Genomic DNA, 227,732 nt, shown 5'->3' on the forward strand with positions numbered 1-227,732 from the left:
CAAAGGCCACTCCCGGGCGGGACCCGGGTGTAGGTGGGGCTGGAGGTGGCGGGGCATCTGTAACACGTTCTTCCTGCCCAAAAATTTGGGCTGTGGGTTGGGGCCGTTAAGCCAAAGCGAGGGTCTTCTGCAAGTGCGGGTAACCCCCGGGTGACTCATTTGCAGGTCCGTTCCTCCGTCCTAATTTCGGTCTTGGGTCGCCTCTGGGAACTTCAACTGCTCACTGTAAAAAATGTAGATGATTAAAGCTCATACTTCACCAGAAGTGTTTGAAAGGAAATGATGTATTTATTAAAGTTCATAATTTGTAAAGGACTGTTCCCAGTTCGAGTCCCACATTTGTTCATTAAAGGCCGTTATGCTAACATTGTCACCCTCTTCCTCCTATGTACACAATTTGCAATCCATCTATTAAAAATCATAATTCAGTTTAATGACTGGGCTGAAGTTTTCACAAGTGCTTTCTGCCAAATATTCCCCCCCTCCATAGTTTATTACAAAAAAATTTCAAATAAGAGCCTCCCTGGTGGCACAGCCGGTTCAGGGCCGCACTGTGAAGATGTCTGCAGCCTCTGCAGCGCGGGTTCCATCCCGGCGGGCCAGCGAGAATCCCACATGGCGTGGCAGACCTCTCCTGTCTTGCCTGCTGCTCCCCTTCAGCAGTGTATTTCGTCCGTCTGCCTGTTCTGTCCCCCCCTCTGTCTCTGGAGAATCCTTTCACCCTTCCGCACATCTGGCCTGTACCCCGGTTCTTGTATGAATAAATGTTTTTTTTTAAGATTTATTTATTTATGCATACAAGAGCCGGGGTACAGGCCAGAGAGATGCGGGGGGTGGCGGAGTCACCAGAGACAGAGAGGGAAACAGAACAGGCACATTGACCTAAGTGCACTGCTGGGGGGAGCAGCGGACGAGACAGGAGTGGTCTGCCGCGCCATGTGGTTTGCTCCCTGGCCAGCCAGGGATTGAACTCATGCTGCAGGGGCTGCGGATTGCTTTACAGTGCAGGGCTCAACCTCCTGCACCACCAGGGAGGCCCCTCAATAAATAAATCTTAAAACAAAAATTCAAATAAGCAGAAACTTTTCTTCACACTTTATAGCTACATGAACTTGCTTCAACCCTCTACAATATCTGAAGCAAATGGTACCACTATCCCCTTTTCACAGCTAAAGAAAGTGAGGCTGGGAGAGGTGTGACTTGCCCCCCACTTCAGTCACTGAGCAGGACAATGGGACAGATTCTGCCAGCCCATAAATGTCCTTGCTGTAGAAGTTGCTTTCAACTCTGGAAGAGATGTCAAAGCATTGACACCAGCTGTTACACAGTTGTTTCTCTCCCCCCAGCAGATGAAACTGGGCCCTATCCCACATCTGTTCTCCGTGCCCTTTCCTCCTTGCAATGCAGCTGACCCTAGAAAACACGGTTTTGAATTCTCCTTTCCATCTACGAGGGTCTTTTTCTCTCCGAGGGTTCAGGTTCACATTTACGGATTTAACCACCCTCCGATGTCAGTTTGCTGAACCACCGATAGAGGAGATCTGCGGGGGGTTGAGTATCCCCTGTGTTTTGGTATGGGGGGAGAGCTGAAACCAATCCCCCACAATTACCAAGGGACTGTGTTAAGTTTTGGGGTACTCAAGATTTATATGCAGGTTTTTTACTTCAGAGAAGGGCTGCGGTCTGCACCCCAACTCCATTGTTGTTGCAAGGTACAGTTATTTCTTGAATACCTCCACCCAATTCCCACTGTCTCATTCTACTTGACACCTCTTCGCATTCTGCTGGTGGAAGTGGTTTTTTGGATGATTGAAGAAATGATTACTGAATAGACAGCTGCTGACAGAAGAATTTGGACTTTATCCTGAGCGAAGGCATTGGGGTCACTCAGAGGGTGGGGAGATTCAGTTAAATCTATGCCTGGGAACATTCCAGGCTCTTCTCAGTTCTGGGGCTTTGTATGTTCTATTCCATTTGCCTGGAATACTTGTTCCCTTCACTTGATCCGACCCCTTCTTGGCTGTGATGCCTCCTTTTCCAGGAAGCCCTCCCTGACTCCCAGACTGGATCAAGCCTTGCTACTGGGCTCACCCATTCCAGTTCTGCTCATTCTTCTGGTCACCCTCTGGGATACATCACAGGCTCATGGTATTTTAAGCTCCGCAATGACCTTTTAAGATCAACATTAAAAAAAGGAGAAAGTTAAACTGTTATAGGACAGGGAGAGGGGCAGCCCAAAACCCCGCAAACCTGCCTATTCTAAATGGGTTCTGCCATCCGCCGCATCAACACAAAACATAGGAGACTTTAATGAAAAGGAACTTTAATAAAACTAGGAAACAATACAAGTAAGGCAAAGAGTCTAGTTTCTAAATGAAGCACCCAAAGTTACCCGTCCCCTCGTGGGTAAAAGTCCATCCATATGGGATCGGCCCAGAACAAGGCCCCAAAGCCTGCTACAAGTCTAAAGCATCTTCCAGTGGGGACCCACAGAAAAGGGTCACAAACAACCGGACAAGCCCGGAAGGAAAAGAGCAAAATCAACATTAAGATAAAAGCTGCCATTGTCACCTCCCCACGGGTCTCACCCACATCTGTGTCACCCAGTCCACGACCAAAAGACAAGCACAGTTTCTTTACGTGTCTCTAGGCTCCATGTGCCTCCTCTAGGTCTCCTTCTGGCTCCATCCTGCTCCTTCCTCAGTCTCTTCTTCTGCTTCTCCTCTTCCTGCTCAGCTCCACCCTCCCTTGGGTGGGGCAGGGAACCTCTCCCTTTTCTGGGACCACCCTGTTACAATTCCGGACCACCCTGTTACAAAACAAGGGGTGAGCTCTTTCATATATTGTTTCCTCAGACACAGACTCACAGACTGGGTGCCTTCCCATCCCCAGAGTATGGGACCTGGAGACCATAGGGCAAAGAGAGCCTGAGAGGCCTCAGCAGCAGGGTTTCAGGTGCTCTGTCAGCAGGTGGCCTGCCTGGGGGTGGGGAAACTTCTTACCCTCTGGTGAGCAGGCACCCCCTCCCCCAGTGGAAAAGTGCCCCAGGCTATTTGGACTGCATGGGCACAGACCAAGGTTAGTCTGGTCATTGCCCTCCCTCCCCATTCCAAGCCTAGGGGTGTCAGACAAGGAGTCTGGATGGAGGGAGGAGGCTCCAGGACTCAGGCAGCCCCAGAATCCCAGAACCTTCCAAAAGTGTGGGGTGAGTCCAAGCCAAGAGGTTTGAGGGTTTGGCCTCAGGATTGGCCAAGAGTGTCCCACCCCCTGCCAGCCTCAGGCCTGGAGGGGAAAAGAGACCAACAGCCAGTTTCAGTCTGTTTTCCTCTGGCTCAGCCAAATCTATCCAGATTCAGATGTCTTCATTAGCAAAATAATAATAGTAATAATAATAATAATAAAGTTCTGGGGCTCCTAGAAGGAAGTGAGTGGGGCCAGGGGAGACTGGGCTGAGCTGTGGGGGCTCTGGCCTCAGTTGCCATAGTTCTGAATACAGTCCCTGGAGGAGCTGGTGTCTGTCAGCAGAGGGGCTGAGTAAACGCCAGCAGACCTGGGATCTAAGCTCTCAGAGAACACAGCCTTTCCTGCTCGCTCAGAGTCCATTTCATGCATTCAAGGACCTTTTCTTCTGAGCACCTACTGTGTGCCCAGCTCTGAACGGACTAGTCCTGGGGGCCCAGCTATCACTGAGGCAGACTTCTCCTCCTGGTCTCAATCTTACAGGGGAGACTGACTGTGACAATGCAGAGGGAGCAGGGCACTGAGGGGAAAACCCACAGCAGAAACCCAGGCTGGGGAGTGCAGTCAGAGAGGTCATCCTGGAGGAGGAGGCACCTGAGATGAATTAACTTCAATTTTACATTGAAGTAACATTGGTTCATGACATTACCTAGGTTTTATGAGCTGAATATTGATGAATGGCAGAACTGATTAGTGAGGGGGGACGAAAAGGGTACAGGCCGAATATACAGTCAGGGCAAAGACCGGGAGGGGAGTAATTTCTGAAACCGAGACCAGTTCCATGTAGTTGGGTAGAAAATCCAAAGGGAAAATTGCTGAGAAATGAGACTTGAGTGTGGGTAGGAGGAAGCTCAGGTAGCTAATGAAAAGACTGTCAAAATCATTCATTTAGGGCCTCCCCTGGTGGTGCAGGCGGTTGAGTGCAGTGCTGTGAAGCTGTCTGCAGCCTCCGCAGCACTGGTTCAATCCCGGCTGGCCGGCCGGCAAGGGTCCCACACGTCATGGCAGACCTCCCCTGTCTTGCCTGCTGCTCCCCTCAGCAGTGTATTTCAGTCAATCTGCCTGTTCTGTTCCCCGCTCGGTCTCTGGTGAATCCTCTCACCCTCCTGTGAATCTGGCCCGTATCCCGGTTCATGTGTAAATAGATAAAAAATCTTTAAAAAAAAAAGAAAGAGCTGAGGATATACATGTTGTCTTTTTTTTTTTTTTTTTGAATCATTCATTTAGCACATTTCAGTAGTCCTGCCGCTCCCTGGTTCCAAGCGAACCTCAAAAGGGACAGAAGTCGAATCCTAACACACCCCATGAAGGAGAGGAGAATGGGACTTATCGACAAACACTTGCTCCTTCTAGAATTCCACTTCTTTGAGTGGTGTCCTAGTTCTGAACACCTATCAGTCACATGTATTTTCAAACCTCACCTGGCAACCCAGTCATAGGGCGTGAAATCAATTGGCAAATCTCAAGCAATTGGTTAAAAAAATATATGAGTTATCAGAGTTTACTGTAAAAGTAATTATTATTTTCTGACATTTTCCTCTTTTTTTAAAAATTAATTTATTTATTTATACAAGCACTGGGTATAGTCAGAAGCGCAGGAGGGTGAGAGAATTCACCAGAGCCAGAGCGGGGAGCAGAGCAGGCAGAAGGACCAAAGTACACTGCTGAGGGGAGCAGCGGGTGCGGCTGGAGAGGTCTGCGCACCATGTGGGACCCTCGCCCATTGGCCGGGGAACGAACTGGCGCTGCAGAGGCCACGGGCAGCCCCGCACTCAACCGCTGCGCCACCAGGGGTGGCCCCTGACATTTTCCTCTTCATGTGTGTGCACGCCTGTCCACACCATCCTGTGCTGCCAATGAAATGCACGTTCTAGGGGCCTCCCTGATGGCGCAAGGGATTAAGTCTCAGCACTATGAAGCTGAGAGCTTCACCTACAGGGCACTGCAGTCCTCTCCTGTCTCCCCACTGTTCCCCTCAGCAGTGTATTTCAGTAGATCTGCCTGTTCTGCTCCCCACTCTGTCTCTGGTGAATCCTCTCACCACCACCCTCAACACACACACATATTTCTGGCCTACAGCCCGGCTCTGGTACCCATAAATCAATCTTTAAAAAAAAAAAATGCTCATTCTAATGTCTATCAGGTCTATTGAATTCAACATAGTTTGAAAACACCTGATCTCAATTCTATATCCTGGCCTTTTTCTTATACAGCGTTCTCTTCAGATCTTCAGATCTCAGCTCCAGTAGCCCCCCGAGTCCTCTAGACCCTGGCTGTCCCTCCATGCTCCTCCTGCCTCCCCCAACCCTCCACAGCCCCCTAGTAGCCACACCCCCCTCTGGGTGGTCACATTTTGGGATGGGGCTGTCCCCCACCATTGGATTGTGGGGGTCCGACCTCAGCCATAGCTGCAACCTACTCAGGGCCAGGCATATAGGAAGGATTCTGGGAACATGGGTTGACTCCTTTAGACACAGGAAGGAAAGGAGTAAGTGGGAACTTCGGGGACATCAGGCCAGGAGGTAGCTTGCATTCAGGCCTGTGGGCGACTGGCTGGGGGACTGGCGGCCAGCCCAGGCCTTCCCTGCCTACCTTCCTATTTATTTATTTAAGAGCTGGCTTGTCTGGGCTATTCCGCCTGCCTCCCGGGCTACATGTTGTCAGGTCCCTGGGGCTTGTGGTGCTGCTGTAACTCGAATTTCTGGGCCTTGAGGCTCACAGGAGGGGTGTCAAGCGCTGCTTCCCGACTTCCCCTTGGATCCAGCCAAGGCCCTGGGAGCTGTTCCCTGGGCAGCTGCCCCTGCCATGACCCCAGGGTGCTACCCTGAGACCCCACAGCTGTCCTGGGTCTCAGGTGACCTGGACAGATGACATTTGATGCTTCCAAGGAGAGAGGACAGGAATGGTCAAGGGAGTGGGGGGCAGGGGCACAGAGAGGCGCCTTCCCACTTTGCTGACCTTCAGCAAAACATGTCCTTGTCTTTGTAACAAGACAAAAGTAGAATTTAGCCCAGAGGCAGCGGAAGGATTAAAAAAAATCATGTGACAAAACCATGTTAGCAGAGGTCTGGGAGATGTAATAAGAGATGGGTGGAGGGGGGAGGACACACTTTTGTGACTGTGGTGATTATATTTCCTCTAGAGAGCCCTGGTCAGAGGTGGGTTAGGCCACACCCTGGCCATCTGAGGGCACAAGGGCCTATAGGGAGCCGGTTCCAAGAGTGCATGACCCTGCAGACCGTTTGGGGTGACTACCTGGGTGTTATGTGAGGCCCCGGACATTGTGAGTATGGAGACATTGTATCTCAGCCACCTGGGCTGAGGCATCCTGGAGCCTGGAGTCACTCACTACACTGTGGAGGCTTCAGTTAAATCCCAAGTGAAAGTTCCAGGAGAGCTATGCTTTCTGAAAGGCCTGTGGGGTGGGCGGCTAGGCTTTGAGAAGTGTTAGAATTTGCAGTCTGAGTGCTGATTAACAGGCCCTGGGCAAAGTCCTGCCAGAACTGAGGGAGGTCAGCATTTTGGGGGTGGGGAGGGGAGGGTAAAGGGGCTGCCACCTTAGGTTCACTGTGAGGCCCAGGCCCGTGAGGGCACGTGACAAACCGGTGGGTCCGGTCCCCTCTTGGGACAAACGGAAACCAGTGCCAAAGTTCCACAGAAATGATTGCAAGAGGGGGCCTCCTTGGTGGCACAAATGGGTTCAGTCTCAGCACCATGAAGCTATCCGCAGCCACAGCAGCACGAGTTCAGTCCCCAGCCAGGGAGCTGACCCACATGGCGCAGGAGACCTCTCCCGTCTCCCTGCTGCTCCCCTCAGCAGTGTATTTCAGTAGACCTGCCTATTCTGCTCCCCACTCTGTCTCTGGTGAGTCCTCTCACTGCCCCCCACCTCTGGCCTACACCCCACTTCTTACATGCATAAATAAAAATAAATCTTAAAAAAAACTAGCAGACATTCATAAATTAAGCAAATTTTCTGAGGTGAAGAGTGAAGGGGAGGGAGAAAGGCTCAAAGGGGCTATAAGGGAAGGCACTGGAGGAAAATATAAAAGGAGGAAAGAAACAGAATCACATACTATGTGCCCACCAATCTCTGAATGTTGGTGTCCTCCCCCCCAAGATTCATAGGCTGAGAGTGAACCTCCAAGTGCTTCAGAAGTAGGGCTTTTAGGAGGTGATTAAATCACGAGGGGCCAAGGCCTTTAGGCTCCAGAGCCATCCTTGGCTCACTGCACCAAGCAGGGCTAAGGAAGAGGGCCCTCACCCCAGCACACTGGCACCCCAATTTTGGACTTCCAGCCTCTGGAAATGTGAGAAGTAAACTTCTGTTGCTTCTAAGCCACACAGTCTGTGGCTTCATCTCAGCCCAAATAGACATCGACCTTTTGTGTGGGCTACTTTCACTTAGCATTCCACCCACTATTTTGAGTAAATAGCACTTACGCCATTTATTGAGCACATACTATATCCTGGGCCCTGCTCCCAGAATGGTGCCTGTGTTTTCCTACTTGAGCATCTCAACGAGGCACTGTCTGGTTCTTCCTATCACCCTCATTCCACAGTCAAGTGACAGAGGCTCAGAGAAGGAGCCTGGTCTGCTCAAGGTCACACAGCTGCTGGTACCAGAAGTTTTTGTTTCCTCCTTTTCATTTTTATTTGATTTTAGCATTATTTTTTTTCTTTTATAGAAGAATTGGGGTATAGGCCAAAGGCGCAGAGGGTAAGAGGATTCACCAGAGACAGAGCGGGAAGCAAAACAGGTGGATCTACTGAGATACCCTGCTGAGGGGAGCAGTGGGGGAGACAGGAGAGGTCTGCTGCTCCATGTGGGTCTGCTCCCTGGCCGGGATCAAACTCAGGCTTTCGGGGTGATAATGCTGAGACTTAACCCGTAGGCCACCAGGGAGGCCCTGATTTAGCATTATTTCTTAACATCTTCAGCCTTATTTATTTTGTGCTGTGGTAAAACATGCATAACATGACCTTGGCCATTGGAACCATTCTTTTTAGTATTTATGTACACATGTATGTGTTTATTTTCAGGACGAATTTTCATTTTATTGATGTAACCTTGTCTTATAACATTATGTAAGTTTCAGGTGTGCATCACTGAAAACTGATGTGTATCTTCTGCATTAAGTCTACCACTAAAATCCAATTCTGGGGCCTCCCCTGGTGGCGCAGCCGTTAAGCGCTGGGCTGTGAAGCTGCCCGCAGCCTCTGCAGCATCAGGTGGATCCCTGGCCGCCGCTGGGGAGAGTCCCATATGGCGTGCAGACCTCTCCTGCCGCCCGCTGCTCCCCTCAGCAGTGTGCCTCGGTCCTTCTGCCTGTTCTGCTCCCTGCTCTGGCTCTGATGAATTCTCTCACCCTCCCACGCTTCTGACTGTACCCAGTGCTTGTATAAATAAATAAATAAATCTTAAGAAAAAAAAATCCAATTCTGTCATTCGCCATACCATTGCCCCTTTCACCCAGTTTACCCACTCATCTTCCCCGAAGAAGTTTTAAAGCAGACAATTCACTGGTATTGAGCTCATTCCCAGCGTTGTGTAATAGTCACTATGATCTAGTTCCAAACCTCTTTCATCACCCTGAAAAGAGTGGCCAGGATGTGAACCCCCATTTTCCACCTCCAGAGCCCAGCAGCTATTCCCACTCTGTCTCTCAATTGAAGAATTTCACAAGTGGGCTTAGAACTTGTTCTCTCTTTGGAGTTAGGCCCACAGGATGATTTGTAGATGTCTGGGTTTTTAGCTAGGCCCAGCCAGGGCCTGGGGTCCAGCATCAGTTTTTGTACAGTGGATTCTTTTTGCTGTCTAGAACCTTCCCTTCACCTCGAGCTCTTAACCTCCTGGGACCAGGAGGGCTGCCAAAGGGTGGTGATGTGGAACAGAACAGAAATAATGGGCCAAGACAGGCCCTAGGCCCTGGGTCAAGCTCCTGGAGCCAGCTATGCCTAAAGCCAGCAACTGGATGATTTTTCACTTGGATTGACTCAATCAATGCCCAGTTTTGCTGAAAACAGTTACAATGGGGTTTTCAGTCTCTTGAAACAGAAAGGGGCTGGATAGAAGTGACACAGGGGATGGATAATGGGGAGTTAGCCTGTCGGCAAGGCACTGAGAAGTAAGCTCTCGGGGATGGGGGAGGCATGAGCAGACAAGAGTGGGTGGGAACATGGCCTACCCCAGGGGACAGACAGCAGGTCATCAAGGTGACTGCCATGTGGAATTTATGAAGGGTGACGGTGATGGCATGGTGCAACCTGCCAAGGGGCAAGGCTGACTATGAAGATCTTGGGAAGATGGGAAGCTTTTGTCCCAAGAACAGCGGGAGTCAATAAAGGGCTTAAGCAGCAGGGTGACACAATCAAGTTTGCGTCTTTAAACAAAATGTCTTCACTCTGACCCATTTGCTGGTAGAAGTTGGTGCAGCCTCCACTGAAAGCCATTAGGTAATAGGCCTTAATGTTGGAACCTCCCACACCCTTTGACACAGCAGCTCTCCTCTGAGGGATTTATTCTACAGCTACAGTAGAAAACATGGGAAAGCACCGAAAACTTTGTGTTAGCAAAAGAACAGGAACAAGGGTCCTAAGGGCCCATCAGGAGGGAACCAGTCAAGGACAGTGGTGCAGAGCTGAACAAAGGGGATCTGTTTGAGAAAGTATCATTAGGCCGTCTCATTATGGGAATGTTGTAGAGTATAATAACACACATCTAGATCCTACACCAAGGCTGGATGGCACAGCCTATCAGGACCACTGTCATATAGTCAGTCCATCAGTCACCGAAACATCTTTAAGTGATGCATGAACATATGTTACGGACTGTCCATGCCATGGAATACTACACAGCTTGACAAAAGAATGAGTTGATCTATTTATGTTTTGGTGGAATGCCAGCAAGTATTTAATCACTGGCTTTCTGGGGAGGAGACAGTCCTGATTTGTGGCATCTGCCAATGTCTGTGGTGTAAATGCTCCTATTGTGACTGATTTTTAAGCTACCAATGTGACATCATTGAATGAAGAGTTTGGAAGAGATGTACAATAGCCCACCAGTATGCTGTATTTCTACCAGGCGTCTACCAGGCACAATAGACTCAGATGAACTGTAGGGTATAGACAGAAAAGAAATGTATAATTAGGAAGCCAAAAATTTCAACTATTTAGTATCTTTGTGCCTAATATAATTTATTGAATTGTGACTATATAGTTTAACTTTTAGGAATGGCTATATTTAACATGCAAAATTCCCAAAAGATCAGTAATAGGCTCCCACAAACTGTTAGATGCCAGCCCCACCACACCACTGAGACATATTCAACCTGAGGACAGGGGCCTGCAGAACTGTATCTCATCACCTCCTTGCCTCCTCATTCACTCCTCTGCAGCCACACTGCTCTCCTTCCTGACTCTAGAACCATCAGACTCATGTCCACCCCAGGACCTTTGCACCTGCTGTTTGTGATGCGGTTTCCATTCTGACCCCCAGATAACCGCATGACTTGTCTCTTTACCTCCTTCAGTCTTTGCTTCTTTGCTCAAATGTCCTATGTTATGGAGGCCTCCCCTGACAACCCCATAAAACAAACTTCTTTGCCTCTTTTGTGTTCTCTGCTCCAGCCCCAGAACTTAGAACAGCATCTGGCCTATAGTAGGTGCTCAACAAACACCTGTCGAATTAATGAATACATTAGTATTTTACCACCTATTCCTGCATATGATAGACAATCCCAGGGAGAAAATGCAAGAAACTGGAGCCCCCACCTCTCCCCTTCCATGCCTCCTAGAAGGGGCCCTAGAGGGAGGGGAGGGGAGCCTTTCACTGTATCCCCCTGTCTGTAGAACTCATGTGCCTTTAATTACCTATTAACATTTTTTCAAGTGTTCTATTAAAAAATACTGCCTTGGGCTGCTGGGGGAGCAGGGACATGAAGGAGAGTGAGCCTGGGCCACTAGGAGGCGGGGGCGTGACCCTGGAGCAGGGCCAGATGGGGCTGCCAAGCCTTCGTGACCTGTTTCAGAAGGTCATACCATGGAATGTTCTGTATAAGCCTTGAAAATGCTCTTGGAGGTGGGGCCTGTCCCTCAGGCCCTGTCCTCTGGCTCCACCTCTCCTAGGCTGCTGAAAGGGGCTTCCCAAAAGGCACCTTGGCCACCATTCCACATTCCTCTCCACACTCTTTCTCCCCTCCCCCAAATAAAAAGATGCCATTAAGATTCCTGCTGCTTCCAACTGTCTGGAGAGATAAAAGCTCTCTTCACACCCTAAGGCTGTAAGGATACAGGCTGACTCATACCCTGCTTACACCTCCCTACCTGCTCCTCTTCTCCACCTCACACCTCCTACCTCTGCCTCCACCACCCTGGCCCTCTCTCACTCCCTCCTCCTTCCCAGGCAATCTTTCTACCTCTTCTCCCCTTCTGCCTGTTCCTTCCCCTCTTCCATCTTCTTTCTCCCCCATTCGCTCCCCCTTTCTAAATTTCCTCCCCCTCATCTCTTCCTCCCTTCTCTGACTCCTCCATCCATCCATGCACAACCTCCTCCAGGGCTTCTCCTGCTCCACTTTGCCTGCGCTGTTCCCTACCTTTGCCCATGCTGTTCCCTACCTTTGCCCATGCTGTTCCCTCTGCCTGGAACACCTTTCAGCCCCACCTCTTCCTCAAACTAGTTTCTACTGGAGATCTTAGCATCCTTCCTGCAGTAACAAAGATTTGCCAGACAGCAACTCTTTGTCAGGCACCCTGCTGGGTGCAAGGAAGCAGAGGTCAAGAAGAGGCTGCTTCCCAAAAGGGAGGCAACAGAAACTAGAAAAGAAGGATTATTTTAAATGAGTTAAATGCTGCAAGAGTGATTGGTCTGTAGTCTGAATGAGGAGACGCCCATCTGTGGGAACCTGAGAAGAAAGCAGCAGGTGGAGGGACTAGCACATACAATGGCTCAGAGGTTGGGGATGACCTTGGAGGGAATCCAGAATCAGAAAGCAGGCAGTGCAGCTGGACCCCAGAAGTGAGGGAAAGAGCATCAGATATGGCTGAAGAGGTAGGTCTCCATGTGTATTACAGACTCTGTGGTGGCCCCTCTTCCAGGAAGCCCTCTTGACTGCACTGGGTGCCTCATCCCAACCCTGTTCACTCTAAGTGGCCACTCTCTGGTCAATGGCCTCTCTCCCCTGTGAGGACAGGGCCAGGTCACCCATACTGGTCAGGCTTGGAGGATACACAGTATGTGCTCAGTAAATATTCTGCGTCCCTTCCCCCCTCCCCCGGAAGGCTGATTTTCCCGGCCTCCCTGCCTCCCCTCAGCCTCCTCCATTCCTGGTCTGGTCCTGACATTCCTGAGCTCCCTGCCTGGCCACTGAAGCTGGCTTCAGCCCAGCTTCTTTCATCCCAGCCTCAAAGGCTGTCCGGGGAGGATTCTCAGCTTCAGGGCCTCTGACTGCCCCGCGTTCTGCATGACAGCTGGGAAGTGGTCAGATCAAAGTGGCCGATCAAACACCTCCAGGCAGATTCTGGTCTGGTCCAGGTGGAGCAAGTGGGCAGGAGACGCAGACCCCAGGCACAAGTGTTTGGGTACAGAATGGAGGGGAGATGGGCAGGGTGGGTAACCAGCAAAGGGGCCCATCTGTCCCCCATCATCACAATAACCTGCCTTTCAATGGCTGACTCCTTTTGTCCCAGGTGCTGGGCTAATTTTTTATTTTTTTTTTAGGGTTTATTATTTTTTAAAGATTTATTTATTTATACAAGAACCAGGGTACAGGCCAGATGTGCGGGAGGGTGAGAGAATTCACCAGAGACAGAGCAGGGAACAGAACAGGCAGACTGACAAAATACACTGCTGAGGAGAGCAGCAGGCGAGACAGGAGAGGTCTGCTGCGCCATGTGGGCATCTCCGTGGCTGGCGGGAATTGAACCAGCACCGCAGAGGCCGAGGACAGCTTTACAGCGCTGCGCCACCAGGGAGGGCCTGGGCTAATTTTTTAAAGATGTAATTATTAACTGGAATGGATAAGATATGGCCAGGGTGCCCAAGACAAAAGCTTATAGGGAAAAGTATGTCTCGTTAACAGTTTTTTAAAGGTTGGAAACAACAATAATAATAAATAAAAGGGTTGGGGACAAGCACCCCTAGTGTTGGGAGGGGGTGGTTCAAACCTTTAAATAAGGTATGTCAGCTGCCTACATAGTTCCCTTCCTGGAGATAACTATTGTCCCAGTTTCACTCAAAAAAATGTGTTAAAAATATTGATTAAGGGGCCTCCCTGGTGGCAAGGGGTTAAGATGCAGCTCTATGAAGCTATCCGCAGCCACTGCCCCACGAGCTCAATCCCCGGCCAGGGAGCTGACCCTCATGGCATAGCAGACCTCTCCTGTCTCCCCGCTGCTCCCCTCAGCAGGGTGTTTCAGTCAATCTGCCTGTTCTGCTCCCCACTCTGTCTCTGGTGAATCCTCTCATGCCCCCCACCCCGACTCTCAGCACCTCTGGCCTGTAATCCCGGCTCTTGTATGCATCAATAAATCTTTTTCTAAAAAAAGAGCACCAGCAAGGGCAGTGAGAGACACACAAGCCGACTTATTAGCTTGTGCTCCACAGCCAGTTCTGATGACTAATGGTGATGAAGCTACACTGTACACTGGAGATCATCTGTGATCACAGGGCCAGGAAGAGCACTGTGAACCTCACAGTCCATCCCGTTTGTTTGGTTTTATTGTTCTCATGACCAAGCACAGCTGGCACCGTGATCCCAGAGGAAGCAAGATAAAACACACAGGAAAAAATTTCCTGGAATTCTTTGTCAAGGCAGGCAATACACATGAACAAGTAAAATGACTCAATGGGCAGAAAATGGGATGACATGCTGACACGTGCTACAACTTAGATGAACTTTGAAGATATTATGCAAAGTAAGCCAGACGCAAAAAGATGAATATCGTATGATTCCACTTATATAAGTTTGCCTAGAACAGGCAAACTCACAGAGACAGAAAGTGGATCTGAGTGTACTAGGGGCTGGAGGAGAGAGAAATGGGAGATGTGTTGAATAGAGGCAGAGTTCCTGTTGGGGATAATGATGAAGTTTTGGGAATGGAGAGCTTGTTGGTTGCCAAACACTAAATGTACTTAATGCTGCTGAACTGCACATTTGAAAATGATTAAAATGGCAAATTTAATATTACTGAAATACCGATACTAATAAAATATTAATAAAATCATGTATATTTGACCACAGTGAAAAACATTTCAGGGATAATGGAAGAGCGACTGGGCGGGGGTCTGAGATGGAATAGCTGGCTGAGCACTTGCGCCCTCTAGAGGTTAGTGGTCCTGGAGCTAAGCTGAGACCATCCAGTGGTTCTGGAGTTTGCTCCAACTACTCAGTGAAGCAGGGGCACCCCATCATAGACAGATGAGTTGGGGGTCTTCCATCTGAGACTGATGAGGCAGAGGAAGTAAAGGAGTTAAGGGCACTGCCAGGCTCCGAGCTGAGCGAGGGCAGAGAGGCCATGAGGTGGAAGAAGTGTTAGAAAGGGGCTGGCTTACTGGAGTGGAGATCTTGGTGGGGTTGAAGGAGATTTGGGGTCTGGATGCTAGATGTAGGGAGCTGGAAAGCTCCAAATGGTGGTGCTGATGTGGGATGCAAGTGTAGATTGTGGAAGCAGTGAGCATAGATTGCTGGGTGTGATAGGTATCTGTTCCAATGTTGGGGGGCAGGGGGACTGAGGGAGAGTAGAGAAGTCAAGGTGCTGAGGAGCCAGTGCTTTGGCAGAGTTAACTCTGTGTATTTTGAAAAGCCCATGGAACAGGGCAGGAGTGACAGGAAGCAGAGATCTGAGGGCAAGAGAATGGGGATTAGCCATTGATTGTAACCTGTGACTGTTGGCAAATGATCAAGGGTGATGAGTCTGTTTCCCAGTGGAAGGTTCAGTTCTTCCCTGGGCTGCTATTTTTATCCTATATCACTCTAATTCCCCCCAAAGGGCAACTGGCTGGAACAGACCTGCCATCCTGAGGATGTGGCATTGTTATGGCAACCACATCTCCACTGCTTAGGGTAAGAGGGTGGGACCTGGCATCCATCTCTATGGAAACAGCCAGGCTCTGGAAGGAGGAGCATGTCATCATCTGGAAAACCTTTCCTGAACCTTACTCCTCCTCTAGGAAGCCTGCGAGGATTGCTCCAAATTTCTCCTCTCCTAGGTCCCTGATCTTGGGAGAAGAGGAGGAAGCTACAGGGGTGAAGTGAGAAAAGGGGGTCTGTGGGCCTCCCTGGTGGCCCAAGGGGTTAAGCACAGCACTGGGAAGCTATCCACAGCCTCTGCAGCACAAGTTCGATCCCTGGCCGGCCAGGGAGCTGACCCACATGGCGCAGCAGACCTCTCCCGGCTCGCCCGCTGCTCCCCTCAGCAGTGTACTTTGGTCAATCTGCCTGTTCTGCTCCCCGCTCTGTCTCTGGTGAACCCTCTCACCCCCCGCATCTCTGGTCTGTACCCCAGCTCTTGTATGCATAAATAAATCTTTAAAAAATATATATAGTTCAGCACAAATGTCCCCTCCTCCAGGAAACCCTCTATGATTTCTCTCTCCAGATTGGGTCTGAAACTCACTCTAGAGAATTCTGCCAGCCTCCTGGGCTCCCCCTGCCATTCCTGTGGGGTTTGGGTCATCCTTGTTTGGGAACCAATCTGTCTCCACCACTGGATTCTGAATCCAATGGGGACAAGACCGGCAATGTCTTGGCCACCTCTGTGTCCCCAGCACTGCTTAGTCCAGGGTGGGCAGACGCATGGCGTGTACTAAGTAAGTGTTTGTTGGGAAAAAATGAATAAATCTCCAAGTCAGGGTATGTGTGTGGTGCAGTGGCTACAAAAACTGTTTTCAGGAGCCAGAGTACTAATTTTAATCACCAAAATACTGGTATTTCTTGCTTTGATATTTTGTGTTAATGTGACATTTGAATAATTTATGTCTTGAGTGGCATTCAGAGAGTTGCAGGCTCTATCAGATGGAGCCAGGCTCACTCGTGCAGAAAGCTTTCTGACCTCATCCCTCCCCTGTTGAAAACCTTCCAAGTATCTATTAGTGAACAGACTCTCTTTTCCTGCCTCTCAGTGAGGCCAAGCATGGCTTCCTCTTTTTCAGTTTTTTTCACATAAAACTTTTCATTTGTGGCAATTGTAGAGTCTCATTGAAGAATGTGACACAGGGCCTCCCTGGTGGCGCAAGGGGTTAGGCACAGCACTATGAAGCAATCCGCAGCCTCTGCAGCATGAGTTTGATCCCTGGCTGGCCAAGGAGCAATCCACATGGTGCAGCAGATCTCTCCTGACTTGCACGCTGCTCCTCGCAGCAGTGTGCTTCGGTCAATCTGCCTGTTCTGTTCCCCGCTCTGTCTCTGGTGAATCCTCTCACCCCCCACATCTCTGGCCTGTACCGCAGCTCTTGTATGCATAAATAAATCTTTTTAAATTAAAAAAAAAAAAAGAATGTGACACAGAGATATTTTATGTCCCCTTGACCCAGTGTCCTCTAACGGGAACAAGTTACAAAACCACAGGATAAGCCATTCTCCTTATTCAGGGCTGTTCTGTTCTATATAGTCGAATTAGTGGATACTGAATTAGTGGATACTGATTAGCGAATAGGGAGACACTGCTCCTGGGGGAGTAAAGGGTTAGGTTCCTGTGACCCCTGGGTACGTTTTTTGTGAACCCACCAATACCTGGCTTTGTTTTATGTGTGTTTCTGTGCAAAGACACCTTGTATAACGTATACTGTTGATTTGCACACATTGAACTCACAACCAAAGCATGAGTACTATAACTCCTGCCTAAGGAAGTTCACCTAACAATTAAAAAAACATGGAACAAGAATTTCTTTGTAACTCATTTTCCAGCCTTCTTGCATTTAACAACACTAGCCAGCACTTTGCGCTAGGTCTGGGATCACTATTTATTTATTTACTTACTTTTTAAGATTTATTTTTATTTATTTATACATAGAAGAACTGGGGTATAGGCCAGAGATGCAGGGAGTGGGTAAGAGGATTCACCAGAGACAGAGTGGAGGTTAGAACAGGCAGATCTACTGAAATGCACTGCTGAGGGGAGCAGCAGGTGAGACCGGAGAGGTCTGCTGCGCCATGTGGGTCACCTCCCTGGCTGGGGATTGAACTCGTGTTGCAGTGGCTGCAGACAGCTTCATAGGTTGCATCTTAACCCCTTGCCACCAGGGAGACCCTGGACCAGCTTTTCTGAGTGGATTCCTGGCCTCATCCCCACCCTCACCTTTGGTCTGTTTTATCATCTGTTCTGCTCTACCACCCTCCTAACATTTTTTAAATCAATAAAGTCAGTGGCCTTCAAAAAATAAATAAAAACAAGAAAAGTGATCAAGCTTTAGTAGTCTGTGCCACAGGTCAACATGCTTGTGCTGCATATTTTCTTTGTATAGAGATTGGTTTGGAAATAGAGGCTGTAAAACATTAAAAGAATTTGCATTAATTCTTTTGGTGCTTTTCAAAATCTATCCTAAAATACGGACTTAGCTTTGCTGGCTGTGCCAGTGTCATTGTGTTTTGGTGTTTGTCTTGGATGATTTCCATAAGTCTGTGGTGAGGTGAGGATTTGAAATCTCAAGACAAATATGCACTAACTGTAACCAGAACTGAACAGAAAGGAGCTGGCCTCGAGTGTGACTTCACCTCTCTGTGCCTCTGTCTCTGCATGTGTAAAATGAAATGATTCTAGAACATATCTTATAGGATTACAGAGAGGACTTATCTGTTCATTCATTTATTTACTATTTATTGTGCATCTACTAAGCATAAATATTGAGCACCTGCTCTTTTAGTTATGGAAGTAAGCGGCAAAGCAGACATTGCCCTGTGGGGACCTGATGACCTGTGGGGAGCTAGTCATATGTCAAGTGGTGACACATGCACAGGGGAGAGATCAAAAAATAAAATAGACTATGAGATACAGGGCGATATGGTGTTTGCAGAGGATAATTATGTTACATGGTGAGTTCAGGAAGGTTTGATGAAAGGGTGATGTTTGAGCTAAGACCCAAAGGAGGCAAGGGTGTGAGCCATGCACATCTGGAAGAAGGGTGGAGAAAGAACTCTCCAGGAAGAGAAAACAGCAAGTGCAAAGGCTCTGAGGTCGTAAAACTACCCCTCCCCCTATTTTCTTCCAAACATTTTGCTTTGCACCATTAGTCTCTGCTCCTGGTGGTTGACTTTTGTGTATGGTGTGAGGCAGAGACCCAGTTGCCCAACCCCATTGTTGGATAACCCACATCCTTCTCCCATCATCTGAAAGGTGACTTCCCTCTCATGTCAAATGTCCATTGATGAGTGGGTCTGTTTCTGGGCTCTCTGTTCTTTTTTAATCTGCTTGTCAAATCTTATGTAAATACCATGTACTACTAGTGGCTGAGGTTGAATAGAAATTATCTTGATTTACATTTGGGCGAGGCCTCTCATATTTGTCCTCAAAATTATCTTGCCTTTTCTTGTAGCTTTGTTTACCCACATGTATTCATTTCTGTGCAAAGGGATGTTAAGAGATGAAATTGACTCCATCTTTTGCCCAAAACTCCGTCCTACATAACTTTTACCTTGGGAAAAACAACTAATAACAACTGGCAAGAACCAGTTTCCAGCCGACCTGACCTTCTTGAAGAACTCTGAAGAAATATATTTATTTTTCTTCTCTCTATAGTAACCAGCTTGATTAAACATCAATGAACTCTAAGAAATATAATCTAGAATCAATCCTAGTTCTTGGTTAATTCTATCTTCTTAGGACTCCCTGGTGGTGCAAGGGGTTAAGCACAGCAGCCTCTGCAGTACGAGTTCGATCCCTGGCTGATCAGGGAGCTACCCACATGGCACAAGAGACCCCTCCAGTCTCGCCCGCTGCTCCCCTCAGCAGTGTATTTCAGTAGATCTGCCTGTTCTTTTCCCCACTCTGTCTCTTGTGAATCCTCTCACCCGCCCCCACAACACTTCTGACCTGTACCCCAGTTCTTGTGTTTTTTTTTAATTTTTATTTGTTTATGCATACAAGAACTGAGCTACAGGCCAGAGTTGTGGGGGTGGTGGTGAGAGGATTCACCAGAGTGGGGAACAGAATAGGTGGATCGACGGAAATACACTGCTGAGGGGAGACAGAATAAGTCTGCTACGCCATGTGGGCCACCTCCCTGGCCAGGGATCGAACTCACGCGGCAGTGGCTGTGGACAGCCTCATAGGGCTGCATCTTAAGCCCTTGTGCCACCAGGGAGGCCCCAGGAACTGCTATATTTTGGTTAAAGTAACACTCATTTGTTTGTTACTCTGGGCTCAGGTGGGCAGCAGTAACCCTGGACAACTGTTGACGTTAATTTATGATCGCCCCCAGAAGCCTGGTTCCCATGGCCACACGCACCATCGATATCCTTCCCCGAGTAGCTGCACCAATCACAATGTTCTCATAACTGAAAGTTTGTTTTGTCAGCTGAGTGTGGGGTGGGGTACAGCTTTACATTTCAACATCCATAGACTAGACTTTTACCACCTCCAAAAGTCTAGTTTCCCTCCACCATGGGGACAACTGATGCCCTTTACCCCTCCTCCCTGCTGGGGACTGTCTCACTTTGCTGGGGTGGGGGGGAAGGGGAGGGGGTTGTCTTTGTTTTTTTTAAAGATTTTTATTTCGTTACACAAGCACTGGGTACAGTCAGAAGCGCGGGAGGGTGAGAGGATTCACCAGAGCCAGAGCGGGGAGCAGAACAGGCAGAAGGACCGAAGGACACTGCTGAGGGGAGCAGCGGGCGGCAGGAGAGATCTGCGCGCCATGTGGGTCCCTCGCCAGTGGCCGGGGATCGAACCGGCGCTGCAGAGGCTGCGGACAGGTTCGCAGCCCAGCGCTCAACCGCTGCGCCGCCGGGGAGGCCCACGGGGTTATCTTTTAAAGTGACAATATTTGTCGCGCAACCAACTCATCCCGGGTGGGTCCATTACCGGTTCTAGCAGGTGTTGGTGTCTTCACGCTCTCCGCTTTTCGCCGTCGCCGTACTCCGTCGCGCTCTGCCACGCCACTCCACTCCTCCGCCCTCGGCGCCGCACCACACTGCACTGCGCTGACCTGCGCTACGCCACGCCACGCCACGCCACCCACCCACGCACGCCACGCCACGCCACCCACACACGCACACCACGCACGCCATGTCACACGGCACCACGCCGGTTGGCTGAGTGCGCATGCGCAGTGGGAGGGCGGCAAAGCCTGCTTACCCCACAGTATAGCAACACGTTTTATGCTGATGGAAATGGAGGGGGAAGTGCAAAGATGCTGGAAAAGGTGGGGGGGGGTATCCTGGCACGGGAGGTGGCGCTGGCTCATTCCCAGGAGGGGCTGGGAAGGGCACTGAGGCAGGAAGGGGATGGGGTGGTCAAGGAAGCGCTGGGTAGTGCCTTCTCCCGCGGCTTCAGTCTTCTCGGTGACACGGGAAGCCAGGCCGCTGAACCCCATCCTCCAGACCCTAGTGGTTGCTGGAGTCAGGTGGAGCCCACTGGCTTCTTGTCTCGCACATCTCGATCCAGGCCTCTGCCCGTGGGCACCCGCTGGTTTCCAGGCCCTGGCTATTGTCATTAACGCTGCAATAAACACTGTGGCGTGTATAATTTTTGTTGGTCATTTCATATCCCTTGTGTGGGTGCCAAGAATGAGGTTGCTGAGTCGCTGGGTTTTCGCAGTTTTTTTTTTTTTTTTTTCTTTAAGGTCAATCCGGGTCACTTGAAAACTGCCCCACCAGTTTACAATCCCAGCACCAGCGTGTTAAGTTCCTCTTACCCCACACCCTCTCCAGCCCTGGTGGCCGGGGTTTTTTCAACATGTACCATTCTCTGAGTCTGCTTTTGGAAATGTCCAGTATAGACACATCCAGAGAGACAGGAAGTAGGTCAGGGGTTGCCTGGGGTTGGGGGGAGGGCCGGAGCGATGAGAGCTGTAGGGTTCAGGTGTGTTTTGTTTGTTTTGTGTTTTAAAAGGACTGGTTTATTAGGAAAACGGGAAAACGGTTCCTGCACCGACACAGGCTGGCCGTTTCCGACAAGAACTGCTCAGTGTTTCCCTGAAAGGGAGGAAAATATTTTCAGGGGCCTCCCCTGGTGGCGCAGGCGGTTGAGCGCCACACTGTGAAGCTGTCCGCAGCCTCTGCAGCGCCAGTTCGATCCCGGCTGGGTGGCAAGGATCCCACATGGCGAGACAGACCTCTCCTGTCTTGCCCACTGCTCCCCTCAGCAGTGTATTTCAGTCAGTCTGCCTGATCTGTTCCCCGCTCTATCACTGGTGAATCCTCTCACCTTCTTGCACATCTGGCCTGTGCCCCAGTTCTTGTATAAATAAATATATAAATCTTTAAAAAAAAAAAAAAAGAAAGAAAATATTTTCAGATGGTGATGCTGGTTAACACAACTATGAACATAGTTAAAACCATGAATGGCACCCTAAACGAGCAGGTTGTCTAGGATAAGAGCTCTACTTCAATAAAGCTGCTACTACCCTCCCCAAACCCTGCAAACACAAAAGCCCTCCCCACAGCCCTGGACTCACAGCAAAAACCCAGCAGCTGGCCCACCCTGTGTGACACCCCCCGACCCTGCAGGCCCACATTTTTTTTTTTCTTTAAAGATTTATCCACTTAGGGTCCCGCTGGTGGCGCAAGGGGTTATTCGCAGTCACTGAAGCACAAGTTCAATCCCCAGCCAGGGAGCTACCCACATGGCACAGCATACTCTCCTGTCTCGCCAGCTGCTCCTCTCAGGAGTGTATTTCAGTCAGTCTGTCTATTCTGTTCCCTACTCTGTCTCTGGTGAAGCCTTTCACACACACCCCCACCTCTGGCCTGTACCCCAGTTCTTGTATGCATAAATAAATAAATCTTTTAAAAAAAGATTTATCCATTTATACAAGCACTGGGGTACAAGCCAGAGATGGGGGAGGGTGAGAGAACTCTCCAGAGACAGAGAAAGGAGCAGAACAGGCAGAAGGACCAAATACACTGCTGAGGGGAGCAGCGGGTGAGACAGGAGAGGTCTGCCACACCATGTGGAATCTCCCTTGCCAGCCGGGAATCAAACCGGCACTGCAGAGGCTGTGGACAGCTTCACAGCGCTGCGCTCAATCTGCTGTGCCAACTGGGAGGCCTGAGGCACACAAATTTTGAGCACATCACCTCCACTCTCCCTTTTGCCCCCCTCCCAGCTGGCCTCCTCCCATGTTCTGCCTCAGGGCTTTTGCATTTGCCGTTTCATCTGCTTGCAAGACCCTTCCCCTATAATCTCCCTGGTTCATCCCTCACCTCGAGTCTTAGCTCAGAGGCCATCTCCTCCGAGAGGCCTCCCTGGTCATCTGAAATAGCAGGGGGCTGCTGCCAGGCGTCTCTCCCCACTTGCTCTGCTTGATCTGCCCCCAGTCCTCCCCGTCTATGCGTTCGTGGACAGGGGCCTGTCTATGCATTGCCCTGTGATCCACAGGAGAATGTGAGGTCCTGGGGCACAGGGTACGTGCTCACTGCCTTATCCTGGTGCTAAAATGGGACTGGCAGAGCAGGTGCCCAAAATAACTTGCTCACTATACAAAGAAGCAAATGCTGTCTGCAACACCCCCTCCCTGAGCCTTGGGTCCACAGGCCTCTGGTCACCTTTTCCAGATGACTCAGTATCGCATACTCTATGGGGTTGACAGAGGCTCCCCCTGCTGCCCCCGAAACATATATTCAGGCTCATGGGCCCTCTGTCAGCAGAGGCAGGTATAAAGCGCACCTGGGGCTCTGCCTGGCTTAGCACAATGTAGCGTGTTTGTTGACTGACTGACTGATAGACATGTGCAGGGAGATATACATGCCTGTGGTTCCCAGGCAAGGACTCAAAGACACATGGCCAGGCAGGACCACAGGTTTATTGGGGGCTCTGCACACGCACACACACAGCATCACACGACAATGGCACGGTTACTCGTCACACACGGGGTGGCCTTTGCCCACAGCTGGGACCCAGAGGCAGGGGGTGCAGTCTCCTCCCTTGTGGCCCAGACCCAGCTGGGTCCCTTCCTCCCGGGCAGCTGAGGGAGGGGTTGCTGGGGTGGGCCCAGCCTGGGATGGGGAGCTAGCAGGGCCGGGGGGCGGGGGCAGCGCCTCACTCCAGGGACTGCAGCATCAGCAGCTGCTTCAGCACCTTCGTCTGGCTGGTCTCACGGATCTCGCCTGCCAGGAACATCTCGTCCACCACTGTGTAAACCTGAGGGGAGGACAGTCAGGGGGAGACTCCACGGAGACAGGGGGACCTAGGGTGCTTGCTCCGCACCAAGGATACTAGGGGTCAGGAAACAGACAGACCCGAGGCTCTATGGCCTTGAGGGGTCCCAGCCCCCTCCTTACCTTGTAGAAGTTGAAGACCAGGTCCAGTTCACAGACGTTGTGGAAATACTCATTTAAGACCTAGAGGAGGGAGGCAGAGATGGTCAGAGACACGCAGAGATGGCAGCAAAGGAGACCAGAGAGAGGCCAGGGCGGGAGGGTTGGTGAGGAGGGCAGGGAGAGGTGCCGGGACAGCGATTGGAACAAAGAACATCTTCTGAGATAGCAAAGACAGGGAGAAACTGAGGCGGCGGGAGAGCAGGTGAGCAGGGGGAAGGGAGAGAGAACATGAGACCCAGGGACAGAAGAAGGGAAGGGGAGAGAGACAGAAATGGTGAGAAAGACAGGCAGAGAGGAGTGGAAACACACTTCAGGTGACAACAGAAAAAGATGGGGAAAAAGACAGACTGAGGTACAAGCAGAAAGCGGAACTGAGTGGTGCAGGGGCGGGGAGGCTGGAGTCGGGGTGGACACAGATGGCGTATAAGACAGCAGTGGCTGGCACGGATGCAAAGAGAAACAGGCAGAAAAGACCAGACAGGTGGAGAGAGCGTCCCACCCGAGGAGGGGGGTTGACACGACACCAGGGATGCCCCCACCAGGCCCTGCCCGCCGTCGGGCGCACCTCCACGAAGTTGTGGATGGCCTCCAGGTAGGCCAGGTTGTTGTCGTTGACATCCACGCAGATGCAGAAGTAGAGGCCGGCATAGCGTCGGTAAATGATCTTAAAGTTCCGGAACTGCAAGGATAGAGAAGCCATCAGCCACCTGAGCCACAGCACATACCCAGGACCCAGGGTACTGGGCAGGGCACGGCCAAAATATTAAGTCCTTCCATCCTGTCCTAGCTCCTGAGACCCAGTCCTGGGCCTGTGCCTGTGCTGGAGACACAGACAGGTCCCCTGGGACTCAATGTCCAGTGGGGAAGGAGTGGGCTCATCCGCAGACCTCTCTAGAGTAGGCAGAGTGAGGCTGTGGGGGCCTAGAGAGGGTGGCTAACCCATCTTGGAAGGCCAGGAGGGCTTCCTGGAGGAGGGAGCAACGGAAATCTAACCTGGAGCATGAACAGGAGTGAATTGTGAATGGGCCAGGGTGCTCTGGGCAGAGGGAACAGCCTTGGGAATCCTACAGCTGGAAGTTGAGCCTGGAGGTTCACCAGCACCCATCCCACCTTTCTGTGGCTCCCGGTGGCCTCTAGAGGGAGTCAAATCTCTTCGTGTGGTACAAAGTCATTCCATAACACCACCAACACCACAAGTACCTACTGTGTGACAGAATCACACCTATAACCAATCCCAGGCTTGCCCTTACTGAACTGTAAGGCAAATGTTACTCCAGTAACACCGATATGCGGCCCAGGGATGATTATGCATAGATTGGGGAGGGCGACTCTAATTTTTTATCCATGTATAAGTGGATAAAGAGATAGATATAGACAAAGACCTGCAAACTGGCTTTTGAAGCACAATCTTTGGCCAAAACAAAAAAAGAAATCCCAGTTCACACTAGGTGTGCACGCAGCGCCACCTGGTGGCAAAAGCAAAAGCCAACCTCTGTCCTCTGATTTTTTTTTTTTTTAATTTTTTTTTAATAGAGGCATGCTTTTATTTATTTATTTGTTTGTTTGTTTTGTTTATACATGCACTGGGTACAGTCAGAAGCGCGGGAGGGTGGGAGAATTCACCAGAGCCAGAGCGGGGAGCAGAGCAGGCAGAAGGACCGAAGTACACAGCTGAGGGGAGCAGCGGGCGGCAGGAGAGGTCTGCGCGCCATGTGGGACCCTCCTCCGGTGGCCGGGGAGCAGCCGGGGATCGAACCGGCGCTGCAGAGGCCGCGGGCAGCTTCGCAACCCAGCGCTCAACCGCTGCGCCACCGGGGAGGCCCTCTGATTTTTTTTTTTAAATTAATTAATTTATTTATTTATACATACAAGCACTGGGTACAGTCAGAAGTGCAGGAGGGTGAGAGAATTCACCAGAGCCAGAGCAGGGAGCAGAGCAGGCAGAGGGACCGAGGTACACTGCTGAGGGGAGCAGAGGGCGGCAGGAGAGGTCTGCGCGCCATGTGGGACCCTCCTCTGGTGGCTGGGGAGCAGCCAGGGATCGAACCGGCGCTGCAGAGGCTGTGGGCAGCTTTGCAACCCAGCGCTCAACCGCTGCACCACCGGGGAGGCCCTGTCCTCTGATTTTTTATTCCTTGTTTCCAGGGGGTCCTTTTGATCATTTCCTCCCTTTTTTGCTTTCTAATAGTATTATAACAACGCCTGCACACAACCCATGGGTACACAGCATGTGCTAGGATGCATGCGCTACCTTTTTTAAAAAAACTGATATAGTGATCAAATGTTGGAGGAGCCCTGCTCTGGAAAGTGGGTTCAAGATGGGCTCCCCAGAAGGTGAGGCAACTGGAGAAGCACCAGCTGACTGCCCCGCCGCCTTTGCAGGATCTGACACTGACACCGAGCAGCACTCTTTTTGGATGTCACCCTCCAGGTCTCCTGGCTCTGCCCCTATGCCATTGCTTTACATTTTTGGGCATCAGCGGGGGGGAGGTGGAGCCTGCCCAGACCCTCGTGTCTTATGGGGCAGGTCTCCTCTCTGACTCCCCCAGCCACTGGCACCCGTCCCAGCCCTGAACACGCCAGGTCCTGGGGCCAGGTCTGTCTTCCCACTGGGTTGGGAGCCCCAGGAGGGAAGGTGGGGCTGTCCCTACTGTGTCCCCAGGACTGGACATGCTGTGCCAAGCAGAATATAGCCTCCCCAAAGATGGTCAACTCCTGACACCCGGCACTTGTAACTATGTGATCTTACATGGTAAAGGGACTCTGAGATGGAGGGATGATGCTGGGTGAGCTGGGCACATGCATTGCCATCTTGAGAATCCTCATGAAGGAAGAGGGAGTGAGGAGAGTGGGTCAGAGAGAAGCTTTCAAGGCCTGGTGCTGGGGCCTTGACGCTGGAGGAGGGGTCACCAGCCAGGAAGTCAGGGGGTCTCAAGAAGTCAGAGAAGCCAGACAACATGTTCTCACCGAGAGCCCCAAAAGGAGCCAGGCCGGTGAGAACTTTGGACACCTGACGTGAAAGCTTAAGACAAACATCTGGGTTGTTTTTAGCCACTAAGTTGGTAGTATAGCTATTAAACCAGCCACAGGAAACTAATGCAGTTGCCAAAGAACACGCATTACTGCTGACTCCCTCTAGAGACCACAGGGAGCCATTTATTTATCTCTGAATAAATGAAAGGAAGGAAGGATGAGTGCCGTGGGACTCTTGGTGGGACTTTTGGTTGGCTGTCTTGCTATTCTAGAAATGCCCCAGGATATTCCTGCCTCAAGACCTTTGCACTTGCTGTTCTGGGGGCCTGGACAATTCCTCTCTTTGATACCATCTCCCTTCACAACTTCAATTCCTTCAGGTCTTCGCTCAAAGGTCAACTTCTCAGTAGAATCTTCCTGACCCAACTCATTTAATCCTACACACACACACACCCCTACGCCCCCGGCACACTCCAGCACCTCCGTCCTCCATAGCTGCTTCCTTTCTCCCCAAGATATATGACTTCACCATTGGTCTTTCACTGACTATGTGGTCACCCCTCGCAGGCCAGGGACGTGTGTCAGCGAGGTTCACAGCCATGCCCCCTGCACCTAGGACAGTGCCGGGCACACAACGGCCAATCAGCCTGCTCTCTTCCTAGGCCATTCATTGCCTTGGGAATGAAAGGTGGAGACGTCTAGATTAAATGAGATCCAAGGCACGTTGCAACCCAGAGCAAGGAAAGATCCTGCACTGGCTCTGAATGAATAGCCTCGAGGGCCTGGGAGATGATTATATTGACTGGGTAGTCGGGGCCTATTAAGGACATCTGATGACTTTTTATCAGGGCTCAAAGTGATATTGTGAGAGCGTAAGGAAAGGCCTTTCTTTTCTGAGGTGCAGCCTGAAATATTTACAGCTGAAGTGGCATAGAGCTGTGCCGAGACAGTACTCCAGCAAGGGCTGGCCTGTTATTCTAGTCTCTCTACTTCTTCTTTTTTTAAAAAAGATTTATTTATTTATGCATACAAGAACTGGGGTACAGGCCAGAGGTATGGAGGGAGAGAGGAGTGGGGAACAGAACAGGCAGACTGACTGAAATATACTGCTGAGGGGAGCAGGGGGCAAGTCAGGGGAGGTCTGCTCTGCCATGTGGGTAGCTCCCTGGCTGGGGATCAAACTCGTGCTGCAGTGGCTACAGATTGCTTCATAGGTTGCATCTCAACCCCTTGTGCCACCAGGGAGGCCCTCTAGTCTCTCTACTTCTGTAAAGAATACCTTGAGTGGGTGGGAGGGAGGCCTTGGGGGGAAATCATGAGACTGAGATGCAGATGTCGATACTTAACACAGGACACCTGACACCGACATCAAGTCACAAAGCGAGGTTACGGTGGTAAGAATGCTAAAAGTCAAAGAAAAAGGAAAAATATCTAAAGGAACAAGGCCAAAAAGGGGGGTGAAAGGTAGAGCAAAAAGACAAAATATTAGCAACAATATTAATACTCATTAAATCTGGGTAGGGGTATGTGACTCGTCCATCTACTTCTCTCTTTTTTTTAAAGATTTATTTATTTTTATGCGTACAAGAGCTGGGGTACAGGCCAGAGATGCGGGGGGTGAGAGGATCCACCAGAGGCAGAATGGGGAACAGAACAGGCAGACTGACTGAAACACACTGCTGAGGGGAGCAGCGGGCAAGACAGGAGAGGTCCGCCTCGCCATTGGGGTTTCTCCCTGGCTGGCCAGGGATCGAACTCATGCTGCAGAGGCTGTGGATTGCCTTAGTGCGGTGCTCAATCCCCTGTGCCACCAGGGAGGTCCATTTACTTCTCTCCTGTTAAACTAATCCATGTGCATGAAATTTTTCATGGTAAGTACCCCCCAGAAGAAAGGAAAAAAGAAGTGTGAAGGGATGCGGGAAGCAGGGAGAGTCTGAGGGTTATTGCTATTGGAGGTAAGGCGGGAGGGGTGAAAAGAAAGCAGGGTGGGGGTGCTGGTAGTGGGGTGTCACCTCCACAAAGTTGGTGTGCTTGGCATCGCGGACAGTGACCACGGCGTGCACCTCCTCGATCAACTTCTGTTTCTCATCGTCATCAAACTGCATGTACCACTTGGCCAGGCGCGTCTTACCCGCCCGGTTCTGGATGAGGATGAAGCGGATCTGTGGGCAGCAGGATGCCAGGAAGACAGAGGTGAGGCGAACACTAGCCCGGGGTGTCCAACTGCCCCCCACATCCATCCTGCCTGCTCCCCAGAATGCAGCCTGGCCACCCGCCTGGATCCAGTCCCTTCAATGCCTCAGGTGAATGATTCCACTGACCTACCAACTCTGTGGTCAGCTCTGGGGGCCAAGGGCCCCAGGTTTAGCCAAGGTGGGACATCATGACCTTGGCTGAGCAATTTAACTCACTAAGCCTCGTCTCCCCACTGCCCAAACTGATCTTAGAAGCCCCTTCTTATTAGAGTGTTTCGGAGGGTAAGCAAGTTAATAAACTTCATTCAGTGGCTGGTGCCTAGCAGGCGCCTGATGTCAGACTTCTGTGGTCTGAGCTCTAATTTTTCTAATTTTGAAACTGAGCTGTCATTCACATATGAAATTCACTCATTCCCAATGTTGACAACTCAGTGCTCTTGAGTATATTCACCCAATTATGCAAAAATCACTACTCTCTGATTCTAGAATATTTATCTCCCACCCAAGAAATCTCCCCACCCAGCAGCAGATGCCTCCCTCCTCCCAACCCCCGGCAGCCATTTCTGCCAGTACGGATTTGCCTATTCAAGACCTCAGTTTTCATGCATGCTTTCATTTTTCTTGGGGTATACACCTTAGTTGACTGCAGGATTGTATGGTAGCTCTGTGTCTAACTTCTGTCAGGAGCTGCTAAAATGCTTTCCAAAGCATCTGCTGCCCTGTCTTTAGTGTCTTAACTGCTTGGTGCGTCTGTTTCCCCACCTGGAAAACAGCACCTCTTACAGGTGTGAGGCATGACCTACACAGGAGCACCCAGGACAGTGCCTGGGTGGGATTATGCTGTCTGTGTCAGCTAATTTCTCATAAGTGATGGGTAGGAAATCTGTTGTTCTGAAAAGTCAAACTAATGTTAATGAATACCAGAACTGCTGGCTGTGTGACTGTGGGCAAGCTACTTAGACATTCTAGAACTCAGTTTCCCTGTCTATATAATGGGCATAATGAGGGCACCTCCTTCATAAAACTGCTGAATGGGGGCCTTCCTGGAGAACAAGGGGTTAAGCACTGCACTATGAAGCAATCCACAGCCTCTGCAGTACAAGTTCAATCCCCGGCTGGCCAGGGAGAAACCCACATGGTGCAGCAGACCGCTCCTGTCTCTGCTCCGCCCACTGCTCCCCTCAGCAGTGTATTTCAGTCAGTCTGCCTGTTCTGTTCGCCACTCTGTCTCTGGTGGATCCTCTCACCCCCAGCATCTCTGGCTTGTACCCCAGCTCTTGTATTCATAAATAAATAAATCTTAAAAAAAAAAAAAACACTGCTGAATAGGTTAATAAACATAAACGTCGTACAGTGATGAGCAAATACTAAATGCCATGGAAATATTCATTCTTAGTACTATTATAATTCATGGTCTTTGGATTTTGAAAAACTGTGGTCCAAACTATTCACCTAGCGAGGAAGCTTGCCTTTAGGCCTGGTTCTGTTTTTTTAAGATTTATTTTATTTATACAAGAGCTGGGGGTACAGGCCAGAGGTGTGGGAGGGTGACAGGAGTCACCTGAGACAGAGCGGGGAGCAGAACAGGCAGATCTACTGAAATACCCTGCTGAGGGGAGCAGCGGGGAGACCAGAGAGGTCTGCCGCACCATGTGGTTATCTCCCTGGCTGGCTGGGAATTGAACCCATGCTACAGAGGCTGCGGACAGCTTCACAGCGCTGCACTCTACCTGCTGTGCCACTGGGGAGGCCTTGGGGCTGGTTCTGTTTGAGACAGGAATGCACGGGCCCATTTTATAGATCATGAAACTGAAGCTCAGAGAAAAGGAGTCTTACAGTCAGAAAGCAGAGTTGGGAATCCAGCAGCTTTGTCTGCTGGAAGCCTCCACCCTTTCATGGGTGTCCACTCTCCTTCCTGAGCCTCATTCCTCACATACTCTTTCTCCCTCCCCCCACCAATCAAGCAAAGCAGAACAGGATATTTCACTCCCTTCCAAGAACCCCTTCTGCTGAGCCAGGGAAAACCACTTCCTATGAGGACAAGGGTCCTGGGCAGGAAGGGAAAGGGTAAGAGGTGGTGGTGGGGGACCCACAGCAGGCAGCCACAGTCAAGGGGCTTGAGTCAGGGGTACTTGAGGTACACAGGGAGGAGAGCTAGAAGCAAGCCTACAGAGCTGAGGGAGAGCTCTGCCTCTTACACTCAAATTCTTTCCTACACCTCTTCCTATTTCTCCTTCCAATGAGAATCTCTCCACCTCAGAGGACCCCCCACCTGGAGAAGTTCCTTCCCTACTGCAGCCTCAACCTTCTGATGTCCCCCAATTTGGTCTGTTTCCAAACCCCCACACTGGAGGTGTTTCCTTTCTACTTCACTTTCAAGTCCCTCTTGGCTCTCAGTAGGCCTTTTACTTTTTTTAAAAAAAGATTTATTTATTTATGCATACAAGAGCTGGGGTACAGGCCAGAGATGCGGGGAGGTGACAGTATTCAGCAGAGATAGAGTGTGGAGCAGAACAGGCAGATCTTCTGTAGGCCTTTTACCAAGGACATTGCTTTTCTGACTCAATGGCCTACTAGCCTATTCCAAAAGTCACATCTTGCCTCCAAAGATTCTGGTTCTTGGGGAGACTACTCCAGCGTTCTGACACCCTCTCCCATTCATCTCTTTTCCCAGTCCCCTGCCCAAAGAACCCTTCCTAATGGTCCAAACTTCACCAGGGGGTGAGGGGAGCCAAACCAAAATCCAGTCCTTAGCTCCAAAAGCCTCCTTCTCAACTCTCACACCTCTGTGCCTCCACCTTACCCAGCAAAACCCCCTTTTTGAAAGACCTGTCTCATTGATCTTCAGTCATGTCTAGTATCCACTCCCTACCTCCAATTCTTCTCCCCTTTTACAACACACTTTCCATTCCCCAGTTGCCTACTTCCAATGCCCACTGCCCACTGTCTCTTCCTCTTGAGACTCTCTCACCAGCAATACCCCGCCCCCTCAATATCAAGACCCCCTCTCTGCCCTCAATGACAGCTGCTAGCCTTTAGAGATCCCTTCTCTCCGGCCCCAAAGTCTCCCACTCTCCTCCTGCCACACGCCCGAAGAGCCCTAGGCTTCGGACACCCCTTGCCATCTCCAATTCCTTCTTCCCACCTCCTTCTAGACCCTGCCTCGCGAGGTGCTTCTATTTCAAATCCCTCCAGTCATCTCCAATGTCTCCCACCCGCCCAACCTACTCCCTTTAGCACCTGATCTCTAATGTCTCCCGCCCTCGAGACCCCCGGCGACCGCCCGCGCCCAGAATTACCACCGCCCAGTTCCTCCCTTCCCGGCCTTTGATCGGCCCCAATCCCGAGAGCCCGTGCCCGGCCCAGACCAACGCACCGCAGCGGGGGGGGGGTGGTGGTTGTGAGTACCCTACCGAGTCTCAGGTATATGCACTTGAACCCACCCGCCGCCCGTCCCCGGTGTGGGAGCGCCCCCGTTACCATGACGACCCCTGTCCGGACCCCAGCGCCCCGGTCCCACGGCTACTGGGCGGCTCCCGCTCTGGCAGCAGTTGGGGGACCCAGGCCTAGAACGGACTTCCGGCAGAAGAAGAGGCCGGCCCTGTCGCGCAAAGCCGCCTGGGATTTGTAGTCTAGAAAAAGGGTTCGTTCGTTTGGATGACTATCCCGGGGAAAAGGGCGGGTCCGACTTCCCAACGTGCTGTGCGATTGTCTTTTTCTTACCACAAATTTCAGACTCCGAATGCATGCTGGGAGTTGTGGGTAAATGCCTCTTCCGTGGAATACAATTCCCGAAATGCTTGGCACTCAGCATGGTGGGCGTTGCATTCTGGGAAATGTAGTTTCTAGTTACCCTACCCGCCCTTTTAAGGCCAGAAGAGCATGCTGGGAATAGTAGTTTTTAATAGGAAACTGCTAGGGAATCTAGAGGTCTAACTATGTTTTTGTGCTCCGTGCTTTCTGTAAAATTCGTTCATCGTTTCCCTGTGAGAGACGGAGTGGCTTAAGAGCATGAATTTGGGCGCCAGAACTGTGAGCAAATCCTGAAGTTGCATTTCCTAGCTGTGTGACTTTGGTCAGTAATTTCACCCCTTTACTCAATTACCCTATCTGTAAAATAGAAATGATCAAAGGGTTACCTCGGTAGCATTTTTTAATGCTTCTATAAGCTTCCAAAGTACTTAGTACAGTACTTGACACACAGTAAGCGCCCAATAAATATTAGTTAACGTTATGAATTTTCATCGCTAAAACAGAGGTAAATTTGTTTTCTTTCAGTGACTCAGATACATCAAGGGCTTTCCTACCTTTCCCCATCTATTCTTTTTTTTAAAATAAATCTTAATAACCTTTATTTTATTTTTTAAAAAGATTTATTTATTTATTTATACAAGTACTGGGTACGGTCAGAAGCACAGGAGGGTGAGAAGATTCACCAGAGACAGAGCAGGAACAGAACAGGTAGACAGAGGACACTGTTGAGGGGAGCAGGGGGTGCAGCAGGAGAGGTCTGCGCGCCATGTGGGACCCTCGCTGGTGGCCAGGGATTGAACTGGCGCTCCAGGGGCTGCGGGCAGCTTCGCAACCCAACTCTAAACCCCTGCGCCACCAGGGAGGCCCTCCTCATCTATTCTAGGGCTGTCCTCTTATTTACCTTTAGCTTAACCACTGCCTTCTTTAGAGGACTCTACCAACAAAGGTCCCTCTCCTGAGCACCCAAATTCTTGGATTTTGGATTTTAAAAAAAGCTGTTAGTTGGGGCCTCCCTAGTGGCACAAGGGGTTAAGGACAGCACTGTGGGGCCGTCTGCGGCCTCTGTGGCACCTGTTTGACCCCGGGTCAGGAGGGGAGCAGCCCACGTGGCGTGGGCTGCTCTCCTATCTTGCCTGCTGCTCCCCTCAGCCTTCTGTTTGGGTCAGTCCATCTGTTTTGCTCCAGGCTCTGTCTCTGGTGAGTCCTCTCACACACCCACCACCTCTGGACTGTGCCCCAGTTCTTGTATGCATAAATAAATAAATCTTTTTAAAAAAGGCTGTTCATTGGATTTTTATGACAACTTTTTTTTAAGTTTTATTTATTTATTTATTTATACATGCACCGGGTACAGTCAGAAGCGCGGGAGAGTGAGAGAATTCACCAGAGCCAGAACGGGGAGCAGAACAGACAGACTGACGAAATACACTGCTGAGAGGAGCAGCAGAGGCAGAAGAGGTTTGCACGCCATGTGGGACTCTCACCCGGTGGCCGGGGATCAAACTGGTGCTGCAGAGTCTGTGAGCAGCTTCACAACCCAGCGCTCAACCGCTGCGCCACCGAGGAGGCCCTTTATGACAACTTTTAATGAATTTAGTTGGGTTGTGTGTGAGCGTGTATTGTCTACATCTGCTATTAGGTGGCAAAATGTTGAGGGCAGGAAACTTGTCTACTAATTATATCTACATCGAGAACAGGGTGGCAACTAGTAAGTGTTCAATAAATGCATTATTACTTATACTGAGAGGAGATGTGTCCTAATGAAAACACAAAATACCATACAACAATTTAAATTAAAAGTGTAGGTCCTCGCCTGGTGGCGCAGTGGTTGAGCGCTGGGCTGCGAAGCTGCCTGCAGCCTCTGCAGGGCCGGTTCGATCCCCAGCTCCCCGTGAGTGTCCCACATGGCGCGCAGATCTCTCCTGCTGCCCGCTGCTCCCCTCAGCAGTGTATTTCTTCGTCAGTCTGCCTGTTCTATTCCCTGCTCTGGCTCTGGTGAATTCTCTCACCCTCCCTCGCTTCTCACTGTACCCAGAGCTTGTATAAATAAATAAATAAATCTTAAAAATAAGTAAATAAAATGAAATTTAAAAAATAAATAAATTAAAAGTGTAGCATTGGCAGAAGAGCCAACATACTATGAATGATTGCAATGGCACAAAACAGCAGCAAATTTACAGACAGAAAGTAAAGTACAGATTACAAGGGCTAGGGCATTAGGGGAAAGCAGAAAGGGGATTTATTGTTCAATGGATACTGCCCTTCAGTTTGGGATAATTAAAAGTGGTAATGGTTGTAAAACAGTTTGAATATACTTAATGCCACTGAGCTGTGACCTAAAAGTGGTTAAAATGTGAAATTTTATATTCCTTGTCTTTGAGCACCATAATAAGTTACATAACTTATGTTTTAAAAATTTCACAATTCAGTCACAACTATGACTAATATAGTTTTGTTATGTTTCAGGCATCTTTCTGTGCAATTCACTTATGGAAATCTCAAAAAAACCCTGTGAGGTAGGTTGTCATAGTAACAATTCTGTTTTATAGATACTCATCTGCAGAGTAATTTGCCCAAGGTCACTGAGCTTGTGAATAGTGGGGCTAAGATTCTAGTCCCATCACATCCGTTCAAGAGTCAGTGTCTCTGGCCACTGCACTGTGCTGCGTTCATGTTAAGTGTATAGAGAGATCTGGAATGAAACACATTTCTGGACAGCCAAGTGGGATGGAGTCGAGCTGTCTGAGGAGATGGCATCTTATCTTGAGTATTTAAGATGTTTGCAAGGACAAAGAAGTCATGTGTTACTGTGTAATTAAAAGGAAAGGAAAGAGACAGTACTATCAAGCTATCACCAGCCACTTCCAGCCACTGCAGCATGAGTTCGATCCCTGGCCAGGGAGCTAATCCACATGGCACAGCAGACCTTTGCTGTTGCGTCCACTGCTCCCCTCAGCAGTGTATTTCAGTCAGTCTGCCTGTTCTGCTCCCCACACTCTCTCTGTTGAATTCTCTCACCCCCTGCACCTCTGGCCTACACCCCAGTTCTTGCATGCGTAAAGGAAATATTTAATACAAAGGAAAGATGGGCAAAAGATTTGAATAAGCATTTCAGAAAAGACACTATTTAAAGAGTGTGTAAATATGAAATGTATATGTTATGTAAAAAGATGCTCAGACTCTTTGTGATTAATCACTGGGGAAAGACAAATTAAGATCACAATGGGATACCACTACACAGCCACTAGAATGGCCCAAATGAAAAATATGGACAACATCAGTGTTTGGGAAAACATGGAGCTGCTGGAATTCTTATAACTGACTCCAGGGATGTAAGTGGGCATTCACTTTGGGAAACTGTACATACCTAACAGAAAGGAGGACATTTGTTTACCAAAAGACAGGTTCTGGACTGTTCATCACAGTGCTATTCATAATAGCCAAAACGTGGAAACTGCTCAGATGCTCACCAACAGTAGAATGAATCATCCTACTGAATATAGACTAGGGTATTGTAGGATGGTTTCTACATCGTGGTAGAAATACACTCAGAAACACACGTAGAATTCACTCAGCACGGAGGAAAAGCGATTTACATATACACGTAATAACGAGGGTGACTCTAGCAATGTTCATCGAAAGAAATCACTGTGTAATTCCATTGATATAAAGAATAAAAACGGACACAATTAATCTGTGGTCATAGAAATCAGGATGGAGGCACTCCTTGTGGGGAGGGGTGGGCATTGACTGGAAGGGGATACCAGGGGCCTTCTGAGACATTTGTCAGAGTGTCTTTCTTAGTCTGGGTGCTGACTGGTTACAGGGGTGTGTTCTTTTTGTGAATATTTATCAAGTTGCAAACTTGTTACTTGTGCCCTCCTAGGTACGCATGCTACATTTAGATTTTAATATTTATAGAAAAAATATTTATAGATATTGAGACGTTCATCATCCATCCTTTCTTTTGTGCGCGCCCACAACCTGTCTAGCTCTGGCCAGGCGCTGGGCTTAGGCAGAGAATCCGAGCATCCCCGCCTCCCGCTCCGTCTTCGCGATTGGCTCCCCTTCCAGCCAATGGCGGAAGAGTTCACGGCTCCTTGGCAACCTAGCTGCAGCTTCCTCTGCTCGGCTTGTAGGCGGCGCTGTGAGCTTGCGGACTCGGCGGTCAAGTCCGTACCTGGTCCCCACCCTCTCTCTGATTCTTTGACTCTGCGGAATGGACAATGTACTCCAGCATCTCCATCCTCTTTGCAAAAGACTTTTGTGATGTTTTCTGCCTGTGCATCTCTCCCATCCGGGCCCAGATCCCCAGTCCTGCCCACTTAACTACCCTGGCTCTCTGGTTGGGGTGACCTCCAGTCCTGGCCATGCAGGCCCCGAGGCGATGCTGGGAAATCCTGACAGCGACCCAGGTCGGGCAGTCGGCATTTCTTACTGTGGTCGGCTAATTGTTTACTCGGTTGTTTATTTATCCTGCTGCGAAAGCTAGAAGGCTAGCCGGGTGCGCGGGGGGGGGGGGGGGGGGGGCGGGGGGGGTGGCGGGGGGGGGGCGGCTGCCCTCAGGGAAGCCTTCTTCCTGTGGTTGCCTTGCTCAGCTAATACCCATCTTCTTGCGCACTGGAAAGAACAGCAGAACTAGGAAAGTCCTCCTTTATGATTCCAAATTCAACAACAGCGGGAGCCACCACCCCCTGTCCTCAAGGGGCTCACAGTTGGAAGGAGAAAAAGACATGCACCAGGCAAGGATGATCCGAGGAGATAAGGGCTTGCAGGGAGGACCCAAAGAGGCTTGTGAGAGCCCAGAGGGGACGCCTGACCCAGGCTGGCAGATCAGGTAGGGCTTCCTGGAAGAGGGGCCATCTGAGCTAACATCTGAAAGGAGTTAGTCATTTGATAAAGACTGTATCTTTTTGGCTACCATGTCCCCAGTGCCCGCCTTTCCTTTTGTTCGGCAATGGATTCATTCATTTATTCATGAACAAGTATTTATTATGGGCCATTTACCAGAAGGAGGAACTACCGAGAGGGCCCCTGCCTTCAAAGGGCTCACACACAAAATGGTGATACAGAATTTCAAGTCCTGATGGAGTGCTAGGGAGAAGTATTAGGGGTGTAGGTTTCTGACCCCAGTTGTCTGGGTTTAAATTTCAAATCTGCCTCTTAGTGGTGTAACCTCTGTGCCTCAGTGACCTCAAAATCACATACAAAGTAAGAGTTTGCAGTGGCAGCCTCAAGAAAACCTGGCCCACACACCTATTTGGCCTCAAAGCTTAGAATAAACTTTAGGATAAAACCCAGTAACATCTAAAAACCAGACTTCATTCAGTGTAAGTGCTAAATTAAAAGTCAATGGAAACGAGCCAGATCAGGAGTCAGATATTTAATGAAATGTTCTGAAACTTGAGTACATGTAATTTTATTAATGCTTACAAACAGTAGGGCATTATTTTCAGCGTTTTGCAAATACAACTCGTTTAGTTCTCACAGCAACCGTCAACGAGAGGTTCCATTTTATAGAGGAAGAGACTGAGGAAAATAAATTCAAAATGTAATCGGAAAAGTTGTGTTTTTTTTTTTTTTCATGCATTCCAAAAATACTGACTCGGCGCCCGGAAGGCTCATCTTCCAGGGTCCGTGCTTCCGGAGGCGCCCCAGAGGAACGCAAGGGTTTCCAGCAGGGCGCCTTCCCATCGCTACTACCATCCCTTCGGGCGCCCGAATTGACAGCTGGTTTGCGGCCCTTTCACGAAGCTGACTAGGAGCCCAGGGGTGCCGCAGGCCCAGGCCCTCGGCCCTCCCTCTGGAATCCGGCGATCACAGCGTGAAGAGCAAATGGTCTCACGGGGCCGGGTGCCCAGATTTTCTTCAGCGCCCCGGGAAAGAGCACGCGCTGCCCGGCCCCGCCCCTCCTTCCGGAACGACGCATTGCGAGCCTCGGATTGGGCAGGGGCGGACCCCGCCCCCTCGCGTCCCCCAATCAAGTCCCCCAAAGGGAGCGCTCCCGCCCCCTCAGCCCCGTCCCACTGCCTCGCGTCACGTCGCTCCCTCTCTCCTCCTCCGTTATCCCGGCGGGCGCGGCGGGCGCGGCAAACCCACCTCCCCTAACCTCCTATTGGAGGACCAGGTCCCGCGCGAGCGGGATCGCGCCCTGCGCCTCCGCCCCCAAAGCCGGACCACGCCGCTCCCCTCCGGCTTTCTCGAGAGTCGGCGCGAGGAGGGAGAGTGTCTGCCTCAGGCGCGCGCAGGGCCGCGCGCACCGCCCGCAGGCCACGCCCTCTCCTCGCGGCCGTGACCGCGGCGGCTGCCGGCCCCCCGCGCACGCGCACGCGCACTTGCCCGTTCCAGTCCCTGTGCCGGTCTCGGCTCTCCTCACGCCGGGTTTCGCGCCGCAGCCACCCCGGGAGCCGCAGCTCCTTGGGGCGCACGCGCACTGCGCCCTCGGTGCCCGTTTCCAGCCCCCGGCCGCGGCAGTGGCGGGGCGCCCCTCGGCCGCGCACGCGCTCTCGCCTCTCCCGACCCCGCGCCGGTGACTTTCCTCGCGGCGCGCGCCCGGGGCCGTTATCCCCCTGCCCTGGTCCCCGCGCCGCGCACGCGCAGTAGCGAGGGGGCGCGCGCGTGCGGGAGCGGCGGCCGCAGGAAGGAGGCGCCTCCGCCGGCGCTGCCGCCGCCGCCATTGCCAGGGAGGGAGGGAGGGAGCGAGCGAGGCTGGTCCGCCCTCCCCCTGATTCCCGCCCCTCCCCCCTTCCCCTCCCCGCCCCCCCGCCCCGAGGGAGAGCCGCGGCGCGGCGGGAGGAGGAGGCGGAGGCGGAGGAGGGAGCCCGCGAGGGAGGGTCCGCCTGGCCCCCCGCCGCCGGAGCCGCCGCCGCCGCCGGAGCCGCCGCTGGACGAGGAGCAGCAGAACATGGCGCCGGGGCCGCCGTCGCCTCTGCCGGGATCCCGGAGGCCGGGACCGCGCTGAGAGCGCCCAGCTGGTGAGTGCGCGAGACCGCGGGCCCCGGCGCGGAGGCCGGGCGCCGCCCCGCTGCGGGGTCCAGGGGGAGGCGGGGACCGCGGGGCCGGGAGCCCGCGAACAATGGAGGAGCCGGAGGGGGAGGGGAGGGAGCGGCCCCCCAACCCCCGGGCCCCGCCGGCCCGGTCTCCGAGCGGCTCGGCCCGGCCCGCGGGGCCCGCCCGCCTCAGCCCGGCCGTCCCCGCATCCGCTCCCACCCTCCGACCCTTTGGATCGCGGTGTCTGCCTCGGGCCCCCGCTCCTTCGGCCACTCTGCGTGCCCCCCCCGCCCCTCTTTAATGCCCTTGGCCCCTCCTGACGCTGCAGTGCTCGTGGGATCCACCTTCCCGATGACCCTTCTGCATCCCTTCATCCTGGACCCCCACTTGCAGATTCGTGATCTTTCTGCCTCTGCTCCGATCGCGTGCTCACCTCCCTTCGGACCTCTCCCCGGCGCCTTTGACCCATCACTAGCAACCCTTCTCTCAGCGTCTGTTGCATCCCCCAGGAGCTGTCCCTCTAGGACCTGCGGCTTCACCTCCTTGGAGAGCATACCAGACCCTGCTCTCGGCACCGCTGCCCTCCAGGTCTTCTCCTTGGACTTAATTCCACCTCTCTCTGCGTCTTTACTGCCCCACCTCTCTGTCCCTGCCCACCCCCGGCCGCCGCTGGGTTCTCTGACCCTTTCATGCCTCAGTGCAGTCCCCTACCTTCTCTCGGACTCAGATGCACTGGCCCTCGCCTCCTTTCCTGCTTAATCTTGTTCCGTTTGCCATTCAGACTCTTTCCTCTCTTCCAGACCTTTCCTGCCAGCCCTGCCCCTTGCCTGATCTCAGAGCTTGCTAGACCCCCTAACCTGCTTGCTCTCTGGCCCTGCCTTCCACGAAGCTGCCCCCCTTCCCCCTTCGCTCACCTGCACTTCTCATTTCTGCCATTCACTTCCCTGACCTCGATCCCTCGCTCAGCCTCTCTGCCGCCTCAGTGCTGCCCTGCAGGCCCAAGTTCTGCCCAGGTTCTCCTTGAGGCTCCTCTTCCCCCCCTCCTTATTGGCACTCATTTTCGCTGTCCCAGCCATTTGCTCCCCTTTTCTTTGACCTGTCTCCCCTTCAGGTCTTCTTTGCTTAAGTCCTGCTTCCTGCCCCCCTGTGCGCTAAGTTCTCTCCTTTTTACTTGGCCTTTCTTAGCCTTGTCCTTGCCGTCACTCAGCCAGCGATACCATCTCTGCCGCATCACCCCTTCCCTGCCCGCTTTTGCATCTCACACATCTCCCAAATCCTTTTTGCACCTGCTCTTTTCTCCCTTTTGTTCAGCTCTGCCCTGCCTGTTTTATTTAATGTTTGCCTCCCCAACTCTGCGCCTTCTGGAGCTGTCCACTCGCCCACCTATTTTTTGGACCCATTTGGACTTTGCTTCTGCAGTTCCCTCTTGGAGCAGTCCTCTCAAACCCAGTCTTGTAACTGCACCCCACCTCTGTTGCCTCAATTTTGAAGTTTCCCACCTGGCCTCTCCCCCGACCTTTTGATTCAGGTCTCAGCCTCCACTCTCTCCTTGCGTTTGTCCTCCCTCCTTTGCTAGACCTTCTCCCCCACCTTGAATTCTCCTTTCCCCAGTGCTGCCCAGTAGTGGCCATGTCTTCTCACCATCTGTCCTGTCGTCCTGCCCTCCACCTCCGTGCCCCCTCCTGGAACAACCTCCGCGCTCAGATAGATTCTCCCTCCCTTTGATACCTGTTCCTGGTTTTCTTCCTCTTAGCCTTGTTTCCACCTTTTCTTTCTTTCACATCCTGCTGGGTTCTTTCCCTTTCCATTTGCTCCCTATCAGGCCAGCTTCCCAGCTCCCCACCCTAGGCCAGCTGGTCCCCCATGAGTGCTTGCCCTCCTCAGGCATGCCTTGCGAGGGGAAGGTAGAAGGCGTGCTTAGGCCAGGGGCTCTCCAGGCTCTGATTTGGGCTGCGCCTTTCATTGCTCTCGCCGTGGGGTTTGATCCCAAGGGGTCCTGTGAGATCTGGGTAACAAGGTGGAGGTTGGTTTATCTTTTACTGCTCTCTGGGGTCTGGGACTGCTTCCCCCTGGCCCTCCCCTTCCAGCCTTCCCTAAGCACCAAGGACCAAGGTGGTTAGGTTAGGGTAGGTCTCTTTCCATTGACCCATTTTCTTCCCCACTCACATCTTGCTCCCAGCCCCTCAGATCCCTGGGCTTTGCAGCTTTGTGCCCTTCAGAAGAGGGGAGTGCAGCTGCTCACAGGTCTCCTTCTCACTTTACAGTCTCCTCTCCTTTGAGCCATCGTAAAGAGACAGTTGTGCCCTCTCCCCTTTTGCCTCCAAGCCAGCACCCCTTGGAGGAACTGAGGAGTATACTTTTTTTCCCCCTCTTCCAGTTGACAAGTCATGTTTTCATTTTACCCCTGACTGGGGAAGTGCCAGTTCTCCCCTTCTCGCCTGCACCGGGCATTATGACACACTTGGCGTTTACTTCCCTGGGTCTGCCCTAGTGAACGTGCTGTGCAGTGTGACCTTCGGGAGGGGATGGGGAGGGAGCTCATTTCTCTTTCACCTCTGCCCCAGGAAGGCTCCATCCAGTTTCCTGGTCTCCAAGTTGGTGAGGGTTTGGAAAACTCTCTGCGGTTGTTTGTTTAGAGAGAGAGTGCCAAGTGTCACTCAGATTTCTGCCCTCTGGTATTGTGGGTGCTCCCAGTTACTGGAGCCGAATGCCTCTGGGCACATCCGAGCTGGATTGAGGGGCCCTGTGGGGTGTCCACTGAGTGTGTGGGTAGACCCTCATACTCCCCAATCCTTTTGAATGACCTGATTGGATAGAGTGAAAAGGGGGTTTCAGGAACTGGTGAAATGAAGGAACGCTTGGTATTAACACCCGGTAAATAAACATGCCTTCACCCCCTTTCCTTGAGCTGTTTTCTCTGGGGACCTTATCTTAGGGGTGGCACTTTGGGAATGCGTTCTGGGGAAAGATGGGGTTTTACAGAAGTCATCCCACCATTTTCCTTCTTTGACTTAGGAGAGGGAACCTTTTGCATCTTCTACGTTTATTTATTTTATTGCTTAAGTAAATCAAAAGTCTGATCCCCCCTTCCCCCCCCCCCCAGGGCAATTGCATGTTAAAACAGCCATCCAGCTGTGAAAGAGCATTTACTGGAAGTACTTTATTTCTTAACTGAGCTGTGATCGAACTTTTGTTTACTTCGGCATTTATTTAGAAATATTTCTGTGTGAACCCATTTGAAATAAAAACCCTTCACTGTCATGGGCAGAATTGGCCCATTGACGCATCACATGTCAGGGCATTCGTGGATGATGAGGGAGGTGCTGGAGAGTAGGCTCTTTTAGCTGCTAACTTTTTAGGACTTTGTATTTTCTGACAGTGTCTTGTAATTTTAACCATGGCCCGTGTCTTCACTGTTATTGACGTAGAGAATTTTGGTTCATTTCTGTTGGTTTTTGTTCAGTTCCAAATTTTGGCCTTGTGGATCTTGCTGCATTCTCTTAAAATTATTTGAGTTTTTGTTCCCCTTGTTGGTATAAATAGTTGTTTTGTTCTATATCTTAATGTGGAAGTGACAGCTAATTAAGCATAAAAACTGTTTTTGCTGCTCTGCTTAAATTTGTGTTTCAGAGTTTTAACATCACTGGCAGCATAGAAAGTTCCTGCATGCCCAAAGCCTAAGTTTACATAATAGGAAGAGAGGAGACTAAAGAACAAAGAGCTGATTTTTCTTCCTAAACTGGTAACTGATGTTCCAGAGACTGTCAGATTTCCGTGATGGTAGCAGAGACTGCAGCCCCGGCATCACCATTTGCTTTCGTGATGGAATTGGGTGCTGGGAAAGCTGAGGTGGTAGCCTTGGCCTTCTGGAACAGTGAATGTGCCAGTTGGGGGCGGGGTGTGGAGCTGAAGATGACGGTAGACGACTGCCTTCAGCCCAGTGACATGTCTGCGAGGACTCATGCTCTGCAGGAAAATACTGGTGACTTTGGCCCGATCAAGGTTCCAATGAACCTTTCTTTGTGGCCATGTCCCCCACCCTTACCCACCGCCCTTTTTTTCCTGTTGCCATGAAGGCCAAAGCACTAAGGACAATAAAAAGTCAGAAACTAGTCATTCCTCTTGCTGCCAGACACATGGGGGAAGTTGGTCCTGTGTGGATCCATGGCCTGGGGGGGGGGGGGCTTCTGGGGAAGGACAGTCTGAAGGAGTGTGGGTTCCATGGCTGTGGTCAGCCTACACCCTGGGAAGGTGCGCCAGGTGGCACCGGTGGGTAGTGAGATGGTGAGAGTGAGCGTCTCGTCTCTGGAGCCCAGTCTCCTTTCCCATATCCTGTCTGCTGTGGTGTCCTGAGAAGGCCACAGGGCCCCCTGTGATCTGCTGGGACTGTTGTCACTGAGCACCTGGCAGTCTGAATGGTGTCTTAAGTTACCCCTTCGATGTGACTTTTTTTTTGATCCTCTAGGCCAGCTGTTTGTTTTCTTTTTTGCATTATATGAAGAGCATAAACTTGGAGACTCTGCTGGAAGAGGGAAGGTGACTCGCAGAAATACCTGGGGTTTGTATATGTGCTGCCGAAGCGAGCACAGAAATACCTGGGGTTTGGAGCCACACAGTTGGAAAACCAGTCCCCAGTAGGAAGTGAGACTTGTAAGGGGCGTGGGAGGGGCTCCCGCCTGCTTTACAGTCCTGGACACACAGGCAGGAGACCTGCTGGTCTGAGCCTTAACCCACCACTTGGCACCTTGGACAGTCAGTGCTCTGTGTGGGCTTGGCATTCCTGTCTGAAGTCAGATGTGCCACCCAGCTCAGGCTAGATTCTCGTCCTGGGTCACTCACCAAGTTAGAGCTGGCACTGGACTCCACGTTATTGTTGGGCCCCCCACCGTAATCAAATCCTATAATCTGGAATTAGGGCAGAGGCTCTTTCCCTGGGGGATGTAGTGGAATAAAGTAGATTACTTTTGTTGTGTAAATTTTCAAATATAAAAGAAAACTGCCCTCTTTTCAGCCATTTGCATCAAGATTAGTTTATAATTGGGGGGAGAAAGAGGCAGCCAGATTGTATTAGCTACATAGCTAAAGCCATGCACCTCTTTTAAAAACAATATGGAATTTTTCAAGCTGAGTCATTGTTGACCTAGGCTCTCAAATAGCAATGGTCTGAATAGCATTTGAATTGCTGGTATTAAGAAATGCAAACAAATCGCTCATGTTCATCTTCATTTTTTTACAAGGCTTTCTCAGGCTTCATCTGTGAAGAATTCTTGAAAATAACTTTTGGCATCTGTCAGTCTAATTTTTATTTATTTGGTTCTCTGATACTAAGAAACACCATGAAGCTAATACATTAGCAAAGAACCAGGTACTTTCAGCCATGAAGCTTCATCACGTGGAAGGAATATTTATTTCACTTGAAAATAGCCAGACTTGCCTGTCTCCTTCATCTTCCTTTATTGAAATGAGCATTTTTCACTCTGCAAAATTAGCAGCAATTGTTACTTGCATTAGGCATCTGATGGTATTTCGTTTCTTTTTTGGTCTCCAAGTGTCTCTGCATTCTTATTTAGAAAATATCCCCTTGTTGGTCACTGTAGTAATGTTTGTACTTGGTAATCGAATTTGAACACTCGAGAGGCAGCTTCCTATGGTGTAAAGAAAATTGATAATGAGGAAACCGGGTCCCGCCCTGATTCTGCTGCTTGCTAGCTGTGTGGCTTTGGCCAAATCATTTTTAGTTCTTTGGGCTGCAGTTGCTTCATTTGAAAAATGAAGGGATTATGCCAGTTGGTGCCCATTCTGCCTTGTTTTACAGCTAATAATACTTGATTGTCTTCCCTGTGGGGATAGTAAAGTCCTTGAGGATGGACTCATACTCTATTTCCTCTCATGTCTTATTTACCATCGTGTCTAGCAGCATATCCATACATAGTGCGTGTACTGCATACGTGTAGATTGACTCCCCAAGAGCCCTGAGAGATACCAAAGCACCTCCTCTCCTCCAGCCCTGGAGATGGAGATCTGTGTGCTGTTATAAAGGCTGTTTGGGGTTTGGGGGGCCTTAAACTCTTTTTTTTTTTTTTTAAAGATTTATTTATTTATGCGTACAAGAATAGGGTGTGGCCAGAGGTGCAGGGGGTAAGAGGATTCACCCGAGACAGAGTAGGGAGCAGAACAGGCAGATCTACTGAAATACACTGCTGAGGGGAGGAGCCGGGGAGATAGGAGAGGTCTGCTGTGCCATGTGGGTCAGCTCACTGGCCAGGGATCAAATGCCTCTTATAGTGGCTTCCAATAATTTCATAGTATTGAGACTTAACCCCTTGCGCCATGAGGGAGGCCCGGCCTTAATCTCTTATTAGACGGCGTGCCCTCCTGGTCAGCCTTTAGTGCTCATACTTTTTTCATTATAAGTGTCTTGGCCAGGCTTAAATCTGAGAGGTGGTTAAGGCTGTGCTGTGAATCCAGGCCTGCCTGATTCCAGTGTCTATGTGTGTTTTATTGGACTGCCTTGCCTCTCTGGGATGTAAGAATACGTTATTGAGTTGTCCCCTGAGGGATTTATAGTCAACTGTAAACAATTACATATATGAACACGTATATATAAAGCTTATATAAATATGAGTAAGTGTAGGGTGGGGTGAGGGAAGTAAATGTTATCTAGACTGTTCTGGTTAGTTTCTAGTTCCTTAGGAAGTAGCCCCATGTTTTTCACATAGACTGAGCACACGGTAGGTTCCATATCTGTCTTTCGAAGAATCTGCAATCACAAGTACCAGCTTGTCTTTATAGCCAGCATATTTAAAAAGTGGAGCATTTTATTCTGATCTGGATTCAAACCAAGGTGTAACAGAGCTATCTATATACAAGTAAACTCTTCTAATAGAGATAGAAAGGGGGGGAACCTCCCTGGTGGTGCAAGGGGTTAAGCACCGCACTGTGAAGCAGTCCGCAGCCTCAGCAGCATGAGTTCGATCCCCAGCTGGCCAGGAAGCAACCTACATGGCGAAGACTTCTCCTGTCTCACCCACTGCTCCCCTCAGCAGTGTGTTTCAATCAGTCTGCCTGTTCTGTTCTCCGCTCTGTCTCTGGTGAATCCTCTCACCCCCCATATCTCTGGCCTATACCCCAGCTCTTGTATGTATAAATAAGTAAATCTTTAAAAAAAAAAAGAGATAGAAATATTTGGTCATGTAATCAATCACTCCTTAAACCATAGTTTCCTTGGCAGATAGAAAATTATCAATGGTTCCTCATTGAGAGATTTTCTTCTGGGAAAATTGTCTAGGCAATTAGAAATGTATAGATAAAAATGCACTATGCCCCTTAACTTATTTGTGAAATTCAGTATTGGTTCATCTATTTAGTAACTTTGAGTTGCAGGGTTCTTTTTTTTTGGGTAGAACCGGGGTGTAGGCTAGAGGTGCGGGGGTTAAGAAGATTCACCAGAGACAGAGTGGGGAGCAGAACAGGCGGATCTACTGAAATACACTGCTGAGGGCCTCCCTGGTGGCGCAGCTGGTTGAGCGCAGTGCTGTGAAGCTGTCTGCAGCCTCTGCAGCGCAGGTTCGATTCCCGGCTGGCTGCGGAGATACCCACATAGCACAGCATATCTCTCCTGCCTCGCCCGCTGCTCTCCTCAGCAGTGACTTCGGTCTTTCTGCCTGTTCTGCTCCCCACTCTGTCTCTAGTGAATCCTCTCACCCTCCTATGCCTCTGGCCTGTACCCCAGTTCTTATATAAATAAAATCTTAAAAAAAAAGAAAAGAAATATACTGCTGAGGGGAGCAATGGGTGAGACAGGAGAGGTCTGCTGTACCATGTGGGTCACCTCCCTGTTTGGGGATGGAATTCGGGTCATATTGGTAATAGCACTAAGACAACCCCCTAGGCTACCAGGAGGCCCTGAGTTGCAGTTTTTAAAAAATGGTGAAAGTTTGTTACCCACCTACAGCTAAAAGCCTCTAGAAGTGTGAACAACTTAAAAAATATAGTTACATTGTTCTTCTCCATCTCCATATAACAAGAAAGGTCAAACCCTGGCTTCATCTGTTGCTGTCTACAATGCTTAGGAATAAGACAAAGGAAAATGATTACTGTTAATTGCCACAGGCAATTAAAAAGGATTCTTTGTTCAGTAACAAATTGATTGTGTACAAATGAAAGTCAGCTCTGCATTAATACAAGATTATTAGATTCTTAAAATCTCCATCTTAAGCTAGAGTAGCTTTCTCTTCTGAGGGGTTACTTCACTGGGAATAGTGTACCTAAATGCTTGGTGCTAAAAGTATCACTGAATCTTTATTTTTTAAAAAATACTTACTAAGCTTGTAGGTAGAAGGCTGGTGGATGCTGCTGTTGTGGAATCATTTTTAGTGACTTGAACTTCTGTGATGGTGATGACCTATGGAATACAACCTCTGGTCGCGCTACTGAGGAATCCAGATAATATCTTTGAGAGACCAAAGAAGAGGGAAGACCCTTGACTGCTGTGGGAGTGGGTCTGGGCTGACTGGCGGGTGCCCAGTATTAGCCAGCAGCAGCTTGAAAGTGGCCGCCTTCGCTGAAGCATCGTGATTTGGCGCAGGATACATATTTTTGGTGTATTCATCCCCTCTAGCATTTTTTTCTTTCTACTTTTAAAAAATACTAAAAACTGTCCATATAGAACAGCATGTGAATCTTCAAGTGCAGGTGTCTGATTTTCCGACAGGTTTTATAGACCCTTTTTCATGTGATGGGGCATGATTTCCTTTTCAGTATCATTTTTTTTTTTTAAGATTTATTTATTTATGCATACAAGAACTGGGGTACAGTACAGAGGTGTGGGAGGGTGAAATGATTCACCAGAGACAGAGTGGGGAACAGAAAAGGCAGATTGACTGAAATACACTGTTGAAGGGAGCAGCATGGAGACAGGAGAGGTCTACTGCACCATGTGAGTAGCTCCCTGGGCAGGGATCGAACTCATGCTGCAGTGGCTACAGATTGCTTCATAGCTTGCATCTTAACCCCTTGCACCACTAGGGAGGCCCATTTTCCGTATAACTCTTAATAAGTTGGAAATGATTTGATAGACTTGATAGTCTGTATCTTTAATTATGACTTTAGTATATGAGTGTGAGTGGGTAGGATGTTACTTATGACTTTTCCAGGTTTGCTCAAGGTCACGTACCTGATAAAGCATAGGATAATAACAGTTTCATTGTACCTGTTACCACCAGGGTAATTGTGCATTCTGTTAATAACAGATCTCCCCTCCTTGGGTTGTAATTCCAGATTATTTTAGTCTGTGTTTGCTGGGAATTATAAAGAAATAGGTAGCGGTCACTGCTGATGAGGTGGGGCGGTGCCTCAGACCGCCGCAGGGTATGTTAACTGGTGTGAACTTTCTGGAAAGCAGTTTGGCAGTGTTGTAAGAAACATAGAATCCTTGATCTTCTTCCTGGGATCTCTGTGGACCAAGAAATAGAGCTGAGAACCAAGATGTTAACCATAGTGGTGTGTAAAAAAAGAAACGTAAATGTTTCAACTTTAGGGAATGGTCACTTTATGGAAAAGTATGGCGTCATTAAAAAAGGATGTTTTTGGAGAATTCTTGACATGGGAAAGTACACACACACACAATTAAGTATGAGAAGAAAGCAGGATATAGAACTATAAACAGTATGATTGCAGTTATTTAAAAACATATATGGGAAAAGTGGAAGGAATATGCCAAAGTTCTATTAGTATTTATCTTTGTGTTGTAGAATTTGGGGTGATTAATAAAAATCTCTTTTCTGAGTTTTCCCCAATGGTTTTTATTATATTTGATTTAGAAACAAGGTCTAACAATGATTAGCCAGTGTGGGTATGTTTGCTTTTCTTTTAAGTATATGAAGGAAAAATTGAGCTAAAAAGCAAGAAATTAGTGATAGTTGTTGGCTCCAGTACCTTTGAAGTTAAGGCAGGCGCCCTTTCTTAGAACAGTAGTTGAATTTTCCGTAGCATTACCAGTAAATCACAGCAACGCGCTGATTGAGGACCACGAGGCTGCTGAGCCTTCCTCCTTTCTCCTGCCCTTCGCCCTCTGCTGTCAGTGGCATTTCACTCCCTGTCCTCCGAGCTGAGGCTTCCAGAGGGGATTCGCCCAAGGCCACAGAGCTCATAGGCCCTGGTCTGTTCCACCTTGTCTGGTGCAGAACCCGAGTCCCTCTCTCAGCTGAGGCAAGGGAACGAGTCTTCTTTGCAGCTGATCGTGGCAGCTAGACCTGCAGCGAGGTGTCTGCCCTGCCCCCTTCTTAATTTCAAGAGAAAGAAACCATGAGTATAATTACTTTTTCCTTTTCTTGATCAAAATCAGGAATGGCCAGGAAGTTAGTTATAGCTTCCCTTTTATGGGCCAAAAATCTTCAAGATTTAAATTATTTTATTTAATATATTCAATTAGTTTTATTTTAAGATTTGAACAATTTTTATAATTAAGGACTAATTAAGCGCAAGAGGGAGCACTCAAGTTCCTTGTAGCGCCAGAGGATAAAGATGTAGGAAGACAAGTTTTCCTTCCCTGTTTTCCTCCCCATTCAACCAGCGTTTAGGTGTCTATGCCGCTCAGAGTACCAGTTTTCCAGAAGCTGCCGTCTCCTTTCTCAGGAGAGTTTATATGTCATATCTAAAACACAAGCAGCTCTTCCCTTCCAGGTAACACAAGGAACACCCTGTTTCTCTACCAGAAAGGGAAAAATTCAGAAACCCAGGGCCTGAATCTTTTTTTTTTTTTTAAAGATTTATGTATTTATACATACATACAGGCCAGCGGTGTGGGCGGTGAGAGGATCCACTAGAGACAGAGTGGGGAGCAGAACAGGCAGACTGACTGAAATACACTGCTGCGGGGAGCAGCGGGGAGACAGGAGAGGTCTGCTGCGCCGTGTGGGTCAGCTCCCTGGCCGGGGATAGCCTCATAGGTTGCGTCTTAATCTCTTGAGCCACCAGGGAGGCCCACAGGGCCTGATTCTTTTTGAGCCTAAAGATTTAAGATACTGACCATTGCTGCACAAGAATGTATTAACTAGGGAGATAGAGTTCATGAATTTTAGGACAGAACTTTCCAAGAAAATGATCCAAGTGCGAGTTTTATCATGAATAAGGAATAATTTGGAGATTGAAACATTTACCTCTGTTTGTTATCTTTGTTATTTGACAAGAAGCTTGCATACACGTAAGTCTGTGGTCATCCTTTCATTCATGAAGGAGAGTGCTGGAAGGAACACCTGAGTCTTGCTCACCACGGCAGGTTTACATTCGGACATCAGAAGAAATTGCAAAATAGCTTCGGAAGTGCCATGGGGCTTTTTTCTGTCTCGTTTCCCCATTTGGGCTGTGAACCCAGGGTACTTAACCTGGACCACAGCAGCAGAAGCGTGGTGTTTGTTGAGAGAGGTATGGATTTTGAAAGAAACTGGGAAAAGACTGATTCTCTGGCGTTGATCAGTCCTTCGATTCCTGAGCTTGCTCAGCGTTTAGGGAAAGGAGCCCTTTCTGCCCTTAGTCTCTGTGCTGCTGCCTACCAACTTTGCGACCTAGGACAAGTCATTTATTTCAAATTCGTGTCTATAAAATTGGCCTCAATTCCTACTCTGCCTGCCACAAAGACTTTTTTTGTGTTGCAGTTCCAGATGTTTTTTTGAGAACTAAATGCCAAGAGTGAATGTGGAAACTGTAAAGTTGGGGAGCCTTTCAGATCTGTGGGCAAATGAAAGAGAACCATTTAGTTAATTGAACAGTAAAGGTGAGGCGGCCTTAGGCAGCACCTCCTGATCTGTTATCTTGTAACCTGCCCCCTTTATCTGTCAGTCTTAGAGTGCTGTCAGTGCGTACCTCACACATCTGGATGGTATAGGTCAGTCCACATGGCAACTATTGAGGTCTCAGTCTCACCTCTTGCCCCCAGCTCCCTCAGACGGTCGGGTGTGTCACCTGGAAAAGAGGAACATAGATGGGTCTGCTCAGGGTCATTGTGCGAATTAAAACAGTGTGTTCGAGCAGCTTCAGATAACCCAGGGTCTTGGTGCATGTGTGATAAATGGCATTACTTTTGCAGTGGCTCTTAACCTTGGATTTTATAGACTAGTTGGAGAAGATGGTGGCAATAAAGCAAATATGAATTTACCAGTTTTCCATTTTGCCAAAGAGGGCATTAGGAAAGGAAAGAAGGTAAGACTCGCCATTATTTTATTAAAAAATAGGATCCAGTATCAGAATAAAAGATTACCTCCTCAAGGAGGCTGGCAGCCTGCCATGGACATATGTAGGTGGGTATTTCTGCTTCTCCTTCTTACATAGACTGGGGAACATTTTGCCACAGGCCAGCCCCTCTACTCTGTGGGCAGGTGTTTAGATGAGACTCACGTCGCAGTTCCTCCATTTATTTTGTCACCTTAAACAAGCTGCTTGGCGGCTGTGAGCCTGAGTTTCCTGCATGTAAAATGAGGGTGCTGATAGCTTCCTTGCAGGAAGAGAGGCTGAGGTCACACAGGGAACGTGCTCTGCGCTCACTTGCTGGGGATCCTTATTCTCCAGCGCTGAGTGTCATCTGCTGTCAGTGAGGGAAAAGCCCCTGCTGCTGCCACTGGGAATCTGGGAAGGAGGCGGTGGTGCCCGACTATGGTCTCCTGTGGTGGCCCCCTCACCCTAATCCTCTGCAGGTCACTGGAGCCCCGAAGCAGATGCCAGCCTGTTGCACCCCAGAGCTTTCCTGTTGCCCACAGATGGTCAACTGGCCTGCAGAGCCTTGGCCCCACTACCTGCCCAGCCTCATGTTTCTGGTCTCCAGAGTCTGCTGTGTTCTTTTTCTGCCTGTTTTTGATGAAGTGGGTTCCTCTCAAAAGCACCTTGCTGGGCCTCCTCTGATGGGTAAATTTCCCGAACATCCTCTAGCCTCCCTCCAGGTCCCCTGTTTGGAGACTGCTCTACCGGGGTCTGCCGCAGCTCTGCCCACGAGCTCTTTGCTTTTGATGCTGGGTGTGTCTCGTGTGTGATGTGCTCATAGGGTCCTGCAGCAGCAGCCACGGGGCACCCCGGCTGCTCCCTTAGTTCTGCCTCCCAGTGCCCTCTTGTCCCTGTACTTCAGAGACATCAGTACTTTAAAAAACCAGGGACGGGCCTCCCCTGGTGGCACAGCAGTTGAACACTGGGCTGTGAGGCTGCCCCCAGCCTCTGCAGTGCTGGTTCGTTCCCCAGCCACCGGCGAGCGTCCCACAAAAAACAAAACAAAACAAAAAACCCCAAAAAAACAGGGACATCTCTCCTTCCAGGGATACTTCATACCATACAAACAAGCAAATATAATTACATGTGCTCCCCCCCACCCCGTGGTAGCATTCTGTACTTGTGGGTGCACCTTTCTTTTTAACTGAATATTTTGGGGGTTCTTCCTGAGCGTTAGCACAGAGGAAGCTTCCTCATTCTTTTTCACAGCCTGATGCTCCAGTGTACAGTTACTGACGGACAGAAGTATATTAGCCGGTCTCCTATTGATGGGTGTTTGGTTAGTTTCCAATCTTTGCGTTTGCAGTCAGTGCTGCAGAGAAGACTTTAGTGTGCCTCAGTGCCCGTGTGAGCCTGTAGGAGAAACTCCTGGGATAGGGTAGCAGTCTTCTACTCTGTGAAGCTAGGGATTTGATCTTTTTTTTTTTTTTCTTCTTTGCCTGGTGAAGTGCCTGACTTGTCATAGGCGTCTAGTTAATGCCTGATGAAGGATAGAGTCGTCTAGTTGGGTAGACAAGACAGGTTTTTGTAAAAAATGAAACACTGATATCCTGTGTCAGCACATGAGGGGGCCACAGGTAAACCCTAAGGCTTGTCAGCAGCCTGACAGCGGTCCCCCAGGGCTTTGGGCATCATAATAGCCCATAGTGAAAGGTGCCTGTGTAGTGCTCTCAGCGTGGGATGACTTGGACTTTACACACACACACACCCTATGACAGTCAGTACAACATCCCTCTCCCCTGCAAGTATCCCTGCAAGTTTTCCTCTAGGGGAAACCTTTACTTTCCACCAGGTGAAGCCAGGTCCTGGGAGACTCCTGTAGGAACGATAGTTCCTTCCTAGTCCTCCGTGGGCCAGGCACTGTTGTATGCCGCAACTCGAGGAATCTGTACAACGACCCTCAGAAATAGGCATTACCCTAAACCCACTTTATACATGAGCAAATTCAGGTGGCACGTACTTGGTAGTATGGGCTAAGGACTCAGAGCAAAGAGTGAAAAAAATCCCCTCCTTCCTAGAACTGCTGAGTTATTACACAGCCCTACAAGGCTGCCTTGCCCCCGGCGCCCCCAGTCACCTGTGATTTCGCGTGTTGACCTTGATGGTTGGGAAATGTTTCTCCTGCTGCAGCTATCTGGATCGGCATGGTACATTCTTTGCTTTGTCTCCTGATCCCTAGTTTAGCTTACCTGTTAAAGATTTCCAGAGTGACCTAACAATTCCAGTTCCATTTTCCCCTCTTCCTTTAGTGAGGTTCTAATTGGACTTTCTAATCTGTTTTTTTCATTTTAGGGCGTTTTCATCTGAGCTTATCTTACCAAATACAAGCAAAGCCTATCATCCAATCTGTTCTATTACGCCTCCTGGAAGAATTTGGCTTTTGATTTGGGGGGAATAGCCCTGGAAATTTCGGGGTTTCATTACGCTGATGGGAAGTTGTCAGCAGCCACCCTGCACACTCACTGTAACACACGTTTCAAGTGCATGTCTTTCCAGAAGGCTTCTCTTCTCTTTTTTTTTTTTTTTTTAGAGGCATGTTTTCATTTATTTATTTGTTTGTTTTGTTTATACATGCACTGGGTACAGTCAGAAGCGCGGGAGGGTGAGAGAATCCACCAGAGCCAGAGCGGGAAGCAGAGCAGGCAGAAGGACCGAAGTACACTGCCGAGGGGAGCAGCGGGCGGCAGGAGAGGTCTGCGCGCTATGTGGGACCCTCCTTTGGTGGCCAGGGAGCAGCCGGGGATTGAACCGGCGCCGCAGAGGCCGCGGGCAGCTTCGCAACCCAGCGCTTTACCGCTGCGCCACCGGGGAGGCCCCAGAAGGCTTCTCTTGATCCTCTCTATTTCTGGGGTCTGAATGAGTATCAGTACTTCTTTTTAGCTCAGTTCTGTCTAACAGGACTCTGCATTGTCCATTACAGAAACTTGAAATATAGCTAGTGGGACAGCATTGAGACTTGACCCCTTAGGCCACCAGGGAGGCCCTGAATTTTAAAAATGGCTTAATTTTGATTAAACTTAAATGGCTAAAGTATTGATGAGTACACATCTAGACTATATACTTTATTAGAGAGAATTTTTTCTTTTCTCTTTTTCCCTGTCTCTCCCAAGTAGCACCATATCCCTTAGTATTGATGAATGTTTGATAAATGGTCTCCATAACTGAAATGTATATGAAAAGTTAAAATATTCCTTACATTCTATCTCTCAGGGATAACCGTTGTTACCAGTTGTGTCCTGATGGTATAGGGCACAATTTTTACAATGTTTATAGGGACTTCTTAAAACACACTCCATAAAAATAATAGATCAGGGCCTCCCTGGTGGCGCAAGGGTTAAGACACAACCTATGAAGCAGTCGCAGCCACTGTAGCACGAGTTCGATTCCCGGCCAGCCAGGGAGCAGCCCACATGGCGCAGCAGACCTCTCCTGACTCGCTCGCTGCTCCCCTCAGCAGTGTACTTCAGTCAGTCTGCCTGTTTTGCTCCCCACTCTGTCTCTGGTGAATCCTCTCACCCCCTGCCCCACGCCTCTGGCTTGTACCCCAGCTCTTGTGTGCATAAAAAAATCAATCTTTAAAAAAAAAAAATAGATCAGCCTGCCGGTCAGTCTTTGGGCAGTTACCTATGAGAGAAAGGAGTCGGTGAAAGACGAAGAGTTTTTGTTGGCTCTGATTTTGGTTTTGAATGCAAAGAAAAGACTGTCTAATAGCACAGCATTTCTAAGTTGTCAATTTTAGTGACTTTGCAGTGATTTCTGCATAGGATTCATCCTTGATTGTAGAAATGGACATTAGTCAGGATTGTTGTAGGTTTTGGAGTTTAGGAGAAAAACAGAATGCATCGATCAAGTGCCTTTGTAAAAACTGTTGCAAAATACTGGAATTCTAAACTAATGATTAGAGTCCTTAGTGAAAATCTAGCAAAGAGTAGGTGAGTTGTCCTGCTTTCCTTTTGATGATTTTGCTAGCATTTTGTTTTGAGGTGATTTTGACGGCTCCTTGGGAGTAGTTGGGGGTATTCACAGAGAGGGGGGGAGTTTATTACTTGCTAAGACTAAAGAAGCAGAAATGTGTCGCTTGAATTTCTTTTCTCTTCCACAGTAAAAGCAGTCCCTTAGACCACACTCTTTCTGCAGATTGTGTGTACTGAATCTTTCCCATGTAAAGGTAACACTGATTTCATTTTTGATACATCTCTTAGAATCCCTAACAGTTCTCCCTACTCTGTATCATCTCTTTGGCAACTTCCATTCTATTCTAAAGTATTTAATTGTGTGGTTGGGTGGTTTTGGGAAGACAAGAATGAAGAGAGTGATAAAAGATAAAGCTGTGGAGCTTAGAAATAAAGGAGGAGGGGCCTCCCCGGTGGCGCAGCGGTTGAGCGCTGGGTTGCGAGGCTGCCCGCGGCCCCTGCGGCGCCGGTTCGATCCCCCGGCTGCTCCCCGGCCACCGGAGGAGGGTCCCACATGGCGTGCAGACTTCTCCTGCCGCCCACTGCTCCCCTCAGCAGTGTACTTCGGTCCTTCTGCCTGCTCTGCTCCCCACTCTGGCTCTGGTGAATTCTCTCACCCTCCCGCGCTTCTGACTGTACCCAGTGCATGTATAAACAAAAACAAACAAACAAGCAGACAAATAAATAAATGGAACATGCCTCTATTAAAAAAAAAAAAAAAGAAAAAAAGAAATAAAGGAGGAATTGTTGAAAAATCTTTGAATTCAATGGAATGTGTGATTTTGGATTGGATTTTGGAACAGGAAAGAGAATTAATGGAAAAATTGATGAAATCCAAATAAATTCTGTAGTTCTGTTTTTTTGTACCAAAGGTGATTTCTTTGTTTTGACAGCTATGCCATGGTTATGTTAAATTAGGGGAAACTGGGTGAAGGGTCTTTGGGGATTCTCAGCAATATCTGCAACTTTTCTGTAAATCTAAAATTGTTCTAAAATTATTCCAAAATAAATTAAAAAACCAGGGAGAATAAGAGAATTCAAGAGCTGGGATTTCACAGGGGGTTGGAGGGGTGTACATTATACAGAAATTTAGATATATACGGGCGCTCTAGGAGCTCTGCCTGTCGGTTCACTTCCCCCCTTCAACCCTGTCCCAGCCTGTGGAATGATGGTGGCTCTGCCAGAGATCCATACTTTTGCATCTTGTCATGTCCTGCTTCCTTTTTTATGGAATTGGCTGCCTCCCGATCGTCAGCCCAACCCAGCCAAAAAACAAAGAACCTCTGGAAACAAAACCAGAACAAGCTTAACTAATTTCTTCTAATTCTTTATTTCTGCCTTAGATTTTCCTCTCTCAGAAAGCCTTCTCTGACCCTCGGTGATCTGCCTGCCTTTGTCGCCTGGGTTTCTGCCCTCCAACGTGGTACTCACTATGCTCTTTATTTATTTATTTTTTTAGATTTATTTATTTATTTATTTATCTATTTATTTATTTATTTATTTATTTATGCAAGCACTGGGTACAGTCAGAAGCGCGGGAGGGTGAGAGAATTCACCAGAGCCAGAGCGGGGAGCAGAGCAGGCAGAAGGAACGAAGTACACTGCTGAGGGGAGCAGCGGGCGGCAGGAGAGGTCTGCGCGCCATGTGGGACCCTCCTCTGGTGGCTGGGGAGCAGCGGGGGATCGAATCGGCGCTGCAGAGGCTGCGGGCAGCTTCGCAACCCAGCGCTCAACCGCTGCGCCACCGGGGAGGCCCACACTATGCTCTTTGAATCACTATGTTTTAAAACTACTTGAAGGTGGGAACTGTGCTTTTTCATCGCTTTATCTCTCAGCGTATAACCCAGGCACCTGGGCATCACTGATGTTCAGGAAATGTTACTTGAATAAATAGCTTCACAGCCAGAAGCATGACCCCCCACTCCGCCACCCCCACTCAGCTGGCCATTTTCCTCCTGTCCTGAGCCTGCTGCCTCCTAGTTATGTAGCGTTATCTTTTTCTGACTACCTGAATTTATCTCATTTTGCCATAAGACATTATGTTTAGGTTGTTTTAAATCTGTTCTTTGGTAAACCATTCAACAGTTGCACGTGCAGCCCTTGGTAGACTACATAACACCGTTAGGACCTCTGCTTGTTAATTTCTTACGTGCTAACTGGGGGAGGTATAAGTTGAATCGCCTGTCTCAATGATACGGTAGCCAGAGGGGTGGAGACGGGCTGGGAGAGAGGAGTTGCAGGTAAGATAGTCTGCCTCGCTTTGCTCTGCCTTCTGTAGTGAAGGAGGTGACTGGTGAGCCGTGGCAGCCTCTAGGCGTGGTTAGAAATGCAGGTTATAAGCAAAGGTTCTGTGCTCAAAGGCCTGTGGATCCTCGGGGATTGGGGCGGGGGTGTGGCCACAATACTCTCAGGAGTACGTGCTGAATTTTGGTTTTGTTTGTTTTCTGTGGAGAGAGGATCTGTAGCCTTCATTAATTCTCAAAGGAATCCGTGACCCAAGAAAGATGAGAACCACAGGTCTAGAGTAGCACTGAGACCCGTGGCCTCATTTTCTCTCCCTTTTATTCCACCGTTTCAGATCAGGCACCCTGTTCTGTTTTTCCCGACACTCGGTGGGAGGTGCGGGCATGCTGCTGTGGACACATGGGGAGGAGACTGTAAATTGTGTTTTGGGAAAGATTGACGTGATGGCTCGTGGTTGTCTTGATGTATTTTCTCCTTGTTTAGTAAAAATACACTTGAAGGGCCCAGGTCCACAGGGCCCAGTACTGGTCACAGAGGGGCAGTCACTGCGTCCTGACCCTCAGTTGATGTGCAGCTTGAGTGCCCAGAAGTGGCCAGCGGTGCCGTGGGAGCCACAGCTGCCGCGGTGGCTGCACACACGAAGCAGCAGGGAGAGTAGGAACTTGGCCACAGGGTAGCCAGACTTTCTTTTAGTGACGTGACAATGTTGATTTACTCTTATTTCCTCTGATAGTTGCAAACCTCTGCGCTGGGGGGTGTAACATCAGGTGCTTAGGGCGCATCCCAGGCGGGACAGACCCATAGACACAGGCAGTAACTGAGGCCCTGGAGGTGACACATGTCCGCATGGAGCTCTTAGACTATTGACCCCCCTTGACAAGAGTAAGGGTCTCTTTGTCCTCAGTAACACAGCAGGTATTTATTGGACATGCAGAGGGCGTGTCCTTCTGGGTTGGACTCTTGGACTGAACTGTTGACTCAGTGGGAGATGCTGTATCTTTTGACGTGTCCCCGCAATCAATACAGTGACAAGGTCCCCTCTGCAGGGTGGGGTGAAGGCGGGGGCCATGTAGCCGGACCAGGATGAGGATGTTGGTGTTATAAACCCCGCTCTGCCGCTTTCCATCTGCGTAGCCTGAGTCAGGTCAGTTTACCCCTCTGGGCGTCAGTCTCCTCGAGTGTAAAGAGGGATGTAACTGTCACTGCCACTGGGACTGCACCACGGACCAGCAGCCCCAGTGCGGAGGGTCCGGCGGATAGTGGCCCGATGGATGCTCTTGTTACTCGTGGGTGAGGATCATAAAGCTTGAAGAAATGCCCTCGTTTTATTTATTCACTAAGGATAACTATGTCACTTAGAAAGAGTATCACTGCCCTTAAGTGAACTGAGAACTAGTTAGAAACAGTGGTTGTCTTTTTTATTTTTTCTTTTTAAAATCTATCACATGGTTTTTGGTTAGGGCAAAGTCTCTTAATGTGGGGTTCCTGAATTTTCTCGTGTGTACATGCATTTTTCTGAGGGAGATGGTTCAAATTTTCATCAGATTGTCAAAGGAATCCTAACTGCTGATAAAGTAAACGTCGATTCATTGACCACTTGTTTTTCTCTTGGTCCTGAAATTGTTCAGTTTAATATCACCGTGAGGACTTGTACAAATAAAAAGAATGTAATGAAGATCTTGAACGATTATAGTTAAAAACTGTGCTTTTTTTTTTTTCTTTTTTCTTTGCCAACAAGGAAATTGGACAAGTAACTAAGAAAAAGCGGTGCCCTGTCCTTCAGGAGGGAGCCAGGGCCTAAAGACTTGAGTGCTGGCATCTTGTCCTCGGTTCTTTCCACAGGTTGACTCCGGGTTATCACGCAGCCTCCTCTTCCCTGAACCCTAATTTCTGGCCAGTCTGGGCCACTTGCTTCTCCTGAACACGTGGGGAACTCTTGTTCCTCCTCTTGTGTGGACGGCTCCCCCTCCCATAATTCGCAGGCAGGTTCTCTGTGCTCGAAGGCCCTTCCTGAGGCACCTTCCTGAGCGCCGTGCCTCCTAAGTCCCCCGAGAGCACTGACTGTTCATCTCTCACCCTCCACAGCAGGTCCTTTTTATAGTCAGGCATTAAATAAAGGGTTGTGGGTAAGAAGGAGCTAAGTACCTGCTTGGGGGGCGGGGGGGGGGAGGATGTAAGTTAAAATTACTGAAAACATAAAAAATGATCAGATGCCAGTGTGTGTTCTGAGTTCTGGGAGAGTTTGGGGAACCTTTTGTAGCCTGGGTAGTGGGAAGGATCCACCCTGGCATAGGAAATGGGTGCCTGGGAGGGCTCGCCAGCGTGGTGGCCTTGGTCGGGACTGACCCCTGCTGGACTAGGGTTATCACCCTTGGTCATCACCTCTGTTCTTCTAGTGGGATGTATTGGGAGGAACATTAGCCCCTTCACCGGCCTTAAAATTCTCTGATTCTGTGATTGGGAGGAGCACAGCCTTTTCTTGGGTTGTGAGGATTAAATGAGGACACACTTTGAAGATTACAAAGTGCTCAACTCTTGTTTATTCCACTTAGTAATCCCACCCTTGCCTTTGACTTGTAATAGAGTAAATAGGTTTAAAAGTGACCAAGGTCACTGCCAGCATTATTTCATTAGTCAATTTTCAGTGAGTTTTTCATATCATATTGTAAACAAATTAGCCAAGGAAGATTGGATGGAAGCTTTTTGCACTGACAGGAGTATGAACCAGTGATCCCAAGATTTAGGTAGATTTGGGGACTTAATTCTTTGCATTGTAAGAGAATCCCTTAGCAGGGTTGGGATGCAGATTGGTAGTACTTTAGGGGGAAATGATGTCCTGAGCTAATCCCATGGGGTTGCTCTACACCAGTACCATCTTCACCAACTGAGGCACAGACATTTTCTTACAAATATTTTTGAAATGTTTTCTACATTGGGTTTGTTTCTGATGTTCTCACTTGGTTTCTTTCTTTTATTATTTCTTTTTAACCAGGCTGACAGGCTCTTAAATTCTAAAATACAATTTCGGGTTGGTGAAGACCACATGCTGGGGAAATCCAGACTTCTCAGTAGATATGGGACTTTTTTGACCATAAATTCAGGATGCAGTTTTTCTCCAAAGTGCTTGCATTTTGTGATTAGGCTGATTGTTTTTAAGTACAACTCCCTTGCTCTGGAAATCGTCTCCAGTATCCTCAAACAAAGAGCAAATGATGCAATTAGGATGCAATGCATTGCCTGTGGATTTCAAGGAAAGTTATTTTCCACACAACTCAGGAGCTCATAGACAGAGTCATGTCTCCTTTAGATTCAGTGAATTTATCACAAATGCCCGGATACAGTGAAATTCTTACCTTGAGGTTAAGAGTTTTTGTGTGTGAAACAATGATGTGATTGCTTTTCTTTTCTTTTTTTTTTTAAGATTTATTTATGCATATAAGAACTGGGGTGTAGGCCAGAGGTGCAGGGGGGTGTGGTGAGAAGGTTCACCAAAGACAGAATAGGGGGCAGAATAGGTGGATCTGAATTACCCTGCTGAGGGGAGCAGCGGGTGAGACAGGAGAGGTCTGCTGCGCCATGTGGGTCAGCTCCCTGGCCAGGGATCTAATTCATGAGGCAGTGTCTGGCAATAGCTTGCTAGTGCTGAGACCTGCACCATCAGGGAGGCCCTAATATGATATTTCTAAGGTATGGAGTGGAACGGTGGGGAAACTGCATGACCAGTTTCCATCCAGTCTCATTCTGGAGAGCTCTTGACTGGGAAAGCCGCAGGCATACTGTGTTTGCCACGTCTTTGGCGACATCAATGTCCCACCGCGGAGACGGCATGTAGAACCCTCCTGACCTGGGGCACGTCGTCGATCTCCCCATCTCAGTGTTCTTGCCTGTGGAGTGCCTTCCCTTCCCAGGTGGTGTGAGAAGCTGTGAACATGGGGTGTAACGGTGCTTTGAGCAGTGTAAAGGCTTGTGCATGCATTAGCAGGGAGAGGATATTATTAGGGTTTTGTCTCTAAGTAGATTGGAGACTGTTCACCTCATAATGGAGAACTCTGCTAAAAGAGCAAACGGATTATAATTATAGCAACGGTAGCTTCTGTTTTCTCCAGAAAGCTCGAACTGTGGTAGATTCTGTCCCTCCTGTCTATCCGGCAGCACAGCGCTGGGGTGAGGCCAGGTGCAGGCTTCTCAGGCAGGCAGCTAAGCCACGTGAAGTGGGGTGATCTTGAACGAGTCGCTCAACCTCTCTGAGCATGTTTCTTCATCTGTAAAACGGGGGTATTAACAGCCCCTGCCTTGTTGGGTGACTGAAAAATGAAATCACATCCACGTGTATTGTTCATTTGGTATCGCGCCTGGTTTATAAAGGAATTTTTGCTGTGATTACTTAGGTGAAAGTGATGCTGAAGTGGGAAACCATTGGTGTGCGTGGCCAGCCAGGTGAGGCAGCTCCTCTCCCTTTACTGCCCTGCTCACTCCCTGCGGAGAAGGAGGCCGGGTTGGTGCATCCTTTCCTCTGTCACCTGACTCCAAAGGCCCCCAGTAAATGTTGCAAGTGATGAACCTGAAGCCCCCCCATTGTGAACAGCTGGCTTAATTATCAGAGAGATGTGATTACCTATGGTAATTGTGAGGGGTAGTTTTGAATATTCCACTTTATTGAGAGCTGATTATCTGAGAAGCAGTCAGTAAATTCTGTTTTATTGGAACTTTTCATTTGCTTGTCTCTGCAAGATTTTATCCTGCCTGACACTTACGTTGGGTGGTAGGGCATGGTGTCTTATGGTACGGTTTTTAGACATAGTAAAGGACCGGCTAAAAATGTTCCAGCATTTGTCTATTAGGCGTGTTGGCAAGTGAAGTGTGAAAATGACACAGCCCATGGCCCAGTTTCATCAGTCAGCCGGAAGTCAGCGAGCCGGGCTGCCTGGTGCTCTGCTTGGGTTTATGACTCTGCTAAGATTTCTATTTCACGAGACGTTTTTGTTAATGGAAAACTGGCTCAGCAGATGATGTGAAGAGCCGTAGGAGTGGTTTAAGCAGTTGTTAACCTCTGAAGTTACAGTTTTTACTTAGCCTTTTAAAGCATTCATACCCAACACTTCTTCCCCTTGCCTTGGCTTAACATGAAAATGAATTTAAGATAAGAATTAGAGCGAAGTGATCTCTGCGCACTTTGGAAACATGCAAACCTTCAGGAGCCCGGGCTGTGACTCTGTGCTAGACTGGCTTGGTGTTTCATCCTTCCAAGAAAGGCAGACTGTTCCTGGCAGCGTTTTATTGTGGGGTTTTAGGCTAGGTGGTTTACCAGACAGCAGAGGGAGGCCCTCATCAGAAGTGAGAGGTAGGCTTTGCAGGTTCAGGGGTGGCCCTGGCCAGGAAGAGGTGAATTCCCTGTCCCTGTGCCAGTCAAGCTCCTCCACCTTTCCCTCCTCAGTGGTTGCCTGTCAGGGCGGAGAGAGCTTTGACTCCTTTGTGGGTGACTTTGGTGAGACTTGTGTTCAGGTCACTATTTACAACTAGACCCTTTGCTTGACCTTCATCCCCAGTCTCTGTGAATTCCAGAGCTTTAATCCATCATCAGTCAGACACCAAATGCTTAAGAAGACCCCACTGTGTGTGAGATTCTGTTGAAACATGGAAGGAAATGGGATTCTTCCTATTCTGTAGAAACTCAGTCAGAGAGCTGTGATACCGACTTCCTTTTTGAACAATACACAAGTAAACTGTACTGTAAATGTACAGCGGAATACGTAGCGAAGCGAGCATCTTAATTTTTAGAACTCAAAAGTTGTATTGGGCTATACCTAGGGGACAACGTTTTCCCCTAGAAAACGATTTTATGAGGTCTTCATTCCCTGGCCATTTTATAGTTCATCCTCCTCCCGCTTGGCTGATATACCCATTTTTGGTTCTTCCTCATCTTCTCTTGTCAGTTACTGCCCAGCCAGGTAAGTAGAAACCACTCTAGATACTTCCAGCAGAGAGGGATTTAAATGCAAAGGGTTTATTATAGAGGTGTTGGAAGGGCAGGAGGAGCGAAAGGAGAAAAGGAGGGTGTGTGGAGGAACAAAAGGGAGAGGGGCTGTTCCCCACAGACCAGGAAGCAGCTTTGGGCTGGCACCCAGCTGTCTGTGCTCACAGCCCCGCTGGCCCGGGGGATTACTGTTGGAGCCACAAGCCACACTGCGGTGATTGGCAAGAGCCCAGCAGCCGGCACCCCTGATGCTGTCCTCTCTAGCTCCCCACTGTGCCTGCACACACACCAGGAAAAAAGTCTATGTCCCCCTTCCTGCATAGGGGCAGTCAGTGGCAGAAACTAGCTGGAAGCGGGCTGGCACAGGAGCCTGGGAAATGTGGGCTGGCTTTCAGTTCTGGGGCTGCAAGGGCATAGGAAGTGCAGGTGTGGCCAGGTGGGAGCTCTTGTTGCTCAGAGAGGTGTGACTTAAGCCACTAACATTCAGGTAGATGGAGAATTGTAATGGCCTGCAGGTAGGGGCGAGCCTGCGTGGAGGTGCCGAAGCTGGAAGGCACTGGGCGTGTTCAGGGAGCGGTTCCGTGAGGAGTGTGTTCTTGTTTCAGGACAGTTGGAATGAGGTGGAAATAAAAGTTAGAGTCCAGTCAGGGTGGAAATGTCGTGACAGAAACTGAGGTTCTTAATCTGATCTGGCCTGGGAGAAATGAGGAAGCTCCTGATAGCCCTGCCTGGGGATGATGGCTGTGCTGGTGGAGGTGGAGAGCAACGCCCCACCCACCCGGAGGAACTTGCACTGGCACGGCTGCCACTGCCTGCGTTGGGGCAGCCCCTGGGATAACCGTGACTTTGCATTTCCTGATAGCTTTTCTGCATACATTGACTGCAGGCCTTATGACTTTACTTTTCATGGTTATATCTCTGCGATGGTGCTGAATGAGCAAGACCGGAAGGGTCATGGTACTGCTAGGGTCTCTCTTGAAGTGGTGCCGACGCACATCCCATGCTCAGTAAATCTGAAGCCTGTGTAGCTTCCACGGGGGCCTTGGTGATTCCTTTATTATATGGGGACACCTTTTGGTCATTTTCTTTAGACTCTGATGGCTTATCCCTTTTCGTAGGGACTGTGAGGCTGGGTGGGAGCTGGGGGTACAACAGATAAAACATTAGATCCCCATCTTCTCGGCATTAGCAATTGAGTGAGAAATACACTATGGGAAAACTATCGCTCAGGCTTCAAGCCTTTGCAGTCGCCGTGGCTCTGCCTGGACTGCTCTTCTCTCGGCTTTTCCCACGGTACCAACTCTCTCCTCTCTTTTCTTTGCACTTATGCCCCTTCTCCATGGAAGCCGCTCTTACCATCCTTTTTTTTAGTTCAGAAAGTAAGTCCCATAAGAGGGGCAGGTAGCTTTTCAGCGGCTGAGTATCTTGTAACTGCAGTGTGGCTGACGCACGGCGTCACGCTAGCTTTGGGTGTGCAGCTAGGGAGTCTGTGTTTGCAGATGTCGTGAGGTCACCGCCGCAGTACGTCTGGTTAACATTTTTCCCCACACGTAGGTAAAACTGCGTTTCTTGTGACAGGAGCTTTTCGCGACTTTCAAATGGACGATGCAGTGATTTTAGTCATGGTGATGAAATGATTACACCCCAGAACATGTTTATAACTGAGAGTGTATGGCTTTCGATGGCCGCCCCATGCTGCCCACGTGCTGTCCCGTTAAAGGTCATGCACACCATTCCCCTACACTCTGAAGCAACTTTTCCCCCTACTGTTTATTTCCAAGCCTAAATTTATTACTTTTTTTTTTTTTTTTTTTTTTGTGCGTGTGTGTGTGTGTGATGATCTCTTTTCCCTTGCTAGAATGCAAGCTCTGAAAGCCAGGAACTTCACCTCTTTTATTCACACTGTATTCCCAGTGCCTAATAATAGTGCCTGACACAATAGTCGGTGATTTACAAAAATTCAGTACCTTTTTGTTGAATGACTGAAGGAGAATAGATGGATGAGTGGGGCTTCCGGGGAGCTGAAGGAAGACACAGGGTTGGTGTCTAAAGAGGAGATCCCTGGGCCTCCCCGGTGGCGCAGTGGTTGAGCGCTGGGTTGCGAAGCTGCCCGCGGCCTCTGCGGCGCCGGTTCGTTCCCCGGCTGCTCCCGGCCACCGGAGGAGGGTCCCACATGGCGCGCAGACCTCTCCTGCCGCCCGCTGCTCCCCTCAGCAGTGTACTTCGGTCCTTCTGCCTGCTCTGCTCCCCGCTCTGGCTCTGGTGAATTCTCTCACCCTCCCCTGCTTCTGACTGTACCCAGTGCATGTATAAACAAAAAAACAAACAAACAAACAAAACAAAACAAATAAATAAATAAAACATGCCTCTATAAAAAAAAAAAATAAAATAAAGAGGAGATCCCACAGGGCCTCAGTCGTGTTAGCAGGGTCCGGGTTAGTATAGGTGCAGAGTGGAGCTCTGAGGGGGCCGACGGGATCAGATCTGTATGCTGAAACAGAGAACTTGCTCTCAGCACAAGAGCGGGCGTAGATATGGGAAGGGACCCATGAGGCAGTGGATGTTCAGGTGACCTGGCTTCCCTGGAGGCAAATAGGTTCTCTTTCGCAGCTGTTCAATTGGGGGGTCGGTTCCAAGGGTAGGGTTGATTGTCATCGGGCTGATTATAATTGCATGCACTTAGGTTATCATTACTCCAAGAGAATCTACCTGTCCCCTTGAAGAATTCCCCGTCCAGTGATCCTGCTGACAGATGAAAGCTGTCAAGATAGTTTGGCTTAGATGCCAGTTGACCGGTTTGTATCTGTGTGAGCCTCCCTCCCCTGCAAGATTTAATGACTTAGCTAGGGAGAAAGTCCAGGCCTCTTGGCTGGTCTCCAAGTGTTCTACCACTAAAATGTTAATACTCCTTTCCCAATTCTTTTGGATCATTTGCTGGCTCTGTAAGCGGCTTTTAAACTTTGATTTTGCCACTTTCGAGACTGTTTGCGTACTTTTTGCTGTAGGAATTTGAGTTGCTTTGGTTACTGCAAGAAGTTCTTTTCCCTTGCCTTTCTTTGCTTTGTAAGATTGAGCTGAGTAGTGATAGGTAGGAATGTTGGTGCCTCCTGACATGTTAGTTGGCAACCTCGCAGGGGCAGTCCTTCGAATAAAGGTCACTTTGGAAGAGTATTAGCTGGGTACTTAGCATTCTTGGCATTCTTGTGGAATGATACAGGTTTATGGCCTTTTTTTATGAAGTTCTTAAAATCGAATGGTCTTTAATTAGGAGCAAGCACATATAAAACTGTGTGATTCCAGACAACACTGGCCGTACTGTGTTAGATTACAGGGAAGGCTTGCACCGGTATGAATCCGGCCTTTGGTTGGGGAACTGAGAAGGGCTGCGCAGAACCAATTCTTGCCCTGTCCGCGCCTTCCGCTCGCTGCCGCCTTAGCGGTATGGAATGTGAACGTGCAGCTTTCAAGCTCGGTTACCTCTTGAATGCTCCTGACCAGGCTGTTAGCTTTCATGATTCAACTGGTTGAGTTGAGCTTTCTGTTAAAATGTCAGTATGGAAAATGGAGTTCAGTAGTGTAACATTTTTGAACTCATGTATGTAATTATAAGACTTGACAAGCCACAGTGCATGGATTTAATCATTCTTTGAAATGGCCCGCACTAATGTTTTAAAATCAGGCCGTGGACGAATATCTAAATTCAAGGACTGGTCAGTTATTACGAAACAGCCCCTTCCACAAAAACAAAACAAACCTCCCCAGTGTGAAGAGAAACTCAGCCTTGTTCTGGTCTGTGTGATGCCCCCCTGGGAAAGGACTCAGGACGGTGTGCGGCCTTCTACCTGCATGTTGCCACGCTGGCCTTGATGGAGAAGACAGGTTTCAGTGTGTTTGACAGAGCGTTTTGGTACAAGTGGTTCTATAAGTTTACGTGCCGACACCTGCACTCCTGCGGGAGTTGATAGCCGGAAGAGACGGCCTGTTGTGGACAGCAAAATTAAGCTCCCGACAGGCCCATGTAATCAGTGGGTTTCCTGAGCAGAAAGCCAAAATAACTGGTGGATGTGCCGGGGCAGGCGAGCGGTCTGAGGTGTTCAGAGCATCATGCAGCAGGAAGGAGCTGGCTTGAGTCACCTCTTCATCCAGTCCTCTTTTGCGACTGCAGTGGTCACAGTAGCTGTGCCATAAAAGTTTCATTTACAATTAGTGTGGAGGCTGGTGAAAGTCAGTCTGCTGATAAGGTTTTATGGTGGAGGTGTACATTTCTGCTTGATTTTGTCTAGAGTTAGAAATCAGCAGTAGTTCCTTGTTCTACCCTGACATTTAAGACCCGTGCAGGAAATTGGTGGTGCTGTTTCCAGGCCCATGTGTGGGAGGCGGGGCCCGGGAGGGAAGCCCTCAGCGGGTCTGTGTTGGGAGAGTGTGGGCACTGGGTAGGTAACTGAGAAAGGTGTGGTGTCACCTGGGCGAATATGTTTTGATAATTTGAGCTCAGATACATGGTTTCCTGAATAGCCGCCAACTACAAGAGGTCAAGGTGATTTCCGCTGTGGGTAGGGCAGCTGTCAGGGAAGAGGAGGAGGCTGGACCTGTTTTCCTTCTCAGGCCTGAGGCTGAAGCCTTGATAAGAGGTGGCTCAAGAGCCTCAGGAAAATTACTGGCCAAGGACTTTCTAAGGAATGGTGGTTGATAAGGAGCAACAGTTACTATTCTGGTCTCTTATCTCAGGGAAAATCACTAAGCTAGCATTTTATAGAAAATGTCATTTGTTAAGTTCCTTATGACCACAAACATTTTCCTTGTTATTTTTGCCCAGCCCCCAAACCCCTAGGATAGCAGCTCCAGTTTGCAGCGTGTCTTGCAGGAGGGGGTGGGAGATGGGCCCAGATGGCGCCCATGGCCTGGTACTGGTTGAGGGTCATCTTTTTCATCCCCTTTCCAGTCACTTTGATTCTCCTGATCTGATTAATCTTAATCTGCTCTGCCTACCCAGCCAGGGCAGAGTCGGGTGGGTAGAAATAACCCTGGGATGGGGTGGGTGTGGGGTGGGAGCCAGGCCTGGCTTGGAGCTCACTGCTGACAGCTGCTTCTGTGACTTATTTCCCTTCTCTTCAACTTCCGTCTCCGTTACCTGAAGGAGTTGGCCTCCAGCTCCTCCTAGCTCTGCCTTCAAGGGACTTTGGTTTGGAGAGACAGCAATCAGCTAATATAGAAGTCCTCTAGTTGTTAGTCTCAAGAAGAATCTTAGGAATTTTTTCAAATTGACCCGTTTTCTTCAGCTTTTGCTGCTTATTTATCTGCCCTTTCCCTTGGCAAACTCCCTTGACAGTGAGACATAGGGTCATCGGCTTAAGTATGGGAAGGAAATTATGGCCTTGAGCAGTCAGAAAGAATCTGGCTCTCAGGCGCTTCCTGTGAGCCACCGCTAAATTACAAAGACTGGGCCCTGACGAGGCCTTCCAGCGGCGTGTCTTACACCCCCACCGTGTCAGCGTTTCCACTGTGAGCAGTTGTTTTTCATGGTACATGTTATGACCACATTTGAAGAGGCATTTACACGGGAAGTATTTCCCCAGTGGGGTGAGGGTGAAAAAAGCAGACAGATATGGAGAGAGTGAGAGTGCGCAGGGCTGCTTTCAAAATCCCCCTTTTCAGCCCAGAGCTGACCCTGCCATTCTGGCTCAGAGAATGAGGTCAGGCTTTGCTTAGGAGACAGGGGCCCCACAAATTTGCCCCCAGCCTCTGCCCCCATCTGTGCCTTACTTAGGCTGGTGTTTTACTCTCTGGCCAAAGACAACATGGTGGGGTGGGAAGGTAGGACCTGAGGGGCAAAGAGGGAGTAGGGTGGGGGCAGGAGACTTGGGTTCTAGACCTGGCTCGCTCTCTCTCACTAGCTAAGTTTCCGTTCTGTCGCTGAGTCAGTTCACTAATCTGGACAAATTTCCTGAACGAGAGGGACGTTTTTGGGAAGCTCTTGTCTCAGGGCAAAATCTTGGCCATTAGACCACCAAATGCCTGATCTTGAAATGATGATTTTTCAAACCAACATATAAAAAAGATAAAATGGAGTGGCTCTGTTTTCAGATGGGAAGGAATGAGTCACCACCTCATTCTCACTTCTGTACTACATTCATGTGCATCCTTCTCCATTGCCCTGAAGAACTGCCAGGTACTCAAGCCCCCTCTCAACAATTTTTCTCACTTGCTGAGGATTAGAGTCATCTGTTTGATGTGACCCCAGGCAGAGCCCGCTGTGGCAGGGGAGGCTTTCTTAGTGGTTGAAGGAGGGCATTTACTGTGTGAACTTGTGTTCCTTCTTTCTTCTGAGTTGTAGCCTTTCAAAAAAATAGTGGGGAAAGTGTGTATAGCAACAGCAGTGATGGGAAAGTTCGCAGCCAACCCTGGTCAAGAAATCAAAATACTTGAATAAGAAACAATGTTTTTCACAATAACTTTGTAAACAATGCCTATTTGTAACATTTCATTCAGAAAATTCAGTTTGTTTTTAATTCACATATTCAACTCCAAATGAAACTAGAGATAAACACCATTTAGCAGATTTTCAAATATGATTAATCATGCATAGGACACAATTTTATGCTGATTCAAGGTCTTTCTCCATGTTCTGTCTTGTAATTGTTCCTTTTTCTGCACCTCTCAGACCGCTTTTAACATCAAGAATGCAGTATAGGTGAAGAGCAGGAAGTCGAAAGGAGAATCAACATGGATGTTGTTGTGAATCCTAAATCAATTCTTTAATCTGGGCATCCAGATTGTTCCCTACTAAAATTAGGATTTAAAGATTGGTTCTCTCCTGTTTCTATGTCTCCATTGGTCTGAATACGAGGCAGTTCAGAAGTAAGACTTGGCTGTGCTTGTGTCTTGTTTTGGTAAGAACCTCAGGTCACTGTTAATGGTAGGTCAGCATTAATTATCTATTTATGGCGTCTAGATTTATTGGAGTGCCTTCATTTTTGAATTGGCCTTGGTTTTGCATTCCTTTGGTGCAGTATTTTTGCAGCTTATCAGAAATCCTGTTTGTTGTTCTAAATAAAGAGAACTCTTTTGGTTAGGGGGTGTCAGTGAGAAAGATTTCTCAGCCATTGACTTTGTCTTTGGAGTTGCTGTAATCAGAGAGCTTGTTTAGAATCCCAGAACCGCCTGTAGCAAGCAGCTGAGGGTAAAGTTTAAGTAACTGCTTTTGCTGAAAAGCACCCCCCTTCCTTCAGCAGGTGAATTTTTTTTAATTTTTAAAAAAGATTTATTTATTTATGCATATAAGCATACAAGAGCTGAGGTACAGGCCAGAGGTGCGGGGGGTGAGAGGATTCACCAAAGACAGAGTGGGGAACAGAACAGGCAGATCAACTGTAATACACTGCTGAGGGGAGCAGCGGGTGAGTCAGGAGAGGTCTGCTGCACCTTGTGGGTTGCTCCCTGGCCAGCTGGAGATCGAACTTGTGCTGCAGAGGCTGTGGACAGTTTCATAGGTTGAGTCTTAATCCCTTTTGCCACCAGGGAGACCCAGGTGAATTTGATTTGTAAAATTCAAATTCAAGTTCTGCGAAGAACATGACTTAGAAATTTCCTCTCTTGGGAATGGGCTTGCAGAGCCCTGCGTGCCTCGGAATGGGCTGCTTGCTTTAGCACATGTGGCCGCTTAGAAGGCCGAGACAGTGGCAGTGTCTGGTTTTCTGCCTCCCTCCTCAAATTTAGAGGTAATTTTACCAGGGGTGGAATGGGGTAGTCAGGGGGGTGGGAGGGATGAATTGAGAGGAATAGGAAGGGACATTTGTTAACAAAAAAATTAAGTGACATGTCGGAGATTCTTTTCTAACTACACTTTTAAAATTAATAGGTTAGGGCCTCCCCGGTGGCGCAGCTGTTGAGCGCTGGGTTGTGAAGCTGCCCACAGCCTCTGCAGCGCTGATTCGATCCCCGGCCACCGGGTGAGCGTCCCACATGGCATGCAGACCTTTCCTGCTGCCCACTGCTCCCCTCAGCAGTGTCCTTCGGTCCTTCTGCCTGCTCTGCTCCCTGCTCTGGCTCTGGTGAATTCTCTCACCCTCCCGCGCTTCTGACTGTACCCAGTGCTTGTATAAATAAATAAATAAACAAACAAACAAACAAACAAATAAATAAATATTTTTTAAAAATTAAAATTAATAGGTTATTTTCAAAGCATACATCTGAGTTATCAGTCCTTGGAAATTATTTTTGGTCCCTTCATGTTTTCCTCTTTGGCTTGGTGTAGTGAGAGCTGAAGACAGCCCTACCTGGTGTCCAAGAATAGCCACCTGTTGCATGAGATACATGTTTCAAGGCCAGATGGGGAACCTTTTAGATCAGTCTTCCCAAAGGTTCAGATGACCCATTTCAGCAGTTCCTGTCCCTGGGGCTCGTGGCTGTAGAGAGATTCCGTGGCTGTGATGTCACCCTGCGCGGCCCAGGAGGAGGTGTGTGATTTTCACAGGTGAAAATGCAGCTTGTTTGTAGCCTGAGACCTTCCCGCCCATCTTGTTTTCTGCCTTCTGTAAATGAGAATTCTGTTCTCAGTCAGTCTGTGCTGGGATGCGGCTGGTGCTTTTCCATTTTGGTCACCCCGGTTCAAGCCCTTTCACGGCTTCAGAATAGCTGGACCCTCTCTCCAAACCTTGCCAATCTTTCCTGTAGTAATCTAGTTTTACTTCTGCATTTGGTGCCTCCCCAGTCACTTCAGAGCTGAGTTCCATTGTCAGGATCTCCCAGAACGAGCTGTGCCTTTATCACCTGGTGGGTGGTTTTTTGTATTTTTTTTTTTTTTTGAAATACTGCATCTCAACTAAATAAGATTCTCATCAGCACCCCACTCTTCGTTGCGTCACCTACATACAGGGTAGACTATGTACATATGTGTTTGATTTAGGTGATGGAGAGTTCCAGTCTCATTTCTAAAGGTTAGAGACTAGAGTTGTTGTTTTTTTTTTTTTTTTTTTTTTTAAAAACAAACAACAACAACTTACCAGCGCTGCATCCTCATGATGGAGGGAGAGGATTTTGTGGTCCTGTAACTGGGACTGTGGAGGGACAGCCTTCCCTTTGTTGCGGTTTAGGGGCTGGGTCATGCTTGCTGAGTTCGTGTAGCCATATTCCAAGATACTTCTTATGTGGTGAGGAGAGGCGAGTAAGGCGTTGCTTCACATTCTGACCGAAATCACGCAGAAGAAACTGGGGTTCCCCTGTATGTAGGCCAGATTCATAAGGAATGTCATTCCTGTTTACACCCAAATACCCTGACACGGTCTGTGCACATCACTAACTTTAGGGTTGTGTGAATTCATCTCGATTTTACAGGTGCGTGAATTGGATGAATAAGAACTTTGAACTCTTAACCTTTCTTCTCTCATTTATATTTTTTGACATGAAAAATCTTAAATTTTACCTTGCCACATAATTATATGGAAAAAAAAGCATTAGGATCTTAAAGAAATTTTTGTTTAGATTCAGTGATTCCATAGACCGGAAGGCAAGTGTTCTCTTCCTACTGGAACTTTTCTATTCCCTCTTTCTTGGCCCATTTGGAAAGTAAATTCCTCTCAAAAATTCTCCCTTAGGAATCTCTCTTACCAAGAAGATGTTTCCTACTCCCATCCCCTCCTTGGGTTCTGGTCTCTCCCTGGTAGCTGTAAGTCTTACCGTGCACCTCATAGTGCAAATGTTTAACCAGCTGCCAATGGTGATTCATAGATTGGAAAACCCATTCAAAAGCTTCATATTTTGAGAAATGTGAGATATTAAGGAGGCCTAAAAATGGTTTTGCTTCATGTTAGTTAGCATGTATATGTCCATTCCATTCCCCTATTGGGATTAAGAAAATTTATGGTAACAAATATTTTATTTCCTTTGTGAAGTGCCCCCTATGAAATTATTTTATTATCATATAATATTACTTATAGTATTTTTTGTTGGTGCTGTTTTATGCATGGTTGTGTGAAACTAAATGTGTCAGCAGAAATGGTCAGCTGTGCTGGTAGGTGGAGATGGTAGTTTCAGTTTTGGGTGATAGGGTAGATAGGTGTCTTCCAGGGCATTCCAGATCTCAGAGCTCAGAACATTTCCTTGAGGGGGTGGCCATAGGTATTGCCTTGGAGGGGGAAGTACACTGACAGAGTTGGTGACAGCAAGGGTTTTTGTGCCTGGTGTTGCTGGATCACAGGGGCGGGGCATTTCCTCGTCAGATGAAATATGTGCTATCTCGAGAATGTTAACACTTCTTGCCTTGGGTGATTTGTTGAGGTGTTAAAAAAGAAAACACCCTCTGGCTTCCCTGGTAGCGCAAGGGGTTGAGTCTCAGCACTCTGAAGCTGTTGCCAGCTATTGCAGCATATGTTCGATCCCTAGCCAGGGAGCTGACACCCACATGGTGCAGCAGACCTCTCCTGTCTCCCCGTTGCTCCCCTCAGCAGTGTATTTCAGTAGATTTGCCTGTTCTGCTCCCCACTCCGTCTCTGGTGAATCCTCTCACCCCCTGCACCTCTGGCCTGCGTACATACATACATACATACATACATAAATCTTAAAAAAAAAACAAAAACAAAAAAACAGAAAAACCCTCTCCTGGCTTCCAGTTTAGGCACCCTGTGGGGAGCTGGTGTTTTGGTTAAACAAAGCACATAAATAATTCTGGAAGCCTGGTGACAGATTCTAAAAATCTCTGAGATGTTTGCATTATGTTTATATACTATATATTTGTGACAAAGAATTTAAACACTCAAGTATTTTCCTCTCTGAAATCGTTGACTTATGGTTAAGTGTGAAATGAAATATTAGGTCCTGTGTTTTGTTTTTTAATGCTAGTAGCTCTGTAACTCAAAGATAAAAGGAGTCACTGTTTTAAGGGCTGTCTTTTCTCCTGCTGTAACTCTTCAGTTTTAAGGACTGTGTTGGCAAATGGTTAGTAGACTTTCAGATTTGCTCTTTGAACACGTTCGTCGTGCTGGGGACACCCTCTTCCATCAGGCTTCAGGTCTTGGGCATGTCCTGTCTGCTACTTTCTCTTCCTCTGTGGCCTCACATCATTAAATTTCGTGACTCAGCTAATTTTTTTTTTTTTTTTTTTTTTTTTTTTTTTTTTTTTTTTTTTTTTTTTTTTTTTTTTTTTTAAAAGTTGTTTATTTTTTTTTTATAGAGGCATGCTTTATTTATTTGTTTGCTGGTTTGTTTGTTTGTTTTGTTTATACATGCACTGGGTACAGTCAGAAGCGCGGGAGGGTGAGAGAATTCACCAGAGCCAGAGCGGGGAGCAGAGCAGGCAGAAGGACCGAGGTACACTGCTGAGGGGAGCAGCGGGCGGCAGGGGAGGTCTGCGCGCCATGTGGGACCCTCCTCTGGTGGCCGGGGAGCAGCCGGGGATCGAACCGGCGCCGCAGAGGCCGCGCGCAGTTTCGCAACCCAGCGCTCAACCGCTGCGCCACCGGGGAGGCCCCTCAGCTAATTTTTTTTACCCACCTCTTAGAACAGTTGAACGTGTTTGTGACCAAGCACTTAAGGTTATTTCCTTTAACTGAGTGTTTGAGACGTTTTTAGATTTATAACAGTCTTTGTTTACCGTGTAATTCAGTCCAATTGAGGAACTAGTAAAACTGCATTATCCAGACATCAAAGACAAACGTGTAAGAAGAGTGTACTTACACCAGGGAACTATTAGGTTTCTAGCAAGTGGAAAGTTACCAGGTGTCCAAAAATTAACCACTCCCATGCCAGCTAATTCTTATGTTTTGTAGTTTTTTTAGTTTAGTCAGCTCGCAGCAATCTGGATTTAAAATAACCAGTTACTACATTCTGGAGAGTTGAGAGCCCTATTTTCTTCAGCATACTCCAGATCACTCAGACTTTGACTTGTAGACTAAGTGGAATGTCATGCCATTAAAAAATGGTAACTAAACAAGGTGTTGACTAGCTAGTCCATTTTAATTTAGTTCTGAATCCAGCTGATATCTTCATTTCTTGAGGTGTAAGATAAGCAGGTTGGTGATTTATTTGCTGAGATGGATTTGACCCACGGTGCAGAGAGTGAGTGGGTGATTTGGTAACTGCACGCAGCAGTCACTTGAAGTGGGACCCTTGTCACCAGGTGCATCCCACAATGGCTGGAGTGGGTGGCCTTGTGTCCTGTCAGACCCTGGGACAAGGAATTGACCGAGAAGGGCTGTCACCCATGTTCTTGTCTGAAGCTCTGCCACAACCCAGTTCTCTTCGTGGGTTGGAACAGGGTTGCACGTGTGTGCTGCTGTGCCAAAGCACTTGATTTTGGGACTATTTCAGAGGATGTGTGTAAACATGCTTTACATATTCGTAACCATCTTACAATGTACATAGGTCAGCAGTCACCTAAGGAAGTGGAGAATGGGGGAGTCTTGTTCTCCCACTATCCCACAGATACCTGCTTAATCCTGCTGAAGCCTGGAACTCGGTTCCTTTAAGTGAAAGCCTCCAGGTTTATCTGGAGTCGATTGCTAATGGTGATTGAGATTTCTCTTTTGAAACTGTTAGACAATTTTTTTTTTAAGATCTATTTATTTATTTATACAAGCACTGGGTACAGTCAGAAGCACGGGAGGGTGAGAGAATTCACCAGAGCCAGAGCGGGGAATAGAACAGGCAGACTGACGAAGTACACTGCTGAGGGGAGCAGCGGGCGGCAGGAGAGGTCTGCGCACCACGTGGGACCCTCACCAGCGGCGGGGAATTGAACCGGTGCTACAGAGGCTGCGGGCAGCTTCACAGCCCAGCACTCAACTGCTGAGCCACCAGGGAAGGCCCAACTGTTAGACAATTTTTACGTACAATTCCTAGTAATGCAGGGTTCGACTTTCTGGGTTGTCAAGGGAAGATGTGGATATGTGGGAAAGGTTAGTGACCTTTGAGGTTTCGTTACGGGGCAACTGCTGTTCTCCTTTTGCCCCTTGATCAGATGGATTCACACATGGTCATCTGATTTCCCGCCCCCTTTCTTAGGCGACATACTCACAAGAACATTAAAGCTGTGGAAATGCGGGGTTCCAAGCAGGCATTAATGAGATGCAGAAGAAAATTGCCGTTTGTTTATTGTAAGTTCTCCCTTTGTGATTATCTCAGGAGACTGTTGATTTGGCTGCAGGTTCAGCGCTCATCTGTCCTATTTGCGCTGTAATTGACGGCAGTGTAGTACAAGCTGCAGTAGCCAAAAGACCATTTATGTGTAAGCAGCAAAGACTACATATTTCACTTATTTCAGCTGAACAGTATAGAAAGAATTTGCAAGGCATCATGACAACATTTCACTGCTTTCAACTATTCAAACTTCTTGAGGTCCTTTAAAATGTCACTTTTCAGCCACCACCTGTGGTTCCCCGTAGTCTCTGGGAAGGAATCCAGACTCTTGTAAAGCGGCTTAATCTTACTTGCTAACATCACCTCCCCACACACATTTTACTTCAGCTGGTTTCCAGCGGACCACACAGCTTTCTGGGAAGGGAGGACTCCGCCTGTCTCATTTGTCCTTCGAGTCTCACCCGAGATGGCACTTCCCCCGGGGCTTTTCCTAAATCAGAAAGGCTGATCGGCCACCAGCAGGACTCTTCATCTTGCTCTGGTAGTTACTCATGTACTCTCTTCTTCAGTAAACATCTGTGGTCAGCGCTGTGACGCGGGCAGAAGACACAGATGTGAATGAGACAAGGATGGACCTTGTCCTCCCAGAGCCCATGGTCCTGTTGGGAAACCTCTCCATGTTCACATGCCTTAAAAAAAAAAAAACAACAACAACTTTTAATTTGGAAATAATTGCAATATAATAGAGAAGTCACAAAAAGTAAAATAACACAAAGGAATAGCCTATATACTGACATAGGATTCACCCATTGTTTTTTTTTTATTCTAATAGAGGCATGCTTTATTTATTTATTTATTTGTTTTGTTTATACAAGCACTGGGTACAGTCAGAAGCACGGGAGGGTGAGAGAATTCACCAGAGCCAGAGCGGGGAGCAGAGCAGGCAGAAGGACTGAAGTACACTGCTGAGGGGAGCAGCGGGCGGCAGGAGAGGTCTGCGCGCCATGTGGGACCCTCCTCAGGTGGCCGGGGAGCAGCCGGGGATCGAACCGGCGCCGCAGAGGCCGCCGGCAGCTTCGCACCCAGCGCTCCACCGCTGTGCCACCGGGGAGGCCCGATTCACCCATTGTTAACAGTTCACCTTATTTGCATTCCCTGTATAGACAGACAGGTAGATGAAGATATATCATTTTTTTCTGAATCGAATACGTTATGATTCTTTTCCCAAAAATCCTTAAGTGTGTATTTCCTAAAAAGTATAGGACTGTTCTCTCACCTGATAGCTATCAGTTACATGAGTTTAAATTGATAAAATACTTTGATCTAATATTCTGTTCAAAGTTCAGCTTTGTTAGTTGATCTAGTATCCTGTATGTCTCCCCTTTCACTCCAAGACAGAATTCAGTCTGGCTTCAGGTAATTGCATTTAGTTAGGATGTCTCTGTAGCTTACCTTAATCTGGATTGTTTACATAGCCATTCTTTGTCTAGTATGCCTTTGATTTGGGGTGGGGAAGGGGAGAAAGATACAGAGCACAGACACCCTCTTTTACATAGTCTTGCTCGCTTTGAGTTTGCTGCTTTCTTGTAGTGAGGTTGAGATGCAGTGTGTCCTGGGCCATCACGGCATGGTGATCTGTGTCCTTCCAGAGGCATCATACCTGGAGGCTGTTCATATCCATCTGTCCTCTTTCGGTGATGAAAATTTTCATTACACAGTCATGGTGTTTCCACCTTCTCCCCTGTATAATTAGCGTTTTCTTCTTCCCACTGCAACTCATAAGTAGGCTACCAGGAAAGACCTCAGTCCCATGCAGATAACCTGCTCCTCGTCAAAATTTCCCCACAGATTTAGTATCGCGATGATTCTTGCTTGATCCAACAGTATGAACTCAACTCCCTATTTTTTTTAAGTGGGTTATAATTCATTACTGTACCTGTTGTTTCGGTTCTCAAATCAGATTGATTGTCCAGTGGGAGCCCCTTTCAGCGGGTCCTCTGTCTTGTGAGGTGCTCCCTCATCTTTTCTAGCACCTTCTTTCTTGTACAGTGGCGTATTCTAGGCTCACCTGTCTTCCTCCGTGAGATGATATTCCTAACTGCCTGTGGGCATGAAGCTGTTAGTCTTATTCGCTCTGATGTCTTTACCCAGCACATTAGAAGTTTACTAATTGTATTTGTTGAATAAGAAAATTGATCTTTTCTATGTAGGTCAGTGTTTAAAATCAAGTTCTAATATTTTGATGTTAATGGGTTTTCTTTTCCTTCCATCTTTTTAGGAAGAAATGTTGGCTATTTGGCGATGAGGAGAGACAGAAACTGATTTCATACTGGTGTACAAGCACTACGGGACCTGACCCTTCTGCTGCGTGGGCTGCCGGCCTCCACTGATGATGTCAGAAAGCCTTTGTGTCCACTGGAAAACACTAATCTGATCTCGGAAGTGGCCGATTGTGGCAGGATGTGTCGACGATGATGATGGCAAGAAAGCAAGATGTCCGCATTCCCACCTACAACATCAGTGTGGTGGGATTGTCCGGGACCGAGAAGGAGAAGGGCCAGTGCGGCATTGGGAAGTCTTGTCTGTGCAACCGCTTCGTGCGTCCGAGTGCTGATGAGTTTCACTTGGACCATACCTCCGTCCTCAGCACCAGCGACTTTGGGGGGCGAGTGGTCAATAATGACCACTTTCTTTACTGGGGAGAAGTTAGCCGATCCCTGGAGGATTGTGTGGAATGTAAGATGCACATTGTGGAGCAGACTGAATTCATCGATGATCAGACGTTCCAGCCTCATCGAAGTACGGCCCTGCAGCCCTACATCAAGAGAGCAGCCGCTACCAAGCTCGCGTCAGCCGAGAAACTCATGTACTTTTGCACTGACCAGCTGGGGCTGGAGCAGGACTTTGAGCAGAAACAGATGCCGGATGGAAAGCTGCTAATCGATGGTTTTCTACTGGGTATTGATGTCAGTAGGGGCATGAATAGGAACTTTGATGACCAGCTCAAGTTTGTCTCCAATCTCTACAATCAGCTTGCAAAAACAAAAAAGCCCATAGTGGTGGTTCTGACTAAGTGTGATGAGGGTGTCGAGCGGTACATTAGAGATGCACATACTTTCGCCTTAAGCAAAAAGAACCTCCAGGTTGTGGAGACCTCAGCGAGATCCAATGTAAACGTGGACTTGGCTTTCAGCACCTTAGTGCAACTCATAGATAAAAGTCGGGGGAAGACAAAAATCATCCCCTACTTCGAAGCGCTCAAGCAGCAGAGTCAGCAGATAGCCACGGCCAAGGACAAGTATGAGTGGCTGGTGAGTCGCATCGTGAAAAACCACAATGAGAACTGGCAAAGTGTCAGCCGGAAGATGCAGGCCTCTCCTGAGTACCAGGAGTACGTCTACCTGGAGGGGACGCAGAAAGCCAAGAAGCTGTTTCTTCAGCACATCCAACGCCTCAAGCAGGAGCACATCGATCGCAGGAGGAAGCTCTACCTGGCAGCCCTGCCCTTGGCCTTCGAAGCACTCATCCCCAACCTCGATGAAATAGTCCACCTCAGCTGCATAAAAGCCAAAAAGCTCTTGGAGACGAAGCCAGAATTCTTGAAGTGGTTTGTGGTGCTGGAAGAGACACCATGGGACGCCACCAGCCACATCGACAACATGGAGAACGAGCGGATACCCTTCGACTTGATGGAGACCTCCCCTGCAGAGCAGGTGTATGATAGCCACCTGGAGAAGCTGCGGAACGAGAGGAAGAGAGCCGAGATGAGAAGGGCTTTTAAAGAAAACCTGGAGACCTCTCCTTTCATAACACCTGGAAAGCCTTGGGAAGAGGCCCGTAGTTTTATTATGAATGAAGATTTCTACCAGTGGCTGGAAGAATCTGTGTACATGGATATTTACGGCAAACACCAAAAGCAAATTATAGACAAAGCAAAGGAAGAGTTTCAAGAGCTGCTTTTGGAATATTCAGAGTTATTCTACGAGCTGGAGCTGGATGCTAAGCCCAGCAAGGAGAAGATGGGTGTCATTCAGGATGTCCTGGGGGAGGAACAGCGGTTCAAAGCCTTGCAGAAGCTCCAGGCTGAGCGTGATGCCCTCATTCTGAAGCACATTCACTTCGTGTACCACCCCACCAAGGAGACCTGCCCTAGCTGCCCCGCGTGCGTGGACGCCAAGATCGAGCATTTAGTTAGTTCTCGCTTCAGCAGACCATTGGACCGGAATCAGAAAAATTCCCTCTCTGACCCCAACATCGATAGAATCAATTTGGTTATCTTGGGCAAAGATGGCCTTGCTCGCGAGTTGGCCAATGAGATTCGAGCTCTGTGTACAAATGATGACAAGTATGTGATAGATGGTAAAATGTACGAGCTCTCCCTGAGGCCAATAGAAGGGAACGTCAGGCTTCCTGTGAACTCTTTCCAGACGCCAACGTTTCAGCCTCACGGCTGTCTCTGCCTTTACAATTCCAAGGAGTCTCTGTGCTATGTGGTGGAGAGTATAGAGAAGAGTCGGGAGTCCACGCTCGGCCGGCGAGATAATCATTTAGTCCATCTCCCCCTGACGCTGATTTTGGTTAACAAGAGAGGAGACACCAGCGGAGAGACATTGCATAGCTTAATACAGCAAGGTCAGCAGATTGCCAGCAAGCTGCAGTGTGTGTTTCTCGACCCTGCTTCCGCTGGCATCGGTTACGGACGCAACATTAACGAAAAGCAAATCAGTCAAGTTTTGAAAGGACTCCTGGACTCGAAGCGCAACTTGAACCTGGTCAGTTCTACTGCCAGCATCAAAGACCTGGCTGACGTTGACCTGCGCATCGTCATGTGTCTGATGTGTGGAGACCCTTTCAGTGCCGACGACATACTCTTTCCTGTCCTCCAGTCCCAAACCTGCAAGTCTTCCCACTGTGGAAGCAGCAACTCTGTGTTACTTGAACTACCAATCGGGCTGCACAAGAAGCGCATCGAGCTGTCTGTCCTTTCGTACCACTCCTCATTCAGCATCCGCAAAAGCCGCTTGGTCCATGGGTACATTGTTTTTTACTCTGCCAAACGTAAGGCCTCCTTGGCTATGTTACGTGCCTTTCTTTGTGAAGTGCAGGATATTATCCCCATTCAGCTGGTGGCACTCACGGACGGCGCCGTAGATGTCCTGGACAATGACTTAAGTCGGGAGCAGCTGACTGAGGGGGAGGAGATTGCTCAAGAAATTGATGGAAGGTTCACAAGCATCCCCTGTAGCCAACCCCAGCATAAACTCGAGATCTTCCACCCGTTTTTCAAAGACGTGGTGGATAAAAAGAACATCATCGAGGCCACTCACATGTACGACAATGTTGCTGAGGCCTGCAGCACCACGGAAGAGGTGTTCAACTCCCCCCGGGCAGGCTCCCCGCTCTGCAACTCAAACCTGCAGGATTCGGAAGAGGATATTGAGGCCCCGTCTTACGGCCTGTTTCGAGAAGACACATCACTGCCCTCTCTGTCCAAAGACCATTCTAAGCTCTCTATGGAGCTGGAGGGAAACGATGGGCTGTCGTACATCATGAGCAATTTTGAGAGTAAATTGAACAACAAAGTACCTCCGCCAGTCAAACCAAAGCCGCCCGTTCATTTTGACATCACAAAGGGGGATCTGTCTTACTTAGACCAAGGCCATAGGGATGGACAGAGGAAGTCTGTGTCTTCTAGCACCTGGCTACCTCCAGATGGGTTTGATCCTTCAGATTACGCCGAACCCATTGACGCCGTGGTCAAGCCCAGGAATGAAGAAGAAAACATATACTCGGTGCCCCATGACAGTACCCAGGGCAAAATCATCACCATCCGGAATATCAACAAAGCCCAGTCCAATGGCAGCGGGAATGGTTCTGACAGTGAAATGGACACCAGCTCTCTGGAGCGAGGCCGGAAAGTATCCATCGTGAGTAAGCCAGTGCTGTACAGGACGAAATGCAGCCGGCTGGGGAGGTTTGCTAGTTACCGAACCAGCTTCAGCGTGGGGAGCGACGATGAGCTTGGGCCCATCCGGAAGAAAGAGGAGGATCAGGCATCCCAGGGTTACAAGGGGGACAATGCCGTCATTCCATATGAGACAGACGAAGATCCGAGAAGGAGGAATATTCTTCGAAGTTTGAGAAGGAACACTAAGGTAAGACCAGTTAGGGGTGAGGCCAGGCGTGGCTTGCACAGTCTGGGTGCAAGTTGATTGACGAAAACTGTGATTTCCAAGGACAGTTTGTTCTGCTAGAAAACAGCTCTGTGTGTGAGTGTGTGTTTGCGTGTGTTTGCTCTTTGAGCATGGAAAAGAAAGCACTGTCTCATAGCTATTGCTCGTGGCTCTCAAGTTGTAAGGACCTCGGGTAGATAGCCTGAGTTGTCTTTGTTCAAGACAATAGTTAATTACCACAATGAGCGGTTCCTGTAGAACTTGTCAGTAGCCTGACAAGCTGCCAAGCCGGTGACAATGTATTTGCTCTTCTTTCACTTAAAGACCAGAATCCAGGCAGCTCTCATCCCTAGACTGCCCGCCTGTGTTTATGCGGGCATGTCTTTTAACAAACCTGTCCCTATCAGAGGCAGCTTTCCTGCCCGCCTATGACTATGCAGGTGTCTCTCTTTTTCTTTCTCCTTTTCCTAATAAACCTGTCTCTTTAAAATGTAAAAAATAAATAAATAGGAAAATCCAAAGTCACACACCTCGGTCTCTTTCTGCTAAACAAACATTTCATCTGTAAATGCTCCATGTCTTAAATGCTCCTTCTTCCCCTTGCTAATCCGTAAAGGTTGCTGTATTTTCAATTAGGAGAAATTGGATGATTATTTTATTTGCACACACAAATCAGTGAAGGGGCTTCAAGTGCTTAAATGGAAAATAAGATCGTCACCACTGTGAGTTATAAACCTGTCCCATATCTGTAAAATTGTAGCGCAATCCAGCTCATTCTGAGTGAGTCACTGCACTGCAACTATCAATGAGAGCTCCGGATTTTATTTAGGGGTCACAAGTGGAGCAGGGAGGGGAAGAGTAAAGAAAAGCCTCCCCATCATGACCATCAGATGCAGAGGAAATAGCCCCCCATGCTGCAGCCAATGAGTCTCCTTTATCTTGCTAGAAGCACATTCTGGGCAGCGCAGCTTTCCCCTTGTGCTTATTAGACTTGGAGATGGAAACCATCTTCCCCAACTTTTCCTTTTTTTCCTGTGTAGTGTATACAGAAATACTCTTTGTTTTTTAGAGAAAGACATCTTGGTGAAACACCGTAACAGAACTGTGTGACGTGCTAACTCCACGTCAGCGTGATACACAGGGTGATTTCTCGCCTGGAATGCTTTTGATCCTCTCCCTCCCAGGGAACTGCAGAAAACAAAGTCACTTGTCTGAAAGCAGTTCAGGGAGCTTTGTACAGAAGCATGTACCTTTGTTAAAGAACGTGTGTTAGCATAAGACTCACCAAATTAGAAGGATGAATACAGGCTATTTTGAGAGCTAACAGTGCTGTTGTAAAGTATCACCTGGAGGCTATTCTGCAGCTCCTATGGCCAGGAGGCGTCTGGAGATTGAGGAATATGGTGCCTGGACCCTTTGTTTCCTGTCTCATACAAAGCGTTCCTCAGTCACCAGAGGCCAGGAGCTTCCAGACTTTTCTTACCTGTGCAAGGGCAGGGCTGTATCCTGCACCCAGTCCCCTCCCCTCTGCACTGAATAATAATTAATACATATTGCAGGGTTATCTTCTGTTCCAGTTGCCCTGGGTTTGCTTTCCTCTTTGGTTCCTCATCCGCCTTCAGCAACTTGTCCTCCGCAGGCTGATGGGGGCAGACCCCTGGAAAACAGTTTTGATCTTGGGAGCCAGAGAACAGCCTGCCCTGCTTCCCGGCATTTCCCCAAAGCGCTCTTGTTTAATGAAATCGGAATCCAAACATTTTGAACATTTTGACTCCTCTTCCTCCTCCACTCCCAGTGAAGGCTGTTGCCAGAGCAGCTCAGCAAAATGCTGACAGTCTTCTAATTTGTGGGGGTGTTTGCACACCTGGGGAATAGGAAGGTGGCATAATAGCACACTGTGAGCTCCAACTATTTTTCTGACTTTTAGCTACATTTTTAATACTTGTTGAAAATAATGCTTTTAAAACATTCCCAAACAAGGCGTGCTTTAAAGAGTAGGCACTGTGGGCTCAGCAGAAAACAGCTGGTTCCGCTGAGCCTCTGAGACTGCCGCATCCGTGCTGGTAACGAGCACTTCCTACCTAGGACTTCCTTGCCTTGGGTGGCGGACGCACTGCGAGAGTGATTGTGTGGGCCACCCTCTTCAGGTCACGTTACAGTGACACCTCTGGCCCAAGAGCAGTAGCGTGCCAGAAGTCTGTGTAGGAGTATCCTTTGGAAAGAGTGAGTAAAGGTGAAATTGTCTTTTCCTGCCTTGGATAATGGTGCTTTGAAATGAGTGTAGCGGCCTCATGATCCTGCAGAGATAAGCAGAGCCTTCCTTTCCCCCCCCCCCCCCCCCCCCCCCCGCCTGTAGCAAATCCCCTTGCCCTTAATACACACTGACACCTGCCTCTTTTTTTAAAGATTAGTTTTATTTATTTATGCATACAAGAGCTGGTGTGTAGGCCAGCGGTGGGGGGTGGGGGGGGTGAGAGGATTCACCAGAGACAGAGCAGGGATCTGAACAGGAGGATCTACTGAAATACTCTGGTGAGGGGAGCAGCCGGCGAGACAGGAGAGGTCTGCTGCTCCATGTGGGTTGGCTCCCTGGCTGAGATTGAACTCATGCTGCTGATAGCTTGATAGTGCTGAGACTTAACCCCTTGAGCCACCAGGGAGGCCTTGACACCTGTCTTACTGGAAAAGCAAGCTACCACGGGGTAGAGAGTGCAAGCCTGCCCCTACGTAGGGCATTTGGCCTTTGATTTTTATTGGCATGACTAAGCAATACAGATTTATTTGAAGTGAGAGGGGAGCCAGTTGGTAATGGAGAACACACTCAGGGCTTCCCGAGTGGCAGACTCCACTGGGGAAGTGGCCGGACATTCCTCGTCCAGACCTTAGCGCTCACTTGAGCCCAGGGTTGTGTGTCCTGGGGCAGAGCAAACGTCTCCTGGTCTCCTGCAGGGTGGCTAGGGTGGCTAGGGTAGGGTGGGGTGCAGTTATTAGTAGCTCAAACTTCGGGGATCAGGACTGAGGGTCAACTCCCTCACATTTACCTTGTCACCTTCCTCACATAGTCGTGAGGAGCGGAATGTGATGACCGCTCTGCTTTGGCCCAGGGACCAACACTGGCTCTCCTTCTTGTGTAAGTTGTAACCCTGTTTGTTACTTAGCTGTTTTCTCCGCACTTTACCCTGGCAACAGCCCTGACGACAACAACAGAGCTCGGCCCTGGGTACCAGCGTGATGTGGAAAAAGCGAAACTGCGCGGTGCCCTCGGCTCATTTGCTAGATTAGCTTTTTACTATAAAATTGGAGCTGGAGTGAGGGAATCGCTTTCATTTTTCCTAATGAAAGTGCAACTGTAAAGCTGACGCTTACGCTGGGTCCTTTCCCAGCTGAACCATTTAGCAACCCACCCTCATAGCGGGAGCCTTCCGCACTCGGCTGAATGAAATCGAAAACCTACGATTGCACTTCAGCGGGCGCATGAATAGATGCTTTGTCTGTAGAGAGTTGTTGTTGCACATGGTCTCTGTCTCCCAGTGCCATGCGTTTGCTCCGATGAGATCAGGACCGGCAGAGTCTTATTTTAAAGCCAAAAAACAAGCTGGGGAGACTTGCTCCATGAAATGTGCCTTTTGGGCAAACTCAAATTGCTGAATTTAGCGTGTCTCACTACTCATTTACAGAGAAGATGTTATTGGCTCTTCACCCTTCTAGCTGATATACTCTTGTATTTGTGTTAAAAAACAAAAACAAAAAACACCAGAATGATAAAGAAAATCTTTCACTCACTGTAGCTACATGACAAGACAACCTATTGAAAAGCAAACCAATTCAATCACACATTGTTTGGCCTATCGGGCACCAAGGAACCAGTTTGACAGTTTGTGTTCCCCCCAGTGAATTGGCTTATTTCATTGGATTCTGTGAATTGGCTGGTTGTTGTGGCTTTGTGTGGACACAGCTCTCATTTTGTGCGGCCTAGAACGGAGTTAAAGTTTCTAGTGTGAAGGAAAACCAGCTGGGGAATTGGACTGCTCGCTCCCGGGAGGGATGCTACGTTTTGACAGACAAGCTGAATGGCATGAAATAGGAGCTCTTTGGAACCTGCTCAGGAGAGGCCCAGTGTGTGTGACAGTGTGTGCGCCGGGCCTACTCAGTGAGCTGTCAAAGAAGTTCCTTGGCTCAAAAGTGGGGGTAGTAATTTGACCTTAGAATGTCTGGTTCCTGCAAGAATTTTATTTCTTAAAAGAAATGCTTTTGCTCCAGAGCAAATGCTCATTCATCCTTCAGGAAGGAGACAATGAGGTCAGCGCGCGCGGCCTCTGCTGAGCACTTGCACGCCCGGCCCTGCGCTGCGCAGCTTAGGCGTGGCACATTCATCTAGTTCACAGTCTCAGGGATGGTAGATTTTAAACATGTACTTACTTGCGTTTTGAATGTTACCAGGGGGAGGTACAAGGTACTAAGGAATTGTGTAGCACCGAGTTTAAATCTGAACTAGGCTGTCTGGGAAAGCTCCCCAAGGACATGACGCATAAAGCTTAGCCTTGCAGGGTGAGGCAGACGGAGTCAGTGAGGATGGAGGCGTCACAGGGAGAGCTTTCAAGAAAACATTGTAACTCGGAGCTAAAAAAGCTTGAAGTGTTCAGAGAGTTGCAAGAAAGCCAGAGAGTGACAGAGTGGGGAGACCCCAGCCGTGGGTCCCGCACGTGGAGGGTTTGGTGCTCTTTGTACCTGTTGAAGGCCTACTGTGTGCCAAGGGCCACTCCAGGCAGGTCCTCAGCCAGTTTCCATCTTTCTTTCTTCTGAGAGATTAAACACCCTGCCCAGGTTTGTGTAGTTGGCTAAGTGGAGGAGCTGCTCTCTGAACTCTGGTCTACTTGCAGCGGGTTTTTAAGAGCCCCCTCTACAGGAGGATGGTCATAGGTGGACCAGTCAGCCCAGTCGGTGTGTTCATTTCAGACAAAAGACTTGGATTCTCAAGTTTAGTCCATTTCCCCACACACCCCTGAGAATCGAGCGGCGCTGTCTGTTCCTGGCCTCCAAGGGTCTGAGGGAGGACAGAAAAGGTGTGGAGACGCTGAAGCAGCAACTGGAACTTTGAGAAATTGTTTTCAACTGGTGTCACTCGTTTCTCAGTTTATTTTAAGCCCAAAGAACTGCTGTAGTGTGTTCAAAAAATAGTCTGTCTTTAACTACCTCCCTTAGCTTACTGCACACCTGTTTTTTGAGGAAAAAAAAAGATTCACAATAGGCAACCCAAATCTGTTTTTCAAAGAACAGAGAGCTGCTCTGATCTTCACCAAGTCGGCTTGTTCTCCGCCACCACCCAGGGCTACTGACATACCTTTGTGGGGACCCAGGTTATTAAGTACCAGTCAGGAATCACCTCTGCTTCCATAGAAAAAGGCCTTTGAGTATGTTTCATCCAGTTTTTGAGCGGAGGCAAGCAGATAAAAACTGACCCCCCAGCTCTGGGAGGTCCAAGTGCAATGAATGTTGAATCAGGCAGGATGCCTGTAAAAACTTTCCTGGAACGAGTGACCCTCCTCCTGCCCCGGCCCCTGTCGCATCCACCTTCAGTCTGAGGAGGCACCAGGGATTGCCCCAGATGTGCCAGACTTCGCGCCTTTATAGAGCACAGAGCTACGCTTTATTTGGGGGCCTCTGAGGGGAAGACAGACGTGCCCCCCCCCACCCCTCGCTTAGGCAGGCAAAGACTTGGTGCTACTTTTTGTTTCACCCATAAATACATCTGCCCCAAGACTCAAGTGGCCGGTTGCCGTACTGGTGGTTTGAATGAGACCAGTCTCAACTTCTGCGTTTTCACATTAGAGTTTGCCAGTAAGAACAAACCCGTCCTCAGGTGTTTTCTTAAACTTGGGCTTAGGTTTTTTTTCAGAGCCTGGAGGAGGAGCATCAGTTAACTAAGAACCTACTGGGAGTGCTAGTGGGCATTGCAAGGCCTCTTTGGTCTTCTTTTGGAAATAAGAAGGAATCATGGCCAGTACAAAAGCAGAATGTGGTATGCATGGCGGGGCGCTGGGCAGTCGGGAGGAAGGCAGTTCGTGGACTGTCCCTGTATGTCTAAGACTCCTACCAGTTCCAGTTTGGCCGGGCTGTGCCATTCCCTGGCTTGGAAAGCCGACCTGTGACTCCTTTGCCTTGATCAGTTTCACTCTGAGGAAGATCATCCCCATTCAGAGGACACAGTCCTGTTCCAGCCTATATTCTGGATATAGTGTACCTGCTTTCAAAACAAGAATGGGGCCTCCCTGGTGGCGCAAGGGGTTAAGCACCGCGCTATGAAGCAATCCGCAGCCTCTGCAGCATGATTCCAATCCCCGACCAGCCAGGGAACTACCCACATGGCGCAGCAGACCTCTCCTGCCTTGCCCACTGCTCCCCTCAGCAGTGTACTTCGGTCAGTCTGCTTGTTCTGTTCCCCACTCTGTCTCTGGTGGAGCCTCTCATCCCCCGCGTCACTGGCCTTTGCCCCAGCTCTTGTGTGCATAAATAAATAAATCTTAAAAAATAAAATAAAAACAAGAATGCAGAATCCAGCAGCCTGGCTTCTGCTTTTATTTCCTTGTTGATGTGTTACCAGGCACTTAAAGCGCTGTGCTCACTGTGCTGCTCTAACGGCCACAGTACCTCACCCCAACATGAATAAGTAACTTGGCAAGTCTAAGAGCTTTAGCGGAGGCCAGGAGAGAAGAGTGGAAGTTGACCATTGAGGGTCACTAAGCGGCTGTTCCTGCTGCCTCCACGGAAGACGGAGGTTTATCTGGAAACGGTGAGCTCTCTGCTGGAGACTCTTCTTCTTAGCTCAGTTGGTATTTATCTGTTATCTCCATCAGTTTTACTTTCTGTGGGCCTGACTCTCCCCAATTCGTTTATACATTCACTGAGCTGGTTGTTTCATCTGTTTCTGAGAGGAGTCTGAGAGCCAGACCTTCTGAGCCTCACCTGGTGAGACAGCAGGTTAGGAGAGAGGGTCTGTCCACAGAGAGTCCTCATCTCAATAACTTGAAAAATATGGAGACTTTGTATTTTTTATGCATTATTGAAGCCGGTTTTGTCCAGAACTGTTGAGTGCCAGCTGCACGTGGGCTCTGGAGCCCAGTCACCTTCCGGGCTGATCGAAGGGCCTTCTCTTGGCTCCTCTCCCTGGCTGCCATTCTGATCTTGTTCTTGCTCTGAGGGCTGGGCAGGGCCGTGAGGGCCCCACTCTGCCCTAGTTAGGGGTTTCCCCTTTAGGTTCTTCGTAGTTTCAGAAAAGCCAAGGGGCCAGGGGCAAAGTCCATTGGCCCCTCTCCCCAGTGCAGCTCTGGTATAAACCGTGGCTTGGTTTTTGGTTTCCTTTGCCACCTGGTTAGTGTCAAGACTAAGAATCAGGCATATTTTTAAGGAAACTGTGCAGAACAATGGGGCTACATTACTCATTTGAAAAATATCTGTCCAGAGGGCCAGGTGAAGGTGATGCAGGTGGCCTAGTCCTGTCTTATGTCAGTGGCGTCTCAGCATGTTCATGCGGGAAGAGCATGGGACTCGGGCATCCACACGTCACTGGCTTCTGAGCTCTGGCACTCTCCGTGCTGGGTGTGACTCTCAGAGCCTCTGTTTTCTCAGCTGTAAAACGGGACTAAGTTCTTTACAATGTGGTTGTGAGCTTTCTGTAACTGTGCAAAGCACCTGGCACATGGCCACGCCCAATTTCTGTTTGCCTTTTTTTTTTTTTTTTAACGCAGTTAACTTCTAAACTTAGAGGAACACACATGGAGATTGTTCTTGGGACTTGGCTTCCTCTGGCTTGGTGCTTTTTCCAATTCATCCTGCAAAGCGGGTGCCTCAAAAGGGGATAGATATTGGGCTGGTGCTCGTTTCTCCTCTCCGGGGGCCCGCTGTCGAGCGTGCTCCAGGGACTCCTACAGGAGCGACACGCGTCTGCCCAGGGACTGAGACATCTGGCAGGCCACTCAGGAGAATGGCATTTCCATCTGAAATGTGTGCGTAACCCTTCGGATGCCCAGGGTGTTGCTTGTTGTATCAACAGTCAGCCCCAAGCCTTGGCACGCACCACAAACTCTGATTTCTTTACTGGGAAGGTTTAGAATTAGTTGTGCAAGAATTCCCTGCCTAATTTTGTGACACCCTAGAGAGTCCTCCGTTATTTCAAGGAGGTATTTTGACATTCTGTAAGTGAGAGTTTGTTTAAATCTTAGAGATTGAAGGAGAGAGAGAACTGCGCATGTCATTCAGCAAGGGGAGTTGATGTTGTCAAGCCTTCCCCGCTCTTCCACATTTCTAAGTCAAAGTGCCAAACCAGATCTTGGGATCTGAGGTGAAAGGGATAGATGTGTAATTCAGTTCTGTCTACAGCAGACCTTGACAGGGTATGCGGGCGGGTGACAGCCTCCACTTTGAGTACACTCACAGTACGTAGCTTCCTTATTTAAACAGCTGGGGTTTTCAGGCCTCCCTGGTAGCGCAGCGGTTGCCTCTGCAGCACCGGTTCGATCCCCCGCTGCTCCCTGGCCACCGGAGGAGGGTCCCACATGGTATGCAGACCTCTCCTGCCGCCCGCTGCTCCCCTCAGAATGTGCTTCAGTCCTTCTGCCTGCTCTGCTCCCCGCTCTGGCTCTGGTGAATTCTCTCACCCTCCCATGCTTCTGACTGTACCCAGTGCTTGTATAAATAAATAAATGAATAAATAAAAATCTTTAAATAAATAAATAAACTTTAAAAAAAAACAGCTGGGATTTTCTTGTTGTTGGTTTTAATTTTTTAATTTCTCCTTATATTAATAAAATATGCATCTGAGTCTTCCTCTTCTCTCTCCCAGCATGAATCTATGAATCTCTGAAGCCATACAGACAAGCCTTCCCTTTCCATGAGAGAACGCCATAGGTTTTTGAAAATAGCTGTCACATTACCCTGTTCTCCCTGTCTCCAGCTTGCACACCCCTGGAGCGTCACGGGAGGGCCATCATTAACTCGGGAAGTGCTCCAGGTTGTCAGTGTGTCCTGAGTCATCTATTTCGCCATCCGTTCATTCATTCTGCCTAGCCCCAGAACTTTCCCAAGATGACAGTGGACCACAGTGGTTACGAGCACAGGTTTCACAATCAGGCAGGCCTGACGGGCAAATTACGGAATTTTTCTGGGACTCAGCCTCTCCATCTGTGAAACGGGGTTCTTTACTCCCACACTCACAGATCTGTTGTCAATCTGGAGTGAGATAATACAGATAAAGTACTTAAACAAGGGTCTGGTACATAGTAATTCAGTTGTTGGAGGCTAAATTTTCTAGCTTACATTGTTGGAACATACCTTATCATTTTGTTCTGATATTGAGGGGTAGAGGAAGTACAAGGTTAAAATTTGTCTTCTGTTTTTTGGAACTGTGATTCAGAGGCTTCGTGGTGATTAGAAATAGCTTCTTTGCAGCTTCTCTTAACGTGCCCTATTTCATTCCTTAACAGCAGATTATTTGGAAGCCCAGTTTTATTGAGGAACAATGTTGTTGTGTTAGTTTTGATAGGCAAGTTCTGCAGGATTGAGATTACTAAAAAATGGGAAATTCCTTAAATCCAGATGGTGATCTTTTTATGGCAGTGGCTGCGCTCAGCCCCTCTGTTCCTTCAGCAAGAACGCACGTTACTGGGTGACTGCTGTGTATGTTACTGGGTGACTGCTGTATACCTCATCTAGGAACTTCCCCTCCGCCATTCCATTTCACCCCACCATCACCACCACCACCTTGTGAGTGAGGCAGATGCTGTCACTTGGCCTGTCACAGAACTTACCAGTCAGGACTCAAGCCCAAGCCTGCCAGATTTCAAAGCTTAAATTCTTTATGTTGTGCTTAGTGTAAGTAGAAGATGCTGGGAGATTGGTTAAATTGTTTCTATAAAGACACAGCACATATTAACTTGCTTTTCCTTACTTCTTTGGCCAAAAGTTCTTTGGTAAAAAGTCCGAAGTCAAAGCCTATTATCTCAGGCAGTCCCCACTGGAGGAGACCAGCAGCCACGCCCGCCACCAAAGAGTGTGTCACTTATTTTATAGGAGTAGGAGCATCACCACTCAGTGGGCCATCACCACTCACTGGGCAGGGACATGGACAGGCATTTTGGCAGGCACAGATCTTCCAGAGCCGGGGATGGCTCCCATAGCATCGTGGCCCTGGATCCCGAGCCAGCCGGCGGGCTGCGTGAAGACCAGCAGCCAGCAGTGGACCTGTGCCTTCCCCCATGTACACTGTATCTTCAGCTGGGTTGGTTTTGTGTGTCATGTGTTTGCACAGGAAGTCCTCAAAGAATCTCAGACTAAACAGGAAGTGATTTGTTTCCATATAAATGGGTACCAGAAGGAATGGGGACTGGCAGGGTGAGAAGAGATAATGGTTGACCTGTGACCAGGCAGCAAGTTACTTGGCCCCTTCAATGGATTTTATGCAAAGATTCTAAATACTTTTACCTTTATGAGCTGAGCTGTTTCTAAATCTGCCCTGCTCAGCTGATCCCACTACAGTGAATGGCTGAGTCCATTTATCTTGATCCTACTTAGTTACCTTCTTCTTTAGTTTAACAAAAGGCCAATTTTTAGGTGTATTTCTGTAATTTTGGGGTGAGTAAGGGTGCTGGCCTTTGTTTTTTTTTTTTTTGAAGATTTATTTGTTTGTTTGTTTGTTTGTTTGTTTGTTTATACAAGCACTGGGTACAGTCAGAAGCTTGGGAGGGTGAGAGAATTCACCAGAGCCAGAGCGGGGATCAGAGCAGGCAGAGGGGAGCAGCGGGCGGCAGGAGAGGTCTGCGCACCATGTGGGACCCTCCTCCAGTGGCCGGGGAGCAGCTGGGGATTGAAGCGGCGCTGCAGAGGCTGCGGGCAGCTTCGCAACCCAGCGCTCAACCACTGCGCCACCGGGGAGGCCCAAGGGTGCTGGCCTTTGTATACAATATTTTTTCCCTCGTGTGAACTTCAAAATTGAAGAGCTGAATCCTTTTGGAGCAGAAGAGCCCAGTGTTCTGAGGTTGGGCCTGGAAGACAGGGGGCTTGGACGCCAACACTGTTGCTGATTAGTCCCATCATTGAGGCACATGGGACAGCTTTCTTTGGTAAAATGGAATGTGGTGAGGTTTAAAAGAAATAACAGAAAAGAAATAATAAAATAATAATAAAAGAAATAATATCTGGGGCTTGCTTGGTGCATTGTAATCCCTGGGTGATTCTTGCTGCTGCTCCTATTCCTATTACTACATGAGGAAAGTAATGGCTGTAAAAGAAAAAGAATTCTCTTCTTTGTTGTATTAGATTAGTTGGTTTTACCCTTACTTGACATGGAAGCCACTAGACGCTAACCCCAGACTAGTGCATTGAAGGCAGTTCTCACTTGGGGCTTTCAGCCCTGGCTCACTGTCTTTTCTGGAAAGAGGAAATTATTCACTTTTGAGTCCATCTTTTATCTCTCTTAAGATTTTAGCTATCCTTGAACGTTTAAAATCTATTATCTCTACGGGATGTTTGAAATACTTCCTGTGTACTCGTGTGCCCGATAAAGGATGTGGATAGTCATCTTATTGTTGTTAAATAAACACGACCTGCTTCTTATAAACACCTTTGTTCTCATAATGCAGTCAAGGTGTGACTATGTGGCTATTGGTGGGATATTTGGAGACTAGAAAATACAGAATTAGTGACGTGAACAAATGGGGCTCTTTATCCTGCTTGGAATCTTTCCAGCAGTTTTCACACGATTATGAGTTCCCTCTGGAAGAATTGCTGATATTTCAGTTGCATGTTGATACTTACTTTGTCTTTGTGCTTTCTCTTTTCTTTCCTGGACAGAAACCAAAGCCCAAACCCCGGCCATCCATCACAAAGGCAACCTGGGAGAGTAACTACTTTGGGGTGCCCTTAACTACCGTCGTGACTCCAGAGAAGCCGATCCCTATTTTTATTGAGAGATGTATTGAGTACATTGAAGCCACAGGTAAGAGTGTTAACCTCTTAGCCAGCTGCAGCTTTCACTGTCTACAGGATGCTTTCTAGCAGGCCAGGCCATCTGGAAATTCTGGAATCAGCTCTTGTCTAGTGTGAGATGCCTTCTGAGAAGGAGTTGAGCAGTTCCGACAGCTGTCAAACTCCTGGATCCCCCATCTTCATGCAGTCGTGTGCTGTCGTGCAGGATCTGTGAGCCATCTCTGCGGGCCGTAGCTCCCCGCCATAGCTTGCAGCCTCCTTGTCTGTGTCTGACTCATATCTGTCAGCAACTTGAGGGCAGGGAAAAGGCTTCATGTTTGGCTCTGTGTCCTCAGCATGTACTGGACACAAAATGGTAATACAATTCGGTTTAATAACATGAATGAGTTGTTGTGAGTGTTAACAGCTCTAGGCTATTGATCAGGGCCCCAGAATTATGTATTGACAGGATTTTTCCCCCAGAGGTAAAGAACAACTAGGGTGCTTGGATACCTTCTAGTCAAGGAGCTGAATTTCAACTCCACTGATAATTTGGTGTTATTATAAATGCAGACTGTCTGACAATCTAAGATAACTATCCTTCAGAGCATGAGATTTGACTTGCATTTAAAATGTTTATTTCATTCTCATGTAGGGTTCCCTAAATCTCTTTGGGCTCTTTTTTTTTTTTTTTTTTAAAGATTTATTTATGTATTTATACAAGTACTGGGTACAGTCAGAAGCATGGGAGGGTGAGAGAATTCACCAGAGGCAGAGCGGGGAGCAGAGCAGGCAGAAGGACCGAAGTACACTGCTGAGGGGAGCAGCGGGCGGCAGGAGAGGTCTGCACGCCATGCGGGACCCTCCTCCAGTGGCCGGGGAGCAGCCAGGGATCGCACCGGCACTGCAGAGGCTGCGGGCAGCTTCGCAACCCAGCGCTCAACCGCTGCGCCACCGGGGAGGCCCTTTGGGCTCTCTTTTGAAACCCCTGAAACTTCCTGTTTCATCTCCTTATTTCCCCTGAAATGAACCTCCTTGGCTTTCTCCTGGATGCTTTCAAAGTTGGTGAGTTTTGAGCAGAAGGTGGCATAGTAGGTACACAGGTCTGCAGGTTCTTGAGTATGGTTGAGGTCAAGAAACAGGCTTAAATCAATTTGAAGCCAAGGTAGAAATTACAGCCTTCATATGTGTTCTGATTCTGGCATTATCTGTAAGATATTAAGTGTTTGTGGCATGGACAGCCTGCCAGACCCTTGATAATTTCAGCAGCTTCACATTCTGCTGAGGGACAGTGTTACTGTTTACTTAGGATATGCGAGAAGAACCTATTGGGGAAGATAGGTTTCAGTTGGAGCCCGCTAAGGACTTAGAGTTCTTTCCAGGGTTTTCCCTGTAGCACACCAGGATTTGCAAAATTCCCCACCAGGATTTGCTCTGTTCCTGTTTCTCCATAGTGCCATGGAATTCACTGTGAGCACGTGGTGTAATCACAGCAAATATGCAGGTTTTCAGTCCATTCTGTACCCAAGGCCTTTTCTCAGTGTCCATCTGGTTTTGAGGCTGGTTTTTACATCACTTTCTTCCTGGTACCTCTCCCTCCCACAGGAGGAAGTCTACACAAAGCAAATTCTAGATATCGAAGCCTCTCCTTTTTGATCCATCACTGCAGAGAGGTAGCTGATGTCATTTTAAGGAGGTTGGAGGGGGTCCTCAATGTTTCATTTTGAAATAATTGCAGATCTTTAGGAAAATTGCAAAAATTATAAATTGGAACATATTGAAAATTACAGGTTCCTGATTTTTTTTTTTTAATGCATACAAGAGCTGGGGTGTAGGACAGAGGTGCAGGGGTGAGAGGATTCACCAGAGACAGTGGGGAGCAGAACAGGCGGATTGATTGAAATACACTGCTGAGGGGAACAGCGGGTGAGACAGGAGAGCTCTGCTGCGCCATATGGGTCAGCTCCCTGGCTGGGGATCAAACTCGTGCTGCTGTGGCTGCAGATAGCTTGATAGTGCTGCAACTTAAACCCTTGCGCCACCAGGGAGACACCCCACCCCCCCCTTCCCTAAATTTTAACATTTTACCAGATTTCCTTTGTTGTTCTTTTTCTGTGTTTGTATCTTTTTTTCTGAAATGTAGAATTGCACATAGGATGTATCTTTAATTCTAAATACTTCTGTGGGGATTTTTTAAAAACATTGTCTATATAACCTCCATGTAATTATCAAAATGAGGACATTAACATTATTCAGTAAGAACCCAATGATAGACTTTCATTTCATCAGTTGTCTCATTAACATCCTTTATTACAAAAAACAGAATTTTTTTGATCCAGGGGCTAATCCCAGACCGCACATTGCATTTAGTTATCAAAACGGTTCAGTCTGTGCTTTTCATCATCTTGATAGTTTTAGAGAATAATTTAGGGTTCACTTAATTTGTAGATGATTATTGATGACGTTGTAGATGATTCCTCTACTTGGGTTTGTTGTTGTTTTAATGTTGCCTCTTGATTAGATTTAGGTTTACACTTTGGCGCAAGCAGCGTCCTTCCCGGTGTGAGGCTCTGGGCGGCACCCATGTGTCAGGTGCTGGAGGTCTGCAGTCGGCCCCTGGTTCAAATGTTGGCTCTCTAGCCTTCTCCCCTGTAAAGCTGCTCCCTGGGCATGTCACTTGGTGGGTTCCGAAGTGTCCGTGTGGAGGTGCTTTGACACTGTGTGTCTGGCTTCTCCTGCATGCACCCCCTGGTGTGGGCATCATTGATGACTCTCACCTGAGGAAATGGTCACGATGTTTCTAACTCTCTGAGACCTGTACCCATTAGTTGGCCTTCCCCACTCAGGATGGCCTCCTCAAGGGGCTTGCTTGTGGTGGCACCAGGGTTGGCATTGTACCCTCTAGCTGAGCTCTTCAGTGTCTTGACCTACCGTGCCCGCCTGGCGCCTCTCCTGGGACTGTGGTGAACGCTTTTTCCATCCAGGGACAAAGGGCCACCTCCTGGTGTAGGTCTACTCGTGAACCTTTTCAGGTAGAGAGCCTCTCCGGCCCTGGCCCCCAGCCTGCCACCAAGCCAGTCCTTCCCTGAAAGCTCTGCTAGATGTCCCCCTCGCCCCCCCACCATCCCCCATGTTGCCAAAAGGCGTGGCACTTTGGGGTCCTCTGGGGCTCTGTTCCTACTCTGTCACTTCTGCTTCGTCATTGCTTGGCTCTGTTCCCCACTTCATTTCTACTGCCTCCCCCTCGTCCCCCTTCTTCTCGGTCCATCCTGATTAGGAGCAGCTCCTCTGCTAAAGGCTGCCTCTCGCTTCCTCTCTGCCGCTCATACTGCAGCTCCCCTGTGTGCGCAGTGCTGCTATGTCGGGGTGGTCGGCTCCCCGCATTCCTCTTTCTCTCTCTCCCTTCATTCTTTTCTCTCCCCTCTTTCTGCTTTATATGCTTCAAGTTTTAATTTTAAAATGGTTGGCGCTTTTTTTTTTAAGATTTATTTATTTATACACGAACTGGGGTATAGGCCAGAGGCACAGGAGGGTGAGAGAATTCACCAGAGACAGAGCGGGGAGTAGAACAGGCAGAACGACCAAAAACACTGCCAAGGGGAGCAGAGGGTGAGACAGGAGAGGTCTGCTGCGCCATGTGGGTTTCTCCCTAGCTGGCCGGGAATCAAACCCGTGCTGCAGAGGCTGCAGACAGCTTCACAGTGCTGCGCTCAATCCGCTGCACCACTGGGGAGGCCCTAAAAATGGTTTGGAAGAATACAAGCAGTGTGGGAAAAGTGTGTGGACAGGCAGTTTCTTTGTATTTCCTGCTTTGCTTGGCCCTTCTGGCCTTGGAAGTGTGTCGGGCCTGCGTGCGTTGGCTCCTTCAAGGCTCCTCCACCCCTGGAATGCTTTGAAGACCTCCTGGTGACTTCACGGACACCGGACACTTTCCAACCTCCTGAGAGCAGGATGCTCTGTTCTTGTTTTTCCATAGTTAGGACACAATATACATTATTATTGATTGAGTGGTTTTCAGTCTGGAATACCTTAAATTCCTTTGTTTTCCTTTTAACTCTGAGTCATATACCTCTCCTCGACATTCATATACTTCTCCTCGGCTTTAATAGAACTTTAGGGAAAAGTTAACTTGTGACCTGCGAACTAAGGATATGTGCTTGGGGAGATTGTCTTTATAGAATCTATTTCCTAATTTTTTCCCTCTTTATAAAAAGTAGAAATTTAAAAGGTAAAATGAGCAAAGATTTTAAAGATTCTTCACTTGGTAAAACCAGTTAATGATTTGATTTTTTTATATGTGATTTTCTTACAGTTTTATTTCTCTGCAGATGTGTATAGGCATTTATATTTATAATTCAGAGTATGTGGTGTGGTAGTTTTTGAGCCTACCTTATTACTTAGAGGAGGCCCAGGAACGCTGCCCAGCACTTACTACTCATGTTTTCCCGCAGACCGGGAATTCCGTAACTGAGGCCTGGATCGGATGGGCATTTTCTGAGAATCGCTGCTTTTCAAATCAGACATTGTTTTGTGAGCATGTTCCTAGCATTAAATACTCTGACAATATGACTTTAATTACTGCATAGCGTCCTATTAAATGACTGTCACCAATTATTTCACATTCCTCTTATTGTAGCATTTTCTCCTGAAGTACTTAAAGAAGCAGATTAGCTAGGAAGAGCATTTTGCAATAGTGATAGAGAGCCTGGAATCTGCAGTCAGTGGAGCTCACTTGTAGAAGGAGGGTGACCGGCTGGACTGCACTCTGGGGCCTCCACATGACTCAGGACCCTTGCACGGGGGGCACCTGCACACGCCTGGCACCGGGGTGGGGTATGGTCGTGCAGCATCTATGTTGCTCTGCCAACAGGACATTTGCCTTCCTGTTGCCAGTTAGACTTGACCTTTAAAAGTAAATATCCATGACTTCTTTTCTCCCCAACTTCTCATGTTGAAAATGGTTAAGACCCACTGAAAAGTTGGGTGAGAGGGACAGTGATTAATATCTGGCTACACTTGACCTTTCTATCCCTAATTTTTATTGTTGATAAACCATTTGAAAGTAAGCTACAGCTGCCCTGTCAGTTGCTCCTTCAAATTCTCAACCTCTACCTCCAGTGTCAGGACTTTCTCCCCCACAACTGCAGTGGCATTATCACTTCTAAGAATATTAACAGTAATTCAGTAGTATTTCATATGCAGTCAGTTTAAATTTACTCAGTTGCCTTAAAACTGTCTGCTACAGCTCTTTTTGTGCTAGGATCCAATCAATATTCATAGTGCATGTTGCTGTTGCTTCTCTAGTCCCGTTCAGTTCAGAACAGTTCTCTGTGCTGCTGCTTTTTATAACTGATGAGCTTTTTTGAAGAGTAGCCAGTGGTCTTGTAGAATTTCCCCTGGTGTGATGTGCTGCCTGTGGGCTCTCCGTCATCCTCAGTCCCTCTGACAGTGTGCCCAGCCACCTCCTCACGTGACTCCTGTTTAAGTAGAGGGCTGGGGCAGCAGGACAGCCGCTTCCCTCCCTGGAGTACATGTGTGAATTGGGTGTTGGACAAACGAATGAATCGTGGATTATGTTTTTCCCAACTTGGACCTATATGGAACTTGCACTTTTCTTAGGGAAAGTGCTGGAGCCACCTGACCTCCCGTCGCATTTCCCTCTCTTGCTCATGGTAGACATTGCCATGTGGCCCAGCTTCCACGTGGTGGTCTAGGCAGTCACTTCCAGCCAGTCGGAGAGGGTCTGCCAGATGAAACTTGTTTTCCCGGCCTACCCTAGCAGCTCAAAATCCAAGATCAGCACATCCTTGTTTCTGTGTTCGTCTCGTGCACCTCGGCGCTATGCTCATCCCTGCAAGTGAGAACCTGCACCATAGCTTTTTTTTTTTTAAGATTTATTTTTATTTATTTATGCATACAAGAACTCGGGTACAGGCCAGAGGTACGGGGGGTGAGAGGATTCACCAGAGACAGAGTGGGGAGCAGAACAGGCAGATCCACTGAAATACACTGCTGAGGGGAGCAGTGGGGGGGCAGGAGAGGTCTACTGCATCATGTGGGTCAGCTCCCTGGCCGGTAATGGAACTCGTGTTGCAGTGGCTGCCGATAGCTTGATAGTGCTGAGATGTTAACCCTGTGCCACCAGGGAGGCCCCTTCATCATCACTTTTGTTAGGGGGAAAGGATGTCCTAAAGCTAAGTCCATATAGGCTTTGTGGACTCCACCCCCACCCCAGGCCAAAGCCAAAGACACTGGGAACTCCAAATCCCATCACCACCCAAGGGAAGGTGGCTGGGACCTGAGGGTGGGGTTAAGCAGCCAGGTTGGTATAAAGCCAGACACGTGGGCTTTGGGGGGGGGTTCCCCCATTTTGGCTCTCCGCCAACTCGCAGCATCCGGCCAGCTCTGAGAGTGCCTTTGGGTTTCCAGGTTGGCGGATCGGGTAGGACGCATTAAAGACTTTATTTCCCTATTTTCTCCCTGAGTTGTCCATTTTCCTTATTTCCTTTCCCTTGTAAATAAACCTTTTATGAACCTTTTGTGTGTGCCTGTAGTGGAGTATTCATAAGTCCCTTTTAAGCGCGCGGGTGAGGACCCACAGCCAGGCAACCCATTCAATATCGGGGCTGCCCTTTAACACTTTGAAGGTCACTGCTAGGGTATTCGCCCTTCTCTTTCAGCTTCACGACCTGTGTTGCTACCCACCTGCCCCATCACAGCCAGGGGGGACCTGGCAGTGGAGGGGGCAGTGCACTCATTGTAGATGGGACAGCCTGAGCCACCCCACAAGATTATAATACTCTTCCAAATTACAAGAGTGATATACATGTTCACTGTAAAACATTAATCATATATAGATGGGTGTTAATGTAGACATACAACAGAAAGTGAAAGTCCGTTATAATCCCAATCTCCAGAAATAATCTGCATTACCGATTGGATTATGTTTTCTGCTAATACAATCCACCCATGTCTAAAAACACAAGATTGTGTAGACACTGTCCCACGGGTTGATTTTTATTTGTTTTAATTTAATGCTCTGTACCTTGGGTGGGTATCGCCTTTTTGATTCTATCTCCGGGCCTACTGCATTTGAGTCTTTGACCTAAGTAGAGAGTAGGGAGTTGGTGTCCAAGGGGGGCTCTGGGATTGTAGGGGGAGAACCTGAGGTTATAGCTGACTCCATTGCAGAGGTGGCCTGTGGCACGTTCCTGGGACTGCTGTGTCCCCTCCCCGGAGTGGGGAAATTGTCACGCAAAGAGATTGTGTCTTCTTGTCTCAAAATGTACCACTCCCGCTCTCTTACCGGGACTCTGCTTGAGCTTCCTACCCCTATTTTAGATGCTAGCATCACGTTGTAGGTGGAGTTGTCTGCTTTGCACCTGGCTTTTTTCCTGAGCTTTCTGAGCAGTTCATTTACCCTTGTTTCAAATTTCCTGAAATTGGAATGTGTTCAAGGAATGACCTGTAGGTAGAACGGCTTTCAGATTGATTTGCAGAGGCTTTTAGCCCGGCCCGGCCCAGGGCCAACCCGTATGCTGCTGCGCTAATAGGATATTAGATTTTTACTCTCGGCTCTGGTTACAGGGGAGGGCTGTATGCCCACCACTGCTGCTCTGGGGTCGCCACGGGTGGGCACTTGTCTAGGGTCAGACTTTACATTTCTGGTCAGAAAGATTTTTTTCTTGCGGTTTCCACCCACGGGGGCTCTTGGTTCAGGCAGTGGACCCACTGCTCCCTTTCTGGGGGGACAGGAAGGAGTACATTGATCCCGCTCAGCACTGCCACGCAGCGAGTAACCAAAGCAGATGCACCCCTGTCCAGGGCTGTCCTCCCGGAGCCGGGTCAGGGACCTGCTCACAGCCCCACCCCACCCCTTCCCCAGAATAAACACACTGTCTGTGCACCTCACTGTGCCCACGAAACTAAGGTCTTAAGTGATCCACCCACCCCTTACCCTGCCCTGAGCTTCCAAGTGTCCCCCACCCCTGGAAAGGCTAATGTCCTGGAGACTGAGTGCCTGGCACCCTGCTCCTCTGGCCCTGCAGAGTGTGTTCCCCAGGATCTCAGCCTCACTTGTCAGCTATTCAGCTAAAAATAGCATCCTCTAGGAATCATTGCTTTGAATAATACGTGAGACAAATGCATACGGGAGACCAAACCTCCTCGCTCCCTCTTTCTGGGATTCTTAACCTTTTTCTTTTTGCCATTGGGATGGGGCAGGGGACCATGGCAAAATGACTTTCTGACTGCTCTGCTCACCGATAGGAGCCCAGTCCCCATCCAGGGAGTGCAGTGGGGGGGGCAGAGCAAAGGGGTCATTTTCTGGAGAGGCAGTTGCTCTTGGGCAGAAGCCCGTTTTGAATTTTGGTCATGCTGTGTTCAGACCATACCTTGGAAATAACTGGTAGGCTACAGTGTTGCTAGTGCATCTTCACTTCAGATGGTCCCTGTGGGATGAAAATACCTTGCATTCAAAGAAGCCTGGCAGCTGTTTAAAATAATAATGCCAGAGACGTGTTGCCATCGGGTTAACTCTCCCCATTTTCTATTCCTGACACATTTATTGAGTGTTTGCTATGCTCCAGGCCTTGACTCAGCACTTGGCATATGTGATCTCATTTCACATGAGAGTGTTTTGTTGCTCTGAGAACCCAGATGTGGTAGGAAGCTGGCCCTAGGGACAGGTCAGGGTACATCAAAGTCTTTTATCACTGGCGAGAGGACCTCGGTGTCAATAAAGTGCGGGGTTGCCCTGACTGGAAAGAAGGTGGTAGCGTTTATGCTCTCCTGACGTCTTCAGGGAGTCTGGCCAAAACCTGGTGACAGACCCCACGTCTGCCTGCCAGCACCTGCCTGGGCACCATGCTGCGCTGATGTTCACACTGCATCTCAGAAACCCTGCCGGAGGCCTGGCCATGCGCCACCAGCCCGCTGGGGTTTCATTGCCTATGCACGGCAGCCTGTGTCCAGCAGGACCGGTCTTTTTTAATTTGCCTTCCAGAGCACAGTTCATTCGCCAGCCACAGGATCAGATCAACCTTGACCTCTCATCTCTAGTTCAGTTGGCAATCCAGGATACAGCACTAAGAAGTTATGGAAAGGCAGAAACTTCCTGAGAAGCCATTAGTAGGTCTAAAAATATTTAGTTATCTTTTTTTTGTTTTGTTTTGTTTTAATATGGCCCACATGCTAGACTTCATGTTGAACTTAAGTTGCCCTGGTGATGTCCAGGGTGGGCTAGACAGAACCATATAAATGCATAACTCATTTAGGTGAGGAACATTATTGGGTTTTACAGTCACCAGCTAATGAAACAACTGACAGGAAAGGAGCCTTGAGGCTGTGGCACAGTTGGAACCGAGCCATGCTGCCATCGTCCCTGTAAGAGGGCCGGCTCGCTTTGGAGAACTCTCTGGACAGTTCTGTGGGCTACTTGGAAATCCCTGCAGGTAACATTTCAGGCAAGAAAACCTTCCTGGCTTTGACAAGAAATTGATGTAACTTTCTCATAGAGCTACCTCTTCCTTACCTGTGGGTTTTGATTTTGAGTTGTTTCTTCCCATGTGCAGAACCAGTCTTTCCTATATCAGGTGGGGCTTTTTGTTTGTTTTGCATTGCGGGGGGACCATAAAGTAAAACAAAATGTTTTGTGATTTGTGCTTCAGCAACTTTGGGGTACGTTACAAGTCCCAGACTGTGGGGTGGAGGGGACTCTGGCAGTTTATTAGGCTGTCAGACACACTCTTCCCAACACAGTCTTCAGTGTTTACCCAAGAAAAATGAAAACATGTTCACAAAGGCTTGTGCTCAGCTGTTTTTAGACGCTCTGTTTGTGAGAGCCCCAACCTGAGCCACCTAGTATCTGTCACCAGCTCAGAAAACAAGGTGGCCTGCTCTGCCTGGAATACTATTCAGGGGCCAAAAGGAGTGTGCAGCCTTGTACACGGCCTATGTCAAATCACAAAATTGTCATACACTGAGATGACAGAAGCCAGACGTTACACACTGCAAATTATGACTCCATTTATATACAGCTCTGGAATATGCAAGCTGATCTGTAGTGACAGGAAACAGATCGTGGTTGTCTGGGAGCTGGATGTGACAAGGATTGATTGCAGAGGGGCATGGGAAAACTTTTTGGGGTGGTGGAAATATATCCCGTCTTAATGGTGGGTGATAGTTTCATTTATGCATGTATATTCCAAGACTATCAAATTGTACCTTTTAAATGGATGCCTCAATAGTAGAATTTTTTTTTAACTCAAAAACATTACCAGAAAAAGGTTTTAAGGGAACTCAAAATTTACATGACCTCAAAATGTTGCCCAACACATTAATTACTGATAACAAAGGAGGAAATAATAGAGAGATCCGAGGGTTTACCACCTTAACACAGGGATTACACCTCTGGCACCTGACTAGTAATTCAACCCAACATTATGTACCTTCTTGCCCAAAATATTTAATCTGAATCTTATGATTAGGAAATAATCAGACAAATCCAGAATGGGATACATTTTCCAGAACGACTGGCCTAGACCCATAAATAGGTCAGTGTCATGAAAAAGAAGGGAGGTTCTCATGCTATTTCTGTGTTCATAGTATGCACCCCTTCCCCATTTGAATAACCAGGTGTTAAATCCATGAGCCTTGGAGTCACCCCTGGTGTCCTGGCTCCCCTGAGTGACTGACCTCAACTGTCTAAGCCTCATTTTGTCTGTTCCTTCAAATTGAGACTAAAAATACTAACTCCTTCAAAAGGGGTGTTTGAGAATGAAATGAATCCTGTTCGTAATGCTGTTAGCATAATGCTTGGCACATCGTGATCACTCAGTAAGTGTTGGTCGTTGACGCTCATCCCTGACTTGCTGAGGTTTGGAAATCTTAGCAGGACATTTCCCCACAACAGTCAAGGCTGAGATTGGACAATGTTTGTAGACAGGTTTTAAAAACTGGGCCTCCCTGGTGGCGCAGGCAGTTGAGCGCCGCACTGTGAAGCTGTCCACAGCCTCGGCAGCGCAGGTTCGATTCCCAGCCGGCTGGCGAGAGTCCCACATGGTGAAGCAGACCTCTCCTGTCTCGCCCGCTGCTCCCCTCAGAAGTGTATTTCTTCAGTCTGCCTCTTCTGCTCCCCGCTCTGTCTCTGGTGAATCCTCTTACCCTCCCGCGCATCTGGCCTATACCCTGGTTCTTGTATAAAAAGAAATAAAATCTTTTAATAAATAAAAACTTCTCACTGAAGCTTAGCATCCAAGTGCACCCATCATAATTACAACTCAGGAGCCACAAAGCAATCACACATCTATACCCAGATCAAGAAACAAGATGACCAGCCCCTGTCTTCTCCCCACGAACCAAACTTCTTATTGGCCAAAGAGAAGCCAATTTCTTGGCTTCTTCGAAGAGTTGTGCTTGCTTTTGTACTTTAAAAATGGACTCATACCAAACGCAATTTTGTGTCTGGCTTCCTTCACTCAACATTATGTCCGTGAACTTCATCTGAAGTTGAATCCATAAATTCACTCATGGTTGTGTGACTAATCTACAGTTGTGTCCATTGTCACTGCTGTATACTATTCCACCACATGAATTGACCATAATTCGTTCTTCATTCTACTCTCATGAGCATTTGGGTACTTTCCAGTGTGGGGGTATTATAAGCAGTGCTGCTAGGAACATCTTACGCCCAGATCCTGGTGCATGTGTGTGCACTCATGTCCTTTGGTATTTGCTCGGGAGTAGACTGTTGTTAATAATTCATTTTAGCATGTTGAGCATGATGGTTTAAAGAGGTCTTAAAGCACATACCAGCCCCTGAGAAAGTAATAACCCAGGAAGCTGAGAGCTAAAGCAGTAAGGGGATCTCTCCTACTGCCTGGCGGCTTTGTGTTTTGTGTCTCTTGAGGGGTCCAGGCAGGGCGTGCACACAAGCTGTCTCACATCCTTTTAGCAGCCAGATCAATCCAGTGCTTGACTGAAAGATTCTTCCATTGTCTTGTGGGGTGGCTGAGGCCACGCTCTGCGTGCTTTTGAGACTGTGGTTAGCACCGATCGAGATAACCCTGTGGTTTTTACTTGCCAGGCCACCACAGGGCATTCCCGCTGATTAAATTTTTGCCATTTGTGACACAGGTATGTAGGTGTCTTATTGTCACCTACCAGCAAGACTCCAAAGTGAAAGGTTCGGCCAGCCCTGTGGACAGTTTCTATGGTGGGGATGGGTGAGACAGTGTTCTGAAGCAGGCTCCCCACCCCCATCCCCCGTGTCTCCAAGTGAACACCAGGCCCTGCAGCCGTGGCTTGAAGCTTATAAATCGGTGTCTACAGCATTTGGTCAGAGGTGACCCTCAGCAACTCTGCACAAATGGAAGCCCTCTCTAAAAATGGTCTCTGACAGAATGCTGAAAGCTGCGACCTTCCTCCTGAGTTAGCTCGTTTGCCTGGGTAAATGAGCAGAGTGCTTTCTGCGTGGCAGATTTAAATTTCACCACTAATTGAGGATAGCATCTTCAGGGAGAAACGCTTGCCATTAGATCAGAGGCCTTTGGGAGAAAGCCTGGCAACAAGCACACGTGGGCAGATGAAGCAGGCAGGGGAAGGGAGAATAGTCACCATGGGACCAGCTGTGAAGAAGCCACGCGAGGACTTTTACCACATGCCCATGAGCGTGTGCACATGCGTGTGGTGTATGTATTGTGCCCCCCCACCCCCGCCCTTTTTCTTCGTACTAACTGATCTGTACAGGATGGCCCTGGGTCCAAACTGCCTAGGTTCAGATCTCCACCCTGCTGCTTAACCTCTCCGTGACTCACTTTACTGAACTTTAAAATGGGACTAAAGGTAGGACTCTGAGTCACTGACAAGATTTGGTCAAGTTGAAGAGCTTAACTGTCCCCGGCAATTAGCATTCGCTGCTTGGGCTTCTGCTGCTGATGTCACCTTATCTAAGATGCCTTCCACTCCTCCTGGGCCCTGAGCTTGCTGGTGCCGCCTCTTGCCAGATCCTGCTGCCCACAGGGCTCTGTTCCCTCACCCTGGGCAGAGGTGCCTCATCTACACACAGTCCAGCTCCAGCTTCTCCCTCCGGGAAGAAGAATATAGCGATTCGTTCCCCCTTGGGGTTCCTAAGAGAGCCAGGTGGGCGGGCAGCCAGGTTGAGTCAGGACTTTGGAACAAGGTACAACTTGGTTTAAAGTCTCAGCTCAGCTACGTCCTTTGGCAAGGCAGACTTCCTCTAAAACGCAGCTGATGATAGTACCCCCAGCTAGGCTGTGAGGACTGAATGCAATGCGATGACTCGCACAAGATACTTGGCCTTGCACATAGTAAACAGTCAGAAGAGGGGAGCCATTGTTATTTTGTTGTGAAATTTTCATTGTTAATTTATTGCATCTCATCTATTTCTTGGGTTAATTTTGAATTGATTCTGTTCACCCATATGGTCATGGAGCTTTGTTATCTGTTCTTTTAGCTTTTCTCCATGGTTACTTTTTTCCATTTTACCTCATTCTTTAGATAAGGAGTCCTTTGTGCTTTGATTGCTCTGCTTAGTTCCAGAGTGTGTGAGGACTGGGGTGCCTGGAACCACGAGGGTGCTGCCCTGTCTGTCCGTTCAGCGCCTAGATGTCAGCACCCCACATACTGTGTGCCAGGCGCCGCTCAGGTCCCTGATGGGACAGTCGTGGACCGTGCCTCGTGCTGCCTGCGCTGCAGTCAGCAGGGGCAGGGGGCGGCAGACGGTATGACATCAGATACTAAGAATTGTAGCATTTCCCTCCTGATGCCCAGGAAGGAAAAAAATGAAAAGTGGAATGTGAAATGTCTGGGGTGAGTGTTAAAATTTTACATATGAAGGGCCTAAGGGAGAGTGACCTTGAATGAGCGCCTGGAAGGAAATGAGGGAGGGAGGCAGGCCACGTTGAGGAAGAACCTTCCAGAAAGAGAACAGCAAGTGTAAAATTCCTGAGAGTGGAACATTCCAGGTAAGGACCCCGGCGTTTACTGTGAGTGAGGTCAGAAGCCAGGTTTTGAGTAGAGTGGCAATATTTGGCTTTTGTTTAATAAAACAACTCTGGTACTGTGGAAAGTAGGCCTGACTCTTGAGGTCTTGAATGTTCTGATTTAGCTGCCTTCTGCACATCTGTCTTCCTTGCTCTGAATAGGTGCCCAGTTCCATGTATTGCTGACATGGGTTCACTTAAGACACTTATAGCCAAAAGGATGGAGGGCTGTAACTCAGCAGGCGCTGGGGAAGGAAAGGACCCTGGGTGCAGCCAAGGCAGAGAATACCAGCAACAGTAAACACAGGGTCAGCTCCTGATCCTGCTTTGTCTTTCCAGCCTCATCTTTTTCCGCATTTTTCCATTTTGTGCCCCAATGTCTTTGCCCATTGCTGTCCTCAATGCCTGACATGTTTCCCTCCCACCAGACACATTTCTCTTCTAGTCTTTCCTATTATCAGGGATAAATAAGGTCTTAAGGGTGGGGCCCTGATCTGATAGGATTAGTGTCCTTATGGGAAGAGACCCAAGAGAGCTCTGGAATCAGTCACCACTTTCACCTTGAACTTTGAGAAAATAAGCTGCTGCCTTTTCGCCACCCAGTCTGTGGTACTTTCGCACAGCAGTCTGAGAAGATGAATGCAGATAGCACAATGGCCGTAGCAGGCCTCAGAACTCAGAGATCCTCAAGGTGGGGCAATCCTTTCTTTGTGTATGTCCCCGCGAGCCTGGCTCTCCAGGGACATGTCAGGGACCTTTGTGTTCAGAGGACCAGAACAGAGCAACTGGGTCAGTAGGAATGGGAATTGCAGCAACAACGTCAGAAAGACTGAGATGGGTGCAAGGCTGCATGGAAGAAGACCACTTGAGAATCCTGGTCTGAAGAGATAAGCGTGTGCCTTTGTGTCACACTGCCTCTCGGGTGGTTGGCTTGTTTGAAATGTAAGATGACTTGGGAGTCACACAATGGAGTGCCGCGTTTTCAGACAGAGATGGTGCGGGGCCTTGTGATTTCACCCCAGTTTGTCGTGTTTCACTCTTGGCTGGAATCCTTTGACTATTTGAATTTGGTGGCCTACCAACTGTTTCCAAAAAACAAGCTAGCATAATTTATCTTTTCACGTCAGCTGCAATTTGGTTGAAAGCAAACCTTTCTAGTATGTAGTCCAGAGCTCCTGATAACTGGAACTACAATCAGTGTTTCTGTTTTGTGATCTAGTTTTTGTGTTTCAGAAGCCATGGCAAAAACTCTTTCTTATGTGGTGGCTGTCAGGAGCCTGCCCTGGACTGTGGTAGCAAAAGAGTGTTTCGTAGAAACTTGGCCTTTATTTAATGAGGTATCTCCTTCCTGGGCTGGGCTCCTGCTGGAGCGCACATATCCCTGTTACCCTTGAAGGGTGTGAAGGACCTCGAATTGGGGTGAACTCAGAATTCTCTTGGGCCTTGAAGTGTCAGTTTTGTGTTCATTGTTGTTAACATTACTAAGACTAGATGAGGAAGAATAAGGTGAAAGTACCTAGCCTGGACTGAACTCAGGACAATTCTTGATTCTAAAGCCCTTGGTTCTGAGCTGCCCTATCTATGTGAGGCAGCTGCTGGGGGATGGGTCATGGGGCATGAAATCAGGGTGGGTTCCGTCATCAGTGACCCCAGTTGGAAACACACCCGGATGGGTGAAGGTATACACTTGCGTTGTCAGTGTTCGGAAGGTGCTGGTGGCTGTTTGAACTAGAGTTATAATGGGGAGTTCCAGTCCTAAGCTCTTTACAAGCACTATTTCATTTCATCCTTCTGGTGAGGTCCTGCTCCCCCCACAGCTGATGTTTCCCCTTCAGGTGATCTTTGAAGGGAAGCTCATAGGTAGCATTTACATGATACAAGCGAGATTCCAGAGGGATAAGTTGCAGGTACCCCAGTTTGTTGTTTGACTTAATCTATCATCTTCCATATAGAATGTGTTCATTTGTTGTTTTTACAGTTGAGTTTTCCATTGTTTGTTTTGGCTTCTGAGCTTTTGATATATTTAGAAAGGGTTTACCCCACTCCAAGATTATTTTTTGAAAGCCTACTGCAATTTTTTCCCCTCTAGCATTTTGTTTTTGTTTTCCTGTAAAAGTTATTTGTGGAAGATACAACCCATTACTTCAGTTGTAACAACATGGTCTTTTGCACGATCTGTCTTCCGACCACAGATCTGTAATCTGCAGCAGGTTCCCGTGTGCATGGGCATCTCTCCTTGCTGGCCTCTGATCCAGCGAGCCCGCTGCTCCAGCATTTTAGTTACTGTGGCTTTATAGGTTACCACTTTGGAATTTCCTTGGCTTTTCTTGCTTGTTTATTTTTCTATATGAGCTTTAGAATCTATTTAATTTTTAAAATAAACCTTTTGTAGTCCTGCTGTGATCATAGTAAATCATAATTAACTGTTGATATCTTTATGATATTATTTCCTCTTTTTTGTCCCTCGGTAGTATTTTAAAAGTTTTCTTCCTATAGTACTTGCATATTTTTTTGGATATGGGTTAAAAGGGACTTTTCAATCATTTTAATAGGCGGTGTTTATATAGATGAAGGTTTTTGACGTCTACGTATTAACTTTGTGTCCAGACTCCTTACTGAATTTTTAATTGCTTGTTGTTTTTCAACTAATTCAGTTAGCTTTATGAAAATATAATTTACATTTAATAAAACTTACCAATGTTAAGTGTATATTCAGTTTTAACAAATGTGTGTAATTATGTAGCCATCACCACACTCAAGATATAGAACTTTTGGGCTTTTAGGTAAATGATTTATAACATCTTTAAATAATTATAACTTATCTCCTTTCCCCATATTTATTCCTCTGATAATTTAAATAATGCTAATAATAATGGGTATTTTTACCCTGTTCCTGGTTGACTTTTGGACTGAGACAAATTATTTTTTTCAATTTTATTTTGGATTTTTATTCATCCATTCTTTTTTACTATGAATTTTTTTTGCTTTATTTCATCACAGGTGAAGTCAAGTTTCCTTTGAACTTTTATAAATATGCAGTCCTTACAGTTTTTCTATTTTTATCCATTTAATAATGAATACATTAAATGAATAACTCCCTACTATTGACCCACCCAGTAGTCCTTATATATTGGTGTGATATAGTAGAAAATAGATCTTGGTCTTTGCCCCCACATTCTGGCATACTGCTCCTGAAACCCATGGAATTTCTGAAGTAACGAGTGTCTTCTGTGAGCTAATGAAATAACAGGTACTAGGGTCCTCAGTAACTTCAGCGTGGGCCTGGTCACCAGAAAGACCAAGGCTGACTAGAGAGTTGAAGCTGTCAGCTCCTGCCCATCCCCACCAACACGCTCTCCGGGGAGGGCGCAAGGTAGGAGGCTGAGCCTAATCACCAGTGGCTGTGATGGAATCGGCCAGGCCTGGGTAATGAGACCCCCCAGTAAAACCCTGAAGATGGGCTTCAAAGAGCTTTCTGGTTGTGGGCCTCCCTGGTGGCAAAAGGAGTTGTTTCAGCACATGTGTTTCAACATATGAAGCTATCCGCAGCCACTGCAGCTCAAGTTCGATCCCCAGCCAGGGAGGTAACCCACAGGGTGCAGCAGGACCGCTCCTGCCTCACCCTCTGCTCCCTTCAGCAGTATATTTCAGTAGATCCGCCTGTTTTGTTCCCCAGGCTGTCTCTGGTAAGTCATCCCCCTACTCCATGACATTCTGGCTTACACCCCAGTTCTTATTTACTTAAATAAATAAAATAAATCTTTAAAAAAAATGGCTTCCTGATTGAGGTTCTGGAAGGCTGGCACTATGAGAAAGGTCTGGATGGCCCATGCTTCTTTCCCCATGCCTTACCCTGTGCAATCTCTTGCACATGACTGTTCTGGCTTGTATCCTCAATGATCAACCAGTCGAGTAGGTAAAATGTGTTGCTGGTTGCTGTGGGACATTCCGGTGAATTATCAAACCTTAGGAGGTTTCTGTAATGGAAAAATAGGTATTTTTTCTTCTACTGTCTGAGTGACCCCTAAATGTTTTATCTTCTTTGAAGCTTTCTTATTTTTTCTAAATGCTTGTCTCTGTTTTACACAGTTGGTTTCTAGAGAGGATTGCTTGGGTCATTGTTTCTTTAACTCGTGGGAATATATTTTTATTTACTAATATGGCAGTATTTTTTCATGAATGTTTTTGCAGTTGGTTTCTCTTGCACCTCCCTTGCCGCTGATAGTCTTCCTAGAAGTGTCATGTGGTTCCCCCATTTTTTTAAATTGCAAAATGGGAACAATAAAACTTACCATCTTTATTTATAAATGTATAGTTCAATATATGCTGAATCCTTTAAAATTGTCACTCATCTTTGAATGAAGTGACTCCTTCCTAGTCCTACAATTTGTAGAAAATTCTTTTTTGCCCGGGGTAAGGGGTGGGGTGAGGGGGTCTAGCTTAGTGGGGATTTCTTCACGTGTTCTGGAAGTGAGTAGTGCACCTGACCTTTCTTGTCCCACCTCCTGGAACTGGCTGTTGTGGTGTCCCCACAGGGCCCCTGTCACCCTGCCTCCTTGATAGGTGCTCCCTGGTGGATGGGCCTCTCCATGCTGGACCAGGCCTGCGGGCTCCCAGTAACCGGCCCCCATGGGGGCCAGTGCCTGCTGCTGAGCTGTGGATTGCCGGCCGTGCCCCTGGAGTGAAGGGTCTGTGTTGGGGGGCGCGCTTGCCTACTCTGTCCGACATCTGTGACAACAGGCTTTCTCTCTCCTGGCTTTCCCACACCCCTGGTGACCTCTACAGCATTTGGTGGTTCTTACTCTTGTATCGGGTTTGGGGTCACAGATGTCTCCAGTTTTGTCAAAGACTTGATGTTTCTCTTTCTCATTCTCCTCATAGCTCCTCATAGATTTCCTGGAGAAGAGACTAATTCTTCTGTATTGTGCCTTTTTTCCACTAAATACAATCTTCTTTTTTTTTTTTTTTTTTTTTTAATAGAGGCATGTTTTATTTATTTATTTATTTGTTTGTTTTTGTTTATACATGCACTGGGTACAGTCAGAAGCGCGGGAGGGTGAGAGAATTCACCAGAGCCAGAGCGGGGAGCAGAGCAGGCAGAAGGACCGAGGTACACTGCTGAGGGGAGCAGCGGGCGGCAGGAGAGGTCTGCGCGCCATGTGGGACCCTCCTCCGGTGGCCGGGGAGCAGCCGGGGATCGAACCGGCGCCGCAGTGGCCGCGGGCTGCTTCGCAACCCAGCGCTCAACCGCTGCGCCACCGGGGAGGCCCTAAATACAATCTTCTAATTTAAATAAATTTAGCATTCTAAAAAACTCATTCTTCATGGCCATTACTTTTGCCTGCTCTGAGAACTCTCACTACCCTTGGTTGGGAAATGCTTCTTTTGTGTCACTGAAGGTAATCTGATCTTCCTGAGGGAGTGGCTTCAGGGTTGACTGAGAGAGACAGGTTCTTAGATGCTTTCTTGCCTTCTCTCCATTAGCCTGGCTATTTCTGTCTTCCTGTGATTTTGTTAGCATTTCAGTCAGCTCAGCTCCTCCTCAGGTGGCAGATGGGGGGTGGGTATTGGAAGAGGGGGTACTGTGCTGAGAAACTTGAGGAAGATGCTCTGGGACCAGCCACATGGGGATGTGCTCCTCAGGATCAAGTGCAGACCAGTCCAGTCACTGAAACAGGAAGCTCTGCGACCTGGTGGGCAACAGGCCCACAGATCCCTGTGGCTTCCTTAGGATGTGTAGTATGGGAGTCTCACAGGTTTGCATTGTCTTCATGAAGAGAACCAAGTCCCTTTTTATTTATTTATTTTTTTAAAGATTTATTTATTATACAAGCACTGGGTGCAGTCAGAAGCGCGGGAAGGTGAGAGAATTCACCAGAGCCAGAACGGGAGCAGAGCAGGCAGAAGGACTGAAATACATTGCTGAGGGGAGCAGTGGGCGGTAGGAGAGGTCTGCGCACCATGTGGGACCCTCCTCTGGTGGCTGGGTAGCAGCCAGGGAATCGAACCGGTGCTGCGGAGGCTGCGGGCAGCCTCGCAACCCAGCGCTCAACCACTGCGCCACCGGGGAGGCCCCCAAGTCCCTTTTTAGAGATTAGATTTTTCTTCACTGCAGCCTTAATTATTACTATCGTTTCTGTAGCTACAGTTTTCTTCTCCATTGGCCACCTCACATCAGTCAAGTTAGTCCAGGCCAACATTTCAGTGACTTAAAAGGGCAGATATCTCATCATTATTTATCTGTTCTACATTGTCCTCTCAGGGATACAACTGATGGAGCAACCACTCTCTTGAACGTTGCCAAGTGCAGCGGGAAAGAGGCTTCTAGAGGGTCTCATTCCAGCTATTAAATGCTTCAACCACACTTCACTTCTCACAGTCACTGGTCAGAAATGGTCACCTGGCCTCACCCAACCCTGGGGGTGCCAAGGGAGTTCGTTCTTCCTTGTTTCCAGGATATGAGAGGGGGACACTGGGACAGGCACTAGCAGTGACTGTAGCTGCCTGTCAAGAGTTTCAGCAGAATTGCCAAGTGTTGTCTTTAGTTCCCAGTGTTTGGATTTGTCCATTCTGCTTCTAGCGTTCCGTGGGTTGGGATGTCTGTCAAGCTCTGCACAGACCTTTCTGGGTGATCATGCAGAGGGACAGTGTCATGATTGATCTCTGTCCTGTTTGCTGCGTGATTTCACATAATCTCCAAAGAGTCCTAGAGGTGGCACTACCATTTTCCTTTTTTTAATGATGAGCTGGTATTGAGAAAAATTAAGTCATTTGCCCCATAGTGGCTTCACTGATAAGTAGTAGGTTCAGCTCAAATGTTCTGGCTGAGCTCCAGCCCTTAATCTTATTTATTGCTCTCTTAAGGCCTGACAACTTTCAAAAGGCCCACAACTTACACAATGAGAAGCAGAGAGATGTGGCTTAGGGCCGCACGAGCTGCGCTTCTCTTGCACGATTGTCGCCCAGACCTTGGTGACCAGCAGCCCTGATGACATGATTATTTTTGATCAGAGTGTCCAGCCAGCTTTCCTATGGCTGGGGCTTGTGCACAGCCATCGTCAGGTGCTTTCTTCGCCCTGCTAAGTAAATCTAGACATGGAGAGACCACCTTCTAAAGTAGTTTGAACTTAAGATGGGGCTTTCTCTGGGTCTTTCTTTAGGTTTCAGTCTCCTTTTGAAAGCTTTTGTTCTTGTGGTAAAGTCAGTCCTCCTTGTTAAAAATAATCAAAGGCAGACTTTCGAAATTGGTGTGTTCATGTACTGTTGGTGGGAATAGGAGTAATATGGCCATTAAAAGCAATAACTTGGCAGTATCTGTAAAAAATTTAAAACTTGTCCTTGGTGCTAGTCACTGACCCTCCTGGACTTTGTCCAGGGACATGTTTGCACCTACACACAAAGGTGTGCAAGGTTAATGGAATGGGGGTGCCGGGAAGGCGTCAAAAGGTTAGGATCCTCTTTATGTACCAGTATGGGCTGTGCCTGCGGTTTATTGTAACGTAATAAAAGCCACTGTGCCTAACATGCTCACATTTATAAGGTAGAAGAAGCCTGTGTGTGTTTATGACTCACGGGGAAATGTCCAGAAACAACAGGAATTTCAGGAGTGTCTCCCAGGGGGCTCTGGGAAGGTGGTTATTGATAGGGGGTAGTGGCGCAGATAGGGCTTTTACTGCTTATGTGTACTTGCTGCCGTGTGTGAAGAGAAACTTAACATTAAGTATATAAAGCTTTAAAAAAAACTGTAATCATTTGAACTCAAAAAAAGTGAAATTGACTTTTCATTTCTGAGAGTTCTCTGCTGTTAGGGCTTTGAATTGTTCCCTTGCAAAGATTTCTGTCCCTGAAAGGACATACACATAATAGCACGCACCGCTTGCTGCGCCCAAGTGGGGCAAAGCCAGATATACTCTTCTGTGGCCTGCTTTTCTTCCCACCTAAAAATAAATTGTGGGCACTTTCCCACATTAATAGGCTAGGTACAGAGAAACCACTGCGCCTCTTGCCTCCCCCTCCTCCCCCCACCTACCTCCCTCTTTACTGCATGTAGTACTTCTTGGTCTGGCTGTATCACAATTTATTGCGTCAGTTTCCTGGTGAAAGACAGTATTTACAGTCTTGCATTACATCACAGCGCTGCCGTGGAAATCTGCCTGTAGTCATTCAGATACACGCGCGTGTGTACAAGTGTATCTAGAATGAAGGCCTCAGAATGAACCAGAGGATCTGTGCCTCTCATGTCTTGGTGGATATGGCCAGAACGTTGTTAAGTATGCCGTGCTGCCCACAGTGTTTTAAAAGGCGTAATGTTGGAATTGGAATATGCCTTAAAATTCATCCAGTTTAACTCTGCCGTGTGGCTGATTCTCATGAACGTGTTGAGCAAGAGTAGCAAGAAACCAAAGTTATATACTGCATGTGTCTGATTGTATAAAGCAGAAAAACAGGAAGAACTTAGCTAGGTGTTCTGAATCTGGACAGTGATGTTGTCCTTAGTGGGGCGTGGAGACTGGCGGGGGGCTTCTAGAGGGCTAGGATGTTCTGTGCCTTGATACCAGTGCAGCTTATATGGGTGCGTTCCATGTGTGAAAACTAATCACTGTACATGTCTCTGTGAACTTATGTGTGCTGTACTTCAATACAAATCACGTTTTAAAGCATCTAGTCCAACTCTCATTTTATCAGTAAGATCCCAGGAGTAGAAGAGCCTCCGTCCTCTCCTGCCATAGACGCCGAGGTTTCCTGAGAGCCTTGTGCTGGGTGCCAGAGCCCCGGCCCGTCTGCCAGGATTGGCCAAGTGATGGTTTTGGCACTGGAAGTGGCAGGGAACGTGCGAGTGTCTCTCACCTTGAGGCCCGTGGAGAATGAGAGGCTGTCTGAGAGCCAGCTGATGTGCCAACTGGGGTTTCTGGTTTTACAGCTCAGGCCACTGTGTTTGGGGGAAACCCCAAAGCAGGCTGCTCCCACCGTAGCTGAACTTGGGAAGGTCGATGCCAAGGAGTGCAGCCTGCCTGACTCGTGACTTCTTTTACTTGCGCTTTCTCGCTGAATCCGAGTCTTCACTGCTTCTTCTAAGTGTTTGCCCGCCAGTCCTCTCTCACATAATTGTCTTTTTCAGTAAGGTGATATGCTCAAAGTCAAAAGGAAACAAATTTCTGTCTTATCCTTTCTGGCCTGCGTTCGAGAATGGCGGAGGGGTGGATTTCTGAGGAGTCGTTTGCATGGCGTTTGATTCAGATGGGAGACTGTCAGCACCCACGATTCCTTTGCTTTGCTGTGAGGTTTTGTCTGGAAATTTACTGTGAGTCAAAGCATAGGTGGATGTTGGAGCATTTCCTGTGGTCAAAAACTGCTGCCTGTAGTTGGAGATGAAGATGCATTCAGAGTCCTTGCTGGGTGTACACCTGTGGACTCCGCTCCCGCAGCCCTCTTGCTACAGGATGGCCCTGTGCTGGGGTCCAGTCGAATATTCTATCAACTATGCTAGAAATTGAGTCTTCTAAGGTTTTTATTGTTTTATAGGCTTAGCTTTCTTGGTTTTATACCAAATCAGGGCCTAAATTCTTATTTTTATAAAGTGTTTACTAATAGCTAGTTGAATATATCTTTTTAACTCCACTTCCCATCCCCCTAGTTGCTCTCTACCAAAATATCCTATAGCCTTGCTGTTTAGTTTTTATTCTCCTAAGAGAGTAACTAAGGACTGGTACGTGCGATTCCCTTACGTGCTGGAGGTCCAGAGACGAACAGAACAGTTCACACTGCCCTCAAGGGGTCTCAGTCTCGAGAAGAGGACAGTCCAGGGCAAGTCAGTAGAGAGGTGGAAGCCATCTCTCTCTCTACGGCCCCTAGGCCTCCAGGCAAGCGTCCAACCTGCCCCCTGCCACATTTCTAGTGGACGTTTAAAAGATAGTTTTGCTGCTTTTTTGCAAAATACCTACGTGATCTTTTTGGATATTTTGCTTAGGGTATTTTACCCATTCCAATGAGAATTTTTTTTTTTAAGATTTATTTATTTATATAAGAACTGGGGTATAGGCCAGATGTGCAGGAGGGTGAGAGGATTCACCAGAGACAGAGGGCAGAACAGGCAGATTGACTGAAATACACTGCTGAGGGGAGCAGCAGGTGAGACAGGAGAGGTCCGCCGTGCCATGTGGGCATCTTCGTGGCTGGCCAGGATCGAACCCACACTGCAGAGGCTGCGGACAGCTTCACAGCGCTGCGCTCAACCACCTGCGCCACCAGGGAGGCCCTCCAATGAGAATTTTATTTGGCTTATACTTAAGGTGCAGTTGAACATCTTTGTACTATATAGTCTTTCTATTTAAGCTCATGGTGTCCGCTTTGCTTGCTCTTCTTTTTTCTCCTTAGTCAATACAGTCATTTGTCTGATTTCTAAGATTGGGGGTTGGGGGCAGTGGGGGGAATGTAATAAATCATCCTATAAATGTTTCTGGGTTTGTCAAGTACAAGACATTTTCTGTGTGAAGGCCATCCTTAAAGAAGCTAAGATCAGGTTCCTTTGGAACGATGGTTATGTGGAGGAGAAAATGAATAGCCAGTGGTTAATGATTGTGAGTTTGCCAAGTGTCCATAAGGCTGAGGCATTGGGTGGGCATCAGGAAAGGAAGGAAACCCCTAAAGCTGGCTTGGTACCTGTCTGGGCTAGGGGCTTGGCCTGAAAAGTAAGTTGGATTCATGATAACAGAGGATAGGAAGACTCTTCGAGGTGAGGAGAGTGGCCTGAATGAGTCAGGTGTGGGGGCGGGAGTCACCGCGGTCAGGTAACTGTCCTGCCCTAATGTCTGTCAGGCTCCGGTGTTTGGACTTGACCAGAGATTTTCGGTGTCTCCTCCCTCTCTCCTCCCTCTACTACGGTTCTAAGGACATGCTTCTGCATGGGGCAGGGAAGACAGGCCACCAGGACTCTGGATCCTTAAGGTTCAGTTTAACATTTCACTTGGAAAAAAGGATTTTGTCACTCCCGAGAAAACTTGTCAACCCTTGCTATCTGTCACAGTGGGCAGGTAGAATTTGGTTTTCATCCAAGAGATCTTGCTCAACTGTGTTGGCATGAAATCTGGGGTAACCTTCCCACGTCCGTCAACGTGGTTGCACGGTCTCGTGGTGAGCTCCTGAGCAGTCTCGATCCGGCCCCGCCACTGCATTCAGTCCCCTCTCTTCCTGGCTTACAGTCAGGGCCTTGTGGTCATGGCTTTTTCTGCTTCTGTTTCTCATGTTCTTCCAGCCCTTATCCACACTGCTGCAGATATCTTTCTAAAACAAATGAGATCACATCACCTTCCCCCTTTGCACATTCTTCATTGACTCTCCAGCTCCTCCAGGATAAAGTGTAGCACTGTTCCCGTACGGCCCAGCCCCTGCACCTGCTCGTCATCTAGCCTCACCTCTGCTGGTTACTTCATCCATGATGGTGAGCTTCCGGCTCACAGATCGGGACTACACGCTCCTTAAGCGTCCATGCTGCTCGCTCACAGCGCCATTCCTTGGCTGTTCCATCTTGAGAGCCCCCTCCCAGAGCCTTTCTCTGACCCCCGCTTGGAGCCAGGGCCTCCCCTCCCCCACCATGGTCTGTAGTCCTCTGTGCACACTCACACACTGAATTCCAGTTGTCTGCCTTCCTCAATGGAGCCTAAGTTCCTTGAGGGAAGGGACGGTCTTCAGCTTTGTGTCCCCCGAAGCAAGTACACAGGGCTCGTGTAATGGCTCTGAATGGTGTAGACAGAGCCAGCCCACAGACAGCCACTTCCCTCAAAAGTTCCATTCAGTGGAAACGTGGAATTGTATGTATATAGAAAAGGAGAAGTAAAAAGATATATATAATACAGGGGTCTTGAGCAAGGTTGCAGTGTCTGAGTGGGAACAAATTTCCCTGTGTTCTTGGTGTGAGGGGTGGAGGGTGTGTTGCTAACACTTGAGGAGATGTGTGTGAAATTTTTGAGGTCGGGTATTTAAACAGACAGTCTTAGAAGGCAAAGAGTAGGAGTCATCAGAGCGGGGGGAGGAGAGCGAGTGGTTCAGCCTGTCAGGGCTAATAGAAAACTTGGTATCCTGAGGGTGGTACTGGTTGTGAAGATTCGGGTGCATCTTTCAAGTTAGGAAAAAAATCTGTAAATCACTCTAGAATTTATGGAGAGAGGCAGCAGTAATGATAGTAGGCAGAGAGGAGTACCTCTCCAGATGTGCCACTGATGTGTGGATCCGTGAAATATGGTCTGTCCTGCAGGGGAATATTATTCAGCAATAAAAAAGAACAAAGTGTTGTAAGTGCCCCGGTGTGGAAGAACATTCTTGAAAACATCACTCTAGGGCCTCCCCGGTGGCGCAGCGGTTGAGCGCTGGTCTGCGAAGCTGCCCGCAGCCTCTGCAGTGCCGGTTCGATCCCCGGCTGCCGGGCGAGGATCCCGCATGGTGCACCGACCTCTCCTGCCACCCGCTGCTCCCCTCAGCAGTGTCCTTCATCTGTCTGCCTATTCTGTTCCCCGCTCTGGTGAATTCTCTCACTCTGCCGCGCTTCTGACTGTACCCAGTGCTTGCATAAATAAATAAAAAATAAAAAAATGAAAGAAATTAAACCAACTATAAAAAAAAAAAAACTCTAACAGTGAAAGAAGCCAGTCACAGAAGATTGCATAGAACAGGATTCCATTTATATGAACTATCCTTACTAGGCATAGCTATAAGGCCCTTGAAAAGTAAAGGTGTATAACTAATAGGCTAGGAGGGAGGATTTGGGGGTGACTGCTAATGCATACAGAGTTTCTTCTTGAGTGATGAAACTTTTCTAATATTGGTTATGAACGACAGGCGCATTTGGTTTCCCAGTGAGCCGAGGGGTCCCCATGACCCCAAATGGTCACACTTTGTCTCCAGCTGTGCTGTGTGCCAGCCTCCCCATTGGGTCCTTTCCAGAATGGAGACGCTCTGGTCACACAGGCTCATGACAGACCACACTCATGGCCCCTCTACTGTTTTCACGTGGGAACGTGAGCTCCTGGCTTTATTTCCAGTATCTCCCCACCATATTACAAGTCGAAAATAGACCGCCCTCGACGGCTGGAGTTTAATGACTTAATGACTCCCGGGCTCACCTCTCCCTATAGAGAGATGGCCCAGTGCACGCTGTCTCCCTCCGCCTCACGTGATGGGGATAAACAGATTTCCACTATCAGGGTGTGCTTTTGTGGCTGGGGCACAGTTCTTGAGAAGACACCAACTCAGTCTTTCCTGGAACTACCTTCAACAACCCCACCAAATTAGTGAATGGAAAATGGCTGCCGAGAGTTTTGGAACAAGTAATGTGCGTATATTTTCAGCTTCATGACTGAGAGCAAATTACAGTGCTGCCCTGCTGGAGACAGCAGGACGAAAGGCCAACTATTGCCTGAGCTGATTCTCTCCAGCTGTTGGTGAACTCCAAGCTTGCTTAATCAGGCTGGGAAATGCTCCTATTTAGCCCTCGTCTGCCACCGCGGAGCCTTGCCCTAGTGAGGTGCCAGGGCAGCATCTGGGCAGCGTGGCAGGCATGATGCTGAGCAGGCTCCTTAACTTCAGGGTCTCAGTTTCCTCGATGGTAAGAGGAAGGTGAAACAGCTTCCTGGCAGGGTGCTGTGCTGTTAAGTGAGACTTGTGTACCAGGCGCCTTGGCCAGCCCGTGTGCTAAGCGTCGCCACGAGTCTCATTTCATTCTCATAGCAGTCCTCTGAGATAGGTGTGATTTCCAATTTTCTGATAAGGGAAAATGGGATCCCGAAAGAGGGAGATAGGAACTGGGATTCTAACCCAAAGGCATTACCCTGCTGGCCACATTGACTTCCTTCACTGGGGTTGGTTGAGGCCTGAGCAAGACAGATTAAGTGAGGCTCTTGCAACTCATGGAGAAGTGACATCGGGCAGGTAACTGAGCTCTGCTCCCCTACGCCAGCATATCATCTTTTCTCGCTGACTACCCGAGAGGGTTTTTTCCTCCTGGCACCAAATGTATGGAGTCTTTTCCAACTCTGTGACACCGACAGGGAGTCCCGTGGTTCTGTTCTGGCACTGAGTACCCAGAGTCAGTGTCAGACCCCACAGGTCAAGGTCTCGCTTCCGTGAGACTGCCCCACTTCAGACCTTCGCAAGTATCAAGTCCGCAGGTTACCCATACTTCTATCATACTGCTGGCCACAAAATTGGGGGTTCCCACAACCTCCTCTCGGGTCCAGTAATTTGCTACAATGACTCAGAACTCAGGAAAATTCTGTACTTACTATTACAGTTTCTTGTGAAGACCACAGTTCCAGAACAGCCTCTTGGAGGGAGGTACTGAGGCACACAGAGCCTCTTCCCTGCCCTCAGGGGCACTGACCCCACACCTCAGAGCATTCATCTGCCTCAGGCTCCTGCAACCAGTTGTTTATGGCTTTGTTAGAGGCTCCATCGCTCAGTCTCCAGCTCTTCTTCCCTCCCAACCCTTTTATCAAGGCGTGGGCTTTCTCATGTCCGCCCCTCATCCTGAAGCTCTCGAGGGACCCCCAGGAGTCACCTGATTATTTTCAACTCAGGTCCGGTTGGAAAGGACTTGTTATGAGAACTGAGGTGTTCCCCACCTTGGGACATGCCAGTGCCGTAGTAGCTCAGTGCCAGCAAGTGGGGGCGGAGACCAATTGCGAATTTCCTGTTGCTGTCCACTGGCCCTCCCGCAGTGGTCCTCAGTCTAAGAGCTTGCAGGGGCTTCCACTGGCCCTCTGAGGCTACATTGGGCCGCGGAGGAGCACCCAGCTCTGGACCGCATGCTCTTTTTTATTTTTAAAGATTTATTTATTTATCCATACAAGCACTGGGTACAGTCAGAAGTGTGGGAGGGTGAGAGAATTCTCCAGAGCCAGAGCAGGGAGCAGAACAGGCAGAAGGACCGATGTACACTGCTGAAGGGAGCAGCGGGCGGCAGGAGAGGTCTGCGCGCCATGTGGGACCCTCTCCCGGCGGCCGGGGATCGAACCGGCGCTGCAGAGGCTGCGGGCAGCTTCGCAACCCAGCGCTCAACCGCTGCGCCACCAGAGAGGCCCTGGACCACATGCTTCTTGACAGCTGGAAGTGAACCCTGACTTCTTCACAGAGTACTTTGAGTTTTTCGCCTAGTTCCCACCGTGGTGGATGGTATTACTCTCACAGTAGCACTAACCTCTCTTCATAAGAGAGGAAACCAATCTGAAGTCCTCTGGGCAGAGACCCCTTGCAGCCTGTCGGAATGGTCGTGGACCCACATTCCAGCCCTCCAACCTTGTCGTAGCTGTGAGCTTGCTGACCGGGTGAGAACCGACCAAGTTCCATCCCGCTCGGGAAGCAGCTACCCTAGAAGAGTCTGTTTCTATCCACATTCATCATAGCCACTTTCCAGAGCTGTCGTGGAGGGGATTTGGCACCTCTGGAGCGATTAAATCAGTCAGTTATTTCCCTGCAGTCAGCCTAGATCTCTGTAATTCTGTCTTTCAGAGAAGGCAGCTAATTTCAGTATAGATACTCCCATCTATCACTGTAACAGTTTAATAGGTGCCGTTACAGCTTGAATCCACCAACAGCTTTATGTGAGTAATTGCCATATTTATACTGCTTTGAATTGATGATAAAGTGCTAAAATATGAGGTATGTGGTTTCATATGCTGTGATTTTTATGGGGGTTCTGTGTTACTTAATCTCCCCTTCCCCTATGATTCTAGGTTTGTTAGCGAGTTGCTTTCCCATAATCCAAATGGTTTTAAAACAAAGCCCTCTCCACTTTTTTGGATTACCTCCCATGAGCCCATTTTTGCCCACCCTTCTTACCTATTAAGCATATGTCCCTTGCCTTTCCCAGATCCCCCAGGCCATAAAAGCAGGCTCCACTTTGGCCTCGTCCCGATAAGCAGTGTTCACGGAGCTGTGACACACATTGCTAGTGGATTTCCATAGGACCCGGGGCCCTGATCGGAGCAGCAGACCCTGGCAAGGTGCCTGGAGCGCCCCGCAGCCAGAGAGGGGCCGGGCTTGTTTCACGAAGTAATCCTGCCCTCGCTTCCAAGACCGAAATAGTCTGGGTGGAAGCCCAAATCCCTGAGACAGTTCCGACAGGCCTGCCTGGCCCTGCTGCTGCAGCTGCATGTCCCTCGGCAGCCAAGGCCGTCCTGTGAGAGTGGCGCGAGCACCAGCACCCATGTCAGCCCCATCCCTCCACTTCACAGATCTGGCTGGCCAGTGCCTTGAGTTATTACTAGGGAGCGTCCTCCCTCATTCCCTCTGCGTTCATGTACATGGGCGCACATGCAGCCTGTGTTGCCTTGGTGGGGTCCACACTCAGGGCATGCGCACTCCAGTTTTCGAGCATGAGAAGGTCGGAGCTGCAGGGGCTACTGCTGCTTGGCTGCATCACATTTCCAAGCACTTTCCGGGGTGAGCGCTGTGCTGAGTGCTCTGTGGGCAGAGGCACTTTCAGTCCTCACAACACCCTTGGGACAAAGGTTCTGTCATGTCCCATTTTTCAGATGAGGACACTCAAGTGAAAGTGTTTGCTCAGTTGGGCAGTCATTGAATGAGCTGGAATCACCCAGCTTTGACTATCGAACGAAGGTCCCAACAGCTGCATGGTGCTGCCCCAGGAGGCCCTGCCCAGGTGCGGTGGCCTCAGTCTGCAACCTCTGCTCTTTCCAATCCGTGTCTCCAGACCCTCTGTTCCTGTGGTCAGACTGGCTGTGGGAATGTCTGAGACCTGCAGAGACCACTCTTGGAAGCTGGGAAGGTTGGGAAGGGAAGGAGGCCACTCAGCCCGTTCACAAGTACTTGTCTAAGTTCTGGAAAGGGGCTCAGCCCTCTTGTGGGGGATCCCAGCCACAGCCTATAGAAGTGAACTCCCCGCATCTGGAAAACGCGGCCCTGCAGCAGATGCCTGACCCTCGTGAAATAATGAATTTACTAAGCCCTTGTGACTTTACTGGGAGTAGGGGGCAGGGAAAGCAGAACCCCAGCAAGTTCCTCAGGAAGGTAAGAGTTTGGTACACTTGTTCGTGAAGCACCTACTCAATGCTGGCAGAGCCTGCGGGTTCCTCTTTCCCACTCTGCTTGGCCGGGAAGGCGCTGGCAAGGGCTCCAGCATGCCTGAGGCACTGGGTTGGTTGAGAACAGAGTACATGAGTCTGCTTCCGCCTTCTCTTCAACCAGAGAAACCCGCCCTTTTATTTTCAGGCACCTATTTCTCCTAACAACAGAGAGTTCCAGGAGCCCCCCCAACCCCTCCACAGGAGTCACCTAGCCAAGGCAGGTACCTCAGGTCCTGGAGGAGTCCCGCAGCTGCCTTGTTTCATTGTCACGCTAACGTGAAAAAAAAAAACAGTCCTGGCTGGTGTGAATGAGGCCCCACTGTCCTTAACACCAGTGGCGGCTCCCAGCTTTCCCCGCTCTGAGGTGGGGGTCACAAAGGGCCACGCAGCTGCGCCACAGCCTTCCCATTTTGCCTGTCCTCTGGGGAGAGGAGCAGGATGGGGACCAGCCCTGCCGTTTAGCTGCCACGTGACTCAGGTTCTTGAGTTAGGATGAGTACTTGCAGTTGGGGTGACAACTGAACTGTTGGATAGGTTTGCTGAGCACGTGCTTCGTGCTGCACAAGTCCGTAGTTATTATCGTGACTCAGCTGTTTATCTCTGGAGGGCAAGGGAGACCTCTGAGGGGTCAATGTTCAGCCAGCCCAAAGAGTGGAGATAAAGAAAGAACAGCCAGTAGGAGGTGCCTGGCAGGGCCCACCTGAACGTTGTGAGTGGGGGGCGAGTGCGGTAGGCCGTGGCCTGTGGTGTGGACCCCCAGGCCGCCTATGCAAAGTTTGCACTTCATCCTAGACTCCAAGTGCCAGGCCAGTGGGGGACCTGAGCATTTGGCTCAGCTTTTCTCGACTTTTATTAACTATGAAAGTGTCCTTAGGAGAGAGAAGCCAGGAAAGGCAGGACACCAAGCTGTGATTACTGACATCTCTGTGCCTTTCATGGTCTGTTGGGAACTGGAGCCTGAAGGGAGCTCGCCCCTGCCTCATTAGGCCTTGGGGGAAATCTGCCTGTGATCTCAAGGGATTTTTTATTTGGGGGTTAGCTGTGGAGAGGGCAGTAGGAACATGCCTGGGGTGGGAGTGCGGGTCCTGTCTTGTACCTGTGTGTTGGCCAGAACTGCTTGTTTGTTGGTAGCTCTTTGTTCAGCCAGTGAGACCCTCACTACAGTGACATCAGCACGCCTCAGTCACACTGCCATCACCCCCGTGCCACTGGGCTGGCGTGGGTGTGCTGGTGCGGTCACACCTCAGAGCCTGAAGGACGCTCGCCTTCTTGGCAGGAGGACCTCCCAGCTGCTCCTAGCTTTGAGCACTCATCGCTGCTTTGCAGGGTGCAGTCTGCTCACCCCAAATGTGGGCCACACTCCTCTCTCCCGCGCACCCCAGACTGCCTAGAATGGCAGTGTCAGCTCTACGCTGACCTAAAGCTCACTTGGCCAGCATGGTTTCTCAACACGTCTATTGTGGTGTTTAGTTTTTGGAAACCCAGGAGTAAACAGAGCCCCTTGTTTGGCTCAGAACAAGGTCCAGAAACCCTCTGTCACACTTAATGACAGTAAATACATGGGGAGCTCCTAAAGGATCAACCAGATGCTAGAGCCATATGATGGCCCAGACCTGGTGTGATATTTTCACCCCCCACCTCCGCTCCTTCCTCCTCAGCCTTGAGATTTATGGCATGGCTGCATGCGCGTACAATGGCATTGGAAATGTACAAAGCCACAGTGCCTGGTTGTGAGGCTAACACCCGGTCAAGCAGTCATAATAGAGTGTTAGTGGCATTCTGTCGCGGGGAGAGAGGAGGTCTGGCATTGCCAGAAACAGATCTTGATTGACGAGGGAATTACCGAGGGAAGACAGCTAACAAAGGGGCACTGGAGGGGCCAAAGCGACCCTAGTGTTCAAGTAATAGAGGAGCCAGAAAAATCATTCCAAGCACATCCAAAACAGGAAGGCAGCAGGGGGATCTGGTGGGGACTCTTCAGTGTTATCAATGGTAGAACTTCTTCCTAGGAATAAAGCAAGGGTGCTTCCCGCCGCTGCTTTCTGCGCGGAGAGGAGGCGGCGCCTTTCCTCTGGCTCTGCCTCCCCCTCCAGCGCACAGAGGAGAACATTGACGGGATGAATGCACATGCCTGACTGGGCGGGGGCCGGAACATCCTCACACCCACGGTGAAGCTGGCGATGGTGGCATGGAGCCCACATAAAATGTTGGAGGGAGAAGGGAACAGGGAGCGTCCCCTGAAAGTCGGAGCGTGACATTTATTTTTTTTTTTTAATATTTATTTATTTATTTATACAAGCACTGGGTACAGTCAGAAGTGCGGGAGGGTGAGAGAATTCACCAGAGCCGGGAGCAGAGCAGGCAGAAGGACGGAAGTACACTGCTGAGGGGAGCAGCGGGCGGCAGGAGAGGTCTGTGCGCCATGTGGGACCCTCCTCCGGTGTCCGGGGAGCAGCCGGGGATTGAACCGGCGCTGCAGAGGCTGCGGGCAGCTTCGCAACCCAGCGCTCAACCGCTGCACCACCGTGGAGGCCCGGAGCGTGACATTTAAATATGCAGTCAGGGCCTCCCTGGTGGTGCAGCGGGTTGAGCGCAGCGCTGTGAAGCTGTCCGCAGCCTCTGCAGCACCGGTTCGATTCCTGGCCAGCCAGAGAGATACCCACATGGTGCGGCAGGCCTTTCCTGTCTCGCCCACTGCTCCCCTCATCAGTGTATTTCATTCTGTCTGCCTGTTCTGTTCCCCACTCTGTCTCTGGTGAATCCTCTCACCCTCCCACACCCCTGGCCTGTACCCCAGTTGTATAAAAATAAATAAATCTAAATTTAAAAAAAAAAACACTTTAAAAAAAAGACTCAGGGGCCTCCCCGGTGGCGCAGTGGTTGAGCGCTGGGTTGCGAAGCTGCTGGCGACCTCTAGGCGCCGGTTCCATCCCCGGCTGCTCCCCGGCCACCTGAGGAGGGTCCCACATGGCGCGCAGACCTCTCCTGCTGCCCGCTGCTCCCCTCAGCAGTGTACTTCGGTCCTTCTGCCTGCTCTGCTCCCTGCTCTGGCTCTGGTGAATTCTCTCACCCTCCCGCGCTTCTGACTGTACCCAGTGCATGTATCAAACAAACAAACAAACAAACAAATAAATAAATAAAACATGCCTCTATTTAAAAAAAAAAAAAAAAAAATATTAAAAAAAAAAAAAATAAAATAAAAAAAAGACTCAGCTCTAAATATGTAGTCATCTAAGGCAGAAGCTTGAGGGAGCCCCTCAAATGTGGCCAGCACCACTGACCCAGCTCTGTGGCCTGAGGCACATCACTCAGCCTCTCTGAGCCTTCACTTGCCATCTGTAAAATGATAAAGAAAAATAATAATGACGTTTACCTCAAGGAATTATTGGGTGGATTCACTGTGATCATTCCAATGAAGAGCTTAGAAAAGTGCCTGAGGGCAAGCCCTCAGCAAAAGTCAGGGCTGGGGTGTTTTCAGTTATCGTCATTGCTTCTAGGCACCAACCCTTTGTGTTACCTGCTTTCCTATGTGTCATCTCAGTATTCACCGCTGTTGACAATGGCCCCATTTTTGATGAGGAGAACCCGACCCTGAGAGGTGGAGAGCTTTGTCCCTGTCACCCAGCCAGCACCAGACAGCCAGGATCAGAGCTGAGGTCACTTTGGTGTCACAGCCCTTGCATGTTTTTAAATCTTCTCTGAGTCTGGCTTGTTTTGACTGAGCCCTCAGAGCAGACCAGGCCTACAGGGAGAGCTGCTGTTAAGGCTTGTTAGGAGTGCAGACAAAAGAAAAAGAGTCATGCAGGCGTTGTGCTGTGGACCTTGCTCGCGCCTCTCAGAATCTAGAAGGTGGGCTGGTGTTGGCCAGCCTGTACTCGGAGCCACGACATTGAGCTCCTGTGTCCGTGACAGCAAATCTCAGGGGCTCGTCCTTCCGCCGGCTTGCTTTCCTCGTAGATCATCAGCAATAGCTACGCTCCCATTCCCATGCTGAGAGCACATTAAAGGCACATGACCAGCGTGCATGATGGAAGGAGATATGGGGTGCACTGCCTGGGCCCTCCAGTCAGCTGGTAACTGCTGACCTAGCTGAGATGCTGCACTGCCCTCCATCCTTTCGTCTCCTTTTGAGGTGGGGCTGCTGCGGTGTGAGCTTCACAGGAGATACCCCTTAGGTGTACTCTTGGCATTTAACCAAAACAGGGGCTTCTTACTCCTCCCAACAGGTCAGTCCACCTTTAAGACAATTTGAATTTTATGCCCAAAGGAGTGGCCTTCTCTCTAGAGCTCTCTGCACCCCTCTGACCTGGAAACTCGGCCTGCCTTACACTCACCTGCTGGATGCATGAAAGACAAGGAGACTGGTCTGTTAGATGCGTTTTCAGCCTCCAGAAAAGTTGACAGAAGTTGGTTTTGGCAATCTATCTGGTGTGGGGCATTTTAGAGCACTGGCAGCCCCAGTTAGAATTTTTTTTTTTTTTTTTGAAGGAGTAAAGTGCTGAGTTTTGATATCTAAATATAGGAAGTAAAAACAAGTCAGAGTTAGTCTTGGGGGAAGGATTGATTTGTTGCTAGAAAGGAAACAGGAGGAACTGGGTCCCCTGCGCATGAGCAGAGGTGGAGCCTCCCCCGCCGCCCCCACTCCCTCCACAGAACAACTTTTGGCTGAGAACCCTGGTGCTGAGAAGTGGTGGCTTGGGGTCCAGGAATAAAAACTTGTTTGGACATTTCAGAAAATCAGACACATACCAGGGCAGGAGGTGATCCCTCTGCTTGGTTTCCAGGCTCCTTTGGGTCACTGTCCACTTTCCTAGTGCCCCGGAGCCGGGCCAGGGCCGCAGCTCTAACAGGGAAGTTGGGGTAAAAATGCAACTCTGAGCCCATGGGGAACGCCTGGTGACAGGCCTTGTTGCGTTGTCTAGCCTTCCTATGTTGCCAAAAGTGTTTTCAGGAAGACTATGCCTGAAAGCTCTAAGGCACTTATCTGCCATGTGGGTGCTGGGTGCTCAGTAAACACTGATGGAAAGAACAGGGCCTCTTTGCTTTCCTCGGTTTTGTAACCCACTTACAAGCCATACGTGACCACCGTGGTTAAAGTTTAAAACTACATAAGGACTTTAAAAAGCAGCAGTTTTAGTGCTTGGGGGAATGTTTTGTCCGTAAAGTATCTGGTATCTATTCTTCCTAGGGTATCGTGCCCCAGTTTTATTGAATCGTAGAATTTGGAGTCAAAGAGACCTTAGGGGCCTGGGTCATCTTCTAGAGTGGCAGTTCTCGAAGTACAGTTCCCAGCAGCAGAGGCCTCATCTGGCAGTCTGTTAGAAATGCAGGTTCTTGGGCCCCACTCGAAACCAACAGAACCAGGAACCTTATGGTGGTGCTGGTCTCAATATTGAGAACTCATGATTTAGAACTTAGCAGTAAAAGCATGTAGCTCTAGGATCAAATGGCTTCAGAGTGCAGCCCACCAGCTCTCTGACCTAGTGCGCGTTGCGTTACTTCTTAGCTTCAGCATTCCTATCTGTAAAGTGGGGCGCAGTCATAGCCTTTGAAGGGCTATTGTGAGAGCTAACATAAAAACGCATGACAGGTACTTAACAGGACGTGCGTCGCATGTAGATAGCATCCAGTAAATGGTTTACTGTTGTTTTAACTATCTTCTTAGATCAGGTATTAATTTTTTTAAAACAGCATCATAGACAGATGACTGTCGGGTGATGGGGGAGTTCAAAAGCTCTGGGCCATTCCAGTGAATGACAGCTGTCGCCGTGAATAGTTACAGTATATATGGAGACCTCACGTGCCTTCCTGTGACATCCATTCTCAGCGGGGGCTCTGTACTCCAGGGCCCTTGGGACAAGGCTGTTCCACGTGGCATTTGTTCTGAAGTTTGAACAGCAGTGACCTTGACCCTTCTGAACTTTCTCCTGTTCTATTTCCAGAGATGACCTAAAACAGAGAAGGGACTTGAAACTAATAGGACTTTTTTTTTTTTTAAATAATAAATTTTATTTTTATATTCCCCCATACAACTGCACATGCCCCATTCTGACCCCAATCCCTCCCCTCCCGGCCCCCACCCCCCAAAAAGTGTCTCTGGTTCATAGTTTTTTGTTGATTTTGATTTTCACTTTCTTATAGTTATTCATTTTCCTGGTCCCTTATTTAAGTTTTCTAGATTCCTGCTATGAGTGAGACCATCCGGTATTTTTCTTTTTCTTTTTGGCTTATTTCGCTGAGCATGATCCCTTCCAGCGCCATCCATGTTGCTGCAAATTGCATGTGTTTATCTTTTTTGAATGCTGAGTAATATTCCATGGTATATATGTACCACATCTTCTTGATCCAGTCATCTATTTTTGGGCATTTGGGCTGTTTCCAAAGCTTAGCTATTGTAAACAGTGCTGCTATAAACATAGGGGTGCAGGTGTTCTTTGGAATTGATGTTTCTGTGTCCTTTGGGTAAATACCTAGGAGTGGAATTGCTGGATCATATGGAAGCTCTATGTTTAGTAGGTCCAGAAATCTCCACACAGCTCTCCATAGTGGTTGGACCAGTTTGCACTCCCACCAACAGTGCAGGAGAGTTCCTTTTTCTCCACAACCTCGCCAACATTTGTTGTTGCTAGTTTTTTTAATATGTGCCATTCTCACTGGTGTAAGATGGTATCTCATGGTAGTTTTGATTTGCATTTCTCTGATTACAAGTGATGTTGAACATTTTTTCATATGTCTGTTGGCCATTTGCATTTCCTCTTCAGAGAAGTTTCTTTTTAGCTCTTCTGCCCATTTTTTGACTGGGTTATTTTCTTTGTTGTTGTTGAGTCTCATCAGCTCTTTGCAGATTTTTGTGATCAGTCAATAGGACTTTTTTTAAAAAAAAGAAAGCCAATTGGGCCTTCCTGGTGGCGCAGTGGCTGAGCGCTGGGCTGCGAAGCTGCCCGCAGCCTCTACAGAGCGGTTCGATGCCCGGCCACCGGGCGAGGGTCCCACATGGCGCGCAGACCTCTCCTGCTGCCTGCTGCTCCCCTCAGCAGTGTGCTTCGTCAGTCTGCCTGTTCTGCTTTCCGCCCTGGCTCTGGTGAATTCTCTCACCCTCCCACGCCTCTGACTTTACCCAGTGCTTGTATAAATAAATAAATCTTTAAAAAAAAAAAAAAAAGAAAGAAAAATAAAAAAAGAAAGCCAAGAGGCCTGTGCGGCTGCTTTGGTAGTGGGCCTTGGGGAACTTCTGCTGTGTGGAACTGCCTCTGAGCTGAAGGTTGACGCTTTCTCAGGTGGGCTTGAGGCCATGGAATAGACCTAGGGGTTTCACTCCCGGTTATGGCTCTGCTTTCTGCTGGCAGCATGAACCCAAGTCGCCCTGGTGTGTTTCTGTGCTGACCTGGGGGTCCTGGCACACACCGCCCCAGAATCCAGCGGCTCTGCCGGAGAGCCTGCTCCTTGGCTGGCTGCCTGTGCTGTCAGGTGTCCATGTTCTCACCTGCGTCGCTGGCCCTAGCTCACTGGCTGCCTTTGTGGTGCTTGTGATCTGCCCTAAGGTTTGTTATGTTTATTTTTTTTAATTGACGTCTAATTAGTAGTTGTGATAAATTGTACTGGCCAAGCAAATTATGCATTTCCTAAATGATTCCATGGTGCTGTGTGGGGCAGTAGCCTTGCTATTTTAAAATGGGATTTCGTAAAATAAACATGCGTCCAGATTACAGGAAGTACTGAGTTGATGATTAATAGATGCCATGGAGCTGGCCTTGCACTTTCAAAGCCTTCATCTTTGCGATCCGCCACCTCGGGAGGTTTCAGCGGGCTCAGCTTCTCTGATCGCTCCCAGATAGCTAATTGGCAGTTTGGTCTCTTCGCTGGGGGGGCAGGCACGTGGTTGCCAGGAAGCTGGGGAGAGGATGACTCTGCTAGAAGGCATCCTAGAAGCTGGTGACGGGCTGAGCTGTCAGAACCTTCTGCCATTCAGAAAGGGCCACTCCACGTGAGTTTTGCCACACTTTCTAGAATTTTTAAGATTTTGACATTTGTACCATCATTTTCTTTGTATCAGGGAGGGCTGATATTCAGGTAAAGAGAAATACATAGAAAATAGTTCCTGAGCCAGCTGACACATACCTGGGGCCTGCCAAAATATGGATGATTCATCCTCAAGCTTATGGTATGTGTTACCCGAGATGTGAAACAGGTAGGAGGTTTAAACATGTCTGAGAACGGTTTAGAAAAGTCACTGAGAAGAGAGTCCATTATAAAATTGCCCACTGGGTTTGGTAAAGCGGCCTTTCCTGACCTCTGACTTTGGGTTGACAGCACTGGGGATGTACCAACTTTTAGCAGAATGCTGAGGGTTTGTATCTTTCTTCTTGGGGTGAGGGGAGACTGTGGTTTAGACCCCAGCCTGGTCCATAAATATCAAGCATCCTCCAGGACATTGTGGAGGCTCTGAACTCAGACCACTCTGCCTCCAGGCCGTGTGACTTAGGGCAAGGACTTCAGCTCCAACCACGAGGATTAGATGCTGTCATCATCCATTTCACAAGTGAGTGAATGGGCGGATGGAGGCATCTCCCCTGGCTCAGTGCAGGCGGGCGTGAGCTCAGCAGGCGACTCCAAAAGGGAGGATGTGGGGAAGGTCGCCACCTGGCTGGTGTGTCCGGGTGCTCATGTTTGCAGCGTGGCAGCACGCCTCACACTAGCACAGCAACAGCTCCGTGGTCGTGGTCGTACTTAGGCACTGTGTGTCGGGTGTCCATGGGTCTGCTCCATTAACCCCCTTTTCTCTGGGGTGAAAGGTCTGTGTGCAATTAACAGCTTTTAAGTCAGGGAATGGATGACTTGGGCTTCATTGTTCTTCAAGTTCACCTGCCACACCAATCTGGGACCCCAGAAACAGTCAGGCTGAAGCTTTTATCTCGTCTGATGGGCGCCCCTCCAGAGACCACAATTATAGCACTAACTGGCATTGAGACCCTGGCCTCGGGGGTCTGCTAATTGACTGAAAGGCCTGGCGCGCTCTCATTGCCTGGTGTCTTCTGGTGTGCAGTGGGGGCTCATGGGCTTCCTCGATGCCCTCGAAACCACAGTCTTTGAAGGAACCTGGGGTTGGTTTGCCCTTGAAATCCCTTCTTGGTTCTACAGTGATTTCATTGTCCCGAGAGCCTTGGTCTTCGGGCTGCAGCAGTGGGCGTTTTCTTCCCCGAGAGCGGGCCAGGGTAGGCTGGGGTAGGCCGGGGTGAGAATCCACTCCAAGCCGAGTGGTGCTTCCTCACGTGACACTTGATGTTCTTCTGTATTTTTTAACTGAATGTTAATAATTGATTCCTTTCCTTACCTAGCACTGTACACAAGATAAGTTCCTGAAGGATTACACTGTTATATCTAAAAACTTACAAGAGAACAAGAAAGAAAAAATAGAGAATATCCGATCCAGGATTAGGAAAATCTGTTCTAAGCATGAAGAAAATGGTCTTCAAAACCTAACATTTTTGAATTGTGTATTTTAAACATTTCAGTAGACAATTAGAAGATAAAAATGTATATAATACTAACATAAGATATACAACTTAATAACATACTCAAAGACCTCTTTCACAAAGAGAGACACACAAACTGCCAAGACTCTTTTAAAGATAATTTTGCTTTATTTCTAACAGTGAAGGCTTGGGGAAAACTGAATGATTAATAATAGGACTTTTTAAAATGTTACTGCATACTTAGATGTCTTTAAAATGAATTTATAGCAGGACTGGGGCAAGTTGAAGGGCTGCAAAAATATAAAATCGATTTGTAAAAAAATAGGAATAATTATTGATCAGGACAAGTTTATAGTGTGCTTTGTGAGTGGAAAAGGTGGGTTAAAGCAGTATTATCTCCATTTCTTTAAAAAAATTAAGAATATACATCAAAATGTAGCCAAAAGCTGTCTTTGACTGGTATACTTCTGTTAATTTTTTTACCCACACACAAAAAAAAGTTTTTTAAAGGAATTTAAATGAATAGAAAATGGAGGACAACTGGATTGAGGCATTTAGAAAGATGCAGAGTGCCTAGCCCTGTTTCTCTCTCATGGCGGGGGCCTCGTGGAAGCTCCCTGGCTCTCCCCGTCTATGCTCGGGTCCCACCCTCCTCATGCTCGTTCTCCTCTTCTGCTCCTGAGACGCCTACTTGTTTGCCCGCAGGACTGAGCACTGAAGGCATCTACCGGGTCAGCGGGAACAAGTCAGAGATGGAGAGTCTGCAGAGACAGTTTGATCAAGGTAAGGCCGCCGGCTGGCCCTGCAGCAAGCTGGAGTCTTGCGAGGCCATGCCCCTCCCCCCACCGAACTGCCCGTGGGGGCCCTGCCCGCACTCAGCTCCAGTGCCAAGAGTTGCTGGCTTGGTGACTGAGAAAGGCGGGACTTTTGGCCCCACATAGCCTTGCCTCCCTGGTCACACCGCCGCAGAGAAGGAGGGAAAGCAGCCTGCTTCGCACACTCCAACCGCATGGTCAGGCCACCCCGGCTCTAGGCTGGACAGGATGGTGGTGGGCACGTACTATGAGAGTTGAGTGGAGACAAGGATCCAGTTTTCCCCAGGGTGCCAGGTGTCAGGCGTGCCCTCACCCATAACTCCCCTCCTCCCAAAGTCCCTGCAACAGTGAAACACAGTGGAGGGGACATTGGGTGAGAGCTGAGCCTCAGGCCCCAGACTCTCAAAGCTGTACTCTCAAGCATCACACAGGCTCTTGGCAGAGACTCCGGTCTCCTGAGCTAGGTCAGCTTTGAGAGGCCTAGAGCCAGACAGCCAATTCTGCTTCACCTTAACCCGGCAGCCAAGCGCGCTCTCTTAGAACTGAGCATACACGGAGCGACTGAGACGTCCCCGCCAGCAGCGCATGAGCCAAAGCGGTAAAAGTTCTCCAGGGTGCCCGGCCAGGGAGGAAGCTGAGCCGAGGATTAACATGCCCAGCTCCACCCGTGGCCAGGCCTGAGTGATCAAGCTCAAGGCAGGAGCAGGCCCCGCCTTGGCGCCCAGGCGCCCGGTCCCGTGGCAGCCCCTGCTCGTCTGCAGACTGGAAGGTTGAGGCCGAGGCGGCTAGAGCCGTGCGCCCGGCATGCAGCCGTGTATATGCGGTGACCTGAGGCACAAGTCACTCCCCAGAGTGGAAGCCACCGATGCCTGCTGGTAGCTGACTCCCACAGACTCTCCATGCATTCAAGCATGTGAATCAGAACTAGCGATGAGGTGGGTGGTGTCGTAGTTTGGGGGCAGCCAGAGGAGAAGGGACGAGGCAAGGACAGAGGCGAGACAGCAGCCAAGACTGACATTTTTATGACCCTCATGAAAAGTAAACTGGCTTCCAGGGAAGCTGCCTCTTCTGTTCCCTAAGCGGGGCCCGGGGAGCAGAGTGTGGACTGTAGCAACCTGTCCAAGCCAGACAAGGAGTCAGAGGGCTCCAGAAACAGGGATGAAGGGGTGCAGCTCCTGTACTCAGAGGACAACTGTGGAAGGAGCCATGGATGTCAGCCTCTCTGTGACCCTCAGAACGTTATTAGCAGCCCCACACACAGAACTCTCGTCCACACTGACAGTGCTCAGTCCTTGCCCAGCTCCAGCCCAGCCTCGGGCAGCATCTCAGGGTCCCAGGGTGACCCCAACTCCCCAAGTGCCGAGTTTGCCTTCTGCTTCCGCTCAACCTGGGTCTCTGTCCTCACGCTCCTGACTTCTTTTCAGACCACAACCTTGACTTGGCAGAGAAAGACTTCACAGTGAACACTGTGGCTGGCGCCATGAAGAGCTTTTTCTCAGAGCTGCCAGACCCCTTGGTCCCGTACAACATGCAGATTGACCTGGTGGAGGCGCACAGTGAGTACCAGCCCCTGCGTGGCTCTTTGGGCCCCGGCAGCACCCAGACTGTTGGGCAGACTGAGACAGAGTGGGTGCAGCTCCACAGGAGTGGATGCTACCCTCAGGAAGTGGGCCCTTGGGCTCTTGGAGCTGAAGTTTGAAGGGCACAAAGAAGGGGACTTGCCAATTAGACCCCAGCCTTTATAGACTGCAGGTTCCTCTCAAGGCTCTTGCAGGAGAGGGGCAGCTTCCCCAAAAATGCTGAGAGTGAAGAGCCTAGTTTTAGTATCAGGCTTGGGAGGATACCTGCTCTTTTCTTTATTCACAGTAGCATGGCCCAGCGTAACCTTCCTGACCCTTAGCTCATTACTCCCCTATTCCTGGACATGGAGGGGTCGGGAGGGGGCTGGAGCCAGAACAGACCTGTTGGGAGGGATTCCTTTCCTTTCCTCCTCTCACTTGCCCCTTCCTCTTGTCTCTCATCTGAGGAAGTTAACGTGTCCTGGGGCTAGACGGCCTACCCAGCCTCTGGGGAGAGGAGAGGGTAAGGGTCAGCTTCAGCGGCCCTCACTAGATGCTCACTCGGGCTACAGCAGGCTAGCACCTCGGGATTTAATGGTGACCTTTAGTGCTGTCCCTTCTGCCCCCTCCACCCCCACTGTGTGTGCCCGGCCCACCTCGTTTGTCCACCAGTGAGAGCCTTTCCACTGGGCAACCTTGCTGACTCCATGTAGTACTGCAGAGCCTGCCCTCTTGGAACCTGCCACCGCGGGGCACAAGGCAGCGTTTGGAGCTTGCTGGGCCAGTACCCGCAAAAGCAGCTATTGTGGTCCTGCCGGTGAGGAGCGTGTCTGCAGCAGCAGGCTGAAGAGAAGGGAAAAGGCGTGTTCCTTGGACCATTGCACATTGGTCTCATCTTGTCGGTGCCCAGCTCAAAAGAGACTTTCACGCAGGCACGATTTACTCACAGGCTAATAGGGTGGGCCAAAATTGGGGAGTGGTGGAACGTCAGATGTCAGCAGTCTTGGGTCACATATTCTTAGTGGCAGTATCCACCTCTGAACTGTGAGGTGCCTTGTCAGAGCCTGAGCGCCGCCGAGGCTGCAGGGCCCCAGTCACTCCCTGTCATCTTCATTTCCATAGCCTGGGCATGCCTGGTTTTGTCTTCTGGTATTAAGAAACTGAAATCATTTACAGCTCCTGCTTGCTGAGCCTTCTGGGGCTCTGGGGCTGTCGTGCAGTTGCCTGACCTTTGCCATGTGCCTGAGGAGATAGAGTCAGGGTTTCTCCCAATGAGTTTTAGGGGGTGAGAACTGGTGGTGGCCCATGCTCCCCTCTGCAGCCCAAAGATAGAGAGCCCCTCTGGCATCGCCTCACCAGCTGACTCCAGGCAGCCCAGGGGTGGAATGCACTGGAACTTTCTACTTGGAGCCAGCTCTCTTTCTACCTCAGCTTGTCTCTGGGCAGAAGTTAGGGGAAAGAAGGAGCTGGGGTGGGGTGTCAGCCAGCATTTCAGCATTTGCCTTGACTTGGCGCCATCTAGAGGCTGGTAGGGTCCTGGCACCCTGTAGCGTCCCATTGTTTCTACGGAAACTGCTGACATAGCATCTTTTTGTTTTTGGAGGGCGGGCCGGAGAGGGAGGCTGTATTGATAGGGAATCAGCTGCTTTTCCTACAGCAGCTTCCGTTCACTTCTGCTGAAGAGCGAGCTTCTTGCTGCTACTGCAGCCTGGAAAAGGGTGGAGATTTTCCGCTTTTTCTTCCCATTGTGTATTTCCTGTGCCCCAAGCTCAGCTGGGGCTTCGTGGTCTTGAGCCTGGTGGAAGGAATGTATCTCCCTGACATGGCACCTCTTGTGGGCAGAGCACCTGAATGGGGAGAGCAGGACTCTGCCTGTTAGGGGCGAGTTTAACAGGCCAGAGCACTGCCCAGGCAGTGCCAGAGTCAGTGTTAAAGGACATTACAGAACGAAGATTCTCGAGCACCAAAGTAGCTATTCCCAGCCAGTCTGGGTTTCCATGGCAACATCACCTTGCCCAGCTTTTTCCACTAATACCTAAGAGCTGTCATGTCTGCGTGTGTTCAGGGCTTGGAAATGGTTTCAGATCCCATCACAACAAATATCAAGGTCACTCTCAGATTGTTTTGCTAGCTCCAGAATTTCCTAATATTTAACATTGCTGAAACTGTCCACAAAATAGGTCTTTGTCATTGTTCAACAGTTGTTCATGCCATGTTCAAGGTGATGTGTGGGAGATTCAAGTGGGAAGTACCCTCCTGGGGGGCACCTTCGGCCCAGGTGTCTGTGCTCAAACCCCATCCCTGCCCTCCCTGGGTGCACAGTTAACTGCCAGACAGAATGAAGCAGCTGAGCAGGAAGTGCAGTGAGGAAGTGCACCCAGAAGACAGGGTGAGGTACAACCCAGGTAGAACCAAGATTTCAGGATGCAGAGGAATTTCCTATTCCATCTTGTCCTCACACCTCACTCTAGCCTTTGAGAAGTGTTATCAAGTGTTCATGCCCACATCTTCTCCTCTTCTTCCCATAGCATCCCCCCTATCTAGAACCCTACAGTCCAGCCCACAGGCACTATCCTAGGACTGCTCTGCCTCAGTCCACAGGTTCTGAGATGAAGGGCCTTTGACTCCAGGCCTCATCAGCCCTGTCACTGCTTATAAAGTTCGCTGTGCACTTTTTAGACTATGGTAAAGACCAGCAGCTTTCATCAGCTTGTCAAAGGGACATATGACGTGAACATTTTAGGCTCTCAGCTTATCGTCTTACCCTTTCCTTTGGGCGGATGATAGACTAGAAATGATAGACGAGGCCTCCCTGGTGGCCTGGGGGTTAAGTTTCAGTGCTATCACCGCTATGGCCTGAGTTTGATCCCCAGCCAAGGAGCTGACCCACTTGGCACAGCAGACCTCTCCTGTCTCCGCGCTGCTCCCCTCACCAGTGGATTTCAGTTGATCCGCCTATTCTGCTCCCCACTCTGTCTCTGGTGAATCCTCTCAAACCCCCAACCCCCTCACCTCTGGCCTGCACCCCAGCTCTTGTATGCATAAATACATCTTCTTTAAAAATAAATAAATGATAGGGGCCTCCCCAGTGGCGCAGCGGTTGAGCGCTGGGTTGCGAAGCTGCCCGCAGCCTCTGCAACGCCGGTTCGATCCCCGGCCGCTAGGCGAGGGTCCCACATGGCGCGCAGACCTCTCCTGCCGCCCGCTGCTCCCCTCAGCAGTGCTTTTGGTCCGTCTGCCTGTTCTGCTCCCCGCTCTGTCGCTGGTGAATCCACTCACCCTCCTGCGCTTCTGACTGTACCCAGTGCTTGTATAAATAAATAAATAAATCTTAAAATAAAGGAATGAATGAATGAATGAATGAATGATAGAAGACTGATGTGCCCAGGCTACCAGGCAGCCAGGTCTGGCTGATCTTCTGGTTCTGGGTCACGTGCTGCCTGAGACGCTGCTGGTTCTGGGTCCTGCTTCCTCTTGTCTCTCCAGACAGCTGCATAAGGGACACAGGCTTTCCTCACTCCCTGCATACGGCAGCCAGCTCGCGTGCAGCCTCAGCCCTCCCTCGGTCTGCAGTGCCATGCCTCCCTCCAGGAGAAAGACTCCAGAATCTTCCATTCTGGCCTTGGAGTCTTACCAGCTGAGCAAGAGGTGGCATTGCACACCCACCTGCCCATGTCCCTGGGGGGTGACCTGATCCCAGGAACTTCCTTTTCTGGTGGAGCAGGGGAGCGAGGTGTTTGAAGGCCGTAAGGGACTTCCACGGGCACTGAGACCCACACCTGGTGCCTGGCGCCAGAGATGGCAGCAGAGTATCCCGGCCAGGGCAGAAACAGTGTTTGGGCACAGTATTCTTACTTCTTTGAGCCTTGGCTTATCTGCTTTCTGTGATCAACCAGCAGCAGGCTGACCTCTGAGGTCCCCATGGTCTTCAACTGCCCCTCCTCCCCAGGGTCCTTGGGTCTCATTGTCCTCACCGGACTGGTGTATATGTCCAGACTTCATCTTCATTCCACTGGCCTGAAAATGCCTCTCCTAAACCTGCTTTGCCTTCCTTCTCAGGTGACTTGACTTCTCATTTCAAAGATATTGGTATATTCACTAGCAAGACCTGGGCCCTAGAGGGCCTCCCAGAAGAGGGCTCTGGGTGTCAGAGATCGTGAAGTTGGAGAGGGCTCTGCGGCGTGAGTGGCGGTGGCCCAGAGCCGGTGCATTGAGCTGCCTCTCACCAGCACGTGGAGTAAACCCAGCCCACCTTCCAGTTGGGTGTGCAGTGGGGCTGCCCACAGAGTGACAGAAAGGGTCAGAGCCCTGACTACAAGCAGAGGTTGCCAGTCTGAGCTGCAGGGGCTCCTCCCCACTTGAGGGGCTCGCTTGCTGGAGGGAGAGGCCAGCGACATTGAGTTAGAAAGATAGCAGGACTGGCTTGTGCCCCATGGCCTGAGGCCGGGCTATGCACCCGCGGCTTCCATGTGCTCTGGTGATGGCTGAGCTGGGACCACACAGCTGGTGGGAGAGGATGCAAGGCACTGGGCCACCAGCGTCCTTGGGGCGCCTTGCTGAGACCGCCCCTGCCCGTCCCCTCCCCCCCAAGGAAGAGAGGAAGGAAACCACCCGCTTTGCTGCTCAGCAGCAAGGAAGGAGCCAGGGCATCCCGGGCAGATGGAGGCCTGGCAGCCCCATTTCCTGCCTCCAGCCCAGGGGAAGGTGAGACGGGCTCCTCTGTGAAGGTGCTACCCTGGGAGCAGCCGACCCATGCCAAGGGCCACACATGGGCTTCTCGTGGTTTCCAGTAGAGCCATTTGGACTCCCCAGAGCATGTGCTTTTACTAAGTATACTTTTTGTTTTTAATGTAGAAATTTCCAGCTCTTTTTTTTTTTAAAGATTTATTTAAGGATACAAGAGCTGGAGTACAGGCCAGAGGTGCGGGGGCGGGGGGCGTGAGAGGAGTTACCAGAGACAGAGTGGGAAGCAGAACAGACAGACTGACGGAAATACACTGCTGAGGGGTGTGGCGGGGAGACGGGAGAGGTCTGCTACACCATGTGGGTCACCTCCCTGGCTGGAGCTGCGATGGCTGTGAATAGCTTCATAGTGCTGAGACTTAACCCCTTGTGCCACCAGGGAGGCCCTAAGTAAACTTTTTATTGAAGTTTAACAGTAAGGGGTTTTGAAACTCAAGGCTAGAGAGAAAACGTGCCCTAGAGTTCGAACCTTTCATAAATTTTGTGTCAGAGATACAAAACTGGTAAGGCCCCACAGGATTAGTTCTCGTGATTATTTAGTCATTTTCTAATAGACTAGTTATTGCCAAAATACTGTTTTTATCAAGTCACACAAGTGAAAAAACGGACCCAAGTTTACATCTGTCAGCCCGCCCGGGGGCCTCGATGGCTCACACTGCACGTCGGAGCAGCTCCCTCGTGCCAGTTCCCTCCAGTCTGACCTGTGCCAGGCTCTTACATTGTGTCTGGTTGTGAGCGTGCAGTTCACATCAGCTCCTCCAGTGCTATCACCGAGCAAGGGAGCCCACCACCGGCCCTTAGATGAGCAGGAGCCGGGTGCGCACGGTCACGCCCCTGAGGCCTGGAGCTGGCTGGTAACAGAAACCGGCTCATGCCAGTTCTCCTCCCCTGGCTGTCCACGTTCTCTGCCCATCCACATCCGCTCAGACCAACCTCTTCACGATGCTTCCATAGGATGGGGGGCCCCAGGCTTCCGTGGGTTTAGGGCTTCCGTGAACCTCTGTGAATGGTGGACAGACTTGTACCTGTCTGATGTGGAGAGAAGGTCTAGAACTCTCATTCATCCCAAAGGATGCCCCCCAGCCAGTCAGGAACCATCATATTTCCTAATGTGCCCCCCATCCGGGGCCCTCCGTGGTCAGTCTGAGTGCCATCTCTCCATGCTCATCGCCAGCGTGGGCCAGGCCCGCTCCGCCGCCTCCGCCAGTCAGACAGATGTGCTTCCCAGACCTGCAGCCCCTCTGGGTCTCAGGTTGCTCACCCCTGCCGTGGGGCGATGACAGCCCCTGCCTCACAGGCTGGAGAGGAGCACCGAACTGAGCTTGACTCCACATGCCTTTCGGGTTAGCCTGGCTTCACGCTCCCACTGCATCGGGACTCCATGATGGGCAGAGTGTGGGTGGCAGTGGGGGAAGGGGTGCCTAGTCCCTTTGATGCACTGTTTCATCAGCTCCTCCAGTGCGGAAATGTGTGATGGTCCCTGTGACTCTAGGAAAAGGACAGAGCCCTGGTCTTGTGACAGGCTCCCTCCCTGGGCCGTCTGCTGGCGTGGGTGGGTGGCAGTGCTCTCCCGTCTGCTCAGGAAGCAAGCAGGCTTTCTGCCTTGGGAGGCCTGTCTCCAGGGGCAACCAGATGAGCAAAGAATGGTGTTCTTTATGGTAGAGTCTCTCCGGATCGTTGAGACTAGAGGGGTGGGGGCCAGGAAGCCCCGGGCACACAGTGCTCCCCTTCAGCAGTACTCCAGACCCAGAGGTGGGTCTGGCCCTTGCCCGTGCCACTGCCAGGTGTGCTGGCCTTCGGCACAGGCTGTGAGGGAGAGCAGGAGTTGCCTTGTCTATAAGCCAGGGCTTGCCCTCAGAGAACGTCCAAGAACACCCACCTACCACCTTGGCCATAAAAACCAAAGTTTGGTTTTCTCCTTTCTCAGAAATTAATGACCGGGAACAGAAGTTACATGCCCTTAAGGAGGTACTCAAGAAATTTCCAAAGGAGAACCACGAAGTCTTCAAATACGTCATCTCCCACCTGAACAAGTAGGTCACAGGGCTGGTATCTGGGCTTCCCTCCGATAGTCGCCAGCCAGGGCTGGTGCTGGCCCAGCCTGCGGCCGGTCAGTGGTCCCCTCCTCGCTGGGGGCACATCTGGCTCACAAGGGCATTCTCCACACTGGACACCTTGGCCTTCTGTCCTGGTCTGGCCAGAATAGATCCATGTGGTCCCCAGCACGCCCAGGGTCCTTTCCAGATATATCTGTGCAGACCTATTCCACTCTTGGCAAAGGGTGTTTGTGGAGCTCCGGCTGCAGACTGACTCCCACTCTACACAGCCAGAGCATCGTCACCCCCTTGGGCAATCTGGGTAGTCCTTGGGCTCTGAGGCAGTCCATCCACTGGCAGGTGCAGGGCCAGGGGTGGCCTCCTGTGAGCCTTGGCCTCAGGGCCACCCTCGGGAGCTGGCTGGGTGGAGACAGTGGAGCAGACGTCAGGACACAGGGGAGCGCAGGCTGAGGGAGGGTAAGCAGGAGAGTTATAAGGGTGACTGGCTGTGAGCACATGTGGGGTGGAGCGGGCCCTGCTTGTGGAGACCCTGCCTTGGGCCCACCACCCCTCCAAGCACTAACCCTGAGTTTCTGTTGCCTACAGAGTCAGCCACAACAACAAGGTGAATCTCATGACCAGTGAGAACCTCTCCATCTGCTTCTGGCCCACCTTGATGCGCCCCGATTTCAGCACTATGGACGCCCTCACGGCCACTCGCACCTACCAGACAATCATTGAACTCTTCATCCAGCAGTGCCCCTTCTTCTTCTACAATCGGCCCATCAGTGAGCCTCCCGGTGCCACGCCCAGCTCCCCCTCTACCGTGGCCTCCACCGTCCCCTTCCTCACCTCCACACCCATCACCAGTCAGCCGTCACCACCCCAGTCACCTCCACCCACCCCCCAGTCCCCAATGCAGCCACTGCTCCCCTCCCAGCTTCAAGCTGAGCACACGCTGTGAGCTGCCACAGCCTGGGCAAAGGAGACTCTTCAGAGGGTGGCATTTGGCCTTGAACAAAACCACGTCCAATGGGGCAGGTGTGGAGAGGGTTTCTGCTCCCCTGCGACCTTCTCATGACCTCAGCGGTAGCACCAGCCAGCAATCAACCATTGGCTGGGGGTCAGGTGCCCCGAACCCTACACTGCAGGCCTGGAGTGGGCAGCCCAAGCGTCACAGGCCCTGCCCTTTAACTTGGACCCTTTTGAGAACGGACTAGCCAGGCGGGAGCCCTGGCAGCCTCCACATGCTCACTGCTCCCAGGACCTGCTCCCGGCCTGCCCGCCTGCTCACACCACCAGCCTCAGGCGCTTGCCCGGACCCAGACAGAGCCCCAGCCTGGGCCAAGGAGGAGGTTCCGAGTTTCAGACCACCCGGGCAGCCTGGCAGCCCCTGAAGAAAACACTTCCCATCCCCGCCTGTCTCTCTCCACCTTCTATATCTGCACCCCCACCCCCATGTGGGGCGTATAGCCAGTCTAGCAACTTCCTTGGGAACACGTACAGACCACAGCTCTCCACCCTACGTACAGCGCTGCGTGACTGCCCGCGGGTGAGGGCAGCGGCAGGTGGCGGCATGCCTGGACCAAGGGAGGGAGCCCCCCGCACCCCCTTCACAGGCCTCCGGACACATTCCCCTTCAACAAAGGAACACTGGAAGAAAAATGGACACCCCTCCAATTTAAAAAAGAAAAGGAAAAAACTACAAGAAGAAAACTACAAACCTCAAGATTTGGCTCTTCCGGTCTCTCTGAGAGGCAAACTGGCGGAAAGTGCCCTTGTCTTTGTGACAGGAAAACAAGGGTGCCCGGGGTGAGGGGGTGTCCCACCTTCTCCCATCACCAGGCCCCCTCTCCCCAAGAAGACAGTTTGAACTTTTGGTGGGAAGAGCTGGGGAGACCAACAGGCCCGCCCTGACCCTGGTCTGCCTTGGGACACACTACAGGCAATGGAAACACTACTGTGCGCAGAGGGTGCCCCGTGACCTGGGGGTCGCTGAGCGTTTGGTGTTGAAGTGGAATCAGTTTCACCCTGGGCCGGAGGAGGCCACCAGCTTGTCGGGGCGGGGAACCCTGAGGTGGGTGGGTCCGCTGTGCCCAGCCAGGCCAGAGGAGCTAAAGGCACCAAGGCCACCGGAGGACGCGGGGCCACAGTGCCTGCCACAGCCCAGCCTCCGTGCCTCCCACCCCCTCCCAGGACATGGCTTTCCCACTGGCCCCTGTGAGAACCTTCCTGGTGTGCCACCTCTGCCCTTGCCGCGGCTGCCGCCCGTGCTGGCTGCCCCCCACTCCCAGTGGCTGGGCCGAGGCCTCTGCTGTGACAGAGCCGGGGGACGGGGGGCAGGGGACCCGCAGCCACATAGCCTCTGGGTCTCTTTGCACTTTAAGAAGTAGCACCTGAGGGCTGTCCCCGGCCGCCCTGGGCCACTTCAGCTGGTGCCTGGCAAAGCAGAACGCCTCTGAACACCCTGCAGCCCCCCCTACCCCCCACGCTTCCTGTGGCTATCGGGGGACCGAGTAGGCCTCTGCTCACTGACTTCTTCCTCTGGGTAAGCTGGATATCTTCCTGTTTCTAGTTCTCACATGGCAGAATAAGGTGCTTGGAAAAACTAAATTATCCCTGCAGGTTTTACCGCCTCTTAACACGAGTCAAAAAACAAACCCAAGGTACATGAATGTTCTCTGTGGTGTTGGCTGATGGGTTTTCCTCTCCTGCTGGCCCTGGGCCTGGTGCTTTGGGGCTGGCTGGGCGAGAAGGCCGTGTGGGAGCTGTGCCGTGTCTGAGCTGTGGCTGAGGTGGGCAGGCCCTGGGCTCTTGGCCCTCGATGCCCCCTGTTCGTTGCTCAAGCCCCAGGCTGCTCAAGCCCCAGGCGGGTGAGGCAGTTGCTCCATTGAGTGAATCTTGACCATTTTGTGGGGTGTGCTCACCCCTCCTGGGGAGCCCTTCAAGGTATTGCGTGGGGTGGGAACCCACTCGGTGGCCTGGGGCCACTGTCCCTCTTGTGAGCTAAACAGAAGTAGCCCTGTCTCTCCCACTGCCCTGTTAGCACTGCCGCAGCCGCCGCCTCGCTGGCCCCTGTGGCCTCAGGTTCCCGCCCCACCTGAGGTGCGTAGACATGTAAATGGTGGGTGATTTTTCTGGTTGTGTTGGACTGGGAGGCGTGCAGGGAAGGGGGGACCATCTGTGCTTAGCACCCTCACCCCTGGGCATGTAGCAGGCAGGACCCGCAGGGGCCCTTGCCCCCCGGTGTCCTGCCTGGGCTCTCCAGGGGCACAGGCAAGAGCTGCTGCTCGGGCCCTGAAGGAGCCAGGTCCCGGCCGCTCCATGGCCTGCGCCCACTCTAGCTTCTCTGCCCCTCCCAGCCCGGGGGGAAGCTCTCGGGCGCGGCGCTCTCTGTGGCCCTGTGCCAGTCCCCTGCTCTGGTCCACAGCGTCCAGTCCGGGCATCCGCATTCAACCAAACGGGCACTCGGTGGGACCCACAGAGAACCTGGGTGCGCAGCTTGTGCGGGGACATGCTGACCTTGAACGCACAGACGCGCCTCGAGTTCATCTAGTTCGCTCAGTCCTGGGAAGTGCTTCCACATGCGATGCTCGCCCGAGCTGCACCCCAGCTCAGAGTAGAGGGAGAGGCAGCATCGGTGAGCCTCAGGGAGGGTCAGTGGTGTGCCTGGAAGCCCTCTCCCCGCTCAGTGTCCTTCTGACATCCAGCGGGAGCAAAACCCCGCATATAGTGCGAGGGGCGCCCCTTGCCTGAGCAGGTGGCTGAGTCGCTGAGCGGCGCCACTGCTGCATCGCCCTGCGAGCTTGGCTCTGGTGTGCGGTGAGTGTCACCCACATTTATACCCTCCCCTTCTCTTGACACTCGAGGGGCGGTGTGGGAAGAGGGGTCTTCCTCTGAGCAGGACTGCCGGCAGGTCTTGTGGATCCTACAGGAGAGTCTGCCAGAGCGGCCCTGGCAGCAGGCCAGCCTGCCCCCTGCACCCGCCCCTCCGTCAGGGGCGGGAGGCCGGGTGGGCATCGCGACCCCCAGGCCACAGGTATTCTAACCTCAACCCTGAAACTTGAAAACCAGCGCTGTGGCATTTTGATCTCAGTCCCCCCTCTGTGCCCTCCCTGCTGGCTGGAAGGGGGAGCTGCCCCACGCTGGGGCGCCTGCCAGAACACACGCGGAGGAAGGTGGGCTCGGAGTTGCTGCTTTTCCCACGGAAGGAAGCTCCAGGGACCTGACTGAGTTGCTGGGAGTCCCCTCGCTCTTGTCCCCCTAAGTGCAATGGGCGTGGCTTGCCGGGGCGCCCACCCCCACACACACACACCCCACCCCCGCCCCCCACGCCTTGCTGACTCCGCAGATGGTGGACAGAGGCGTCGCCTGCAGCCGGTTGCTTGGCAGGTTCAAGCCACTTGATTGTGCTTGGGTGAGAGGATGGACAGTCACATCCCAGTAGCCTGGTAACGGGCCCAGCAGGCCTGCCTGGAAGCCCCGGGCCGGTCCAGGTAGGGCCCTTCTCCCCGGGCCCTGGCCCTTCCCTGGGCGCTGCTCCTCGCCAGCCCAGAGGGAGGGGGTCTTACCTCCCGTGGGAGCCTTCCCCGGGGCCCTGGCTGCGGACTCTGCCAGGCCGGGGTGCTGCAGCCCCAGCCCCGCCGCCCCCTCTGCTCACACAGCAGCGATGTTACACTTTCCATGTAGTCGAGACAGGGCGTAAGTTATTGTTTGCATAAAAAGAATCATGTTCCCTGTGTACATTAAAGAAAAGGAAATGTCTGAATTGTATGGGAATAAAATTGTTTGAAAATTCGGAATAGTGCTGCTGCCAGCTTATTTTTCTGGTACTTGTATTTTCACATGTTAAATGATCTTTATATATGTTGAATTAACAAATATTTTGAGTTTCCTGAGAAAAACAAAAGCATATTAATGGTATTGAAATGTGTTAGTAGTCTGGCCGTGTGCCCAAAATTCTGTTTTGCAGCAAAAGTGGAGAACTGTATGTAAAGAAAGTATAACAATTATTTCTTTGTATTTTAGGGGCTTTAACCAGGACATCCTCTAGTTGGTGTTAGGAATGTTTGCTTCATTTCCAGACTTTCTTTGTAAACAGTCGTGGGTTTGAGGCCCCGGCCTGATTAGTGCATGGCCAGCTCTCAGCCGAGGCTGAGGCGTCTCTGACTGACGTGTTTTTGTTTGGTTTTGTTTTTTAAAATCATGTATTTGCTACAAAGTATTGTACTTGTCTCAATGGGAATGGTGTACAAAACTGAAAAGGCCTTATGTGATATGTATCATAGTTAATAAATCAATCTTGTAAAAAACCAAACCTGAGAGATGAAGCGGCCCCTCCCTGGGCCGCTGCCTCCCGAGCACACCCCCAGTGTCCCCCAGGGGACCTACAGGCAGGAGGTGGGGTCCCTGTCACCAGCACAGAAGGCCCCTCGCAACCACCAGGGGGCCCCTGCCTGTGGGGCCTGCTTCCTCTCCAGCAGTGATCTGCCCGCAGGCCACACTGTCCCGCCTGTCTCAGGTTGGCCACAGCGTCTCCCACTGACCCCTGTGGCCATGGGGATGCCGGAGTCGGGGGGTGGGGGCAAAAGACAGACCCTGTGCCCTTCCACCATGGTGGGCGTCAGGACTGGGGTCAGAGAGTGACATGCCAAAGGCCAGAACCCCCGACACCTCTCAGGACTGGACAGAGTGTACATTTCAGGACAGCCCCTCGGGTGGAGGTTGGTTGGACCCCCAAGGAGTCTCCCCCCAAAGTCTTAAAACACTTCTCAGTCACCCAGCCTCCACCCACTTTCCTGCTGCTGCATCTCCTATCCCCTCATCTCCAACCCCCTCCAGACCTAGGCCACCTCCCTATGTCATTGTCACTGGCGGCCCAGAGCACCTGCTCCCACTACCTCCCCCTTTATCTCCCTACCCCCCTCCCCCACCGTGCTGGCCCTGACTCCAGGTGGCTGTGACCCCTCTTCACAGCTCAGGGTTCCAGGAGAAAGGCCTGCCTCTGCCTCAACCTATGGTAGGAGCGGTGTGTGCCTGCTGCTACCCATCACGCTGCCTGCTCCGGCTCCCTGCTGGGCTGGCCAAGCATTTGACATCCCATAGGGCCTCCCTCTGGACCCAGCCTGCCCTCCCCCTCCCCAGTCACACTCCAGCCTCAGAGTTCCCTGGCTCCCTGAACACATCAGCTTCTCCCTGCATCCAGGCCTTTGCTGATGCTGTGCTCCTGCCTGGAGTTCGTTCTGTCCCCATGCCCTAAACCTCTGCCTTCAGAGCTTTGCCCGTCCTCCAAAGCGCGTCTTCCTCTAACAGGTCTAACCTCACCCTTGCACACGCTGACTCACCCAGCATCTATATTCCTTCTCTGCTCTGGGGATTTGTGGGGCACCCATAAATGCTTTGCATTATCCTTTTAAAAAGTATTAACAGTATACAATAGGCACTCAATATATGTGCCAGCAAGTCTCTCTAGTCAACGTTCAAGTCGTGTGTGCTTTATCTCCCAGTCTCCACCCACCAGTGTCCAGAATTCAGGGGGCATGGGGCCTGTGGCTCCCCCAGGTGTCGGACCTCCCAGGATGCCCAGCGAGGTGCCTTGAACACAGTAGGTCCTCAGTTTGTGGATGGCTTTCAGCACCCCCGTGTGGCCTCAACCAGACTTCTGGCACCTGCCACACGTGACACAGGCTGGTGACACTCCCCCACCCTCTATGGGACATCTCTGCCCCCTCCCTGCCCCTCTCGCACGCTGACCCTCTTACCCTCCACTTTCTGCCATGTCCCAGCCTCCTTGGCCACCTCCAGTCACGCCTCTGCCCTTTCAAGCCCCTTAACACCTACCAAGGTGCCCCAGTCCCTGTGGGGTAAAGCCCAAACTCCAGCAGTTGCTATGGCCGCCAACCCCAGTGAGCGTCATCTTGCTCCCTGATTTCCAACCATCCCGACTCCCCCAGCACCCCCCCACACCTCAGATGCTGTTCCCTCCTGAAACACCACCCTCCCCTCAAGGGCTCCCCCTCCCCTCTAGGGCCCCCCCCCCCACCGCCACCAAAATAGATTCCTTTGCTTTCAAGAGAAGTTCCTTTAAGAGCCTTGGCTCAGCTTGTTACTCATTCAGATTGCATTCACCATGTCACCCTGGTTTCCTGAGCAGCCACTTTGGGCCGGTGAGGGGGGACACAGCCAGGAGTTGGCATCCCGTGGACAGATGGCCGGCGTGTGCTTTCATGTCTGGTGCAGGTAAGGAGCTAAGGAAGATGTGGATTTGGGGGAGCATGCCTGTTAGGTGATCTGGAGGGCTTCTCTGAGGAGGTGACGTTGCAGCAGAGCAGGTGGGGGAGATGAGCGAGGCACTCACTGGTACAGAACTGCCTGGGAATGGCAAGAAATCGGTGGTTAAGATGAAAACGTTGCAGTTTAATGTTTTGGGTTTTTTTTTAAGATGTTATTTTACTTTATTTTTTTGTGGGACCCTCGCCAGCGGCCGGGGAACGAACCGGCGCTGCAGAGGCTGCGGGCAGCCTTGCAGCCCAGCGCTCAACCGCTGTGCCACCAGGGGAGGCCCTAAAGATTTATTTTTTATTTATACAATAGTTGGGGTGCAGGGCAGAGACGTGGGAGGGCGAGAGGATTCACCAGAGACAGTGGGGAGCAGAGCAGGCAGGCGGACAGACCAAAAGCACTGCTGAGGGGAGCAGCAGGTGAGACAGGAGAGATCTGTTATGCCATGTAGGCATCTCCCCTGCCGGCCGGGAATTGAACTCGCGCTGCAGAGGCTGCGGACAGCTTCACAGCGCTGCGCTCAACCCACTGCGCCACCGGGGCAGCCCCTAACTTTTTTCTTTTAATGCAAAAAACAGTCGTGATGAGCAGAATGACGAAGATAGATTCAGTAGCCATGCCCAGCTTTGCTGGAACCCAAGGCACCAGGAGGCACGACCCTAAGACTGAGCCTGGGGGCTGGGGGGAGAGCAGGGACAGTGGGGTGGAGACAGGTGGGATTCCAGATGCGTTGGAGGTCAGAGGTCAGGGCAGCAGAATTTGCTCAAGGTTGTACGTGACTGTAAAGGAGGAGGTGGGGTGATTCCAAGGTTGGCACATACAATAGCGTCCCCTGAGAAACCCTCCAGGGCAGGCTCTGCCTCCCTATTGCGCAGCCTCACCCGTTAGGAAGGAAAAGGCAGGCGCTCCCCAGCCTGGGCGTAGAGTGCGGCGTTACTCCGTGAGGACACCAGAGGGCAGCAGAGCGCCGCCCGGCCCAGCCCGGCTTGGTCGCGAAGGCTTGGAAGCCAGTTTGTTAAGGGAGGGGCTCGGGAAAGCAAGGTCCAGAGGGGCGGTGGAGCCTGGAGAGCAGCGTGTTATGAGCAGTGGGGTTGGACGTGTCCCTGGAGACGGCCAGCATGCATTTATTCAGTCGTGAGTCACGGAAGGACAAAGTCCTTGCAGGGCAAGACAATAAACTTGAAGATTGTCCTGAGGGCATTGGGAAGGCAGGGATGTGACTGGGGGAGAGGAGAGACAGCGGATCTGCAGGAGGGGAGAGGTGACAGCAGAAAGTGGGGGGTCGGGGAGATGCGGTTCGCGGGCCTCTTTCCACCTATGGCATTGAAGAGCACGAGTTGTAAATGTCAGCAAGACAGGTCCTGCTAGTAAAGGGAGCAATTTCGGCACACGAGTTATTAAAATGATTCCACTTCAACATGATGAAAGGATTCGAACGATTTCATTGTTTTATGTGCCAACTCAATTTTCAAACTCTATGACATGGGTATGGTCATTACCCCCATTTTCTTTTTGTTTTAAAAGATTTATTTATGCATACAAGAACTAGGGTACACCCATAGGTGCGGGGTGTGAGAGGATTCACCAGAGACAGAGTGGGGAGCAGAACAGTCAGATGCACTGAAATATACTGGTGAGGGGAGCAGCGGGTGAGACAGGAGAGGTCTGTCGCGCCATGTGGGACCCTCGCCAGGTAGCTGGGGATCGAACCGGTGCTGGAGAGGCTGCAGGGCAACTTCACAGCCCAGCGCTAAACTGCTGTGCCACCAGGGGAGGCCCACCTCCATTTTTCATGTGAAAAAACTGAGGCACAAGTGATCTGGCCACTGTGGCATGCTATCGGTAGGAGTTGGTATGGGAACCCCAGCTTTCTGACACCCAAGTCCTCAGCTCCTGCCGCGGCACCCTAATAAAGGACCGGACCCCGGCCAGCTTACAGCACCATGTCCCCTTTCACAGCTCTGCAGGCCTGAAGCCTCACATCAAGGTGTGGGCAGGGCCAAGCCTCCTCCGCAGGGGTAGAGACCAGTCCCTGCCTCTTCCAGCTGCTGGACTCTGCAGGCCTTCCACCGCTGGCGGCGGCTCCCTCCGGGTGTGCTGACTCCAATGCCCCCCACCCCCAACTTCTGTCACTTAGTTGGGGCCCACCCCCATCGAGGTGTCAACAAGGATGACGGCACCTCCAGACCCTTTGTTGAATCATCTCCAGAGTCCCTCTTGCCAGTTCAGGTCACATTTGCAAGTTCCAGGGTTAAAATGTGGACTTATCTTCTGGGGGGCCACCACTCACAACGCTCATCCTACACCGTTATTATTAAGCTCGCACATGCACACTCCTGCTTTTTTTCCCCTTCTAGCACTTTGCCCCATCTGACAGGTCTTTTCTTGTTTTGTCCCTTGTCTGACACCCCCACTTACACATCAGCTCAAGTGACATGCTCTCTGCCTCCTTCTGCCCTGCCCGATCCCTGGAGCATCCAGCACACAGTAGATGCTCAATAAATGTTTGCCGGATAGAAGAATCTAAAATAAAAACCGTCGGAATTGGGCAGCCCGGTTCTCAGGTGCCTGCTCATCACCCACTGCCGGGCTTTCCACTATGGCTCTGAGCACTTCACCACCTGTTTGCAAAGCGCGGGAGTGAAAGCAGGAGGGATGCGGGTCAGACTCAAAGTAGGACTTTCTGGGAAGTGACAGCCAGTGGGGGTGTGTTGTTGAGGACATGGAAAATCGCAGGCCTGTCCTAAGAAACCTCAAGCTGATCTGAGGGGTTTTGTCCACTCTTGAGAGCTCAGTCCAGCACCTCACTCCCAACCAACTCCCGCCCCCTCTGATTCAAGGGCAGCTCCATGGTCGGGCTCTCCAGCCCGCACCTCCGCACCCCCGTGGCGCCTCCTCTCTTCCCACGCAGAGCCGGTCGCCAGCCACCCCCCTCCGCTGTGCCTAGCAAACAGCTCCCCCTCCGCCGCCACCAGGCCATCACCTGCTTTCCCTATCAGCGGCCTCGTCGCCCGGCTCCCCGCTTCTGTCACGTCGCCGCTTAGGGTCTGTCCTCCGCGCAGGAGCGGCCTCGTCTTTAGAGCTGGGAACCAGCTCAGGCCCCGCCCCGACCTGACATCCTCCAATCGTGTCTTTCCGGGGCGGGGCCAAGTCAAACTCCTCCCCCACGAGGCCACGCCCCTCCCGCCCTCCGCGGCGCTCGCTCGCTGGCTGACTCCGGTCCAGCGCCCGGTTCCTCCAGCCCACTCGGACGTGGGCACCTGCTCGTCCTCCTGCCCGGAGCCTGGGTTCTTCGCAGACCTCAGCTTCCCAGCAAATGTCAGCTCCCCGGAAAGGGCGTCCGTGCCGCTCTCACTACCTTCCAGAATCCTCTCCTGTCACCCTGTTTTATTTCCTTCCCAACATTGGGTATTACCAGGAATCATCTTTGTTTACCTGCGTTCTTGTGTTCAACTCCCCCCACCCTCCCAACACACTCACACACATAAGACCTTGTCTGTCTTGTTCACTGATGGGTCCCAGCCCCGGGCACATAGTAGGAACTCATGCACTTTCAGGACTGAGGAGCTGCGCTATGTTTATATAGTCCAGATATACACACATAGATATAAAAGAATTATGATGGCTAGAAGATGCAAAATAAATCTCCCTTTGCAATACCAAATTGTTAACTTATAAATGAACCCACTTCCTAACAACTGAATCTGAAGAATATCCATGTTTTGTTTTGTTTTTTAAACTCTTTTTTTTTAATTTTTATTTATTTATTTATACAAGCACTGGGTACAGTCAGAAGCGCGGGAGGGTGAGAGAATTCACCAGAGCCAGAGCGGGGAGCAGAGCAGGCAGAAGGACCGAAGTACACTGCTGAGGGGAGCAGCGGGCGGCAGGAGAGGTCTGCGCGCCATGCGGGACCCTCCTCAGGTGGCCGGGGAGCAGCCGGGATCGAATCAGCACTGCAGGGCCTCCCCAGTGGCGCAGCAGTTGAGCGCTGGGTTGCAAAGCTGCCTGCAGCCTCTGCAGCGCCGGTTCGATTCCCAGCTGCTCCCCTGCCACCAGAGGAGGGTCCCACATGGTGCGCAGACCTCTCCTGCCGCCCGCTGCTCCCCTCAGCATTGTACTTCGGTCCTTCTGCCTGCTCTGCTGCCCGCTCTGGCTCTGGTGAATTCTCTCACCCTCCCGTGCTTCTGACTGTACCCAGTGCATGTATAAACGAAACAAACAAACAAACAAATAAATAAATAAAACATGCCTCTATAAAAATAAATAAATAAATAAATAAATAAAATAAAAAAAAAGAATCAGCACTGCAGAGGCTGCGGGCAGCTTCGCAATCCAGCGCTCAACCGCTGCGCCACCGGGGAGGCCCCATGTTTTGTGTTTTTTTGTTTTTTTTTTAAGTTCATCTACCTGCAAAGAAGGATGAGGTGTGGTCCTTTTTTGTTTAATTTTTTTTTAAGACTTATTTATTTATGGACCTCCCTGGTGGCGCAAGCGGTTAAGCGCAGCGCTGTGAAGCTGTCTGCAGCTTCTGAAGCAAGGGTTCGATTCTTGGCCAACCAAGGAGAATCCCACATGGTGCGGTAGACCTCTCCTGTCTCGCCTGCTGCTCCCCTGAGCAGTGCATTTGTCAGTCTGCCTGTTCTGTTACCTGCTCTGTCTCTGGTGAATCGTCTCCCCCCACACACATTCATATGGCCTGTACTCCCGTTCATGTATGAATAAATCTTTTTAAAAAGAATAATTAATTGTTAAAAAAGATTTATTTATTGGGCCTCCCCTAGTGACACAGCGGTTGAGCGCTGGGCTGCAAGGCTGCCCGCAGCCTCTGCAGCGCTGGTTCGTTCCCCGGCCACCTGCGAGGGTCCCAAAAAAAAAAAAAAAAAGATTTATTTATTTATTTATTTATGCATACAAGAACTGGGGTACAGGCCAGAGGTACGGGAGGGTGAGAGGATTCACTAGAGACAGAGTGGGGAGCAGAACAGACAGACTGACTGAAACACACTGCGGAGGGGAGCAGTGGGGAGTCAGGAGAGGTCTGCTGCACCATGTGGTAACTCCCTGGCCAGCCGGGGATCAAACTCGTGCTGCAGAGGCTGCAGAGAGCTTCACAGTGCTGTGCTTAACCCCTTGTGTCACCAGGGGGGCCCTAATCTTTTTTATTTATGCATACAAGTACTGGGGTGTAGGCCAGAGGCATGGGAGGGGTGTGTGTGTGAGAGGATTCACCAGAGACAGAGTGGGGAGCAGAACAGGCAGATCAACTGAAATACACTGCTGAGGGGATCAACAGGGAGACAGGAGAGGTCTGCTGTGCCATGTGGGTCAGCTCCCTGGCCAGGGATCCATCCCATGCTGAAGTGGAAGTAGCTGCCAATAGCTTGAGACTTTAACAACTGCGCCACCAGGGAGGCCCCCGTTCTCATCTTTAAATGTTTTAACTCAGTGGCTCTCAACCTTTTTGCCCTCAGAATTTCTTTACTTTCTTAGGGAAGAACACAGTATTTTTGCCTTAAGCCATCTCAGAAATTAACACCAAGGAGTTTTCAAGATAACCCACATTTTAACATAACAATAATAAATCCTTGATAGGTTCACCCAAATAACATACTTTATGAAAACTAGATTTAACAATGCTAAAATCTTTAGTAAGAAGTATCTTTTACATTTTTGCCAATCTTTGCCAAGCCCAGCACAGTAGAAAACAGCTGGAATCTCCCTGCCATGTCTGCACTCACTCTGTTGCTATGTCCATCATCAGGCAGCTGCAGGAAGACTCCATCAGGCCAGCAAGCAATGGGGGGGGGGGCGGGGGGGGCAGGGAGGCAGAAGGGAAAAGTCAGTATGAGAATCTGATCTGACAGCTCCTCCCCATACAAGGCACTCTCAGGAACCCCTCTCGTGTCCACTTTGAGAAGAGCTAAAATCAATGCTCACAACCATGCTATAAGGTGTGTGCTAGAATGAAATGAGCCTCATTTCACAAGGGAGAAAACTAAGGCTCAGAGAGGTGAAGTTACTGGCCCAGAATCACACAGTAAGTGGCAGTGCTGGGGTTTGAACCCCAACAGTGATGCTCTTCACCTCCAAAACCCTTGTGCCTGGGCCTGGGTAATCATGAATACATTGCATAGTAGGAGGTTCTTTCTGGGGGCCTGGCCAACTTCACAGGAGATAGGCGCCAGGGACGAGCCTGAAACCCTCCACTGACATCCTAACAAATCTCTTCCAATACAAACAGGGAAATTTTATTGACTGAGAGCCCATGATTACTGGCTTTCTCCTCTCTCTGTAACTGCCCTGGCAGCTGGAAGGGGTTTAGTCTAGAGCCCAGCTGAGAAGCTTTCAGGGAGGAAAGGATTATCAGGCTGCAGCCACAGCCCAGCTCCTGGGTGCTCACTGGTTGTCACCAGTAGGTCGTGCTGCACCAGCTGGGGCACTTGTGTTGAGGTGTGGGTCTCGCATTCTCCATCTGTCCAACCTGAGGCCGGTGCTTGATCTGCCAACCCCTGCCTGCCTCTGCTAAGACTTTCCCCCATTTTCATTTGTGCTTGGGGTTTGCCAGGAGTGCTTAAGCTCCTGGAGATGGCCCCCCAATACCAGGTTGCCAGCAAGCATCTTGGGACCCTGGGGATGGGCCGTGGGGAGGAGCCTGAGGGGGAGAGAGTAGGATCCTCCATCCAAGTGGGTGAAAGTCCAGCTGGAGCTCCGGGGTCCCTGTTCTCCATGGGAGACTGCAATTCCTGAATTCCACTTATCGTCTAATGGGGGAATTTGGATACCAGGGTTCCCGTCTTGGTGCCTGGGTCGCGTTTCGGGCGGACTGTGGAGGATGGAGGTTAAGCCCCCAGAATCCTGGTCTCTTAAAATCCTTGGATTCCTGGGTCTTGGTCTCAGAAGAGGTGGTCTGCAGCCGAATCTTTATAAGACCTTAGAAGTCGGGGGTCAGGGGAGGAGAGCGGGAACTTTGGGTGCCTGGGAGGGGCGTGGTACTGACACCCTGGAGTTCGCTCCTGAAACGGGAGGGTCTCCAACAAGTGGATGCATGTTCCTGAAGGGGAAACGGACGTCTGGGTCTCCACCCGAACGCGCCTCGGGTGCAGGGTGCCCACCTCGGCTCAAGAGTGCTGGGGCTCCGGGTTCTCTCGGGGGAGCTGGGGCGCTGGTGCCTCCTGGTAGGGTTTGCAGATAGTGCCGGGACTACGTGTTCCTCCTGGGACTGGGGGACGCTCTGATTCCGAGCTTCTCCTTCTGGCCAGAGGGGGAAGGACCCCTGACGCTGCCGTGGGGTGAGGAGCCTCGGGCACCCACTGACTCGCTTGGGGCAGCCCCTAGCGCAGTAAGGGCGCGAGGCGCGGGAGGGGACCGGACCGAGGGGCGGAGACCGGGCGGGCGGGGCCTCGGGAGACCCCGCCCCCGCCCGGCGCGCCGTCCGCGCCTCCCCAAGTCTGCGAGGCCGAGGTGGGCGCCCAGAGCAGAGCGCCACAGCCCGCGCGCCCAGCCGAGCCGGCCCCCCCCCGGGGTCTATGGGGACGCCCCTCCGCGCCGCCCGGCCGGCCACACGCCGCGCCCGGAGTCAGCCTCGCAGCCAGGTAACGAGGCTGGGGGTCCTGAGGGTAGGGGACGCCAGGAGGCTGTCACGAGGGCGCCGGTAACTCCCGGTCTTGCAGGAGCAGGAGGCCGCAACTCCAGCGTCCTGGGGGCCGGGGTGTCGCAACGCCTGTGCACCGAGGAAAGGGTACACGAACGTTTGGGTCCTCGCGAAATAGGGGGCCGGAGGGCCCGGACACCAAGGTCTCGGGCATGTGGAACACCTGGTTGAGGAAGCTTGAGGGTGGCCTGAAAAAGGGGGGGGGGGCGGGGAGAAGAAGGGAGAAGACGGACGTCCAGCCCTGGAGGAGTGAAGACCACCTCGCTGAACATGGTCCTGGTTCTGCGGGGTCTGGAGACCAGGACACGGGGCCCCTGAATGTCGGGACCACCCCGGGCGCGTCCTCGGGCTGGGGCTCCGGGCGCTGACTCGGGGGCTGGGGCCCCGGCCGGGTCTTCAAGGAGGAAGTTGTGGCGGCGGTGGTCTGGCGGTCTGGACACGTGGCACCAGCCCGACGGGGTGGGAGGTGGTCCCTGGGCAGATCACGGGGTGAGATCCCTGCCCTCTGCCCCCCTCCTCCTCAGCCCGGTCCAGAAAATAAGCGCCCCGCGGATGCGGGAGACCCGACTCTTGGGATGGACTCGAGGGGGGCGAATATCGGGGCGGAGGGCTCCGGGGGCTGCAGCCCGGAGATCCAGGGCGCAGCCGGGCGCCTGCCCCCCGCCCGACTTGGGCATGCTTGGCACGCAGCGCGCGGGCCGGCCGGATCCGTATGCGCGCCGCGTGCGCCTATTGGTATGCGGGAGCCGGCCCGGCGCGGGCGTGAGACGGGCGCTGGCGGGCGGCGCGGGGGAGGCGCGGCGGGGCACGTCCTCCCCGAGAGCCTCGCCAGAGGCCCCGCATGGTGAGCGGGGCGGGCCCCCCGCCTCCGGGGAGGGGAAGCGGGGGCACCATCGCACCCCGGCTCCTGCCTGTGACTCAGAGCTCTGCACCGACCTCAGTTTCCCCAGAAGGTCGCCCGGGGGAGCCCCCGGCCCTGAGCGCTGCCACCGGCTCCTTCTGGCTGCAGGCGACGCGAGTCTCCAGGACCGCCCGCGGCTCGGAGCCCGCCTGAGGAGGCTCGCGGACATGGCGGCCCCCTACCCCGGCTGCGGCGGCGCAGGCCAGGTCAAATGCGGGGGAGGCCGTGGCGGCAGCGTCGCGTGGGACTTTCTGCCCGGGCTCGCGGTCAAGGCCCCGCCGGGACCCTGGTGAGCAGAGCCCGCCCCGCGGCCGCGGCCCCGCCCCGGGGAGGGGTCTGGGCGAACGGGCTCCCCTCGTGCACCGCCCCCCGGGGCTGGAATTTCCTACCCGGAGTTGCTCGAGCGTGTTCTGCCACCCGCTCCCGCGCTCTGCCCCAGCCCCTTCCTCAGAGTTCATGCCACCGTGCTTCATCTCTCCCCTCTTGCTCCTCCTTCCTCCCAGAATTTACACCCAAGGTTCTGTCCCCACCGCCGAGATGTAGAATTCACACTCGGGTCCTGCCCACACCGCCTGCGAGTTGAATCCACTTCCAAGGTCCCGTCCCGTTCCCAAGGCCCCAGGAGGTGGGGCTCGTGCCCAGGACCCCGCCCGGGGCTCTCAGGGCCCGCTGACGCCCCCTCCGCGCCGCCCGCCCAGCCTGCAGGCGCAGCGCAAGGAGAAATCCCGGAACGCGGCGCGCTCGCGGCGCGGCAAGGAGAACCTGGAGTTCTTCGAGCTGGCGAAGCTGCTCCCCCTGCCCGGAGCCATCTCGAGCCAGCTGGACAAGGCGTCCATCGTGCGCCTCAGCGTCACCTACCTCCGCCTGCGCCGCTTCGCGGCGCTCGGGGCGCCCCCCTGGGGGCTGCGGACCTCGGGACCCCCAGCCGGACTCGGTGAGTGCGCATGCGCGGGGGGGGCGGTGCCCTCGCGCTGGGGGCAGAGCCCGCCCGCGCCCACTTTCTTGACCCAGAGCGAGCACGGGGTGCGTAGTGAGCCAGGCGTCTTGTGTCCCCACCAGGCGGCTGCTACTCTCCGGGCCTCCGTTTATTTATCTGTAAAATGGGTGCGCGAGGGCCTCCCCGGTGGCGCAGCGGGTTGAGTGCAGCGCTGTGAAGCTCTCCGCAGCCTCTGCACGCGGGTTCGATTCCCGGCCGGCCAGGGAGAAACCCACATGGCGCATAGACCGCTCCTGCCTCACCCGCTGCTCCCCTCAGCAGTGTCTTCGGTCAGTCTGCCTGTTCTGCTCCCCGCTCTCTCTGGTGAATTCTCTCACCCTCCCGCGCCTCAGACCTGTACGCCAGTTCTTGTATAAGTAAATAAATCGTTAAAAAAATATTAAAATGGGTGCACGAGGTAGCGCACCACCAGCTCGTGAATTCTGGCCTAATGAAGAACCTGGCAACTTGGGGAGGTCAGACCACTGGTAAATACTGTTGTTTATATTAGAGGAAATGAATCGTTATTATCACACATAAGCCCTGCAGTTCCCTGAGCGTCCTGCCTGGGCCTCCTGTCCACTAATGGACAAGGGAAACACACAGAAAAGGGTACAAAGTAGGGGACAGGGACAAAGAGAGGCACAGGGCCCTTGACTCAGTCCCCCACAGTCAGGAGCAGAGGGCTCTAGACATTCAAGCTGGGGGTGGACCCCCTTCCCTAATCCTGCAGAGAAGGACTTTGGGGCATGGATTCTGTGACCTGGAGGGTCCCCAGCACTTGGCTCCTACAGGGCTAAGGGCTCAGAATGGGCGTCTAGCCCCAGCGCTGTCCCTCCCCAGCTGTGTGCCGCAAGACCAACCCCTCCTCCCCCCCCCTCAGTTTCCTTCTCTGTCAAGTGGACTTGCTAAGAGAGCTGAGCTCCGGGGCTGATGGGGCATTGGACGTTGTGACCCTGGGTACGTCGCCTCCCCTCTCTGCCTCATTTGCGAAATGGGAATCATGATTAAACCCCACAACCTCCAGAGCTGAGAGGATCAACCTGGTCATGTGTGTAATGAGCGCAGGGAGTCTGGCGGGGAGTAAGAATCAACAGGCAGCCATTGCTGCATGCTGGGGGCGGTTTACTGAGCTGCCACTGTCCGCTGTTCTGACCCCTGGGGATCCCTCGGGAAATAAGCTAGAGCCCCTGCTCTGGACAGGCTAACGTCCTGTGGTCAAGGCGCCGCGGAGAAGGACAGTCTAGAATATTCACAAATACAGAACACGTGAAACAGATACCCAAGTAGCTACTTTGATTATCATTCAGACTTTATTACCGATAGATCCATGGAAGTGTTGTGCGATTGTTATCACTTCTGCTTTATGTGTTACCGCCTTCCTCTTATGACCAGGAGACAGCGGATGGCATTAATCTGAGGTCACAGGGCAGACAGGGCACCCTAGGCTACCCAACCCTCAAGAAGGGAAGTCCTTAGGGTGGGGCTGGAGGGGCTCCAATTCCCCTCCTGCCCTGGTCCCAGGGGAGGAGGGGGGGGAGAGAAAATAGCATTGATTAAACTCGCAATAAATCACCATTTAAATTTAAATAATCCTGCTTCCCAGGCGGTAATTAGGCGAATTGACTGGCGCGGAGAGAATGCGGCATTAGTGCCGCTGATTACTGTCATTACCTCGAACAACATGTGTGCCGGCAGGGGATAAACATCTTGTCTATTGTCCCCGAACCCAGGGGAGAAAATAGGGGGGTGCTGAGAGAGACCCGCCAGTGTCCAATCCCCCACCCCCACCCCACTCCCACCTCCACTGCCTTAATGGTGATTTGGGGGGGAGCTCTACTCTCTGCCTATGGGTGCAACCATGGGGAAGGGGGAGTACAATAGGGGGCAAAGCACACTTTGTGGGGTCCCTCCTGTATCCTCACAAGTGGGAAATTGGAGGCATCTCCAGCTGTTCAGGATCTCCTAGGAGAGGCTTTCATAGTGCAGATGGGGAAACTGAGGTAGGGTCTTTGCGGCAGCAGAGAGCAAAGCATTGCCTTCCAGTCTGAAGGGCAGGGACCCAGGTCCTCCTGGGTAACAGTACTCACATGTTGTGCGTCTGATACTGTGGACAAACTAACTGGCTCAATCCTCTCAAACCTTTGGCGCAGGCAATGTTCCCACTCCCATTTTAGAGGAATGGAAAACTGAGACCCAGAGCTGTAGCTGTGGGCCAGGGTCACCCAGCCAGGCAGGGGCTCAGCTGAGGTTCAGACCCAGCAAGGCTGGTTCTAGATCCCACCTTCTCAACTGCCATACTTGATCCGTTAGTAGGTCTTCAGGGTGGGGTCCTGCCTGGCAGGTCTCTGCCTCTCTCTGGGCTTTAGTCTCCCACCTATAAGATGGGACCACAGTGGTCGAGGTCAAGCCTGGGGCTCTGAGTCTGGAAAAGACAGCCTTGATTTCATCTCAGCATCTGTCATTCATTCAGCAAGTGCCCACCGAGCACCTTCCCTGAGTAGGCCACTGGTGTAGGTGCGGGGGTCACAGCAGGGAACAGGACAAAGTCTGCCTGGCAGGTCCCCCTTCCCACCTTCCTGATCTCATCACTATACCTGTTGCTTCCTCAAGGACACGCACACCCACACACCCGCACACCCCACATTGCTGTTCTTCAGAGACACGTGTTCTCACCTCAGGGCCTTTGCATTTGCTGGCCCCACCACCAGGAACTTCCTTCAGAATATCAGTTCTTCCCTAAGCCTCCCCTGACTATGCTTATTAAAAATGACAACACACCCCAGCCCCAGCTCTCCCTGCCTGCCTTACCAGGCCTTCTGTCTTTCCACAGTGCTGATGGCATTCCAAGGTTAATGTCTGTTTTCTTGCATTTATTGTGTATGTCTTCTCCATAGCACTTTGTTCCCTGGGCATAGAATGGTGGCTGGACAAGGGAAAGATTCACTGACTATTTCTTGGGTGACCGTGGAAGGGAGGGAGCAAGCTACGAGGGAAGCTGGGAAAACAGTGCAAGTGCAAAGGGCCTTGGGCAGGTGGGAAACAGCTTCCCATCTGCTGCCCCAGCGAGACCAGGAGCTCTAGGAGAGGAGTATGTAAGGCGGGGAGTGGTCAGCAGGAGCAGGTCCTGCTGGGCCTCAGGGGCCAAGGTGAGGACTCCGGATGTTACCCTGAGCCAGTCAGGAGCCACAGAGGTAGCGGAATGAAGCAGAAAGCCCAGGGAGGTGAGTGTAGGGCAGGAGGTGGGCAGGAGGTGGGCAGCTAGACCAGGGTGGAGGCTGTAGAGTGAGAGGTGGTTAGAGTGGGGTGATGCAGTGAGGGGACAGCTGTGGGGTGTGCTAGAAATGAACATGGGCATTAGAGAAAGAGAGAGATCAAAGCCAAAGGTAAGCAACGACCCGGAAGCGTAGAGGTGCCCCAGGGTTGTCTGGAGAGATATAGTCTTGTGTCACTTCATCACGTGTGCCGCTGCCACGTGTCCCAACACGCTGCCCCATCCAGCCCTGGTGTGTGTATGTGGGGGGCTGTTCACTAGGCTTGGGTGTCACCTTTTTTTGCACAGCGATGAGGTGCCCTGACCACACATTTCTTTTTTTTTTTTTTAAGATTTATTTATTTATGCATGTAAGAACTGGGTGTAGGCCAGAGGGAGGTGAGAGGACTCACCAGAGACAGAGTGGGGAACAGAACAGGCAGGCTGACTGAAATACACTGCTGAGGGGAGCAGCGGGGGAGGCAGGAGAGGTCTGTTGGCTTATGTGGGTTTCTCCCTGGTGGGCAAGGGATCGAAGTCGTGCTGCTGTGGCTGACGGGAACTTGATAGCACTGTCTTTAACACCTGCACCACCAGGGAGGCCCCCTAAATACCCATGTCTCAGGATGTGGCCCTGCCGTTCATTGCGGTGCCACTGCAGGGCCGGTCCTGGGAATGAGTCCCTATGCCTGACTGTGACACATCTGCTCCATTTCACGTGCTCAAAGTCCTGCTCCATGGCTGGACCCATTTCACAGATGGAAAAGTACAAAGTTCCAGCAGAGGCACTGCACCCCAACCCTCATGTCTGTTCCCAGGGAGCAAGGCACTTTGATGGGGGGTGCAGTGTGGTGGGTTGTCTCTCCCAAAGACCAGACCCAGCCCTTCATCCTCATTACTGCTGTCAGCAAATCCCTTGGGACAACTAAGACTTGGAAGAAATCGGAGGTGGAGGGGGGACCCCTAGAACCTGGGAGAGGTCTGGGTTTTTCTCCTCTGCCCCTTGCCCCCTCCTCTCTGTCCCTGGCCCTGCACCCCCATGATTAGGACTGGATCAGTTTTTCTTCCCCTGTAGACAGGGTGTAAGAAACTCAGCAAATGATTGTTGAGTGACTGTGTGATGGTGGGGGTTTGGATGAGAGGAGGGGACAGACCTGGGAGTCTTCAAGAGCCACCTGCTGAATTGGGGGGAGGGCAAAGGAGTTGAGGCATTTCGAGGGAGAGGAGGGACATGAGGGGAGGAGTTAGGGAGTTGGAGCATTCAGGGAGGGAAAAGCTGGGGGCTGTAAGACATTCAGTCAGTGATGGGGACAGACCCCAGCAAGTCCGGTCCCTTGGGATGGAGGTGGGGGGAGCAGCAAGTGGCTGAGCCCTCCCCCTACACACACCCCTATCCCGATGGGCCCATTAACACTGTTAATTGCAGCGGTTCAGTCTGACCTGGGCTGATCCTGTGAGAGGGAAAATGAAGGAATTAGCAAAAATGACAGGGGAAAATTGCGACAATTAGCAGGCCGCATTGTTCCCGCCTGTCACCCGGCTGCGTCTCGGGGGAGGGGTCCCCATCAATTCCCCCCCCCCCCGCGTTATTGTTCCTTGAGCTCAGGCGGGGGTGGGAAAGAGTGTGAACAGCCGGGAGGATGGGGGGGGAGTTTGCTCACGGGGGAGGCGGGGCCTAGACGCGCGGGGGCGGGGCTCCGGGGTGGCGTCCGGATTGGGCGAGAAGGGGCGGGTTTCGCCACCGGGTGTTCGATGCTCGGGAAATAACAATAGTAATCACACTGTTAATGCCGGTCGGGCTGTGTGTTTCCCGGCACCTGAGGCGCGCCAGGCCCTTTCTGTTCAGCCAACTGAATGCCCGACCAGCCCAGAGCTCAGCGCTTTTAGCAAGTCCACTTGACAGAGAAGGAAACTGAGGCACAGAGAGGGGAAGGGGCTGGTCCCCGGCCACGCAGCCGGGGAGGGACAGCCCTGGGGACAGACGCGGGTCCTGAGCCCTCAGCCCTGCAGGAGCCAGGTGCTCCGGGACGCTCCAGGTCACAGAATCCATGCCCCAAAGCCCTTCTCTGCAGGATGGGGGGGAACCCCAGTAGCGAAAGGTCCACCCCCAGCTTGAATGTCTAGAGCCCTCTGCTCCCGCCCGTGGGGGCTGGACGGGGCTCCCACGTGTCTTTGCCCCTTTTTGATTTGCCGCTGCCTTTCCCCGTTGCTGTCTCCCTCCGTCCACGTTTCCACCACCTTAGTCTTACTTTGCCCCTATCCCTGTCTCGGTTTCTCTGTGTCTATATGAATATCTCTCTTAAAAAAATTTTTTTGAAGTAAAATTTACATAATGAAATTCATTTTATTTTTTAAAGATTTATTTTCATTTATTTATGCAAACAAGAACTGGGGTACAGGCCAGAGGTGTGGGGACTGAGAGGATTCCCCAGAGAGAGAGTGGGGAGCAGAACAGGCGGATGGACTGAAACACACTGCTGAGGGGAGCGTTCGGGAGACAGGAGAGGTCTGCTGCGCCGTGTGGGTAGCTCCCTGGCTGGGGACCCAACTCGTGCTGCAGTGGCTGCGGACAGCTTCATAGTGCTGAGACGCCCCCAGGGACACCCTGAAATTCATCTTAGAGTCTACAACTGGGCGACATTTGTTCCATTCCCAGTGTTGTACAATCATCCGTTCTATCTAGTTCCAGAACATTTTCATCACCCCCCCCCAAAAAAAAAGCCCATAACAAGGAGCAGTCACCCCATTCCTCCTCCCCAGGCCCTGGCAACTACCAATCTGCCTTTTGTCTCTATGGATTTGCCTGTTCGAGACGTTTCCTATAAATGGGCACATACTTCTTGTGGCTTCTTGTGTCTGCTGCTTAGCATAGTATCTGCAAGATTCATCCATGTGGTAGCTCGTGTTGGTGCTTCAAACTTGTCGCGTAGTCTCCTTGGTGACACCGTGGACAAACCACATTCTGTTCCTATTCCTCAGCTTAGGGGCATTGGGGTTTTGCATTACTTGCTTATTAGGGAAACTGCTGCTGTGAATGTTCACATATAATCATTTGTTCCAGCGTCTGTTCCTTGGGGCATGTGACTGGCGGTGGAGTTCCTGGATCATATAAGTCCGTGTTTAACTGGTGGGGGGGAATCTGAATCACCAAATCGTGTTGCACGGTCGCTGCACCATTGCCTATTCCCGCCAGCAACATGTGAAGATGCCAATTTCTCCACATCTTCGCCAACCCTTCCTTCCGCTTTTTTTTCCCCAATCCTAATGGGTGCAAAATAGTCTCTTTTGTGGTTTTGATTTGCATTTTGCTAATGACTAATGATGTTGTGCATCTTTTCATGTATTTATCGCCCATTTGTAGTTTTTCTTTGAAGAAATGTCTGCACAAATCCTTTGCCCCCTTTGAAATCGGGTTGTTTGTCCTTTGGTGGATGAGCTGTCACGTCTTTCTTCCTTCCTGTTTCTGTTCATCTGTTTGTCTCTCTGTGTCTTTGTCTTTCTGTCAACATCTGCTTCTCTCTGGCTCTGTCCATCTGTCTGTCTCTCCCCTTCAGTCCCCTGTCTGCCCCCTTCTCATCCCATCTAAGTGGAATCAGCCCTTACTCCATTCCTCACACCACATGTTGAGGTCCTCACAGCACTGGCCACACATGTCAGTTCTCCATGTTGTTTCTCTGCCCTGACCTGAGTGCTTCATGGGGACGGGACCAGACTGTACAGGTCACGTCTGTGTTCTTAGCACCTGTCAGCACAGTTGGTACTTAGGATGCATTTGTTCAATGAGTGAATGACTGAATCCCTCTTCTGTATCCCCTGGTTTCTCTGTCTCTGTGTGTCTCAGTCCCTCTGTCTGTCCCACCCAGCTGTTCTCTCCACACTTGTCCACACCCCATAAAGTGCAGGACCCACAATGCCCCAAGACAGCTATAAGCCTGGGAGGAACATAGGACAAATCTATCTCCCCGGAGGGCTGCCCATAGGGCCAGGGGTCAGCCAGACCAGCAGGCCCTGGCCTTACCCCTCCCTCTGCCCCCAGCCCCTGGCCGCCGGGGCGCAGTGGCGCTGGTCTCCGAAGTCTTCGAACAGCACCTGGGAGGACACATCTTGCAGGTGAGGCCCTTTTCCTGCCTGCTGCTCCTTGCTGCCACCTGCTGCCCCCTCCAGAGAACAGCAGACGGGTTCCTCTCCAGCAACCAGCCCATGGGGAGCGTCAGGACCTGGAGGCCAACAGTTCTGACTCCCCCTCCTACCTGCTCCTTCTAAGGGCCACCAAAGCCCCCAACCCCACAATAATCCATCACTGCAAGTTTCAGAACCTCTTACTACTTGCAAGCTGGAGAGACCAATACCAAGCCCCTCTCCCCCTCCGTCTTTCTCCACTATAGTCCTTGGATGGCTTCGTGTTTGCCTTGAACCAGGAAGGGAAATTCCTCTACATCTCAGAGACGGTCTCCATCTACCTGGGTCTCTCACAGGTAAGGAGGCCACAGCAGGGTGTCTGGACTGACTCGGCTGCCATCTCCCCTGCTGGCCTACACATGCCCTTTCTCTCTCCTGGCCTCAACAGCCCAGTGAAGGGGTGATGAAAAGACTGGACCTCTGGTTCCCAAAGTGTGTTCCTTGGACCCCCACATGGCACCCTACATGGCTCATTCTCACAGGCAGAGGAGGGTAACTAAAGTAACAGGTCAATTTGAAAAAAACAAAATTAGCAGAAAGATCCGTTTGCCACTGATTGGTTGCCAGATGCATCTTTTTTTTTTTATAATTTTTTTAAGTTTTTTTTTTAAAGAGGCATGTATTTTTATTTATTTATGATTTATTTATTTGTTTGTTTGTTTGTTTTGTTTATACATGCACTGGGTAGTCAGAAGCGCGGGAGGGTGAGAGAATTCACCAGAGCCAGAGCGGGGAGCAGAGCAGGCAGAAGGACCGAAGTACACTGCTGAGGGGAGCAGCGGGCGGCAGGAGAGGTCTGCGCGCCATGTGGGACCCTCCTCCAGTGGCCGGGGAGCAGCCGGGGATCGAAACGGAGCCGCAGAGGTCGCAGGCAGCTTCACAACCCAGCGCTCAACCGCTGCGCCACCGGGGAGGCCCTGCCAGATGCATCTTATTTACCAAATGTATTTATTCTCAGCAATTTTAAAGATTTGCAGCGACATGTTTTGGGAGATCTTTGGATTTTGCCAGCTTTGGGAGATTTTCTGTGCATTCTAGGGGACTGGCTGGCATTTTTGTCTTTATTTCAGCCTGCTGGGCCCCAGTTCCTGAAGCTGGACACCCATAGGTAAAAGGAAGGCAGGGTGAAGTCACAATAACCCCAGTACCTGGTGACTACTTGTGGCATCTGAGGCTCTGCCAATCTATTCAATCCATATTGCTATCAACTTTGAGCATTTTCACAATGATTTTAGCAATGGCAAACTTGGAAAATATGGTGTGTTGGTATTTGGACTTTATGAACAGTTTTTGTTTTTTTGTTTTTTGTTTTTTGGGTTTTTTTTTTTTTTGCTGCTCCATGTGGATCACCTCCCTGGCCAGCCAGGGATCAAACTTGTGCCGCGGTGGCTGGCAGTAGCTTGATAGCGCTGTCTTTAACCCCTGCGATACCAGGGAGGCCTCATTTTGTGAGCAGCTTTTGAGGGAGATTCTCTGCAGGGAAAAAGCTTGAAATAAGGAGAATAGGGACAAGAGGAAGCGAGGGAGGAAGGATGCTGGAAAAACTTGCAGCTGGTGTGCGTGAGGCCTTGGAGAGGGAGGGGCTTCATGGGGATGAGGGACTAAGGGAAGCCTGTGATCCCAAGTAAAGTGGGAGCCATGGGAGGTTGATGAGAGGAGGAGGGACATGGTCAGAGAGGCTTATGGAAGGCATGAGTGGGGACTGAAAGCAAGAAGACAGAGCATGCTAGGGCAGGACACAGTGGGGAGGAAATGGGGGACCTGGACCAGGGGAAGCTTGGAGAGAGGGACTCGAGCAAGAGAGTTGAATTGAAGAGGAGAATTGAATGTAAAAGTCTGATTAAACGGTAACTCTTTAAAGACTTTGAAAACCACTCCACGCCTTGTGTCCTGAGTCCTATTCCTTCTGGGACAGACTGTGATTCGTTTTGGGGCACAGTTTGCTGCATGGGGTGGGCGTGAGTAAGGAGCAGCTGGATAAACGCAGGCTAAGACCCTGCACAGCTCCTTATGGAACAGGCAAGGGGAGGAAATCCTCAAAAATCGTTGGGTTTGTACGGGGGAGGGCAGCAATGGGAAGAGTCTAAGTCTGTACCCTCCTTTATTATTTTTTTAAAGATTTATTTATTCACGCATACAAGAGCTGGGGTACCAGCCAGAGATGCAGGGGAGTGAGAGGATCCACTAGAGACAGAGCGGGGAACAGAACAGGCAGACTGACTGAAATACACTGCTGAGGGGAGCAGCAGGCGAGACAGGAGAGGTCTGCTGCACCATGGTTGTTGTTCCCTGGCTGGCCAGGGGGTCGAACCCGTGCTGCAGAGGCTGCGGACTGCTTCACAGTGCGGTGCTTAACCCCTTGCGCCACCAGGGAGGCCCTGTACCTGCCTTTAAAAAGGTTAAAAAACTCTTTTTTTCCTAACAAGAGCACAAGACTGGCACGAACCCCATCTGAAACGAGGGGAGTGAGCCCGAGGCCGAGCGGGAGGGCGGGCGGGGGACTGCGCGCGCACCTCACCCGCCCCCTGCATTCCCCTCCGCGGCCGGCAGGTGGAGCTGACGGGCAGCAGCGTCTTCGACTACATCCATCCCGGGGACCACTCCGAGGTGCTGGAGCAACTGGGGTTGCGCGCCCCCATGCCCGGTCCCCCCACCCCGCCCTCCGTACCCTCCTCTTCCTCTTCTTCCTCCTCCTCGCTGGCGGATACCCCTGAGATCGGTAATTCCGAGGGCCCCCGAAGAGTGAGACCTGAGTTAGCTCCGGGGACCCTCATCTTAGTAGTGTGCAAAGCTCGGTTTTTTTTAAATGAACCCGAGTCTAAACTGAGGCCGCGAGACTGGGCTCCCCAAGATTTCCTAAGCGCCCTAAGATTGCCTGTCCCCCAAGATTTGAGCTTTAGAAAGACCCCTCTGACTGCTGAGCAGAGATGTCTGGGTGTGACAGATGCAAACGGGCTTCCTGGGCATTTGCTTGTGCTGCGCCTTTAAGTATACAGTTTCCGAATCCTAAGCACAGCCCCGCACAGCACAGACTACGACCTATCTCCATTTTCCAGAGGAAGATAATGAGGCACAGCCCAGAGAAGTTAAGTTAATGGCCCTGGCCACACAGCTGTAAGCAGTTGCCTTGGAGTCCAGGCTTGCCTGGCAGCAGGATCTGTGCCTCTAACCTTCTTTCCAATGGAAAATTCCAGTCCATGTTGGAGAGGGAGGGTGCTGGAGGGCATCCTCAACGTGCCTTTTCTCTCCGAGATGTCTGGGGACTCGGAGGTTAGCTTTCCTATAAATAGGATTTGCTTATATGGGGCTTGCTAAACACCAGACGCATCTGTCAGGAGTGTGACGTGCTGGCACCTCAGTCAGGGCACTGGGTCCCCTGAGTGTGAGTGTGAGGTTTAGAGAATAATGGTATCATGAATGTTACTTGTATACCCTGAGCCCTGTGCTGGGCAGGGCTGGGGACACAGTAGTGACAATAGTTCCACCTTCCCAGCCTTTAGTGCAGTGGGGTGAAAGTCCCGGGGCACAGTGACCACCAGAGTGGGCAGGGCTGGGATGGAGGCACTTGATCCAGCCTAGGGGTCAGGGAAGGAGGGCTTCCTGGAAGAGGAGGCATCTGCCCAGAGACCTGCAGAATGGAGCTAGTGGTGCTGTCAGCGGGAGGCAATCCATGCCCAAGTTTTAGGCCATAATCAGGAGCTGGGCTCGCTCCGAGGGCGTAGGGAGCCACAGCAGGTGCCGAGCCTGCAGTCAGATCTGCGCTTCAGTAAGACCCAGCTGGCCACTGCCTGGAGGAGAGGTTAGTGTAGACCTCAGTGAACATTAGAATTGTTGGGTGTGACCGAGTAGCCCATTCTGGGCCCATTCTGGCTGGATATGCAGGGGGCAGGGGTGGCCTGTGTGTTTCCCCGACAGGACCCCTGAACCTTCCTTCACTCTCCACCCCAGAGGCTAGCCCCACAGAGGCGCCCCCCTCCTCCCGCGGCCAGGAGCGCTCCTTCTTCGTCCGCATGAAGTCCACCCTCACCAAGAGGGGGCTGCACGTCAAAGCCTCAGGGTACAAGGTGGGTGGGTGCGAGCTCTCTGGCCCCAGTGTCCAACTCCCTGTTCCCTGGCTACTGCAGGGGGGAGTGCCTGCATTGCTGTAGGGGTGTCCCCTGCTGAGGGTGACTGAGGGAGCCCTGCCTGGGAACTGGGGTCCACACTGCACCCCACCTGTGGGTGGTAGCTGGAGCCAGGATCAATCAGAAGGAGGGGGTTAGGGTCCTCCCACCCTATTGGGGCCCTTGCCCCACCTCCAGCCACACCCACCACCTGCAGGTCATCCACGTGACTGGTCGCCTGCGGGCCCGTGCGCTGGGCCTGGTGGCCCTCGGCCACACGCTGCCTCCGGCCCCACTGGCTGAGCTGCCCCTCCACGGCCACATGATCGTCTTTCGTCTCAGCCTGAGTCTCACCATCCTTGCTTGTGAGAGCAGGTACCGGGGTTGGGGGCCGAGGCGGGCAGGCGGTGGAGGGGTAAGGGTGACTAGAAGGAGGAGCAAGGACCAGAGGCCAGCATCGGGGCGGGCCTGCTGGGCCAGGGCCTGGAGACCCCGAGGAGCTCTGCTAGATTTGGAAACCTCAGCCCTCTATTCGGGGCTCCCTCCTGCAGAGCTCTGCCCTCCTGGGTCCCATTTCTTTCTAGATCTCTCTGGTCCTCATCTCTCATCCATGCCTTCTGCACCATGCAGTGGGGGCAAATTAGCTATTGAAAAGCTCCCTCTGAGGGCCTCCAGAGCTGGCCGGCGCAGGATGGGGAGTGCCATCTGCCCGACGCCCAAAGCCACCCATTTTACAGATGGGAAAATGGAGGCCCAGAACATTCCAGGGCTTGAACGCTAGGAGATTCTGAAGCCAACCCTGCCTCTTCTCCCCTACTCCGTGGCCTTGGACCCCTTCTCTTTCTCCCTCTATTGCCCCATGTCCTCAGAGTAAGCGACCACATGGACCTGGGGCCCTCGGAGCTGGTGGGCCGCAGCTGCTACCAGTTTGTCCACGGACAGGATGCAGCCAGGATTCGCCAAAGCCACCTGGACCGTGAGAGCCCCAGACCTGAGTACCCCCAGGGCCTGCTCCCCAAAGTCCTTCCTCAGGGCTGACCATGGTCCCTCCTGCTGCTGCTAACCCCCAGGGCTCCACTCCGCACAGGAAAAGCAGCAAGGACACCTGAGCAATGACTCAGATGTGGGAGGGGGGTGCTGGGCCTATGTGACCCACCTTAAGAGCCCAGGGCCCTCAGTGCCAGGTGACTTCTCGGCCCTTCTGATTCTGGCTCTGTCTCCCTGTCTGTGCCTTTGCCCTTCCCTGTCCTCCGCCCGCCCCCTGCTCATCCTCTGTCACCGCATCTCTCTGTCCCCATCCACCTCTATCCCTGTCCTGTCTCTCTGATGGTCTCGACCCATCCCCACCTCCTCTGGGTGCCTGGGCTGGGCCCAGTGCTGGACAAGGGTCAGGTGGTGACCGGTTACTACCGCTGGCTGCAGCGCGCTGGAGGCTTTGTGTGGCTTCAGTCCGTGGCCACCGTGGCTGTGAGCGGGAAGAGCCCTGGGGAGCGTCACGTGCTCTGGGTCAGCTATGTGCTCAGGTGAGGGCTGTACCCACCCTTCCCCTGGGGGGGAGGAGCTTGGTACCCCTTCCAGGAGATTCAGAATTTTTTTTTAAGATTTAATTTATGCATTCAAGAGCTGGGATACAGGCCAGAGATGTGGGGGGTGAGAGGATTCACCAGAGACAGAGTGGGGAACAGAACAGGAGGATTGACTGAGGTACACTGCTGAGGGGAAAGCGGGCCAGTCAGGAGAGGTCTGCTGCGTCATGTGGGTAGCTCCCTGGCCAGGGATCGAACTCCTGCTGTAGTGGCTGCGAATAGATTCATGGGTTGCATCTTAACCCCTTGTGCTACCAGGGAGACCCAGATTCAGGATTCTTATCAGTCTTGGGGCAGGAGCTTTTCGGGGAAGGTTCTAGAAGTGAAAACAGAACCCCACTGGGGGGCAAGACCTTGGTGGCAGGAGCTGCCTCAGCAGTGGAGCGATTCTGGTTTCCCACCCTGCTGCTCCACTGTACACCCCCATTGTTACACTCGGCCCCACTGAGGCTGGTTCTGACTGTGGTTCCTCAGAGCCCTCCAACTCATGAGCCTGCCCTGTGGTCAGGGCAGGGTGGGTCTGTGCAGGTGCCAAATTCCTTTTTATATTTGGTGCCTGGATCATGGAATGGACCAATCAGGTGCAAGCTATGAGCTGATTGGTGCTAAATGGCCCAATCAGCCATAACATTGAAAATGGTCCAATCAGGTTTGAAGGTGGGGGACCCTGAAAGAGGGTAAAAGGCAGGGCAAGCTCGTGCTGGGGGACGCTGTTCCTGACTTGTAAAGAAAGAGGGGTGGGTGGAGTGCTGTTCCTGGTCTCGAAAGAAGCATCCAGCAACCAAGTGGTTTTGGGAAAGGCTAGGGAAGCAGCTGGGGTCGTCTCCATTTGGAGGCTACAGAACACCCAGACTCGAGGAAGCTGTCCTTTTCGTAGGCCCTAGTTGTAATAGCGGAAATAGGCAAATATTAGAGCAGGATCAAAAGTGCCTGTTAGTAGGGTTAGGGCAGGGGATCCCAAAACTGAGAAGTTTTGGTAAGATCCTGGAAGTTCAAAGGGCCAATGAAGATCCTTCAGAGCTCTCCCGCCTGTAACTATGCAGGCGTTTCTTTTCACAAATCCTCTCCCTTTGCAAACAGGAGCTGCAGCTCTCCTGCCCACCTGTGACTGTGCAGGTGCCTCTCTCTTTCTCCTTTTCCTAATAAACCTGTCCTTTTAAAATGTAAAAAAAAAAAAATCCTTCTGAATATTTAGAACTATGCAGGCAGGTAGCACTCCGTCTGGCCACCTGTGACTATGCAGGTGCTTCTTCTCACCAACTCTCTCCCTCCGCGGGACAGCAGCCATTGCCTGCCCGTGACCCACACCTGCCGGGGCTTCTCTTCACTGACCTCCTTAAGCAGAGGCCGCTCTCCTCAAGGCCGCCCGCCTGCAACCACATGGGCCTCTCTTAGCAAACCTGTCCTTTTCGGGGCAGCTCTTCCTGCCGGCTTGTGTCTATGCAAGTGTCCTTTATTCTTCTGTCCCTTTCCCTAATAAACCTGCCCTTTAAATATAAAAAAAAAAAAAAAACTATGCAGGCTTATAGCAGATATCTAGGTGTGAATTCTGATGCTCCAGAAAATGCTACAATGGTTAATGTGGCGTTCATTCCACCGAATACTCAGATACAAGAACGAAATTGACTAAATTGATGGTGCTATGGAAACAATTCCTTCGCAGCTGGCCGACAGAGCCTTTAGGGTATATAACAGAAGAGAGGAAAGAAGACCTAGGCCTGGGCTGGTCTTTGGAGAAAGGGGAGATGGGACTGGGCTGAGAAGAAAGAGGGACGGGACAGAAAGAGGACCGCTAAGGAATGAGCAGTGTGCTTTCTGCAGAGACGAAGGCCGTGGAAAAGCAGGAGTCCTAGGTTAGGAACAAGAAGAGGGGAGAAGGTCTGAAGGTGAAAAGGAAGGAAAAGCGGCTCCTGAAAGCACAGAGTGGGGATCCGTGTAAACATCGAGAGACCGAAAATAGGCAAAGGAGAAATGAAGGACCTACGAGGGAAGAGAAAAGGCAAATGGTTGATCAGAAGGGTGGTTCCTTTGAAGAATGGAGGGCCCCGGGGTTCCACTGCAAGAACCGTCATGGTAGCAGCCCGAGGGGGTGGTTTGGTAGACTTCTTAGTTGGTACTGAGCAACCGATTCAGTTTTAAGATTGATTTATGCATACAAGAGCTGGGGGACAGGCCAGAGGTGCCGGAAGCGAAAGGATCCACCAGAGTGAGAGTGGGGAACAAAACAGGCAGACTCACTGCGATACACTGCTGAGAGGAGCAGCAGGGAGACAGGAGAGGTCTGCTGCACCCTGTGGGTTGCTCCCTGGCTGGCCGGGGATCGAACTTGTGCGCAATGGTGTTGCAATGGCTGCGATAGCTAGCGCCACCAGGGAGCCCCTGATTCAGTTCTAAATTTGAAGTTAGCACGGCTCAGTAAGAAAGCTGAACCTGACACAGGGGAGGCGGGGAGGCCACGAAAAGCCCTCCTGTAGCCATGAAAGTGCCAGTTTGGTGGCAAAAACGTAGTATAGTTTCCTTCACACAGAAAAAAGGTCCAATTCCACTCCTTAGTCGTAATCTCCTTAGTAAATAGAAGGCACAGATTGTTTTCCACCCCCAGGAACAGAGGGTGCACTTACGGACACCCCAAAACATGCCTTCCTTTATCAAACGCTACTCAGGCTGCTCCACCAAGTGGTGAAGGGGGCCTCCTGAGATCTGTAGCAGGGGAAAGGAGTGGTTTGGGCCGATGGGACTCCGTAAAAACTGTAAAGAACTGAATTGTAAAACCTGAATTGGTGGAAGGGAGCAAGACTCCAAAGAAAACAGGTTTTGAGGGGAATTCAGCTGGGCTTACAACACGCCTACATTCGGGTAAATAAACCCCACACAAGTGAGTCTCATTTGTGAAAGATCTGAGGGCAATTAATGACAATGTAGAAGAAATAAGTTCAGCTGTGCCAGACCTTGACCCCATGTCGGCTGGCGTGTCTGGGGGATGGGTTGCTTCTCTATATTGGACTTGAAGGAGGCTTTTTTTCTGCTCAGAAACTGTTTGCTTCAGAGTGGCAGGACCTAGTTTCTAAATGAACGTCGCAACAGCGCTGGCCTTGCTTCTGCAAGGATTTCAGAATTCTCCAACTACTTGGGGGGAGATACTATCCAAGGGTCTTCAAAGCTCCAGCTGAAACAGGGCATCCCTTGCCATATGTGGGCAGCCTACCGACTGCCAGGCTGTCTGGAGCACATCAGCTTGGTTTTGAAGCACCTGGCAGAATGTAGCTGAAAGGCGTCACCACAGAAGCCCCCTCTGTGGGAGGGAAAAGTAGCGAGTCTGGGGTCTGAAATTGAGAAGGGCAAAGGAGCTTCAGCACTGAGAGGAAACAGGTGGCTTCTGCTCGAGGTTCCCAGCAGTCAGACACAGCTGCGTGGATTTTTGAAAGGCTGCGTTTTATAGAATTTTTGATTCTTGGAAGGCTGTGTTTCGTTGGATCCCCAACTTGGCACATACAGCTAAATCTCTTTTTGAAACCCTCAGAGGCCCAGACTCTGAACAAAGGTGATGGACTCCCGAATGCCAGCGGGCCTTTGAGGAAATCAAGATTAAGTTGGCTGAAGCACCAGCGCTGGGGCTGCCAGGCCTTTCAGCTTTATGAGTGACAAGGAGCTGGACTAGGGGTGCTGCTCCAATTACTGGGACCAGAAATGCCACCCACTGCATCTGTCCAACCCCTTAGACCACACTAAGGGGCGGCCTCCTGTCTGCGGCTGTGGCTGCGACTTGTGACCCCTGCACGAAGCAAAAAAGCTTCCTGTGGGTCAGCCCATTACTGTGGATGCACCACCCAAGTTTTGACATTTTGAACAGAAGGGTGGATTTGGCTGATCACTAGGCGCCCCACTACTCCCAATGTAAAGGGTTTGAAAATGTGTAGGGGAGCAGGGGGGACAGGGAGAGCAGAGCCCCGCGTTGGGGTAACCGGCTGTGTGACAACATTCAGGGTGTCAGGGCAGGTTCCGTGCGGCCAGGTTGAGGGTCTGGACTTCATTCTGGGGCACTAGGGAGTTGTGGCAGGCTTCACAGCTGGAGAGGGCTGCAGTCAGATCAGCTTTTTGGAAAGATGACTCTGGCTGCCATGAAATAGAAAGACTAAGAGACAAGACAGGGCTGGGTGACCAGGAGGAGGCTGGGGCGGGTCCCGGGTCAGGCTGGGTGGGGGAGGGGAGGCCATCTGGTTTTGCTGGGTGGGCCTGAATCTGGGCCCCTGGATGCTGGGGGCAGCAGTTTGGAAGATGCTACAGTCAGATGAGCTTGAGAGGTCCTGGAGACTCAGGCCCCAACTCAGAGACAGGGCCAAGCTAGGCTCGAAGCCATTTTGGAGTTCACGGATCCGGGGATACGCCCTCAGTGCCTCAGGGTGGGGATACTGGGTGAGCTTGCTTACAGAGGGGGAGGGAAGGCCTGCATCATGAGATTTTGAAGGCTACACTTCCCACTGGGGGGTAGGGGGGAATCCACCCTCACCACCCAAACAGACCTCTGGCTCCCAACCCCATCCGTCTCGCCCCCCAGCCAAGCCGAGGGCGGCCAAACACCTCTGGACGCCTTCCAGCTTCCAGCGAGTGTGACCTGCGAGGATGTGTCCAGCCCAGAGCCAGAGCCCACAGGTGAGCCCCGATCAGCCCTTCCCTGCAACCAGGGGAGGCTGAGGGCCCCTGGGCCGGTCTGCCCAGTCCTGAGGTCACCAGCCATGCGGGGCAACTTACGCACCAGTGGAAACATCAGTTCTGCAGTTGCATACACCAAGGTCCCGTGGGGCCGTGGCCAGTGGCTCCTGCACGGGAAACTTCTCGTCATCAAGGAAAGTGCTAATGGGCAGCTGGGTCTGAGCTGTGGCTTCTCAGTCCACTCTACTGACAATCAGGGCCAGGCCGGGCCTTGCATGGTGGGCCGTCACAGCCACTGGGGGGTGTTGAGCAGCATCCCCAACCTGTACCCACTAGAAGCCGGGCTCCCCGCTTGTGACAACCACGGAGTCTCCATGTCCCCAGGGAGAACCACCCCAGCTGGCGCCCGTGGGTCCTGCCCCTGAGCCCAGCCCCATCCCACAGACAGGGGCCTGAGGGCAGGCGGGTCTTTCTCTTCCAGAGCTAGAGCCTCCAGTGGAAGGGGAGCAGGCTGCGCCCCCAGACAAGGACGAGGCCCAGGGCAAATGCATCAAAACAGAACCCAGGCCAGGAGACACTAAGAACGCGGAGGACAGTGAGGACGAGGAGCCCGCGCGCCCCCCGCGGCCGGAGTTCACTTCTGTCATCCGGGCGGGTGCCCTGAAGCAGGACCTGGTGCGGCCATGGGGCCTGGCGCCTCCAGGGGACCCCCCACATTCCCTCCTCCACGCGGGCTTCCTGCCCCCCGTTGTGCGGGGCCTGTGCACCCCCGGCGCCATCCGGTACGGCCCCGCGGAGCTGGGGCTCATGTACCCCCACTTGCAGAGGCTGGGCCCGGGCCCCACGCTGCCTGAGGCTTTCTACCCCACCCTGGGTCTGCCATACCCGGGCCCCACCGGCAGCAGGGCGCAGCGAAAGGGGGACTTCCGCTGAGCAGGGACAGCGCCCCCAGAGCCGGGCCTGGAGGGCGGGTGGGGAGGCGGACAGGGCTCTCCGCCAGCTGGCGTCCGAGAATAAAGGGCCTGCTCCCCACTCTGGCTCAGTCTGTGGGCACCCTGGGCCTCCTCTCGCCTCCCCCCACTCCCCGGTTCTCTCCACCCCCTTCCACCTCCCTGCGCTCCGTCCCCGCCAGCCCAGCCTTCCCGCAGCAGGAACGACCACGCAGACCAGCGGGCGAGGGAAGGCCGAGGTTTAATGCCCCCGCGCCCCGGGCCGCCCGGCGCCCCGCCCTTCCCCGCGGCCCCGCTGCTCACTCGGGCGGAGGCCGCCCCGCCTCGTCCCGGCCGTCGGCGGCGGCCGTCCCGTCGTCCTCGGGCACCAGCTCCACGTCCAGCTCCAGCTGGCCCATGTAGAGGCCCACGGCGCAGGCCCACAGCAGCCCGGCGGCCAGCACGGCCCCCACGCCCGCGGCCGCGCCCCCCAGCGAGAGCTGCATGGGCCCCCGCAGCGCCGCCAGGCCCACCACGTAGGAGGCGCCGCCCCACACCACGCACAGGCCGCCCAGCAGGAAGAAGCCTGTGGGAGAGCATGGAGGCCGGTCAGCGGAGGGGCGCCGCGGCCCAGGCGGAGAAGGCCGGGGGCGGCAGCCAGATCCGCGGAGCCGGCGTTTCGGGGAACCCAGGGGGCGCTGGGGGGGGGGCGTGGGGCAAACTCAAGGGCAAGGAAGGGGTCAGGGTATTAGGCAGGGGCATTCTAGAGGACAGCACGGACCAAGAAGGTATGGGGGTGTCCAGGATTTGGACATGGAGTCTGGGGGTTCAGGATCAGAGGGGGTAGCTGGGTGGAAGCACAGACAGGGCTGGAGGGAAAGAGGCTGGGCCCGGGACTCTCAGCCACGACCTGGGCCACCAGTGAGGGTGAAGCATCTGCCGGTGGGGGCCGGTGGTGGACGGGCAGGAGGGAGTCCACCCTGACCTGGGAGGGCGGGGGCTCTACATCCCCCGTGACCCGGAAGGGGCGAGAATGGGGGTCTCCACTCACCATAGGCGGCTTCCCGACCCATGTCACTCTGCATGAAGGAGATGACCCCGATGCCAGAGGCCAGGAGCCCATTGCGGAACCAGGAGAGGAAGGCTGGAGGGAGAGGGAAATCATCAGCCCACACCCACCCCTTGGCCCAGACAAACTCAGGGGCTTCTCACCCTAACCCACCCCAAATCCAATCTCTTCCCTGGAGGCCCCTTCCTAATCCTCTCCGACCTACCCCAAACCCTCTCCATCTCTCCCCAAACTCTGCACTGTCAGACTCTAGACAGTGCGCAGGACTGGGGCAGAAGCTAGGACCCGAGTATAGAACCGAAGCCTGAGGCCGGAAAGACCCCAAGACCATGCTGGACAGCCCCTCCCATGTGCGTCCCCACAGGTCACCCCCTCGCTTCATTCAGCCCTCTGGGGCAACCCCCCACCCCTCAGTTCACCTGAAACACCGCCCTCCGCTACCCTGATGTCGTTCACCCCCTTGCCCCCAATCCCGTCCGGTACCCGGACGGCCCGTCCTCTCCCCTCGGGACCTCTACCTCCCAAGGCTCCCCCAAGCCCTGCAGCCTCCCCTCGCCCTCCAATCAGCCCAGAGCGTTTCTTCTATTGGCTGTTCCCGCCTCCAATCCGGAACTTGCCCCTCTTCGGAGCTCCGCACAGCCGCCGCCTCGTGCAGAGCGCACCCCTCTGCACTCAGACTCGCCCCTGCGACGCGGACCCCTCTTGTAAGCAACTCTCCTCTCCTCAGCACTCTTTGGAAGCCCCTCTCATCCTGCCAGGTTCAGTTCCATAAGGCCGCCGGTCCCAGCCCGATCCCTCCCGCACCCCCCTAACCCCGAATCCCCGCTGCATCCTAAGCCCTGCTCCGAGGCGGACCGCCTGCGCCCGGGCAGCCGGCGCTTCCCTGCGCTCCCTCGGAAGCCCTTCTCCCTCCTGGGCCCGCCCTGTTTGCAGCAGAAGCCCCACCCCGTGCCCCACTCGTCACGCGGACGGCCAGGCTGCCCCGAGCCCCCGGGGCTCCCCGGGCCGACCCCAGCCCCTGCCCACGAACCTGTCTCATGAGCCTTCCGGAGGAGCCAGGCGTCCGCGCGATCCAGCTCGGACACGGGGGGCGGCGAAGCCCCGGCGCGGGGGCCGTGGCCGGGGGCAAAGGACCCCCGAGCGCCCCCGCTCCGGGGCCGCGGAGGCGGCAGCAGGGGCCCCCGGAAGCGGAGTCGGGCCAGGCGGGCGGCCCGAGCCCACCACCAGCCGCCTCCCATGGTTCGCACTACGGCCGCCGCTCACCGCCCCGCCCCACGGGCCGCCAGTAGGCTAAACTGCTCGTCACTCAGAATTCGGGGCTACCCATTGGTCACGCGCAAGCCACTTAGACCCGGTGTGCACTGTCCATTGGTCGAGGTTGGCGGTGATTCCCTCCTCTGTCATCAGTGCCGGTACCGCGAGTCCCACTTTGCTTCTACCGCAGGACTACAAATACCAGTGGTCATTGCGGGGCGGAGGGCGGGGGGGGGAAGGGCGGGCGGACCCAAAGACCCGATGTCTGCTGGGACTTGTAGTTTTGGTAATGAGTAAGTCCAGCGGCCAGTAAACAAAATGCAACTTGAGGAGTTTAATATAGAACCTTTGCAAAATCTTGAAGATCCCAGAGGCGACAGTAAAACACCCTTAATCCCACCAATGAGCAATTACTGCTAATAATTTGTCATAATCTTGTCCTGTCTTTTTTTTCTATGCAGACGTAAAATGAGATGCTATTTGACAAAATGAAGTTTTCTATATTACAGTAAATCTTGACTCTTTTGCCCCAGCATTGAGTTGAATGGTTCAAACCGATGCATTTTGCGAATACAGCCCCCACCATTGTCTCCAGGGTGCCCCCGCTAGTGCAGTGATGCAAGAAAAAGCACTAAAAGTCATAAAGATCAGACAGGGGGGAAAGCAAAACTCTCACTATTTGCACATGATGTGGTTACTTATGTAGAAAACTATAAAGAATCGATAAAGCAACGACTAGGACTAATAAGTGAATTTAACAAGTTGAAGGATACAGAATCAATATATAAAATCAAATTTACATTGATACACAAGCAGCAAATAATTGTAAAGTGAGATTAAGAATAATTTCCTATAAATTACACCCCTGAAATGAAAAGTTATATGACTTTTGGACCTCAACTTAAAAATTCAAATAAAACGATTCCCTTACATTCAGTTTGGAAAACAAAAACACTTAGGAAAAAATTTAGCAAAAGGGCCTCCCCTGGTGGCGCAAAAGTGCGGCCTCTGCAGCAGAAGTTTGATCCCTGGAGATCCCTAACCCACATGGCCCAGCATACCTCTCCTGCTTCACCCCTGCTCCCCTCAGGTGGGAGCACAGTGAGTGAGGAGGAGGTGGGAGGAAAGGAAATCAGAGTGGATGGGAGTCGGGGTCAGGTGGTTGGGGTCACCTTGAAGTCTTGGGACCTTGTTGAAGGCTCCCTGTTTTATTTGCAGTGAGACATGCACCACTGAGAGATTTCAAGCTGGGGTATAGCATCTTCTGTCTGTGTCTTCAGACTACAGGGCTCTGTTTGGTTTAGCAGCCAGAGGAAGCTGTAAAGGAGCATCTGGTGATGTCTTGCCCTAGTTTACACCCTCCTGGGAGGAGGGGACAGTCCACAGATCTCCATTTCCCTTTGGAAACTTAGCTACCAGGCCTCCAGGGCCAGGGCTCTCCTGACCTCTGCTTCTCCCTACTGGGAAAGCTTGGATTCGTGGAGGGGGTTACAGTGGGGAGGGAGTTCAAATGGACTGTAATAGATAGCTTGGTGGCTGGCGATGAAAGTTAAGCATTAAGTGGGATTAAAAAGGAACTGAAAATATTTGAGAGACATTTTTCACATTCTTGGCTGACGAAATGATTTTGCCTGGATGAGAGAGGGGGGAGCAACTGAATGCCAGACTGGGTCAGGGCAGAGAAAACAAACCCTTCTGAAAGACAGATCAGAAGGCTGGCTGGCTGGCTGCACCTGGAGTTGTTACTAGATCAGTGACTGACGAATCATCTGGGAGCTTTAAAAAATTACTTTTGCCAAAGCGGAAAAACATTTCTGAAAAAAAAAATTTTTTTTTAAAGCAAAATCAAATTTTTTCTTTAAGAAGATTTTTAAATATTTATGCATACAAGAGCTGGAGTACAGGCCAGAGGTGCAGGGAGGGTGAGCGGATTCACCAGAGACAGAGTGGGGAGCAGAACAGGCGGATCCACTGGAACACACTGTTGAGGGGAGCAACAGGGGAGACAGGAGAGGTCTGCTGTACCATGTGGGTCAGCTCCCTGGTCGGGTATTGAACTCGTGCTGCAGTGGCTGTGGATAGCTTCATAGTGCTGAGACTTAACCCCTTGGGCCACCAGGGAGACCCCTCTTTTTTTATTCTTTTATACGTATTTTCCCTCTTTGTTCTCCCATCGCTCTGCCCTGCCCAATATTAGCCAGGTTTCTCTCCTCCCCACTGGCCCTGGACAGCAGTGGGCCCCAAAGACCAACCAGTGCTGCCTGGGGAACCCGCCCCAGCAGTAGCTCCTGAGAGTCCCTTGACCCCCAAAAGACACATTTCCTGCCCACCCCCTCTAGTTACTTAGTTCCCTATTCTCCCCAACTTCCTCTTGCTGTCTCCCATTTTCCCATGACAAGCGATGCCTTTGCTGGTGGATTTTGAAATGCTTGCAGATTTCTCCTGACTGCGAAGGTCTTTTTGAAGAAAGTACCTCCTTTTTTTTTCTTACGATTTATTTTTATTATTTATGCACACAAAAACTGGGATGTAGTCCAGAGGTGTGGGGGGTGAGAGGATTCACTAGAGACAGAGCGGGGAGCAGAACAGGCAAACTGAAATACACTGCTGATGGGAGCAGCGGGGGAGACAGGAGAGGTCTGCAGATCAAACTTGTGCTGCAGTGGCTGCCAATAGCTTCATACTGCTGACCCTTGACCCCTTGCACCACCATGAAGGCCCCTGAGATTATTTTTCAGTGCATCTCTTTAGAATATGATGCTAGTTTCAGGTGTCCCACATAATAACTTGACATATACATATAATACTATCATAGTCTAGTTAACACCATTCACCCTGACACATAGGTACAGTTTTTTTCCTTGTTATGAGAACTTTCACTCCCTTTGTCTATATTTAAAAAGAAACAGAAATGTGTGGGGCCTCCCCGGTGGTGCAGCAGTTGAGCGCTGGGTTGCGAAGCTGCCCGCAGCCTCTGCAGCGCTGGTTCGATCCCCGGCCACCGGGCGAGGGCCCCACATGGCGCGCAGACCTCTCCTGCCGTCCGCTGCTCCCCTCAGCAGTGTACTTCGGTCCTTCTGCCTGCTCTGCTCCCCGCTCTGGCTCTGGTGAATTCTCTCACCTTCCCGCACTTCTAACTGTACCCAGTGCTTTTATAAATAAATAAAAATAAAAATCTTTAAAAAAATAATAAATAAATAAACTTTAAAAAAAAACTAAACCAGAACAAACCCTAGAAATCTGACTGTAGAATGGAGGCCGCCAGAAGGGGAGGTGGCACTATACACAACAGCAGGCCTTGAGGGTTCAATTACACAGGCAGAAATGGAGAAGGTGCTAGAGAGGATTTTAGGAAAAGCTAGTGAAATCAGGAATGTATAATGCCTTTTTTTTGACCAAATAACACACATCACGTTCTCCCCATGCCCACTCACTCTCTTCCTTGTTAGAGTGACTTCAGAGATGTCTTCCAGAAATAGTAGACGTGAATCCAGAGAAGAGAGCAGGGGAGGAAGGTTGCAAGCACTGTGTGGGTGAGGGAAAAAGGTCTTCCCATGGGATTCTGGGTAATACTTATTTTCTTTTTCTTTCTTTTTTTTTTTAATAGAGGCATGTTTCATTTATTTGTTTGTTTGTTTTGTTTATACATGCACTGGGTACAGTCAGAAGCGCGGGAGGTGAGAGAATTCACCAGAGCCAGAGCGGGGAGCAGAGCAGGCAGAAGGACCGAAGTACACTGCTGAGGGGAGCAGCGGGCGGCAGGAGAGGTCTGCGCGCCATGCGGGACCCTCCTCAGGTGGCCGGGGAGCAGCAGGGGATCGAACCGGCGCCGCAGAGGTCGCTGGCAGCGTCGCAACCCAGCGCTCAACCACTGCGCCACCGGGGAGGCCCGTAATACTTATTTTCTTTCCACTTTTTTTGGGGGGGCAGGGGCAGAGTTCTCCAAAAGATTTGACCCTTATGATTGTTTTTTTTTTTGGTTTGTTTGTTTGTTGCCTTATGATTGTTTTATAACCAGGAAGGAAAAGAGAAGACATGTCATTTGAGGTTTCTCCGCAGCTTTATCAGATGTCAGTTGACAGTGTTGCGTAAGTAACTGTATGGCAAGGTCAGGGGCCTGTCTGCTCAGGGGTTACCATTTTTTGGCCTGTGTGGGGAGAACATTTACTATTTACCCTCGCAGCAACTTTCAAGTACAGGAGCTGGTGTTGCTAACTCTAGTCACCCCCGTGTGTTAGGGTCCCCAAATGTATTCATCTCTAACTGGAAGTAAGGTGAAACTTAAAAATGTACACTCTTTGGCTCTTCTCACTCAGCCCAAGCGTGCTGGCTTTGGTCGTTTTTATTCCAGATTCTGTACCACCAGGAATTAAGCCAACGCACTTGAAATAGAAAGAGAGGAAGACGCTTCCGTTTCTGCTCCCATGCTCGGCTAAGGAGGCTAAGGCTGCAATATCTCAAGGGCCTCCCGTCTGTCCAGGTGGGCCATAGGGAAGATGGCCCTATGGCCATCTTAGGGGTTCACTTGAACTTAGGGGTTCACTTGAACTTTCCCAATGCTGAAACTGCCCCATCAACATTTTTATTAAGATTTATTTATGCATACAAGACCTGGAGTACAGGCCAGAGGTGTGGGGGGTAAAAGGATTCGCCAGAGACAGAGTGGGGAGCAGAACAGGCGGATCCACTGAAATACACTGCTGAGGGGAGCAGCGGGGGAGGCAGGAGAGGTCTGCTGCGCCATGTGGGTCAGCTCCCTGGCCAGGGTTTGAACTCAGGCCGCTGAGGTGATAGTGCAGACAGTGCTGAGACTCAACCCCTAGGCCACCAGGGAGGCCTCCCACCAACATTCTTAGCTGAGTGGACACTGAAGGCATTGAAATTTTGAGTTACAGGTGAAGTGACCTTTGTTCGGAACGGATAGACTAGAAGGACTTCAAGGTCTGGACTCTGAACTTGACCTGGAGCTTATCTGCTTAAGCCAGCTGCCAACTAAAGGGCAGAAGGGTGCCCCCAAGATGGCCTCACCTTAATCCTCATCCTCCTGGGCGTGTATGTCATTTACATGGCAAAGGGGACACACCTTCAGTTGGAAGTCCGTGGCTCGCGCTGGGCAGTGAGCCCCAGGTCCTCTTTGGCTCAACCCCGAGCCAAGCTCAACCCCGCGTGGGGAAGTCTGCGGTGGGGTCACCTGACGCGGAGGCGGGCCCCAGCGGGAGCACAGCAGCGGTGGGAGGTGACAGCAAGTCCGGTGTAGCTGGAGGCTCCACTTCCACACACATCACCTAGTGGCCAGGCACCAGGAGGACGAGGGGCCCCCACACTGCTTTTTTCCCAAGACAGGATGGTGGGGCAGCACGGAAAGAAGAGAACGCCAGGCTTTTTAAAATAACTGCATCCTTTACTGGCAGTAATACAATTATTGGATTAAGAGACCACAAGGGAAGGGGCAGGTGACATTTCTGGAAGACAGATATGAAGTACAAAAAGGGGGGTGGGGAGAGTCATGCGCGATCATTGTAAAAATACAGTACGTTATATACATATTTGCACCATCAACTTTCAGCTCGGAAATCGTATTTACACTTTTGTTACAATCCTGGTCAGTACAATTTTTCTTTAATAGCTCGGTCTGATGGCAAATAAAGGATTTCCCGTGTAATTCATAGTCCCATGGGGTTCTTAGGCTGAGTATTCCAAGAGGAAGGTTTTCAGCATCTAGTTCATCCACAGATTTCGGTTTTTAAAAAGCATTTAATTTCTCTTTTACAAAAGAAAATTCTCAAATGAGGGGGAGGGGGGAACCACCCAAGAGTCACCACATGTTGTTACTTTACAAAAACATCCAAGTCGCAGCCTGTTTCAAGACCAGCCCTGGTGGCTGAAGAAAAATCTCACTAATGATTGCTTATAAAAAAAAAAAAAAAAATTAACAAAAACAAAAAAGACAAACCAAACCAACCCCATCAGGGCACACTGGCGCTGTGGGCTGTCTCCCCAGCCCTCTTGGCTCCACACTCACCAGACAGTTTCTCAGGGGAGAGGGAGGTTGGTACAGGAGCTTTGCTCACCTGCCACCCCAAGGAGGTGAGATCGGGGGTCCCTTTGGCTGGGTCCCCACTTTCCTCATTATTAGCGAAAGAGATGGGGTTTTAAGCAAGGCAGTGGGACCAGGAGGAAAGGCAGGAGACGGCCAGCGGGCAGACTTCCCACGCGGCCCTAGCACACTGTGACTCAGGTCCACACCCAACTCCCCTTGGGCCCATCTCCCGAGACCAAGTCCATGGGGTGGGCCTCCTCTGGGGCTCGACGGCCAGGCTGGACCTCAGCCAGGGTTCAAGGGAGCTGTGGGACCCCAGGCGGATGTCTCTGCTTCCTTCCTGGCTCAGCCAGACGAGGGGAGCAGGACACAGGCCCCTGGTTCCACACCTCCCACAGACAGCAGGGTCCCAGGGCCTCTCCTGGAGAGGGCCCAGGAGCTCCCCCCACCATGTCCTGGCCATAGTGTCCCACCCTTTCTTCAGGCCCACTTTCTGCAAGGTGTCCACAAATCCAACAGCATGACACACCTCTGGATCCGCGCACCCGATGGCTTAGGAGAAAACCACACCCCGCCTCTCCAAAACAAAACAAAACATGGGCTCTGAACACCGGGTGCAAGGAGGCACGAAGCGAGCGGCGAGCACAGGAACACTGCCAAAAACCACACCAGGACTCCCTGTGGGCGCCTGGCGGAGCAGCCACACCACGGATCCTTGAGTTGGCCCCACTGAGGCCAGGCCAGGCCGGGCCCCTGGGGCTCAGGCTTCTGCGGACCAGGACAGATCCCGGCCCCGGGAGGGAGGCCCAGCCATGACAGGGCAGCTAATACTGACGGAGGATGAAGGGCTGCGGGGGGTCCCTCCTGGAGGCACCCCTTAGGGGACACATCCCACGCCAGCCCCGCCACCTCCAGGTCCTTGTCTCCCCCGGAGTCCTCTGAAGCGGGAGGGCGTCGGGAGAACCAGCACGGCGGCGCAGGGGGGGCCTGCGCAAATGCAGACAGCAGCGTGGCTTTAAAGGGCTTCCTTCCTCCCCGGCAACAGCCGCTCGCTCACTTTGCTGCTTCCGGTGGGCCTGAGAGCCGCCCCCGGCCATGCCCAGACCTCCTTCCGGGCCTGCCCACCGCGTGGGGCATCTCCTTGCCCGGGCCATGCGGGTGCGCAGCATTCAGGGACTCGTCTGCGCCCAGTTCTCAGTCCGGGGGGGTGGAGGTGGGGCTGGGAGGCAAACTGCCCAGAAAAGCAGACCCCAGCCGCCAGCCGGGGGCCTGGCCTCCAGGGAGTCCCTGGGCGCTGGGCCCCGGCGGGGTGAAGCCCGGGGGACTTGCTACTGCTCACGTGCACAGGCGGGCCTGGGCGCCCGCAGCACTGACCAGAACCAAGACAGTTATGTACAGTTTATGCGCCGCAAAGACAGCGCTACTTCCAAAAAGAAAAGCGAAAGGAAAACTGAAAAGAAAAAAGGGAAGAGAGAACACCCAGGCCCCACCCCCTCCCTGCGAGTTCCCCAACTCTGGCTGCTGCCCTGAAATAGCGCCCTGGGAAAGGAGGGGCAGGGAGCGCGAGGCCCCGCTGAGCACTACTGGCAGAAGGGGGAGGCAGTGGGGTCGAAGCCTTTAAAAACATCTTTCAGGGACCCCGCGTCCTGCTCGCCCTCTCGGGCCGGGCTGTTGCCAGCGAAGGGGCTGCCAGAACCCGTCTTAGGGGCCTGCTTCACCGTCCCGAAGAGGGTGGGCACGGGCAGGTTGTGCACGCCGGGCTGGGGCGGGGTGCCCTCTGCCGGCGGGGTGCCTGTGGCGGTGGTGGCGGCGGCGGGGGCGGCGGCGGCCTTGGGTCGGGGCCGGTTGTAACTGTTGTATCTGTCTGTGGCTGTGCCCGCGCCCCCATCGGTGCCGGCCTTCCCGGGGTCAGGCTGCTCCAGGGCGGACTTGCGGACAAAGGGGGGCTCCTTGGCTTTGGTGGCCGCGCTCTTGCCGTTGCCGTCGGGGCCCTTGGGCTGGGCGCCTGCCTCGGCTGCTGGTTCCGCGGCTTTGCCACCAGCGTTGGGAGTCCTGGGGTCGTAGAGGCTGATGCCGCTCAGCACGCTGCTCTGCCCGCCGCCCCCGCCCTGGCCCAGCCCGCCGGCCGCCAGCACACGGGGGTCATAGGGAGCAGTGGCTGGCGGGGAGGACTCCCCGCTGGGGCTGGCGGCTGGAGAGGGCGAGTCGGTGGGTCCCGGCTTGGCAGCCCGAGAGGAGGCAGCAGAATCTGCTGGTTTTTGCAGCCGAGGGTCGGTCGGGGCCTTACGTACCCGGGGGTCGCTGGGCTTATCACCCGGAGCCGCCGAGGAGCCGGTGGCGTTGACAGTCTTGAGGATTCGAGAAAGGAGTTCAAAGTCAGGCAGGTTGGAGCCGGACGCGCTGGGGTCTGTGGAGGCGCCGGGGCGCTGCCGAGGGTTGGGGGGGCCCGAGGTGGTGGCACGGTGCAGCCTGGGGTCCAGGGCCGCCATGGACTGCAGGGCTGCAGGGACCGGGGGCACCGTGTCCTGCTTGGGGATGGGGAGGGGGATCAGGTCCTCAGGGTTCCAGAGCACAGTGCGGGCAAAGCTGGGCTTGCTCAGGGTCACATCCTTCTTGATGTGGCTGAACTGCTGCAGCTGCGACCTCGGGTCCCGCAGTGGATGCCCAGGGAGGGGGTCCAGGGGAATGTTCACGGCCTTCTCCCGTAGAGCCCGCTCCCCTTCATCCTCTTCCACAGGGGGTGGCCCGGACCCCTTCGAGCTGCTGGGGCCAGCGGGGCTGGAATGAAGGCCGCCTTCAGGCTTGGCGGTGGGCAGGGAGCGAGCCAGTCGCGGGTCGGAAGGCCCCGTGTCTCCTGAGCCCGACCCGCTGGCAGCCTCGGCGTGGCGGGTGAGTCTGGGGTCCCGGCTGAGGCGGGGATCAGCCAGCCGGCCTCCCGTGGGGTGTCCCTTCTGGAGACGGGGATCCCCCAGCCCACTGCTGCTCAGCTCTCCGACAGAAACCTGGGGTCGGCTAGACGTCTGCTGCCTCAGGGTCTTCAGGATGGAGGTGACGCTGCTCCCACCCTCATCTTCGTCACTTGAGTACCAGTTCCCGGTGTCACCTGAGAAAGAGCAGAGGAGCAGGGACGGGTGAGTGGCCGCCCCCTAGGCCACCAGCCCTCTGGACCCCTGGGCAGGGAACAGGGCCCGCCGAGTGCAGGGCTCCTCTGCCTCTCAGGACCGCAATTTCTCCTTTTAAGAGCCCCTACCCCACGGGTTGCCAGGAAGAGCCAGTGAGCTCAGGGGGGGCCAAGTGCACAGCCCGGCAGGTGCCGCAGATGCCAGCGGGCTTTCCTGGACACTGCTCGGCTTTAAGTCCTGTTTCATTTCATTCACAACCACCCAGCAGGCAGTGTTGCTACCATGCCCACTTGACAGATGAGAAAATAGAGGCACGGGCAGTGTGAGGAGCTCAGACTCCAGCCCAGGACTGCCCTGGCCTCACCCCCTGCGTGGCAGGCCCAGCCCTGGGCAGCCCTCGGGAGGCCTGGTGCAGTCGCAGCTGCCTCAGCTCCCCATGCTGCTGGCTCACAGCCTCCTGGCCCTGGCCCTTCCCAAAACCACGGGAGTCCCAGGGGAGGGAGCCCTGGTCATGAGGAGCAGGGCTGGGTGGGCCACTCAGAAACTGGTCCAAGTGCAAGCTTCTAGACAGCTAAACCCAGAGCCACCAGGGGTGGGGCTGCCTCTCCCCATGTCCCCACTTGTTCCCAGAGACTCCAGTCAGGGCACCCGTGGCCTCTGGCCTCAGGTTCTAGACACCATTTTTCCGCCCCATTTCACTCTGGCATGGAAGCCACCAGGTCCAGCACACAGCCTGCCGGCTGGCGGGGACTGACAGTCCACTGGTCGGTGCCAGCAACCAGCTCGCTGCGTTGTCTGAGCACAACGCCTAGGGGAGGAGCGCCGTGAGCGTGTCCCCACAGCCGCCACTGCACAGGCACAGGGGAAATCCTGCCCGGCCACCATTCTTCCCAGGGCCAGCCCCCCACCCTCCTGGATGGGATCAGGGGCTCTACCGACCCCCAAGACAGAAGGGCAGCCCAGACTGCCACTTCCGGGAACATGCGGCAGCCCCAGCCTGGCTTCACGACTGGGCGGGGTTCCGTCCTGGCCACATGCTCTTCTCCAACTAGCAGCCCGACCTAGGCGTCCCCCACCTCTCCCCTGCACAGCGGCCGGGGGCCTGCGCCCACAGGGAGAGCCCCTGCCCCTGGGGAGGACACATGCCTTCCTCATTCTCCCGGTCCTGCTTGCTGCTCTCAGCCAGCCTCCTCGCTCTCTCCTCCTCCTCCTGCTGCTTCTGCTGGATCCTCAGGTACAGGGCCCTCTGGGCCGAGGGCAGGAAGTCGGGGACACCGGCGCCCGGCTTCGGCCGGCCTGGGGGCCCTCCCTCAGAGAAGCTGTCAGGCTCCAGAGGGTGCTCGGGGAAGAGGTGCTCCCCAGGCTCCCCCGGCAGCTCTTCGTAGTGCCCGTAGTCCTCTGTGGCAGGGAAGAACTGAGGGTTCATGTCGGGAAGGGCCAGAGGTGCCCCTCCAACCCACCTGTGCCCTGGACTGGAAAACCGTCTACCCTCCCCCTCCACCCCCCCCAAGAGACCCCAGAGGATGCAGCCGCTGAGAATGGGGTTCACAGCGAGGTTTAGTGACATGCGCAGATGCTCATGAAGTGAACACGGGACGGAACGGCGCACGATGTTCATAAAACGCAAAGGAAAAGCTTTGAAAAGACAGACAGAAAACAGTCCCTTGGGAATGACGTTCGGGAGACGGACTGAGGGATCTTTCACTTTTTGCTCGACTCTGATCTGTTTCATCAGCTGCGGCGAGCCCAGCTTCACGGCTTCTCTGCAACCGCCAACAGAGCCTGCTCTCACAGCGAGCGCCCCACACACGGCCTGAGCTCCCCCTCGGGGGAACAACTTTCCACCAGGAACAGAACGAAACACCAGAACGTTGCTACGGCCGTGAGCCCACCCAGATGCTCCCAGGGGTCCCACCTCTCAGGCTTCCTGAACCCCACGTGGTTTCTGAACGTTGAACGTGCCCTTGCATTTCAGGTGAGGGAGGTGGTTTCGCCCACACAACACCCCGGAAGCACATGGGTCCCCTGCCTTCACGCCCAAGGACAGGAAAGCAAATGGCACCAGCCACCTCCTTCCACAAACCCACCCACATCTGAGCCGAGGATGGGCAGGAGCCCCAGCAGATGCACCCCGAGACCGCGAGTGAGTGGGGGAAGACGTGTGTGGCGTGAGAGCATTAGGAGGCATCGTCCAGGGTCAGCACTGCTCCCTGAAATGCACTGCGAGCATGAAATGGCCCCCTCCCCTCAAATCTACGCTGGGCAACAAAGTCACCTACCCTCCAGGGCGATAGAGCTAGGGGGGAGGTGAAGCTTACAGGGCTGGAAACCATGGTTTATACACGTTTCACACACAAGTTTATAAGGCACAATGTGAAAGGGCGCCTTCCACCCCGAGAATGCGAAGTGGCAAAGGCTGGCTCAGAACTTGGGGGCGCTGTGGGCCTGCGCCACAAACCCCTGGTCAGCACACTTCCGAAGGGTGGACTTCAGGATATGTGGATGGGACTCTGAGCTGCTTCTAACAAGAGACTTTAGAGACACCTGCTGTAAACAGCCCGCCCTACTTTTGGTTCTGACCCCATCCAGACCTTTTCCTAAGCATGTTGTTTATACATTTTTTTTAAACAGGGAGGGAAGAACAAGAACGACAGCACCCCCTTCTCTGCAGCCTACCATTACCACTTGAGAACATGCCATGTCTCCCTAACTCCTATGGTCCGCTCCCCCAACACCTGTTCACACAGCTTCAAACTCCAGCTAAGACGCCAAAGACTCATGCACCTCGGGCCTGGACGTCTGACCCCCGCCAATGTCCCCAAGAGGCTGTCCAGTGGGCAGCTGGTGCCCATAGCGGGGGGGGGGGGGGGAGAGGTGTCAGCAAAGCAGAAGAACCCCCTCCCCGCCACAGCTGTCGCAGTAGCACTTCTGGTGCTATGGACCCCAGTGAGTCACCCACCTCCAGCCCCCACCTGCTCCCCATCTTGTATGGAGGCATGTCAGCCCCAGGTGTTTCCCAACCTCGAAGCCCAGCCCTGCTGCTTCCTGCAGCCCCCTGACCTCTGCCCAGCAGGACTCCAGGCAGCGCAGAAACTGTCACTCTGGCCCCTGCCACCCGTGGTCTTAGAACTGTTCCTCTACAGCCCTGTCATCCTCGTGCCGAGGCCGCCTCTCTATGGCCAGCAGAGAGCGTGTGCAGGACGTCTGTCCCGTGCTCCCCTCCAGGCCACACTGCGCCTTCCCCGCTCGAACAGGGTGCCTGGCAGCCTCAGCCTACATCACGTGCCTGGGGCAGCCTCCTGCTCACACCCCACCCGCTCACCCCTGCTTGAGAGGCTCTGCTGAAGGGGCCCTCGCAGCCTGCCTGGGCCCTTCACCCTCCCACCCAGCTCCTTTCACTTCCAGCAGCCACCATGTGAAACTGAGCGTCCCCACTGCTTTGGAGCAGCTAGAGCAAGCTCTGTCCTCCTGGAACCACGTCACTGAGGGCAGCCGCGGGCACGCCTCAGCCTTAAGGAAGGAAGGCAAGGAAGCAGGAAAGGGCTGGTCATGAGGACAGAGCAGGCAGAGTGGCGAGGTCACCACCAGCAGCTGAGCCCGGACCGCCAGGAGGCCACTAGTCCGGGGGGGAGGACAAGGGGGCCGAGCAGCACCCCGCTCCTGATTTCAGGCACACCAACAAAACTTCTAAGATACAAATCACTCCCAGTGACAACAATCCTGACACTCTCTTGGACCGAACCCCATGCCACTGAAAACATTCACCCACTCACAGGACAGAGATGGAGTCGGAGTCATGCTTTCAAAGACGGCGCAAGGAGGAAAACGCCACCGTCCCAAGGACCCACGTGTGAGCCCAGCCCCTGGCCCTGCGCACCTGCGTCCCCGAGGAGGCCGGGCTCCACCTCCATGCCCTCCTGCTGCTGGTAGAAGTTCTCATAGAAGTTCTGGGCTGGCGGGATGGGGGGCATCATTCCAGAATGCGGGGAGTCTCCAGGACCATAGGGCATCATGGGGGGGCCTCCGGGTCCCATGGGCGGGCCAGGGTTCATGCCAGGGCCCATCGGCATGTCAGGGTGCATGTCGGGGTGCATATCAGGATGCATGTCGGGGTGCATGTCGGGATGCATGTCAGGATGCATCGGGCCACCCATCGGTCCTGGGGGTCCCATGTTGGGCCCAGGGCCCATGGGCCCTGGGGGTCCACCAGGTCCGGGGAACCTAGGAGGAGGAAACGGGGTTTGTGAGAGGGGCTGCAGGCAAGGGTGGGGGTCACACTGCTGAGGAGACGTGGGGGTCTCAGGACACCACAGCTTTGGAGAGAGGCAGGACACTGGCCCGCCATGGGGAAGCCTGGCTGAGCCCAGAACAGCGGCCTGACCTGCACTCACCTCACGCCCAGCTTCTCAGCCAGCTGTCCGGTGGGCCGGACCACGATCTCAAACAAGGAGGGGATCTTCTTATTGTACATGTCCTGCTGCTGCTGCAGCTGCTGCGGGGACAGCGGCTCGTGTGCGGGCATGGGCATCTGAGGGGGCCCGGGTGGTGGTGGCGGCGGTGGTGGGGGAGGCGGGGGGCCACCCTGCATAGGCCGGCCGTTGGGAGAGGTTGGGGCCTGGGGGCCAGGGGGTCGAGGCGGGGTAGGCAGGAGGCCCACACCAGGGGGTGGTTTGGGCAGGGGGTTGATGCCCTGCTTCTTCAGCTCTTCCACTTCTTTCTCATCCTCGGCACCCGCTTCTGCATCATCAGCCAACATCTGCAGGTGAGAAGGGAGGAAGTGAGAGGAGTGAGCCTCCCACGGCCAGGGCTGGAGTCGGGCTGGGCAGGACCCCAGTGCTTAGAGCTGTATTTTTAGGAAATCTCTTAAAATGCAAGGCCCCGAAGGCTCTAACGCTGTAAGACCAATGACCACCATGCCCTTTGGCGTCTACTCTCTGGCACAGCAGGCAGGGGAAGCATTCCTGTTTGGTGCAGAATATTTTACATAAAATGTACTAAGCATTTCACCATTCAAGGGCAGTTAGTGTACTCAGGATGTTGTACTACCATCATCTCTAACTAGGTCTAGAAATTCCGTCACCCTAAAAGACCCACTAACAACTACACCCTGTTGCCCCCAGTCCGTGATGACCACCCTATTTTCTGTCTCTATAGATCTGCCTTTCCTGGAAATTTCTACAACACATGGCCCTCTCTCACCTTTGCTGGATAAACATAGGTGCAAGGAGGACAGACAAGAGCGCCCCCCCCCCCCCACGCTCCCTGCGCTGCAGACAAAGGCTGCTTCACACCGGCTAGGAGGGGCGGGGCTAGAGGCGCTATGGCTCTGACTTCCCCTCCCAAAGGCTGGCCTGGCCCCCTCACCTCCACGCTCTGTCCCAGCCCCATCACCTCCTGTCTAGTCTCCCTACCATATCCTGCATGCAGGCAGAGCAAGCTTCACCCAACAGAGACAGCCGTGGCCTGCCCTGCTAAGCCCTCTCAATGGCCACTCCGTGCCCTCAAGGCAGGACTTAGCAACTATACCTCATTAAACAGGAATAAACATGACCACAACTTCCTCCCATCCCATGGAGAAAGCACCACTGTCCAGCCACTGAACAGGCCCTGCTGTCTGCCCCCTTCCCAGGCTGCGGGCCTCCATCTCCAAGGACTGGGTTTGCCCGCTGAACGACCACACTTCTCCCACCACTGGTGACCAGGACACCTGCCAGCAGCACCCTCCTCCATCAGACTGGCTTTAGGACCGAGGCTGCGGGGTCCATCCAGAGCTACCTGCCGGCACGGTGGGCACATGGCAGACTCCAGACCCGTCATGCTCCTGGAGAGAGGGCCTCCTCCTCGTGCTCTTGGTTGCACTGGAGCTGCTCAGCTAGGCCTTGCCGTGGGGGCCCTCCTCCCTCAATGGGCTTACAGCCTCCCGGCTGTCTGGAGAGCACCTCCTCCTCCTGAGTTGCCACCAAGCCTCCCTTGCCCCTCGAGGGGACCTTGCAACATCCTCAAGTGGACGAGCAATCCTGGGCGGGATGTCCTGCTGGGACCCACAACCACTCTTACCCTGACTGCTTCTGAGTGATCCCAGGGGGTTCCAACAGCCAAAGCACCCTCTCCCCAGCAAGGGACTGCTGCCAAGTGCTGCCTCGCTGAGCCTGGGCCAGGCTGCATCTAGCCAGAGCAGCAAGCTCCCGCTCAAGAGAAAGAGCCCTAGCCAGAAACAGCCAAAATGTTCTTCAACTGCAGACCAGGTGAACAAACAGAACCGCCACACAATGGAGGTGCGTCTCAGCCACAGACAGTCCCCACCAACCAGCTGCCTCAGATGCTTCACACCCTGTGAAAGCAGCCAGATCTGTAAGGTGGTATAGACAACACCCCCCAACATCAGGGGTCTCCAGAGGGCTGGCAACTGGGGGGTTCTCACCAGAAAGGGTACAAAGGAGTTTTGGGGATGATGGGATGAATTTCCTCCATCTAGATTGTGGGGTAGCTATTGGACACTGTAGGTTTGTCAAAACTCATGGCATGTATACTGGGCCTCCCCTGGTGGCGCAGCGGTTGAGCGCTGGGCTGAGAGGCTGCCCGCAGCCTCTGCAGCGCCGGTTCGTTCCCCGGCCACCAGAGAGGGTCCCACCAAAAAAAAAAAAAAAAAAAAAAAAAAAAAAAAAAAAAACCCACAACAACAACCAAAAACCCTCATGGCATGTATACTAAGAAACTCAGGGCCTCCCCGGTGGTGCAACGGTTGAGTGCTGGGTTGTGAAGCTGCCCGCAGCCTCTGCAGCGCCGGTTCAATCCCCGGCTGCTCCCAGCCACCAGAGGAGGGTCCCACATGGTGCGCAGACCTCTCCTGCCGCCCGCTGCTCCCCTCAGCAGTGTACTTCGGTCCTTCTGCCTGCTCTGCTCCCCGCTCTGGCTCTGGTGAATTCTCTCACCCTCCCGCGCTTCTGACTGTACCCAGTGCTTATATAAATAAATAAATGTTAAAAAAAAAAAAAAAGAAAAAGAAAAATCTTAAAAAAAGCTCAGAGCTTTGTAGTAACAGACAATTATGGATGACACCACAACTATAACACAAACAAGTGTAACAAGACTTATGTTTTTCTCAGTGATTGAAAATTTCTTGTTGGAGAAAACATCAACTTAGTCACCAAAGAAAGATCAAAAACAAAAAAGCAATTAAATGTAACGGAAGGATTTAAAGGCAAAGAACCAGAATGTATGTGACTCACACGCGTGGTTCACGGAAAGACAACACAGACTTCAATGTGAGCACGGCCAAGTGGATGGGGCGAGGGGAGGGGACACCAAGGGGTAGGTGAGAGGAACGCTTTGCCCTCTGCCCGGCGCTCACTCCCACAGAACGCTCATGGCCAACCCCAAAGGAAATCATGTTTTCAGACCTAAACCAGATGGCAAAACCTGGTGTGTGCGTCGGGACAGACGGAAATGTCACCTAATGGTGGGACGGTAAGTTTGAAGACAAGGGAGGTGGGACAAAGACCAGAGACCTCTCAGGAAGGGGTGGCTGGAGGTTGGTCTTAAGTGGCATCCTGGCTTGGACCCAAGGCCTTCCTGGGGCCCCAGCCCCACTGCCCCCCAGCCCGGGTTGACCAAGCTGCAACTGCACGCAGGCAAGGAGGGATGGGTGGCCCGTGCCTTTGTCAGGCTGGGTCAGGCCCTTCAAAAAGGCTCACTGTAAACTCTAATTCTCTGACCACCCGAATCTGATTCTGGAAAGGTTCTTCCAGTCTCAAGGTTCATTTTTAACCTAGTGAGACTTGACTTCAGATAGGGGACGATACTGTTGCTTTCAGAACATCTGTGGCCGGAACCTGGAATGTGCCATCGTGGTTTGTGTTTGGCTTTTAACAGGGCAGCTCGAGCTGTGCTGTCCAATGTGTGACTACTGGGTAGATGAAACTGTCCAAATTGACATGAGCTGTAAGAAATGAGGACTAGATCCCAAAGACTTAGTACCCCCCCAAACAAAAATCTTAATTTTTTTTCAGCATTTACCTTTTACTGAAATGATACTTTGGATTACGGGTTTTAAAAAGATATATTATTAAAATTCATTTCATCTGCTTCTTTTCCCTTGTTTTTAACCTGGCTACTAGAGAAAAATGACATGCGCAATTCTGTCAGTTCCACTGGACCACACCGGTCTAGAGCGTGTATCGCGAGCCTCCAGCAGGGGGCACTCCTCTGTCAGACACTGATCAGTTCCTCAAATGAGAAGCGGAACCACAATGACTCTCCCAACTGAGTAGCCTGGGTCTTAACTCACAGAATGCAGGATAGCTACAGGTTACAACACCCTATTCCCAGGGTAATGGGTCCACAAAGGGCCTGGCAAGATGAGAACTTAGCCCAGGAACCCTCTCCAAAGCAGAGAGGATAGCATCCTGTTGCTGGCGCAGGGCTTCTCCTCAAACCCCCCAGGCAGCCCGTCACCTATTACACAGGACAGCCACTGACAGATGGGCACCTGACACTGGCTCACACTCTGATAGACGCTCTGGGAACTAGAGGCAGGAAAGCCTTCATTTGAAAGGGCACATGTCCGCTCACCCACTCCCTGGGATGCATGGACAGGAACTTGGGGTTCCTGAAACTCTAAGCCTGATCCCTCAGGAAGAACAACAGCTACTAGGATGTTTCAAATGCTACCTGGTGGAAGTAAGCCCACTTGGAGCCCTCTTGTCTCCCTGCACTTTTCCTACTGAATAATGGAACCCTTCAGCCTTGGAAAGGGACACCGGACATTTCCACCCAAACAGTACCCACCCCAATTGCAGCTCTTATGCATCCTGGGCTCCCTCAAGGAACAGCTTAAAAATCACTAGAAATGCGAGCAGACCAGACACCCCAGGCAACACTCCCTTTTGTAACTGCCTTCCAGAAGAGCAGCAGCAGCCAATCAGGCAGAGAAGACGCATGCATGCACCCATAAGCTCTGAAACAGCCCACTCCCAATCACACCAGGCAGAGCTGCAGTGCCCCATCAGTGGATAGCACCCCTATTCCCCACAGTTATGACTGCACTCCTCACCCTCACCTTATCCAAAAGCTCCCTCGTTTCTTCAGTCAGAGGGTCATGGGAGAACATGCAGTCGTCCCCGTTGATGCAGCTTCCCGTCGTGTGGTACAGCTTACACGGGAAGTCACGTTCATCGCAAATTAAGGCAAAAGCTTCACTTAAGTGGGCCCCCCAACCCTGCCCCGGGCAGAATCCACCCTGTGTCTGGAGAGGGAGAAACGAGCCCAGAGCAGGGACCAAACTTGCTCAGGGCCACACAGCACATTGGCTTCAGACCCTCGATGAGGCCCGCAGCTTCTCCAGACGCCTGCTCCAGTGTGCTTCCCGCCCACCTTGCTGGCCTGGGGCTGTCAAGGCCTCACTCAACGGGGTTAGGGAAGTTCAGCAACTTGCCCGTGGTTACAGCCAGCTGGAAGTCTCAGGACTGAGGTAACAGGCAAGGGCAGAGAGGCCCGAGCAGAGAGCACAAGTGCCCCAGGTGACTCATCTGCAGAGGGGGTGAGCAGACCCACCATCACAGGTCATCAGCGAGGGTTAAACGAGAGGGAGCCACAGAGACCCATGCGGTGAAGGGCAGCTGTGGTTACCAGGAGGGGAAAGAACTCCCGTCCCCTCCAACGGCTCAGACGTGGGCGCCAAAGGATATCATGCATGTAGGGACAGTTCTCAGCTCGGGCACAGAACCCGGTGATGTAAAACTTGCACAGTTCTCGCTTCTTTGGTAGCTCGATGTCATGGCTAAAATTGCAGTGGTCTCCCTGCAAGAGAAGCCAGGAAAAGGTCAGCAGGACAAGATCATGTGCTTACTCCGTCTGCAAAGGGAAGCAACTCTGGTCACGCTGAATCATGGAGGGGCCAGGCAAGAACGGGCTCACAGTGTGGGTCCCCACAAAGCACACCACCTCCTTCCCAGCCCTCATCACAGGCCTTTCACTGCTTCTTTCCCAAGCTCCTTTCTTTCCTTCCCTTCTCCCTTTCTCTGATCTACTCTCTGTGGCAGAACAGTCACTATCCAGGCCCACGCTTTATTTCTAACAGATCCCCAATTTTGTTTAGAAAGTCACTGCCCAGCTGAAACTACCCTTTTTCCTGACCTCCCTTGCAGTTCTGATCAATAGTAAGTCAAAGTTCCCAGGAAGGACAACATGCCTGAATTTAACAAGAATCCCTTTACCAATGTCTCCTTACTGGCCCTTAGATGACACCGAGAGGCACAGCAGTCATCGTGCAACCAGGAGGACAAAAGCCACATGCTTAAGGAGAGTAGAATAAAAGGGAGGAGGGAGCTTCAGGGTGCTACGCCCACAGCACCAACCCTGCATGGCCCACCCAGCCCAGACGTCTTGTTCTGACAGACTCACGTCAATGTATTTAAGCAGCATGGTTCAGCTGAGTTTTCCGTTATCTGCAGCTGAACACAGTATGAACAAGACTCAAGTAAACTACAGACGGGAAGTGTTCTAAAACCATTCTCCGCACTCTCAGAAATAGCTACTCATTTTTCTTTTTCTTTTTGCTTCATGTACTTCACATTCCCCAGTATAAACTGTGTCTATAGTAAGGACCACACATGTTTATATACACATATGTTTGGAATATACACTTTTTTTCTAAGATGGAGAGGCAAGAGCAGTTACTCCGTGGGGAGACGGTCCACTACTATCCACCATCGGTCCACTACTTTTATCTTTGAAAAGCTGGCTGGTCGAACTGAGACTAGATTACACTGAACTCCTGCAGAACTCCATTGAAATGGCCCATCTTCTGATAATGAATTCCACTCTGAAGGTCAAGGCTGACCCAATCTTCCCACCCCACCCCGTTTTCTATCAGGATGCCTTAACAGTTTCCTCTCCAACAGGTAGCATATGCTACTGGTATGTAGCAACCTTTGCACTTATAGCCATCCTAGTAATGTTTGAGGCCATAGGGATAGGTTGAAAATCTTGGCCAAAAAATTACCCTAAAAAACCAAGAAAACCCCATGCTGTTCTGGGTCTTCAGTCACTTGAGAAGAGAACCAAGTCTTCCAGGTCCCCAGGCATCTCCATAGCAGGGAATCCCCAACACTCAGAGCCATGGGCTCACAGCTTTGTGCCCAGTGCCCCCAGACACTCCAGCTGGCCCCTTACCCATGTGCACCGCCCTTCCACGAAGTACTTGCAGATGACTTTGCCCTTCTTGTCGGACTGCTGGTGGGGCTTATCATGGTCGCCCCTCCGGTAGCTTCCGCCGCCGTCCTGTGAGGAACAGAGCATGCTTGAGGACGGGAGGGGAGGCCCTGTGCAGGCCGGGTGGAGACAGGCTGTGAGAGATGAGGGTAAGGAAGCTGGCCAGTGGAAATGACCACTCCATTCACAGAGGGTTCACAGTTAACAATAGCACTGACCAGAGGCCATGCCACAGTGAGGCTCTCTGTGGGGTCTGGGCACCTGTCTTCCTAAAACTCTCCAAGGCTTACAGGAAGGGTCACCTAGAACCTTCTGAACCTCAGAGACTCATTATAGCTGACTGAAGGTGCTTCAGCAACAGAGGGTCTCACCAGCGACATGTCCCCCGTGAGAGGCGATTAGTGCTGATTGGTCTTCGGGGGATCGACTGATAGGCGCAGGGGGCCAGGATGGGCCTCAGAGGACATCTCATTAAAAAAAAAGGTCGGGGGCCTCCCCAGTGGCGCAATGGGTTGAGCGAAGTGCTGTGAGGCTGTCTGCAGCCTCCACAGCGTGGGTTCAATTCCCCAATGGCCAGGGAGATTCCCACATGGTGCGGCAGACCTCTCCTGTCACGCCCGCTGCTTCCCTCAGCAGTGCTTTTGGTCTGCCTGCCTGTTCTGCTCCCCACTCTGTCTCAGGTGAGTTCTCTCACCCTTCTGAGCCTCTGGCCTGTTCCCCAAGCTATTGTATAAATTTAAAAAAAAAAAAAAAGAGAAAAGGTCGAAAAGGAGCCCTGGCTAAAAGCATTAGATTGGAATGAAAAGCTGACTCACCCCCATGTCATCATCGTAGAAGTCCTCGTCATCGTTCAGGCCGCCTTTGTTCATGCCTCGACCACCACCTCGGCCTCGGCCTCGGCCCATGCCTTTCCCTCGACCTCGGGAGCCCCGGCCTCGGCCCCGATTGAGCCCTGCAGAGAGAGCTGCCGTTAATGGCTGTCTCCCCCAGGTAGACCCCACACCCAGCAGCTGCCAGGAGCCCCCCATGCTTCGCCCGGGATACCCACCTCGTCCTCGGCCATCCTTGGAGCGGCGGTACTGGTTTAGCTCCTTAGAATATTCATCGTAATCCTCATCTCCCAGGGGCTCGTCACCTTCTCCGTACTGGAATTCCAGGGAGAAGAGAATAGGAAGGTGTCACGCAAGGACCAACTGCACGGTCCCTTACTACAACCTGTGCCCGCTGAGGACAGCGTCAGACACAGATGGGCAAGCAAGCCATGGCAGACCTTATCTGCACCCCTTTTCCACACACCAGTCTGAGCAGTGAGTGGCCCAAGTCCTCCCCTGCACAAGTTTGACAACTCCCAGTCGCCAGCAAAGCCACCAGGGCGCCTCTACACACTGCACAATAGACTGTCCCTCAAAAGGGATGAGGCTCCCTCGCACACCGGCAGGGAAAGGCCCCCAAGAGGGACAGAATGGGGAGGGCAACGACTAGGTATATGGGGGATGAGAAAGTAAGCCCCTGACTGCAGAGGCAGTACGCATGCCAGGGCACACTCAGGCTACCTGTCTTCAGGGATGGGAACTAAGTGGCTGCTGGGGACAGAAGTGAGTGGGAGATTTCTTTTTTCACAGCTCACCCTCTGGTACCTTTTCAATTCTGAACCACAAGCAGGTTTCATCTATTTCAAGGCAAAATAAATGAAACACTAAGCCTACCGCCAGATGCTTTCTTTTCAGCTTAAGCCTCCCAGGCTACTCCCAACAGCACTTACGGCCCCACAGCCAGCCACCCCGGGGCCGGGAGAAAGCTTACATCCATCTCTTCCTCATAGAAGTCGTCGTCGTCCTCCGGGTGGTCTCCCACAGAGCCTCTGCCCCGGCCTCGGCCACCCCTGCCCATGCCTCGGCCTCGAGACCCTCGGCTCCCTCGGCCACGGTAGCCCCGGCCCCGGCCTCGGCTGCCTGCAGGGAGAGTCAGACAGTGAAACAGGGCCCCAAACAGAGCAGACCCCACCAGCGAGAAAGAAATCAATCCACCCTTTGACCCTGAATTATTTCATTCCCCCCGCCCCAAAAGTCTTCCCTGCTGCCTGAGCAGCTTTTCAGCAGCCCCCGGCCCTCTCCACAAGGAGCCGCAGCATCCAGGAGCCTGCCTGCCACTGTACCCAGGCCACCAGCCACGTGTGGCTGTTGAGGATCCGAAAAGTGGTTGAGCAAGACTAAGAGATGTAGTGAGTGAAGGGTGCACACTGGATTTCAGATCAAGTGAGGGTACAATCACACCAGCCTATTTTGACTACATGCTGAAATAAGACTGTGAATGTATTAGGCTGATAAAATACATTGTCGACATAAATTTCACCTGTTTCTTTTCACTAGTTTAACGTGAAGACGAGACACTCCCCTAACAGCAGAGCCTGTCCAGGAGCGTCAGCTAAAGAAAAGAACGCCTGGCCAAAAGCTGCCTGAAGATTCTGGGCACATCCCAGGGCTAGGAAATCTCATCAGGAGATGGTGGCTAAAATGGCTGGGCCCCTGCCCTCCCCCACCATCCTCCCAACAGCCACAGGTTCAAAGTTCAGAGGTGTGGCAATCCCATGGGCAGCAGACACACCTGGTCAGGTGAGGGAACTGGGAGCATGGGGGAGGGGGAGAATGGGAGGCTACTGAGGGCAGAGGCAGTCGCTTGCGGTTACCCTAGCCCAGATCAGAGAGCGCAACTGTCGCTTCTCTCTCCCACTGACCAGGAAGTGAGCTCCAGTAAACACCTGTCAGCCACATTGGCCATTTCCCTGCCTGAACCAGCCTGGCACGAGGTCTGCATGTATGCCCCGGAGGGGCAGCTGCGGGCCTCACCTCGGCCCCGGCTGCTGCCCTCCTTGGCGCGTCTGTACTGGTTCAGCTCTTTGGTGAAGTCGTCGTAGTCATCCTTGCCCATGTCATCATCCTCATCGCCCTCATATTCGCCGTACTGCTCGTTCTCGTAGTCTTCGTACATGCCGTAGCCCTTGCTGTCCAGCTTGGAGTAGGCCTTCTTGGGCAGAGACGTGGTGTGTGACGGGGGGTACTGCTGGTGGGACTGAAGGGGAGAGGAAGGGGTCAGCCCAGGGCCTTGGGTCCAGACCACCAAGAACCCCACTACTGCTCCCTGAACCAACATGCCCATCTGGGTGTTGCTGCTGTCCCTGGGCACGATGCCAGCCTCTAGGGACTCTGCGGATGGGTTCCCACCTGAAGGCTGGGCAGTGGGCCCAGACATTCTACAGCAAAGGGCCATGGTTTCAAAGAAAATCAAAAGACATAGACCTTGAGATCCCTAAGAATCAGAGAGATGTGCAGTGGCCCCCACTCACCGGTGCGTAAGGGGGGCTGTACTCTCGGTACTTGCGGTGCCCCTTCTCGCTGGGGCTGAAGTCCGAATCGTCCGAGAAGTCCGAGAAGTCATCGCTGGAGGAAGCGTGGCGCTGGGGGACAGGGCAGGGGACTTAGTGATCCCGCCGCAGGCAGGCCCATCTGGTGGCGTTAGCCCTGGGACAACCCATGCTGGAAAGTGCCAGAAGGGTTCTGTGCTCCACTCAGAAACACCTCACCTAGGGGCATCTGGTGGCAATGGAGCATGAGCTACAAATGCTATAAAAAAGGTCTTTATCCAATTTGGGGAAGGAAGAAACAACACTATTAACAGTGCCCTCTGGCCTGCCAGACCAGCCCTGCGCCAGGCAATGGCAGCCCCTGAGAAGCCCCAACCCTGCCAGACTTACTTTGTGCTTGGATTTCCTCCTCTTCTTCGACCGCCTCTTCTCTTTCTCCCGCTCTTTCTTCCGCTTCCGCTTCAGTCTCCGGTGAGACTTTTCATCGTCAGAATCGCTGTGGTGCTTCTCCCCCTTGTCCTTTCGGCTCCTCTCTGGCCCTCCCGAGGTGTCCTGGGTCTCCTCGGCCCCGTCATCTTCCAGTTCACCTTCTTCCAACTCGCCATCTTCCCTACAAACCAACCCCAAAGCCAACATGAACATGGGGCTTAAGAGGAGACCCCCCCGAGGGCAATGGGTTCGCAAAGGCTGCTGGGAGTGAGAGTGGCCTACCCCAGTGAGAGGTCCAGGGAAGGCGTGGGAGCCATGGTTTCTCGTCCCACCCCTCACACTCCCCTCTGAAAGGTCTGGTCCTGTCTAAACTGGCTGGGGGTGGTGGGACACCGATGGACTTTAAAGGTACTGCCACCAACCCCAGGACCAAGCCAAAGTCGGGTTTTCCCGAAAGGTTCCACAGACTGGAGCTCTTAGGAGAAAGGGCCGAGGTTCTGGGGTCAGATGAGTTGAGGGACTCGCCAACTTGTGCTACCAATGAAGTGGGCCCAGATAGCACTGCTTGAGTGTTTGACACGCGCTGGGACACAGAAACTGCTTCTCTCAGGAAACGGACTAGCCTCCCTCCCATGGTGGCCAGGGTGCCGCCGGGGCCCAGACCTCTGGAGGTTCATGGGAGGAAGACGAGGCCAGTGGGAGAGGGCCGTGGTGCTAACGGGGGACAGCCCGCGGATGCCTGGGCCCCACCCACAGGAGGCCAAGGACACCAGAGGAAGGTTACAAAAGCCCAAGGGAAGCACAGTGGACAGGCTCTGCTCCCTGGGTTCCAACGTCTGACACACCCTGGCAGCTCCACAGTGCTGGGCCAGAGGCTGGGGGGCTGAGTGGCTGGAGAAGAGGGGCGTCTGTCACAGGACGGCCCTTGCCTGCTGCTCTCCCCCTTGTTTCCCACCTGACTTGCCCTGCCTCCCGCATCCCTCCTGGCTCCCCATCCTACAGATTCCAGACCTTGTCTACCCCACCATGTCACCCCAACCCCTGTACTCCCAAAAAACAGGACAGCTGCTGCCAATGGGACTGAATGTCAGCACACTTTGGGGGGCAGGGAGGGGATAAATAGGGTCAGGAAGGGAGAAGTGAAGTTGAGAGAAGACTCCGGTTTTTGAGCCAAACCCACAGTTTTCACAAGTACAGGAGCTGGTTTAGAAAAAAAAGAAAACATGTTATGTTTCAAATGCTCCCTCAAGTTCCTCTTGGAAATGAACATGTGAGAGCATTAAAAAGTTCCTTCCAAATTAACTAGACACAAAGAGATCAGGACCCCCGAAACCTAACCTCCAAGGAAGGGAACTCATGGAGGTAGAAAAGGTCTGGGCGGGGTCAGTGTGGGAACAGGCGCAGTAGGAGAGCAAGGCCAAGGCCAGCACCAGAAGGTTCGGGAAGGGCTTTGCAGTGAAAAGATAACTGCCCCCTTCCCTCAGCCTCCTTCAGGCCCTTTCACGGGTTCTGCTCCCTTTATTCTCCACCCCGCCCCCCTCCCCATGCTGCTCCTCAAAGGTCAAGGAGGCCCTCAAGAAAGGGCTTTTCCCTTAACTCTCATTCCTAATTCAAAAGGGTTACGGCCAAGGGCCTCCCGAGCCAAGGTCAAGGGCGGCTCTCACATACAGAATGCAGGACACCGAGCCTTCTGATGTTTCAAAGGCAACAACACAGAGATGGGGCCTTGCGGGCTTTCCACCCCATGTAAACAGCCAGGTTGCCCTGGGCCGACCCACAAGACTCCGCCAGGTCAACTGGACAGCATTCCTGACAAGTGAGGCGCCTTCTAGGGCGCGGCCCACAGGAGGCACAAAGCTCTGCCGGGAGAGGCAGAGGGGATGGCCTCACCCACAGTAGAGGCACCGCCCGACTGGGGAAACTGGTTGTGGCAAACTCCCAGAGGAGGGAGAAGGTGTTACTCAGCAGCCTGGCAAACTTCCTGTGGCTTGGAGATGGTCACGGATCTAACAGGGGACACGGTGGGTGAGTCCTAAGGTGGTGGCACCTCAGGAAAAGCAGACAAGCAAGGCAGACACAAGGGAGCGGTACAAGGCCCAAAGGCAGATGGAGAAATAGAGGCTGTTATTCCCTGAAGAAAAGCACAAACAACATTACTCGCCAGTCTGTCTGGGAAGGAAACTGCTCTCGGAGGGCCAGAATCATAGGGCAGGGATGGTGCAACTGCCTGGCCACCCAGAAACCCAGCTGATGCACACGGCAAATAGCCAAAGACCTCCCTGGAACCAGGAGGAACCTGTCCCAGAGGAAGGGACAGGAGAACAGCCTCTTGTTTCAGACATGAGGGACTTAAAGGCAGAGTAGGTGAAGACACTTGAGGGGATCAGAGAGCCGGTGGGTGACACAGAAAAAGCCGGAAGCGCACTGGTTTTCCTCCTCCGACCCCATGTTCTTCCTGCATCCATGAGGTCAGAAGTGGAAGGGGGAGACTCCTCCACTCCTGCGAGATGCCACAGCGCTTCTGAGCACTGTTACTTGGGCAGGGTTGAGAACCTCATTTTCAGCGCTGTTCCCGTAGGGGGACTACAATGACAGAAGCCTGTGCCGAGACAGACTCGGAGACAGGGGGCTGGGGCGGTGAGCCAGAGCTGTCTGCCCCCCGCCCCCCCATACTCCCTCAGCTCTGCCACTGGAGGGTACAGACACGGTGGCCTCCGTGCCTGTCCTGCCGCCATCCGCTGCCTTGGACGAAGGCACAGGCTGCTCCACATCTTGCCCCTGGGGCCAGTGGCACAAAAGGCCAGCCAAGCAACTCCAAAGCGTAAACCATCACCAAGAATGATTCTAGGACTTTCCAAGATGAAGCACAGCACACAAATCCGGCCTACGATCAAAGACTCTGAGCCAGAGAATCCGGATTCTCTGCTGCCTGCACAGCCCCGGGCACATGTGAGTCAGTGAGGCCCTACCTATACCTTTTTATCAAGTGGGCACTGAGTACTTGAGGCTAAAAAAGTTGTTGGTCATTTATGAAGGAGCAGGGGATACCAGAGGGGACACTGGAAGGTGACACCAGGCATTCTCAGTGGCACCTGGCCATCCCATGCTCCACACGCCTCAGAGCCCGGGCAAGCCTCGTCACCTGACAGGGGGCCCTGATTACACACTGGGGCGTCCCTGCCAAATGTCCCGCCTGAGAATGAGGTCCATTCTCTTCAGATTCACTTCAGTAGAAAACAAGAGACCAACTCAGACCAGCTGGGACAGAGGGTGGAAGTCCTGTGGGCCGCCGTGACGGCACCAGGGCAGCCTTACAGGAGAGCAAGCAGGCTTACGAGGTGCCGCTTCACAGACTACCAGCAAAACCCATCTCAGAATGGAATTAAATGCCGAGGGAGCACGCCTAACAGACTGTGACATAATCCCCCAAGAAAAGTGGGGGAAGCCCCACTATGCTAATCATTTCTACCTAGACCTGCCAAAGCCTCTTGAGACAAGCATTCTAGAGCAACCCTGACGTGCCGGCGTGGCCAAGACACTCTGTCCCCGAAGCTGGACCGGCCAGGCTGGCGGGTGACCCGCCACAGCTGGAGACCAAGAGCCAAGGGAGACCGCCTGGGAACAAGGCCTCGTCTTGGTAAGGCTTGGGGTCACATCTGCCCCGTGCTTCGTGGACTGGGCTGCCAGGACACTGCAGTAGCCCCTTGCAGAGCTGGTGGCTCCTCCTCTCGGGTCAAAGACTAGATCTGGACGTCCGTCCTGAAGAATGCCCACTGGTGCACTCCAGGGGTGCAGAAGAGTGATGCCTTGGTCACATTCCAAGGGCTTGGCAAACACCGTGCCTGGCAAAGAAATCTCATGTTCCCAATGGGCCAGCTCCTTCCACCAGCCTACGGATTTGGGCATCACCCTGCAGACCAAGGAACTCAACCCACCTGGCCTCTTCCCTGGCCTATGCTCCAGGCAACCAGAGTCAGGTCTTCCTCATCTGTATACTGGGATAACTGCATCCCGACCCCAAAGAGCTGAGGGTCAGGCGAGATATGGGTAAAGCCGCTGACGTGGGGGCTGTGTGGCAAGTACACAGTTCAGTACCAAATAGCACCCATTGGTTTTAAAAACCAGCAAGCGGGAGTGCATGTGTGCCGGGGATAGCCCTAACCATGGGCTACCCCATGGAAAAGCTTAGCAAGCAGTGTTTTCTCTCTATGGAGCTACAGCCAGCTCCCCTCGGGGACCACCGTGATCTGCACATCTCTCAGTCTGACCAGGCCCGCACAGTCCCCTGCCAACAGGTCCCGATGACTGAACTGCCAAATCGCCATCTCCCCTTCTTCAGCAGTCACCTCGGTGCTACAAGAACCAAGCAGCTGAACAGGAGGAAAAGCCACAAGGAGAACTGGGTCCCCAGAAGAAGGGACAAAGACCATTTACCCAGATGAAGTCTGGTGATATGGAAACTTTCGAGACAAGAGGGTGGGATCAGAGTTGAAAGGGGACTGGGTTTGTGGATTTACCTGGTTTAAAAAAAGAGAAGCAAATAAAACAAAAAAACCCAAAATATGGAAACTCGTGGGAGTTGTGACTGTTACCTGAAGCTCATAAGTGCTCTTGACAAGAGGCAGCTAGGTTAATGTGAAGGTCAGGGTTATGATCATTAACTGCCCAAACTCTCAACAAATTGCCTGGTAGGCTCTGAATGACCTATTAACTAGGGACAAAATTACAAAAATTACAAGGCGGCTCCGCCTCTTCAAATGTTTAACGACAGGCCTAAAAGCACAAGTCCAGGATCCCCGGATCCAACCCTGCAGGACAATCGTTTACGAGGAGCGAAGGCATGGAGCCAAGGCCCCCCAAGACCTTCCCTCAATTTAGGACGTGGCGAAGCAGCCACAGGGGCAGGACCTCCTTGAGGGAGTTTCAGAGGCAGGAAACTCTTGAAATAAACCTCGGGGTCTTGCACATGTTTTTCAGTGTCCTTACTACCTAGGTTCATCGACCAGAAACCAAGAGCAAATGAGCTCCTGGTCGCCTTTCCCTTAACATTCTCAGGGTGCTCATAACTGGTTCTGTGACATCACTCCGTTTCCAAGGTAACAAGCCCAATACCGTGGACACTACTAGAGCTGCAGGCACAAACCTAGCGCGGGAGTCGCTGGACCTGAGCAGTGCTGGGACTCACAGCTAAAAGACACTGGGGAATGTGGAGAAATCTGAAGCCAGCCCGGGTGTTTGAGGTATTACATCACTGTTAATGTTGTTAGGCCTGATAATGGTTATGTTTAAAACAAACAAACAATACCTTAAGTTAGAGAATTATCCTGAAAAAATGTATGGGTGAAATGAGACAAGATCAGGGTTTTGCTTTAAAATACGAAAGGGGGGCCTTCCTGGTGGTGCAAGGGGTTAAGCATCAGCACTACAAAGCTACCTACAGCTACTGCAGCATGAGTTCAATCCCCAGCCACGGAGGTGACCCACATGGTGCAGCAGACCTCTCCTGTCTCCCCACTGCTGCCCTCAGCAGTGTATTTCACAGTCAGTTCACCTGTTCTGTTCCCCACTCTGTCTCTGGTGAATCTTCTCACCCCAAGCATCTCTGGCCTGTACCCCAATTCTTGTATGTATATATAAATCTTTAAAAAAATAAAACAAAGAAAATTTACTAGATAGACCAACTAGCCAAACAACTGCTGCCTTGAAATCACTGGGCTGGAAAAAACAAGACAGGCGGACAAAGAGCTAGTTAAATGAAACAGTAATCCAAGAAATGCTGGTGCTGGGTATTAAGATTGGCCAGTTCCCTAGATACTCTGTGCCCCAGGTGAAACCCTGAAGCCAAGGCAAGAGTGGAGGGCATTCTTCGGGGAAGAATTCCCTGACACCACAAAAATCAAGTGCATTCAGCCAACCAGGCCCCAAACAAAGGCTGAAAAGTAAAATCCACCCACAGACAAAAACACAAAGCCAAAATACAGTCCTTGCAACATCACATGACAGCAACGAGAACATCTGAAAATCCAACCAAAGACATTTGGATCCTTTAGGCAAAAAGGGTGCACACAGAAAAGTCGAAGGAAGCTTAGTATTTAAAAACAACAGGACTGGTGGCGTAAGTGGTTAAGTCACAGCACTGGACGCTCTCCACAGCCACTGCAGCGTAAGTTTGATCTCCGGACAGAGAGGTGCCACATGGCACACAGACCCTCTCCTGTCTCCCCGCTATTCCCCTCAGCAGTGTATTTCAGTGGATCTGCCTGTTTCGTTCCCCAATCTGTCTCTGGTGAATCCTCTCACCCCACCGCCAGCATCTCTGGCCTGCACCCCAGCTCTTGTATGCATAAATAAATCTTTAAAAATTAAAAAAGCAGGATTTATGTCAAGAGGAACAGAAAGCAATGTGAATCCCAGGGAGTGTGTGTTGGGGGTGGATTCCAGTCTCCCAACATGATGTGGCATGCATTACCCCAAGTGTGAGGCATCCACCCTGGGGTTCATCCAAATACACACACTTCTTAGGCATGGCCAGCAAAACCACCCCGATTGCCAGAGGAATCTGGCTGAGTCCAAGATGTCATTTTCTTTGCCTGAGTAGCTGTTCTTCCACTCCCACTCACTCTGAAAACAGCTCATGTTCTGGATAAAGTTCTTTCTATTCCAAGCTTCTCCTGTCAGTTGAGGCTCTGAAATTTGCTTTCCCGCCACAGTTTCCTAACATGCTTCAGCAAGTTTAAAGCCCAGAAAATAGGGGTTGTCCTCTGGGGATAACAGACTGCTATTATTTTGGAGGGAAAAGTGTAATGGTTTAAACTTAAGAAGGTAAGACTTCTCCTTGTTTACATTTTTTGGAGGAGAAATCAACATGTACATTCCCAGGAAATATACTTCACATACAATGTATACTTCATATACAATGTGCGTCAAAAGGAGAGCTTTAGCAATCTGGGCCCAGGATCAGCCATATCCCTGGAGAACTTCCTGGGAAACTGGCAGCTCTCCTCTCCAGACAGCTGGCAGACTGTGTCTAACCAGGAGTCTCTTTTATCAAACCTGTCCCTTTCAGAGGCAGCTCTCCTGCTCACCTGCCTATGAGTATGCAGGCGCTTCTTTTTCTTTCTACTTTACCTAATACACCTGCCCTTTTGGATATTTAAAAACTTTTTTATGAAAATGGCAATTACCTCTATACAAATACTAACTTCCAGTTAACTCTGGGCCCCTGGAGGGCAGAATGGAAAGAGACCCCCAGTCACCAGAGCTTCCCAGGGCCAGTACAGATCAGGCACACAATGGGTGGTGCCTTGGGGATTCTACACATACACACCATCTCCATTTCAGCCACACCTTTTATGTCAGTCTCATCACCACAGACCTTAGCCCATTCCCAGAGGCTTCCTTCAGCCACCTGGATCACTTAAAACACTGATAAGGTATTTGAGTGATTGTGCTTAGTAGCAAATTCATGCACAGAGTTCATCCACAGCATCCTGATAGGGGAGGCGGGAGGAGTGACCAACAAGAGCCAACAGAGTAAATGAAGGAGACCACCAGTCAGCAGCCCTGGAGACGCACCCCCGGCCCCATGCACATGCCTCTGTTTTCTGCTGCCAGAGGCTGCAGATCCCAGGATGGCTCTGGTGTCCCATGTAGTGACAGGACGTGGGATCCTGAGGAAACCTAAGCCCCAGTGTCTGTTAGGAAAATGAGGAGGGCAATAATCCAAGCCACCTGCAGTGGACATTTAGCCAAGTGACACGCACGTCTGGGACTAGCTGTCTAGGTTGGGCCACAGCAGGGATGTGTCAGCTGCGATTCACTTCCACACTGGGCTTCACAGAAGTGTCCAGTTACTTCTAATGAATGAAAACCCCTTCGATTTAAAAAGGTTCAAAGGCCTGGCTCGAGCTACCACTGAAAGGAGTGGAAGGCAGGGATGATGGCTCTGCGGCAGGCCACGGAGAGGGCAGTAATGCTGCCCCACTCGCTCTGGGGTGGACTTTAAAGGGAATACGCTGTTGCCTCACATTCTCTCCCACCATCTTTGCCACCACAATAAATATGACAGCAGCGGCTGCTGTGCAGGGGCCAGGGAGATTTCTGTTTAAAGGGCCAAAGAGTAAAAATTTAGGCCCTGTAGACCATATAGTCTCTGTCCCAACTCAACACTGCTGTTGGCGCACAAAAGCAGTCACAAAAGAATGGAACAGTTGTGGGTGAATTACAAGACAGGCTCGGTGGGCGGGCTTTGGCCCGAGAGCTCTGCCACACCTGGTCGCACCCACAGAGACTTTTGAGCTTTGACCCTGACCTCCACATCTGCATCTCCACATTTCTAATAAGTTTCATGGGCCCCAGATTTAATTTTTGCTTTCCTCTGCTTTTCCTACTCCCTGCCACTTGTTTTACAAATCCAAGAGAAAAATCAATACATGGACTTCCTATCCACTGAGGACTGCACCAGATCCAGGCCAGCGGTCTGGTGAAACACTCAGGCCTGGGTACAGGCTGCCCTGGTTCCAAGCTGCCTCCACCACCCACACGCTCTGTGACCTTGGACTAGTGCCTTCACCTCTTTCAGCTTCTCAGCAGAGGGTTGAGGAAAGCGAACACAGCAGCAGGCAGACGCACTCAGATGGTCCCTGGCTGGTAATCTTTGACCTTCACCTGACTGCATGGGAAGCATTGTCAAGAACGACTTGAGCTGAATAACTCACGAGTCACATGGGGTCAGCCTGACTCCACACCCATGGCCACCCACCAACTCTAGCAGAACAGGAAATCCTGTGAGGAGGGGACAGGCAGCAGCGCTGCCACATTAAGCTTTACTGCTCTGGAGTTTGTGGTTTCTGGGACTACCAGGACCTGGTGCTGAGCTACTGAGCCAGGGTTTCTCCTGCTGTATCGGCTCATGATCTAACCTCAGATTCGTCTTTAATGCATCTCTTTTGCAGCTGGGAACTGTAGTAGCCACAGAAACCCCTTACAGTGGCCAGACACGGGAAGGCAATACGAGACCTGGTAAAGGCAGGTCTAAATAAAGTTCTCGTGAGAGAAGGGCTGCCTGCACACACCGAACACATTTCTGCTCCAAGAAAAGCACGGGACAAGTCTGGCTGCCGGAAGGGAGAGCCAGCCCTGAACCAACTCAGCTGAACCTGCAGGGGCAAAAGAATCCTGGAGCTGGGTGGGATCTTGCTCATTTATCTCACAAACTCTGGAAAAGTAAAGGCCTTGCTTAAGGTGATAGCACTGACTCATCCTAATTGCAAAAGGCGAACCAGGAAGGGAGTCCATGTGAAGTCAGACTACCCTAGCTGCGGTAATAAGACTGTGGAGCAAGCAAGAAGTGCCTTAAGATGGCGTCTACCTAGTTTCAACTTTGATCAGCTCCTTGCAGTTAAGTAAGCTGACCACACCCTAAAAGGTGAAAGATAATTTGGCTTCCTTCAAAAACACAGAGGTTATTACTTCTGTTAACACACCAGACCATAGGTTCTATCTAGAAGTTTTCTCTAGGAAGGACAGGAGGAAGATTTAAAAAAAAAAGTCACTGGGTGCTGGGCATTGTGTGGGTGCCCGGCACAGGCCCCCAACAGTCTTATCTGCCTCCTGAACCCACAATGTGCCTTCATATCCAGTCCCCACCTCCAGTGTCCAGAAGATCTCCGCCACTTGCCTTCCAAATAGAGCTGAGTCACAACTCACACAGACAAAAAATGACCAAAATAATAACAAAAAGATCCTCAATTGCCAAAAGAAACAAAGTCAGTTCTGAGCAAACATCCTGCGTTCCACTACAATATTACTCTAACAGCAGCACACAGCTACTCCACACCAACCAAGAGGCCATCTTCATTCTTGTCATGGACCCACCAAGACACATTTTTAAAAAAAACACTGCCCACATGACCTCATTCCTAAATCAACACAAAAAACTTTCCCGTCTTCAAGAATGTGCCTTGGTTAAACAGCCAAGGCGAGAGGGCTACAGCCAAGGTTAGGCAGAGCAATACAGAAAGTCAAATCCATGAAGTGTTGTTACCCTAACTTATCCAAATGAACTTTCTCTGCTACCCAGAGAAGCCAGCAGCTTCTCCACTCTTTCCATTAGGCTTTAATTATGAAACCAGCCTCCAACCATTTATTCTGACAGGATTCCCTCCACCAATGAGCAGACTGCGTCAGCGGATCAGCTTATTAAATTCCAACTGCCAGAAATCTCAGAAACCATCCTTCCCTTCTATTGTGTCAGGAGTCCTGTTGCCAAGGTACAGGCGAGCGCCCCACTCGTATAGAAACAGCCATTTAACTATTTGCTCTGAATTCGCTTGTCAGTTACTCAACCTCCTCACCGAGTCAGAACCAGTTGCTGCAGAACCAGTTGCTCCGGTGCCAGAAGACAGCATCCACCAGGGACCACAATTAGGGTCTCTGGCATACTGGTTTGACCGAAAGCTGCCAAGGAGGCGTGGAAGTGGAAACAGTTTCATGAAGTCTCACCATAGTGATATTTACTGTAACCTGCCTACAAGCAAGAGATGCTTCTTGGGGGACTCAGTAACAACCAAAAAGGTGGACGTGGCGAAAGTGAACAACGAATTAGGCCGTTTGAGATTTCCATTTCTCTCCCATCTGGGGAGGGAAAAGAGGTCTAAAAGAAAGGAGAGCAAGTGGCGCATTTGTAAATGATAAATGACTAAATCAGCTCAATATGAAATTGTCACAAATTCAACCAGATGGTAACATACAAGCTCAGAGTCAACCATTCGTCTCTAACTTGCCAGGTAGTCAACAGCTGGGAAAGCCTTCATTTCCACAGGTGCAAAACAATTTTCCCTTGGGATCAGCCTTCCTGGCTAAGGAAAAGCCTCACAGGAGTGGCTTGCTGAAATAGCTCTACTTAAATTCTGGCTTGTCAAGAATCGAAAATTTAAACCTTCAGAGCAAATCGAAACCCTATCTGGGAGACAGGACAGACTGAATTAGAAAGCCTTGGGGAGGGGGAGGGCGAATTTTCTTGAAGAGCAAACATAAATGGAATAAAAACTAAATGGGTTTTATGACCAGGATCTCCACGTTTTCCTGGTAACAACTGATTTTCTTCTACTGGGAGAATTTTTTTTTTTTTATTTGCTTTCAGATTAAACCACTCCCCAAAGAAAATTAAAAGTTGAAGAGTATATGTAAGAGTGGCTGTTAAATCAGGGATTCTGAGTGACACCCTTTTCTTTTTTTTGCAACATCCATTAATTTGAGTTTAAACTAATCAGTACATCAGTTTGGGGGAAAAAAAGGCAGTACTGTGACATTTCAAAAACAAAGACCACCAAATACAGTTTCACCTTATTACTGGGGCTTCGGAGATTTGATGGATGAGATTCCTTTGAGAAGGGAAAAAAAAAAAAACCCGCCACCACAATAAACCCTGTGTTGATATGCCCTTTTTTTTTTTTTTTAAAATGTTTGGGGAAATACTCTTAAATTCAAAGAATGTGGTTAAAATATTTTCCTATAAAAGAAATCCCATTTACTGAACATTTCATTTTAAAATTTAAGCATCCTTCTAGAACTCAGACTAGCCCTCAAAACTTGGGTCAGCTGGGAGCATCCCGTTCCTGCTCTTGGCTCCTGGGGGAGGAATTTCACAAAGGAGGGGAAACTTCAAATCAACGAAATCCATTTTTGGCTGACCCTGCGCACTGGAGTGTGTTTATTTTGTGCTTCAGACATTTTTTTGCAGGATACTGTACGGTGTGGACACTTCTGCCTCCATAACCGCTTTTACAAATCTTAAAGACCACCACCTTAGGGCAGTTCAGTAGTGAACACATTGAGAGGAAGAACAAAACAAACCATCCACTGAGTTGCAGTTTACATGTTTCCTCCTCCAAATGGGAGTGAACTTTTCCCCTCCTCCTAAGAATGGAAAAAAGAAACAAGATCTTGGGAGGGGAGGAAGGTTGTGTGTTAAAAAGTTTTCTCCAACACTGTCACGACCAAAGATGGGCGAGAGGGAAAAATGGGCCTTCAGCGTGTTTTGTCTTTTAACGAAGAACTTATGCTTGTAAAACACATCGGAAGTCGTGTTTGGTTCTGCAAGTCATTCCTGTGGCTGTTTTTTTTCCTTGTACGTGTAGGACGGGGGTCTGGAGGGGGGGGGGCTGGAGGAAGTGTTCTCTCCACCATGACTGGGCGTGTAACACCGTTTGCATCAACTTTTCACGGTCAGGCATGTGCTTTCGAACAAAGGAACAGTGCAGACAAGCAGAGGAGATTGGGGCTTGACACAGTTTACAGATTTGGTGCTTAAACAGTACTTTACAAATGACTTGCTTAATTTAACCGTCCATCACCGTAAGAGACATTGAAGTAAAATGAGAAAATGGAATCTACTTGAACCATAATCTTGGGGGTGGGGGGAGGGAGAACATTAACTTGAATGCAAATATCATAAACCAAGTTCAGTAACCTTGTCTCCTACAACTGGGCTTGGGAGTGCCCACTTTCTTCAAAGATGAAGGTTGGAGACAAAGCCATGGATTGAAATAGCAAGAGGGTCACCAAGGGCCTGAAAACAGGGGCCTTTTTTACATAGGTTTTTGTCATGTTACAGTAACACTTTTTTCCTTGGAGAAAACTGTGTACATATAATTAAAAAAAAAATTAAACATTGAAAGGATGTGCAAGTCTAAAAGGGCTCAACAGGGTTAGAATCCTGATTTGAACATTATAAATTCACTCTCTCAAGCATCACTTTTGGACTACAGGCGAGGAGGAAGGCAGGCAGGAAAAGGGACAGAAAGAGGGAGATAATTGAATTACTCAATAAAAGAGGCTACTTACCATCCCAACCCATTGTAAGACATACACTTCTGACATAAGAGAACTCCTTAGAGGTCGAATAAAGCGTGTAAGCACCTTTGAGTAATGCACCTGCCCCCCAGAGGGGCCCGGAAGCCCGACGTGGGCTTAGCGAACAGACCTTTGCTAATCTGTTTATTTCCTTGAACTGGAGTCAGGCTGCGATGGGCTGCGATCCCCAGGACGATACATTTAATTAGAACAAAAACAGAACAGAACAAAACAAAAATTTGTAAAAGCTCACCAAACTGCTGCACTTGTGTCTCTGAATGTGGGTGGCATTTCTTTTAAAAGGCAAAGTGTGGTCTGTGAAGGAGAAAGGGAAAAGGGGCGGTGGGAGTGGGGAGAAGGGGCAGTGGTGCCTGGCAGGGAAGCCCTAGCGAAGACCCCTGTCTCGGGGAGGGTCCTCGGCGACTCCCCAGCCAGGGCTGCGACGGGGCGGCCATCTGTCCAGCGCCTTCTCTTCCCCTACCCACCCCCACTCCCTCCGAGACTGGCTTTCCTCCTCCCATTTCCAAATCCACTCTCCAGCCACCTCTTCCCCTGCCCCACGAGGAAAGGGTGGGCGAGTCCTGCACCCCATACCTTATGCGGGATCGGGGCGGGGGGAAGGGGCCCCACACCCTTCCTGAAACGCGCTGCCGGGCTGACCTCTTTATCTCTCCCCAGAGAAGGGCGTGGGGGGAACCCATTTCGCACTTTAAAATAAAGGGAAGGGGGCGCTCCCTTTGACCCCCTGCCAACGCACAAGGAAACCTCCTTTCTCCCGGAAGGGATGGCGCCCGATTTTAGCCCGAAAGAGGAGGGAACCCCATGAGAAAGGGGGGAGGACCAACTTCCTCTCCCCTCCAAGGCAGGGAACCAAACCTCACCCGCGGTCCCCCCAAAAAACGCATCACCTACTTACGATGAGCGAGAGGACCCCCCCCCCACTGCTTTTAAGGAAAAACATGGGGAAGGGTCTTCTCCCGCAAAAGAGGCAGGGGCTTCCATCAGGGGCGAGAAAGCCCCACCACCACCACCAATTTTACCCTCTCAGGAACAGCGAGGAAACACCTCCCGCCAAAAAAAAAAAAAAAATTAGCGCCAGAGCGCCCGGACCAAAAGGACCCCCCCATGAGAAGGATGGAGAAAGGACTGCTCAAAACCCCACTTTCTGCCTCCTAAGGAAACTAGAGGACCTCTCCAAGCAGGGTAGGGCACACCTCCCCCAGGAGAAAGGATACTGCCGGGGACAGGGGGGCCCCCGACTCCAAAGCCCTAAGAGCGGGGCTGTGGCTCGCTATCCCCCCAGAAGGGTCCGGGAACCCCTCCCCCATCCCATTCCCCGAAGCCAGGCGACGGGCGGGCGGACCCGTGGCGGCCAGCTCCGGGCGCAGGGGCAGCCAGGACCCCCGTGGGCCTCCGCAGCCCCCCCCGGCGCCCCCTCCCCAGGGCGGGCGGGCGGGCGCGGGGGGTCCGGGGGGCGCCTCCTCACCTTCCCCTCAGCATGGCGCCCAAAAAAGACAGAGCGAGAGCGAGGGAGAGCGGGCGAGCGCCGCGAGGGGGGGGAAACGCATGAGGCCGGGAGAGAAAGCAAGCGAGAAAGAGCGAGCGAGCGAGAGACACCCACCGACCCCGCCCTTCCTCCTCCTCCTCCTCCTCCGCCGCCCGGCCCAACATGGCGGCCGCCCCCCTTCCTCCTCCTCTTCCTCCCCCCGGGGACGCCGCCCCGGCCGGGCCGGGGGCCTGACCTGTCGTCAGGGAGCGGGAGGCGGTGGTGGAGGAGGTGCGGGGTGGCCGGGCAGGCGTCGGGGGAACACGGAGGAGGCGAAGGCGTTGATGGTGGCGGCGGCGATGGCGGCGGCGGCGACTCTGATGGCGGCGGCGGGGGGGTCCCGGGCGCGGCCTCCATAGTTCCTTTGGGGGGGAGGGGATGTTAATGCACGAAAAAGGACTGCTTGGGCGTGGCGGGAAGGGCACACTTCAGCTCTGAGGGCTCCTAATAGGAATGGGTATATATTTTTTCGGTTTCGGAATCACCTCTGCGCCGACCTCCGCGTAGGCCGCGCGGCCTAGGCCGGCGGCTCGCCGCCTGCTTTCTCCGCAGCCCGCCCCTGGGGTCACTCGCTCACGGGCGCGGGGCCCTCATCGGGGCGAGAGCCCGCACACACACGCCCGCGGGTCCCGGGGCTGGCGACCCGGGGGACACGGACACTGATGGGTGGTTGGGTGTAATTAGCGCGGGCCGCGCGCGGTGGAGCAAGCGAAGGGGAAAAGGGAGAAGAGGAGAGCGAGCGGGGGGTGGGGGTGGGGAAAAAAGGTTTTAGGGAGAGAAGAGACGGGCCGACTGTCAAGTCCGCCCGCCCTAGGTGCCCCGGCTGCCCGGCCCCGCCGCAGTCAGAAATTGACACAAAATGGCGGCTCGGCCCAGACGAGCCGGGAGGCAAAGGCAGGGCGAGGTGGGAGGGGGAACGGGGAGGAGAGGCGGAGGCCGTGTCACGTGGAGGAGAGGCGCTCAGACCACTCGTCCGAAGGGCAGCGGAAAAACCCGAAGGGGGAGAGGACGGCCGAGGCAAGGCGGAAAAAGCCGATTGGAGCAGAGCGGGAGCCCGGGCGGAAACATAGGCAAGCCGGAAAGTGCCGAAGGTGGGAGTTGTGGGTGGGGCTAGAGAAAGGCTGGAAACCGGAAATAGCCGAGGTGGATCGGTACTGGGGGTGGAGGGGAAATGAATGGAGATCTGGAGAGAGCCTGAGGTGGGGCGTCTGGGTGGGTGGTGGGAGGTGGGAACTGCAGGCGAGAGAGGCAGGTGGGTAATAATAGGATTTAGACGGGATAAACCGAAGGGCGAGGTTAGGGGTTGTTAGGAGAGGAAGCCACTTTAGGAATTCTCCTTTGAGTGAGCGAGAAGAAACGAAAGTTCTAATTGGAGGAAAAGCGGGAAGGGCCGAAAGTTTTTGATGGAAGAAAGGGAAGGAGTTCGGGCTCCAAAGAGAAACTGTAACCCCAAACTGGAAGCCCAATGCCTTGAATTGTAGATTTCCGGAGAAGCTGGAGGACTGAACCGAGCTGGCCCGGAGATGGCGTCATTTGAGACCTGGGGGGGAAGGAGAATGAGAGGGCAGAAGTATGTTGTGGGGAGCTCAAGAACCTGGAGGATCGTTTGTGGAAGGCTCTAAATAAATGCTCGATATAGAAGCCAATGACCCGGGTCCAAACGTAGCATCTTTTCGCCTTCCCTAGTATACTAAGAGGAGTTATGAGTCCCATTCACTGAACACTGATAATCTGGTATTTAAGTAAAATTGAGTCGAGATGATAGGATTAGAGGAAAGACAGTAGGCGCAGCAAGATTTTTCATCAGGGGGGGTATTCCATTGGCATCTGCGAAATTCCTTCAGTCCGGTTCACATCCAAAGCTATTGGTTCCGCACTTTGGTAGGTCCTTGTACAGTGACAAGCTCTGTCATGGGCAGTGGGAACATAGCTGCTATCTTACTGGAGTTTAACAATCGAAAATGTCCAAGGGAAAAGAAACTGATGCTAAAGAATAAAAGGGGGTTTCTTTTATATGGGGAATGGAGGGTTTCTAGAGTTGTTTAATTTTTTAAGAAAAGAGGGTGGAGAAGAAAAAGTTCTAAGCAGAGGAAATAGATTATTTCAGACCCGGAGAAGACAAGGATCATTCAGATTCCGTAAAGAAAAAAACCATTGTGGCCAGAGAGAGAAATCTGGAGGCAGTGCCACCAGAGCCAGATCACCTCGTGATTTAATAATCCTGCTATAAAAGGGCAAAAAATGTCCGAAACGTGGTGTGGGACATAAGCTTTTTCTAAGTTTAATTGACAGATATCTTCAGGGTAGAAATTAGCATTCCGGAAAAAAAATGCCTAATCTAATTTCTAATGAGGTTTGATGGGATGAAACTTGTTTAGGGAAACTAGTGTCTGCTATATTTTCCTGATCTTGAACCAGAAGAGCTTTTCTTTGTAAACCCTCTACAAAATGTCCCTACCAGAAATAAAGGTTTTTATTAGCCTACAAGAGATCTTTTTTCCTTGCACACATCATTGTAATAAAATGTGGGCTTGACCTTGTCAATAAATTATCCAAAAATGTTTTTCTTACCACACCACAGGCAAGAAGAGCAAGGTTTTGAGAGGAAAACTAATGGAGGAAAGGAGATACAAGGTCAGGAACCTAACTCCCACAGGAGGTAGGGGTAGAAGGGATTAGCGTAGTCTATTAGCCCAGTTATAGAAACCAAGACCCTTAGGCAACAACACACAGATCAGGAGGCGCAATACCCAGAAACTATCAGACTGCTATAGGGAGTGTCAGGGACACAAACCATCCACACACAAAGATGAGCCCCTCCCTGAAGATGAGAAAACCTAACACAGCCCTCACACAGGGGCAGCACTCCTTCTGCCCACCTGTCACTATGCAGGTGCTTCCTTTCACCAACACTTTCCCTCTGCAGAGCAGCAGCCTCCTGCCTGCCCGTGGCCTATCCCATGCCAGGTCTTCTCTGCACTGACCTCAGCGGAGGCCGCTCTCCACAGGGCCGCCTGCCAGCAACCATGCAGGCCTCTAAAACCATGCAGACCTCTTCAGCAAACCTGTCCCTTTTGGGGCAACTCTTCCTGACCGCTTGTGTCTATGCAAGTGTTTTTTACTATCCTATCCCTTTTCTAATAAACCTGTTCTTTAAATATCATTACGTCTCTGTCTCGTGGATAAACTGGCCGTGTGCAACCGAAACGGAAGCTCTGGGGAAACCTTTCCCAGAGTGACCCCAAGGACCCAGCACTCTACAAAACTCCATCAGAAACTGTTATAAGTAAGCTAGTCCCCTTCTACACCTTGATTTTACAATCCTGTGTACGCTAGTGTTAACCTAAAAATAAAGACCTATCGGACACTTATTTGGGATCAAAGAATTCCATTCAGGATGTACAGTTGCAGGTTTCTTTTCTACCTATGCCCCAAGAAAGGGTCAAAGTTGGGGGGATGGTCTTCATAAGAAAGAGGAGTTTGTTGAGTTAAGGTGGTTAAAGAGTAAGTAAAGAGTGAGTGAGTATAGGGCCTCCCTGGTGGGACAAGGGGTTAAGCACCGCACAGTGAAGCAATCTACAGCCTATGCAGCACGAGTTTGTTCCCAGGCCGGCCAGGGAGAAACCCACATGGTGAGCAGACCTCTCCTGACTCGCCTGCTGCTCCCCTCAGCAGTGTATTTCAGTCAGTCTGCTTGTTCTGTTCCCCACTCTGTCTGGTGGATCCTCTCACCACCACCCCCCCACATCTCTGGCCTGTACCCCAGCTCTTGTATGCATAAATAAATAAATCTTCAAAAAAAAAAGTGAGTATAGGTTTAAACTATACTTGGCTCTCCATAATTGGTTACTGATTCTATTTTCTAGCAAGTCTGTCATCATCAGTCTTTGTTATCAGGATGTTCATTCTAACACTAGGTTCCTCAAACACTTCAACCCAATCTGAAAGTCTTTGGTGGGCCTCCTTGGTGGCACAAGGGTTTAAGATGCAGCCTATGGGGCCTCCCCGGTGGCGCATCAGTTGAGCGGTTGAGCGCTGGGTTGCGAAGCTGCCCGCAGCCTCTGCAGCACTGGTTCGATCCCCGGCTGCTCCCCGGCAACCGCAGGAGCATCCCACATGGCGCGCGGACCTCTCCTGCCGCCCGCTACTCCCCTCAGCAGTGTACTTCGGTCCTTCTGCCTGCTCTGCTCCCCACTCTGGCGCTGGTGAATTCTCTCACCCGCCCGCGCTTCTGACTGTACCCAGTGCTTGTATAAATAAATAAATAAATCTTTAAAAAAAAAAGAAAAAAAAAAAGATACAGCCTATGAAGCAATCCAAAGCCTCTGAAGCAAGAGTTCAATTCCTGGCTAGCCGGGGAGCAACCCACATGGCGCAGCAGACCTCTCCAGTCTCGCCCTCTGCTCCCCTCAGCAGTGTATTTCAGTCAGTCTGCCTGTTCTGTTCCCCACTTTGTCTCTGGTGAACCCTCTCACACTCTGCATCTCTGGCCTGTACCCTAGTTCTTGTATCCATACATAAATCTTTTAAAAAAAAAAAAAAGTATGGGAGCTCAGCTGGTGTCCCCCAGTTGGAGAATTGCTTGGTATGGGGAAAGCTCATGCTTTCTATAGCAGGACACACAAGTCTACAGTGTTGCAGCAAAGGAGAAATACAGGGGTTCCTTTACAACATTTCACAGAAAATGACCTCGAATTTCAACTACAGTTGGCTATGTTACAGAATGCTTCCCTGGAAAGAGAGGAGCATTACAGCATAATTAATGGGCACAGTTCCTTGCCTCCTCTTTCATGCAGCCTCCTTGGATTACAACAGTTAGCAGTCCATTAACCAGACTTCCTACATAGGGAGAAGCTGAGGAGGTGTGAGGTGCCTATATATTGGAGGAGGAGAAAAGGGGTGGAGGAGCAACATGTGAAGGTCAGCCACTTAGAGGAGACACTTTGAGGAGACATGGGTAAGAGAAGTGTCAGGAGGCTGCTCATAGTCCTTGGCAGACACAATGGCAGTTGTTTTCTTGACCTCATGGTAGATTATATGGTACATTTTGAATTTTGTGTCTTTCCTTCTGTCCCAGTTCTATGGAATCTGCCTAACCCCTTTCTTGTATTTTCTTATTTTTTTAAAAAAAGATTTATTTATTTATACAAGAACTGGGGTACAGGCCAGAGGCACGGGAGGGTGAGAGAATTCACCAGAGACAGATCAGGGAGCAGAATAGGCAGACAGACTAAAGACACTGCTGAGGGGAGCAGTGGGCGAGGCAGGAGAGGTCTGCCAAGCCATGTGGGAATCTTCCTGGCTGGCCGGGAACGAACCCGTGCTGCAGAGGCTGTGGACAGCTTCACAGAACAGCACTCAACCCGCTGCACCACCGGGGAGGCCTGCCTTTCTTGTGTTTTCCCACCAGAATATGTCTAAGACTTATGACAAGCTTTCTGCCCTCAGCCACCCCACTTTGGGCTGAACCTGATTGACTGGGCATTTGCCCACAAAAGGATGGGTAATACTTAGTGTTATATTGTAAATCTTTTAGTTGAAATCCTTTCTTTTCTCTCTCTGCACACCAATTCTATTTAAAATCTTTCACACATTGGGTCTCCCTGGTGGTACAAGGGGTTAAATCTCAGCACTATCCGGCTATCTGCAGGCACTGCAGCCAGGAGTTCAACCCCTGGCCAGGAAGCTGACCTACTTGGCACAGCAGACCTCTCCTGTCTTGCCTGCTGCTCCTCTCAACAGTGCATTTCGTTGGATCTTCTTGTTCTGCTCCTCACTCTGTCTCTGGTAAATGCTCTCACTATCCTGCATGTCTGGCCTATACCCTAGCTCTTGTATGCATAAATAAATAAAATCTTTTATTTAAAAATTTTTTTTAAGATTTATTTATGCATAAAGAGCTGGGGTACAGGCCAGAGGTGTGGGGTGTGTGTGTGAGAGGATTCGCCAGCGACAGAGTGGGGAACAGAACAGGCAGATTGACTGAAGTACACTGCTGAGGGGAGCAGCAGGTGAGACAGGAGAGGTCTGTCGTGTCATGTGACTTGCTCCATGCCTGGCAGGGTTCGAACCGGCACTGCAGAGTCTGCAGACAGCTTCACAGTGCTGTCCTCAACTGCCTGCACCACCAGGGAGGCCCCTCTTCTTTTTTTTTGTTTTAAAGATTTATTTATTTATGCATACAAGAACTGGGGTACAGGCCAGAGGTATGGAGGGTGAGAGGATTCACCAGAGACAGAGCAAGGAGCAGAACAGGCAGACTGACTGAAAACACTGCTGAGGGGAGCAGCAGGCGAGTCAGGAGAGGTCTGCTGCGCCATGTGGGTATCTCCCTGGCCAGCCCGGGATCGAACTTGTGCTGCACAGGCTGCGATAGTTT

General features: G+C 51.4%; 5 protein-coding genes across 7 annotated transcripts; 2 read left to right on the forward strand and 3 right to left on the reverse strand.

Annotated features, from left to right (window-relative positions):
• Positions 1–23,184: 23,184 nt before the first annotated feature.
• On the reverse strand, positions 23,185–32,397 carry AP2S1 (adaptor related protein complex 2 subunit sigma 1). Its single transcript, XM_084257167.1, has 5 exons — positions 32,363–32,397; positions 28,700–28,849; positions 24,280–24,393; positions 23,676–23,735; positions 23,185–23,535 (listed from the first exon to the last, which is right to left on the reverse strand). Exons 1-5 carry the CDS (start codon positions 32,363–32,365, stop codon positions 23,434–23,436), a joined length of 429 nt encoding a protein of 142 aa, XP_084113293.1. The 5' UTR covers positions 32,366–32,397; the 3' UTR covers positions 23,185–23,433.
• Positions 32,398–79,578: 47,181 nt separating this feature from the next.
• On the forward strand, positions 79,579–145,918 carry ARHGAP35 (Rho GTPase activating protein 35; the record flags this gene model as incomplete). The annotated part of the gene is made up of 6 exons (XM_084257542.1): positions 79,579–83,274; positions 95,137–95,281; positions 136,507–136,584; positions 138,041–138,172; positions 144,846–144,951; positions 145,561–145,918. Exons 1-6 carry the CDS (start codon positions 79,591–79,593, stop codon positions 145,916–145,918), a joined length of 4,503 nt encoding a protein of 1,500 aa, XP_084113668.1. The 5' UTR covers positions 79,579–79,590.
• A 15,039-nt stretch (positions 145,919–160,957) lies between these two features.
• On the forward strand, positions 160,958–180,470 carry NPAS1 (neuronal PAS domain protein 1; the record flags this gene model as incomplete). The annotated part of the gene is made up of 11 exons (XM_084256960.1): positions 160,958–161,079; positions 161,489–161,724; positions 169,056–169,129; positions 169,405–169,494; positions 171,749–171,917; positions 173,147–173,262; positions 173,519–173,676; positions 174,171–174,277; positions 174,677–174,824; positions 179,443–179,537; positions 180,019–180,470. 11 exons carry the CDS (start codon positions 160,958–160,960, stop codon positions 180,468–180,470), a joined length of 1,767 nt encoding a protein of 588 aa, XP_084113086.1.
• A 280-nt stretch (positions 180,471–180,750) lies between these two features.
• TMEM160 (transmembrane protein 160) lies at positions 180,751–182,949 on the reverse strand. Its single transcript, XM_084257714.1, has 3 exons — positions 182,566–182,949; positions 181,518–181,610; positions 180,751–181,052 (listed from the first exon to the last, which is right to left on the reverse strand). Exons 1-3 carry the CDS (start codon positions 182,771–182,773, stop codon positions 180,787–180,789), a joined length of 567 nt encoding a protein of 188 aa, XP_084113840.1. The 5' UTR covers positions 182,774–182,949; the 3' UTR covers positions 180,751–180,786.
• Positions 182,950–190,409: 7,460 nt separating this feature from the next.
• ZC3H4 (zinc finger CCCH-type containing 4) lies at positions 190,410–221,710 on the reverse strand (the record flags this gene model as incomplete). 3 transcript variants are annotated; one of them, XM_084257929.1, is made up of 14 exons in its annotated part: positions 190,410–191,932; positions 193,098–193,349; positions 195,829–196,172; positions 196,343–196,707; positions 201,010–201,119; positions 201,638–201,749; positions 203,124–203,231; positions 203,978–204,114; positions 204,211–204,307; positions 204,966–205,114; positions 206,009–206,231; positions 206,506–206,616; positions 206,914–207,133; positions 221,550–221,710. In XM_084257929.1, the coding sequence occupies 14 exons, from the start codon at positions 221,708–221,710 to the stop codon at positions 190,410–190,412; spliced, it is 3,912 nt and encodes a 1,303-aa protein (XP_084114055.1). The 3 variants fall into 3 exon arrangements, with proteins under 3 accessions (XP_084114055.1, XP_084114056.1, XP_084114057.1); XM_084257930.1 differs by lacking the exon at positions 193,098–193,349; XM_084257931.1 differs by lacking the exons at positions 193,098–193,349; positions 221,550–221,710 and adding an exon at positions 220,061–220,098.
• Between the last annotated feature and the right edge of the window lie 6,022 nt (positions 221,711–227,732).

Source organism: Talpa europaea (genome assembly GCF_964194135.1).
Source record: "Talpa europaea genome assembly, chromosome: 16".
Classification (NCBI taxonomy): domain Eukaryota; kingdom Metazoa; phylum Chordata; class Mammalia; order Eulipotyphla; family Talpidae; genus Talpa; species Talpa europaea.

Coding starts and splice junctions, on each gene's coding strand:
- AP2S1 (XM_084257167.1), bottom strand. Junction 23,736..24,279: donor CCATCCACAACTTCGTGGAG/GTGCGCCCGACG, acceptor TCCCTCCTCTAG/GTCTTAAATGAGTATTTCCA. Junction 23,536..23,675: donor TGGTCTTCAACTTCTACAAG/GTAAGGAGGGGG, acceptor TCCTCCCCTCAG/GTTTACACAGTGGTGGACGA.
- TMEM160 (XM_084257714.1), bottom strand. CDS start 182,773: ATGGGAGGCGGCTGGTGGTGGGCTCGGGCCGCCCGCCTGGCCCGACTC. Junction 181,611..182,565: donor CCGGAAGGCTCATGAGACAG/GTTCGTGGGCAG, acceptor CTCTCCCTCCAG/CCTTCCTCTCCTGGTTCCGC. Junction 181,053..181,517: donor GGGTCGGGAAGCCGCCTATG/GTGAGTGGAGAC, acceptor GCTCTCCCACAG/GCTTCTTCCTGCTGGGCGGC.